This window comes from Crotalus tigris, unplaced genomic scaffold (assembly GCF_016545835.1).
Source record: "Crotalus tigris isolate CLP2741 ecotype Arizona unplaced genomic scaffold, ASM1654583v1 scf7180000023829.5930981, whole genome shotgun sequence".
In the NCBI taxonomy this organism is placed as follows: domain Eukaryota; kingdom Metazoa; phylum Chordata; class Lepidosauria; order Squamata; family Viperidae; genus Crotalus; species Crotalus tigris.
This window is the reverse complement of record NW_024100213.1, coordinates 5556149-5844506: the sequence shown is the minus strand read 5'-3', so window position 1 is coordinate 5844506 and position 288358 is coordinate 5556149.

Here is a 288358-nt window from a genome sequence, read left to right as displayed (position 1 = left end):
ATTTCCTGCCTGAGTAGGGGGTTGGACTAGAAGACCTCCAAGGTCCCTTCCAACTCTGTTATTCTGTATTCTGTAGTCCCCCAATCCTGAAATTAGGCTTTATTTAAAGTAAACAGCAAGAAAGCTGGAGAGAACCCAGTTTCTTTTTTTAAAAAAGTTTTTATTTTTCCATTTATTCAACATACAGAATACAATTTACAAGATAAAATAAATTCATAACCATTGGTACCGCTTGCCCATTCCCCCCAGGCTGCATCCACCCTCTCTAATACCTTCCCTACTTCCCTCCTCTTTCTCTCCTCCCCTCCTACTCTCTTCCCCTCCCCTTCTCCTCACCATCCTACTTCCTCCCTGCTCCTTCCTCCCCTCTCATCCCTCTCTATTATTGAAAATTTTTATTTTTTTTAAAACATACAATCATTTATAAAAATACAATAAAATTTTAAAATAGAGAACCCCCCCTTACCCTCCCTCCCACCCCACCCCCCCTCCCTTCACTTCCCAGAGCAGAATACAGGGTTAAGAAAAAAAAAGAAAAAGAAAACTATAATAATTAAAAAAAAAGAAAAAAAAAGAGAAAGAAAAAAAATATCATAATTAACCTTTAACTCCATAACTTATAAAACAATTCTCTATAATATTTGATATTCATTCATAAAATAAATAAAACTTTTTAATTCCATATTTTTTCTGAATATAATCTATCCACCTTCCCCATACAGTAATATATCTTTCTTGTGTATGATCCTTTAAATAAGCAGAAATTTTTGCCATTTCTGCAAAACTAGATACTTTAAATATCCATTCTTCTAAAGTAGGCAAAGAATCTTTCTTCCAATATAGACCTACTAGTAACCTTGCTGCAGTTAATAAATTCAACATCAAAGTAGTTTCTTTTTCATTTAAGTCAACAAAAATACCAAGTAAAAATAGTTGAGGAGTAAACTTTATCTTCTTTCTAAAAATCTTTTGAATGTTCCACCAAATCATAATCCAAAAAGCCTTTACTTTTTTACAATTCCACCAAATATGAAAGTATGTCGCATCATTATTGCCACATCTCCAACATTTGGGCTGTATGTTGGAATACATACAAGATAATTTTTTAGGATCTAAATGCCATCTATAAAACATTTTATAAAAATTTTCTCTCAAATTTTGAGCTTGTGTAAATTTAACATTTCTTATCCAAATTATCTCCCATAAATCCAATGAGATCGGCTCCTGTATATTCTGAGCCCATTTAATCATACAATCTTTAACCAATTCTGTTTCCGAATCTAACTCTAATAAAACATTATATATTCTTTTTATATGAGCCGGACCTTGGTTTTTAATCTGAATAACCAATTGTCTATCTTCTAGTGTTATTCCCTCTTTCTTGTCTACAGTCCATCTATCCATTATTTGTAAATATTGAAACCATGACTGTAGAATATTTTGCTGCCTTAATACATCTAGGGATTTCAAATGCCAATTCGAACCAGAACAAATTAACAATTCTTTATATGAAATTTTATCAAAATTTGTCCCCTTAGAGGTTCCCTCAATTGCATGTCTGGGAATCCCCCAGATAGGTATTTTATAATTTAATCTATAATAATACTTCTTCCAAACACGAAGTAAGGCATTCCTCAAAATATGTGATTTAAAAGTCCGATCAACTTTCTTATTAAAAATTAAATATGCATGCCAACCATATATTAAATCCCAACCTTCCAAAAAAAGAATATCCATATTTGTTAAATTAAGCCAATCACTTAACCAAGTTAGGGCGGCTGCATCATAATATAATTTCAAATTGGGTGCCTTAAGTCCCCCTCTTTCTCGAGCATCCTGTAATATCTTAAATTTAACCCTTGGTTTCTTCCCGGCCCATATAAAATTATTGATACCCTTTTGCCATTCCTCCAAATTTGCCTCTTTTTTAAGAATAGGTATCATCTGAAACAAAAAAAGAAACTTTGGTAGAACATTCATTTTTACAGCTGAAATTCTCCCCAACAATGACAATTGCAATTTTTTCCAATCTATTAATTCCTTTTGGACTTTTGCCCATAGTGGTTCATAATTGTTCTTGTACAATTTTCCATTTGAAGCAGTTAGATATACTCCCAAGTATTTAACCTTTTTTACCATCTGAAAACCTGTGGCTTTAATCAAACTTTCCCTTTCTTTAACTGACATATTCTTAGATAATATCTTAGTCTTATAATTATTAACTTTAAAACCAGAAACATTCCCATACTGTGTTATAAGTTCTAATAAACCATCAATCGCCTGATTCGGCTGTTCCAAAATTAAAACCAAATCATCCGCAAATGCCCGCAATTTATACTCATTCTTCCTTATCTTTACACCCTTAACTAACTTCGATTCCCGAATCTGAATCAATAAAATTTCCAATGTTAAAACAAATAACAATGGGGATAATGGACATCCTTGTCTTGTCCCTTTTTGAATATTGAAATTCTCAGTCAATCCCCCATTTACAACAATTTGTGCAGATTGCTGCTGATATATAGCTTTAAGTGCATGTAAAAAATTATCCCCAAAATTCATTTTCTCTACCAAAGAAAATAAAAATTGCCAGTCCAATTGATCAAAAGCTTTTTCAGCGTCCAAAAAGATAAAAGCCACAGGAATCTGATTATTCTTATCCAAGTACTCAATTAAGTTAATAATTTGTCTAACATTATGTTTCATATATCTCCCTGTTATAAATCCTGCTTGATCACTATGAATCAAGTCTTTCATAACCTGCATTAATCTATTTGCCAAAATTTTTGTAAAGATCTTATAATCAACATTCAATAATGAAATTGGCCTATAATTCTTAGGCTCTGTAAGATCCTGATCTTCCTTCAGAATCAGTGATATAAAAGCTCTTTTCCAAGAAGGAGGAACTTGCATACCCAACAAAATACTATTAAAGAGTTCCTTTAGTGGCTCTATCATTTCTTCAGATAAAATCTTATAATACCTAGAAGTCAGTCCATCTGTTCCAGGACACTTTCCAACCTTTAACTGCTTAATAGCTAAACCAATTTCCTCCACAGTAATTAAACTATTCATCCCATTTTGTTGTTCCTCTGAAAGTCTAGGAAAATGTACTGATTGTAAATATTTATCTATATCCAAACCCCTTATATTATCACTTGAATATAATTTTGTGTAAAAGTCCAAAAAGCTTTTTTTAATCAAATCTTGCTGAAAAACCTCAGTACCTTTATATTTTACTTTCTCTATAATTCTAGCTTTCTGTTTCTTTCGTAACTGATAAGCCAACCACCTCCCAGGCTTATTCGCATTGCAAAAAGTATTATGTCTCATATACGACAGATTGGTAGCCACCTGATCTGCCATCAACATGTTAAATTGTTCCTTAAGCATCTTTATAGATACCTTTAAATTATTATCAGTAGGGTTAAGAACCAACTCTTGTTCTTTTGATTTGATCTCTTCTTCTATTTCTCTACGTCTTTGTGACCCTTTTTCCCTAAAAACTTTATTCAATTGAATCAAAATTCCCCTCATATATGCTTTACTAGCGTCCCACACCATAGACATCGATGTTCCCTTATTCATATTTATAGTAAAAAAGTCCTTTAAATGTTCTTTACACTTTTGTACGAACTCCTCCCGATTAAATAAGTTCTCATTCAATCTCCAGGATCTTCTATTCCCGTCTTCCGAATATAACTCCATCCACACCGGACTATGATCTGACAATGTTCTAGGAAAAATTTTCACCTTCCTCACTCTAGGGAGGAAGTCACTAGTAATCAAAAAAAAATCAATCCTTGAAAATGACTGGTGTCTATCAGAATAAAAGGTAAAGTCTCTATCACTTGTATTCCTTTCTCGCCAAATATCAATAAGCTCCAATTCTTCCTTCAAATCAAAGAAAGTCATAGGTAATTTAGTTTGAATAAAAGTTTTAGAGGAACTTCTTTTGTCTATAGTTGGGTCTAAAACCCCATTCCAGTCACCCATCAAAATTACCGATTTATAATCCAACTGAGATATCTTGCCATGCAGCAACTTATAAAATTGTTTCTGTTGTTGATTGGGAGCATATAGTCCAACAATAAGAACCTTTCGGCCTTGTAATAATAATTCCACAAAAAGATATCTTCCTTCAGAATCAGCCTCAATTAGTTTAGCTGAAAAAGTTTTCTTCACATAAATTACCACTCCCCCTTTTTTCCCAGGGGCTGGAGCAGTAAAATGTGTGCCCAGACGGGAATTCATCAAAAATTTAGAATCCTTTAAAGTTATATGAGTCTCCTGCAAACATATCAAATCATTATTATGTTGTTTCAAATAATGGAAAATCTTTCTTCGTTTCTGGGGCACGTTTAAGCCATTAACATTCCAGGTCAGGAACCTGACCATCTCCACCGGCCTGGAGCCTCTGGAGCATGGCCTGCAGATCTGCTGTCGAAGATCTTTTTGGTCTTGCCCCTCCCACAGGCTCTGTAACAACCAAACTTTCACCACTCTTCTGCAACTGCTCTTTTTCTTTACGTTTATGGGCAGCTCGTGTCATCCTTTGCTCTTTTATGTCAGAATTCGGTGCAGCTTGTTCCATAACCATCATTGATGAGGCTCCTGCCATAAGAGACTCTTCCGTCATCCTTATTTGTGGAGGTGGTGACAATCTTGCTTTTAAGATAGACTGATAAAAATCTCTTGCTTTGGAAACAGTAGTTAATCTGTGACGTATCCCTTCATAATTTACTATTATTCCTCATGGAATCTCCCATCTGAACTGAATTTGACGATGTTTCAACTCATCAGACAAGAAAGTAAAATCTTTTCTGGCTCTTAAAATTTTTGGAGGTATCTCTTTTAAAATTATCACGTCTTGATCAGCAATTTGAAACTTTTGTTTGTAAAAAGCCTGTATAATTTCATTACGGATAGATCTTCTAGAAAAATAAATAACCACATCTCTTGGTAGATTTCTCTGTCTAGCAACCCGTGAATTAACTCTAAAAATTTTTTCTATCTCATTCTCAATTATTTCAGGCCGCCAACCAATATTAGGAGCAATATCTTTCACAATAAGCATCTTTAAGTCTTCCTGAGGGTTCTCCCTCAGGCCTCTGATACGCAATGCGTGTTCCATCTCCCTATATTGTGAAATGATTTGTTCATCCTGTGTAATTTCTATCTTGTTCTCTACCTCCTGCATTCTAAATTCCATCCTTGATGCATTTTCAGTAATCTTTTCCATCTGGTCATCAATCCTTTCTATGTGCAGGGCTAGGCCCTGAAAGGCCAGAAGGATATGGTCTCTTACTTGTTTATTCTTTTTCTCCAATAATTCTTCTGTATTAGCCCTCTCTGCAATTATAAGATCTTTTACCTCCTCCTTAATATCCAAGGCATGCTATTTTAAAGCATCTTGTAAATCATTAAGAGAAATTGCAGGAGGAGGAGGAGAAGGTGGAGGTGATTTTGGTTTCTAAGATGCAGGCTGAGGCATTGGAGAAGAAATAGGAACCTTAGGGGCGGGAGGCAGACGTTTTGAAGCCATTTTCTTAAGTTCCAAGAAGAAATATTCTTATTGAAAAAAAAAAAGGGCACAGTTCTTTTAAATGTTCTTAAAAAAAAGAGAAAAAAAAATAGAGAAAAAAGAGGAAAGAATAAAAGCCAAATTCTTACTTCTGTATTTAAAGAGTTAATCTGTATCCAGGTTTTACTCTGTAATGCAAATCAGGCAAGAAAGACGATCGCCATTTTAGTTTTCACTTTCCCTTTCTTCTAAAGGGAAAGTGAACAAAAGAAAAGGAAGAGGAAACTTGCTGAAGTTAAAGGAACCATCAAACTTAAGCACAGTCTCTCCTGGTCTGCTCCGTCTGCTTTCAAATACTCACAAGCAGCTGGAAAAAAAAGCAGATGTGGAAGCGGCAACTTGCTTCATCCCAAAAACTTTGGAATGAAGTCTCCCTGGAACGCGGAGTTGCTCAGGCTCCGAGGGAGCTCTACCCTCCGATCCCAAAATAACAGGAATCCAGGGGAGCTCTTACCTCTACCTGAGAGCTCTCCTCCTCCCTTTTTCCCAGGGAGGAGATTCAAGCCGCGGGACAGCTGATTGTCAAAGTCCCGCGGCTTTTACACGCACCAGGAACGGGCGGCTTTGTAAAACGCCGCCATTCGTCATCGCTGGAACCACCGGAAGTGCCCTCTCATCCCTCTCAAACACATGAACGCAGCATAGGGGAAACGCCCAAGCAGCACCTCTCTCACAAACAACCATATCTATATTATCCTTACCCACCCACCCACTCACCCACCCACCCACCCACCCTCAACCCTCCCCCCCTCACTTCCCAGAGCAGAGTACAGGGTTATTAGTAACAAAATTAATAAAAAAAGGGAAAAAAGAAGAAAAGAAATCTAATTCTAATCCGAATCTAATTCTATTAGAGCAGTGGTTCTCAACGTTTGTGTGACAGTGACCCCCGTCACACAAATGTGCTGCACATGCGCACCGCGGCGTGCATGCGTGGGGCTGCCCCATGGGCGGCGCGCATGCGTGGGTCCGCCCCCATGTGCGGCACGCATGTGCGGCGCCGCCCCCTGAGGGGGGAAAATGCCGGATCGCCTTCTTTGGCGACCCCCGTAAAATGGTCGATCGACCCCAAATGGGGTCGCGACCCATAGGTTGAGAACCGCTGTATTAGAGCATTATAAATTCTTTTTATATGGGCCTGATTCTGATCTTTAATCTGAATAACCAAATTTTCATCTTCTAACGTTATTCCTTCTTTCTTATCTACAGTCCACCTATCCACTATTTGTAAATATTGAAACCATGACTGTAGAATATTTTCTTGCCTTAATGCATCTAAAGATAGTCAGTTTCTTGAACCCATAGGTAACACAAAGGCTACCTATAATTTTGAAAATTGCTCTATTGGAGAATTCAATGTATAACTAGTATCATTTCTAAAAATAAAGCTAGGAGATCATAGGAAGATCACTTTATATGTTCTTCGTGAACTATATGCTAAGGGATAGGAATGGTTCTGTTGAAATGATTGAGAAAATAGAGAGAAAGTGTCTGTATCTATGGGTTTTTTTAATGGGTATCAAATGGATAATACTGGAGACTGCAGGTACACATATATAACATTTGGCAGTATTCATGCATTTACAAATGTTATTTATTAAGAGCGTTATTTAGGGAATTGATTATTTTTCTAGTCATGAAAAAAGGGTAGTTATTGAATTGACTGGAGGAAATTTAAATAATCTTCTTAGCTATCTGTTAAAGGTATACAGGTACCTTGACTTACAACAGTTCATTTAGTTGTTCAAATTTGCAACTGCACTGAAAAAAGTGACTTATGATCATTTTTTCACACTTACGATCGTTGCCAGCATCCCCATAGTGGGATGGGATGTGTGGATGCTTGATAACCGTTTCACATTTATGGTGGTTGCAATATCCTGGGGTCATGTGATCACTTTTTTCAAACCTCTGGCAAGCAAAGTGAAAGAGGACACCAGATTCATTTAACAACTGTGTTACTAATTTAACAACTTGTCGTGATTCGTAAAATAGGATTGTCGTAAAATAGGGAAAAAAACCCAAAACCCTCAGTTAACAAATTTCTCACTGAGCATAAATTTTGGGCTCAATTGTAGTCATAAGTTGAAGATTACCTGCATTATATAATAGGCTGAATATGTATTTCCATTTTTTTTGTACTTTATCGGAAATTCCTTCCATTCCAGATTGATGCCTCTCATTTTCAAGTGGAGCAGTCTTTGTTCTGTCTATCTCTAATACACATTTTCTCTCTCTCTCATAAACTTCATTCCTCCTCCCCTCCCGTTCAATTATAAAACTATGACAATAAAACTTTCTGGCTTGTAGGCAGCTGCTAGGGGCTTGGCAATGATTTCTTTCCAGTTCTTAACCATGTCTCTATCCCCTTCAGAGTCAGAACTGCTGGCAAGTACAGAAAATTGATTGTGCAGCTAATCAGCAAATTGGTCTCTCTCTCTCTCTCTCTCTCTCTCTCTCTCTCTCTCTGTGTGTGTGTGTGTGTGTGTGTGTGTGTGTGTGTGTGTTGCAAATAGAATGGCTGAAGAAGACAGTGACATCTTCTGCCACTCCCTGAGGATGGTCACTGTGTGGTCAATGAATCTACTAATCCAGGATGCTGCTGTGATGCTCTTCCTCCACTAAAAGTTCAACATTCATTCCACTTTGATCATTTTTTCCACCATGTTGATGTGTTGGTTTGATTAGATAAAGGTTAGAAGAGGTAGAAAGTGATTGAACTCTGGATGCAAACAGAAAGATGCCCATAGGTGGGACAGAGGTGTAATCTCAAATTTCTCATGGATGGGAAAAAGAAGTGAGATAGCCTAGGACAGTGGTGGCAAACCTATGGCACGGGTGCCAGAGGTGGCACTCAGAGCCCTCTCTGTGGGCATGCGCACTGTCGCCCCAGTCCTAGGCCTTCAGCTGGGTTTTATAAAACCTTTTCGCTTTAGGCCTCTGTCGTCGTGTGCAAAAAAAAGAGGTTCAGTCAATGAGTCAATTTCAACTTCTCATGGGAAAAAAAAGATCTTGCAAAGTTGGAATTGATTGATTGAACTTTTTAGTCTCACCCAGACTGCTGTTACCACTGCAGCCATGGCCACCCAATGGGCCACACCCAGCCAATTGGCCACACTCAGCCAATGGGCCACACCCACCCAGCACCCAATAATGCATAAATGGGTTTGGGGTTGCAGTTTGGGCACACGGTCTCTAAAAGTTCGCCATCACTGGCCTAGGAGGAGCAGAGTAAAAGAAGAGGAGTGAAACATTATTTTTTCCCTATGTATAACTTTGTTAATTTTTTAAAAAATAAGATAAAAACTAACAAGCAGAAGGGTGTATTTTCAGTGTGAATGAAAGTTACAGCTGAGGGTGGGCTGAAAAGTAAATGCTTCCTTAAGCTGGAAAAAAAAATGGTTGGGAATCAGAATCCCATTTAAAGAGAATCTGTTACTAAGTAAACAGAGCAAACAGTGTGGTTAATGCAGCAAAACCTAGGAATAAATTTATGGGAATAGATGGCAAAGCCCCGTCAATTGCTATCTTTTCTTTTCTTCGTGGTGGTGGTGGGGAAATCTTCCAGCACATGATGGGTTTTGCCTTACTGGATTCATCTGAATTCCTTCATGCTGGCTGGGGAATTATGGAAGTTGAAATCCACATATCATTAAAGTTTCCAAAGTTGAAAATTTCTGACTTATAGTCAGAAAGCTAGAGAAAAAAAACTTCTCTAACTTGATTTATATGAAGAGTAGGATCCTCAAAATAAATAAGCAGATCAGGTAAATAAAGTAGTAAAACCTCTCCAGAATATCATAGAAAAACATAAGTCATAAATCTTTGAAAGATGAGGGGCTGCCTGCCAAGCTGTAGAGTATTACAATATATTCAGTTTTCCCATAGCGAGAATCAAAGATAGTTTAATATTCAGGACATGCTTTTGAACAACTCAGACTGGAATCCTGTCTAAGGTACAATTTGGTAACTACAGAATGCTTTGCCTTCTGCAACTGTTCCAAGACTTGATGTTTGTAGTGGAATCTCCAGCTAGAGTGTGTGTGTGTGAGTGTGTGTATGTGTGTGTGTGTATGTGTGTGTGAGGGGGGGAAGGGGGGGAATGAAGAACCTGAGAATCTTCATTGAGATTGCAACCAGTCCATTCTCAAGACTATTGAAAAAGATGAAAGATAAATAAACAAATGCTTCAAGGACTCCTAATGAATTGATGAGTTTTAATAGTTCTATGAACTTAGCATAATAGCCAGACACCAATAGTTTAAGATCTAATACAATGGTTAGACAGATTGACTATGTTATGTCCCGAGCCTTTGCAAACGGCTCGGGCGTTTGCAGGCAGTCCCGGGCAGGTGCAAAGCTGCCCGGGACCAGACAGGCTGTCGCCAGCGCCGTGCGCATGCGCGGGTGCTGGCGCGGGAAAAGTAACCCATTTACCTGGGAGTTGCCTATATAAGAGGCTGCGAGGCGTTTGGGCTGAGGCTGAAGCCATCTTCCTGTAAGCTGAACGCTGAATAAAAGAAACTGAGAACTCCAGCTGCTTCTCGTGTCTGTTTTCCCGCCACGGACTCAACACTGGCGACGAGGGTGGGATGCCTTGCACTACCTGGAAAGGAAGAACTGTAAGCTTACCCAAGGAGTCCTCAGCGGCGGAAGAGGAACGGCGTCGACTCGGCAGCTGCCCGCCATTCCGGTGCGCATTCGGGGGTAGGCTGGCTGATAGACCCGTCTCCTGAAGATCCAAAGATGGCGAAAATCGGAAGGCTTTCAGAATTCGACGTCTCACATCCAGAGCGGTGGGAGTCCTACGTATCCAGAATGGAGAACTACTTCAAGGCAAACCACGTGAGGGAAGATAGCTTGAAGGCTGCCACCCTGCTTTGCGCTTGCGGCCAAGACGCCTTCGAAATCGCAGAAAACCTTGCAGCACCTGTTCCAGTAGAGTCTGTAAGCTACGCGACATAATAACGCTGAAGGAGCACTTCCACCCCAGGTTCCGTTATCCTCTGGCGCCAACCCTTCGACCGAGGGATCACGTCAGGTGAGTCAGCCACGGAATCATACAAGTCCCTGCGTTACGGAAGGCCGCCAAAGCTCCGCGGTTCAAGGACCTCGAGGAACGACTGAGGGACCGATTCGTGTGCGGGCTTAGGCATCGAGAGCTACAACAGAGACTTTTTGCCAAGGAAGAATTATCCTTCCAAGACGCCTTAAGGGAAGTCACCGCAGAAGAAGCAGCAGGCGGCGCCGTCAAGAACATGCGGCCGATCAGAAGCAGTGCAGAGGGTGCGTCCGTGCACCAGGAAGACGTCCGACAAAACTCCGAGGAGGATCCGGACGAAGAAGTCGACCGTCTACACCCCGCGAAGGAAGAGAACCAGAAGGGAAGCTCTTCGGCTCCGCTCAAGTGCGTCGGCTGTGGAGGTCGCCACAGGAGAACCGACTGCAAGTTCCGCTCCGCTACCTGCCGGGCATGCGGTAAACAAGGGCACATTGCAGCTGTGTCTGGGCCCGATGAAAGCACACCCCAAGAAGAACGCCTGAGGGTACCAGACCCCCCTCCAGAAATATTGTGTTTTTGCGCTTCGCGTAGAAACATTTGTAGGACAGGCACACACAAGCCCATGAAGAAAAAGCTGTCACTCAACGTGAATCTACAAGGGGTTCCATTATCTATGGAACTAGACACAGGGTCTGCCCTTTCCATCATTTCATTGCATACATTTAGGAAGATTTGTTCCAGTAGTGGGACTAAGGCCAAGTTAAGGCCTTCTGATATTGTATTAACAGATTTTCAGAAATCAAGAGTGTGTGTTAAGGGGGAGGCCACCCTTAACGTGCAATACAAGAGTTTTGAAGGTCCACTAGACTTGTTAGTAGTAGGGGGTGACAGAACGAGTCTCATAGGACTCGATTGGTTTGAGGCCCTGGGGATACACGTCACAGGACTCAACAGCTTACAAACACTCGACCTACAGGAAGTCTGCAAGGAATTTGCAGATGTTTTCAGCCCCCAGCTGGGCACATTCAAAGGACCACCTGTGTCCCCTTAAAAGCTAGACCCCACTGGTCCTCCATTAGGATTAAAGCAAGAGGTCCCTTTTGCCCCCTTTAAAAAGTAAGTTGACACTGAAGTTAGGCAAACTAATCCCAACAGGGAATCCTAGAACCTGTTGATTCCAGCCCGTGGGAGACCCCCCTTTCCCACGCCTCTAAAGCAAATGGGACATTCGCATTTGTGCTGACTACAAATGCACTCTTAATCAGGCATTGCAGCAACATGCCTATCCTGGTCCTGTGGTCAGTCATATTCTGGCCTCCTTCAAGGGGGGGCGCGTTTTTGCAAAGCTTGACCTAGCTCAAGCATATCAACAGCTGCCTGTTAATGATGATGCTGCTATAGCTCAGACTATTGTGACCCACAGCGGAGCCTTTAAGGTAAAAAGGCTACAGTTTGGAGTGAATGTCGCTCCTGGGATTTTCCAAAGCGTAATGGAAAACACACTACGAGGTATACCAGGGGTCTGCCCCTACTTTGACGATGTCTTGATTGCAGGAGACTCCACACACAGTCTAGCTGAAAGGCTTAGGGCTGTCCTGTTAAGATTCAGGAAATCAGGCCTTAAGCTCAGAAAAGACAAATGCAGATTGGGGTGCCTTCTACTGAATTTCTGGGATTCAAAATTGATGCTGCTGGGATTCATCCTGCTGAATCCAAACTAACTGCTATTTTACAAGCACCCAGGCCAAAGTCTAAGGCCGACCTTCAGGCCTTCCTAGGCCTCCTGAATTTCTACAATTCTTTTCTTCCACATAAGCTAGTGTAGCTGAGCCTCTTCACAGGCTACTAGACAAACAAGCTGTGTGGCTGTGTCACAAGCACATGAGGCTTGCTGTTAAGAAGTCAAAGGCCGTCGCTCAACTAACAGTGTTCTGCACATTTCAACGATCTCTTCCTGGTGCATCGCTGTGATGCGTCCCCCTACGGGTTGGAGCTTCCTGAGTCCCTCAGGTCTGGATGGAACACTCAGGTCCCTAATTGCATACTACTCCAGAACACTGTCTTCTGCCGAGCGCAACTCCGCTCAGATAGACAGGGAGGCTCTGGCTGTTGTTGCTGGAATTAAAAAAATTCCACGATTTTCTATATGGCAGGCATTTCACGGTCTTCACTGACCATAAGCCTCTGCTGGGACTGTTTACCACACGTAAGCAGACTCCCCACATCATTTCCCCTAAAATGCTTAGGTGGTCTATTTTCTTGTCTGCATATGATTTTTCATTACTCCACAAGCCTGGGAAAGAAATGGGCCATGCTGATGGCCTCAGTAGGTTGCCTCTGCCAGTAGTAAGCTGACCCCGCGCCAGCTGTCAACATTCTATCAATCCAAGCCTTGCCCGAGCTCCCTCTTAGTGCCAGGGATGTTACCGCTGAAACAGGTACAGATCACACACTTTCACGCGTCCGCTCCTGGGTCCTGTCCGGGTGGCCTGAGCACTGCCCTAGTCCTGAGTTTCAGAGTTTCTGGTCCAAAAGGAACGAACTGTCCCTTTCTCAGGGTTGTCTGCTTTGGGGAAACAGAGTTGTCATTCCCACCTCAATGAGGACTAGGGTCTTAGAATCCCTCCACGAGGGTCATCCTGGCATTGTTCGTATGAATGCTCTTGCACGCAGCCACTTGTGGTGGCCTGGTTTAGATAAAGATATTGAGGCTAAGGTGCATGCATGCCACCTGTGCCAACGATCTCGCCCAGAGATGCCCCAAGCTCCGTGCATAGATGGGAGGAAACACAGTCCCCATGGTCTAGGGTGCACATTGACTACGCTGGGCCCTTTCAGGGCCAGTTCTTCTTGGTCCTTGTTGACAGCCATTCAAAATGGCTTGAGGTTTGTCCTGTCTCATCCACCACCACTGCAAAGACTATTCAGGTACTGAGGGGATTTTTGCTGCACACGGGCTGCCAGATGTCATTGTGTCCGACAACGGCCCTCAATTCACCTCCTCCGAATTCCAAGCTTTCTTACAGGCAAACCTGATTCGTCATGCCACGTCTGCGCCTTTTCACCCGTCCACCAACGGTATGGCTGAACGCATGGTGCGCATCGCAAAGGACGCCTTGAAGAGACTCACCTACGGGGACTGGCATCACAGGTTGGCTGACTTTCTCCTTTCTTATCGCACCACACCGTCCACTTCTACAGGGAGAAGTCCAGCTGAACTTCGTTGGGGGCGCCAACTTACTACTAGACTTGACCGGTTGCATCCGGACAGACTGCCTTCATCTACCTCACATCCTAGGGCACCTAGACAACTACTTGTGGGTGCCCCGGTTTGGGCTCGCAATTACGGGCCTGGTCATACATGGGTCCCCGCTTCTGTGTCCAGGATCACAGGTCCTCTCTCCTACGAGGTTGCCCTGGACAACGGTCGTGTCCTGCGTCGGCACATTGACCAACTTCGCTCTAGGCGAGACTTTTCTGATGAGACTCCTGGGTCTTTTCCAGGGGGGGAGGGGGACCCTTTGGAGCAAAGGGAAGGGCAAGAGCTACTGCCCACCTCCACTGAGGGAGCCACAAACGGCCCATCTCAGGGTTCTGCAATTGCTCCAAAAAGAAAGTCATGGAGCTTACCCACACAACAGGCACTCACGCCTACTCCAGCCAGGGAGTCACCCCGGGGGCATACTCACTTTCCACATACATCACACAGCACTCCAGCAACGGAGGATACCCGGGGGCATCCCAACAAATCATTCCCCGCAAGAGAGCTGGCACACAGTTCCCAAGGTTGGCCTGACCTTACCCCAAATCCTACAGGGGGTCAAACATACACAGAGCTAGTCGAGGAACCAAGTCCCGACTACAACACCCCTAGCACAAATCAGGGAACACCTGAGTTTTGGGAAAGTACAGAAACCCACACGAGCCCGAGCACAGAATGGGGTTCAGGGAATGGACAGCCTCCTGACAGGTCTTGGACTGACCTAGGAGGTTCTACAGAGACGCCCAGCAGTGGCTATCACTTCAAGGGGCCTGAGGGTCTACAGCTAGGTAGGACAACCAGGTCACAAAGCAACAGAAGCCCTGGCCTGACGAGCCCGGTGGGCAAGCAAGCAGGCCAGGCATCGGGGCACAGTCCTTGGAAGACACCAGGGCACAATAGAGAGAACAGGCTCACGCCTCCCTCCAGTCAGGGGACTTATGCCAGTAACCCAGAGCTAAGAAGGTCACAGAGAGCAAAGAAATCTCCTAAGTATCTAGAAGATTACATAACATTGCTGGCAAGGCAAAAGCCAGTAATCAGTGGGAGCACTGGGGAGCAAAAATGTCATATAAAATAAATGTTGTATGTTGGTAGTAGTTTTAGCCCGGGGGAAAGGGGTGTTATGTCCCAAGCCTTTGCAAACGGCTCGGGCGTTTGCAGGCAGTCCCGGGCAGGTGCAAAGCTGCCCGGGACCAGACAGGCTGTCGCCAGCGCCGTGCGCATGCGCGGGTGCTGGCGCAGGAAAAGTAACCCATTTACCTGGGAGTTACCTATATAAGAGGCTGCGAGGCGTTTGGGCTGAGGCTGAAGCCATCTTCCTGTAAGCTGAACGCTGAATAAAAGAAACTGAGAACTCCAGCTGCTTCTCGTGTCTGTTTTCCCGCCACGGACTCAACAGACTAGATCAGTGGTTCTCAAAATTTTTCATGCTGTGACCCCAACCGGTCGTAAGTTGAGGATTACCCAACCAGTCGTAAGTCGAGGACTTTCCCTGCCCGGGAGTGCTGTGCATGCGTGGTGCCGCTCCCTGCGCTAGCTGAGGGGTAGCTGGCAAGGGGCAGTGACGGCGCAGGGCGACCACCAGCTAGGCCACCAGCTGGACCAGTCCAAAGGAGGTAAGGCACCCGCCGGGCCCCACGCACGCCAGCAACCCTCCCTGCGCCCGCCAGCCTCCCACCTCCCACCCCTGGCCCTCTTTTACTTTTTAGTAGTTGCTCAGCAGGGAGGGGTGGAAGCTTCCAGACAGCTTGCCTTCGCTGCAGACAACTTGCAGCACTGTTTGCAGACTGGGGCTTTTGGCAGGCTCAGCAGGGCAGAGACAGCCTGGACAATTCCTATTGGCTTTTGAAAGCCAATAGAATTAGACTCTATTCAAGAGAGTCTATTCTATTGGCTTTCAAAAGCCAATAGAATAAAAGGGAGTAGCACAGCTAAGGAAAAGGGGAAAAAATGGTGGACTGCGTTGTTTGGCAACCCCCATCAAATGGTCGTTCAACCCCAAATGGAGTCGCGACCCACTGGTTGAGAACCGCTGGACTAGATATAGCATACTGGCATGTGATGGAGGATTCAGTGTAGTTGCCTATGGTATCAGAATCTACTAAGTTATGCAGTATATTTCAGGGCCAGTCCAAGTCTTTGGGAAACAGAAATTATGAAATAGCAATAGTAATAGCACTTAGATTTATATACACCATAGTGTTTTACAGCATTCTCTAAGTGGTTTACAGAATCAGCATATTGCCCCTAACAATCTGGGTCCTCATTTTACTGTCCCTGAAAGGATGGAAGGCTGAGTCAACCTTGATCTGGTCAGGATTGAACTCTTGGCTATGGGTAGAGTTTGCCTGCAGTACTATTACATTCTAACCACTGTGCCACACGGCTCTTTGGAAATGTTGATAACTAGTTTCACATAGTTTATAGTAATCTCAGTCTCCACATTTTGGGGAGCTGGGACCATCTTGTTTCCCTGAAGGTCATTCACATGTAAGGAAAAGCAGGTTTACATACAGGCATGCATCAGTACAGCTTTTCTTGGGTGGATAATGGAGCTCTGCTATTGGAGCTCTACTATTTCCCAGCTGTAACTGTTCAACTTCCAAAGTCTCTGATGTTTAGGTGAAGATGGGGAAGAAATAGTGGGAAAATAATGGTAACTTTCCTTCCTACCTTAATCTGTTGCAATTTTTCAAGTTTCCAGTTGAGGCCCAAGCAGACATGGATTAATGCTGTCATAGTTTCTAAGGTGAACCGATGAATGAGCTTGTTCCATATTTCATCTGATAGTCCTTTGTATCGGTCAATTCCATTCCAGCTTAATCCTGAGCTAACAGCTTCCCATTAAATGCATGCTCTGTCACAGGTGATGGATTTCATTGTTATCAGTCACTTGCTTGACAAGAACCTCCAAGTTTTCTCTCAGATATGCCATACAATTCATGCTTTAATCTAAACCCAACTGTTCTAAATCAGAAGAGAGGTTGCCCAGTTCCAAGCTTCCTCAGTCACTAGGCTAATTAGAAACCCTACATGGTTTTGATTAGTGAGGAAGTCCTTTGATCTGAGAAAGATGTGCAATTCCCATTGAGCAGGAGAGGCAATAAATTCACTTGGACTCCCATACTATTTGTCACATAAGGAAGTAAGTTCCTGCTGTTGGAGCACTTCAGCAATTACTAAAGATTCTTGGACCAATGCTGGTTTGAGAGCTGCTGATATTGGTAAATTCTGTCTTACTGTCTGGGCTAACTGGTGCATTGGCTTGAAACTTGACTGATACATTAGTGACTTGGAGCAACAGTTAGCAGCTTGTTGAAGGTCTGTGTCCATCACATTATTTCTTAGTTCTAAGGTAACAGCTCCTCTACCACTACTGATGATGAGAATAGAAATAGGCAACCAAGCTATCAGGTTTCATATCAGGCTAGCAGGGAATCACAGAGCTCTAGAATCTTATCTCTTAATTCTGCTATAGACTTGCCTGAAGTCATCCAGGCTCAGCTCAGCAAGATTAGAAACATTATGGCAAGTAAGAAACAATACTGCAGGTCAGACTCCTGTGCAACTGATTGTTGATTGTAATGCAGAAATAACAGGCTTTGCTCATTTTTATTTTAATTCCAGAGGTTCAATTCTTGGCTTTGTGCTACCACCTAACTACTTTTAATAAAAAACTTAAGTTTTGATTTCTTCTTTAAAATACAAATTGCTCAGAGCCCTTGCATCACCAAGGGTGTCAATAAAAAGTAAACCAATAGGAAGCTCAGTTACAAAAGATTAAAGCAAGCACAGTCTTGCAAAGAGGCTAGCCTTGATAGGGTTATCTGCAACATCTGCAAAGACAAATGGGTTTAAAATGCTGAGCTGTCAGAACAATTCCCAAACAGCCTCATTTAATCCCATGGTTCACTTGCAAATTTGTACAGAGGAAATAAGTGTCCTTTGCAATTCTTATAAGCCGAGATACTTCCATACTTTGCTGAAGTTTCTCACCTCTGCTGTGAAATTGCATTTATGACAGAAATAAACTCTCAGGTGTTGCAGCAGTGAGGGAGGTTGCATATCTAGGGCTTGCCTGTTGGCAATTTCATTTCCACGATGGTGATCTGAATGCTCTTTTAATTTCTCCCCCCCACACACATCTTATAAAAGTTTTCCTTCTTAATTCAATGCTGTGCAAATCACTTGTTAGGCGACATTCCTCCTGGCAGACCTCCTACAGAGGGGTGATGGTGAAAAGGCAGGCTGACAGGATGAACTAAGTAAAAACAATGGGATGTCTCTAATGCTTTATTTTAAGCAGTAGAATGAATTTCTTTCCTTTTCAAAGACAGTCTCAGTGTCAATGCTGCTAACATGGGGTGTTATTGCTTTGACAACAGATGGAAATGCATTCATTTTTCTCTTTTGCTTTTAGAGATGATTGATGCTGGGAGGGGGGGATGTGGATGAGAGTCCAATTAGTCATAACAACAAGAAACTAAGCTGTGGGAACTCAAGGTTATTGAGCCCAGAGTTGATAACGATTTGGTGGGCTAGAGAGCTTTATGATTGTTAGTTGGAGGAGGGAATTGTGCTTTGCGACTTTGTGCCAAGGGGAGGGGAATTTAGTTTTTGGCTTCAATTATGTAGTGCTGATATTATGCTTCGAATAAAAGATTCTTTAAGGTAAACAATGCCTTGAATTTCTTTTGAAGAATTTCTTTTGACACTGAGATGCATTCAAGGAATCAGAAAGGAAAGAAATGTCTCACATTCTGCACCTGCATAAATTATCTGTTGTGTGAATCAATGCATACCAGGATGAAGTGGATGGAAAAGACCTCCTCAGTAAGTTATCATAGTCCTACTTCCCCCAAAGAATATATATCCATTATACAGAAGTCTAACCAAATTTAAGAGGGAAGGGCTCCAGTAGATATTCCATATCATATCGCAGGGTAAATTTAGATGGTTGGAATATGGTTTCTTGGAAAAGTGTATGAGACCAGTTGTGGGATTCAGCCGGTTCGCACCACTTTGGCAGAACCGGTAGCTAATTTTTTGTTACCCAGGCCCAGAATGGACTTCCAGAAGCGGCATCCACACAGAGAACCGGTTGTTCACATATTTGAATCCCACCATTGCATGAGACCCATCAGATGGAATAACTTAAATGGATGTTAGCAATTACCCTCAAGTGTTCAGCGTAAAGTACAAGTAGTTTGGCAAGAGATTGTGAAATAAATAGAAAGGAAGAGGATAAGCATCACTGAAACAGTATTTCTAATGTAGAGCATTCTCCTCTGCAATTGTGGTTTGTTGCTTTGTATCTTCTTTCTAAAATCTGTTAAAAACTTTAAAAAATTAAAAAGAAAAAATGTATACTGTACTTTATACTTCTGATTCAGAAACATCAGTTACAGACATTACTTTCTCTACTATATTGGGGCAGTGGTGAATCATAGTAATTCATATCCTCTTTTGCTTAACACAACACAAATGCATACAGAGAATAGCACCAGCCAAGCTTCTTTTAGCAACGGCATGTTCAAATACTATTGGATATGGGATTCATTGGGAGTTCTGATCTTTATTGAATTGCACTGCTACTGCAGGCATCCTAGAGAAATCCTCCCCCATTTGTTTTATCCCTCTCTGATTATGAATGGACATGAGGAGACATGTGGCAAGAGAGCCTTTAAGATTTTGCCAAGTCATGTTGCTGTTAATTGCTTCCTTGGATATATTTTCCTGATATTTCCATACATTTTGACATGTCACAAAAGCCATTTCAGATATGGGGGGAGACCTTTTCGGTGGTTTATAATTTCCCTGTGCATTTTGTTTATTCATTAGAAAGTGCTAGAGTGAATTTTCAGCAGCAGAAACCTTCCATGTATCTGCTGATGCCATACAGGCCTTGCAGCTTGAAGTAGAAGATACAGGACATACCAGTTTAGATAACAATCTTGTCTTGAACCATTTGCTGGCCTCTCGGGGGATGCATATGCAAACTTGTGAACTCTTTGTGTTGTGTCCGGGTGAATGAACACAGCCGTGTAGCAACTGATGGTGTTATTCATCAAAAGCTCATCTCCTGTCTAACCTTCTGTAATTAGTGAAGCAGATAACTTTCTTATTGTCTCCAGTCACTCTTGCCTCATTTCTCATGATTCTCATTATTCCCTTGCTTTTGTTCCCCTTCTATTAATCTAGATTATTTACTTATATTATTTATTTATTTATTTAATTTAAAAGATTTGTATGGCCATCCATCTTGAACTACTCTGGGCAGCTCAGGACAGCAGCAAAACGAGTAACTATAAAACATAACCATAAAACAATAAAACGATCGAACAAAAATCAAAATTCAACACTTTAATCATCCTCTATAGGATGCCCCATAGCAAACTTCAACTTACCCTGATTTTCTCTTCCTCTCAAATTTATTGTTTGTAACATTTATTTTGCTTATTTCATCAGGACCAGACTTGCAAAAGAAAACCATCATGGCCTCACGAAGCTCCCTTTTCATATGAATTAGTTTTTGGAAGGCAAATACGAAGAGAAGAAATTGGAGGAACTTTTTAAATACTGTTTGTAAAAAGTATGTCCTGTTAATTGTACTTTGTTTTAGCTGAACCTTAGTATAACTGATTAAATACGTGTTACGTAGCTTAGCTAATCTGTTTGGAATGATCCCAAAGTTCCAATAGAATTTATGCTTCTCAGAGAGCTGTTCCATGCCTAAGGATGTTGAATAACTGCACTCTTATCAAAAGTCTTTCCATAATTAAATACAGGGTCAGCCTCTTAGAATTAAAATTAAAATTGATACTCTTGGATACCAAAATAGCAATTTCATATTTCAGAGGGTAAGAGTGTAGCATCTTCTTTCCTTTCAGATGAATTTTCAAGTGAATGAAATTTCAACAGCTTGCTTCAGAAGTTGCGGGTGCTCCATTGCTGGAGGCTTTTAAGAAGAGACTGGACAGCCATTGTCTGGAATGGTGTAGGGTCTTTTGCTTGACCAGGGGTTGGATTAGAAGATCTTCAAGGTCCCTTCCCACTCTGTTATTCTATGTTCTAAATGAGTGCCTTATTATGTAACAACTATAGCTATACTCCTCTGAGCACAAGAGACTGATGACGCATTATAATCTGCTATTTTAAATGATTGTTGGATCCTCTCCAGTTGTTGCCATTTCTTGGATGAATTTTCTACCACATTACTCAAATGTCCAATAAAAAAAAGACACTGAATGTTTTAGACCTTCAGAACAGATAAGAGCCTTCCTTAATCACAAGGAAGCTTTTAAAGTGGCCTTTAATTCCCCCCCCCACTCAGTTCCTGGTTTATTTTGTTTTGTTTTTAAATGTTGCAGACAAATGAGCTATTATTCATCAAGAAACCTCAAATGTTGGTTCCTAGCTGCTGCAGTTGAAAGCAAGTTTTACAGTTCATTAACTGTGAGATTATGAGGCATAATTCATTAAAATTTTCTTCTGCTAGCTAGGTTTGTAAACACCTTCTGAGACGATTATCACCCTTTCCATAGGATACAGCTTTTCTTCAGTGGTTACATGCCTCTTCTGTTGGATGCTGATATAAGGGAATCTGGGGAGAAGTTATGGTTAAAGAACCTTATCTTTTCACTGCAATGGGAATATAAAGAATTGTACTGGCTGTGAAGCATAATAGATATAAATTAGGACTTGCCATACAGAATCCTTCAAAACTGTGTATTTATTATGGTCCATATTATATTAATTTGGTAAGCTGGGTTTTTCTTTAGCAGAAATTCTATCCATCTTGCAATGAATATGCAAAGCAGAATTATGCAATCATCATTAGTCTTCATTTGGAAAATTAGAACATGCTCAGGCCCTCTTCAGGAACAATGAAGCCAATATATACCGGATTAAACCTGTGAGACTGTCCTAATTTTGTCACCTTTTTTCATAGTGGAGTGTCTACTATGATTGGCTTCCAAAGTGATTGGAGGCTTAAAACAACACAAAATAATAAGTAAATGGGAAAGCCCTTAAAAATCAGTTGGTGAATACATGGCCGATCCATCAAACTTAATATAAAACAAAAATAATCACATATTGCCTCTGCTTGCAAGGGTAGCCCATGCTGTTTTTTTCCTCTCTAATTTGATGTTTTTGGTGGCTGTGGAAGGAACTGCCAAGTGACTCACATGGGTAGCAATCATTACTTATAATTAGATTTTGAAGATTATAAAATTGCCATCAGGAGGTCACTGTAGCAAGCTATGATTTGTCAAAATTATGTTATAATGTAATAGTGCAAACTTTGTCCCTTATAGACTTGCGTATGATATCATAACCCAAGTACAAAAGCAGCAGTATGTTTTGTCATTGGTCCTCCCTTGCCCTCTACCCCAGACCCATATATTAGCACATAATTAATATCAAGCTAGCCTGTATGATTTGCAGTTTCTTGCCTTTACTCACTGAACTCAAATGGTATTAATCCTTCCATGGTTTTATTTCTGTCTGTTGATTGCAGAACTTAAGCAAAATGTTTTGATAATAGATTTTTTTTTTAATTGGAAGGATACTTTGAGACGAATCTGTTGCTCTTGTGTTGCTGTTTTTGTATGCTACTGCTCAGGCAGTCTCTAGGCGTTAACACTGATTCAAAGGCACAAACAAAAGTATTAGTGGTATAATAATATAAATATTTATAACTACTGTGTTTTCCCGAAAATAAGACCAGGTGCTTTTTGGGGGGGGGGTCTCCAAAAGAGGCACCAGGTCTTATTTTCGGGTGATGTTTTTTATACTCACCTCGGGCACCAACAGCCCCACCCAGCTGGTCCACCTCTTCTGCGGCTGAAGGAGCAGCTTCATTCTGCAGGTGGGAATGGAGCTCCGGCTTGCATTTCGCTGTCAGGCCTTTCCAGAAGGCCACTGCAACCGAGTACCAAGCTATGGATTCAACCCATAGCTCGGTTCTCAGCTGCAGAGGCCTTGCAGAACTGAGGTATGGATTGAATCCATAGCTTGATTCTCAGCTGCAATGGCCTTCTGGAAAGCCCTGTAACTGAGAAATGCAGGCCTGGATGCAGAAGATGCCACAGAAGAAGTGGGCCAGACAGCAAGGAGAGGCCTGGCTACAAGGTAAGTGGATGCGGGGCACATGGGGCAGCTCCACACCTCACCCCCTGTCCTAGCTTGATTTTTATGTGTGTGCCTCGTCCCAAAACTAGGGTTTATTTTTGGGATAGGGCTTATATTAGGCCCACCCCCAAATATCAAAGGCTTATTTTTGGGGTAGGCCTTACTTTCGGGGAAACACAGTAGAACCATTACTAGTAGTAATATAGCAAATTATTTTAGCTCCAAAGGAAAGATATCTTCAGAAAGTTCTTCCTGGAATGCCATCCATTCTTACTGTCATGTCCTGAGTCATCTACAGACAAGATGGGCAGCACATCAATCCAATAACTAAGAAAATAAGCTAAAAGAGATAAAGGTTTTCCTTGTGTTCCCTATGAAAAAAGTCTGTTGAAATCAATGGGGTTTTTTTGCAAACAGATGCATATAATGCTAAGATACTGTGAAAAGTATATTATTAAAATACAGGGTTCACTCACCTCAGTCCCCTGCCAGAATAAAATGTTATTACTTGCCAATGGAAAAACATAAAAAAACCCCACCATCTTTACATGGAAAAAAAATTCAGAAGGCATTGACTCTGTCCGGTTTGCAGCCCAGAAGTGACAACTCTAACCTACAAATAAATTATAGCCAGTCACAGATTTGTATTACAGGTCAGGGTCTGAAGCCCATGGCTCCATGCACAGAAAGGAGTGGGATCTTGGTATTGCATGTATCATCCTTGAAAGATTTACTTGGGCAGTTGCGGCAGTTAGAGATGCCTTTCATATTGGATCTAGTTTCCCACTCTTATCTTAAAGCTACTCTAGCAGGAAATAAGGCCAATGTCCACATGTATCCTGTGATCCTTGCACTATTGAAGCTGGAAATCTCAAGTACAGCAGAAATTCTTAAAGCAAGCTTGTAGACTAAATTTGCAGGTTTTTGTGGATATGGGCACAGATTGCCATGAAAGTTGTTGTGAATTCTATGCATTAGAGTTTAATAACACTCTTAATCTGCAAGTGAAAGTAATGATTCTACTGTTAATTATTTATAAAGAGAAAGGGAGAAAGAGACTACCTATAAGCATGATTCCAGTTATTATGCAAAAACTAATGTCCTTGCGCTAGATAGCAGTCTAAGGGCATCATATTTCTTTAAGGTAAGATAGTAGTTCATTTTAAATAACAAGACCTTCTTCTTTTTTTGGTTAAAAACTAAGAGTGACATTAGAATTGATGAGTCTATTTACGCATCTTGTGCTTAAACTCAACTCTGCATTTAACACTTATGAACAAAAGGAAATTACTAGATAATTATGGTCTCCCAATAGGGAGATGAGGCCCCATAAAACAATCCCCAGTGTAACATGAAATAGAAGCCAAGTTCCATAAGACATAAACACTGAACCAGAACTAATGCCAGAGATGGCAATGTGTTCCTAATAAGTAGAAGTATTTAGCTAGGTGAGAAGCTGAAAAATATCAGTCAAGTTTGAAAACAGATGCATCAAGTGCTGGGCTGGGAAACTTTTGCATTTTTTTTTTTTTTTAGGAAGAAGCCTAATTATGCAATAAAGAAGTCTAGCGTGCTGTAGACCTTGACTTACAACCAGAGCTGAGCCCAACATTTCTGTTGCTAAGCAAGACAGTTGTTAAGTGAGTTTTGTCCCATTTCATGACATTTCTTGTTAAGTGAATCACTTCAATTGTTAAATTAGTAACATGGATATTAAGTGAATCTAGCTTCCTCATTGACTTTGCTGGTCAGAAGGTTGCAAAAGTTGATCACATGTCTCCGGGACACTCCAATTGTCACAAACATGAGTCAGTTGCCAAGTGTCTGAATTTTGACCAGATGTTTATGGAGATGCTGCAAGGGTCGTAAGTGTGAAAAACAGTCCTAAATCTCTTTTTTCAGTGCTTTTGTAACTTCAAAGAGTCACTAAATGAATTGTTATAAGTCGAGGACTATCCGTATACAGACGACTATTCCTATAGAGGGTAAGATTGGGCCATCTAGTTAACTATATTGCCAATGTACAACGGTTAATCTAGGTTTTGGACAAAATTATATAGGTAAGGAGCCTACGGATACATTGCTACTTTTGATATCAAATTGCTTATCTATCAAAATGAAAATGTAACATCAATGACTGGAAAATACTGTCACTGTTAAAGCATTGCTAAAAGTATGATTCTTTCCTAAATTGAAAAATTACATATTACTATATCATCTATATCTATATCTAACACACATACACTCTCATATATCTGTCCACAAAATTAAAATCTTCTAGAAACCACAGTTGTGGGGTAGCACTGTGAATGGGAGCTGGTGAAATATATTACTGCAAGCTAGGTTGATATTTCAACATCCATTTTCTTGCTATGTTGTTTACCCCCTGCCTGGAAATAAAATGGAGAAACTATATAGCTACTTGCAACAGCAGTGTGATTAATTGGGGGCTGAGAGACGGTCAAGGCAAAAGAATGAAAGATATCATCTGCAGGCAGAAAAAGGTCCATTTTCCAGTGCCTAGAGAAGTGTAGAAAAATGAAGATTCTGGGTTTGCCAATAGATAAAAGAGATAGTCTCTTTTGTTATACAGATTTCTCAGGGGCCAGATCAGCTTCTTTGGGCAGATGTGGTGATCAGTCATTGCTGAGTGACAAGATCTCCTAGAAAAGTGGAAATGGCAGCCTGTTTTGTGACAAAATGTTTGTGAGGGAGAAGCATCTATACATCAGTATACATCCTTCTGGGGAAAGAAAATCTCCATGGATATTACATATTTCTAGCTATCGTACCAGCCATTCACAGTTTGAAACTCATTCAATGCATCAGATTATACTTCCCGTAATTCTACAGTCATGAGGATTTTTTTTGTTTTGAATTATGGAAGCTAAAACCCAGCATGTACCAAATCAGAGAACTCATTACTCTGAACCAGCTGGCATTTGATGGCAAAGAAGTCAGGTCCTGCCCATCTTTTTTTGTTCCTGCCAATATTTAAATTGCACTGCAAATTAGGTACCTTTGTGATCTCTTAGCAACCTTCTTTATAATGTGGGATGGATGTTAGATTGACAGGAGCCAGCCAGCCCAGAACAATCTGCTACTGTAAATTACCTTGAAAACAACCCATTCAAAAATGTAATTGTACTTATAACTGCTGTGAAGAATATCAGAAGCCATTTCTTTGTGTCTTTTTTCTTTTCCATTCTTTTCTATTTTTCTTTTAACTTTTTTCTCTTCTTGCACTTTTAGCTTTCTCTTTGCTTTTTTCTTGTTATTCTCTCTTACTTTATATTACTTTAATATTCTTTTTTTTAAAAGATTCAATAAAAATCATATACATAAAAAAGAAAACAGCCTATCCGAATGACATGCATCAAAGATGCCTATCAGCCAAAGGGAGAGAAATAGGCAAGGAAAAACTGCAGCCTTAAACTGCTTTGTGTCCCAGGTCTCCAATTAGAGACGGCCAAATGGATGCAGTTCAGAAGAAATGAGAGTGGAGAGAGACTGCTGATACTGTTTAGTGCGCTGATCACCATAACTATTGTTATCCCAATTGCATAATGCAGATAAAAGAATGTACTTTCTTTGTTTGGCTAATAGGATGTAATATGGGGGAAATTGTGCGATGACGGAGACTTCTGATCTTATAATTTCCATAGTGCACAGAGCAGATTGAAAAAGGGCACAGAAAATGTTGGAGTGGGATGGGGAGAACATTGAGCATGCAGGACATACGTCAAAAATAAAATTTGCATATTATGGTAATTAGGGGAAAGGCGTTTAAAATAACACCCTTTTAGGTAGAATATAAAAGTGATACTTAAACAATTGAAAAGAATGCACGATTTGTGGGGAATGGAGATCTATGTCTATATTATATTAATATAATCCCATTTGATACTTTCTGAAAAAAACTATAGTTGATTTAAAATATCTTCTACCTAGATTGGAATATTGCATTAAGGCGTTATAAAATGGAATACAAGACAATGCACCCCAAGAAATGTACCACTTTGTTTTCTTTTACATTCTTGATATTCTCATATGCAAGTATTCTTTAGATTTTTTTTTGTTTCAGTTGTGAAACTTTCCTTTCCCTGGTTGTTTAAAAAGACTGTGAAGTCTAAAAGGGCCCTTCTGAAGTGTGATTGAGGCATCCTTGGAGGCTAGTACTGCTCCAGTTCTAACAGCATTTCCCTTGATTCGCTAAAAGTACTTTTAATACTTTTCATAAAGTGAGATAAACGACTGAGGGCTGAGATGGATTGGCCTAATTTTGATACATACAAGCAATGAGTCAATTTGGAATGCCCCAGTTTATTTATTTACTCATAGAATTTATATAACAACCCACATCTAGCTTGGGACTCGCAATACATGAACCAGGAAAACATAGGATAGCATAACAACTTTACAATGTAGCTTATATTTCATTGAGGTCAAGCATGCCCATTTAAATTTGTAATTTATTTTTCTTTGCCTGATGTGCTGCATTTCCTCCTTGCAGTTTTCTTGGGTCAGGTGAACGATTAGAGGTCTTGGGACCAAAATGATCTCATCCTGTTTCCTCCTTTTTCTCTCTTTTGTTTCCCCCTTTTTCTTTTCAGCTAAAAATCAATACTAGTTTCCCATATTTCAACAGTATCCCAAGGGAACTTACAGTGACCAAACCAATAACTGCAAATCACAATTCCTTCTCCTGACCACATAGCATCTGCCATATTGAGCCAGTTAAGGGATCACAAATCCTACAATTTCTCAAAACACTTTGATTGATGCTTACTGTTGAGAAATGGGCTCTAAATTGCTCTGGCGGTGCAGCCATTGGCACTGGGACTTAAACATCTTGATTGGCTGTCATAGATGGTCTACTTTCCTCTGATCAGGAAGCTGGACAAGCTTTAAGACTTCAATATTTTTATTTACCTGGGAGTGGAAGGTAATTGGATCTGCTCCCAGTTTTCCTCTTCTTAAGGAAAGCTAGAATACTACTTTTTTCCCCCAAGGGAAATAGCAATATTGGAGGACCTACAGTCTTATATGGTCAAAGATATTAGTTTACTCATCCAATTACAAATAAATATGCACAACTATAAAAATAATTTAGATAGATAGATAGATAGGTAGATAGATAGATAGATAGATAGATAGATAGATAGATAGATAGATGGATGGATGGATGGATGGATGGATGGATGGACGGACAGACAGACAGACACCCTCCTAATGATATTTTCTATTTAGATCTATACTTGGATATAGTAATTCAAAAACTTCTCATAAAATTATCCTTAATTCTTGCAGTAAATCAGCCAGGGACTCCTAGAGTAGGCATTTCTAACCTGGATAAGAACAGAGGCACTTGGATAGGCTTGCATGTTAAGCAAGTGGGGTGACTTTGATTTTGATCAGCAAAGCAGAAGGATGAGCGTGGTGGCAGTGCTGATCATATTTACTAAAGTCAGTGAGGATGGACAAGGCTGTCATTTAGCTAGATATTTCCCTTAAATGTCATTAATGAGGGATACAATTCTAAAAAGAAATTGACAGTTCAGAATTTCCTCCCTTCTCTCAACTGCTTCTTTTAATCTGTCAAAAAATCCCACAGGGATCTGCTCAGTAGTTCTAAAAAGAAGAAAGGGTGCTCTGAAATTAATTAGTTACACTTTAAGCCCAGCCAAGTGCAGTTTTTTTAAAGGTTGGATAACTATCTCTTCAATTTATAGTGTTCTCTGTTAGACAGTAAGCACTTGCAAAGTTCATTCAGAATCTGTTATTTGATAGTTAGAATTCATTGTGGTCACCAGCTTCATTCCTGATTTTCCTGGGGTTTTTTTTAGCATGTTCTTTGAATCTGTTGCTTGTTCTTGTCAGTTGCTGTGCTTTTTGATATTTTAAATAAAAAAAGTAAAGCACAGCAACTCATGGTCCCATATTCCTCTCTCCTGAAAAGTATACAGATAGTTTGAAGACACAAAATGGAGATGAACTAACTAAAATATTGGAAAGCTTTCCTAATGTGGGTATTAAACAACTAGATGTTTGCTGTTGTCATTTTCATAACCATTGATACAACAACAACAACAAAACAACAACAACAGCTTCTGCGGGCAGGTTGTTCCACTGATTAATTGTTCTAACTGCCAGGAAATTTCTCCTTAGTTCTAGGTTGCTTCTCTCTTTGGTTAGTTTCCATCCATTGCTTCTTGTCCTGCCTTCAGGCGCTTTGGAGAATAGCTTGACTCCCCCTTCTTTGTGGCAGCCCCTGAGATATTGGAACACTGCTATCATGTCACCCCTTGTCCTTCTCTTCATCAAACTAGACATACCTAATTCCAGCAGCCATTCCTTATATGCTTTAGCCTCCAGTCCCCTAATCATCTTTGTTGCTCTTCTCTATACTCTAGAGTCTCAACATCTTTTTTACATCGTGGTGACCAAAACTGGATGCAGTATTCCAAGTGTAGCCTTACCAAGGCACTGTAAAGTGGTATTAACATTTCATGTGATCTTGATTCTATCCCTCTGTTAATGCAGCCTAGCGCTGTGTTGGCTTTTTTGGCAGCTGCAGCACACTGCTGACTCATATTTAAATGATTGTCCATTAGGAGTCTGAGATCTCCCTCACAATTACTACTATTGAGCAAAGTACACCTACACTATACCTGTGCATCTGGTTCGTTAGAGAATTTTAATTTCTCTAATTGGTGAAAAATAAATCAGAAGCTCTTACAGTTGACTGCATTTAGCTGATTCAAATAACTTTATATTTATATAAAAATATTTAGAATACCATTCTTCTTTACAGCAACATAGCTTAACGAAGACTTCTTACAGAGACAGACCAGAGACAAAAACCTTGAGACTGGAAATCCAGCTCCTAACTCAATAACTCTTTTTGCACAGACTCAGTAGCACTTTCTTCCCATTGGCTGACTGAGTTACCACGACTCTTCCTGTTCATGAATATTCCAACACTCCTCCCTTCATGACAGGAAGAGACATCAGACCTATTAACTTAATACATTCTTTAATTGTGAAAAAGCTTGTGCCTGGAGGATTGGGATTTACTTTTTGGATGGCATGCCTATTTAATTTTTAATAAAAAGGTTGATAGGGTTTTTAAATCTCATATTATAAGGATTTCTTTACTTCGGGTTTGGAGGAAATATTACAGAAGTGATTTTAAAATTCCACTATGGGCCATACCATCGCATGCGATAGAAGGGATAAGGAGAGGAGTTAAGATGGACAGTGTTTCTTACGTACAATTACTTAGATGGGATGGTAAAAATTTACAGTTAAAATCTTTGGAAGATTTAGCACAAGAAAATATTATATACTCATGGTTTCAGTATAGACAAATAGTAGATAGGTGGAAGATAGATCGTAACGTGGGTTTGCTTAGAGAAGATGAGAATTTGTTAAAACAAATAAAAGATCAAAGACGAACTCACATTAAAAGAATTTATGGGGTGTTAGTAGAATTGGATTCAGAAGCAGAATTAGTCAAAGAATGTATGATTAAATGGGCACAAAATTTTGGTGAACTAGTTCTACTAGATACCTGGGAAACTATTTGGGTGAGGAATGTCAAATTCACACAAGCCCAAAACTTAAGGGAGAATTTTTACAAAATGTTTTATAGATGGCACCTTGATCCACAAAAAATGTCTCGTATGTATTCTGACTTACAGCCTAAATGTTGGAGATGTGGATGTTTGGATGCTACTTACTATCATATCTGGTGGTCGTGTAAAAATATAAAAGCTTTTTGGATTAAGATATGGTGGAATATTCAAAGAATTTTTAGAAGGAGGGTAAAATTTACCCCACAATTGTTCTTGTTAGGTATTGTTACTGATTGTGATACCAAAGAGACTACATTGATGTTAAATTTAATTACAGCCGCAAGGTTGTTAGTAGGGCAATGTTGGAAGAAGGAATCTTTGCCTACTTTGCAAGAGTGGTTTTTAAAAGTTTCTTATTTGGCGGAAATGGCAAAGATTTCGGCTTTCTTGAAGGATCAATCGCAAGAGAAGTATTTTGCGGTATGGAAAAAGTGGATAGATTTTATACAATATAAGTTGGATATAAAAAAATATTATTTAGTTTTTCAATAACTTATATTTAAAATTTAATATTTTATAGACTTTATTTTTTTTTAATTTTCTTATATCTTTTTTCTTTTTTCCTTTTCTTTATTCTTTTTCTTTTTAAGCATTTTTTTCTAATATTTATGTTTTTTATACATATATTATTGTTAATTATCTTATAATTTGTTTAAGTAATGTATTTAGATTTATTTATGGTTTATATCTTTTTAAAGATTTTTTGAAGAAATTTCAATTAAGCTATATTCAGCTCTGGGAAGGTCGGGGGAGGGAATGGGAGGGTCGGGGAGGTTTGGGCAAGGGTTGTTTTGTTTTTGTAAAATTTTAAAAATTTTCAATAAAAAAAAAAACCCTTGTGCCACTAACCTGGCCTTATACTGTATATCATTATTTGGCAATACCTTTTTCTTATATACCCACTTACAACCCACAGCTTTGGTTCCCTGTGGCAAAGTCACTGATTTAAATACTTCATGGTCTCCCATGGATTTCATCACTTTATCCATGGCCTCCTTCCATTTTTCTTGTTCAGTTTTTGGTAATGCCAACACCTCTTTATAACTTCTTGGCTCATACCACACGTTGCAAACCTTTACCTTGCTGGCAGAATACCTGTCAGGCGGAATTCCTTTATTACATCGCTCTGACCTACGTGGTATTAACTGCTCCTGTGTCTCAAGTCTTTCTGGCTTCATGTCTTGTTCAGCCCCTCCTCCCTGAACATGGACATCTTCAATAATGATTTTCTCATCATTAGATGAATTATTGTTACTAAACAGATCACTGTCATTAAGTGAGACATACCCAGAATTTGCATTAATTCTGTCCCAAGTTTGTTCTGCAAAATTAGCAGACCTTGAAATTATAATTCTTTTACTTCCATCGCTAAAGTGATATCCTTTTGACCCTGGCTCATAGCCCACAAACCTGAGCTTTCTTGCCTTTTGCTGTCCCTTTCTTCTGATTGCTTTTAGAATATGTACCCATGCAATACTTCCAAAAATTCTCAAATGTGCCAGCGATGGCTTTCTCCCATATAGAATGGCATATGGAGTATTATTAATGGAGGAACTCCACAGCCTGTTAACTATATAATTGGCAGTCAATATGGCTTCTCCCCAATATGACCTGCTCATACCAGAATCCTCTAACAATGAATCTTTCATTGTTTGCAAAATACCATTCCTTTTTTCAGCTATACGGTTCTCTGCTGCTGTGTAAGGATTTGTACGTCTGTGTCTTATCCCCAACTGCCCCAAGCATTGTTGGAATTTAGTTGACATAAATTCAATACCTCTGTCAGTTTGCAACTGACACACTTGTTGTCTGTACCTTCTCTCTACAAAACTTACCCACTGTTTGAATTGTTGTAGCACCTCTGTCTTTGCTCTAAGCAAGTAGCAAAATGAACCTGCTATAATCATCAACAATTACCAGTACATATTTTGCTCCTCCCAAACTGGCTTGCATAGGTCCCACCAGATCTGCATGGACCAGTTCTATAACTCTTTTTGTTTGTTTTGTGCTACATTTACTAACTGGGAATGCCTTTGACTTTGATGCTTTGCATACTGCACAGTCCAAATATGTTTTGCATCCCTTCAAATTTAGCCCTTCTGCAAAATCTTGCATTTGCTGCAAAACTTTAAAGCTTGCATGGCCAAGTCTTCTATGCAGAAGATGAACACATGAATCATGCTCTGCAACATTCTTAAATATATGGGAACATTGAACCTTTTGTCCCTGCAATACATATAGATTATCTTCCTTTATGCCTTCTGCACAAATATTCCCATTCCTTTTGATAAGACATTTCCCATTTACAAAAATGACCTCAAAACCTTTTTTGTCTAAATTAGACACATTAACAAATTATGTTCCATTTCAGGTACACAAAGCACATTGGTAAACTTTGATTCCAAATATGGAATTTTTACATCGCCTCTTCCAATGACTTTTGCTTTCTGGCCATTTGCCAAAGCCACAGCTTCTTGTGCTACTGGAACAAACCTGCAAAATAATTTAGAGTCATTAACAATTGTTTGACTTGCCCCACTATCTATTAGCCACTTGTCTCTGTTGTTGCTATAGCAAACTTTTGCAACACCAAAATCTTCCTTTTGCAAAGCAGTCCTTTTTGATTGCACAAATGTCCTTTGCTGAAAACAGTTCTTTTGCAAACAGTTCCTTTGCAAATGTGTCTTTTCTCCACAAATGTAGCAAGTCTTTTCCTGCTCTCTGCTTGCTCTCTGCTTGCAAAATCTCTCCTTTGTTGCAATTTGGTCCGGGTCTGATCTGCTTGTTTCTTCTCCTCTGGAGACTTGCAGTCTGGACCCCCTCCTCAGGATTTTCTCCTCCTCTGGCTGCTTCTAAAATGGTGTTTTTCCTCTTCATTAAGCAAACATGCCTTTAAAGCCTCAAACTTTAAGTCTTGCTCTTCTTTGCACTCAAATATTGCAGAAACTGTGTCCCAGGTTTTCTCTAAACTGTTCAACACCAATAAAACCTTCTGGGACTCAGGGAATTTAATCCCACGTTGTTCTAAGTCCAAAAATAAACTTTGTATTTTATTTAAATGCTGTTCTACAGATTCACCTGGTTGCAAACAGGCCCTGTAAAGTTTTCTTGACAATTGCACTATATTGCATGCAGAAACATTCACGTGCATAGCTCTCAACTTCAACCAAATCTCCTTTGCAGTCTTTACATTTGCAACATTTAGAAATTGTTCATCACCTAAATTCAAGATGAGATAAGCCATTGCTTGATCATGGCTTTTCTGATCTGCAGCTGCAAATACTTGTGGTGAATTTTCAACAATATACCACAGCTCTTTTACTTTCAGCAAACATTCCATTTTTGCAGCCCACACAATATAATTCTTCTGGCCCAAACGAGGCACACAGCTTTCCTTAAATTCCATTGCAGCCATTCTGCTAATTCTGCCTTGTTCTTATACTTTCTAAACACAGGCAATTTCTTCCAGCTTTAAATTACAATGCAGTCCTTAGTAAGCTCTGGGCCCATAACCTGTTAGAGAATTTTAATTTCTCTAATTGGTGAAAAATAAATCAAAAGCTCTTACAGTTGACTGCATTTAGCTGATTCAAATAACTTTATATTTATATAAAAATATTTAGAATACCATTCTTCTTTACAGCAACATAGCTTAATGAAGACTTCTTACAGAGACAGACCAGAGACAAAAACCTTGAGACTGGAAATCCAGCTCCTAACTCAATAACTCTTTTTGCACAGACTCAGTAGCACTTTCTTCCCATTGGCTGACTGAGTTACCACATGACTCTTCCTGTTCATGAATATTCCAACATGGTTTTTCTTGCCTAAATATAGAACTTTACTTTTTTTCCACCGTTGAATTTCAATGGTGCACCCAATGTTCAAGTCTGTCAAGATCCTTCTGTATCTTAAGCCTATCTTCTGCAGTGTTGGCTATTCCTGCCAGCTTGGTGTCATCTGCAAATTTGATGTTCCCCATCTATCCCCTCATCCAAATCATTGATGAAGATGTTGAAGAGCACTGGGCCCAGAACAGAGCCCTGGGGCACCCCACTACACATTCCCATCCATGTAGATGCAGTTCCATTGATGACCACACACTGAGTATGGCTGGTCAACTAGCTATGAATCCATCTGGTGGTGATATTGTCTAACCCACATTTTTCTATCTTATCAAGTAGTAGGTTGTGGTCTACTTTATCAAATGCCTTACTGAAGTCCAAGTAAATTATATCCACAGCATTCCTCTGATCCACTAATTTTGTCACTTGGTCAAAGAATGTAGTAAGATTTGTCTGGCATGATCTGTTTTTGACAAACCCTTGTTGGCTTTTGGTAATGACTTTGTTTGCCTCTAGGTGTTTGCTGATTCATTGCTTGATTATCTTTTCCAGAATCTTCCCAGGTACTGAGGTCAGGCTGATATGTCTGTAGTTTCCTGGATCCATTTTTTCCCCTTTTTTGAAGATGGGAACTACATCAGCTCTTTTCCAATCCTCTGGTACTTCCCCAGTGCTCCAGGATCTTTGAAAGATATAATTCAGTGGTTCTGAGATCACATCTGCCAGTTCCTTGAGAACCTTGGGGTGTAATTCATCTGGTCCTGGTGATTTGAACTCATCTATGATGGACAGGTGCTCATTTACCATTTTCTTGCCTATCTTAACTTGTGTTTCTAATCTGTTTTTTACGGTACTGTTTTTGATAGGTTGGACTGTTTTTTCCCTCTGTGTAAAGACGGATGCAAAAAACGAGTTGAGTAGTTCTGCTTTCTCCCTGTTGCTTGTCACCTTCTTGCCACTTTCTCCCACTAGTGGACCAATCATTTCCTTAACTTTTTTCTTGTTTTTTATATGTTGAAAGAAGCCTTTTTTGTTATTTTTGACTTTTGTTGCAAGCCTTAGTTCATTTTGAGCCTTAGCTTTCCTCACTTCATCTTTGCAGGCTTGAGCTATTTGCTGATATTCTGTCTTAGTTATATGCCCCTCTTTCCATTTTCTATACTTGTCCTCTTTGTCTTTCAATTTATCAGAGAGTTCTTTATGCAGCCGTGCTGGATTCTTTTGAGAGCTGTTATTTTTCTTCTTCTTCATTGGTATTGTGCTAGACTGGGCTTTTATAATCTCACTTTTCAAAATTTCCCAAGCTTCTTGAGTTGTTTTCTCCTTGAGGATTCTCATCTATGGAATCCTTCCCAAGCTGTCTTTAAGTTATTGATATTAGCTCTCTTAAAGTTCAAGACTATAGTTAGACTGTGTTCTATTGCTTGTGCTTGTATAATGTTGAATTCCAATATTGCATGGTCACTCCCTCCCAAGGTTCCTGTGGCTTCAACACCTTCTATCTTTTCATCTCTGTTAGTGAGAATTAGGTCCACTATGGCTGATCCCCTAGTTCCCTTCTCTACTTTTTGGCAGACAATGTTGTCTGCTAGGTTTGTCAGGAATCTGTTTGATCTTCCAATTGGTGCAGAGTTTGTCTCCCAGTTGATGTCAGGGTAATTAAAGTCCCCCATTACTATTGTGATGCGCTTCCTACATACCTTAGTTAGCTGACTAACAAAAAGTTCATTTATTTCCTCTGTTTGGTTGGGTGGCCTATAGAATACACCTATGGCAATGTCATTTCCCCCCCTTTTAATATTGACTCAAATGCATTCGAGACAGTTTTCATAATTTTTGTGCTCTATTTCTGTAGAGATGTAGTTATTTCTTACATATAGAGCAGTGGTTCTCAACCTTTTTATAGCTGTGACCCCGGTCGTAAGGCGAGGACTACCTGTATTTCCCTGCCCGGGAGTGCCACACATGCGTGGTGCCACCCCTTGCGCCGGCCGAGGCATAGCTGGCAAGGGGCGGTGGCAGGCCGGCCCAGGCACTCCTGGGCGGCCGCAGCAGCAACGGCACAGGGCGACCACTGGCTGGGCCACCAGCTGGCCCAGCCCAAGGCAGGTAAGGCATCTGCCGGGCCCCACGCATGCCAGCAACCCTCCCTGCACCTGCCACTGCCCTGCTAGCCTTACCTTGGCCGTCGCCCGTTCAGGGCGGCGGCAGGCAGGTCCTGATGCTTCTGGGCGGCTGCGGCAGCGACGGCACAGGGCAACCATCAGCTGGGCCACCAGCTGGCCCAGCCCAAGGCAGGTAAAGCACCCGCCAGGCCCCATGCGCACCAGCAACCCTCCCTGGGCCCACCGGCCTCCCACCTGCCATCCCCGGCCCTCTTTTACTTACTTTTTAGTTGCTCAGCAGGGAGGGAAGCTTTGCAGAATGTTCGCCTTGCAGCACTGTTTGTAGACTGGAGCTTTTGGCGGACTTAGCAGGGCAGAGATAGCCTGGACAATTCCTACTGGCTTTTGAAAGGCAATAGAATTAGACTCTGTTCAAGAGAGTCTATTCTATTGGCTTTCGAAAGCCAATAGAATAAGAGGGAGTAGCACAGCTAAGGAAAAGGGGAAAAAATGGCGGACTGCGTTGTTTGGCGACCCCCGTGAAATGGTCATTCGACCCCAAATGGGGTCGCGACCCACAGGTTGAGAACCGCTGATATAAAGCAACTCCACCTCCTCTTTTAGTTGGTCTGTTTCTTTTAAATACTTTAAATTCCTCTAGCTGTATATTCTATTTGTGGCTTTCATCCCACCAAGTTTCCATAATGGCAACAATATCATATCTGCTCTCATTTACCTGAATTTCTAGTTCACCCTGTTTATTGCTCATACTCTGTGTATTGGTGTATAGACATTTGAGTCCTTTATGACTGACACTTTGTTTACTTTCTACATAACCTGTGTGGTGCCTGAGTTCCCCTATTTTCTTACCACCTGTTTGATTAGTGCTCTTGGTGTGGCACTCACTATTAAAATCTTTATTTTGCTTGACAGCTAGGTTGATATTCTTGTCCACACACACCTCTATGTTACATGCACTGATAACCCTATACATTTTAGAATGCCAGGGATAGGAATGTTCTGTATCAATTAACCCATTGTCCCCATTGTTCAGTTTAAATATTTCTCCAGAAAATCTGTGAATTTATTGTCAAGTAACTCAGTCCCTTTCTTTGATGGATGCAAGTGATCTCTTTTGTGCACTTTTTCATTGGACCAACTGCAGACATCGAGACTAATATAATCAAAGCCTTCCCCTTTACACCACTCCTTTAGCCACATATTGAATTCTGCTATATGCTGGCCTTTTCCATTTTGTTCCTTATACACTGCTAAAACCTCTGAAAAAGTAAGCCTACAGCCTATCCTGCTAAGTTCCTGCCCCAAGCTCTGGAAATCATTCTGCACAGAGAGTACATCTTTTTGGGATAGATCATTATTGCCAAGATATACAATAGCATCCACATCACAGTCCTTGCTGGCATTCTTGACTATCTTAAAAATATGCTTCTTGTCCCTACTGGCAATAGCATCTGGAAGACACGTGACCTCTTTCAAAACCTCTGTATCCTTTCCTAAATTTACATCCCTTATAACTGAATCACCAACCAGAAGGTGGCTTCTCTTTTTGGATGCCTTGCTCTTCTTGTATGACTGATGTGTAATACCTATTGTCAATAATTTACTCATACATTTATGATTACAAAAAGTGTTTTGATTTTGATGTTTCATTGTTTACTCTTTAATCAATCTAAGTAATACACCAACAATTTTAATTTTGATGTTTTCCTGCTGGGAATATAGTGGAAAGTGCTAAACAGTAAATAGCTACAAACCCCCCTGCACTCTTATTTGCACCAATATTTTTTTGGACCAGATGTTGCTTCCCATATGGAAGCTGCTCATAGAAATGTCCACTATTCTCCTATAGTTTGACATCTGTTGTTTAGCATCCTACAACCATCCATCCCATAGGAAACTACAATATATTTAATCTGGCACAGCAGCAGCAGGCAGTGTTAACTTTACTGAAGGACATTCTGTGACAGGTCTGTGCTGATGAAAAATATTTAACCATCTTTCTGAATAATTGGGGCATCTTTTCTCATTAAGGATGAAAGGAAAACACAGCAGTATGTTAGCGTATATCTGCAACAATATCTATTATTTAGAAAATGCTGAGGGGAATGAAATCTTTGTCTTTCTTTTCATTACTGATTTTCCTTTCTACTTTTAGTTATCACTAGGAATTTCTGATTAACTCATCTTTGGGTTGATGACAACCAGTAGACCAGAAGACTGGATAGCTCAAGGCAGTGGTGGGATTCAAATATGTGAACAACTGGTTCTCTGTGTGGATGCTGCTTCCAGAAGTCCATTCTGGGCCTGGGAAATGAAAAATTAGCTATTGGTTCTGCCAAACTGGTGCAAACTGGCTGAATCCCACCACTGGCTCAAGGGACTGAAAATTATGGAACTCTTAGATTTCTTATTTTGACTGGGCAAAGCAGTAGTACCAAGTCATTTAGATAAAGGCTGGTCTATTCTGACTGGTTACAGGATTCAGGATCTCCAGGACAAACATTCTTGTAACTTGACACCTGTTTTTTTTTTTGTTTGTTTGTTTGCTGGAGACAAATCTAGGATTTGTACATGCAGGTCCAATTAATCAGTTCTAACACTAAGCTATAGCATCCTCTGGGATGGACCTCAGGGGAAAACCAGTAGTCCTCTGAAACTTTGTGAACCATATCTCCAGTTTTAGGAGTTGAGGAAGCAACTCAACATTGAATTCAACATTTTCCATTTATTTTTCAAAAAAATACAGTAAAAAGTCTTATTATTAATTAACCAACTGGGCTAAAGAGTTTTTATTTAACTGCAAAGCTCTGGAGATAAAATGTAATTTCATGCTTGTTCTGCTTATTGGTTTACGACATCAGTGTCAATGAAAGTATTTAAAAGAGAAACAGCCCCTAGGGGATATTAAAAAAAATCTTTAGATGTTTTCATCTAAATCAAATGGCAGCCCCATGAAAGGAAAAGATAAAGGCACATTATTAAACAGGTTGTAATGAGAGTATTGATTCTTTTTGCCTGAGTGAAAAACAAAGAAGTATTAATTAATGATTAATATCATCTGGGATCAGGCAGAGCTGATATTAAATCTTGGTGTTCTGATTAATTCTGTGCACTCTGTAGATTGCCAATTAGAAATCTAAAGGTAGAACAAGAAATGTGTGCTGATGAGTAAGTGTTGGAGCTGAAAGAAAAGAAGAAAATTGAAACAGAATGATGAAAATTAAATTTATGCTTCCTTTTGGAATATTTGTTTTCCTGGGCTGAAAATTCAGGTTGTATTTTCCATTTTAAGTTGACTTTTCAAGGTTTCATCAATAGTTTGGTGAACAGCAATAGTAGGAATAACAATGAAGACAAAGATCACATCCAATGACACTAGAGCAGGGGTATCAAACTCGCAACATCATGTGAAATGTCGTGACGTATCACAACTTTTTTTTCATTGCCAGCAATGGGGTGGGCACGGTTTTGGCATAACGCATCCGGCCTGTGGACCGGCAGTTTGACATCCCTGCACTAGAATATGAACCCTGGTTCATAAAGCCTTATGTTTACTTGAGTTTGACTTCCACGTGAATTATCACAATCTCATTTATTATACAAATCTTCATTATTCTAAATTCCATGCTTGTATGTTTGTGTGTGCACATTTGAGGATACAACTCATACATCAGGTGAAGGAGAGATGAGCAATCATGATTATTTTTGCAGACTGTTGCCATGGTATCATGTAGGTTGACTATGAACTGTTAACTCTAATAGCCATAATGTTGATACATTTTCCCATACCTGAAATTATTTGTAGCATGATATCTGTTGTAAGAACTGGTACTATACAGGTAGTCCTCAAGGTATGAACCTAATGGAGCCTGGTCATTAGGTTCGTAAGTAAAAAAACTTGTCAAATGAATTAGATTCAATTTTACAAATTGTTAAAATCAAATTCATTAATTAAATCAAATGGGTTGTTAAATGAACAAAGATCTGACTATTTCCTCCAATAGCTGCCATGTTAACTGAACTGGAAGGGTTTCCACGCCAGCTGCCCATCAGCTGTTTTCAGTTCCAGTCAGGAACTAAATTACCTCCAAGCAGGGCTTGCAGCCATTGCAGTTATTTGTTTAAAAAACAACTGCTGCTAGCCAGCTCAAGCATCTTCAGCTGCCTGGGGGAAGTGGGGGGGAGGCTGTTGCTTTAAAAAAAGAAACTTGCCACTAATTAGCTTAAGAGTCTCCAGCCAGGCACCCAGAGGGAGATGGGGGAAGGATTTGTAGAACTCTTGGCTTGCAATAGTAACAGAGATGGAAGGGACCTGGAGGTCATCTGGTCTAATCCACTGCTCTCACAAGAGAGCATTTCTGATAAATGCCTATCCAGTCTCTTCTTAAAAGCTTCCAGTGATGGGGCACCCATAACTTCTGGAGGCAATTTAAATTTAAAACCCACAAACTGCGGTAATATAAATAAAAGCTCAATAGTTTGCAAACACAATAGTTTGCAAACTACAGTGCTTAAAAAGCAGAGCAGTTCCCAAGGTGCTTGCAAACTTTGCTATAGAGCAGGCATGTCAAACTCGCTACGTCAAGTGATGTCGCACAACGTATTGCGACTTTTTCCCCATTGCCGGCAATAGGGTGGGTACGGTTTTGATGTGACACATCTGGCCCGTGGGCCGACAGTTTAACATGCCTGCTATAGAGTATATAGAGCAGGGGTGTCAAACTTGCAATATCACATGACATGTTGCATGTATCGCGACTTTTTTTCCATTGTCGGCAATGGGATGGGTGCAGTTTCGGTATGACACATCTGGCCCATGGGCTGGCAGTTAGACACCCCTGATATAGAGTAATAAAAATATTTAAAAATATTTACAGAAGTAATTCTACAGTAGCACTCCAGCCCAGGCAGTAGCAGATTGCAGCAAAAGGAAAAACAAACCAGCCCCAGATTGGCTCTTGTTTGGCCATGTAACCAGGGACAAAAACAACAACAACAAAACCCCTTTTTGGCTTCCCGTAGGCCCGAACGGCCCAGGCAAGTCACAGAGTTCAATATGGCTGCCACTACAGCAGAGCCTTAATCCAAGTCACATTTCTACAGAGCCCTCTTTTGGGTTGCAATTTTGAATTTCTAAATTCAAAATTAATTCCTGAATTAATTCATTTTTGTGAAAACTTGCTAAATAAACATTCGTACCTGGGGGATTATCTGTAACAGGCATTGCTTGTTGTGTATATAGGAGAGACACAGAACATTAAAGATCAATCTTAACTGACTTAATATTGCTTGAAGTTGGGAGTTTTTTTTCCCCTTTGTAATAAAGTTATATTTTTTAAATCTTTGCTGGTGTATGAATGCATGGATCTCTTTCTCTCACACTCTGTCTCCCTGAATCATTGAACATTTAATACACTGTGACTCAAAAATTTAGGTTTAGTTTTTAAATGTATCCTAACTAGGGCTTCAGCTGGTTCCATTTTGAAGATTTGAGCTGTAATCTGAAGAAATTGTGTCCTTTTGTTTCTCTAATAATACAATTCATTAAGTGTGTAATCATACCCACAAATATGGAGGATAATAATGGAACCAGCAAGTCCACTGTGTGAGTTTCTTAAAAGAGGGTAATATTTATTTATTTTTACTTATTTCTATCCCATCTTTATTATTTTTACAAATAATTCAAGGCAGAAAACATATCCAATGCCTTCTTCCTCCTAGTTTCCCCACAACAACAACCCCGTGAAGTGAATTAGACTGAGAGAGAGAGTGACTGGCCCAAGGTCACCAACTGGCTTTCACGGCTAAGGTAGGATTTGAACTCATAGTCTCCTGGTTTCTAGCCTGGTGCCTTAACCACTAGGTAAAATTGGCTCTCGCCATACATCACTTTTTTTTACTGTTGTGAGGGAAATCTCCAATATCCTTTGAAATCCCGATGGATTACAATCAAGAGAGAACCAATCCAATGTTTGTTACATATACATAAGAAGTGGGGAAAAGCTCTGTGGTTCTGATGTTTTTGACATTTTCTGAAAAGCTCAGAGCCGATCAAAAGAGGGATGAAAGGATGAACAAGAGGAAAAGATAACAAAGACTTCACCGTTTTTGTCAGAAAAGAATTACGATACTTGAACTGCTATCCAGAAACTCAGACATAATAGGCTGGAGAGGGTTGCCACATGTATGGTATAGGGTAGGTACTTTGAGAGTACTATGAAAGAATAATCTTCATGGAACTTTTTCTATTTGTATTCAGGCTTATGATTGTCAAGCTACTTGGACACAATGGATGTTCTGCTTTAGTATTTGAATATATGCTGCACTGGGATTTATTTATGACAAATGCATCTTATTCTTCTCCTTTGGCAGGCAAGACAATGTAGTGAGAATGAGAGGGAGAGATTATTCCATTTTAGACTCATGGGGTATTCGAATTTAAACTAAAGTCATCTATGGGAAAAATTTAACAACAGGCAAAAAGGACTAGTGGTGAAAAAAGAAGACATGTCTTATTTAAAGCCACATTGAACAAAAAGAAAAGAAAAGAAGGAGAGCAATGTTTTGCTTTATTATTTTTCCCTTCTTTCTTTTCTAAGCATGTTTTTTTTTTCTTTTGTAGAGGGAAAATATCTCTCCCTGTATGTCCCCGATATATATCAAAACAATAGGCTTGGATAATTAAATTATTCATTGCAATTTTGGAATCTCTGGTTGCGTTCTCAAATGTTGCCATTTTGGGGCAGCATAATCTCATGGAGGTTGTATGTATGTGTAGAAGAATCTATTTATTTAGTTTACCCAGCTTAAAAGCTGTTCCAGTCAAAGCCAGCTCTGAGCAGTGTACAGCTGAATGTTCATAAATCAGGTCAAATCAACAATATGCATTACGATAAAATCTGTGTGGAAAAACCTTCACTTCTTAAGCTCTGTTGCACTGTAGACACAATTGATTCAGCACTTCCGAGGACCATCTTGACCTATCTTAGTTTTGAGGCTTCAGACTCCATTTCCAATAAAGCAGAGAAGTGATAGTACTTACTCACTCTTTCTCTGCTGTTTCTCATCACAGCAGAGAATGTCAGTGGATTCAATAATAAATAACAACAAACCTGGGTGACTACAAGTCATTCACATATCTCAAGCCAATGAAAAGGTAGCATGATTCTGGAAATCCGAGAGCAGCTTATTTTATGGAAGTGAATGACAGTTGAACTTAAAATAGGAATATAATTTATTATTCATTCAAATGAACGAGAGGTTCTTCAGAAAGGGAGCTATCCATTGGCAGAGTATAATTTTAAATGGATGGACCAATGTCACCTGAATTATTCATAACATGCATTCTGGGCTGTTTCCTTTTCACATATCGATTGGTCTAAATCTATCATGTCGTGTAGGGATGTCATATGTCACTGATTTTGAGTTTGGCTCTTGTTGTACTTGCTATATTCCGGTGTAGGCAGTTTGGCTGCTTTTATTTCATCCCATATGGTAGACATTGTCCCATTATTTTCTTTAAAATATACTTTTCCCATGAGTATTCATTTAAAGAGCTGCATTGTTATTTTATCTTTCCAATTTTGAATCTTATTTAAATGGGAATACTACAACAAGGTGATATAAATAAAGATAAATTGCCCAACATCCAGTTACATTGCATTAAAAAAGCTTCTCGAAAAGAAGCCATTGTTTGCATTGCATTTCTTCAAACTTATGTCATTGCATGGCTAATGTTTATATTTTAAGCTAAACTGAAGGAAGAACATATAAGACAGGAAATTTTCTCCGATGTGTCGCATTTGAAAGCCAGTGAAAAAGAAACTGAAATTAGGGTCAGATATAAGAAAGTCCTTTCTACCTCAGAGAAAGATATTTCTTATTTCATATTCATGCAAATCCCCCCCGCTTTCCAAATCTTACAATTTATGTTTAGGACTCACAGTTTTATAGCTAAATAAGGCCAAAGCTATTGGGAGGAAAAAATAAAGGACTAGTTGATTCAAAACCAGCATACACAAATAAAATACCAGAATTACCTGTAGCTTTCACTTAATGATGAAGTGTATATAGCAATAATCATTTCTATAATTCTGGTACTTCCTCTCCTTCCTTTCAAAACAGAGTCAGGGGTATATGAAGCAGCAGAGTAATCTGCCCAGTGATAGACTTCCCCTTGTAGTTTTTCAGGTGGAGATCAGATATTTATCTCTGATGTCTAATATTATGGATTTCTAAACTGAGCAAGGTCTCCATGGATGATCTATAAGGTCTCTTCCATTTCATAATTTTACAATCTATTATTTTAGAGAGCCACAAATACCATATCTACCATCTAGCTTAGTAGATTTTTGGATATATCTTGCTATAAAAATCAGAAAAAAAATTGCAATGCAAGGATTCTAGATCAGTTCACCTTAAGAATAAAAAAAGTTTTGGCTTCACATCAGCCAATCCACACTCATCTGCTTGTTTGCATGAAGAAAGAGAATAAAACATATATCATTAAAAAAGAGTTTCAATGTCATACATTCTATTCCTTTAAGAAAGAAAGGGTAGGAGACATGTGAATTGCAGCTCAAATCATGAAATATTGGAGGCTTGTCTTGAATGAAATGCACAATGTTCTTGTATGTGATGGGATGCATATTTTGAAATGCTTCTTATCTTGCTTTCAGGTGTTTTGGAGAATAGGTTGACTCACTCTTCTTTATGGTAGCCCCTAATATTAGAACACTGCTATCATGTCACCCATAGTCCTTCTTTCTATTATACTAGACATACCCAATTTGCTCTTTTTGTACTCTTTCTATAGTCTCAATATGTTTTTTACATTGTGACCAAAACTGGATGCACTATTCCAAGTATGATCTTACCAAGGCATTATAATGTGGTATTAGCACTTCACGTGATCTTAATTATATCCCTCTCTTAATGAAGCCTAGCACTGTGTTGGCTTTTTTGGCAGCTGCAGCACAGTGCTGGCTCATATTTAAGTGATTGTCCATTAGGACTCCGAGATCCCTCTCACTATTACTACTATTGAGCCACCTACTCTATACCTGTGCATTTGGTTTTTCTTGCCTAAATATAGAACTTTACTTTTTTCACCACTGAATTTCATTTTCTTAGGTAGGGCCCAATGTTCAAGTCGCTCAAGATCCTTCTGTATCTTAAGCCTATCTTCTGGAGTGATGGCTATTCCTGCCAGCTTGTTGTCAGATGCAAATTTGGTGAGTTCCCCATTTGTCTCCATTACTGGAGATATTACTGTGTACTGAGCCTAAGATAGAGCCTTGCATATTTCCCTCCATGTAGATGCAGTTCCATTGAAGACTACATGTTGAGTGCGGCTGGCCATCCAGTTATGAATCCATCTGGTGGTGATGCTGTCTAACCCACATTTTACTACCTTATCAAGTAGGAGGGTGTGATCTATTATATCTACTATATCAAATGAAGTCCAAGTAAATTATATCCACAGTATTTCTCTGATCCACTAATTTTGTTACTTTTTCAAAGAATGCAATAAGATTTGTCTGGCATGATCTGTTTTTGACAAACCCATGTTGGATTTTGGTTATGACTTTGTTTGCTTCTAGGTGTTGGCAGATTTATTGTTTGATTATCTTTTCCAGAATCTTCCCAGGTATTGATGTCAGGCTGATAGGTCTGTAGTTTCCTGGATCCATTTTTTTTCCTTTTTTGAAGAAGCGAACTACATCAGCTCTTTTCCAATCTTCTGGTAGTTCCTCCGGTACTCCAGGATCTTTAAAAGATATGATTCAGTGGTTCTGAGATCACATCTGCCATTTCTGACAATTATGTCTCATTGCACCAGTCATAATGTTTCAAGAGTAAGTTCTACACTTTGTCGTGTTGAAATACCATTTAATTCATGGCTTCTATGGTAGAAAGATAACATAGACCATGAGGACTCCCAGAGGTTCATAGGAAATAGAACTTTTAAGAGAACTTTGGAAATTGTCTGTCTGATGTTACTGACAGCAGAAGCAAGGACAAATTATTAAAATTGTTAGAACTATGTTATTATTTTCATTCTTTGTATGTGTGCCAGTTGATAATTAATCTTTTCTGCATCCATTTCTTTTTCTTTTTTTAATGGATTGTTTATGTGGGTTTATAGTACCTATAGTACCTATTTTCTGGCAAATGTGAATACTAGATGATGATGATGATGATGATGATGATGATGATGATGATGATGATGATGAAGGTGATGATATAACATTGGTTTGTTAGACAGGTAAGCCTTACCTAGCCAAATGCAAAAGCACTATTTCTGCTTTCTGAATGCACTGTCATTTAAACCCCCCCCCCCATTGAAGAGGAAAGAGATTCATGGGGAGAGGAGGGAGATCAAAGAAAATGTTAACACATTTTTTGAGCAAGGGTTGACTTGTGATAATTTCCTTTCAACCCAAGCGAATGGGACCACAACATGATACTTGGGATATATATATGCAATTTTGTTAGAAGCTCTTTCTGTGTCAATCAAAAATTTTAATACTTACTGTGGGACCAATAAAAAAAAGATTCTCAGTCTTATATTTAAAAATAATAATAAATTATGTATCTTTATTTTAAAATATCCAGGAAATGTGTGCACCCTTTTGAATGTTCAATATTTCTGTATAAATTATATGACCTAAAATATCATCTATTCTCCACACAGATTCTACACCAACATGTAGCCTTAGATAATATTATTGACTCATTTATTTAATTGAACCTTTTTTATCCTATGTGGAGAACAGATCATATTTTAGGTTGTATTTATGTAGAGATATTGAACATTCAAAAGGACTCATAAACTTTTGAGCTCCATTGTAAGAATCAACTGATGCTAAAGGTCAAATTAAATGTGTTTCTTTTTACAACTATTTTCTTGAAGGGATTTTTTTTTAAAAAATAAACTTATTTATTTTATTTTTTTATTGAAAATTTTTAAAATTTTTCAAAAAAGTTCCCTTCCCCGAACCCTCCCAACCCACCCCAACCTTCCCCCAACCTTCCCAGAGCTGAATACAGGCTTGATTAAAATTTAAAAGAAAAAATTTTAAACACAAATAAACCATATACAAATTTGGTTGCAATAATTAAACAAATCATAAAATACTGTAAATGCCGGCGTACAAGGCGACCCGGCGTATAAGACGACCCCCGTCTTTATAGCCGGGCCGCATTCCTAGAACGTCGTCTTATACGCCGGAAACTACCAGTATTTCCGGCGTATAAGACAACTCGGCGTATAAGACGAACCCTGTCTTTGGCGCCGATTTCAGCGCTTGCGGAAGTCGCCTTATACGCCGGCATTTACAGTACTTTAACACCAATATTTAAAAAACAGAAAGAGAAAAAGAAAAGAAACAAGAAAAAGAAGAAGAAAGAGAAAAAAAATTAGAAAAAGAAAAAAAATATATCTAAAAAATATCTTAAACTTTAAATATAAATTATTCAAAAGCTAAATAATATTTTTTATATCATACTTGTATTGTATAAAATTTATCCATCTTTTCCATACCAAAAGGTACTTCTCTTGCGATTACAATGCAGAGTACTAACCACTATACGATCACGGCCAAAAATAAACTTATTTTTAAAGAGGGAGATTGGTGCAGGAATGAACTTCATCATTTTTCTGCCACAAACTATTCCCCTCAAAAATGAATTCAATCATAATAGTTCACTAAAATAATACTGAGAAGAGGTTAGAGTTTTCTGATTCAAGAGAAGATAGTAGTGTATTATATTACCGTATGTTGAAATTCCTCCCCCCCCCTCTGTGTTTGTGTCAGAATTTCATATAATTTTTTTCATAGTGGTATTTTTTTTTAAAAAAAGCACTTTATCTTTGGGAACTGTTTCCTGTTACACATTTTTTCATCTCTGTGGCTGGCCAAACTCCCCAATCTATAAAATGACCAGTGGGAGAAGTTCTCTTCTGACATCTTCATTTAAAGGAAGAGAAAGAAGTCAGAGAGGCTGTCTACTGTCTTACATGTAAAAAAATGATCATAGCACAAAAGACAGGAGTTTTACACCACTACTTTGAAACTAGATTAGCACAAGAACTGTATATTTCATACATGAGCATTTCTCCAAATTTCTCCTTTGAAAGAAATGTCAAAAGCAGGGAACAATCGACTTGCTGCTACACATCCTGACTGCAGCTAGGCTTGCTTTAGCGCAAAAATGGAAGAACAAGGAAATTCCCACAGAGGAAGAGTTAATACATAAAATATTAGCATGTGCGGAAATGGACAGGTCACAATGATATTAAAAGATAAATGTGGATCAGTTTATTATGAAACCTGGGATAAATTTTACCGCTGGAGGAATTTGAAGAGGACAGTAGGGATTAAAGACAAATATTAAGATAGAAATATATGTTATTTTAGAACAAGTATTGTATATAAAACTTAGATGTATACGTAGAGATGAATAATTGATTGTAAAAAGTGGAATAATCTGATAAGAATGTATATTCTGGAGGGCTAGTAACTCCGAATCCAACCGGACACGTTTAAGAGCCTATATTAGGACTTATTTAGTGGTGATACAAGCGGCAAAATGTTCGCATTTTTCCGCACTTATTGCGTCTGCAGAATCTCGCCCTGCCGCCCTGTTTAAGGTGACCTGTTCCCTACTTAACGTTCAGGAAGCCGGGAAGCCTTTACAGGGTAGGGCAGAAGAATTTGTGCAGTTTCTATCAGACAAAATTGCTTGGATTTGGACAGATCTAGACTCCGATTGGGCAGGGCCTTCTGAGATGACCGGGGCAGATCTCACCCCAGTTTTATGGGATGAATTTGAGTCTGTGACCACTGAGGATGTTGACAGAGCGGTGGGAGCGATGAGCGTCTCCACTTGTTTATTGGACCCGTGTCCTTCCTGGTTGGTCTCAGCCAACAAGGAGGTGACACGAGGCTGGCTCCAGGTGTTGATCAATGCTTCGTTGAGGGAGGGGTCTTTCCCGTAACCCTTGAAGGAAGCGGTTGTGAGGCTCCTTCTCAAGAAGCCTACCCTGGACCCAGCTGATTTAAATAACTTCCGCCCAGGCTCCAATCTCCCCTTTTTGAGGAAGGTTGTAGAGAGAGTGGTGGCGCTCCAGCTCCGATGGTCTCTGGATGAAGCGGATTACCTAGACCCTTTTCAATCTGGCTTCAGGCCCGGCTTCAGCACAGAAACTGCTTTGGTCGTGCTGATGGATGATCTCTGGTGGGCCCGAGACAGGGGTTATTCCTCTGTCTTGGTGCTACTTGACCTCTCAGTGGCTTTGATCATGGTATCCTTTTGCGACGACTTGGAGGGGTGGGAGTGGGAGGCACCATTTTACAGTGGTTCTCCTCCTACCTCTCTGGCCGGTCACAATAGGTACTGGTGGGGGGGCAGAGGTCAACCCCGAGGCCCCTTGAATGCGGGGTGCTGCAGGGGTTGGTCCTCTCCCCCCTCCTATTTAACATTTACATGAAGCCACTGGGTGAGATCATCAGACAGCACGGGGTGAGGTTTCATCAGTATGCTGATGATACCCAGCTATATATCTCTTCCCGGAGCTTTCTCAGTGAAGCGGCTGATGTGATGGGCCATTGCCTTGAAGCCGTGAGGGTCTGGATGAGACTCAGGCTCAGTCCTGACAAGACCGAGTGGCTTTGGATGTTGCCTCCCAAGGATCATGTTAACTGTCCAGTGTTGACTCTAGCAGGGGAAAATATACCCCATTCGGAGCGGGTGTCCTCCTTGATCCACAGCTGAAATTGGAACATCATTTGATGTCTGTGGCTGTGAGGACCTTTGCACAAGTTCATCTGTTGCACCAGTTGCGACCCTACCTGGACCGGGAGGCTCTCCTTACAGTCACTCATGCCCTTGTCACCTCACGGCTGGACTACTGCAACGCGCTCTACATGAAAAGTATTCGGAGACTACAGTTGGTCCAGAATGCAGCTGCGCGAGTGATAGTGGGTGTACACCCACGTTACACTTATCCTCCGTGAGCTGCACTGGTTGCCTATTAGTCTCCGGGTCCAATTCAAGGTGTTGGTTATTACCTTTAAAGCTCTATATGGCTCAGGGCCAGGCTATTTGCGAGACCGCCTACTACCTCATAGTTCCCTTCGTCTGGTTAGATCCCACAGGCTGGGCCTCCTTCAGGTCCCGTTGGCCAAGCAGTGCCATTTGGTGGGGCCGCGGGGGAGGGCTTTCTCTGTGATGGCGCCCACGTCTTGGAACCAGCTCCCCCCGGAGATTAGGACCGCTCCCACCCTGTTGGTTGTCCGCAAGCTGCTTAAGACCTGGCTTTTCCGGCAGGCCTGGGGTTTATAAAATCTGACCCCTGGATGAATGTTATTGTATTGTTTGTTTTGTTAATTTATATTGTGTTTTTATTGTTAGCCGCCCAGAGTCCTGCAGGAGTGGGGCGGTTTTTAAATTTTAATAAATAAATAAATAAATATACTGGAATGTCACGTCAAATCCAATGTTTGTTTGTTTTTAATTGTATTATAAATAAAGTTTGTAAAAAAAAAGAGAAAGAAACGTCAAAAGGAAGTTCATTTTCACTGAACAGAATTAAAATTGACCGAGGGGGGGGGGAGAGATCATCCCAGCTCTCATAGTACATCCACAGTAGTCAATTTGGAACTTTTGGCTCTTGTACTTTATTTCTGGTAGGTCCAGATGTTGACAGATTGCTGTGGATCATATTTCTTCTCCTTTGTTCCTGGTGCATTCCTTAACCTTCTGTGGCACATTGGGTATCCCTTTAGAGCACATCTGGGGTTTCCTGAAGAGGATTACAGGGGTGGAGGGTAAGAAGAAATTTTATTTTGTATTGTAAAATGGACCCCATCTGTTGCAGTAAAGCTTACTCACTGCAAATCCCCTGCCCACTCACCCTCCCCACAATATCCAAAGTCACCCAAATTCTGCTGCCTAATACATACAAACTCTATACCAGACATGCGGCAACCCCCTCCAACCTATATGTATAATATTTTGGGATATATCATTTACATAGTATCTGTAGAACTCTATAGAGAACAATATCCCAAACTCTAAATAATTCAAGCAATCTCTTCCTTTCTTTCCTCATAATGCTTTTGCAGGTGCACAAATTAAACGTAATAAGGTGTTGGTACCACATTTTGAATGTGAAAGTGTTAACCATATTTGAATTGCTGCTTCCATGGCAACCTCTGTGATAGTCTAATTTGTTCCTAGAGACATATTTTTTTAAAGTATTGATTGTGTACTGCATTTGGGAATATAGTGTTATTGTATTCAGAGGATTAAATTTAAAGGATTAAAAATAGAAAAACAGGGTGAGTGAGAAAAGGAGGATTATTCTAGAAAAGTAAATGTATAAGAAGGGTCAGAATTGTTGAAAACTTATGATTATGAATGAAAACCAATGTCTAGATGCTTGAAGAACAGAGACAGAAATAACTGGACAATGCATGGAATGAAGGCCTGGGGAAAATAAAAAAAATCCAGATTTAATAATGTGACTACACACTATTTATGGAATTTAAACTAGGTTTTCTGTTTTTCCTAATTAGGTTCAACTGTTTTTACTTGACTGCTGGGTTGCTAAAGATACTGAGATGGTGAAATAACTGCCCCCAATTATACAGTTACTGGCCCCAATTAAACAGTTACTGGTTCCATGAATTTGAAATGCTTTTATTAACCACAAATTATTACAGTGACTTATAAGAATACATGACAGCTAATATTGAGAGAATATACATGCACACACACACAAATAAGTTTGTGTATATGTATGTACATGTACATTCATCATCATCATCATTGATCACCATTCTAGCCATTGTCTATCCAGTGCAGGATGAAGGCTTCTTCAGGATGTTCCCAACCTATACAGTCCTGAGTTTTCTTTTGACAACTGGACCCACAATACTTGCTGATGTTGTCAATCCATCTTGTTTTAGGTTTCTTTCATGGATGCTTTTTATCAAGGGAGATCCATTCTATGACTGCCTTGGTCCACCTCCCATCAGTTCTTTTTGCTATCTGACCAGCACATTTTCATTTCAATTCTTTTTCATATATATTCTAGCACTATAGCGGAAATAGTACTCCAACAGCTAGAACACAGGGCTATGGCCTTATACCAACCCAAATTTTGGGTTCGTTACGTGGATGACACGTTTGCGGTTGTTAAAAAACAACATGTAGCTACCTTTATGAGAGTACTAAACTCGATCTGCTCCAACATCCAGTTTACAATGGAGGAAGAAAAACAAGGTCACCTAGCCTTCCTGGACGTGTCAATATACCACCAGTTGGATGGGACGTTACTTACAGGGGTGTTTCGTAAACCCACCCACACGGACAGAATACTCCACTATAGGAGCAACCACCCCGTATCTCATAAAGCTAACTGCATTAAAGCATTGTTTAAGCGCGTGGACTCCCACTGCAGCACTGAGGAGTTTAAGAAGAAAGAAAGGCAATACCTTTTCCGGATTTGTCAACGTAATGGGTATCCTTTGAGGTTTATCAGACAGTACGGTCTTACACCCCAGTCCCGGAACAACCAAAAGAGAGAGGAACCATTATTACAAAGAATGCGTGTCTCTTTGCCATATATTAATAACGTCTCGGAAGCAACAGCCAGACTGCTGGCCCCCCATGGAATAGAAGTGGCCCACAGACCCAATCAGACATTACGGGCCAAAGTCGTTCGCCCCAAGGACCCACTCCCTGCCATGGATAGATCAGCAGTAATCTATAAAATCAATTGCAAGAACTGCGATGGCAGTTATGTGGGTGAAACAGCTAAGCATTTAAGATCTCGTTTGCATGAACATCAGTTAGCTATAAGAAGGGGCGAGCAGCATTCTCAATTGTGGATGCATATGGCTCAACATGGCCACCAGTTTGCCTTTGTGAATGTTCGCGTTATGTCTGAGGATGCCACTAAGGGAGGCCGGCTATTGAAAGAGGTGTGGTATTCCAACAAAGATGCGGTGAATCGTCACATTGACTTACATCCAGCGCAACAAGCATTGAGGAAATGGGATTTTAAACACCATGCCAATCATTATAAGTGGTCTGAACAATGCTTGTACAGCTGTAAATGTGACGAGACACCTGGCGTCCATCCTGAACAGATAGATGGAACTTTGGCTAACCCTCGACACTCGAGGGGCACCCCCGTTTCGCCCGATCAACACCAATACCGCTCTAATGAACGTCTGAGGAGGCCACCACTGTCAAACACACGTAATCATCCACCGATGGAAGACCTCCCCCTTCCCCAATATCACCACGATAGACCCCCACCCCCAGAACTTAACAACAACTGTGGAAGATCTAGCATGAGGAGTCTGCAGCCTGATGCTGTGGGTAGGGGGGAGAAGAAGAACGAAAGCACGGCTCGATTGCCTAGGCATACGGTGAAAGGGAGAAACACGGTGTTCTGCCTGGACCCTCTGCAGACAAGGAATACCCCCACCAACAATACAGGGGATGAACACTTTGAAGTCCCCCCAAAGACGAGCACAGGAGAGGAGAGTGAGAACGCGGGGAATCAGAATGCAGAGATCTGGAGACCTGGTGTCTGCCTGAATTCCATTCCTATCAGCAATGGGGAAGAGCATGCAATAGGGAGGAGGGGGGATGATGAATTGAGAGATGGAGTAAGCACCCAATCACGCAGCAAACAAATGGAATGGTGGAGAACTGTCGACACGAAGATTGCCAGGACGGAGGAGGAGGGCATGGACCCCCAAATATGCAACACCCATATGAAAGTTACTTATAACAGTGGAGGAGTGAGAAGAAAGGGTGTGGAGCAGGGACTGAGAAAAGCGTGTGTGGGGGGGGAGCGTCTGTGAGCCCAGGGAAGCTAGTAACACTGGCTCCTTAGCCCTGATGATGTTTGGAGTTTCCAAACGAAAGCTTGGCAGCTTTTAATAAAGTATATTTTTATATTTATACTCTCCTGGTGTTCGGCACATTTGGCACTTAGATCATGGAGCGCGACCAATCACCCATCTCACTACTGCTGGCCTGACAGCAAACCCAGCGAGAGAGCCATAGGGGATGTGCCAACCCCCCAGTCAGCTCGATGCAATTCAGGAAAGGAGGGGCAACGATCGAGAATTCCCACTACCCCCGCAATGTTAACACGCTTGCAAAAAGCTAAGAGAGCGATAGAAATTAAAGCCCAGAATCCCTGCATCATGAACATCGGAGATATCCCAGTTGGTGTGCAAGGAGACACGATAGATAAAGATGGGGAGAATTTGTCAAACCTGACACCTCACTGGTGCTCAGAAAGAAACAAGATGACCGATTCAAGGGGGAAGAAGCGATCCCCCCACTCCGCATCGTCAGCCGATTCAAAAACATATGGAGCGTGGGATGGCGCCGGGCATAACAGCAAGCTAGCGGACGCTCCGGAAAGTAAGGAGAAGAACGGGTCCAGACGGAGAGGTGCGCGAGAGGGCGGAGCTAATGAGATCAGCCTGCTGCGCCTCGTACTGGCAACACCCATGGACTCCAAAGACTCCCGTCATACACACGCAGGAGCAAGAGGCGTCGGAACAAAGAGGAAAGTAAGGAAGGAGCTTTACGATGCTCAGGAAGATCGTAACTCCACCCCCCCCAGACCAAGACCTCGGACTATAGCATACGCGACAAGAGCGCAGAGGATAAAAAGGAGGGGAAGGGTGTAGTAATCAAAGATAGTTACAACCATGAGACCACCCCTACAGAAAAACAACCTATCGAGCCACCCCACCCAGTCTGGAACACTGTGCATGACCATCTTGACGACAGTTGGGTACGAGGGAGGGGTGTCAAGGACGAAAGGAAAGATACTCATAGAGAAAGTGACTGGGTGAAACGTGATTGGGGAAAAGAAAAGGACAAATGTAAATTACCACTCGAACCTGAAAGGGGGAATGGATTGAGGGATAGAGACAATCAGAGAGACGAGGAGTTTACATCACCTACCTTAGAATCCAAAGAAAAGAAGGTAGATGAAGATACACACGCAGCTAGGAAGGACAGAAAGAAACGAACCACCGGAGCACAATCTAAGCAATTGGGTCCGGTGACGAGATCGAGGAGCCGAGTGCAGACCTCGATCTGCCTATAAAATGACTCTCTCACACCCTGGCGGCTCAGCCCTGATGATGCCGGCAGGTGACGGCGAAAGCTTGGCGTTTTTAAATTAAACTTTTATAGTTTTAATTAACACCTTGGTGTTCATTTTATTTTAGATATGAATATTCCCAGGGTTCATATTTTTAGTGTTATTAACTACACACACACACACACACACACACATATACAGTATACATACATGCATATACACACACATGCACACATACAAGCACAAATACATACATACATGTACATATATGCTTTCTGCAATTTCCCTGATCATTGAATATAACATCTTTTTTTTTTATTGAAAGTTTTATAAATTTTACAAAAAGACAAAAATAATACAAAACAAAAAACAACATATACAAAAAAAAAACTAAACATCACATATAAAAAAAACCCCCCATCCCCCACCCCTCACAAACACCCTCCCTTCCCCCCCCCTGAGCTTCCCAGAGCAGAATATAGGCTTAGTTAAAAATTAACAAATAAAAATAAAAAATTAAATTAAAAAAATTTTATATTTATATATATATAAAAAAAGTATCTATATATAACATTCTCTATATATGAAAATAAAACTTATGAAAAAGCTATGTGATATTTTTTAATACCCAATCTAAATTGTATAAATTTTATCCATTTGTCCCAAACGGCAAGAAACTTCTCTTGCGTTTGTTGCTTTAAGAAAGCCGAAATCTTTGCCATTTCCGCCAGATAAACTACTTTAAGAAACCATTCCTGCAATGTAGGCAAAGATTCCTTCTTCCAGTATTGTCCTACTAACAGCCTGGCGGCTGTAATCAAATTTAACATCAATACAACCTCCTTTGTATCACAATCTGTAACAATGCCCAACAAAAATAATTGCGGAGTAAATTTTACCCTCCTTCTAAAAATTCTCTGGATATTCCACCATATTTTGATCCAAAATGCTTTTATCTCTCTGCATGACCACCAAATATGATAATAAGAAGCATCCGTATAACCACATCTCCAACATTTGGGTTGTACGTCAGGGTACATAAGAGACATTTTTTGTGGATCAAGGTGCCATCTATAAAACATTTTATAAAAATTCTCCCTAAGGTTCTGTGCTTGTGTAAATTTGACATTTCTCACCCAAATGGTTTCCCAGATATCCAATGAGACTGGGACACCAAAATTCTGCGCCCATCTAATCATGCAGTCTTTAATTAATTCCGTTTCTGAGTCCATTTCAACTAATACCCCATAAATTCTCTTGATATGGGTTTGTCTTTGATCCTTGACTTGCTTAATAAGATTTCCATCTTCTCTAAGAAAACCCAATTTACAATCCACCTTCCATTTATCTACTAGTTGCCTATATTGGAACCAAGAATAAATAATATTTTCTTGCGCTAAATCTTCCCGTAATCTTAACTGCCAGTTTTGCCCATCCCATCTAAGTAACTGACTATAAGACACCATATCCATTTTTACACCTCTTTTTATTCCTTCTATCGCATGCCAAGGTATGGCCCATAATGGAACTTTAAAATCACTTTTATAATATTTTCTCCAAGTCCTAAGTAAAGAGATTCTTAAAATATGAGATTTAAAGACCCAATCCATTTTTTTATTAAATATTAAATAGGCATGCCACCCATAAAGTAAATCCCATCCCTCTATATGAAGTATCTCAGGATTTGTCAAATTTACCCAATCACTAATTAGTGTTAAAACCACCGCATCGTAATATAATTTCAAATTTGGTACCTTGAGTCCACCCCTCTCACGGAAGTCTTGCATAATTTTAAACTTAACCCTTGGCTTTTTCCCTGCCCAAATAAATTTATTAAGACCCTTCTGCCACTCACTTAGGTTAATCTCATTTTTCAAAATCGGTAACATTTGAAACAAAAAAAGAAACTTGGGTAGAATATTCATTTTTATCACTGCAATTCTTCCCATGAGGGATAATTGCAACTTCTCCCAATTCTTCAAGTCCTTCTGTACCCTGACCCACAACCTTTCATAGTTATTTTTAAATAATTTTACATTAGAAACAGACAACATCACCCCCAAATATTTTACCTTATTAACAATCTCAAAACCCGTCAAGTTAGCCAAAATCTGCTTCTCCTGACTAGACATATTTTTAGGTAAAATTTTAGTCTTATTTACATTAATCTTGAAACCCGAAACCAAACCATAATAATGAATCAACTGTAATAAGTTTACTACAGAGCAATCAGGTTGCGACAAAGTAACAACCAAGTCATCCGCAAAAGCTCTCAACTTATATTCTTTTTTGTTAACTTCTATTCCTTTAATTTCCTGAGACTCTCTAATTTTAATCAATAATATTTCCAATGTTAAAACAAACAACAATGGCGATAAAGGACACCCCTGTCTAGTACCTTTCTCTATTGTAAAAACCTCCGACAAACCTCCATTAACAATAAGTTGTGCCGTTTGTTTTTGATATATTACCGTAAGGGCTTGTAATATCTTTTCACCAAAATTCATTTCTTCCATTACTCTTAGCATAAAATGCCAATTCAATTGATCAAATGCTTTTTCAGCATCTAAAAATATGAGCCCTGCAGGAACTTGGTTGTTCTTGTCTAAATATTCTAATAGATTAATAATTTGTCTAACATTATTTTTCATATACCTTCCTGTTATAAACCCTGATTGATCTTTATGCACAAGATGATGCACCACCCTCATAAGCCTATTTACCAAAATTTTTACAAATATCTTATAATCCACATTTAAAAGAGATATAGGCCTATAATTTTTTGGTAAAGTAAGATCTTGATCCTCCTTTGGAATCAATGATATAAAAGCACTACGCCATGAAGGAGGAATCTCTAAACCCTGTAAGATACCATTAAAAAGATCACTTAATGGTTGGATCATCTCCTCCATTAAAGCTTTATAATAAACAGCTGTTAACCCATCCGTACCCGGTGCTTTCCCTAGTTTCAATTGTTGAATTGCTGAGGCAATTTCCTCCTTAGTAATTAAGCCATTAATTTCATGTTTCTGATCCTCAGTCAGTTTGGGAAAACTTGCCTCAGCTAGATATTTATTTATATCTAGCAGTTGCACGTTAGTAGATTTGTATAACTTTTGATAATAATCCAAAAAAGATTTTTTGATCAATTCCTTCTGAGAAACTAATTTACCCTTGTAATTTATTTTCTCTATTATTCTCTGTCTCTGTTTCTTTCTTAATTGATAAGCCAACCATCTCCCAGGCTTATTAGCATTACAAAATGTATTTTGTTTCATAAACAATAAATTAGTTGCAGCTTGATCTGCTATCAACATATTAAATTGTGACCTTAATAACTTTACAGATTCTTTAATACTTTCATCAGAAGGATTTAGAATCAAGGCCCTTTCTTTTGATTTAATTTCGTCTTCAAGTTCTCTACGTTTCTGAATCTGCTTCCGCTTATGACAATTATTCATTTTTATCAAGACACCACGCATAAATGCTTTACCTGCATCCCATACCATTGACATTGAAGTCCCCTTATACATATTCAAAACAAAATAGTCCTTTAAACACTCCTTTAACTTTTGAACATTCTTCTCTTGTCTAAACAAATTTTCATTAGCTCTCCAGGATCTCCTTTCCTCTTTCTCTTGAGTCAGTTCCATCCAAACTGGGCTATGGTCGGTCAGTGATCTAGGAAAAATCTTTACATTCTTTACTTTATTATACAAATCTGTAGTAATCAAAAAAAAAGTCAATTCTTGAAAAAGATTGGTGTCTATCAGAAAAAAAAGTGAAATCTCTCTCCTCTTGATTACATTCCCGCCAATAATCCCTTAATTCCCAGTCTTCCTTCATATCAAAAAAAGCTTTAGGTAACCTTGCTTGTTTAAGAAAAGGAGAGGAACCTTTCTTGTCCCTTTGTATATCTAAGACACCATTCCAATCACCCATTAATACCACTGATCTATAGTCAAGCAATGTTATTTTTTGATGTAACTGCTTATAAAATTGTTCCTGTTGTTGATTTGGAGCATAAAGTCCCACTATGAGTACTTTCTTACCATATATACCAAGTTCAATCATCACATATCTCCCCTGGGGATCTGATTCTACCAGACAAGCTGGTAGGTTTTGTTTAACATATATAACAACTCCCCCTTTCTTCCCAGGAGCAGAAGATATAAAATGAGATCCCAAACGAGCATTAACTAAATATTTCTGATCTTTAAGTAAGATATGAGTTTCCTGTAAGCAAATAACGTCATTGGTATGTTGCTTCAAATAATAAAAGATTTTTTTCCGTTTCTGAGGAGAATTCAATCCATTAACATTCCAGGTCAAAAACTTTGCCATCTCCCTTGGCACGCAGCCTGGAGAAGACACCATCAAGATCTGAAAGAGCTGCATGTGTTGCATAACTCTTGGGTCTTGCTCCTCCCACCGGCGGTGATGCATTTCCAGAAGAATTCTCTTTGGGCTCTTTTTTACGTTGCTCCTTCTCTTTACGCTTATAAGCTGCACGAGTCATCCTCTGCTCTTTAACCTCCATCTGGCGTTGCCTTTCAGCTTGTATCATTCCAGCGGAAACCAAACCTAATGCCTCAGATTGCTGCTCGCCTTCCTTGCCACTCAGAGATTTCTGACCAGATGGAGTTGAGCCTGCACCCAGGACCGAAGTATAAAACTCTCTAGCTTTGTCAACTGTATTCAATCTGTAGCGTGTCCCCGCATGGCTCAAGACAATACCCATCGGAATTTCCCATCTAAATGGCATCAATCTGGCTTTAAGCTCATTGGTTAAAAAAGCGAAGTCTTTCCTGCTTCTTAAAATTTTGGATGGGATTTCCTTTAGAATGATAACATCTTGGGCAGCAATCTGAAATCTTTTGTTGTAAAAGGCTTGTATAATCTCATTCCGCAGGGACTTCTTTGTAAAATAAATCACCACATCTCTAGGCAAATTCTTCTGCTTAGCAATCCAAGAGTTGAGTCTATAAATTTTTTCCACTTCTCTATGTAATTCTCCTTTGTCCATATCCAAGGCCACCGCCAGATCAGTAAGGACCACCTCCAACAAATCTTGATTCATATCTTCCTTGAGGCCTCTAATCCTCAGGGCATACTCCATCTGTCTGTACTGAAACATCAAGATATCTTCTTGTGAGGACTCCACCTTCCTTTCCACATCTTGAATTTTATCATCAAAAGAATCAACTTTGTTTTCCACTTCCTCAAGCCTTGCATCGAGCTTAACCACCACAGTAGCCAAACCTGAAACTGCTGCAAGTATGTCTTGTCGCAAATCATTATTGTTTTCTTCCAATTTAGTCTTTATCCCCGTTATCTCTTCTTTAAGATCAGATTTAATTTCTGATTTAATCTGTGAGGCAAATTGCTTCATTTCCTCTCTCATTTGAACTACAATCTCTCCCATTATGCCTCTAACCTCTTGTGCTGAAAGACCAGGCAAAGGGGGGGAGGGTGGTGGCTGAGCCGGTGGTACATGTTTAGATTGTTGTTGTAATTGTGCAGTAGAAGTTATAGGAGAAGAAACAACCTTGGGTATTGAAGAAGGCTGCTGCCTCTTTGAAGCCATTTTAAAAAGCACAGTTCTCACTTCCCTTTCCCCTCCACACAAAAAGGGAGGAGGAAAGAAAAAGAAAAAGAATTTAAAAAGAGACAAACTATAGTCCTTGAAAATCCAGAGAAAATCCAAAGAATATAACATCTTATAAAGCAATAGAAAAACATTTGAAGATGAGCAAGACTTTCTTTTGGTGAGTGCATTGCAAGAGGTTTTAGTGAATGCATTGCTTAGACATTGGGCATTGTTTAACAGTGGTTTTCTCTAAATTCTTATGTTAGTGAAAAATGCCTGATGGTGGTATTCTTTGCGGTGGAAACTGAAATTTATCATTCCACAGAATTACATCTTATTTTTCATACTGTTTATAGCTTTTTAAAACTTTTGTGTAAAGACATCGGATGTTTCTGAATATGAAGCCACCAATATGGTAAATAAACTCCAGTTTATTTCTTCCATCCCATAATGGAAAGGATAGCAATTTTCTTCACTATGATTTTAAAAACAGATTGGATGACAGTAAACTCATTAGTAATATACATATATAAGAGAACATTCCAAGCAGTTAAGAAATATAAACAAATAACAATATTGCTTTAATGAAATTCATTTAGTAATACCCACAAAAGTGAAGCAATTTATGGGATTAACAGACAGTGGACAAAAATCCACCCAGTTAACCCTTGCCTGATGTCACTAAATGAAACTTGAAGGTTGATAATACAATGCACACAGATTGTTACTTGCTTGAAGTATTTTATTGCTAAACTGTAAATTCGTTTATTTCTGTTTTAGACTTGGACTTATATTTGGGGAACTGTAATTGATATTAAGAACCTCTAGTTTCTTTAAAAGAAGAAGAGACTAGACAGTCATTTGTCTGAAATGGGATAGTTTCTCCTGCTCAAGCAGGGGGCTGGACTAAAAGACCTCCAAGGTCCCTTCCAGATTCTATTCTATTCTATTCTATTCTATTCTATTCTATTCTATTCTATTCTATTCTATTCTATTATCACAATCCTTTTTCACAAACAAAACATAGCTTCCTTTTGCTACAACTGATTTTTAGTCTGTTATAGAAAGAATTCTCATTATTTAATAAGCACCATAGTTAAGAACAGATAGAAAAAATTTAAGGGGAGCATATTCCTTAAAAGAGGGGAAAAAACCTGAGAATCTTTTAATGACTCAGCAGTACTCCAGAATTCAAAGCTATAATTTTATGTCCCTTATAACCTGCCAAATCACAAAACTGAAAGTGCTAATTAAAACTTTATTACATAGAAATAAATTTGTATCTGAAAGAATGTCTCTTTTAACACCTAGGGAGAAATTTATTTTAAATTCTAGTACTTTGGTGAAAACAGGACATTATTTTCTCTTTCGAATTTAAGAAAGTAACAAATAAAAAAACCTTAAAAATCCAGTCATTTCATTTTTTTAAATTAACAATTAATAAAAAGCAAGTCTGAGCTTTTTGTAACAAAGGAAATTATTTCCTCTTCAGCACTTGACATTTTACAAGTAGCTCAGCTGTGCACAAAGGGCTGCTGCATATTTTAATTTAATTTGTTTGTATTGGTAACATAAATTCAAGGGATAATAATATGCCCATTTTTATACAAAGTACAAATGATAATTGCAGCCACAATTTAAAAGATAATAACAGAGAAAGATCTGATGTGATTATTTTATCTATAAGTTCAGTTCCAATAGTGAATGGGCATGCCAAATATTAGCAAAACAATCATTTGTTTATTTCTTTCTCTTGTTTTATTTATTTGTGGTGCAAACTATTTAATTTTTTATCAGCTATGTGCCCCTCTCAGTCTTTGCTTATAAGTGAAGTTGTAGTTTTCAACCATTGTTAATTTATGAAGCTAGCAAACATTCCACATACTTGTTTCTTAAAACAATATCCAAATATACTCATATAATTACTAAACAATCTCTGTATAGATATCCTATTATCATTTTAATTATCCACTTTTCTTTTTATTTTCTTGAGTAGAAAGCAGGGAGGAATATTATATTGCCCTCGTTGGGCAGCCAATAAGAGCAGGCCACTGCCTCTCTGTTTAAGACTGCAATGTCTTCCTTTCTCTGCACAGTCCTCAGTGCCTTTGGCCTTTCATTGCCCCAAAAGTGCTTTTTCCAAAAGGCAACTGGACTTTCTTGTTTTTTTCCTTTGCAAACATTTCGCTTGTCATCCAAGAAGCATCTTCAGAACTGAAGAAGCTTTTTGAATGAGAAAACATTTTCAAAGATGGATGATTTTTTCCTTCCCAATGTGGGAAGTTTAGAAGTTAAGCAGATGTTGCAAGAAAATTGGAGAAGGGGCTTCTGTGTACATGAATGTGATCTGTTCCTCATTTTTAGCCCTCATATGATTAAGCTTTAGCTACCACAAATACCACTGATTTACACAAATTCTAGATATTGAAATAGGTTGATATTTATGTAAAGATGTCAGAGGGAGAAAAGGTTAATTTTCACCAGGAACAAGAACTTATGCTGAAGCTTTTATAATCTACAGCTTTCATATTCTCTACTAGCTACTTTCTTTCACTTCTTTTGGATACTGTCAATGTTTAAGCATTTGCTTTCACTTGCATTGTTTTTAATTACTTTATGGAATGATTTGTTGTCAGATTTCGTTGTTTCTTGTTTAAAATTTGTAGATAGCTGCAAAATCATCTCTAGAGCAAACCTAATTCCGAAAATATGCAAAGCTAACAATTTAGCTGAGGAATTCACCAAAGAACTCAAATACCTCATAAAGGGGAATGAACATTCCATCAATTTACTACCATAGTGCCCCAAGAAAATCAAAATCCTATTAATACTCAAATACCAGAGCAATAAACCAATAGATCCAGCTCTGCTGGTTGACCTGGAGACCAGATGTGGGAATTCCATACTGGAGGTAACTACTGGATTGATGGAAGACTCCACCTCCCATCTTCACTCTGTGTTCTTTACCTGTCTATCTTTTTATTATCCAATTAATATTTTCTTGTATTCCTTTTTATTGTTTATTTTACTGTTCTATTATTTTACTTCTGTTCTATTTTCTGCTCTTTTCATTTCTTCCTTTTTATTGTAAGCTGCCTCCGAGAAAGGCAGCAAATAAATTTAACCAATAAATAAATAAAGAATATCTTCATTAGACAGCATCTGTCCATACAACTAACCACAGGTCAGACATAATCTGTGAAAAAAGTAGCTCTTCCATACATTAAAAACATGTCAGAACCACCAATAGGTAACCCACAAACCACCAAAATCAATTCAAAATGTCCTAAACAAACCCAGTGGCCAAATAAGACAAGACAGGAGTCGTTTACAACACACAATTCAAGATCTGCAAAAAATATTTATGTGAGACAAAAAGGTGAAATATTGTCAGAATACAGCCACAAATATCATTTGGGGATGGTCAGGAAACTCAGCGAAAATGTATTACTTTCACAGCACACAGATGATTTAAATCACAGTTTCAACTGGGAAGCTGTAGACATTTTAGACTAAGCCAGGTCTAAGAATGCAAGAGAAGTCCTGGAAAGTTGGTATTCTCATAAATTAGCAAGCAACAGACATACATATGTGAGCCAATCAAAAGGAACAACCAGAGACAAAGAGAAAGGCAAATAGGCCAGAGAACATCGTCCCTTATCATACCCCTACTAACCAACACACAGATAAATAGGAATCAGCATTTAATGATTGCAATAAACCCCTGATGATAGCATACCATACATATCAATACCACAAATCAACGTGTCCTGTCCAAACTGACACAAGGGCGAGTTTTCCACTTGACAGCCAAGAAATCTCACCATCCCATGTTAAACAATTGATGATGATACCGTGTCTGATAAGAAAACATCTACAAGAAAACCAAACTCAGAAAACATCAAGAACCCAACAAAGCGTAATATTTTCACTGGACTACTTTATGCCAAAATGTCCCTTGTTTGGACACATTTTATTTGTGTAATGATTCAGAGCCTCAGGTCCTTTCCTCACTGTTTAATTTAAATGTTTTCCATTCATCCTTGAGTCAATGGGAAACTGTACTGTCATGGAATTATTGATCCCTAACCCATCACTGGTGCCTCTGTTCCCACTTATTGCCATTCATGCAACTTCCGTACAAGGTCAGATAGCCTAACAGATTTTACGTGCCTTGAGGCTGCTCTTAGACACTATTGGAAGAAGGGGGAAAAACAATTCTTTAATACCAATGCAGCTAAGAATGACTTAAACCATCTGATTCATGAACTGGAGGTAAGATTAAGGTCATGGCAATAAAATAATGCTTTCAGGGTATGTTTGTGTTCTGGTGAAATGAAAATGGACAAATGCCCTAAAAGTAAATATTGTCTGCATTGTAAGCTTTTTTTTTTTTGACAAGACAAGGACTGAATATATTGAAGGTTCCATCCAGAAATGTTGAAGTCATTTAAATATTATGATAAAATTTTGATTTGTGGGTATATCAGTTCATATGTTTGGCCCATTTGAGTTGATAGTATATTTGCAAACATTTAAAGGAAAACCACATCTGTACCTAATCAGAGGGTTAGTTTTTTTTTAATTACAGACTTTGACCAGACCTTTACAATAAAAGAGTACAGTGAAAGGAGAAATGGTATAATATAGCAATTAGTTATTAGGAAAGGAAAAAATAATAACAGGACAATAAAGCAGCATACTGTTCATAAACTGGAGACATTACTGTTGGGTGCAAGCAAACAGAACCATTTGTGAATAGTCTCAAAAATAAGCTTTATTGTTAGTCAACTATATTACAAGAATCTCACCGGGCTGACTGCATTCCTTTGGGAACAATCAGACAAGACTTTTGGGGGAGGTCAGGCCGGTGCCACTTCCTGCAGTGTAAGGTCTCTAAACTCAGTCCCTTCTTAACACTTCCCTCCAGTCTAGCTGGACATTCCACCACAATTACCAAAAACTTTCTCAGATCACAACACAGTGACTTTAACCTTTACAAGGAAAATTGACTTTCTCAGATGGGGATTGAATGAGATGTCTTTGCAAAAGGAACAGTAGTGGAGGATTGCAAAAAGGAATAATCTGCATAAAGGCATAGAAATTGGGGATGCAAGTAAAGCTTTTATAGAAGGATATTTCATATAACGTAACAATGAATTTAAAAAGAAAATGCAAGTGATTTTTGGATGACGTTTAAAAAAAGTGTTTAAAAAGTCTCCTGGGTGGACAACTATTACCCACCAAATGAAGCTTCTACAGAAGCAATTATCTATGATAACAGTGAGCGAGATGGAAATAATGATGAATTATGCAAAACAAAGAAAATTTGAATCTGCAAATAAATTGGGGAAATGGTTGCATATAAGTTGTGAAAAGAAAAAAGAAAGGAAAGTAATACTAAACTTACAAGAAGGAAATACCACAATAACAGATAATGCAAGTCCATACTGATTCAGAGGATTTTAAAGTTTAATATTGAATTGAAGCGAGAACTTTTCCTTTTAAGACTAATGGATGCATAGTTCATAAAGAGTCCTGGAAGATTATTTCAGTATATCATTCCTGCAGTGAAATTATTATATCAACCAAGATGGAAAGATTTGGCACTATCCACCATGGACGAATGAATGGTTGGTAAAACTGACACAATTTGCTGAGATAGTTAAACTTACTTCTTTGATTGTAGAAAGATCATTATTGATAGTCATTAATGATTGGAAGTTGTTATGGATTTTTTGAATAAAAAATAAAATGTTTTTATGACTTATGGTTTTGATGATTGGACAGAAATAGCTTATAGAAAGAAGAGAAGTATGATGTAATCCTGGAGAGAAAGACAGGATTGGTTAGAATTGCATGTATAACTACCAAGAGGAAGACTTGGTGCCATTTTTTTATATTCCTGTTCATATTTTCTGCTTTTTGTTCCTTTTCATGTTTCTGTCTCCTTTTTGCTTTTACATTTTCCCCCTTCTTTCCCCCCCTACATTTACACTATCATTTTCTTTGTGAATATTTCTTATTAAATGTAAAATCTTTTAATACAATCTTTGTTTTTTAAGAAAATATTTTGGCTGTGTCACATTATAGGATAGAGGATCTATCCTATAACTATATGATGAGCCGAAACAAGTTTTTTAAAAAGATATTTCTATTATAGGCTTTATATTAGGGGTGTCCAACTGTGGCAACTTTAAGACTTGTGGACTTTATGCTGGCTGGGGAATTCTGGGGAGTTTCAGTATTTTGAGAAAATTCATTCTTTCTTTAGAAAATTTTTATGGGATTTTTTTTCCAATTCTGGAAATATCTTTACAGATATTTCTTTTTCCCTTGCCAACTTGATTTTAAAAATTGGGAGAAAAATGGTGAAATGGAAAAACTGGATGGAAATGGGATCAACTGGCAGATAATGAAAATGCATTTTTAACATATTCTGTGTTAAGAGATAAATGTCATCTATTAGATGTAACCCAAGGGCAATATTTAGTTACATTTGCTAACAATATTGTGTGTACCAGAAGCAGTTTCAGCTTCTGAAATACTAGAATAACTAGTATCCTTTACTTTACTTTAGTTTAAGTATCCTTTAAAATTAAAAAAACCCTACTATTAGTTTTTATATATGTTTGTTAGCTATAAATCAATTTTTAAAGATTTTTTAAAAACCCATCTTTATTATTTTTTATAAATAACTCAAAGTGGCAAACATACCCAACACTCCTTCTTCCTCCTATTTTCCACATAATGGTCACATGAGTTCAGCTCAGAGTATCCTGGTATTAAGAAATGAGTGCAATCAAGAATTAGAGTCTCTTTTATTGCCCAGACAATGAGAGAGTGTCTTAACTTCTATAGCAAGAGTATCAATGAACCTCAAATTACAACTTACAGAACAAGTAATATTTAGAATGTATTGGACTCCATTACGTTTGTATAGAAAAGGACTGTCAAAAGCAGTGCTTTGTTGAAGATGCAAGAAGGATAATGTTTTTTAAAATGTCTACCATGTCCTATATTTACCCAGTTTTGGGTGAAAGTAGTGGATTAGATCAATCTGATTTTGCAACAAAAGCTAAAATTTTCAGAGGATATTATTTTGAACTGTATATCTTGTACATAGAATTTGACAATCAGACAAAATAAATGGTTTCTGTGTGCTAAAAAACTGGTATTGCAGCATTGGGAAGAAAAACACATGGTTCCATTTAGTCAATGGATTGAAGACCTGGTTGTACTTGCCATTTATGGGTCGATTGCCCATAGATAAGTATAATGTCAATATGGGACTCATTTATACAGAATAAAGTAGGTTAAAAAAAGATAGTCATATAAATGTATTAGAAATATATATGTATTTGAATTATATTTGCATCAAACCAGTAATATATGTATAGAATTGTAGCTGTACTGTTATAATGATTTTTTCTTTGTTGTCATTGGTTTCTGAGGCAATTTTTATATATTCTTTTCTTTGACAAGGTATGCATCTACATCATTATCCTCTTTATATTTTGTTCTTTTTCTGTTTTTGCTATTGAATAAAAAGCAATAAAAATTAATGTAAAAAGTATGGTTTGCCATCCAAAGTACTGGTATGATCATAATGTTGGAAATGTTCTTCAGAATGACCATATAAAATGTTATGGGTTTTCTGAATTCAGATAGACTGACTATTGGAACACCACACTCTGAATATTATAGTGGCTATTTTACTGATAGGAGCGGCAATACTAAATGAAACCAAAGTAGGTCAAAAGGAACAAGAAGAGATTATAAAATATTGCGATTTAACAACTGAAACAGAGATTAGAGAATAAACTGACAAAAGATTTTCCCAAAATTATAGGAGCATTAGGAATTATAACAGTAAAATTATTTGAATTCACAAAAATCAGTTTTGCTTAGAACCACGTATATATATATGATGATGGTATTATATAATGATGATACCTGGACATTTCTTAGGTTTTGATATAAAACTAGAAGTGACCTCAAAACAATATTTGCTGAGTATTCTTCAGAAGAGACTATATAAAAGAACTATCACAATATTAGACCAATTACAGAATTTCCCAAGTCTTAAGTTCTTGACCAACAATTTAACAATGCATGCAAATAAATGCTGCTTAGCATATCATTAGGTAATGTGTGGCCAATGCATAGAAAGTAAGACATGTTGCTGTCCTGCTTATTTTTCTTCCAACCCTCCGACTTCCTGAGTTGGCTTACTAAACTTTTTTTTTAATTTCAAAGGTATTTTTATCCTTTTAAACTTAGCACTGATGGAAAAAAATATTTTTGATACAGTCACCATTAGAACAGCACCTTTCAAGTCTAAGGCTACAGGGATTGATATTGGTTGTTTACTGTTGGCCTGTGGCAATGATGTTCCTTTGGAAATCCAGCATACTTGCTGTTAAGCAACATTTTTGTGACTTCAGCAGGAAACTTCTTATTCTTGTTGTGCCATATCCGTTATCGGAAGTTGGCGATCCTGTTTTTATCAGCAGCCGCATGAAACAGTGCTGCTGAGTTTTGTCCAAACCAATCCCTTAGATTTTGAAGCCACAATGTTCTTCTTCTGCCTGGACCTCGTTTGCCTTCAAACTTTCTCTGGAGGATTAAATGGAGTATGCCGTATTTTTCTGGGTGTCGCATCACATGTCCAAAATATTTCCCTTGGCTTTCCCAGGGTGGCTTATCATCTCATTTCTGAACTTGTCAACCCAGCTTATACGTAACAGCCGCCTGTAAATCCACATTTCAAATGTTTCTAGTCTCCTCAGGTGGCCTTTTGTCAGAGATCAACTCTCTACTCCATAGAGCAGGATAGAAAAAATATAGCATCTGACAAGCCTGATTTTCAGTCTTAGGCTTATGTTGGGACTGCAGAAGACCTTTTTCATTTTGAAGAATGCTGTTCAGGCTTTTTCTATCCTTGTCTTTACTTCAACGGTCATGTCCCAGCTTTCATGTAAATTAGAACCAAGGTGCGTGATCCTTTCAACTTTTTCTAGCGGTATTCCTTCTGAATTTATTGGTGATAAATTAACAGGTTGTTTGCTGATGACCATGATCTTGGTTTTGAGGTGTTAAGCTTCAAGCTGTATTTTTCAGATATTTCTGTGACTGTTGATGAGGAGCTGAAGGTCTTCATGCTTACTGGGAAGCAGAACTGTATCGTCAGCATATCTTAAGTTGTTGATCCAAACACCATTTACTTTGATGCCAGCATCGATGTTCGCCAGTGTCTCGTTGAAGATTGACTCAGAATAGATATTGAACAACAGTGGAGACAGAATATATCCCTGTCTGACCCCTCTTCTTATTTCTGCATCAGCTGAGTATTTTTGGCCTAGTTTCACATTTGCTACCTGATGCCAATACAGATTCTTTATTATTTGGATGTCTTTGTCATCTAGTCCCCCTTGTTTCAGGATTTCTAATAGTTTGCTGTGTCTTATTTTATCAAAAGCTTTTTCATAATCAATGAAGCACATGTAAACACTGTGATTGACATCTCTGCAACGCTGTACAAGAACCTGAATGCTGAACAGTGCATCTCATGTACGAAGATTGTTCCTGAAACCAAATTGTGTGTTACCTAGACACTCTTCAGTTTTGTTTTATATTCTTATGTGAATTATTCTCAGGAATAATAAACAGAGGGCTTATTCATCTCAAAAAAATGCCTGAAATGATGAGGGAATGGATGTAAACTAATAATTGTGCAGAAATCTGACCTCTACTATATCTCTATTATACTCTGTTTAAATATTCTTTTGTTTTTCTAACATACTCTCAAATCCTACTTTTAAATCCACACACACCACATACACAGGAGAATACATTTTTCTTTTCATCACTAGATCCAAAATATATTTTGTTTTTCTTCATTAGTATTTTTAATCTTTGGGATTTCTTTTAAAAATGGTAGCTTGATGCACCTTATTCATACAAAAACTCACTCCCTTCCTTCCTTCCTTCCTTCCTTCCTTCCTTCCTTCCTTCCTTCCTTCCTTCCTTCCTTCCCATATATCCAGAGTCAATTGTTATGAAATATAAAAGCAGATCTTTTCCCTTGCCCAGCCCCAGCCATAATTTTCATATCCAGTTCTCAACGGAGCAATCTGAAACAAGTATCTCCCACAAAAATCAAACCATTTTTCAGTTGAGAGAAGCTGTAAGGGAAAGCATTTTTATGCACCCCCCCCAAATAGTGGTTTGAAAATGTGTGCAATCAATGACATTTCACACTTAAATGGATCTGGAAAGAAAAACACTGCTTTTATTGCATTTAAAGGGATTTAAAAGTGTGAATGGATTGCTGCATAGGAGATCAACCTAGCACATTTTTATTTTGTTTTGTCAAAAAATTGGCAGTATCGACTGGAGTTGCTGCAAAACTTCCAAGAAATTTATCTAGCATTTATATAATTTATCTTTTAAATTAAAAAATCAACAAGTTTGTAAGGAATTATTTATTTATATTTTTATTTAAGAAAATTGTTATGGTGTCCCAATTCATTCTCAGTGCCTCTGGATGGTGAATTAGCTCCATATACATAGAAAATAATTAATTACGAAATGCAATCTTCCTTCCAATAGCTATAAAAGCAACAAGGGATAAAATATGTTCCAAACGTCTATTTATCACCCTGAAATTAGGAAGATTAAAAAGGATATGGTCCTTGTTTACCTAATCTTTGTTAACTTTAACATAAAATTAATTGTTAAGCATATTGCTAAGAAGTCAATGCAGCTTCTGTACCTCAAGGCTGTGGAGAACTTTCTGGTATGTTTCATTTCTGAAGCACAGACCTCATGAAAGTGATTCTGGAAAAATTCCAGCCCTACCAAACTGCAAAACTCCTGTATTTAAAAACTATTACTATCAATAAAGCTAAAAGACTTGCATTTTCATAAACCAGAGTTTCACAATCTTGGCAACCTTAAGATGTGTGACTTAAAAGACCTCCAATTCTTTTATTCAACTCCCAGAATTCCCCAGTTAGCATGGCCAACATCTTAAACTGCCAAGTCTGAGAAACTGCTCTGAACTGAAGGAGAGCTGTTGATGAGATTCAGGTTTGTAATAAAATTACTTGAAGAGATGATTTCACAAAGAGGTTCATACATATGTGAGAAATGGATAGCTCTCATTCAGGCAGTTATCAGAGACTGAACAGAGGTCGGCAGCTTGGGAGAAGGAGGCATATGAGGTATAATGGGCTCTCCTCACTCAAAGGCATTTCCTAGAGGGGAGTAAAATACTATTTCAAGTTTGGACTGATCATAAGAATCTTGAAACTATGAAAACCCCCAGGAAGCTATTTCTTAAACAAGCAAGATGGTCCCAACATTTTCATTGTTTTGATTTCACTATTCATTACCTCCCTGGGGGAAAGAACTTTTTAACTGACGCATTATTCAGGTTACCACAATATAACCATAAGAAAGCAGAGGTGACTAAACTATTTTTACATCCTTGTCAATTATCAGCCCCTGTAATCACCAGAGCTCAATCAAAACCTGTGGCTCCTGTTGGAAAGACTTTGTTGCAGGATTTTAAAACTGCGTTAGAGTCCGATGAGTGGTTTTGAAACCACAATAACCTGTGTGTGTTAAAAGATTAGCATGGATTGGAGAAAAACTTTTTGTCCCAGCAGCTTTAAGGCTTAAAGTAATGTAATCAGGGCATGACTCGAAAACTGCTGGACATTTTGGATTTGTAAAGACCTTACATCTCATTAAGAGGCAATTTTGGTGGCCTGCATTGAAAAAGGACACTGAAAGCTACATAACCAGCTGCCCTACATGCACAGTGGCTAAACAGTGGCAAGGGAAATCCCCAGGACTGCTTCAGCCAGTAGCCAGCCGATCAGTGCCCTGGAGAGAGATCACTATGAATTTTATTGTGGAATTGCCCAAGAGTGCTGGAAACACTGTAATTTAGGTTGTAACAAATTTGTTCTGTAGACAAATTCATTTCATTCCATGCCCCAAGATCCCAACTGCAAAAACTTTAGCTAAATTCTTTCTGCAAAACATATATCATTTTCATGGGGCCCTACAATGTATAATTTCAGACAGAGGGGTTCAACTCATCTCTAAGTTCTGGAAAGCTTTTCTGGACTTGATGAGTTCTAGTCAAGGGTTATCATCTTCACATCATCCTCAAACGAATGGGGGGGCAGGACAGAGAGACTGAACTCAGTTCTAGAACAATACCTAAGATGTTTCATTAATCATCAGAAGGACAATTGGTCTGACTTGTTACCATTTGCTGAGGTGGCTTATAATAATGCTGTGTACTCCAGTATAGTTTCACTCCATTTCAAGTAGCTAATGGTGAAACATTTGTGGCCATGCCAGAACTGCCTACCAAGGAGCCTGAAATCCCTTCCTTATAAGAGTGGATTAAACAGTTACAAAATATTTGGCCAGTAGTCAGGAAAGCTCTGGATGAAGCCAGAGAAGCCTATAAGACTCAAGCTGATAAACGGAGGGTAGAGCAAAAGCCATATAAAGTTGGAGACTGAGTATATCTCTCCATGAAGCATTTGCAGTCTTTACAACCATCTAAGAAGTTAGGTCCTAAATTTGTAAGACCTTTTCCTATTAAACGCTTCATCAATCCTGTGACAGTTGAATTGGACTTGCCAAAGAACTTATGGAAAATCCACCTGTTTTCTACTGCAGTTTGCTCAAACCACTTCTAATCTTAGACTTCCTGCACCCCAGGCACCCACACCTATCATGGTTGAAGGTTAACAATACTTTGAGATTAAGGACATTTTGGATTCTTGAATACACCATGGGATGACACAATACTTAGTAGCTTGGAAGAATCCTCCTTCTGCCCAGAATTAGTGGGTGTACAAAAAACATGTTAGGGCCTCTAAACTTCTAAGATGCTTCCATTCTCAGTATCCTGATAAACCTAACTGATATGCCTATATTGATTGCCCTTCCCTTTCTGTCTTTTAGATGGATTTCCCATCCTTCTGGGGGGGGGGGTTATATGTCAGGTCCCAAAATCCTTATTTTCTACCTTGCATATATATTCTTGTGTTTTTGTTTTGGGGCCTGCCATTCTATTGGGGGGAGGGGCGGAATAGTTGCTTTCATTTGGGACAACTTTCACTTTCTACCTTTTCTCTCCTGGCTCTATCCGTTTGGGAAAGGAATGTGTCTCCCTTATCAGGGAGACGGTTACAGAGAAATAAAACTGGAGAAGATCTTGAGATGCACGCCAACTGTGCCAGTTACCCACACATCATGCTACCTGTGGTTTGGCTGGATTTCAAATGGACATTATGACTCTGGTAGGAGGATGAATATTGCTGGTTTAACTATACCGTTTGAGTGGGATTTCCCCCAGATCTCACCTTGACTTCCCTACAGTCACTAGCCCCTAATAAAAGTTTCCTTTTGAGACAATGTCTGTTTCAAGAGTTCTGCTTTCTTGGGTGGTTAGTTGAAGTGGGTCCTTACGTAGGGTTTGGATATTGGGGGAAAGAATATGGCCAGCATGTCCATTCTTTATCCAGTTTCATATCATCTGGGATTTTGGTTAAAATAGTGATGTCACATAATCTCAATCAGTCAGCAGTGATATCAGATATCTCACTGCCCAATATGCTGTATAACTGTAGAGAAAGAGAGAGACAGGAAACAAACAAACAAACAAAAACTAATAACAAACTCTCATGTTTAAATGTAGGTATGATCCAACTGCATACTTTCTATTTTGAAAGAATGTATGCCATTTTATTAACAATACAATTTTCTACTTATGCCTTTAACACTATGCAGAGTTGATTGTGTGGCTGAAGAACTGCTTAGTGAGACTCTACTCTCTTTGAAATGAGAAATAGACAAAAAAAGGAAAAACAAATTACCATTTGTTATATATAACTTAATCTAGTACATAACTGAGGAATAAAGATAGATGTTATAAAATATGCAATGTTTTTGAGTCGGCGTTATGATTAATTGAGTTTACACTTGTAATTCATGTCCATATACATGTGTGTGTGTATATATATATAAAATTACTCTCTGTACCAAATCTTTCAAGAATAAACCACGTTGTCTATGCAATATCAGACTTGCTAGCTTTAGGACAACTTGAAAGAAGATCCAGTTTGATGCAAAAATATTATGCTTGTTGAATTTAGGTTGAGTAATGCTGCATATAACCAAAAGGCTAATGACTAGGATTATTAAACACTTGGCTAAGTTCTTCAACCTTTGAGTCAGGTAAGCAATGATCTGAGCATAATTGCCATCTTTAATGATCCATTTAATGAAAAAGTAGAAACTGATGGATTAAAATTTAATAACAAGCATAATAAAGTATAATAAAATGGATTGCCCAATTTTTCCCTTAAAAATGGAAAAGTAAATATTAGTAATAGCAAGACCTACTAATTCTTCGAAACAGTAGACTATGATTTTTTTGAGTAATGGATTCTGTGTGATAGTATTGACTGATAAAATAAATTAAAAGTAACAGATTAATGTAGTTTGGTAAAACAAGGTGGGGAAACAAAAGGAATGGAATCTAAATTATTATGGTCAAGCGTGAGTGAAAAGCTAAACCAAACAATAAAATGGCTTTAAGCACTTGGAGATGTCAAGATTAGACAGATGTCCCCTATTTTTAAAGGCATCCTTTATTTCAAGCCTTTATAGATATAATGTAAGGGATTGTATTTCTTCCAGGATTATATATTTAGCCACTTGGAAAATGAATGCATTTCCCAGTTTTATTTCCTTTCATGCAAGCAGAATAAAAATGATTATCCTTTTATCAATCTATAAACCTCATGTGAAAAAGATAAACTGGAGATATATTATCATATGATACCATTGGAATTTGTTTTTAGCTGGCAGATAACATGATTTTATTGTCTGGCTTTAAGTACAGAAGCTCAAACAATCATTTAGACATAATGAGAAATTACTGCTTGTTATTATAAGAAGAAACCACATTGACTCTCAGGCTTTGCTTCAGTTTCTATATGAAGAAAAATAAACTAGACGTTCCTACTTCATGTTTGCAAGAAACAATGCAGTAGAGGAAGATCACTTTGTATTTTTAAAGATAGGATCAAATTAACATAATAATCTTTTTGATAATTGAAGTCATCATGATTTTTCTTGTGACAATAGAATACTATCCTGTGACATCCAGGCATTCTGCTATATGAGAATGTACGAAAAAAATGACAGCTGATAGACAGTTTAAATCTTTTCAGAAGAGGCCAAAGATGTTCTTGGCATGCTATTAAGCCAGTGTTCTCAATCTTAGCAACTTTAATATGTGTGGACTTCAAGTCCCCAAATTCCTTACCCACATGGCTGGCTGAGGAATAATGGAAGTTGAAGTCCACACTTCTTAAAGTGGCCAAGGTTGAGAAACATTGTAATAAACTATCTAGTTCCAAGGATATTTAATAGGACACCAGCAGAATACCCTCAGCACAATAACTTCAACTCTCTCAATGATTCCTAATACCCATGGTGAAATGGATTTGGTTTCCTATGGCAGAATTTCTTCGGTAGAAGAAGGAACTATCACAGAATAATTTTGCAGACATATGTGGAGTCCTCGATAGTCTCCGAGCTTAGTTGTTTGCTTGAAGATGTTACTTTCCCCAACTGGGTAAAATCATTAGTCCTAGTGAGTATGGGGTTTGCTCTTATAAGTAGTTTGCCTTGCCAGTATGATGAGGGTTTGGTGGAGTTTTTTTGCTGATGTTTGTTATGGTGTTGGCCATGTGACATTGATATATAGAATGAAACATGATGTAGTGGAGGAGCCTGGAGAAGGGAGTAAGGACAATTCAAGGATTTGCTATTCTAACAGCCACAGAGGCAAATATATGGTCCTACAAAAAAGGTGCCAGACTTTGAATTATCACATCAGCCGTGGACAATCCTGAATAGGATTGGCACCTCATATGGCATCTGCCAGGATCCTCTGTATAAATGGGGCATAGAATCCTCCTCTCAGTGTGCCTGCAGGGTCCTACATCAAAGTGGTAAACTTCTAAAGATGGCAATAGGGGATGGAGGGAGTACTCCAGATGTCAATAAATTCAGTTAGTGTCAGTCTTTGGTAATGAAAATTTATTAAATAAATTTATATCTATAGGGGAAACAAAGATCTGTTCATCTTGACAGACCACAACCATTGCTCTAGTCGCGTTCCATGATTTACCTTGGAATAATTTAATATTTGCTCCTATTTAATCCCAACTATTTTTCCTTACTCTTATTTATTGTGGTACATTTTTTAGTACATTTCTAATGTTTCCAAATTTTTGTCTTTAATTCATATTATTTGAAAATTAACTTTATTAGAAGACTTGGTGTCCTCTTCCTCCTTCTGCTCCACATAAAAATAATTATGAATTCCTGGTATGTACAAGGAAGTTTTCTCTGTTGCTCTATTTTCCTATATTTCTTGGCTTCTAGGTGAACCTCCCTTGTTGGGAGAGGAACTGATATATTGGAGCAGGATTGATTGTTCTCTGGTACATTTACCGTTCTCTGATTCTTTGGTGAGATTTGCAAATAGATAATTTATTTAGGTAGATAAACCAAATGGTTCCTACACAAGAGAAAAATAGGCGAAAAAGGCATTTACAACCTTACCTGTTACATTTTTCATTATGGTACAATATATGCCCTTTCTAGAATTTAGAATCTAATTTCCTCAATTCATATTTTGCTATGCAGATGGCCTAGATACCTTCGTTGTTAATGTGTCTGAGTATCTTGAGAAACTGAGAATGGGTTCTCATATTTCAGGTTAGGATGAAAGGATGATAAATGCAATATAAATAATAGGACTGACCTCAAATGTAAATAGGCAGTTGTTTTCTCTTGGTTTAGCTGAAACATTCTTAGCGAAGTGCAGAGAGCATATGATACAAACAAGAGTTTTGCATTTACTTGCAGTTATTTATTCTGACAAATAATCATGCTTTTTAATGAAATCTAAAGAAAAAGCTAGAGAATTGTAGAAGATTGAAAATTTAAGCCTATTACATCTTGAATCTGCTTCCATAGTTGCAACATATGCAAAGTGTAATTTATGCTTGTTACCAAAGGAAAAAATGCTTAGAGATTACACTATAATTTAAACTCCTAAATTTCATAAAAATTGCTGGTTGCAGTTAGAGGCAGTGCAAACTTTGAATGAAATTTATTTTGAACTCTAACTTCACTGCTTAATTGGCTATCATAATGGAAGGGGAGAAGCCACCATTAGTGCTGAAACAAAATAATGGGTTTAATGTAAGCACAAATTAAAATTAATCAAAGCAAAATTCTGAATCTGTCATTTGCTAGTGGAAGAATAGGCCCCTCCCCTCCCCTTTGGGATGAATCCTTGGAGAAAATTGATCAAGGGCAAGCTCTGAAGCATTAAAATAAATTTTGTAGGACAGAAAGGTCCTGGAAGCAAAACACACACAGAAGATAGCTATGACCGAGAATGCTTTACTTGAGATATGCTTGAAAAGAGAAATAAGACCTAGCTTTATTTATTTCTTTAGATGGATTCTTTGGCTCTTTCTCCTAAGCATAGTTCAGTGCCAGAAAGTCTACAGATTTTGGTGCAATTTATTCTTTGGTAAAGATTAGGCTTGTGTGAAGTGGATGCAATCCACCTCAAATAATTGCTTTGTGTCATCGAGGAAGCAGGCTCTCTACCTCATTACCTTCCTCAAAGGTTAAGGAAGGGCTGGTCTGCCTCAGCCTTCAGGCTTGCTTCTAGCATGAAGGTCTTTGGTGCCAAACCCATCCATTCTCAAGCAAAGTGGTGCAACCACTCTGTGATGCAGAAATACTGGGCTCTGCGTGCCATTTCCCTTTGGTGAAGCCCTTGAAGCGATAGTTTGATAAAACTTTCAGTGAAGAAAAGCCTCCCTTTGAAGAACAAGTCCATTCCCAACCAACATCTCCCCTTCTTTGTCTATGGTTGGTGCCATTATTATGGCATTTCGCAGTAGGAAGACAACTGCAATAGAGGGAACTGAAAATTAGTTGCGAAGTCGTGTCCGACCCATCGTGACCCCATGGACAACATTCCTCCAGGCCTTCCTGTCCTCTAGCATCTTCTGGAGTCCATTTAAGCTCACGTCTACTGCTTCAGTGACTCCATCCAGCCACCTCATTCTCTGTCATCCCCTTCTTCTATTATCCTCAATCTTTCCTAGCATTAGGCTCTTCTCCAGTGAGTCCTTCCTTCTCATTAGGTGGCCAAAGTACTTGAGTTTCAACTTCAGGATCTGTAAATACCTGGTAACAAAATGTTCAGAAACCAACCCACAAGCTCGGAGAATGAATTCTCACCCTCAATAATATGTATTTTAGAAAATTAAAAGACAATAGTGTACTTTGTAAACCACTTGAAAAAGCAGAGGTACATCTCTATGCTGATCTAGAAATTTTATCAGTCAGAAGAATACAATTGTTTCATCACCCACTACATTTTGGAGGTGTTGCGACCACAGCTGATAGATACGATCCTGTCTTGTCACTCAAACCAGTGGTGATTTGACTACATTGCTTAGAAAATGGCAATATACTGCCAGGATAATACATCCTGATGCAAAAAACACAGTGACAAAAGTGGAACTACTTGGTTCAACAGACACTCTAAATATTTTTCTCATATACCTGTTAATCATAAAGCAGAAAGTCGCTTTTGTACAAGAAGAGGTATTGCTCCCATCTACTTCAGAAAATTACTCCATTGGGGATTCAGGTGCATCCTGGATGCTCTTTGGAATGCCTTCTCAAATGGAAAAGCAATTTTGTGAATTTCTGAGCAACCTTTGAAACCGTTCCAGAGTTACATCCAGGTTTACATTTCCTCTATCACTAGCAATTGGTACATTATGAAATAGGAGGCTAATAGAGAGAAAAGGAATCAGTGAAAAATCAGAGAACCTTAAAGCAGCCTATAACCTGATTAGACATTGTACTAAGCTGTGGTTTATTTAACTAAAGTTTCTTAATTAAACAACAGTTGTTAGATTCCTTCAAAAGTTAAGCCTGAGAAGCTTATTTCCATCTATTCTGGTGAGACAGGGAGGCAAATTTGAGGACCTGTTTAGGCAATGTAATGGCATGGTATGCTCAGGGCCATCTGTGGATCATAGATGTCCTACTTTTGATATAAAACATGATTTACAGGTGGTCCTCACTTCACAACCCCTTGCTAAGTAACAGTTTCAATTTTACAATGATCCTGATCAAGCGGTACTTACAACCAATCCTTGAACATTATTATTATTATTATTATTATTATTATTATTATTATTATTATTATTATTATTATTACTATTATTATTATTCCCCATTATCCCTGCTACGTTGCCCAGCCAAGCCTGTTTCCTTCCTTAAATCTATTTCCCACTCCATTCAGGATTGTGTCTGCTGCATTGTGTCCTTTTCCTTGCAGCAGCCGAGCTGCAGTTTTCTCTCTTCCTGCTTTCTTGAATAAGAACAACTCAGAGGCAAAGTACGATTGGAATAAGATGCAATAGCCTGGGTTTCTAGGAGCCTTAGTGGGGCAGTAATTAGAATGCAGTATTGCAGGCAAACTCTGCCTACAGCCTGGAGTTCGACCCCCCTTCTTTGTGACAGCCTCTCAAATGTTGAAACACTGCCATCATGTCACCCAGTCCTTCTTTTTACTAAATTAGACATACCCAATTCCTGCAACTGTTTTTCATATGTTTCAGCCTCCAGTCCCCTAGTCATCTTTGAGGCCAAGAGACTGATCTGAAGCATGAAGCAAGTTTATTTTTCTTTATTGATGCTACCTGAGAAATTTCATTGCTGTGACTTAAAATTAATGAACTCAACTTTTACTTTCAGACGTCTTGCTCACTGAACTTGTTCAATTCCCCTGCGAAAGTACTCCTTCATGTCAAATTGACTTTGGTCTAGTTTGTTCTTTTGCGGAATTGACAGCAGGTTGGTAAATGCTTTCATTTTAATGGTGACAGAATAACTGTAGGATTTGATGCCTCAAATGAGGTAAGTGGGCAAAGTGGTTATTAGCACGCTAAGTTGCAATTCAAACACCTCTTGATCTGGTGGAAGCTCAGACACACACCAATCAGATTTCCTTGGTCGAACGACTATGCATCAACTTGGTAAGCTTTTCACAAACTGAAGTGCTCAAGAATAACAATTCTGCCTGAATGTTTTTTTTTCCTCACCTCCTTCAAAACCGGGTTTTTTTCCCTCCTTATTTTTATTTTGTCCAAATGCAAAATTATGCCATCTAGGCTGAAAACTAGCAAACTACTTAAATTGCTTCCTTTTAAGTCTGAGACTCAGAGATTGGCAGAGCCTCAGTCATATTCTCCTTCTGACTTGGTAAGACATTTTGTTTAACGGAGGTATTAATAAAACAGAATAAAAGCCTTGTGGAGGAATCCAGGATGCATATGGCTCTCAGTACAACAATTATCAGTGCCTCGGGTTTCTGTCTCCTACAAAATGGTCCCTAAAAGCCTTATAATAGAATGAGACACAGATGAGCAATGGATCTGAATGCAATGTATTTAAAAGAGAGTGCTTTACTTTTCGTAAATATCTTCTTTTAATATGCTGGACAAAGTAAAAATGATAGAATTTCTACACCATTGAAATGTGGAACATGTTTAACTGGGATGAAAATGCATTTCACATAAAAGCATATTTTTTAGTTTTTAACCTATCTTATGAAAATGGATGGCCCAAATCTCATAGCAAGCGTGTATAAGATCCAAGCCTAAGTAAGGCCTGATTCAGAAGATAAAATTACAGGACTACCTAGTCCCAGGCCTGGCAGGCAAGTGATGATTTAGGCCCAATGGAGGGTCACTCACTTGGGAAACAAGCTTTTTTATTGAGCCCAAAATTTCCATTGCTAAGCAAGACAGTTGTTAAGTAAATTTTACCCAATTTTACGATCTTTCTTGCCACAATTGTTAAGTGAATAACTGCAGTTGTTAAGTTAGTAACATGGTTGTTAAGTGAATCTGGCTTCCCTATTCACTTTGCTTGTCAGAAAGTCACAAAAGGTGATCACATGACCCCAAGACACTGCAACTGTCATAAATACATGCCAGTTGCTAAGTATCTGAATTTTGATCACGTCCCCAGGGGGAATGCTGCAGTGGTTGTAAGTGTGAAAAATGGTCATAAGTCACTTTTTTCATTGCCCTTGCAACTTCAAATGGTCACTAAATGAATAGTTGTAAGTCAAGGACTACCTGTAAAGGACTACAGGAGAGCAGGGACATATACAGTACATGAGATTGAATTTTCTCAAGTGCATTGGTAGACAACTTTGGCTCTTTTATGACTCGTGGATTTCAACTCCCAGAATTCCTGAGCCAGCCACAGCCTGCCAGCCCCTCAACTGATGCACTCTGGGGCTCCTCAGCCCACCGCCAGCAGTTCAGAGAAGCCACCTCTGAGCTGGACGGCTGGTCGAAAGCTGAGGAGGTGATGCAGTGAGTTGTGCCAGGGAAAAGGAGAGCATGCGAAGCCAGGAGGTATGGGATGGGGGGGGGGAAACCAGCTATGCTGGGATGCATCCGGCCACATGGGACCTCAGCGAGTTAGCAAGTGGCTGGTTGAAGAGGGATGGTTGCTATCTCCGGGGCATGCTGAAGAGGGCTCTGAGTGCTGCCTCTGGCACGCGTGCCATAGGGTCGCCACCACTGGAATAGATGATCACATCATCACTGAATTGAATTATCAAATGGAAAGGGATAACATCCACTGACTGCTTGAAAAATGAAATGGATCTGATTTCATTTCAAACCACAGTGTTGCACAGAACCAACTTGATTCACCTAGGTCAAGGGTTCTCAACCTTGGCAACTTTAAGACTTGTGGCTGAGGAATTCTGGGTGTTGAAGTCCACAAGTCTTAAAGTTGCCAAAGTTGCCAAGGTTGAGAACCTAGGTAATGCAAGTGGAAGGAATATGGACATAATAACCCTAACCGGAAACTATGTCTTAGCTCAGATCAGTTATAACTTCTCCTTTCTGGAAGGTTTCAGCTTTATCTCAGATATAAGTTATTTGCCAATTTCTTTCCTACATGTATAGACCACAAATCAATAACGTGCAGAACAAAAGAAGTAATTTCAGCAATAATTTGCCTCCAATTCATGCCTCATGAGTAAGTTTAAATCATTACCTCTCTCCCCTAAACAAATAAGGCAGTGTGTTTTCATTTAATTCCACCTGGTCCTTGAAAGTACATTATTTGGCCAAAAGCAAACACATTCAGGAGGAAACATCCTATCTATGACTGTGACATTTATATTGTAGTAGAAATAGATTCAGAGGAGCCTTTCAAAGTGGAATTAGCTAAATCAATTAAAAGGGTTAAATACAAAAGTCAGGAATTGAAATAGCGTAAATCTGTATTCTTTAAAGGCCTAGAAAAGGGAAGTAAACAATTTACTGACAAATCATTAACTTCAAGCCATTTTAGGAATCTTGCTTCTAAGTGCTCTACAGCCCCATGGAATCTGGGTTCCATCAAAAGTGTTTTAACAGCAGAGCAGTTTAACTCTGCTGACTTACATTTGCTTGTTTATTTCATAGTCTCTCTTTCTTTAAAGTAAGAGGCTGTTTGCTTGTGTGCATGTGTTGCATAGCTGTCTCTGTATATCCTAAATAAATGGTACTGCATTTTTGGGAGGTAGTTTGCAGATTGACTGACCTTTGTTCTCAGTTCCCTTTATGGTATCACACACATACAAACTCTGAAAGTGGCAACTTACTAGATATGCACAATCGGTTTGCTGGTCTAGAGAGACTTTTGAGAGCTCGTGTGTTAGAATCTGACTTTCCAATCCATTAATTCCTTATGTTCTCTGTCTGTTGGGAGCTGTATTGTCTCTTGTAAGAATAACAGATCACTGCCGGAGCTTTTAAGCTCTATTACTGGGGGAAAAAAAAAACCTGCCTCAGCAAATCAGAGAGTCCATGCTTAAAGATACACTTTCAGTTGCCAAGTTTTAAAAGATCAAGTTAATAAGAGGGTATTATTTTTTCAGACAGGTTCTTCACGCATCACTGAAACTTGTCAGATAAAATTTCATATTCACAAAACTGGAGCTACTTTTCTTAGTGCCCAAGACAATCCACTGATCATTTGGAAAAAGACTGCACTCTCTTGAAAACTGGAGCTTTGCAAAGCAGGTGGGAGGATTCAGTGAACCTATTTTCATAAGAATTGAGAGGAATGTGGATACTCCTTTTGAAAGATTGCCTTTTCTTAGGCCACAGGATAGAAGTAGGTGTCTGTTTTGTCAGTACATCACAGCTGACAGAGGCAGCTTGCTTTCAGCTTAACTGGATTCCACCTCACCATATCAAATAGGCACAAAAGGCAGAGTTTAGAAGACAGAGAAAAACAACACTGTTTTGTATGTGCTGTGAGGAGCACATTTCCTGTTGTAGAGATCTATCCCCAAATCACAGACATTTCTTTGCCATTGGCCTATCTGTCCTGGCCATTATATTTCCAATGGGCATTTTGTGGCATCAAAAGTGCAAACTCAATACCGATTTATCTGAGGGAAACTCTCACTGCACTTAGTTGGTTTTATTTCTATGGGGACAGGCTTAATTGCTCTGGTTTCAGAATAATAATAATCAGTGCTTTTTTTGTAAAAAAAAAAAAAAGGTGCAGGAACTCACGTCATACAACCCGCCTTGGCTACCCTACAAGGTTCCATCCAAAAAAGGTGTTGGAACTCTGTTCTGGGCGTTCTATGACAAAAAAAGCCCTGATAATAATAATAACAACAACAGAATACCGGAGTTGGAAAGGACCTTGGAGGTCATCTAGTCCAACTCCCTGCTCAGGTAGGAAACTCTATACCATTTCAGACAAATGGATGTCCAGTCTCTTCTTAAAAACCTCCAGTGATGGAGCACCCACAACTTCTGGAGGCAAGTCATTCCACTGATTCATATTGGCAGGTAAATTCTGTGGTGTTTTTTTTTTTTTAATATTGGAAAAACATACTGGCTGTATCTACAACTTTCTGTTATATACATTTGAAACTTGGCTTGAGATAGCTTTAAAACTTGGCCAATGTGTGCCTTTTAAAAAAGAAAATAAAAGAAAAAGGTAATTTTGGTGTATATTTTATAGTGTATCTTTTACTATTCTTTTTGTGTGTAGTGTTGCTAGCTAGCTGTGCTGCCAAGGCCAGGTCTCAGATCCTCCAGATATAGAAGAGAATCAGCAGGACTCTATGCAGCCCTATCACAACTGGACCTGGAAGAGCCAATGAAGAAAATCTATTGAAAGGAGTCAGACCTCATAAAGGTCTATGATCAGGTGGAGTTTTAGGTTTGATAATGTTGCTGGGAACAATGCTGGTCCATCAAGGGTTCTCTGGCTCCTCCCCCCCTTAAAATTCCTAGCTGGAAAAAAATTCCTTGGAATTTGACTCAGTTGTTCTTTGAATGTTCACTCACTTGTCTGCTCCACTGTGTTCTCTTTGTGTTTCACTCTCTTTCTGTGTGTGTGCGCGCATAAAGACTCTGGACTGAATTTACAACTTTAGGCTATGTTTCACAGATACACTGTGATCTTACACCAGAGAGGTGCTGCTGTTTTTAGACCAAAACAATAGCTGATGAGGCTGCTCTCAAAATGTAAACACTGTTGTACCTAATTAGTATTTAAATGGAACCTTCAGAAATCCCAGGATGGTAAAATTAAAACCAAGGCACTTGCAAATTAATTCTGTACTGTTGCCAAGAAAACTACATGGATGTGCCCAAGTAGTCCCCAGTTATTCAACTCAATTTGAGGAAATATTTATCTTTTATCAAAATTCCCAAATAAGGGATCATGTTCTTTTTCAGATTCATAATGCACATGTGCATAGCATACTATTTGGTGTATACTTGTGTCATGAAAGAATGACGAGTATCAGCGGATACCGTTCAGAATTATCTTTCCTGCCATTGTGAAGTCTTATTTCACAAAAAGTACCAATTGTCTCCATAGTATCCAATGGCAGATTTCTACATCATTTCAGAGAGTTAACTAAAGATACATCCTGCAGAACAGAATCCATAATACATGACATGGACATAAGCACAAAGACTACGGAAATAATTGGAAAATGGTAGGACTCCGTATGCTCTTCTAGCAGCTCCACCCAGCATGGCCTAGAGGGGCTGTAGGTCAGCAACATTTGGGGGGAGGTCAGACAAGTCTAGGTCAACTTGTTGCAGCCAATTTCCCACAGCCAACTCGCCACAGGACGATTCTCCATGGCCAATTCATCATGGAGCAACTCTCTGCAGGACAAGAATTACATTAACATCAAAGAAATAGTGGAATAGAATCACTAAAGAAAGGATGCCAAAGGAGGAACAAAATGAAATGTGAGTGACAAAAATTAAAATATTTTTTTAATTATTTTGAATAATTAAGTTGAATTCTTGAATTGTCCCATGGCGAGTTGTTCTACAGTTTTCCTGCAGTGAGTTGCCCATTGCGAGTTGGCTGTAGCGAGTTATCCCATTCCGAGGTCAGAATTCTTCATCCCAGCACAATAACACATTTAGAGGATTATAATGATGATGTGTACTGACTGGTATAAATACAACAAAGCCTCAGATTAATGGGCCTTAGTTGTATGGAATTTGGCTACAATAGACAAATATTTGTTTCACAATTTCATCCTCTAGTGATTATCAAACTGAGGTTTTACTCCAAATGATCCTATTCATGTCCATTATGTAATTATACAAGTGATGTCAATTGACACAGCTGATTTAAATAGTCAAAACTGATGTTCATTTTTAATGGACATTCCCTTTCCACAAATGGACCATTGCATTGAGGTTTTACAGTATATGAAATAAAGGCAATCCTGCGTCTCCTGTTATGTGATTTGTAAAAATAAAGAAGCCCTTCAATTCTTTTCTCTCATATTGCTTTTTGTTACTCTCATCTCCTAACTGCTAGGTTTTTAATTATGTAAGTTTCTATGGCCCCTTAGTATTAGTCTAATTTCAATTATTCTATTAAATTAAGACTCTTGAAATCACCTTTGTATGTACTATTCATGCTTTTGAGCAAGTTTTCTTTTTGGTAGTCTGCCATCTATTCACCCCAAAGACAAGAACCAAAAAGAGCTGCACGAACTAGATCATTTTATCCACTGAGCTCTTGGTGATGCAATGGTTAGAATGCAGTATTGCAGGCTAATTCTGCCCACCGCCAGGAGTTTGATTCTGACTTGCTCAGGGTTGACTCAACCTACCATCCTTCCAAAGTTGGTAAAAATGTGGGGCCAGATTGTTGGGGGAAATATGCTGATTGTGTAAACCACATAGAGAATGCTGTAAAGCACTATGAACTGGTATATAAATCTTAAGTCCTATTGCTACTGCTATTTTTGAAATGTGTTTTCTCCAGCATAAGGAGGGCTATGCTGGAGGGCAAGGAATAGTCACTTCAGTACAGGTTCTTGGCTTTCCAGGAAGTCTTAGGAGATGGTAATGACATCATAGGAAGATGGTAATGACATCATAGGAAGGTGGCAATGACATCAAAGGAAAGTGGTAATGACATCATAGGAAGATATGTTTCCATTCTCACCTTAAAGTTCCTGAAAAATGAGCACTCCCTGACTGTCACCCACGTGGTCAAATAGTGTGATTTAGGGACATTTTTCATTCTTAAACCTGGACATGGAAGTAATTTGCCTCTCTTCTGCTTCCATTCCCAATCTGAATTTTTCAGGAAAATAATAACTGGAAAGAAGATTTTTCCCTCTCAGAATTGCTCACCTGGTCACTGAGGTTGGTTTTATGACTTTGGGAGTCACAAAGGCATTCTGGGTTTATATATCACCTATAAGCCAAGGATTATGTTTTATTATGACTTTAAATATATCCCTCTTTTATGTCCTTATTTTAATTAGTTCTCTTTCCAAATCTACCAAAGGGCCACCAACTGGGCACTCATGGTTGGAAATCCTGATTACAGTAATGATCTGTGAGACCATTTCAGGAGTTGTCAGAAGGAAATTAAGTCAAGGGTATCAGCCACCCCAATATTATGCGCTTAACTGCATCCAGAACCAAAGTATGTATGTTTGCAGAATCCTGTAAGTGTGAATAATGTGCAAACAATTGAATTTCTAAAAGGCTCATTTCCAATAGGTGAGAGCAATGTGTGATGGTAAGATCTATTTGCATTGCAAATGACATTGTTTATATTCCTTCAGAGTTGTTCAAAGGAATACCTGAAAGTGGACAGGTGGGATGCATGACATGGGTGACAGGACCAGATGTGACAAAGCATAAGAGAAAAGTCAGCATCTATAAAGCTATCCTATAATCCGAGTAAGGGATTTCTTTCAGAGTAAGCAGCAGTTGTTAACTGCTAACCTGCAGCCTCAACCAGCTGTTATAGTACTACAATAATCCAGAAGGCCACAGAGGAATATTGGCATATGTAAGCTTAACAGGAATTTGTGTTCTTCTCAAATGAACTGAATGCAGCTGTGAGCAGAACTGGTGAGAAGGGGATGAAAACAATCCAGTAGACTAGAAGGGTGGTGAAGCCTTCTTATTTGTAGGGATAGATTATTAAAAGCTTTCTCTTCCATTGATATCTCAGGGAATACAACACTGAGTTGGGTGGGTTCATGGATGGATTCATTTTAAAGCATTTTCAAAAGTACCAATAAAGGAGAATATTTGTAGCTCAGGGTTGAAATGAGGAGTCCTTGGCGCTCTCTGAACTTGTTTGTTTTCTTGTAGAAGTTTCATTACCCAAACTAGGCAAAATCCTCAGTGCTGATGAAGCTACCTAGTGTGGGTAATGAAACATCTTCAAGAAAACAAGCTAACTCAGAGAGTACCAAGGACCCCTCATTTTCAAATATTCTTCTGGTGGAGATGAGTTGCTGCAATAGTATTCCGTCCATTATGCAAATGTTGCATCGCTGAGCTTAACTGAGGAGGCCCTACCTGGCTTGGATCCAGATTAACTGAGGGCCGTCTCCTCCAAACACAATCACTCCATTCTGTTGGGTCAATCTTGGAAGGAACTGGGTGGGATGAAAGACGTGAGCCTCAGCTGTCTTACAGCCCCTGCACTTAATGTTTCAGAAAGTGGTGTAAAGGTGGCATTTCTGATGAACATTGGGATCTGATATAACAGCTGCTGAGGGGGGGGGGCTGGTTTAAAATTATGATATCTTTTAACATGTGGGTATAAGTCATCACTATGTGAATGACCAAGACTTCAGTCCAGTGACCATATATGCAAGTAATTTAAAATGCAACATGCCTGATTTGTTTCAGTGGGTCTATTCCAAGAATGGTTATGAGTAACTCAAAGCCAATATATATAAAAAGAAGTATAACTGAGTTTTCTCAGCAGAGGTGTTTGTATTTGCCCATATTGCTCACAAGGGTAGCATGTAAATAGTACATATTGTTCCTGAGAACAATCGCACTCTTAGAAAAGTCTTGTGCATCAGCTGAATATAGACTAATAGGAGAAAGAAATCTGAACAATGGAAGACTTCTTAAAAAGAGATAAAAGTGCCGGGGGCAGAAAATGAGAGGAACTGGAACAGTTGTAACGACTAAATGAGTTTGGTCAATATGAATGATAAATGTTGCTTGTTTGTGTTTACAACTTTAACAGTAGCCTATCCTGACATGCTGGGTGCAGTTGCAGATAACGGTACTCTATGTGGTGCTTTTCTATTATCATTAATTATATTATCCATCATCAAGATTCCCTTTTCGAACCTTAAATCTGTCCTGCATTTTATGTATTACAATCTAGATTTATATTGTGCAGCTTTCTTTTGGCTGGTGCTTAGTCCATAATTTGGCTGCCAAGATAATATATGGGAAGCCCATAAAAATGCTGATAGAAAGGCTGGCAGAGTACAAAGATTGACATTTCTAACAACTGTATATGAAATGATTCTATCTATCTATCTATCTATCTATCTATCTATCTATCTATCTATCTATCTATCTATCTATCTATCTACCTACCTACCTACCTACCTACCTATCACCACACGTGTATGTAGGTATGTGATGTCTCTGTGTATACATAGGTATCCACTTATGATACCTTTTTTTTTGCTTATTCAGGGTTGATCCTTAGCTTGACTTACCTGTAACTGATTATGAAAATAACCTGGAGAGACAGGAGGAAGAGCAATAACCTAGACAATAGTCTGATAAAGGAAACCTGAGTTCAAAACAGAAAGTTACTGAGATTTGCGCAATAAGGAGGTGACCTCTTCTTAGGAATGCACCTGTCTGGGTTTTAGGTGTGGAAATAAAGTGATTTTATCTGTTGTTGTGGGAATTGCTGGCAGCAGATGTTTAGATGCATGTGTTATAGATTTAGGTACTGTTGCTTATGTTTATTTTTTGAAAAATGTTTTTATATGTTCACCTAGAGGCACTGTGGTGAGATGGATAGCCATACAAATCAATCAAATAAGTCATGAGATATGCCACCAAGATTATCTTAGAGGAAATACATCTCTGTCTCCATAAATAATGCCACATAATCCAAGATATGGGCCAATATATAAAAAGAATAGGGGGGGGTGGAGGAAGGGGAGATTGCTGATGCTGCAAACACCCTCATTAAGAGTTTACTATTGGCTAAAATGAAAGTAAGGGGCCCTGACATGCTTCAAATATTACTGCTGTAAAGCTGGATTTGATTATATTTCAAAGGCAAGGCAAATGAAAATGACAGAATGAAAGTAAATGGGAGCCTTTCAGGGAGAACCAGGACGAGTGAACATGCTTGGTGGATTATCAACATAAATAGTGTAAAAGGGAATTAAATTCATGGCTTTTGACAAGCCAACATCTGTCTTTGTTTGCAACTACTCATAAAATGCAAAGCTCTAGTTTTACACTCAGGCACAGGCCTGATGAGAACGCAAAGGCCTCTGATGAAGTGAACAAGAGGCAACAAGCACAATGTTTAATATGATTTCTGAGTGGATCATCTGTTACTATCAACACAATATAAAATTGCTCTTCCTGTCTCCTATCACTCACCCCCACAAGAGGCAGGCGTACCAAGATGGCCTGTTCGGGGAAATGGTGATATGATTGATTAAAGAGAACTATCACAATCTGTTTTCTCTTGGCAGGTATTAGGGCATTTGAATAACATTCCTGTGTTCAAGTAAGTTAACCAAAACTAACAGTTTTGGTTAACTAGGAAATACAGATTATAGAACTTCTAAGTTATACAATTTGCTGCATCTTGTTGGATAACAGGTGAAATTTCATCAGTCACAGAACTGCATCTCTCTCTCTCTCTCTCTCTCTCCTCAAGAAAACTAAGTGCCTTTCTTATGTGTGATGTCTATTTCCTAATTTATGGCTTGACCTATGGCAAACATAAGGCCAAGTACTTATTCCAGGAGTGTTGCTTAATCAGTCTGATCTGGTTTGTGTGAACTGTTCATTATGTTTTTCTAGAATGAAGAATGGCATGTTACTTTAAGAAATAACATGCTGGTATATTGCTTTTTAAATGCAGCCTTGTGAATCCAGGAAAAGGCATGGGTTCTTTAAGGAGCAGGTGACAGGTAGAGAGAATGCCTGCACCGTATCCGGCCCTCTTGCTTCAAACTTCAAAATTCCCACTCAGCAATTTACACTTAGCTCCTCTTAGCTTGTAGTCTCAGGAGCATTCCTAATCAGATAAAAAGGGATTCTAGATGACTCTGAAGTCTGATGGCACCAATAAGGATGATAAGCAGTCTTCCCGTCCCTTTTGCCTGATTTTTCCAATTGTCCCAAAGGAGACTGATACTGATTGATCATAAGGGTAACACAGACTGAAGCCAATATGTCCCTCCCTACCAATGTATCATTAAAGCACACATATCTGTTTAAATGGTTCAGAAAGAGATGCTTTGTTTATGCTCCTGTGTATTTTGAAGCATCTCATTTATTTTTGTGTTATTTATTTATTTGATTTTTATCCTGTCTTTATTGTTTATAAATAAGTTAAGTAAAAGAAAACCAGGCCATCAAAGAACACGGTGGCTGGACACCATCAAAGCTGACACCAGTCAGAGCATAGAAAAACTCAAAGAAATAATACAAGATCAGAAGATGTGGAGAGACCTGGTCCACACTGAGTTGATCATCATCATCATCATCATCTCCTTCTCTTCTCCTTCTCCTTCTCCTTCTCCTTCTCCTTCTCCTTCTTCTTCTTCTTCTTCTTCTTCTTCTTCCTCTTCCTCTTCCTCTTCTTCTTCTTCTCCTTCTCCTTCTCCTTCTCCTTTTCCTCCTCCCTCTCCCCCTCCCCTCCTTCTCCCTCTCCCCCTCCTCCTCCTCCTCCTCCTCCTGGTGAACATACTAATACTCCTTCCTCTTCCTATTTTCCCCACAATCACAACTTTGTGAGGTGGGTTGAGCTGAGAGAGAGAGTGACTGCCCAAAGTCACCCTAACAATTTTTATATCTAAGGTGGGACAAGTCTCCTCGTTCTTAGGCCAGCACTTTCATTACTAGACCAAACATTTTGAACATTTTTCATAGTTCTGCCAAGTACCAACCCCTCTCCTCTTCTTTGGGCTATGGCATAATGATCTGTCCTTTCCAGTGTACTGAATTCTGAAGCTGCATATCAGAGCTGAACTCTATAAAGGGTTTTGAAGCAGAAATCATGCTGAATTAGAGAAAAGAGAGCTAGCATATTATAATGGTCATAGTTCTGAATTTGGTTGGAAAGAATTAAGGCCAAGTCAGTCCTCGCTGATGGAAAGTGCTTGGGTGATATTGGGCTAGTTATACAGCAGTGGTTCTCAACCTGTGGGTCGGGACCCCATTTGGGGTCGAATGACCATTTCATGGGGGTCGCCAAACAAGGCTGTCCGCCATTTTTTCCCCCTTTTCGTTGGCCACATCCCTGGCACCCGGTGATGTATAAGTGGTTGGGGGTCACCACAACATGGGTAACTGTATTATGGGGTTGCGGCATTAGAAAGGTTGAGAACCACTGTTATACAGTCTCAGCCAAGGTGCTTATTTAAAGTGCTAAGCATTTCTGGAGAAAGGGTGGGATGTAAATTGAACAAACCTACAATAAAATCACCCTGGACTATTCCTTTTTTTTTCCCCAAACAAACTTTATTTTTAATAAAGCTACATAATATCATTTTCCTTTATACAGTACATATTCAGCAGACTGTGTCATTTTTATATACTTTGGATCGACATTCTGTACAATATATACACTATGTACATTCGATATCTAACCCCCAATAACCTTATGTATATTTCCAATTTTTGTTTCTATTGTCTATCCAAATATACCATTTTCCCCAAACCATGTAAAATTCTGAATCATCTTTTTCTTTTAATTCTAAAGTGAGTTTGCACCCTGGAGTATTCCATTCTGCTGCAGTTTCAAGGACTGTGCTATATCAGAGCTCTCCTAAATGTAGAAGCTTTATGACAAAATGTCAAACAAGGTAGACAAGGAAATTGACAATGTTGAAATTCTACCTGCTCAGAAATCCAGTATTCTCCACTGGACCACAAAACATTTTCCATAAGAAGGAGGTTAAATTTAGAATAATAGAATCGGTTTGTAAATCACTCCAGTAGAAACTCATGGCAGACTTCCCATCATTAAGGTTGTGCAGAATTATTTACATGGAGCCTGTGGTCCTCAGGCAGTTATATTTAATGACAACAATTACCATGTTTCCCTGAAAATAAGACGGGTATTATATTTATTTTTGGTACAAAAGACTCATTAGGGCTTATTTTGGGGGGATGGCTTATTTTTTAAATGTCCAGAAGGTGGTGAGCATGTGGGGGCCGACGGTGTCCAGCAGCAGCCACAGCCTGCCCACTTGGTGCCACCGTCTGCTTGCCCACAGCCACAGTGGGGCAGGCCAGGCGATGAGCAGAGTGCTTTTAGCATCCCTGGGCAGACGGTGCATGCACGGTTGGAACTCTGGGTGCCCCTGCTGCTGCTGCTACCCTTCCTGCCTGGAGCCCTTGTGCCCTCCGCCTCCTTAGCAGTAATTATCATAACACAAGAAGATGAAGCTGGAGCTGTTTTGTTCTTATATGTCCCCACCTCTTTATTTCTCTTCCTTGTTTCAATGCATTCACTTGTACTTATCAACTATGAGATCCTAGAAAGGCAGATAATATTCAGAAGACACTTTATTAGTTGTGGTAGCCTCTCTTTGTTTTTGCCTGAATACTGCATGCACACTCTGAGTTGTGAGAACTCTCTTACTGGTTTCTAAAGTAACCTCCAGGCTTCTCAATTACTGTATGCAAACTTGGCATAAGAAATACCATTATTCAACACTGCGTATTCTTGCTTTAAAGACTGTAATTATTCAAATGCTTAATTCAACAATCTCATGCCCATTAAATAATAAAACGGGAATTTTTTGATTCAATTTCTCCAGATTTATTATTTGTAAGGCTTAATGCAATTACTATTTAGAATTTTATTAGTGAATTTACAGTATATTTGACAAGCACAAAAGGATGTTATCCAATTGAGTCTAGCTATTCCTTGCTTGTTATATAGGAGTCCTATGCAAGATTGGTATGAACACTTCACTCCGATGGTGTTTTGCATGTACAAAGCAAGAGTGTCCAGATCTAAACCAGAAATGGCTGGATTGTTTCATTTTTTGTGCCCTGCTCTGTCTGCTTTTTCTTTTTACAAGTCTGTTTCTTCTTCTTGGAAGCAAATGGTCTCAATATATCATGCTTTGTTATATCATTTAAGGTGAATAAACATGTGTCTTCTCATCCTATTCTGTGATTTGATTGCTGTGCAAACTATGTAAAATAAAAGTATTTCCTGTGAGCTTAAGGGAAATTGACCAAAATGCATGTAGTAGCTTTAAAATGCAAATTAATGCATTGCTTGCAATAATGATCAATTTAAAAAAGAGAGTTTGGGATGAATATGTTAAACCATCACTCTGAAAACCTTTTGAAGCTGGGGAAGACTGATCAGTGGTTCTTCTCCTAATAACCATAATTTAGATGGTAATTAGAGGGGAAGGTGTCCACATCTTTGCTAGTTCCTCTCTTTTCAAAAGCTTATCTGTGCAATTAGGTATGTTAAATGTTTGGTGTTTTTTTTTTCATTTCATTCTATTCTTTCCCCTCTTTTTAGTTCTTTTTAGATGATTAAAATTACTAGACATAGTATTAGTTGAACTTCTGTTCTCATAATCAAGCACGAGTAAAGATGGATTGTAATTTAATTCCCTTCTACCTTTTTTTGATTATTCAGAATTGTAAAGTGTGTAGAAGATGGTCTTTTCACTTCCAGAAAAGGATGTAGGTTCTAGATTAGGAATGTATTATATTATTTTAGATCAGGCTACAGTGCTGTGAGTGAGTAACATAGGAATATTAATTTGGAGTCTGGAAGTTTCTCTCCAGTGAACAGTTCCAGGACTTGCTTTGAAAATGTTCTAGGTCTTTCTGTTGTTGCAAACTCTTTGATTCTTGAGAAGAGGAGGACAATGGTGATTGTCTGTTCTTGCTCCCCTGATGGCTATCATTTGAAGGAAATAAAAGTTATTCTTTTAATAATTGTAGAAATAATTGTAGAAATGTAATGCCATTATATGAAACTGTCTCTTTAGTACAAATGTAACACTGTAACACAAATGTAACAATGCAATGCCAATATGACCAAATGTTTACTATTTCCTGCCTAAAAAATCCTCTGGACACAGGAGCTTACACTTTGAGTAGAAATCCTACTATCGAAGAGGGGGATTTTGACCCAAGGTGAGAATTACAAATAAACAAGATAACAGCAGATGGACGGAAAAGGTCAGGTTAACAAAGTACAACTTCAGAGTACATCTATAAAGATGAAAGAGCTGCTTAGATGTGACATGCATTGTAGGGGTATAAAATGCAGATCTTGACTCCCGGGGGATTAGCGCTGGCAATGGTGGCTACTTTGTAGCCGTCCTCCTGAGAAAGCGTTAGAACTGCTGAGAACAGCCGGCATCAGCTGTTCCGCGGCTCAAAACCTCCTTCCCGGGTAAAGGGAGGGAGGGGAGTATCACCTGAATAGAGGTAGAGCCTCTGAGACCCCCAAGGAAGTTTTCTTTTGGGGGTGAAAAGAGTGCTCCCACGGAGTTCAGGTTGCCTCTGCTTCTCAGTTGTCTTTGTCCCTTGGGGACAAAGCAAGACCCCACTCCCACCTCCGCGTTTAAAGAAATCGGGTGAGTTATTTTAAAAGCGGACAGAGCTGGATAAAGGATTTTATTTTATTTTATTTTTTTGATCTTATTTGGACTTTAAGCTTAAAGATTGATTTTTACTTCCCTTTTTTTCTTTTTTCTTTTATCGAGAGGGAAAGTAAAATGGCGATTGGAAAGTTTTTTTTCTTTTTTTCTTTTTGAAGGGAGTGGAATGGAACGGAATGGATTAGATCATTTTTAAAGCTTTTTTCAAGTTGGATTTGTGTTTCAGGAGGATTATTTTCCCTCTCTGTCAAACTCTTTTTTGTTATTTCTTTAAGGGGTTTTTTTTTGTATTTTTTCTATTTTTCTTTTTAAGAAGGAGGAAAGAAGAAACAAAACTTTTCTTTTTGAAAATGGCTTCAAGGCGGCAAGTAACAACTACAGTACCTAAGGTGGCTTCCTCTCCTGCAATTTTACCAGCACAACAACCTAAAGCTACACCACCACCTTCCCCTTCTCTGCCATCAGTAACGGTAAAAGATATGCAAGATATAATGGGAAATGCTATATCTCAAATTAGAGGGGAAGTGAAAGAGCTTTTAGTGGAGAATAATATTATTTTGAGGCAAGATATAGTTGTGGCTCTAAAAGGACTTGCTTCTGTGGTTGAGAAGCTGGATTCTCGAGTGGAAGAAGTGGCAGATAAGGTGGAGGTTTTGGAGGATAAATTTGAAGGCATGGAAAAAAGGATGGAAATTTCACAAGATGATATTGTTATGTCTCAATATAGAGAAATGGAGTTTGCTTTAAGAATCAGGGGGCTGAGAGAAGACATGCAACAAGATCTGAGAGAGATTGTAGCAAATGATTTTGCTGTGATTCTGGACAGAGAAAAAGAGGCAATATCTAGGGAAATTGAAAAAATATTTAGAGTCAACTCCTGGGTTGCAAAGCAAAGAAATCTGCCAAGATTACCAAGAATGGTAATTTATTTTGGGAAAAGATCTCTGCGTAATGAAATTATACAAGCTTTTTACAATAAGAGGTTTCAGATTGCTGCACAAGATGTTATAATTCTAAAGGAGATTCCATCTAAAATTTTAAGAAGAAGAAAAGAGTTTGCCTTCTTAGCTGATGAACTTAAAAAAAGGTTGATGCCATTCAGATGGGAGATTCCGATTGGCATTGTGGTGAGTCATGCGGGGACGCGTTACAGACTTAATACTGTTTCTAAAGCAAAGGAGTTTTATATGTCGGTCCTGGGAGCACGCTCATCACCACCTATGATGATGAAAGTTTTGGATAGCAAGGAGGCAGAACAGCAGTCTGAAGAAGTAGTATTGATGGAAGCTGGAAAACTACAGGCTGAGTGGTTGCAACAAGCAGGGATGAAAGAGCAAAGAATGACCCGGGCAGCCCACATACGTAAGGAAAAGGAACAACAGAAGAAAGATGTTAAAGAAGTTTTACAAGAATCTGTTTCTGAGCCTGTGGGAGGAGCAAGACCCAAGAGTTCTGCGGTACATTCTTCAATGGCAGATCTTCAAGCAGTCTTCTCTAGGCTTTTGGTCAAGGGAGATGGTAAAGCTCCTGACATGGAATGCTAATGGCCTCAATTCCCCTCAAAAGAGAAAGAAAATATTTCACTATTTAAAGCAATATAACAATGATATTATTTGTTTGCAGGAAACACATATTATTTCTAAGGATCAAAAATATTTAATTAATACCCGACTGGGATCTCATTTTGCATCTTTTGCTCTTGGGAAAAAAGGGGGTGTAGTTATTTATGTTAAGCAAAATTTATCAGCTTGTTTAGTAGATTCTGATCCTCAAGGGAGATATGTTATGATTGAAGTGGGACTGTATGGCAAGAAAGTACTTATAGTAGGTTTGTATGCACCAAACCAACAACAGGAACAATTTTACAGACTGTTACATCAAAAATTGACTTTGCTGGACTATAGATCTGTTATATTAATGGGAGACTGGAATGGTGTTTTAGATACACAAAGAGATAAAAAAAGGATCTTCTACTTCTTTCAAACAGGCTAAATTATCTAAGGCTTTTTTTTTATTTGAAAGGGGACTGGGAGTTGAGAGAATACTGGCGTGAACACAATTTGGAGGAGAGAGACTTCACCTTCTTCTCGGGCAGACATCCATCTTTTTCAAGAATTGATTTTTTTTATTACAACGGACTTATATTTTAGGGTAAAAAATGCTAAGATTTTTCCTAGAACACTGACGGATCATAGTCCAGTCTGGATGGAATTGGTTAATGAAAAAGAGGAGAGGAGATCCTGGAGGATGAATGAAAATTTATTTAGACAAGAAAAGAATGTTCAAAAATTAAAGGAGCAATTAAAGGAATATTTTGCTTTAAATATGTATAAGGGAACTTCAATGCCAATGGTTTGGGATGCAGGTAAAGCTTACAGGCGGAGGGTCTTGATACAAATGAACAAGGTTTATAGACAGAAGCAGGTGCAGAAATGTAAGGAGTTGGAAGATGAGATTAAACTAAAAGAAAAAGCTTTAATTTTGAATCCTACAGATGAGAAGATTAAAGAATCTATAAAATTGGTTAAGGTGGACTCAAGGTACCGAACCTGAAATTGTATTATGATGCTGTGGTGTTAACATTAATTAGTGATTCGGTTAACTTAACTAATGTAGATGTACTCCTTCTGGAGGGATGGGATTTAATTTTGGATGGCATGCCTATTTAATTTTTAATAAAAAGGTTGATAGGGTTTTTAAGTCTCATATTTTAAGAACTTCTTTACTTTGGGTTTGGAAGAAATATTATAGAAGTGACTCTAGAATTCCATTATGGGCTATCCCATGGCATGCGATAGAAGGGATAAGGAGAGGAGTTAAGATGGATAGTATCTCTTATATACAATTACTTAAATCGGATGGTAAAAATTGGCAATTAAAATCTATGGAAGATTTAATACAAGAAAACATCATTTATTCATGGTTTCAGTATAGACAATTATTGGAAAGGTGGAAGATAGATTGCAAGGTGGGTTTGTTCAGAGAGGATGAGAATTTGTTAAAACAAATAAAAGATCAAAGATGAACCCATATTAAAAGAATTTATGGGGTGTTAGTGGAATTGGATTCAGAAGCAGAACTAGTTAAAGACTGTATGGTTAAATGGGCACAAAATTTGGATGAATTGGTTCCATTAGATACTTGGGAGATTATTTGGGTGAGGAATGTCAAATTTACACAAGCCCAAAATTTACGGGAAAACTTTTATAAAATGTTTTACAGATGGCACCTTGATACACAAAAAATGTCTCGTATGTATTCAAACTTGCAGCCTAAATGTTGGAGATGTGGTTGCTTGGATGCCACATATTATCATATTTGGTGGTTATGCAAAAACATAAAAGCTTTTTGGATCAAGATATGGTGGAATATTCAAAGAATTTTTAAAAGAAGGATAAAATTTACTCCACAATTGTTTTGGTTGGGTATTGTTTCTGATTGTGACAGTAAAGAAACTATATTAATGTTAAATCTAATTACACTGGCTAGGTTGTTAGTAGGGCAATATTGGAAGAAGGAATCTTTGCCTACTTTGTAAGAATGGTTTCTTAAAGTTTCTTATTTAGCGGAAATGGCAAAGATTTCGGCTTTCTTGAAAGATCAATCGCAAGAGATCTTTGGTATGGAAGAGATGGATAAATTTTATACAATACAAGTATGATATAAAAATATTATTTAACTTTTGAATAATTTATATTTAAAGTTTAAGATATTTTTTAGATATTTTTTTTTCTTTTTCTAATTTTTTTTCTCTTTCTTCTTCTTCTTCTTTTTCTTGTTTCTTTTCTTTTTCTCTTTCTGTTTTTTAAATATTGGTGTTAAAGTATTTTATGATTTGTTTAATTATTGTAACCAAATTTGTGTATGGTTTATTTTTTGTTTAAAATTTTTTCTTTTAAATTTTAATCAAGCCTGTATTCAGCTCTGGGAAGGTTGGGGGAGGGTTGGGGTGGGTTGGGAGTGTTCGGGGAAGGGAACTTCTTTGTAAAATTTTAAAAATTTTCAATAAAAAAAAATGCAGATCTTGAAACCAGGCCAGTGTGCTCCTGAAATCCAATCCATAGGGAAGGATCCAGAGGGCCGCATTTGCAAATGCTCCTCTCTTCTATTCTTTCTCTTTTCTCTTTTATTCTGTTTATGTTATTCTCCAATAAACCTTTGTTTTGTTAACCAGACTTGTCTTCGTATTGTGAGTATCAAAATTTGAGGTTTTTACATCTCACACATTCATTGCCTCCTAATCCTGCTTAATTTACCAGCCCATACAATCAGGAAGTTAAGACAGTAGTGAGAATATTAGTGCTCAGAGACATCCCACATGAAAAGAAGGATAGTGACTCTCCAGACTGCTTGAAGTGCATCTTTTAAATCTCAAGGAGAACATGACTAGCTATATTCATCCAAGTATTGTGAAATACAAAAGTCCTGAACACATTGAATTACTATTCTCCATCATCTTTAAAGATTAAATTTAAACAAATCAACAATTTGTTTAAATCTGAATTCCTAGGCAAGTCCAGGAAGGCTCACTTCATTCTAATTTTAGTGATAAGAATTTGTGGTGAAGATGCTTTTTGTATCTATAAAAAAATCATGCTGATGAAAATTAAAGGTAAACATTTCCGGAGATAACAAAACATTTATAAAGAGAGAAAAAATAGACGTAAGGAGCTCCTTAAGGAAAAAAAAAAAAGCTATCTTCCAGATTATAGGTTATAAGTATAACCTATAATCTGCTATAAATAGGAATTATATTGTAGTGTTCTGGAGGATAATAAGTAGTATTTTACATAATGTCACATCATAAACTTAAAATATAGAGCAAATATTTTATTTATTATTTATTTTTATACATCAAATGCTGAGATGGCCAATCTCACTGATAGATTGGATAGTGTGTGGTTTAATTACCGTATTTTCCAGCGTATAAGGCGACCCGGCGTATAAGACGACCCCCAACTTCGGCACCGAGTTGCATGCCTAGAAAGTCGTCTTATACGCCAGAAACTACCGTAATTTCCGGCGTATAAGACAACTCAGCATATAAGACGACCCCCAACTTCGGCGCCGATTTCAACACTTTAGAAAATCGTCTTATACGCCGGAAAGTACAGTAATTTTAATCGATGCTACAACCAGATGATATCTCTCCTTTATTCTAATTCTGAAATTTTGTTAGGCCTTCACTATGGCCAGGTTGGATACTTTATCCTTCCTGTGAAACTATTATAAAAATGTGATTTTTTTTCCAGCAGTATATACAGTATCACCATGAGAAGATGGCTTTGTGGAGGCCCTAAGCTAAATGATTCTTTGTTCTTCTTCCTACAGGGAATCTTGAACGACATTCATTTACCCCATCTTAAGAAATTACCAAGGTCTACAATATGATGCATATCTGTCATTTCTACTCAACCAGGATTCTGATATATCTTTTCAGGTTACCTGATTTTGTGCCTCTATGTTCTATTTGTTCACTGAAGATTCAGAAGTTGTTCTAATCTTGGTGACAGCCACTGATGATTTGCATTACAGTCAGCCATATGTTCAGACTGGATTTGGCATTTTTGTTCACCTATCAAATCGTTCCTGAGGACCTGTAATAGACAGATGTGGATGTGTTTAAGGTATTGTTGCAGGAGGTAACTGTTCCAACTAAAACTGCCTCTTGCAAATGATTGATGGTGATTGATATTTATATTATTATATTAATATATTGTATTATATGGATTACATCCCAGAGTTCTCAAGGAACTGGCAGATGTGATATCGGAGCCACTGAACTATATTTTTCAAAGATCCTGGAACACAGGGGAACTACCAGAGGACTGGAAAAGAGCTGATGTAGTTCCCATCCTCAAAAAAGGAAAAAAATGGATCCAGGAAATTACAGACCTATCAGCCTGACCTCAATACCTGGGAAGATCCTGGAAAAGATAATCAAACAACGAATCAACGAACACCTAGAGGCAAACAAAGTCATTACTAAAAGCCAACACGGGTTTGTCAAAAATAGATCATGCCAGACAAATCTTATTGCATTCTTTGACCAAGTGACAAAATTAGTGGATCAGAGGAATGCTGTGGACATAATTTACTTGGACTTCAGTAAGGCATTTGATAAAGTAGATCACAACCTACTACTTGACAAGATAGAAAAATGTGGGGTAGACAGAACCACCATCCAGAGCTGGATCCGTAGCTGGCTGACGGCCGTACTCAGCGAGTGGTCCTCAATGGAACTGCATCTATATGGAGGGAAGTGTGTAGTGGGGTGCCCCAGGGCTCTGTTCTGGGCCCAGTACTCTTCAACATCTTCATCAACGATTTGGATGAAGGGATAGATGGGGAACTCATCAAATTGGCAGACGACACCAAGCTGGCAGGAATAGCCAACACTCCAGAAGACAGGCTTCAGATACAGAAGGATCTGGACAGACTTGAACACTGGGCACTAACTAACAAAATGAAATTCAATGGTGAAAAAAGCAAGGTTCTACATTTAGGCAAGAAAAACCAAATGCACAAGTACAGCATAAGTGGCACCATGCTCAATAGTAGTAACTGTGAGAGGGACCTCGGAGTCCTAGTAGACAATCACCTAAATATGATCCAGCAGTGTGCTGCAGCTGCCAAAAAGGCCAACACAGTGCTAGGCTGCATTAACAGAGGGATAGAATCAAGATCACGTGAAGTATTAATACCACTCTTCAATGCCTTGGTAAGGCCACACTTGGAATACTGCATCCAGTTTTGGTCACCACGATGTAAAAAAGATGTTGAGACTCTAGAAAGAGTACAGAGAAGAGCAACAAAGATGATTAGGGGACTGGAGGCTAAAACATATAAGGAACGGTTGCTAGAATTGGGTATGTCTAGTTTAACGAAGAGAAGGACAAGGGGGGACATGATAGCAGTATTCCAATATCTCAGGGGCTGCCATAAAGAAGAGGGAATTAAGCTATTTTCGAAAGCACCTGAAGGGAGGACAAGAAGCAACGGGTGGAAACTAATCAAGGAGAGAAGCAACCTAGAACTAAGGAGAAACTTCCTGACAGTGAGAACAAGTAATCAGTGGAACAGCCTGCCTCCAGAAGCAGTAAATGCTCCAACACTGGAAGTTTTTAAGAAGAGACTGGACAGCCACTTGTCCGAAATGGTGTAGGGTTTCCTGCCCGAGCAGGGGGTTGGACTAGATGACCTCCAAGGTCCCTTCCAACTTTACTAATATGAACAATATGTCTACTTTTTGCATAAATTTTAAGTTTGAAAGAGAATAATAAAATCCAACGGAAAGTAATACAGAATTATTACAAAGAAGAAAGAGAAAGAGAACAAAGTGAGGAAGAAAAACAAAAAACAAAAGTGTGGGAAAAAGGATATAAAGAGATAGAAAGGCGAAGCTTCTGATTTCCTTTGCAACAAGTACAACTATGATTACAAAGTTATCTCTTCCTCTATGATTACAAAAAAGCTCACTTTTTAGTCATCTAATCTTTTTCAAAATATCAAATCTAAGGTCATAAATACATTTTTTCCTGTTCCATTCATAAAAGTAAATAGTGTCTTTTTTCTAATCAAAGAAATTAATTTAGCCATTTCTGCAACACCCATCATTTCTGCCAACCATAGGGACAAATCTTTCCACTTTTAAGCATATAATAACCTTGCTGCAGTTGTCATATCCATGTCTTTTTTTCTTTTTCTCTGTGCATATGTTTTATGCCTACTTTTTAGTCTTACCAATAAGTTTAAGTATATGTGTATCCTATATAGTGTTTTCTCACCTCAAGTCTATAAAGGTTTGTTTGTTTTCCCCAACTTCTGCATGAAACTTCCTATTAAATGTGATTTTCTTCTGTAAAGTACTTATTTGATAACAGTCTGGAAATTAGGGAATGATAAAAAAGATTCTGTCCTTGCCCTATTTCTTTTTAATCTATTTTCAGTGATAGGTTTTTTTTTATATCTGAGAGAAGAATAGCTTCTTTTTCCCAACAGAAACTGTGAGAAAAATCTGCCTTCACCTCTGTACACTTTTGACAAGATTTTTATTTCCATATTCTGACTGGATACAGACTTTTATTAGCCTTGACAAATAAAAGGTATCAATTACCACAACTCTGGGTAATTGCTTTTGTTTCAAACATCTTAAAAGTTAGTGGAGAGCTGATTCCCATTGGTATGATAATTTTTGACATACTGTAGTTTATGTTATTGTACTTACTATACATTTTTCCTATGGAACAGATTTTTGAGTCTAAATGTCTTCTATATTTTAAGAATAATTTGGTAAGGTTACTCTTGGGTTATCCAGATCCATACCTGTTTCAATTTTACATGCTGAAATTGGCATTATATCCATTAGGTAAACCAATAATTTACTATTAAAATGTTACGTTAACTGGCTCAAACTATTTCCCTGCCAGAAACATCCTTCTCTTAGAACTTCTTCAACTTGTCTAAGAAAGCAAGTGATCCCCATGCTTAGAAGGTCATTTGAAGAAAATACGACAGGAGTCTAGACTTTGTCTTTATAGAAAGATTTGATCATACCCCATTTATTGTCCTGAATTTCTCCTCCTCCCTGACATAAAACTTACTTTTAAACTTAGCTAAGGGTAAAACTAATTGGTTTGAATTATAGAATTGAGGGGGGGATTGCAACAGGGTATAATAAGGTGATCTGGGATAATTGTTAATCCTTTCAGCAGTTTAATAAATAAACAAGATCTGTGCATTTATAAATATTTTGAACACTTCTGTTTCAGTTAACAGAATAACAGAGTTGGAAGGGATATTGGGAGTTTTCTAGTTCAACTCCCTGCTTAAGCAGGAAACCCCATACAAATGGTTGTCCAATCTCTTCTTTAAAAACTCCAGTGTTGGAGCGCCCACAACTTCTGGAGGCAAGTCGTTCCACTGATTAATTGTTTTACTGCTCTGATCATGTTACAGCATTAAAGCAATTGATAAATCTTGAATGATTGAATAATTCATAGAAGTCTTTTTTTCGTGAACAAAGTGCCTCCCTGGATCCATTTCTTGAAGCAACAAACCTTGTTGAAGATTTCACAAACTTCTTTTTGCAGGTCACATTCAAAAGACAGATCCTGTAGAGCAGGCATTGAAGCTTTCTGTTCCTCCTGTCAAAATTACCCTCTAGATATGCTCCAGAAATTCTGGGGAGAACCTCAAAGCAACCACACCAAGATTTTGAGTGTTACAGCTATTCAGTTTCAAGGGTTGGATACGTTCAAACACAAGCAAAGCACTTCACTGAATGATTAGCAAAGATCTATAAAATGTTGTCCAAGACAGAAAAAACAGTAGTGATATAGTCATTAAATTCTCACTGAAGCGTTATCAGCTGCAAGAACTCTTCAGGAAGAGGAAGATATGTAGAATGTAATTAAAATAAAAGAAGGTTCATATTCAGCGAGAAGGAAAGGTCATGCTATGTGGAAAATGGATAATTTGTTTCCTTTTTTATGGCAACCAAAGCTAAAACAACTTGTTATCTGTGTGAAAGGTCAAGAACTGACCTCTGTTGAGGTGTCCAAAACAAAGTCCCAAACAATATTCTCATTTAAAGTAATTTTATTGCAAATTGTATCCTTTTCATGAAAATGTCTCTTTAAAAAGGCTTTCATGATGCTTCCTTAAAAGCAGGTAACAAATCTTTTGATTACAACAGAGCCACACCAATTCTCATTCTCATTAAGTCTTCTCTTCTGCCTATTTCATCTGGGCTTCAGTCCAGCTTAGGAGAGATGAGAGAGATAATGGAGGACCCCAAATTGAAGACAGTTGCTACAGTCTCATTAATTTTCCAGGGGGTGGTAGTTATCTCATTTATGTTTTAATAGGCATCCGTTTCAGCTGTTAGATAGGCTGTTTAATGCTTTTCTGGTTATCTAGGCAAGTGAGTGGCTTTCAGCTATCTAGAGAACACCCCCACCTCCTTTCTGTGTGCATTTCAGGCCCTCCCTCTCCATCCTACTTAGTTTTATTTTTAACTTATTTTTTAAAATTTAAGATTTTTATTTGTTGTTTTAATGTTTTGTTTTGCATTTTATCCAATGTTTGTATGCTGTCTAGAGTTGCCAGATGGGTGGCATACAAGTTTGATTAAATAAACAAACAAATAAATAAATATCTGCCAAGAATTCAAGTTATTTTAAGAATGAATTCCCCCCTGCAAATACTTCCCAATAGATTTAGCCTGCTGAATTAAATTAGTTTTACAAGAAACTCCTATAGCTGTAGGACAGTAAAATTCCTGATGGTACAAAGTTTAATTAAGAAATTAATCTGTATGTACAATTTCTAACTTGAAATTGTGACTATATGGGTGTATTCATGTAATTTTCCCCTTTATGGATTACTGCCTTGTCGTGGCGAAGGGGCTTGCGTAACTCAATGAAGCTATAAGCTATGCCGTGCAGGGCCACCCAAGACGGACAGGTTATAGCAGAGAGTTCTGACAAAATGTGATCCACTGGAGAAGGAAATGGCAAACCACTCCAGTATCTTTGCCATGAAAACCCCATGGACAGTACTAAAAGGAAAAAAGATATGACACTGGAAGATGAGCCCCTCAGGTCGGAAGGTGTCCAATATGCTACTGGGGAAGAGCAGAGGGCTAGTACTAGTAGCGCCAGAAAGAATGAAGCGACTGGGCCAAAGCCGAAAGGACGCTCAGCTGTGGATATATCTGGTGGTGAAAGGAAAGTCCAATGCTGTAAAGATTTTTTCTCCATAGGAACCTGGAATGTAAGATCCATGAATCAAGGCAAGCTAGACGTAGTCAAAAAAGAGATGACAAGACTGAACATCGACATCTTAGCAATCAGCGAACTAAAATGGACAGGAATGGGTGAATTTAACTCAGATGACCATCAGGTATACTACTGTGGGCAAGAATCCCTCAGAAGAAATGGAGTAGCCTTCATAGTCAATAAAAGAATAGGAAAAGCAATACTGGGATACAATCCTCAAAATGACAGAATGATCTCAATTCGAATCCAAGGCAAACCATTCAATATCACAATAGTCCAAATCTATGCCCAACCACTGGTGCTGAAGAGGATGAAATTGACCGGTTCTATGAAGCCCTACAGCACCTTATAGAATTAACACCAAAAAATGATGTCCTTATCATCATGGGGGATTGGAATGCTAAGGTAGGAAGCCAAAAGATAACCGGAATAACAGGCAAGTTTGGACTTGGAGTACAAAATGAAGCAGGGCACAGGCTAATAGAATTTTGTCAAGAGAATACGATGGTCATAACAAACACTCTTTTCCAACAACCCAAGAGACGGCTCTACACATGGACATCACCAGACGGTCAACATAGAAATCAGATTGACTATGTGCTCTGCAGCCAAAGATGGAGAAGCTCTATACAGTCAGTAAAAACAAGACCAGGAGCTGACTGTGGCTCAGATCATGAGCTTCTCGTTGCAAAATTTAGGCTTAAATTGAAAAAAGTAGGGAAAAGCACTAGGCCACTCAGGTATGAACTAAATCATATTCCTGATGAATATACAGTAGAGGTGACAAATAGATTTAAGGAATTAGATCTGATAGACAGAGTGCCTGAAGAACTATGGATGGAAGTTCGCAACATTGTACAAGAGGTAGCAACTAAAACCATCCCAAAGAAAAAGAAATGCAAGAAAGCAAAATGGCTGTCTGAGGAAGCTTTGCAAATAGCTGAGGAAAGAAGGGAAGCGAAAGGCAAAGGAGAAAGAGAAAGATACACCCAATTGAATGCAGAATTCCAGAGAGTAGCTAGAAGAGATAAGAATACCTTCTTAAATGAACAGTGCAAAGAAATAGAAGAAAACAACAGAATAGGGAGGACCAGAGATCTCTTCAAGAAAATTGGAGATATGAAGGGAACGTTTCATGCAAAGATGGGCATGATAAAGGACCAAAATGGCAGAGACCTAACAGAGGCAGAAGAGATTAAGAAGAGATGGCAAAACTACACAGAAGAACTATACAAGAATGAGCTTAACATCCCAGATAACCACAATGAGATGGTCACTGACCTCGAACCAGACATCCTAGAATGTGAAGTGAAATGGGCCTTAGAAAATCTGAGCAACAACAAAGCTAGTGGAGGTGACAGTATTCCAGCTGAGCTATTCAAAATCTTAAAAGACAATGCAGTAAAAGTGCTACATTCAATTTGCCAGCAAATTTGGAAAACTCAACAGTGGCCACAGGATTGGAAAAGGTCAGTTTACATTCCAATTCCAAAGAAAGGCAATGCCAAAGAATGTTCAAACTATCGCACCATTGCACTCATTTCACATGCTAGTAAAGTTATGCTTAAAATCCTACAAGCTAGACTCCAGCAGTATGTGGATCGAGAACTACCAGAAGTACAGGCAGGATTTCGAAGAGGCAGAGGAACTAGAGATCAAATTGCCAACATACGCTGGATCATGGAGAAAGCTAGGGAGTTCCAGAAAAACATCTACTTCTGCTTCATTGACTATGCAAAAGCCTTTGATTGTGTGGATCACAACAAATTGTGGCAAGTCCTTAAAGAGATGGGAGTACCAGACCATCTCATTTGTCTCTTGAGAAACCTATATGTGGGTCAAGAAGCAACAGTGAGAACCGAACACGGAACCACTGATTGGTTCAAAATTGGAAAAGGAGTCCGGCAAGGCTGTATACTGTCGCCCTGCCTATTTAACTTATATGCAGAGCACATCATGAGAAAGGCAGGGCTAGATGAATCAAAAGTTGGAATTAAGATTGCCGGGAGAAATATCAACAACCTAAGATATGCAGATGATACCACTCTAATGGCAGAAAGTGAAGAGGAACTAAAGAGCCTCTTGATGCGGGTGAAGAAGGAGAGTGCAAAAGTTGGCTTGAAACTCAACATTAAGAAAACCAAAATCATGGCATCCGGCCCTCTCAATTCCTGGCAAATAGATGGGGAAGAAATGGAGGTAGTGACAGATTTTATTTTTCTGGGCTCCAAGATCACCTCAGATGGGGACTGCAGCCAAGAAATTAAAAGACGCTTGCTCCTGGGGAGGAAAGCTATGGCAAATCTAGACAGCATTCTAAAAAGCAGAGACATCACCCTGCCAACAAAAGTGCGTATAGTCCAGGCCATGGTTTTCCCAGTTGCAATGTATGGCTGTGAAAGTTGGACCATAAGAAAGGCTGAGCGCAAAAGAATTGAGGCCTTTGAACTATGGTGCTGGAGAAGACTCCTGCGAGTCCCTTGGACTGCAAGGCGTTCAAACCGGTCAGTCCTAGAAGAGATCAACCCCGACTGCTCCTTAGAAGGCCAGATCCTGAAGTTGAAACTCAAGTACTTTGGCCACCTAATGAGAAGGAAGGATTCACTGGAGAAGAGCCTAATGCTGGGAAAGATTGAGGGCAATAGAAGAAGGGGACGACAGAGAATGAGATGGCTGGATGGAGTCACTGAAGCAGTAGGTGTGAACTTAAATGGACTCCAGAAGATGGTAGAGGACAGGAAGACCTGGAGGAACGTTGTCCATGGGGTCGCGATGGGTCGGACACGACTTCGCAATTAACAACAACAATGTAATTTTCCTGATAACAATATGGAAGTAATTCATTATTTTTTCAGACTTTTTTTTTTTAGATCCCAGTTTAATCCATACCTCTAGTATTTCATAATGGTCTTTCATCCACATACTAACCAAATTAAACCTTGCTCAGCTTTTCACTATTGATCGAGGTTACCTTGTTACATAGCTGTGGGCTATATCTTATGTATCATCAAATTAGCAAATAACTGAATTAATTTAGAAACATAACATATATTTCTCCAAGTCTGATCCCCATAATTGGAGGGAAACATACTATAATTCCCAAAGAAAGGAAATATTTGATAAACATTAAGAAAGAACAAGTCTAGATAACTGTTTTCAGCAGATCAGCATGTTAAATATAGATCTGTCCATGGTGCTGATTTGTTTTCTTAATTTTATGGTAATATTTTAATAGCAGATTTTTCTATCCTGAACTTCAGAATCTATATGTTTTCTGAAATTTTAAATTAATGTGATTATTGCTGCAATTCCTTAGAATTGAAGCCCAGTTTTATAGACCTCACATAGTTTGGTAAAGACTGCTTTATAACCACCCATTTGATGAAACAAATGCAGAATCAGTTGGTATCAGGGTTTTGCTGAAATGAAGTCAACTTCAGAACTGATTGCAAAAAGAACAAGAAACCTTAGTTTCTATGGTTCTAATTTATATACACATTTTCTCTCATGCACACACATACATATAAAGTATTCAAACATTAAAAGTGATGATGAGAATAATTTAGAATATTTTTGCTTCAGTGCTAATAATTGCCTATTTCATCTACGTCCTTCCCAACTTCAACTTGTAAGTATTATTAAAGATATTTCTTACCATTTTAAAATTACATGAAAAGTTACACATATCTTACAAATACTGTTGTAGATTTAGATCAAGATAAAATACATAATAGGTGATATCCCTTCTGGAATACATGTTTTACATATACAGAATCCCCATGTTAAATCTTCAGGATTTTAAACTAAATATTCTCAGAAAAAAATAATGGCAAACATTGTCTGAAAATTTTGACAGCTGCTAAAATATAATTTAAAGTATAAAGCAGTTAAAGTATAATTTTAACTTGACTGATTGATATTCTGATCACTCTGGTGATCAGGCAGTGAGCCCTAATATTTTGGAGTCCTTAAGTTTGAGTAGTTACAAAACCACTACCTATCTCATATATCATAGCCTTCAGAAAAAGGTCTCCTAAAAGTTTGAGGCAGGGGGAGTGAAAGATGCATATATAGCAAGTTTTTAAACAACCCAAAGATTCGCAAAAGAGACCATCCCCAATGGAGACCACAGTCTTTTTACCAACAGAATCCCCATTATCAAAATCAGTGTCGTTGTCCCATTTCAAACCTTGTTCCTAGTTGTATGACAAGACAAGTAATATCTCAAAATGGTTTTGATTTGTACTCCTATAGCAAAATAGTTACTTTAAGTGACTATTTTTTCTCCTGTCCAGCCTTATGAATGGCCATTATTCTGGCTTAATGGAGAAGTAAATCCATCCAATTTATTTCCAAGCAATAAATTTAATTCAAGTTTCACACATTCATAAGCAAATGTACTGAAAGAAACAATTATCAGTAAAAGGAAAAGGATAAAGAAAGCCATACTGATTTCTAGAGAAAGGATCTTGGCAACTAGGAGTTCTATGGGAGGAATCCATAGAGACCGTCATGGTTTTATTCCTTTGCTGGGCTTGGTGGTACTGGGTTTGCCCCTGTTAATGCTTCATCTTGTTCTTTCCTTCCTGAGATTGATTCAGGAGAGCAGCTCAAAGTCAGAAATTCAGCTTTCTCTCAGCATAACCAAACAATCTTATAACTCTTCCTCTTCTGCTGTTGTCTCTATAGACATTAGTGTTCTCGAACACTGGGTGGGAGAAGCTTTTGATCTTGTCAGAGATGGCTAGATCTAAGGTAGGAATAATAAGCTAGTTGCTGAGTAAATTCTGGTGGCACATAATTTACTTCCTACAGAGAAAATTTGGAAAGGTGAATATGTGGACATAGACAACTTGAACCAGTGAAACAAGGGTCAAGCCAAAAGGGTTATCTTCTTAAGAATTAGATGGCAGAAGAACTTGCTGTCCAGAAACCACCTTTTCTTTTTCTGACAATAATGCAACTTAACAGAAAATATGTATATAATTTTTATCAGTTATGTGGAAGACTGATAATTAGACCAGAATACAGCAAGAGTGGAGGGAGAATTTTACAATTTTGGTTTCAGCCAGAACTATGATTTTTTTTTTGTATTTCCTCCTTTTTTCTTAAATCTTTATTTTTGCTTTGCATTACGAATTAGCAGAAAAAGACATTAAATGGAGGATAACAGAAAAACATGATGAATTGGACTGTTGAATAATGATTTGAGTATTTAATGCAATTTGGATTTCTGAAGTGATTACTAAAGTGAATCAAAGTGATCTAGACAAGCAGAGAATTACAGCAAATCTTTCTTGTTTTAAAGAGAGAGAGAGAGACATTAGGATATTTATTTAAAAATAACGAATAGCACTGATAAATTAAAGTATAAAACCTGAGGCCCATTCAAAATTAATATTTTGCTTAATGTATTATTAACACTTGCAAAATTAGCTAATGTAAATTAGCACTTGCAAATTTCTCTTCTAATTGGATCTAACTATTTTATTTTTATTTATTTCAAAAGATCTATAGATTTTCTGGAATGTAGTATAACTCCAGACACGGAATAGGATTAAAAATAACTTAACTCTACAAATTAACCAGTAATTCCTACAAGTTATGAAAGGTGAACCAGCTGTTAGAAATATCTCTCAATGTGGGTGATATACAGTAGAGTATATCTTTATCAGTAGTGCTAAGTGTGAATTATATTAATGATATTAAGGGATCTGTAATTCATCTCACATTTATTTCCAGTATTTATGAATTTTCTCAAACTACATATATATAGAACTGGCAGCTGTGACTTCACATTGTTATGAACAGATCATAATAATTTTTCCGCAAGTGAAAACTACTGGGATCATAAAATATACAAAGTAATAGAAAGTGAAGAAGCTAAAGTTCCCTGGGTCTTTAGAATTCAAATAGATAAGCACATAAAGCTATAGACTTAATAATTGTTAATAAGAAAGACAAAAAAAAAAGTCTAGAGAGTGACATTGGAGTTCCTGAAGACAGCAAAATAGAAGAGAAAGAACTGGAGAAAAATCACAAAATATGAAAACCTGAAAGTAGATGGAGAATGACTGTGGCAAAAGAAAGCAAAGATAGTATCAGTATGTGTCTTGCATACAATCCCAAAACATCTCCAGCACCACTTGAACACCATTAGCATTAATAAAATCACCATCAATCAATTGCAAAAGGCAGTTTTACTTGGAATAGCATATATCCTGCAACAATACCTTTAATACCATCAAGCAGCAACTTCTGCTTATCACAGCTCCTTAGGAAGAGCTTAGGTTTGAATAAAAATGCCAAATCTAGTCTAACCATCTGGTTGACTATGCAATAAGCAATAATAATATACAAATCCATTTAATATTGGGAGAAAACAGAAAACAAATCCTGTACTGGATTGGTTGTTGCCCAGGTCAACAAGGACCACGTCAATGATGTAGAATTCCTGGGCATCTATTGACAAATGGGCAAGAGGACTCAGGAGCTATGACTGGGCAACTGGCACCTAACCCTGTAAGATTACTGACAGAACAACAACCAGAGATAAGACAATAGTATACTGTACTTGAAAATTGCACCCTTATGACCTGCTGTTGTAAATCTGAACCAACAAAGTAGAAATACTTAAAGTGAATGTTTGAATATTGGAAAAGAATTTATCCAGACTCAAATATCACTCAATATCAATTAGCAGATCAAAGGAGATTCATTACAGAAAAAAAATATTCAAGGATGTACAATTGGAAAAGATTCAGAAAAAAAAATATGAAAATGGAAGACTCAAGAAATACTAGAATAGTAGAAGAAACTCTGCTTTTTTCTATTGGCAATATAAAGGAAACAAATGATTACTTAGAAGAAGTAACAACAACAGAACTATGGAACCTATGAAATGACTGCTTGACAAAAAGCATTTAAAGAAAAGATTATGACATACAATATAGACATACCAGTAGACAAAGACAGCCAGCTTTGAAAGTAGTGCTCTCCAAAGACCTGGCACCTATAATGAAGGATATGAATAAGGTGTTTGCAAGGATTAAAATAATACTTATCTAACAGACCAATCAGCTTGTCTACAGTACAGCAATGGGGTTTATAGAACAGTGATGGTGAACCTTTTAGAGACTGAGTGCCCAAACTGCAACCCAAAACCCACTTATTTATCGCCGGGTGTCAGTTGGGCATGGCCCACTGAGTGGACGTGGCTGTCCACGTGGTCATGGCAGATTGGGTGGGTGTGGCCAAGATGGGTGTGATCACCTCAATGTTGCTTGTGGGGAGGGATGCCTATGGGGGCCGGGCAGGATTGGGGGAGATCCAGGGGGTCTCTGGCAGGTGGGCAGGAGGCTCGTGGGGTGGTGGGCAGGAGGCTCGTGCTGTGAGGTGAGGCGAGGCAAGGCTAGGCAGGGTGAGGGTGCCATTGTCACAGGGCAAGGTGAGGCATGGGCTGGGGCGGCTGCTGCCTGACACCATCAGCCCCTGCACACAGAGGCCAGTGAGTGCATGGGTGCTGGGATACATCTGGCCATGTGGGACCTCAGCAAGATAGCGGGCAGCTGGTTGAAGAGGGATGGTTGCCATCTCCAGGGCATAGCGTGTGTGCCCACAGAGAGGGTTCTGAGTGCCGCCTCTGGCATGCATGCCATAGGTTCGCCACCACTGTTATAGAAGAACTTGGTAGTGAAATTAGAAAAAAAAAAGCAAAGTCATATTCATTTCCTAAATGGAGGATCAGACTGGAGGCCAAGTTTAAGAAATTAACCACACCTATTTCTTTGAAACCTCAAGAATTTCAATTTATCTAGCCATACCTAGATATACAGTTTAAATAAGGTGATTGAAAATATGTTTGTTTAAATCTAGTTCACGAGAATACCTTTTCCATATCATGAATTTCACTCTGAGGGGACTTTACTCAGATACGTCATGTATGTGTTTCACTTTGAGAGTGGGCAACTAAATTTCATTTTTTATGTGTGCCATTGTGCCCATAGTAAAAAAATGACAATAAAGGTTATCTTATGATTTGGTCTCATGATGTTCCATCACTGGAATTTTAACTCATGTATGAAATTGAAAGTTCTAATTAGAAACTACATTTATCATTAACACTTTATTGTTGTTGCTACAAGTCTCTAACCAAATGTTGAAAAGCTAAGAAAATTCCAGTTGAAGGCAACTTTGGTTCTCTTTGAAGACAAAATAATAAGAAATTTTAACAATGGGGAAAGTGAAGCATAGAATTGACCTTGTGTTGATGAATGCTCAAGTTACAAGCCTCTTGGTGTATTTAAAAACACATTAAGGACTTAATATGATGCTACCACTTGACTTCTAAAATAATATGACCCTTATATCAAGTATCTAATTAAGTATTACATCTATAGCAAAGGAGACATTTGGTTTCTGTCAAACTTCTAGTTATCATGTCTCTTTAGTACCTATAAACTTCCATTTATAGGTACTAAATCTTTCAAAAGGTTACATCCAGTTTTTCTTTTCTTTTTATTCTGATGATCCCCACTTGGAACTAAGGGCATCCTGGCTTTGCTGTAAGAAACAAGTGAGCAATTCTCACTGCATTTTCTTCCATTTGCAGCAGTGGTGGGATTCAAACATGTAAACAACTGTTCTCTGTGTGGATACTGCTTCAGAAGTCCATTCTAGGCCTGGGCAACAAAAAAATCAGCTACCGGTTCTGCCTGAATGGCTGAATCCCACCACTGATTTGCAGTTTCTAAAACCACCTCTTCCTTTCTTTTTGAGGATGTTATTATATTTCTCGGGGTAGGTTTTGGAGGGATCATGCAAGTGGGAGCACCAATCAAGTTCAAATCTTTTCCTCTTCAGCAAGTGGAAAAACTCTGCTGGCTCTAAGGCCATCCAATTTGTTGGGATGGGAATTTTGCATGATCCAGCCTAGAAAGAGACAGCCATTTGGGGATAACAGGAAAATTTGAAATTTGAAAATGTGGGTGCTGAGAAGGCTTACAGTGTAGCTGATATATGTCGAAGTTAACTTTAACTCTTGACTGTAGTAGTATCAGTTGCAAGTGGTGTTTGCAGGATTTTAAGAAGGACTGTTTGAATGGTTTCTGTTTCTTCCTGGCACAGTAGCCCTCTGCTGGTCTGCATCTGATGGCTGGTTTCCAGTAAATTGTGCTTGTTGCTGCTGTGCGGTTGCCATCCATAACAGCCACACTTGTGGCAGGTCAAGACTCAGCAGCTAACATTCGTCATATCATGCAACCATACCCACTGTTTAGATTCCTTCAACATTCCTTCAGCTTTGGGTCATTGCCCCTCCATCCAGCCCAAATGTTCCTTAGGAAAACAAACAAACATGTAAGTGAAATTTAATTTAACCTTTCACAAGGCCCTAAAAACTGGCTATGTTCCTGAGTCTGGGGTGCTGAATGTGTTAAGAGCCCCATTTCCTGGCTTAATTGCTAACCAACCAAGTATCTCGGTTGCTATGTATATTTTTTGGGATGTTTCTATTGTTTCTATTATTTTAAAATGTTTTTAGCATTTTGATTGTAATTGTTTTTTAAAATATATTACACCTAGAATCATTGACTGAGATGGGCAGCTATAGAAATTGAATGAATGAATGAATGAATGAATAATTTGTCGTGGGTAAATGCTATGTAGAACTGGATTCATTTTTGCTTTAGGCTTTAAAGATCACCATTTTCCTGCTAACCTACTTGACAGGATTGCTAAAAGGATCAAATCAAGGAGACAGCCATGCATTTGTCTGTGGGGTCTAAAGGGAAAAAACGGGATAAATGAAAGAAATAAATCCAGTAGAAATTAAGGCTTCCTTCATTTTTAGAGTTTTCAGGATAATACCTTAATATGCCAGTAGTGAAAACCTAGCTGAGTTTTGTATTTGTATTGGTGATTTATTTTTAATCACGTTTGGAGCTGGTTTCAGTAGATTAAATATCTATATGTCTATTTATCTATATTTATTAATCCACCCATTCTAAGGTTTAACTCTCATTCAGAAATTAAAAAAATGTTTAATATATATATAAATTTAATTAATAATAAAAACTTATTAATAATAACTCAATTAATAATTATAATTTAATTAAATAATAATTAATAACTTAATTTATTGGCATGATTATATTACTTTGTTGTTTGTATGTACACTGAGAGTTTATGCACTGGAGACAAATTCCTTGTGTGTCCAATCATACTTGGCCAATTAAGCTATTCTATTCTATTCTATTCTATTCTATTCTATTCTATTCTATTCTTGAAGTAAATGATGTCATAATAATCATTTAATAACTAGTTTATGAGGGCTCAAGTCTAGTTCTCAAGGTTCGAGGAGAATTGTTAAAAAAAAGTAAAAGAAAAAAATTCCAGCTAATACTTAAGAAAATTGTGATGGCTCTTGGTTTAAACTCACATTATTGATAACAATTTATTTATAAATCCTTTTTATTGTTACTAAGAAATCTTAAATCCTCTTGGAATTACAAGAAGACACTTAATATGAACTTAGCGTTCCTGGCAGAAAAGTGGAGTCAATTTTGACCCAGCAATATTGCTTTAATTAACTAGTGCTATGATATGAAAACACCAATCATTCTTGGATCTTGGCTCTGGATCTGAGAAGCAATGATCTGTAAAATTCCATCTGGTTGATTGGCATCTCATAATGATATTCTACCTGGGTGGCTTTAAGTGATTGTCAGGATGTTATTGCTGTTTATTCAAGAAACACCTTGTTCATAAAAGTACCAAACTCTCCACTTTTTTTCAAAATCTAAATGCTAGGATTGAAATACAACTCTTAATTTGCTAACTGATAAGGAATACAAATGATATTGGATGGCTCATGGTATACAAATTATTTTGTGAAAATATAAATCATAATCAGCCTAGATTATGTCCTAGACATCAATGGATTTTTTTTCTGGATTTTTCAATTCCATTTAGTGCTATGAAAGGGACACAAGGCATGATCCTAGCTACTCATACTTCAGGTGCCCTTATTTGAACTGGTAGGGCTTGATCCATTAATTGTAACTTTTGTTGGACTAAACTCAGTAAATACAACTGGACTGGCTCTCAGCAAATGTTCTTAGATCAAGCCAGAGAATTTTATTTTTCTAGCAACCTTCAAATTCTATTTATGGAATCAGTGGTAGACAATTGAACTGAAAATACTAACAAGAAAAACAGTAAAGAATTGTGTTATTATTTAAAAATTTAGAGTCATATTCAACATTTGGGGAGTTCTCTAAATATTTGATGAACAATTGGATTCTTCATCATTGTTTTAACTTCCATAATTTCTTCAGGTTGCTGATCATTTCAAAGCATGTTATAAGGCAGAAGATGATACATTATTCCAATTTAGAATCTCACTCAATGTAGTCCATGTCAAACAAGAGAGGTTTTCTAGGATTTTGAACTATTTTACTAAATATTTTAAGCATGCGCGGTTCAGAAAATTTACTTCAGCACAGAATTTATTACTTTCCATCAAGTAATCATTTGCACTTTTTTGTACTTGTCTCCTCATTTCAAGATCATGTGTTCAAGAATCTTGCATTTGAAAAAGGTGATATAAAATGAACACAAACTTTCCAACACATCTATGGTAACAGTTATTTTCCATTTCAGTTTCTTGGGTGTGCAATTGCAATACATTCATGAGTGAGTGCTTGTGCAATCTGCAGAACTGTAAGTTTGAAAAATGTCTATTTGTAGTGTGAACTGGCTTACAATATTTCCACAGCTGTTTGGACAGTATGGATATTTACACATTGCTACATTTTAAAAAGTGTTGTCATGGTTCTGATAGACAAGACCAAACAAATCAGAACTCCAAGGCTTGAGATTTCTTCAAAGAACATGTTTATTGGTTACATAGTATCGGCATGGTCAAAAGTGAAACCAAGTCTGAAGTTCCCTTCAGAGAGAAACAATATTACAAAGTTGAACTTCCCACCCCAGAACTACGTTCCCCAATAGAAAGGTTTGGTGAGCTTTCTAACTAAATGTTCCCATCCCTATCTAACTGACAGAAATGACCTTCGTTCCCACGGGACAGTAAACTTTTTAGACTAGTAGAAATCCTCCATTCCTCTCCCAATTTTGTGGCAACTTAGAACAAAGAAAATGGCTGCAGTCAGATTCGTTGTAGAGTTGACAGGTGTATTCATGCTGAACATTCATTATTTATGCACATTATGGATACAGCTGTTCAAAATAATACATTCTGGACAATCAAACTGATTGCTATTCTCTTCTGCATCACTTTCCTTAAATTTGCAGGTATGTTCTTTCCTTTGTCATATTGGAGTCCTCTTTATATCAAGTATAAATACTGTATGATGTCCTTCTCAAACCATCTCTCATTTTCAAGAGCAATTGAACAATATTGAAACATTGTATTCGTAATCTCATTAGTTGTATTTTGAACTACAGCTAATTTTGGTTACAAATACACAGTTAAAAATTACTTTTGCCTTGGTTCGAACATTGGAAAATGCCCAGACTATCTCAGGATAAGAGATTATCATTTTTAGTACAACAAGTACAATATATAAATTGTTGACTGGAAACGATACATATTTGTGATGTTTACTGATGTGGAATGCAAAAGCACCATCTGCTGCAATTACAATATCTTCTGATTTTCTATCTTGAGCTTACAAAATAATTTTAGAAGTTTGTTGAAAATCTGTCCATCTTCTACATTGTTTTCTTGCATTTTTCTAAGTTGGCCTGAGACTATCAATCAATAGTGACTTTATTTGCTTTGGAGACAGTTGTAATAGTTCTAGCAACTTCTCACTCCTCTAAGCAAGATTTCCTGTTAGAAACATTCATGGGAATGTTTATTTGCAGTGAAATTTTACTTTCATTTTGAGCAACTGTTCCTTCAGATGAAGGTTATATTTTTTTATACAATGGTGTTATTTTTATTATTATTATTTTGTGAAGATGCCCAGAGTCATTCTGGAATTGGACATCTTTAGAAATCCAACCAATCAATCAATAAAATGTCCCAGTAATGAGTAAGGGCTAGCTCACATGTTATCTAGCAGGTCTAATAACTATCCAGACCACGCTGTTTAGTACCTTCCTAGCATCTCATGGACAGCAACATCTCTATTTATATGCTTCCAATACCAGGAGGTAGCAGAACAATTCCTCCATGGCCATAGTTATGAAGCACTTGGTCATTCTTCCTGACTACCATATCTGCTATATAATGCTAAGGGATGGTGCTGAACTCAAAATCTGGTCCTTTCAGGAAGGATTATTGGATTCAGTGAGTGGCAGATGTGTCCTCAACTCAGAACGACATCGATTAACTTAATTACAGTCTTTTGGGTGGGTAATAAGATGAAGCAAGGCCTCTCAAGCATCAAATAGGCAATGCAGGTGTCCTTACAGGGAGGCTGTGCTCAGAATGAATTATTGAGAATTTTAGGATTCTTACTAAAAGGCAAATTGAAATGAAGTGGTAGGTCTTCATTGGCTAAGAGTTTCAATTCAGCTTGAGAGACATTAGTGTTGCTGTCACCAGAAGAGGTATCCAGCAGGGAGTCTTTAGGAAAAGAAAGTCAGTAATCTTCTCCTTATACAAATTGGCTAGCGCTAGCCTGTCCCATCCCTGTCTTTCTTTTGAGCAGGCCCTGTGTTATGTGATCGAAGTAGCTTCCATGCTAATTCTGTTTTTGAGTTTTTCAGCAATTAGGTACAAACTGTAGCCATTACACTGAGAGGTACTTTATAAAAGTTAAAATGGGGGATTTTGCGCGCGCGATGGCGGCTACTTTGTAGCCGTCTCTCCTGGGTAAGTGTAAGAACCGCTATGAACAGCAGACACCAGCTGTTCAGCGGTTCAAAATCCCCCTCCCGGGCAAAGGGGGGGGTAGAGAGTGTCTGAATAGTGGTAGAGCCTCTTTTGCACCCCCCAAGTTTTTTTTGAGGGGGTGAAAGGAGTGCTCCCACGGAGTTCAGACTTGTCTCCGCTTCCCAGCTGTTTTTGTCCTCAGGGACAAAACGAGCCGCTGCAAACACCTCCGTGCTTAAAGAGAACTGGTGAGTTTTTTTATAAACGGACAGAGCTGAGTAGAGGATTTAGTTTTTCCTTTCTTTGATTTATTTGGATTTTAAGTTTTAAGACTTGCTTCTATTTTTATTCTCTCTTTTTATTTTTTTTTCTTTGTTGAAAGGGAAAGTAAAATGGCGATCGGCAAATCTCTCGGTGTTTTTTTTTCTGAAGTTAGAATGCTGACCGGCAGGCTTTTTGGTGTTTCTCTTTCTTTCCTTTCTCTTTCCCTTTTTATTTTCTTATGATTGGAATGGTTGTTTTTGGTATCTCTAAGTATTTTTTTTGGAACGGACTTTTTCTATTTAATTAATTTTTTTTTCTCCCTTCTTTTTATGGTAATGACCCTTTTTTGAAGGACTTTTTTCTGTTTAATTTCTTGCAATTTTTAAGAAGGAGTAAAGCTTTTTTTTAATTCTTTTTCTCTTCCTTTTTTTTCCCCCTTTTTTCTTTTTATTATAATGACCTTCTTTGGAGGGAGTTACGATTTTTGAAGGAATTTTTATAATTTTTTAAGAAGGGCTAAAGGTTTTTCTTTAAGATGGCTCCAAAGCGTCCAGGGATTTCTACAGCTTCTAAATCAACAGTTTCACCCTCTTCTGGGGGTCAGCTAATAACTATGAAGGATTTGCAAAACATGATGGGAGATGTTATAATTCAAATTAGGGCAGAAATGAAAAAGATTTTAGAGGAAAATAATAAGATCTTGAGACAAGATTTTGTTTTGGCTTTAGAAGGAGTTGCTTCTGTTCTTGAAAAGGTGAACTCCCATGTGGAAGAGGTAGATGAAAAAGTGGACATAATGGAGGGGAAAATTGAAAGTATGGAAAAAGAAATGGAAAATGAGATTCTTATGCTTCAATATGGACAAATGGAATATGCCTTAAGAATCAGAGGCCTGGAAGAGTCTTTGCAAGGAGATTTGAAAGAGATGGTTGCAAAGGACTTTGCATTGATTTTGAATAAAGAAAAAGAGGGAATACTTAGTGAAATTGAAAAATTATTTAGGGTTAACTCTGTGGTGGCAGCACAGAAGAATCTGCCAAGAGATGTGGTAATTTACTTTGGTAAAAGATCTTTACGCAATGAAATTGTGCAAGCCTATTATAAGAAGAGATTTCAAATTGCTTCACAAGATGTCATAATTTTTAAGGAGATCCCATCTAAAATTTTAAGAAGAAGAAAGGAGTTTGCTTTTCTAGCAAATGAACTTAAAAAGAGAAAAATTTTATTCAGATGGGATGTTCCGACTGGAATGGTGGTGAATTACCTGGGGACATGTTATAGACTTAATACTGTTTCTCAAGCAAAAGACTTTTATACTTCGGTCCTGGGGGTATGTGCATCGCCATCTACTAAGTTTAAAGCTTTGGAAGAAAAGAATGTAGAATTACAGTTTGAAGAGCCTATATTTATGAAAACTGGAGAATCTTTGTGTGAGAGGCCTCAACAAGTCCAGGTTGAGGAGCAGAAGACAACTTGTGCAGTATACAATTCCAAAGAAAAGCAGCAACAGAAGAAGGTTAAGGAAGTTTCATACTCAGTGGTTTCTGAATCTCTGGGAGATATTAGACTTACAAAGTCTTTGGAGCAATCTTCAAGGGTGGAATTGCTGCCTGAAATGGAAATTGGGAAATCTCAGTTTGAGGGGCATCAACAAGAGAGGAACGGGCAGAGGATAACTTGTACAACTTACAATTGTAAAGACCAACACAAGGAGGAATTCAAGGAACCCTTATTGGCTTCGGAGTCGATGGGAGATTCAGGAATTTTGGAGCAGTCTCCTAAGGCAGAACTTGCAGCATTTCTTACGAGTTTGATACAAGAATGGAGAAGGGAAATGGAAGAATGGAAGAATGGAGAATGGAAAAAACTGGAATGTGAATAATTAATAATACTAATATAATTGAGACTGATAAGGATGCAGTTTCTTACGGATGGAATTTGTTATTGGTGAAGATTGAAATGTTTAATGTGTTTATTAATTTTGTTGTTTTAAGTTTTGAACTTTTAATGATAATATTGTTTAAATTTGTGTTTTGAAGGGATTATAATTTGCTTATTTTAGTGAGGGGATTCTAATGTTTTAAATTTTAAGTAATGTTTAAATTTGTGTTTTGAAGGGAGTATAACTTGTTCAAGTTTTAAGTATGCTTAAATTTGGTTTTTAAATATTATTAATATTTTTAAGAGAAAATAATTTGTTTAATTAAATGTTTAGATTTGTTTAGGAAAGAAAGTAATGTTTAAATTTGTGGTTTTGGAGGGAGTTTATATAGAATGATGATTGTATTTAGATTTGTTTAGGATTTAAAAGTGTTTCTAGTTTTTAAATATTATTATTAATATTTTTAAGAGAAAATAATTTGTTTAATTAAATGTGCTTAGATTTGTTTAGGACTTATAGGTTTTTTAAGTTTTTTTCTTTTTGGATAGGAGAGAAGATTATGAAGATTGAAGGAAATATGTATTTACTTTAAGTTTTTTAAGAGTATTTACTTTAATGGTATAACAAAGATTTGTATGTTTATTTTTTCGTTTTAGGATAAAGAAAGAGGGAGAAATTAGATTTTATACTATAGATATAGATATTCAAAGAAAGTAATGTTTAAATTTGTGTTTTTGGAGAGAGTTTATATAGAATGATGATTGTATTTAAATTTGTTTAGGTTTTAAAAGTGTTTTAAGTTTTTTTTTTAATTAAGCCTGTACTCAGCTCTGGGAAGTCCAGGGGAGGGTTTGGGAGGTTGGGAAGGGGGGGGGTGAGGTAGGGGGGGGTATGGGAAGGGGATTTGTTTTTGTAAAATGTAAAAATTTTCAATAAAAAAAAAAGTTAAAATGGATTATTTGAGTAGGATTTAGTTATTCTAATGTTTAAATGAATAAACAGGAAAACTGCTGTTTTTATTAACCTTATTTTTAATTTTAACTAATAGTACTCCTTCATTCATGCCTTCTTATTTCCTTGTTCATGCTACCTGAAGAATGAAGTTCTCCATAATAGGCAAGCACAGAAGTAAGTGATTATTTAAGTCACATTTTAAAAGTGCATGATGCATACTTTTAAAAGATAAGTGAGGAGCTGGAGTTATAAAATTGGCAAGAACATCCCACTCATTTATTGTTGTTGCTGAGCAGTCAGATTCCTGGGTAAACTGACATTTAAAACCTGTTTCATTCAAAACAGTATGCTCAAAGTTATTCAACTGTCAATTAAATAATAAACAAGTCTTTATCAAAAATGTGCAAAGATACTTTATTCAGATATGAAGTGGAAACAGGGAGGATATATACATATATATATGTTTTCTGAGGTTTTCGCGGGTGTTTGTATGTAGGTTTTTGGTTATTCGGGTTTTCTCCCGCATAAAATTGGAAGTGTCTTGGCGACGTTTCGACGAAGTCCCATTCGTCATCTTCAGGCTGGTGTTTTCAGCTTCATGCTTCGAGGAGCACAAAGCTGAAAACACCAGCCTGAAGATGACGAATGGGACTTCGGCGAAACGTCGCCAAGACACTTCCAATTTTACGCGGGAGAAAACCCGAATAACCAAAGACCTACATATATAGTATATGTACAGTAGTGGGCTGTACCAGTAGTGGGCTGTGGCCCACAGATTGGGGACCCTCTGGCATACAATAAAACAAAACAATTTTAAAAGGTATCTTAAATAACCATTAAAAACAATTTAGTATAAATATAAATACTATATATCTATTGTATGTCAGAGGGTCCCCAACCTGTGGGCCACACCCCACTACTGGTACAAGGGTTATTTGCAATAAGGCTGTAAGAATGGTGGGCTGGTGTGAATGTGTGCACATGTATAGCTTCACTTGTCTGAGCGATGGCTGCACTTGTGTAAGTGGTGCCCCAAAGGGTTCCCTTTTGTGTGAGTGGAGCTGAGCATGGGCACACACTGGCCCACTGCTTGCATGGACCACTTTCCCCTCTCCCCCAGAGCCGGGCCACCAAGCCACCTGCTCTCCATGCTCCAAAAGTGGAGCAGTGAGAGCAGACGCTGAGTGGAATGAACACACCTTGCTCAGCTTCGCTGACTCACTGAGGCTACCTGTGCAGGACCCCCAATCTGCTTTTGAAGCGTCGGGCAGCCTCAGTGAGTCTGAAGGAGCATTAGACCATGTCCCCAAAGAATTCTCTCCAGGCCAAAAGCTTTTATACACTAACAAAAGACTTTGGGTGAGTGATCTTGCGCTGCTTCAGGCCTTTCATGGCATGGAAAAGCCTGAAAGAGCAGAGACCACACCACAAAGGCTTCTCTCTTACCTGAGTGGATCTGCACATGCACCCGTGCATGCACCCCCTCCACAAAGTTTGGGGACCGCTGTTGTATGCCATCCAAATTTATATTCACAGGGTGGATAGATATATAAATTTAATAGATAAAATAAAATTGGAACTAATGGGGTAAAAGGTTTCTTTTGCTTTTAAGTGGGAGTCAGAAGCTGGACATCCTTAGGACTGCACTGTTAATCAGATGTGTTTGCTTTTCTCTGGAATATTTACTTCTGGAAAAGTACAAACCACCCCTGAGAAGTTTATAAGAAGGTTTCTTATGAGAAAAATGGACTTTCCAGAGAAGACCAAAATATTACATTCTCAAACTCAGCGTTCTGCAAATCACAAAACATGAGCTGATTTCAGTGAGATTTACTCTCGCATAATTCCATAATTGGAAAATAGCCATGGACATTCAGAGGAAAGTAGGGAACATATAGTGAATTGTGCATGACTACATACATCATCAAACAAATGTCATGACTTATGGACCTGCATCAGACATGAGGGCCTAGGGCATAAGGACATCATTTGAATGAAGATGTGAGTGGTGTGTATCATTCTGGCAGCATTGTGCTTTGTTGTGGATTTTGCTGTCTAGATCTAGTGTGACACATCCACAAAATCTTGATTTGTTCTGGTCATAGCTTCTTCAGTATATATATTACCTTCAATGTGTGATGTTAGGTATTTTATAGAATGCCTAGGAAATCTATAGAATGCCAAACATGGGATGTCAAAATATGAAATGCTTAATATTTCATACATTTCTTAGGCATTCTATGCAATGCCAAAAGGCAAAATATGAAATACTCCTGCTAAAATGCCATTTTACCCTTCCTTGTAGCAACAAGTAGATCAAATACTTCTCTCTCTCTCTCTCTCTCTCTCTCTCTCTCTCTCTCTCTCTCTCTCTCTCTCTCTCTCTCTCTCTCTCTCAAGTCCTGTAGTTTACTTTGCATTTCTTCTTTCATTTTCATAGTACATCTTTACAATAAAGGGTTAGGGTTAGGATTAAGGTTAGGATTTTCATGACTCTGTTTTTATACTTTGCATAAATAGTTCTTGTCATTCTGCATAATGACTAAGTATTATATGATGCCTAGGGAAAGTATATAGCATATTAAAATAACAAAGACATTTTATACTTTGCCTAAAAACACCACACATTCTATAATTTCCTTGGTGCTCCATACAGGGCTAGCTTTTTACACATTGCCAGTAACATATACTGTACACTACCTGGATTTTCAAACTGCACTCAGCGAAAACCCAAACCAACCATATTATATGAACCCATCTAGTGAAACAAAATTGGGTAGATAATTTCATGAAATATTTTCCCCCAAAGTATTGGATTATTTTTAATGTGCAGTGATTAAATCCCTCTTTCTTCCTAGGAGAGGCTGAGCTCTCTTGAATTGAACCTAATTTCTCAACCTCCCAAACAGAAAAATGCATTAGTATGATAAACCTCACGGCAATATTTTGAAGATTAATTTGGTAATGAAACAGTATATCTCTCAATGCAATTGATTTAAATTAGTAATATGAGGAATATATTTTGTATGAAAATATAGCAGTAGTTTCTCAGTCATGAGAAAAAGTTCCATGACCTAAGATAACGAAAGTCCATTTTCTGCAGTATTCAGATGTGCTGAGCTACAGTTTCTGAATTGGTTTGGACAAAGATGATATTTCTGTAAGCAACATTACCTATGCAATAAAGGGTTAATATAATATAATTTGATATAATATTCTGTTGTAAATATGGAAAGGTAAATATCTATCTCTGGTTCTGTAGGATTCTTACCACTTTAGATGGCACAGAGTCTTCAAAACAGGGGATATGCAGTATTTATTGTCCATAAATCATTATTTTCCTATGATTAATTTCTTTTTAGTTCTTGATAATTTCTCATAATGAAGAGAAGCATATTTGTTTACAATAGTGGTGAATATCTGTAGCTCAGGTGTAGGATGAGGGAGATCAGGACTCTTTTTCCTGTTTTATGTACTTTCTGAACCTTCTCTGTGGGTGTATATGTTCATCTTCTTAATTAAGAATTTAGCTTGTGTTAATACCTGGTATTGTGTGTTCTGTCATAAATATATGCTGATGTTTTAAGATATGAATTGAGATGGATGTGGATTTAAGAGAGTGCCTGTTTTCCAATTATTTATTAACAGAAGGCGGTTTAATCTCTTCAATGATTGCTTTTCACTAGCAAAGATATTATTTAATTCAGAGAACCCTTTCAACTCATTACCCAACTTGTTATACTGTAGTTCGTTCAACTGGCAGTTCCTTAATTGTTTGAACTGATATTTTATATGCCTTTTTAATGCTTTCATTTTATGTATTTTACTCTTATTATCTGCCTTAAGCAGAAACTTTAGAAAGCAAAGATGAGAGGCCGGGATTAGTAGGTTATCTAGTTTGAAAATTATTTCTGAGTTGCCTGTTTAATATTTTCCCTGTTAGGTGTAAATGACCTTGATAAGTACAAAGTCTTCAAAACATTAACATTGCATTCAAGAGCTGTGGGATGCATTCCCAGATCTCTGCATCACATGATCTTGACAGACTTGAACATTGGGCGCTATCTAACAAAATGAAATTCAATGGTGAAAAAAGTAAGCTTCTACATTTAGGCAAGAAAAGCCAAATGCACAGGTACAGTATAGGTAGTAGCTTGCTCAATAGTAGCAACTGTGAGAGGGATCTCAGAGTCCTACTGGACAATCACTTAAATATGAGCCAGCAGTGTGCTGCAGCTGCCAAAAAAGCCAACACAGTGCTAGGCTGCATTAACAGAGAGACAGAATCAAGATCATGTGAAGTGTTAATACCACTTTATAATGCCACACTTGGAATACTGTGTCCAGTTTTGGTCACCACGATGTAAAAAAGATGTTGAGACTCTAGAAAGAGTACAGAGAAGAGCAACAAAGATGATTATGGGACTGGAGGCTAAAACATATAAGGAAAGGTTGCTAGAACTGGGTATGTCTAGTTTAATGATAGCAGTGTTCTAATATCTCAGGGGCTGCCACAAAGAAGAGGGAGTCAAGCTATTCTCCAAAGCGCCTGAAGGCAGGACAAGAAGCAATGGATGGAAATTAAGCAAAGAGGGAAGCAACCTAGAACTAAGGAGAAATTTCCTGACAGTTAGAACTGGAAGTTTTTAAGAAGTGGCTGCACAGCCATTTGTCTGAAATGGTATAGGGCAGGGGTAGGCAACCTCGGCTCTTTTATGACTCATGGACTTCAACTCCCAGAATTCCTGAGTCAGCTAGGCTGACTCAGGAATTCTGGGAGTTGAAGTCCATGAGTCATAAAAGAGCCGAGGTTGCCTATCCCTGGTATAGGGTTTCCTGCCTGAGCATGGGGTTGGACTAGATGACCTCCAAGATCCCTTCCAACTTATTGTTATTGTTATTATTATTGTTATTGTTCTGAAAATGCCTGGAAAGTGGATACGACACTCAAAAAAGTCAACAAAGCAATAGCACAGTATTTCTGACTAGTGAGACCCATGCAATAGCCTTGCGTATCATTCAAGGCTATCTTCTGGGTTGTTGGAGTGCACCTTATTAATGGAGGTCAAGACCCCACTAAGCCATTCTTCTGTTGATTTCACCAATAGTTTAGCAGTGAATGGGGCTATGTCAATGACCAATTCTTGTAGCAATTGGGGTATTGCATCAGATCCATACTGAGATAAGACAAGTGAAAAAGATCTCTGACTCTGGAATCAAAGGGCTGAGATCTGGACTCCTTCATAGCTTAAATAATTAACCTTTTCTACCAGCTGATGGTGATTAATGCATGATCTGTTCATATGGAGGCCCGTTCATTTCTGATGGTTCTTGCCAAATGTCTGGGACATTTACGGAAAATGGTGGATGGCAATGGATGGAATTTGAATCAAGGGCTGATGGAACAACATCTCCCATGCTTTCTATAATCAATTAAGTTATGATTAATATACGATTCTATTTTTCTGAAAAATGTTTTGTGCTTTACTGATACCCACTTGATCTAATGATGTATTTGAAGAGCCAGTTTGGTGTAATGGTTAAGGCATCAGGCTAGAAACCAAGAGACCATGAGTTTTAGTCCTGTCTTAGATACAAAGCCAACTGGCTGACCTTGGGCCAGTCATTCTCTCTCAGCCCTAAGAAGGAGGCAGAGGTAAACTATTTGTATAATCTTGCCAAGAAAACTACAGGGACTTGTCCAGGCAATCAACAAAAATGGTCACTGATTTTATGAGAATGTGCAATGGAATCCTATGTGAAGCTAATGGGGAAGATCAAGTTAGGGTATCACTTTTCTTTCAGACTCAAAAGTGTCTCCAAGGCAACTAACAATTTAAAATAATGTACAAACAATTTAATGTGTTACATTCCATTTGCAATCTCACTGAAATACAGAGGCAGAATGAATAGATTATCCTCCGTCCTAGATCTCAAATGAGCTTGTGAAAAGTTTGAAGACAAGGTAAATCCATCACACAGAACAGTGTTAGGTGAACATTGCAATAAATTCTAATCACAATATCTAACAAAGCACTACAATAACTAGAATGTCTTACATTATGAACAGTAATTAACAACCCAAGTTGAAGGCAAATTTTTAAAGAACAATTTTATATCGGGACAATAGAAATATGATTCAAGTATTGCATACCTAATAGAGTATTAAATTGTATTATTTTCACCGCATTTAACAACTTTCCTATGCAAAGTGCTTTTTCCTTTTCATTCTTTTACTGTATCTAGCTACCCTATAACTGAGAATAAAGACTGAAGAAATTCCATCAGCATCATAATATAGCTGCCTTTTCTTTGACCAATACCAGCTTCCTGGAGAAAACTAACTAATTGAATTACAGAGGCTGTAACTACTACAGTGAGTACATTGAGCTTTTCTACTCACTTGAAAGAGATCCTTGTCAAGTTACTCCCAAACAAGTCTTTGTACCCAGCTGAGATGTGAACAACATGTACATTCAGGCTTTGGTAGTTAATTGCCAAGGATAGCTGTGATTCATTTTCAGACATTCCTGAACATTATGGATAATCTGAATCTAATCCAGTGTAATTTCCATCTGGGGTTCCCTCCAAAAATGGTTTGGTCCATTATGTCACTGAAACTGTGCTAAGATAGAAGGGGAAAATACAGCCCCACCAGTTTTCTTGAAACCTGAATCAATTTTAAATAGCCTTGATTATAATGATTTTTTTAACCATATGCAAAAAAAGAGTAATTTCTTATTGGAAAATTTTAATATGTATGGATTTTTGTTTTGATTGGAGAGGTCACTGCTTAACAGTTTCTTTTCTAGATTTCTTGGAATTTAACTTCCATGTTTCCTGGTGTGCTGAAGTCCAACACAACTAAAGACTTTCTTGGTGCATTTTTTTCTTCAGTTAATGCCCTGACCTTTTGTCTGAAAAAAATAATAATATTATAATGCCAGATTCAAAAGTATCAAATTATTTTCAGATAATTTACTTTATATTTTATTTTCAGAGTTATCTTTGGAACTATTTCTGAATATCTGAATATCAGTATTAGAGTAATTGAAGTTGGAATCATTAAGAATATCTGATATGTATAAGGTCTTCTGAATGCATGACTTTATCACTACAACTTTCCTTAAAACTCTGTAATTAGAGACACAATACAAAACTGGAGAGTTTGACATTGCAAGTTACAATACCTATACTACTATCTACCTAGGATGGGATAGGACAACTCACTGCAGCAAACTCACTGTGGCCAACATGCCTTGGCCAACTCACCACAGGACAATTTTCTGTGGGACAGTTCAACAATTATTTAAAATAATTAAAACATTATTACACTGAGCTGTGATAGCGCAATGGTTAGAATGCAGTATTACAAGCTAATTCTGCTGACTGCTGGCTGCCAGCAGTTCAGCAGTTCAAGTCTTATCGGCTCAAGATTGACTCAGCTTTCCATTCTTCTGAGGTGGGTAAAACGGGGACCCAGATTGTTGGGGGCAATATGCTGACTCTGTAAACTACTTAGAGAGGGCTGTAAAGCACCATGAAGCAGTATATAAGTCTAAGTGCTATTGCTATTGCTATTATTTTAATTTTTGTCATTCACTTTCATTTTGTCCCTCCTTTGGCAGCCTTTCTTTAATGATTCTATTCCACTATTTCTTCAATATTAGTGTAACTCTTGCCCCCTGGGATTTATTATATGGATGGCATGCGTATTTAATTTATGATAAAAAGGTTGATCAGGTTTTTAAAACTCATTTTTTTTAATTGAAATTTTTTTAAAATTTTACAAAAACAAAACAATTTTCCCCCAAGCCTCCCCAACCCTCCCATTCTCTCCCCCGAGCTTCCCAGAACTGAATATAGGCTTAATTAAAGTTTCTTCGAAAAATCTTAAAAAAGGTATAAACCATAAATAAATCTAAATACATTACTTAAGAAAATTATAAGATAATTAACAATAATTAACAATAGTGTGTATATAAAAACATAAATACAAAAAATAAATGTTTAGAAAAAAAAAGAATAAAGAAAAGGAAAAAAGAAGAAAGATAAAAAATATTAAATTTTAAATATAAGTTATTAAAAAGCTAAATAATATTTTTTTATATCCAACTTGTGTTGTATAAAATCTATCCATTTTTTCCATACCGCAACATACTTCTCTTGTGATTGATCCTTCAAGAAAGCCGAAATCTTTGCCATTTCCGCCAAATAAGAAACTTTAAGAAACCACTCTTGCAAAGTAGGCAAAGATTCCTTCTTCCAACATTGCCCTACTACAACCTTGCGGCTGTAATTAAATTTAACATCAATGTAATCTCTTTGGTATCACAATCAGTAACAATACCTAACAAAAACAATTGTGGGGTAAATTTTACCCTCCTTCTAAAAATTCTTTGAATATTCCACCATATCTTAATCCAAAAGGCTTTTATATTTTTACATGACCACCAGATATGATAGTAAGTAGCATCCAAACATCCACATCTCCAACATTTAGGCTGTAAGTCAGGATACATACGAGACATTTTTTGTGGATCAAGGGGCCATCTATAAAACATTTCATAAAAGTTCTCCCTTAAGTTCTGGACTTGTGTAAATTTGACATTCCTCACCCAAATAGTTTCCCAGGTATCTAGTAGAACTGGTTCACCAAAGTTTTGTGCCCATTTAATCATACATTCTTTAACTAATTCCACTTCTGAATCCAATTCTACTAACACCCCATAAATTCTCTTAATGTGAGTTCGTCTTTGATCTTTTACTTGTTTGAAAAGTTTTCATCTTCTCTAAGCAAACCCACGTTACGATCTATCTTCCATCTATCCACTATTTGTCTATACTGAAACCATGAGTATATAATATTTTCTTGTGCTAAATCTTCCAAAGATTTTAACTGCCAATTTTTACCATCCCATCTAAGTAATTGTGCGTAAGAAACACCATCCATCTTAACTCCTCTCCTTATCCCTTCTATCGCATGCCGTGGTATGGCCCATAATGGAATTTTGGAATCACTTCTGTAATATTTCCTCCATACCCAATAAAACTCATATTTTGAGAAGTGCTTTGTTGCATGCATGTCTGGAAGAAATATTATTATAGGTTAAATTATAAAATCCCAATTTGGGGGATTCCAGGACACATGATCGAGGGAGTATCTAGGGAAGTAAATTTGGATAAGATTTCTTATAAGGAATTACTTAGTTTGATTGGGCAGCATTGGCAATTAAAGCCTTTACATGAGTTGAAGCAAGAAAATATTGTATATTCTTGGTTTTATTATAATCAATTATTATTGAGGTGGAGTATAGATCAAAAGGTTGGAATTACTTTAGAGGATGTGAATTTGGTAAAACAGATTAAAGATCAAAGTCGAGCTCATATAAAAAGAATTTATAATGTTTTAATAGAACTGGATTCTGAAACAGAGTTGGTTAAAGATTGTATGATCAAATGGGCGCAAAATATTCAAGAGCAGATTTTATTGGATACATGGGAGACAATTTGGGTTAGAAATATAAAATTTACTCAAGCACAAAATTTGAGAGAAAATTTTTATAAAATGTTTTATAGATGGTATTTGGATCCTCAAAAGTCGTCCTGCATGTACCCGAATTTACAGCCTAAATGTTGGAGATGTGGAAATTTAGATGCAACCTATTTCCACATTTGGTGGACTTGTAGAGATATTAAAGCTTTTTGGATCAAGATTTGGTGGAATATTCAAAAGATTTTTAAGAAAAAGATTAAGTTTACTCCGCAATTGTTTTTGTTGGGTATTATTGTAGATTTTGATGTTAAAGAAACTAATTTGATGTTGAACCTTATAACAGCTGCAAGATTATTGGTGGGGCAATATTGGAAGAAAAATTTGTTGCCTACTTTGGAAGAATGGATACTTAAAGTATCTAATTTAGCAGATATGGCGAAGATCTCCGCCTATTTGGAGGACCATTCACAAGAAAGATATATTATGGTTTGGAGAAGATGGATTGATTAGATTCACAAGAAATATGAAATTGAAAAGTATTATCTTGCTTTTGAGTAGATTTTAGATAATTATTAATAGCTTTAATTATATTATTATTTTTGACTTAATTTGTTAATATTTGTATTGATAAGGAGTTAAAGTGTCTTATGATTTTGATTGATAGTATAGTTGGTTTATGTTAGTTGGATTATATTTGTTTATTCTTTTGTTTTACCCTGTAATCAGCTCTAGGAAGTGGGGGGAGGGGGGAAGGGGTGTGGGGGGTTTATATTGTAATAAATTTATAAAACTTTTAATAAAAAAGTACCCTTTCTCTCAGGTGCCAGAGCAAATATCCTTGCAGCTCGGCTCCCATCTTAGCTCAATGCTTGGGGCAAAGAACAGGGTCTTCACAGCTCTCTGTAGAGCTAAAAATGTATGGATCCCTCTGATCTCAGGTGGTGGTGGAATGTTCCAAAAGGAAATAATAGCTAATAATGAAGTGAATGGCTGCAAAAAATGGAAAATTCAAATTTAAGGTTTTTTTTTTTTTTAAAAAAATCCATTACATTGTTGAAAGAAAAGTCTTCATAAGGGTCCAGTCCAAGCAGGGAATGAACAAAATGGACACTGCTTTAGAAAGAAGGTTGTAGTTTATTGAAGAGCAAAGCCAGACAGAAACATGGCTCTTGGAAAGCTGACCACATGTAGCTGGAAGTGATGGGTTTTTATACCTTCTTGGGCTTTTGAGGTTGTTTCCTGTTCCTGTTTGAGGCTTTGTATTTCCTGTGTCATGTACTTTGACCTGAGTCTGATGTGCCCTTTTGGTATTGGTGGGTTGATTCTATTATGTCCCCAAAGATCATGTCTTTTATAGTTTGGGTAGGGTATGTAGATTTTAGGGGTCTTTGTCTTCTTAATCTCATCATCTTCTAGCTTCCTGGCTCCAATCTTCCTAAATGGATTATTACATCTGCATTTCTAAAAACTGGTTTCTGCTGAGTTTTCTGGCTGGGGGGAGGGAGAAGTTTCTGCCTTTTTAAAGATCTTCTCCATTATTCCTATTCTGCCTTTTTAATATTCCCCAAAATACTTCTTTCTCTAGATTCTTCCCACAATATTATGTCCATTTCTCAGAGCCTGCCTGATGTTCCTTAAGTTTTTTGGCAAGTTTTTCAGAAATGGTTTGCCATTGCCTCATTCCTGAGACTAAGAGAAAGTGACTGGCCCAACTTCACCCAGATGACTTTGTGCCTAAGATGGGACTAGAACTCACGGTTTCCTGGTTTTCTAGTTCGATGCCTTAACCACTACATTTCTAAATCTTGGCACAGAATAGCTCATTTCTTTTGCACTGATTAAATCCCCTTCCTAAGCATGCTATCATCCCCTTTAAAATGATTAAAATAAAGACAAGTGCAAAAAAGAAAAAAAAAGATAATTGAAGGTCTAAAAGAGAAGTGAAGGAAAAATGAGAGATTTTTGGGAAACCTGAGGGAGATATGTTAGCACTCTTCAAATAACTAAAAAGATGTCACAGAGAACTGGTTCAGACATCTATATCATCCAAGAGTGCCAAATAATAGGTTTAAATGACAAGACATTCTGGTCAAATGTTAGGGGAAACTACTTTATGATAAGAGTAGTTTGACAGTGGAGTTCTGAGAATAAACGAGTGCCCTTCGCTGGATGTGTTCTGCTTAGAAGTAGGCAATCCTATTTTTTTTTTTTTTAAAAAAAACAAAACCTTGGTTTCTTGCACAACACACCCACCCACCCACACAAACATGTATGTCAGCACAGCCTTAATGGCCCTTTCCAATTCTGTGATTTCATAACCTTTAAATATTTGAAAGGCTGAAATGATAATGATTCAGTTTTTTTTTTGTTTAGGAGAATGACATATTTCTGCTAAAAATTAGGAAGAACATCCTGATGAAATAAATCACTTGAAAGTGAAATAGGAAGCCTTAGAAGAAATGGTTTGTTTACATCATTAACCAAATTTCAGGAAAAGACCAAAAAGTACCGCAGCTGATAATATGGACTCTGAATGAAGCATAATGGTTTGGGATAATTCCCTGATATTATTTTAACTTATGTTTATTTAATTATATCTGTCACATTTATAGTATTTTGGCTGAAATGGTTAACCTTAACTGGAAGGATGAAAGAAGCATAGATGAAGCTTTTCAGAATATGATTGAGGATGACTTTGCCTCTCCTTTAATAAAAAATAGGGCAGTTTTAGATTTCTCACTGGCACAGCAATAAATTTCTCTCAAATCTACATTCAGTTACCAGCTAATAGCAGAAGCTTCACAGTGTTGATATGAGTAGATAAGTTGTTTTATTGCAAACAAGAAATAAGTCATATTTATACAGAACACAGGAATCAATGTGTCTCCGTGTTTATGTGTGCTGAATATATACTTTATAAAATGCCTCACTCCCCAGATTCTGGGTGGTATACAAAATCCTTTTTGTTAATCTATGCAACACACACACACACACAAACACACACACATATGTCAGCATCAGCCAGAGGGTTGAAATTGTAGGATACAGGTAGTCCTCGACTTACAACAGTCCATTTAGTGACCGGTCAAAGTTACAACTGAAAAAAGTGGCTTATGACACAGTTATGACCTTTCCAGCATCCCCATGGTCACATGATCAAAATTCAGATGCTTGGCAACTGGTTCATACTTGTGACCATTGCAGTATCCTGGAGTCATGTGACCCCCCCTTTTGTGACCTTCTGACAACCAAAGTCAATGGGGAAGCCAGATTCACTTAACAACCGCATTACTAACTTAACAACTGCATTGATTCACTTAACAGCCGCATTACTAACTTAACAACTGCAGTGATTCACTTAACAACCGAGGCAAGAAAGGATGTAAAATGGGGCAAAATTTACTTAACAAATGTCTCATTTAACAATAGAAATGTTGGGCTCAACTGGAATCGTAAATCAAGGACTACCTATATTTTCCTCCAATTTTCTGAGACAATGGACTTTGGGGCATTCTTAAAGTTTAAGTAGATGGAGGTTTTAACAGGCTTTGAAGATTGTTGTTAACCCTTCAAGGTAAGCAAGATGAGAAAACAGAAGTCACTAGGAATCTTGGAATTACTTCAACGAGGTTAGGATATTATAATGGAATTTTGAAAGCCTGTCAAACTCTCTCAATTCCAACTTAAACCTAATACAATCAAGGCAGAACTGTCATGGGTTTCATTCCTACTACTTTCTACTTTCCCAAGACTCAGATTTCTTTTCCTTTAATGATACCCCTTTCTCTCAATCAACTCCACATTCCTTCACAGTATTTTTTTTTTTAAATTAACAACAGCTGCCTGATTCTACTGAATGATTAAATTAGTGGTAGAGCTGAAGTGTCTTAGGAAGTGAACAAGAAGATTGTATTAAAAAAGATTGGCTTGGTTTAGTTTGGGCATATAGGTCAAGCTTTTGCAAAAGCAATTAAGATTCACTTGTTTAAACTGAAATGATTCTTTGTTCATTGGTTCAGTTTTGGAGTGGCATTGGAAGAATGCTTTTAATTTGCAAAAGAGAACTCTTTTGATCTGCCCTGGAGTGCAATATACTGTAATAATTGTGCATCCTGATGACTGATAATGACCATAAGAACCAATCTTAAAGTATTGCATGCAAATATATGGCTATGCTATTACTTACTGCTACCCAGTTCAGAGAATAGGTCAAGAAATTGTGGATTATTGTAAATCATTCTATACGGGACTGCCCTTGAAAAGCATTCAGAAGCTGCACCTGGTGCAAAATGCAATAGCATGGGTGGTGTTCTGTCCCAGCCTACGTGAGTCCTTGTTAAGCTCACAAGGAGAAACCTCTTTTCCAACAAGCAGGTTGGGACCACAGGAAAAGAACAATCCCCTTTTATTATTCACAGACCTGAGTCAATGTCCAAGGCAAACAAAACACAGTTCACAGAAACCAGCACCTCCCACACCTTCCCTTTTATTATGCAGCCAAGGTGTGGCTTCCTAATGCCTTCTCCTTCGCCTCTGAAGCCACCCCATTACATTCCTCTGTCCAACTCTCTTTTCTTGCTGGCGTTTATGTGCATCCCAGATAGCTCCCAGCTGTGAGTCATCACTGTCCAACTCAAGACTCCCAGCACAGCTGTGTCTCAGCCTGAGTGCAAGTAGAGGGGCCAGGCTCCTTGTCAGACTGTAAGTCTTGGAGCTCCTCAGAGCCTTCCTCTGACTCTGATGTCATTCCAGGCCCCTCCTCCTCCTCCTCTAATTCCTTTGACTCAGCTGCCAGGTCCACTGGCTGGTGAGGAATCACAACAGGTGGTTGCATGCACTCCTCAAGCAATACACATTATACCTCTGCTTCTTGAACTGTATTCTTTACCAGCAATCTTCAAGGTACAATACTAGATGTTGGTAATTACCTATAAAGCCCTCCATGGCATGAAACCAAGATGTTGAAGAACCATCTCTCTCTCTCTCTCTCAGTTATAGCTATCTGTCTGATCACATTTGGCAAGAGAGACATGCTATGGGTCCTGTCTACTAAGAAATATTATCTGATGGGACTCTTTTCTTGTGCCTGCCCTTTGGAATGTCATTCCTCCAGACCTTAGATCATCTCTGACTCTCCCAAACCTTAGGAAAATTCTGAAGACATGGCTCTGCTCCTGCGCCTGGTAGTGGTGGTTTTAACAGCAATTCTAAAATGGGATGTATTGCCTTAGTCATCTCTGACTGTAATTACATTTATGTTGTAGTGAGTTTTAATGATAGTTTTAATATGGTCATTTGCTTGTTGTATTTTATTGTTTTTTTTAACTGATGTGAGCCTCCCAAAGTCACCTATGTGAAATGAGGGGCTATTGTGGGGAAATCAATTTTCAGATAAATGGAACATTTTAGGACAACAAGAATATGCCAGTACAATGTCTAACCCACAGGGGCTCATTGTAAGTTTTTATCAGAACATGGCCATTGCAACCCTTGAATCTCCTGTTGCAAATGTTTGTTCTAACAAAAACCTTTGTTCTCCGTAGATAACAAAAGGACAAGAAGTAACCTGAGATCTATTTCACTATTATTTATGAATTATTTCCCCCTCCTTTCTGAAATGTATAAATAGGAATGCATCTGTGTAAGGTCTGCCTCAGCTAGTCCTCCCAAGAAAGCAGAACTCTTGAGACAGGCATTGTCTCAAAAGGAACTTTTATTAAGAGGTAGTGATAGCAAGAAAGCAAAGCAAGATCTAGTATTTTCCCATGTGAAATATTATATTAAAGCATTTCTTACATACCCCTATCCAATGGCCAAATGTTCAGTTTGATTTCATCCAATTCTCAGGAGTGAAGTTGTTATGAGAACCAAATTGATAAGCGCAGTTCCCAGGCACCATTCTCAGGGTTTCAGTTTCCTCTTGGCCTCTTGATCTCCTCTCCTCAGCATGGAGATAAGACAGATGGCCCAGGGCACATTCCTTCTTCCATTTACACCCTGATGCATCAAAGTGCATACCAGCCTCCTCCAATCCCAGCAGAATAGCAGAGCATCCTCCTCCCTCCTCCCAACAGAATGGCAGACCCAAACATAGAAATAAAAATGTATAATAAATGAAAGTCTGACATTTGTCTGCCATTATTCTTTTGGAGGACACCAGTGCATACTACCTAATAAACACTGCAGTGAGTCTTGATTATTTGCTTTTGGTCCTGCACTAGACAAGTTGAATGAATGAATGAATGAATGAATGAATACATAAATAAAGTGCATAAAAATATCACCAAAATATAATCTAAAAGAAGTCTAAAGACTAAAATAGAAAAACAGAAAAGCCTCTTAGTTTACGATATAGTTCATTGCAAAGGAGGAAAGGGTTTAATACTGCTTAACTTACCTCCATTTTGTAATGTCCCCCTTTTATCCCATCAAACTCAGCTTTTCTTATCCAGAACAAAAACCTGCAGTGCAAAAATGTACCTGCATTTTATTTAAATAGGCCAATGCTGTGCTGTTTGATTTTTTAGCTCACTGAAGAGATAACATTGATGGTATCTGAAACTTTGCATGTGTTACTATAAGCTTCATTACATTTTTCTCCCTTTCTTTCTTTTTAATATCTATTTTACATAGGATAATAACTCCAGGAGTGTGATTAACACTCTGAAAGTCTCCATCTGTTCTGCTCACACCTTTGTTCTTCTTACTGTCCACAGGTATTCAGGCAGATACTGTTCTTGCTAGATGTCCTTTAACAGCCCCTTTCTGAGACTGTTTTTGCACATGGCGTAATATCATCTTTTCTCTTCACCTTCCCTTGCCTCTGTCATGCTTTTCACTATCAGATTCTTTTCTTCATTTTTAACAAGCTGAGATGCTTCTTAACTCCATACCTTTCTTTCTGGGTGGAGAGAATAATATATATATATATATATATATATATATATTTTCTGAGGTTTTCGCGGGTATTTGTATGTAGGTCTTTGGTTGTTCGGGTTCTCTCCCGCGTAAAATTGGAAGTGTCTTGGCGATGTTTCGACGAAGTCCCATTCGTCATCTTCAGGCTGGTGTTTTCAGCTTCGTGCTTTGAGCAGCAATGTGTGGTCTTAGCTGTTTCTTTCTTTTAACTGCCAGTGGGGGTATGAACTGATTGGGTGGGAGCTTGGCTGTGTTCTGATTGGATGGAGGTGTGTTCTGATTGGTTAGGGGCTTGGCTGTGCTCTGATTGGCTGGGGGAGTGTTCTGTTTGGTTGTGCTCAGGTTAGTCTGGGTTGCAGAGGGTAGAGAGAAGAAACAGCTAAGACCACACATTGCTGCTCGAAGCACGAAGCTGAAAACACCAGCCTGAAGATGACGAATGGGACTTCGTCAAAACATCACCAAGACACTTCCAATTTTACGCGGGAGAAAACCCGAACAACCAAAGACCTACATACAAACACCCGCGAAAACCTCAGAAAACACATACATATCTCACCCTGGCGGCCTTATATATTCTACATGGAGTTGCCCTTGAAAAGCATTTGGAAGCGTCAATTGCTGAAGAATGTGGCATCATGGGTAATCAATGGCACTGGCTACTTGGCACATGTAAACACCACTACTTTGTCAGCTGCATTATCTGCTGGTGTGCTTCCCAAGGCAATTCAAGGTGGTCTTAGTACCTTTATAGCCTTTTATGGCTTGGGACCAGATTATCCGAGGAATTGTATCTCCCAAGTTTTTCTACCTGTCCTATCCAATCAAGGATCAGTATGCTCTGGGTCCTGTTGGCCAAGGAAGGCTGGTTGCTGGTGCCCTGGAGGCATACTTTTTGTACTGTAATGCCAGTCTTGGATTATTCTCCCTTTGGAAATTAGGATGGCTCTTACCCTCCTGGCTTTTTGTAAGGCCCTAAAGATGTGAGGCCTGGAATGTGTGAAGGAGCCAATCTCCTGGCTGCATTAGCAACTGTCGATTCGATACCTTCCTTGGCTGTTCTGTATTTTAATTTTTGTATTGTTGGTTGCAGTTGTTTTTAATTTTATTTCAACTCTGTGCATCATGCAGGGTCACTTATGCAAAATAAATAAATAATAGGTTGTGTTTAGTGTTAGGGTTATGTGTTGCATGAACCCAGGTTTTTTAAAAGAATTTTTAGGCACTGCAGATAATATCCTTTTTTGGAAAGTTGGTATTGGTCATAAAGAACAGATGGGATTATTACTTGGGTACCACCACCACTCCCTTGCTACATAGGGGCTTCCCTGACTGAGCTATTTGATTGTGGCTGAACTGACAGTGGAGTTCTCCATGCTTACGGTGCTGCAAGACTTCAACCTACTTTATTTGGTCCAGAATCACAGATGGCTTGGGGGTTCCTGACCACTCTGGATCTGATCCAGATAATTGATGGCTTAATATATGATAAAAGTCAAGTGTTTTTAACTCAGGCCAATGGCAATGTAAATGCCTCTTCCCCTAGGGATTGAGACATAATTATGGGGTCTTTGGCATGAATATATCTGTCCAATGGTTTTGTGCTTTTATTGAGCCTTGATGCAGCTTTAGTTGGTTTTGAGTTTAAATGAATTTCTCTGTTTTTATTTTCTCACTGCCCAGATTTTCCTGGATAGGCGGGTGGCCATATAAATTGGATTCATAAGTAAGTAAGTAAATAAATAAATAATTTTCTTGGAGTTAATCTCCATACTCTTCCACACCATTTAAAAAAGAGAATATCCCGAACTGTCTCACAATGTTGTCAGGAGAATTACTGTAGTGACATGCATTATTCATCCCACTTTTAAATATTTATGTATTTATTTATTGCATTTATATCCCCCTGCAATCAATTTTACTCTCAATGGTTTGCATGGTATAAAAACAGTCTGAAAATCCATGATAAATCTAAAACCAGTCTTATCACACACACACACACACACACACACACAAATCTACACAAAAACATTTACTGCAATAGCAGTAACAAAACCTGAAGAGTTAAATTTAGTAATACAATATATATCTATCTAGTTGTTTTAATGTTTTCATTTATAATGCTGAATGTTTTTAATGTTTTTATCATTTTACATTGTGTTTTATATTGTTGTAAGCTGCCCAGAGTCACTTGACAGTGAGATAGGTAGAAATGTAAATAAATAAATAGAGTGTGCAACAGTTCAGATGGAGAGCAGACCTCTGAGACCCCATTGAATGAGGGCTTATCCACATTATCTGGTTGCCCGGTAATTAGAGCTGAAAGGGACCTTGGAGGTCTTCCAGTCCAACCCCCTGCTCAAGCAGGAGACCCTATATCATTTCAGATAGTCTTTTCTTAAAAATCTCCAGTGATGAAGCACCCACAATTTCTGAAGGCAAGCTGTTCCACTGGTTAATTGTCCTCACTGTTAGGAAATTTTTCCTTAATTCCAGGTTGCTTCTCGCCTTGATTAATTCCCATCCGTTGTTTCTTGTCTTGCCTTCTGGTGCTTTGGAAAATAAATTCACCCCCCCTTCTTTGTGGCAGCCCCTCAAATACTGGAATACTGCTATTGTGTCACCCCCTACTCCTTTTCTCTATATTGGCCCAGCAATTGTTTTTGGAAGGAAGCAATGGATGGTGTCATTCTCTATTAATCCTTATATGATACGTAGAGCAATCCCAGAGGGCTTTGCTCAGCTCTGCTTCCAAACTGTGCTTTCCCCTGCTGTATCACTCCATGTGTTCCTCTCTTAACTAGAACAGTTAAATTATTGCAGGTTACCTTATGCAGTTTATTGACTACTTTACAGAGGAAATACCAGCCTTCAAACCTGTCATTAACTGTAGTACCTTTTAGCTCATGCCTGCCAATTGTAACAGCATACTTTTGCTGAATAAGTTAAACATTACTGTTCAGCACATGGTTTTCTTTGATTATCTGATAAACCATCTCTCCCCAATGGGATTGGCCTGTCCCACTTATTCCAGTGGAAGCCGTGGTGGCACAATGGTTAGAATGCAGTATTGCAGGCTAACTCTGCCCATCGCCAGGAGTTTGATCTTAACCTACTCAAGGTTGACTCAGCCAACCCTTCTGAGGTTGGTAAAATGAGAACCCAGATTGTTGAGGATGATATGCTGACATAGTAAACGCTCAAAGGGTGTTGTAAAGCACTATGGAGAGGTATATATGTCTAAGTGATATTGCTGATGCTAAGAGGCCTACTTTAGATCTCATCTGCCAAAGAATTTTGACTGGTTGGGTCTACGAGAAGAGATTTTTTGCTGTCGCCCCCACATTTTAGAATATTTTCCCGCTAGAGATGAGGTCGACCGCTGTACTCCTGGCCTTTTGGAAGAACTTTAAAATCTGGCTCTGCTGGCTGGCCTGAGTCCCCAATGCTATGCTGAGGGGGCTGACTGGGTAGAGAGAAGATCCCCACCCTTATGTCACCTGTCCTCTTGGTTCTTAATTTTTTATTTAAACTTAATTTTAATCAATTTTGTATTATTTTGTTTAATTTTTTAAATCATTTTGTAAGCCACCCAGAGTTGCTACAACAGTGCAATGAGTGGCATATAAATGTAATAAATAAACTTAATAAATAAATAATTATTTTTCTTTTCTAATTTTCTCTGTACTTTTTTCTAAAAAAAAAGTGCAATTTCATGAGTCCGCTGGATTTCTGGTCACTTTTGAGCTCAAAGACTTTCACCGTTAGTTTCCAAATAGCTCAAATTACAGATGGACTAGAGTATCTAGAGTATCACTTTGGGTCCCAGCACTGAGCCCATGAATCGACATTCTTCTGCAGTAGCAGAAGGCTGCAGCTGTCATGTTGCCTTGGTCCAGGCAGACAGGCTGAATGCCAAATATGATTCATAATATCTTTCAGAAAGAAGCACAGGGAGAACCACCCTTAAAACAGCAAGAAGAATCGTAGATCCTGGCTAACCCTCAAGGAACAGATTAGGGCTTTTATAGGAGCTGCTGCTGCAGACCACTGCAGGAACCATTGAAGGAGTAACCTAGTTTTGAGAACTTGCAGATGGATCAATGCCCAAACATTATTTTGCTGTGCTTGGACAAACTGACTGAATTTGAATCCTATGTGAAGTTAGAAACTGGTCAGAGCACAATCCGTCAGTTTTGTTCTATAGAATGAATCATGCACATTAATTTGTTTGGATGGTAGTGTACTATGAAATTCAAGAAACTCTGCGCTAATCATAATGTGGTGTGTCTGATTCTTGTGTAGACAATTACGTGAATTCAGCTGTTGAAGCTGATGGCTTAATACAGTGTATGAACCGAGCTATTATCACTGACAAATTAATAACTCAGAGTGATATGTGAACTCTATGTTAGGTTTTTGGAGCAGAAAAATTACTAAATATTATTAAAATTATGATCCCGTTATGGGTCCCCATTATACACAGTATGCACTAAATCATATTGTGTTCTGTTTCCATAACCTAGCTATTAAAGTTTAGTTGGACTTGATAAATCAGCCCATGTGTTTATTTAACAATAAATAATTAAATCAAATAAACTTATCCTGTGAGCACAGCTGTACCCTCCAAGCTTGTCTCTAAAACTAACAAGGCATCCTTCTGCATAGCTGACCCATAACACAATGTCACACATCTGATGCATACCTACAAAGAAGTAAACCAAACTCTGCATCTTGACTGAATGCCTGTATAGCCTTTTCCTGCAGTTATAAGTTAATTAGACTGAGTTGATGAATCATTTGAAGGCAGCAGCCAATCCCTTTGAAATTCCTTTATCTTCCTCTTCCAACTGCAGGATTTTTTGAGTCAAGTTGGGCATTGGGAATGAGGAAAATGTAAATGATTCATTACCAGAACCTTACAAATTGTTTGCCCCAAGATTGATTCTGGACATTGTCAATGCTCAAAGAAGGTGATTGCTGAAAAAGATGTGTTTACTGTCAGAAGTGATTCATTCAGTTTCATTTGACATTCTTACTTTAATTTAGGCACCGCATCTCATTTCCCAGGAAAGCACAGCTCATTTTAAATTCAGTGTACTGTAGTCCTCATTCAGTCCTCATTTCATGAATGTGTTTTGAGACTCTGTCCTTTTGAAGAAAAATAAAACACCCTAAATTTTTTTAGTTCAGTTTGATTACCTGAGGGAAAATAGAGATTTTATAAGAATTTGCATAGATTTTAGATCTGAGAAAAAAAATACTTTGTTGAAAATTGTGGCTTGTTAGGCTATTTACAAGAACACCAACATTCCATCTCAGAGCACATTCAACTATACTGTGTCTTGATAGGCAAGGATATATTTCATAGACACTTGAAATCCTGGTGTTCCTAAAGACTCAGTAGCTGGTAGATTTCTGTTGGTAGATCACTCACTAGAGTATACAAACATGGCTTATTTGTAACTTCATTCAATAATTTTTCTTTTCAATGTTTGTGCTATCATTATGTATGAAGCTTCAGATTTGCTCTACTCTATCATGAGAAAAATATATTGTTATTTGAATGTATTGGGTATTCTAAATGACATTAATTCTCTGAATGACCATTTGCTTGATCATTAGAAGAAATCCACATTTGCTTTCATTTTTAAAGTTCATTTGTCAGGCATATGAGAGATCATTTTCCACGGTGCTTTTAAAGTATGGAAGGCACTGTTTCTAGAGTTAAGCTATTTTACTTGGCGAGGATGAGTGAAGTAGGCCAAGGAGGAAAAGAAAGTATACAATGGATGATTAGGATAAAGGGATTTTTGGAATGCTTTTGAAACAAGTATAAGTTATTAGATAACCCATGACCCATTCGAGCATCATTTTAGAGATATTTTCTTATCTAAAGAGAGAAACAGAGTCATCAGAATCAGTGGAAGAGGAAGTGATTCCCAACTTCCTGTTAGCTTCCCCATTGAGTTTCCTTGCAGGAAACTGGCAGAGAATGTGGAAATCTCCCCTTCCCTTCCCTTCCCTTCCCTTCCCTTCCCTTCCCTTCCCTTCCCTTCTTCAATATAATGGGCATTTATTCATATAGCCACTAGAAATTCAACCATGTTTTATGGCAGTGGTGGTGAACCTATGGCATGGGTGCCAGAAGTGGCACTTGGAGCCCTCTCTGTGGGCACACGTGTCGTTGCCTCAGCCTTGCCTCCCTCCGTGACCCCCTCCTCTCCAACAGCCCCCCTGAAGGAGAGTCGCCCCCGAGCGTGGCCCACACGGAGCAGTGCAGCCAAGGACATGGCAGCCAGGCAGCATAGACAAGATTCTGCCCTCACACCCCATCATGCAGTTGATGCTACAGGGTGCGGGCAGAGGGTGTGGCCACAATAGTGCTGCTGGGCTGCCTGGGCGATCTGCAGCAGGCTCTGGAGGCAGTGAGTGGTCCTGTGGGCAGGCGGGGCGGGAGATGGGGGGCAGAGCGGGGGTGGGGCAGGTGGATGGAGTGGGGGTGGGGCCAGTTTTTTGGACACTCGATCTCTAAAAGGTTCACCATCACTGCATTATGGCATCTAATCCACTAACTCACTTCACCTTCACAAAAATAGTTAATTATCTGTTTTTCAGAATTCTGTTAGCTTTATTATTGCTTAATACTATTTGCTTTTTTGTTGTTTCTGGCTGAATAGGTGGGATATAAACTGAAATAACTATTACATAAATGTGTGCTTCACAATAACTTTTTCATTAATAGTTTACTACACTGTTTGCTGAATATTTATAAAACAACTATCTTTCAGCATCAAAGTGGCACATACAAAAATATATATTCATCCATCCATTCATTTACTCATTCATACATTTTTGGAGATAAGGTGTGTTGGATAGGTCAGTGCAAGACAGGAAGCTCAGTTTGTGCAAAGGAACTGGATTCATCTTTAGTGAATGTGGCTTTTGCCACTTTTCTTAGTATAGGACAGCGGTTCTCAACCTATGGGTCATGACCTCATTTGGGGTCGATCGACCATTTCACGGGGGTCGCCAAGCAAGGCTGTCCACCATTCCCCCCCCTTTTCCGGCAGATGTCTTACCTCCCTTGGGCTGGGCCAGCTGGTGGCCCAGCCGGTGGTTGGCCTGCTCCATCTCTGCCGCTTGCCTGCTATACCTCAGCTGGCGCAGGGGGCAGCACCATGCATGCATGGCGCTCCCGGGCAGGGAAAGTCCTCGACTTATGACCGGTTGGGTAATCCTCGACTTATGACCAGTTTAGTCCTCGACTTACGACCGGTTTAGTCCTCAACTTACGACTGGTTGAGGGTCACGGCATTAAAAAGGTTGAGAACCACTGGTATAGGACAATTGAAAAGGGTCTGGTTGAGTTGCACAGTTCTTTTTTCAGTTCTACAACTTGTGCTGTTCAGATTATAACTCAGCTGTTGATTGATGATTGTGACCATTATAGTTCCAATACTGTCCTGCTCAGTTGCTCAGGATTTAGTCACTTCCCAAATGGGTTACTGTAACATACTCTATACAGGGCTGCTCTTGAACAGCATAGAGAAGCTTCAGCTGGTGCAAAATGAAAAATTGGTGCTGGAAATTATGTGTGCTCCTTGATCAATGCATTTTGCATTTCTTCTCTACAAACTGTATTGACTACCAGTATGTTTTTGGGTGCAATTCGATGGTGGTTAGCTATAAATCCCATCATGACTTGGGGATGTGTTTCCCCAGTGGAGTCTACCCATCCTGTTAGATAGGGCAGGAAAGACATGTGCTGGGTCATGTCTACAAGACAATGTTATCTGTGAGGATCCAGGAGGAAACCCTTTTCATCATCCCCCCGGAATTATCCATCTCACTGCTGTCAGGATATTCTTTTTTTTAATGGTGTGGAACTTGTGGAAAACCAGCATATTAGCCCCCAAAATCTGGGTCTTCATTTTACTGACCTTGGAAGGATGGAAGGCTGAGTCAACCTTGAGCCAGTGAGAATCGAACTGCCGAACTGCTGGCAATCTGCAGTCAGCAGAATCAGCCTGCAATGCTACATTCTAATCACTGCACCACCATGGCTCTTATCTTGTGTATATCCTGTGTATATCATTCCTTTACTGATATAAAACATGTTAGCTATGTCTTCTTATTATGTCTCTTAGTATAAAGGCAAGCAACTCAATCCAGCATAGTTTTGAAGGAAAAATGTGAAGACTTGTACATTGCAAAATAAAGGTGGATTTTGTTACTTGATTGATTGATTGATTGATTTGCAAGACTTACATGGCAGCCCTTCTCATACGATGACTCTAGGCAGCTCACAGCAATCCATAAGAAACAAACCTCCCCTCAGGCACCAGAACAGCTCCCATTCCAACCCAATGTTTGGGTGAAGAGCAAGAGCAAGAAGGCTAAAAGGGCAGAGGTCCCTTGGTTCTCAGGTTAAATCCAAAGGACTGGAACAGGTACTGAGAAGGTGTGCTTCCGAAGTCCCAAATGTATTTTATTATCAAAATAAATGTGGATTTTGCTACTATTACCAAAAGAATGTCCCACAGTTTAAATATTTGGGCCTTTTGACAACCATGTTCTCCTGCTGAAATGAAGACTTTCTTCAGATGAACAACCTAACATTTGAGGCCTTCTTGCTGATTCCCCACTCCCTCCATTTTTTCCCCCTAGGCCTGGGAATCTGCTTCCATTATTTTACGGGTGAAATGACCATGAAAACTTTATGAACAATCCTATAAGAGGTTTCATGTAATTAGACAAACAAAGATGACTCCCCAACTTACTGACCTTTGTATTTAGAGAGCAAGTGTCCTGACCTCAGTCAGACTCATGAGAATGGTTCTGTCTAGGCCAGGGGTAGGCAACCTCGGCTCTTTTATGATTCATGAACTTCAACTCCCAGAATTCCTGAGTCAGCATCATCCCCTGCTCACTTCTTCAAACTCTCAGAAACAGTTGAGTGCTGTCCCCAGCCCCTTACTTATCCCTGTCATACTATCCATCAAAAGCAAGTACCTTCTTTCAAATATCATCAGAAATGTGCTTTACAAGTCACCTTTCCTCTCGATCCCCCGTAGCATAATATAATTTCAGTAAGGGGCTGGAGGCAACTTCATTGATTGGATTGCAGCCCATCCCGAGGCTATCACTGCGCTGTGTGCACATGCTGCTTTTATTCTATCAACATATGGTTAGCTCATTTTCTTGATGGTACCTCCTGCTTTTCTTTCTCCAGTTAATTAACTGTGATCCTGGGAGATAAAAATGCAACTTGGTATGCAGGCTGTCCAGCCACAATAGATAATGAAATGTTCATTGGGCATCTTGCTGTTAAGCATAATGTCCATGCTGAATTTGGACCACACATTATTCTTTGATTATATCAAAATCTCATTCTTTTGTGACTCATTCCTTTAACAGTCATCATTTTATACTCCCAAAGGGATAACCTTTCTGAGAATTAAGCTGAAATTTCAAAAGAAGTCCAAAGCCATCCATTTCATGGTTGTGGTTGGTTTTGTAGTGAACAATTTTTCAGAGTTATGAGTTGCTGTGCTAGCAAAGAAGATAACTAGGAATGTCTTTAAAGTGCAGTCATAACTCTACACAATTCTCACAGTTAATTCCATTGTGTCTTTAAAGTGTTATATATAATAAGAGGTAATAATCATATTGAGAAGTCAGACAGGAAATGATTGAGATTTTGCAGGTTCAATAAAACCTGGATAGATGTCTAAAATATATATATTACTCAAATATTAGTAATGGAGTTTATGATGGAAGTGGCGTGATAATGGTTTATTAAGATTTTGGCTTAGTGTATTGTATAAGCTAAGCCAATTGAGTTAGCCTAACCAACTGGGTTAAGCAAACTATGATTTATTTATTCAATTTATATAATCCCCCATCTCATATTTGCGATTCTGGGTGGATATTTGATATGATATATAATCCAAATCGCCATGTCTAACTTCACAAGACTTGGGTCCTAATGAAATTGATGAAGAAATCATTTATGTCCTCTGTCCTTTTTAGTATGTATCCTGAGTTTTCAGAATAGACCAGGGGTAGGCAACCTTGTCTCTTTTATGACTCATGAACTTCAACTCCCAGAATTCTTTAACTACACAATCTGAATTGGTCTATTCTAGGGGTAGACAACCTTGGCTATGCTGTCTCAGGAATTCTGGGAGTTGGTCCAGAAGTCATAAAAGAGCCAAGGTTGTCTACCCCTGGAATAGACCAATTCAGATTGTGTCATTAAAGTCAAATAATAGACTACTAATTGATAAATTTGAATTGATGAAGCAGTTATAAACTTACCATTGATCAAACTTTGTAGAAGTGGTGATATTACTCATTTTTAATATATGTAATGTATGTATGTATGTATGTATGTATGTATGTATGTATGTATGTATGTATCCCTCCCTGATACAGCTGACAAAGTGAGAAAGAGCCTGTGGCCTAGAGGTAAATGCAGCTGCCTAACATGCACACAGCCCAGGCTCGAATCTCAGAAGGGTAAGTGTGGCTGAAGAGAGTTAAGAAACTCGAAATAGCTATCCCATTCTCCCTTAATTCTTTGTTAGCAATCCAAATTATATATATATATATATATATATATATATATATATATATATATATATATATGGTGAGAATAAAATATGAAAATATGATCACCAGGAAAAGTTAAAACATTAAAAGTTTTAATATAAAACAGAAATTTTAAATAAAAACATTAAAAGTTTTAAAAGATTAGCAACCTAGCTTTCGTTGGCTCCTGTCAACTTCATCAGGGTGTACACAAATCAATGGGAGTGAACATTTATATGTAAGTTAATGCCTGCACTTGACTCCTGGACTGTGTAATAGGTCCAGGTCAGCCAATCATAGCATTCCCTGCAATTGCTGCATGATTGAGTGACTCATCTACTTGTATCACACGTCCCTCATCAGAGTTTAAACAAGCCTCCGACTCTCCACTCATCCGTATCTGTGATCTAGATGTTCACTCCCATTGATTTGTGTATGCCCTGATGAAGTTGGCAGGAGCCAATGAAAGCTAGGTTGCTAATCTTTTAAAACTTTTAATGTTTTTATTTAAAACTTCTGTTTTATATTAAAACTTTTAATGTTTTATAATAAATAAAGGAAATCACAGACAAATTCTATAACACAGGCATGGGATGGCATCTGGGTTCATTAATTTCAAGTGCTGGATGACCCGATTTTTATTAGGAACCACTGTACTATACAGATTTATCTCGTATAGAAGTAAAAAAAAAGTAAAAAATCAACAAAAGACAAACGAGGGGCAAGAAGTTGCTAAATGGTCCAGTTGGCACATTAGGTTTTTAAGTTATACCCCTGACCACAAAACAAAAGACATTCTATCAATTTTCAAAAAAATAATACCAAGTACTTCCAGAACTTTAAAACTTTAAAATTCTTATTTTGCCATCAAGTATCAGGTACGTTATTCTTCATACAGACCCAAAGGAATGGTTTGCCATATTAGTTATGCCTTAGAACTCAAGGCTGGAAGCAAGAAAAGACGAAAAATGCAATGGAAAAAAAACACCAACAACCCTTGTGTGGAATTTTGAAATCAGGGCATCTTCAAGGAGCTGAGCTAGATTCCTGGCTCTTCCCATTTATTTTCTATTAATGTCAGGCATGAAGAATAGAGAAAATTTTGCTTATTGAGATTTTGCACAAGGGAATAGCATTGGTAAAAGATATAGTTTGTGCAACGTATTAATTCTGATGACCATGCCTTTGTAGATTGATAAACAAATCTTAATGATTCAAATATTTAAGCCTATCAATAAAACACTAGGGTTTTTCTTTGAGGATTATTATTTTTTCTATAATTCATGTTCTACCTCTCCCTCCTGCTGCTTTACATACCCTGGCAAATCAAACTGAGCACAATAGAAATGACTACTGTAGCGTCTGGATTCTTTCTAATGACTCTCTTGGGGACAGACTAAATACTGAAAACATATTGATCTGCTCTTGTTTGATATCTGCTGAGATTGACTCTTGCTCTGAAATATGATAGAAGGGACTTTTAGTATTCCCCCATGGAGCCATGTTAGACACAGAAGCATATTCATTTACCAGTGTCTCAGAATACAGCAAGGCTTATTCAACAGCAAGAGGAACTGGCAATTATGTCTTTGGGGGTTATGATCAGCTTTTCAGTTTTCCAAACTTTTCCATATGGTTATTGATAGTTATTCTCCCCACTCAACACCCCCCCAAAAGCTCCACCTGGAATCCCACATACTTTTTTTGTGTGTGCATTTTCTAAAACCGAAGCGTGTGTTCAACTTCTTTAATTTAATATGGTTTGAAGTACAAGTTGTACAAATATTTGTTTTCCTGATTTTCTTTTGTTTTATTACTGTGGCTTAACACATCATGAGCATATCTTAGTATATTTGCTCATTTCTGTGCAGGCTCCTATTATTTTAAAGGGCAAAGAAATGTTCAAAGCACTCTTTTTAAGAACCCTCATTTCCACATCTTTCGTCTTAACTTTTATAAGACTTAAAAAGAAAATCCATTTCTGTCATTTACCCAATCATGCCATTTAAAGATTTAGCATGATCGCTACGCTCAAAGTATTTGCAAGTAATCCACTGGCTATCCACCGCAAAGTGACTGGATGTATCTGATAACGCCAAAGCCTAAAAATTAACTTTATGAATATTTTTTTCCCCCTTGGCACTTTAGATGGGAAGGAAGAGCAGCTCCCTCTTTTGACCACTTGTAGCATTCCTTTTTTTTTTTTTTTACAGATGGATAGGTTTTAAGGCTCGAAATGAATATGCACACATATTCAAGATCTATGGATTTTTTTTCCCCTTCTATTTCAACATAGTCATTTTAAAAGGAGAAATCTTTTGTCAGAATTTGCATTTTGAACACAGTCCATATGTTCTTTCGACGAAAATGGCTATGATTTGCCATTGCTGTGATTGGAACCTAATGTACCATCACGGTAATACGGTTAAATGCCACCGTATGTCACTTAGCAAATATACAGAAAGGTATTTGCTCCATTATCATATCTCAGAATGCACCGCCATTTGTTCTCTGGTGCATAAACTAACATTCAGTGAACTCAGATAATAATTAAAACCCAAAAGCTGCTGCTGATTGCACTAGTTAAAAGACTAGCTGTTCACATAGCATCATGGTATAGCTGTATTGGAATTCTCTAGTAAAATGTTATAGGTTCAGCAAGTGCTCAGGTTGTTAAGAGGAACTAGAAAAATGAAAATAGATCACTCAGTCTATTCTTTTTGTTAATTCCCAGTTTTACCGGGTGCTTCTCTTTGCTGATTGAGTTGAAAGCAATTGTAGAAGGAAAGCCTTGCAGTGACCAATATGAGCTCTTTCTGCTTTTGGTTTCTCCTCTGGGACTTTAAGGAGCCCGAAGAGCACCGGATTTGCTTTCCAGTGAAAAAAGGGAAACCGCTGGCCAAGTCAGTGGGTGGGAGTGTTTTGGAGGGAGATTTGTGTCTGGTGGGAGAGCAGAGAGGAAGAATTTACAGTAGAGCAGCCATCAGCTCAGCAGGCAACTGATGGTAAAAGAGGACTTCAGTAAGCTGACAGCAATCAAGCTGAAATGGGAAGCAGAGCCTAGCAACCTCTGGCACAGATATTGAGATCCTATAGCCAGCTAGCAGCTGGTAAAGCACCTTCCTTTTCCTTACCCAGCACAGTCTGAAAAACTTCAGCAGTAGTATGAAACAACAGCTGACAGCAAGAGAAACCTATTAATTTGAAGGTGGCTAAAGACTCTTTTAAGCTCAGGCAGCACAGAAATGTTCATAGGACTGTAAAAAGATAAGATGCCTAATAAGCACAAGGAAGATAAGGACAGCCTCATTGTTGGTGGTCTATGTCATTTCCAGAAAAGGACTCTTTTGTAATAATCTGGAAACAGGGACACTGAATTGTAGTGCTCTCTTGTATGCACCTCACTTCTTTGACCAATTATGATGTCAAAGTTCTGTTTTTTTTTTCAGCAGAAATTTTTGGGGTACTCTGCAAATATATAGATATAGATAGATAAATAGAGATAGAGAAATAGATAAACTGAAATTATTTTATATGTAGGAAACTGAAAGCTTCCTATCTATCTATCTATCTATCTATCTATCTATCTATCTATCTATCTATCTATCTATCTATCTATCATCTATTTATCTACACACACACACACACACACACACACACACACACACACACACATAGTGACTTGATGGGATTGAAGTTCATAGAAGTAGTCAATTTAGCTTGGCAAGATTTCTGTCTATAGGTGAGGAACAATAAATGAAAATCCTTAGAAATAACTGCATGGTTTTGGAGTTGAGAATAGCTTCTATTACACAGATACAACATTTGGCTTTATTTTAAGTTCACGGATAAACTCCTGCTCCTTTATAGTTTCAATTGCCATTTATACTATAATAGTTTTTGACTGGGGAAGAACTACTCATCCATCCAGCAATCATGAAAGTTAATTCAGCAGTTATAATACGCATCTCCCAAGGTTTGGGATCTCTCTTGGTACAATATAAAATTCTGCTCCTATACTGCGTAATTTAAACATCCCTTCCAGATTCTGATAATATAGAAACTGCCGATCCAGTATCCAGCATTACTTCTAGCTCTTTTAATGTGGTCTCAGCAGTAGCATTTGTACTGCACATAATTTTCTCTGCAAGGGGAATAATAGCCAGTATTCACCAGCCACAGTCCAAATAGTCACATCTGATACTGTGACAACATGTCCCTGATGGTTAAATTGATTATTATGACATACTTTAGCAAAAGTGTTGGAATATTCATGAGCAGGAAGAGTCATGTGGTAACTCAGTCAGCCAATGGGAAGAAAGTGCTACTGAGTCTGTGCAAAAAATATTGAGTTAGGAGCTGGATTTTCAGTCTTAGGTTTGTCTCTGTATCTCTCTGTAAGAAGTCTTCAATTGAGCTATGTTGCTGTAAAGAAGAATGTATGGTATTGTAAATATTTTTATATGAATATAAAGAAGTTATTTTGAATCAGCTAAATGCAGTCAACTGTGAGAGCTTCTGATTTATTTTTTCCCCAATAGAGAAATTAAAATTATCTAACAAAAGGGACCGATCCTTTTTAACATTATATAAATTGGGTCAATTCCAACAGCGCATCCTTTATAATTAGCCAAACGTTGAAATGACCCACATAAAAAAGATCCTCCTCCCACTTTTTATTGAACCAATTTCTTTTTTTTTCACTGCTACTATGTGATTTCAACATAAAAATGCTGTCCACTTTTGTAATTCAGTTTCTTTAACCAGCTTTATATTCTTGGCTATTGTCCTGGAGATTTCAATTTATGTTACAATTGTTGTTGTTGTTGTTAACTGCGAAGTCATGTCTGACCCATCGCGACCCCATGGACAACATTCCTCCAGGTCTTCCTGTCCTCTACCAATGTTGCAATTAGTAAAGCCTTTTTAAAAATAAATAACAAGTGTTTCACATACATGTATTTCCCATTGAGTGATTTCTAATAATTTCATTCACTGTTCCAAAATTACATGGTCCCATCAAATATCTCAGGGCAGCAACATAATGTAGTATACATTCTTCTCTTTTGTTACCTGTGGCACAATTTATAATGACTAGCTACCACATTCACTCTTTGGCACAAAATAAGTCTGCTAATGTAGATTCGTATTTATTATTTGTGAGAGGCAAGGTATAAAATATACCTTGTCTTCTTTCCCTAAACAATGAAGGAATATTGTTCACTTTCTTGCTTCTGAAGTCTCTTTGTCATTAACTGCCTATAAATAATTCTTGAACACAGAGATCCAAACAGAAAAAAAATCTGGGGCTCACCTGGACCCTGAAGAAAAGCAGATGGTAGATTCATTGAAAGACAAGCTATCCTACTTTGTTGCCAATATTTTGGATCAACCAAACAGCAATAAAAGATTTGTAAACTCTTTGTTAGGAGTAGATTCCTTGTCAAATTCCAACCCCATTCTCCTTTCTGCTATCTTATAAAAGATTAGCATAGAATTAAAATAACAAGAGACCATCTCTGTGACATGTCAGTTGTGTCTTCCCTTCTCTCTAGCCCCATGTTTAGATGATTTTTTAACATTATTTCATATATTCTTGCAGATGGATGTCCTCTTCTCTTTCCTTTCCACTTTTCCCAGCATTTAAAGACTTCCTCAGAGAGCTGGGTTTTTGCATAATATGTCAAAAGTAGGATAATAGGAGCCTTATCATTTGTATTTCAGGTGAGGACTCTGGGTTGATTTGTTCAATGGGTTGCTTTTATTTGGTAACCTTTTTGTTTTATTTATAGTATAAAATAAATGTAATATTGAGTTTTTACAGACCCATTCACATTTATAAATAGGAAATAGTATGCAAACATTTTAAACAATAAATGTGCGATTTTAAACAAGCATGTAGCCCATTTCTGAATTATTTTACCTATTGATAAAACTAAGGAACATTTTTTTTAAAATAAAGAAATAAATAATGAAAAATGTAAAGTGTTGAGTCCTCAGCTAATGGCAATAAGTCACGGAGCATCTCGTAGTTTCAGGAGCCTCTTTATTGTTGTTCTGTAGCCCCGTTACAACTCCGAGGCACGCAAGCCTCTCAGCCTCTCTTAATAACAATCCCCGGGCCAAAAGGCAACATATTGGCGCACTGCGCGCCTCGCGCATGTGTGTGAGTGCCGGCGCTAGCCAGTCTGGTCCCGGGCAGTTTGCAACTGCCTGGGACTGTTGCAACGTCCCGAGCCTGCCTTTGCAGACTCAGCACACAACACCCCATCCCCCCCGGCTAAGACTAAAACTACATGAATAGTTACACGCGACTTCAACACGAGCGTGGTGTGCCAACCCCTGCTCCAATGATACCGGGCTATTGTTCTGGAGATTAATCCCCAGTGCCCATATTTCCAATTTCCCACAGAGGTACCCTCTCACTGTTTCTGCTTTGCCAGCAGAGTTACAAAATCTTCAAGGTACTTAGGAGATCTCTTAACTCTCTGTGATTTCCTTAGGCCCTGATAATCTCCAATTACATTTTGCCCAGGGGATGATATGGGTTCGCCCCCTTTTTCAGACCCTGGTGGTCCTCATGGACCGTGCCCCGTTTCCTGGTCTGCTTGCTTGCCCACTGGGCTTGTCAGACCAAGACTTTGTTCTCTCCATAACCTGGTTGACCTGCCTAGTTGCAGGCTCTCTGGCCCCTCTAGAAGACTGCCACTGTTGGGTAACTCTGTAGAGCCTCCCAGGACCATACTGGACCTATCGTGAGGCTGCCTTCCTCCACTCCCCAGTTCCATAGTAGGACTGTCTGGGTTTTCAGTACTACCCCAAAACTCAGTTGCCCCCTCAACTATGCCGGAGATATCAGAATTGGGATTTGCCACTCCAACCACCTCCCTATGTGAATGCCTCCTTCTGGAAACAGTAGCAGTGCTGGGCCAACTAGACTGATTGCGTGCCAGCTCTCTTGCAATGTTTGAGTTATTAGGATGCTCCTTGTTATTCTCCCTGACTGGAATGCTGAATGGTGTTAGTGGATGATGAGTATGCCCCCAGGTGACTCCCTGGCTGGAGTAGGCACTGGTGCCTGTGTGCTAGCTAGTTCCCACGAATTCCTGTTCGGAACACTCGCGGAATCTTGGGATAGGCCATCTGTGGCCTCTCTGTTGGTGCCTGGCTGCTGCCAACACCCATCCCTTTGCCCATAGAGGTCCCCCTCCCCCCGGAAAAGAACCAGGAGTCTCTGAGGGTAAGTCCAGTCTTATACGCAGCTGGTCGATATGCTGCCTCAGGATACGACCGTCATCCAACGAGACCTCATATGACAAGGGACCTGTAACCTTGCATACTACAGCAGGAACCCACAAGTGACCTGGCCCGTAGTTATGGGTCCATACCGGGGCACCCACTTGCAATTGCCTTGGTGTCCTGGGTTGTGTAACCTTAGGAGGCAGTCTGTCCGGGTGCAACTGGTCAAGTTTAGTAATCAGTTTGCGCCCCCAGCGAAGTTCAGCTGGGCTTTTCCCCGTAGAAGTTGAAGGTGTGGTGCGGTACGCAAGAAGAAAATCAGCCAACCTGTGGTGCCAGTCCCCATAGGTCAGTTTCTTTAAAGCATCCTTGGTGATGCGGACCATCCATTCAGCCATACCATTGGTGGAAGGGTGGAAAGGTGCAGAGGTGGCATGACGAATCATGTTGGCCTGTAAGAAAGCTTGGAATTCGGAAGAGGTGAATTGAGGGCCGTTGTCAGACACCAACACCTGTGCAGCAAAAATCCCCCTCAATACTTGAATGGTCTTGGCAGCGGTGGTTGAAGAGACAGGTACAACCTCAAGCCATTTTGAATAGCTATTAACCAAGACCAAGAAGAATTGACCTGAAAGGGCCCAGCGTAATCGATGTGCACCCTAGACCAAGGTGACTGTGTTTCCTCCCATCTATACACAGGAGCCTGGGGCATTTCTGGGCATGAGTGCTGACAAAGGTGGCAAGTGTGCACCTTAGCCTCAATTTCTTTGTCTAACCCAGGCCACTACAAATGGCTGTGCGCAAGCGCCTTCATTCTTACAATGCCAGGATGACCCTCGTGAAGGGAACCTAAGACTCTAGACCTCATTGAGGTAGGAATAACAACTCTGCTGTCCCACAGCAGACAACCCTGAAAAGTGGATAACTCATGTCTCTTAAGCCAGAAACTCTGAAACTCAGTGCCTGGACAACTCTCTGACCATCCAGACAAAACCCAGGATAAGACACAAGAGAGTGTGAGATCTGTGGCTGATTCAGCAGCCACATCCCTGGCATTTAAAGGTGACTCAGGCAGCGCCTGAATGGAAAGGATGTTGATGGCAGGGGCAGGATCAGCCTCCACAACTTGTAAGGGTAATCTACTGAGGCCATCAGCATGGCCCATTTCTTTGCCAGGTTTGTGAATTAAAGAAAAATCATAGGCTGACAGAAAGATTGACCATCTCAGCATCCTGGGGGAGATGATATGGGGGGTTTGTTTGTTTGTAGTAAACAACCCCAACAAAGGCTTATGGTCAGTGTAGACCGTGAAATGTCTGCCATATAAAAAATCATGGAATTTTTTAATTCCAGCAACAACAGCTAAGGCCTCCCTGTCTATCTGGGCATAGTTTCGCTCAGCAGAAGACAAGGTTCTGGAGTAATACGCAACAGGAACCTGAGTTCCATCCGGTCTAAGGTGGCTAAGTACTGCTCCTACCCCATAAGGGGAGGCATCACAAGCGATGCACACAGGGAGAGTTTCATTAAAATGTGCAAGCACATTATTGGATGTGAGTAAAGCCTTAACCTCATTGAAGCTTGTTTCATGTGCTTGTGACCACTGCCACACTGCCTGTTTGTCCACAAGCCTATGAAGTGGTTCAGCTACATTAGCCTTGTTAGGAATGAATGAATTATAGAAATTCAAGAGGCCCAGAAAAGCTTGTAGTTCAGCCTTGGACTTAGGCCTAGGTGCTTGCATGATAGCCTTTAATTTGGACTCAGCAGGGTGAATCCCATTGGCATCTATTTTGAATCCCAGGAAGTCTGTAGAAGGCACCCCAATTTTACACTTGTCTTTTTTTAGCTTGAGGCCTGTTTTCCGGAACCGCAATAGAACAGCCCTCAATCTCTCAGCTAAATTTTGAGTGGAGTCTCCAGCTATTAAAACATCATCAAAATAGGGGCAAACCCCTGGTATACCCCTCAAGGTGTTTTCCATTACGCTTTGGAAAATTCTATGAACCACATTTACTCCAAATTGTAGTCTTTTGACTTTGAATGCCCCCCTGTGTGTTACAATGGTTTGTGCTACAGCAGCAGCTTCATCAACAGGTAACTGTTGATAAGCCTGTGCTAAATCTAGCTTTGCAAAAACACGCCCCCCCCTTGAGGGAAGCCAGAATATGGCTGACTACAGGTACAGGATAGGCATGTTGTTTCAATGCCTTATTTAGGGTGCATTTGTAATCTGCACAGATGCGAATGTCCCCATTAGCCTTAAGAGGTGTGACTATGGGAGTTTCCCAAGGACTGGAGTCAACAGGTTCTAAGACTCCTTGCTGAATCAATTTGTCCAATTCAACATCAATTTTCCCTTTTAAAGCAAAAGGTACTCTCCTTGCTTTTACTCTGATAGGAGTGACAGTGGGGTCCAATTTTAAGGAAATTGGGGGCCCTTTGTATGTACCCAGCTGTGGGCTGAAGACATCTGGAAATTCTTTGCAGACTTCTTGTAGACCTACTGTTTGCAAGCTATTGAGCCCTGTAACTTGTATTCCCAAGGCCTCAAACCAATCGAGTCCTATGAGACTCGTGAGCTCACCCCCCACTATCAATACATCTAATGGGCCTTCAAAATCCTTATATTGTATGTTAAGGGTGGCCTCCCCCTTAACACACACTTTGGAGTTTTGAAAATCTGTTAGAACTATATTAGAAGGCCAAAGCTTGGCCTGGAACCCACTACCAGAACAAATCTTTCTGAATGTGTGAATGGAAATAATTGAAAGTGCAGACCCAATGTCTAGTTCCATGACCAATGGAACTCCTTGCAACTTCACTTTAAGTGACAGTTTCTTTTTGAATGGCTTGTGTGTGCCTGTCCTATAAATGCTTCTTCGTGAAGCACAGAAACCCACCCTGTTTTGGCTGGGGACCCTGGTACCTTTCAGGCGCAATTCTTCTCGGGGTTGTACCTTCTGACGGCCCAGACATACAGCTGCTATGTGGCCTTGCTTTCCACATGCTCTACAGATTGCAGAACGGAACCTGCAGTCGGTCCTCTTGTGGCAACCACCACACCCGAAGCATTTGGGTACAGCTGAAGACCTTTCTTTGCCTTCCTTCTGCTTCCTTTCTTTGGTTGGGTAGCAATGATCCACCTCTTCATCAGGGTCCTCTTCCGAGCTTTCCTGGACTCCCTCATGGTGCACGGAAACAGCTTCTGGAGTATTTCTGATAGGCTTCATATTCTTGATTGTCCCACCTGCTGCCTCTTCTGCAGTAACCTCTCTCAAGGCATCTTGGAACAATATGTCTTCTTTAGCAAAAAGTCTCTGCTGCAAGTCTCTGTTTCTCAGTCCACAAACAAATCTGTCTCTCAGCCTTTCTTCTAAGTCTTTAAACTCACAAGGCTTAGCTGCTCTTCTCAACGCAGCAATGTATTCTTTAGCTGATTCACCAGCCCATTGATCCCTCTGTTCAAAAGTATGTCTCCACGCAATAACAGACAACTTGGGCTGAAAATGTTCTTTTAATAATTTCTTTAAATCTGTGTAGGTAACAAATTCAAGAGGTGCAGGGGCTGCTAAATTTTCAGCAATTTCAAATGCATCTTGACCACAAACACATATCAGGGTGGCGGCCTTTAAGCCCTCTTCTCTCACTTGATTTACTCTGAAATAGTTTTCTACTCTGGCCATATAAGACTCCCATCTTTCTGGATGCGTAACATCAAACTCAGAAAGTCTTCCTATCTTTGCCATTTTTGCAGTAGTACGGAAAGGGTCTATCAGCCAGCTTACCTCCAACGACGCTGTATTGGCAGGCAGTTGCTGAGTTTAACGCCGTCTTCCTAGCTGCTTTCAGGACTCCAGGGTAAGCTTACAATTTCTTCAATTGATTGTAAGGCATCCCATCTTCGTCGCTAGTGTTGGGTCGTCAGCTAATGGCAATAAGTCACGGAGCATCTCGTAGTTTCAGGAGCCTCTTTATTGTTGTTCTGTAGCCCTGTTAAAGCCTCTCAGCTTCTCTTAATAACAATCCCCGGGCCAAAAGGCAACATTTTGGCGCGCTGCGCGCCTCGCACATGCGCGTGAGTGCCGGCGCTAGCCAGTCTGGTCCTGGGCAGTTTGCAAGTGCCTGGGACCATTGCAACGTCCTGAGCTTGCCTTTGCAGGCTCAGGACACAACATAAAGTATTAAAAAAAACTTGGGAATTTGAGCTAAGCTGTGCTTCGAATTCATTTCTCAAAAGTTCCTTTGGGGAAAGAGGGATGTGAAAGATTGCATGGTGACTGGAAAACTAATGGGAAATTTTTAGGCATAAACTACCAAGATATAGGAGAGAGATTGGTTAACAGCTTATAACAAGTGGCATAAACAGCAGCTCAGTCCAGACTGTAAAAAATCCAGGAACAAAAGATTCAAAACATTCAAAGGGAGAATTCACTAATAAAAGAAGGCTGGAGATTTCGATCACAGTTTCTAAGAATCTGTACTTCATCCATACCTCTTATGTTTTAATTCCACAATGAAATCCGTCCGATTGTTGCCCTTAGATTTGTGTTCTACAGCATGATTTTTGATAAAGGTCAGCGCATGTAGTACTTAACTGCAATTCCTTAAAGTGTCTGTTTTTTTCTTTTTGAGACCACACAGCTGCTGCAGAATCTGTTCACTAATACATTTTAAAAAAATACATTCAAAGCATTGTACTGAGTACTAGAACCAGACGACAAAATTATTTCCCAAATCCATTGGAAATAAGCACAGTGAGAGACCAACCTAATATTCAGGGTTTAAAACTTTTAAACCAGGGAACCAATCTGCTATTAATCAGGAGGACAGCATTATTAAGTAGCAGAAACATATCACTGCACTGACTTTAGCAAGGTCTGCCCCCTTAAAGTGGTTTTATAATGAGGAAGGTAAAAAATGAATTGAAATATCCCTCCCTTCCTCCATTGCAATTTTCATTGGTACATATTTTATTAAAAGTAGACTATTATGTACTCAGCTATTCAAAAATAAAGCACTTTACCAGAATTAAATTCGGCAAGTATAATTCAGGATAGCTTCTCCTCCTTTCCCTTAGTGATCTGAGAGTTCCTGATTACGAGCAAAACATCTCTGCCACAAAGGATAGGGTGCAAATATATCCTAAACACAATTATTCAGGGCTGAGCTAGCAAAAGTTTTGCAAATATCAGAGTAAGATTTGGATTCTGACACATTTGCAATTCATAACTTTGTATTAGATATAAAAAGCTGTTTATTCAGCATCGGCATAGAAAATAGGAGGATTTATTTTCTACAAGAGCAATTTCCAAAGCAAACAGAGGGAAAAAAACTAGTTGCATTTTTCATTTGAAGTTGACAAATCATCTGTACAATATTAAAGTTTTCAAGAGGAGTATCAATTTAATTTAAAATTACTATAGCATAAAGATGGCCAAAGCCCCAGTGAATTTTGTATAGATCTTATGGCAGGCTATCCTTTTCAAAGATAGTTATGCAGTAAGCCACCCCACAACTTCTTCATCACACTTTTAAACATTTATATAAAAATGTTCAGATGTGCGAACAACATCAGATCCTTTATCTTGCAAAGCTTCAGAGAATTGTGGGAAGAGTGCATAGGAAAAAAAGCCATTACATACATAAACCTTCAGTTTAGAGACTGACTGAATTGTCAAGAAGAATCAGATACTTCTGAATAAATTTGATGACTTAGTGTGACATGGTCTTGTTGGAATCAGCTTGATTTTCTGAGCTGAATCAACTTGATTCAGTTCCCCTCAGAGCATGCAACTAAATCAGCTCACTTTTCTGAATCCAATCACTGATGATTTGAAAAAGATCAGAACTGATTTTAACCAATAATCTGCATTTACTGTATGTCCCAGAATTTTTTTGAACAGAATCCCTGTCATCTCTGATAGAATATATTCTTATCAAGTCTTCTGCCAAAATGTGGTCCATTGTCCCCATTTCTCTTCATCCTGGGGTATCTAATAACAAAAAAGAACAACCCATCTCTAGTTGAGAACGTCACACAGTTTTCATGTCTATTAATGAAGAAGATAACATGGATACAATAGGAACTTTGAGCAACACTAAGCAAATGACCTCAATCGGAATGGTTCAGAGTTAGCAAACCTTTTCTCACACAGTGGACTGAAAATTCTCCTTAGCAGACCTATCTCTTTAACCCCAATATATCCTATACTAAACCAATTCTGCTCCCTCCCGTGGCCAACATTCTTATTGAATTGTCTTTGCATAGAGCCTTATGTAGCAGTACTTCTATTACATTTTTCCGAGTTCCCTCCTTTGGGGTTAGATTTCCAAACTGCTTCTCTTAGCTTTTTATTTTCTTGGCATGACAATTTTCCATTCAGCCTCAGAAAAATCTACCCAAGATTTCTCTTTCAAGTGAAACTTCTCAGGCTCCACACTGGCCAAGCTACCAATGAAAGTTTCATGAACCTTTGTCCAAAATCCCATGTTTTCTTCTTTATCTCTTGCTCCCTAGTAAGGTTTTCTGAGAAGAGGTCTGGGACACCTTATTGATTCTAAACAACCCTTTTTTTTCCTTCCCTGTCATCTCCCCTTCCATTAAATGATCTTTAAGGGCTAGGGCAGATCAACCAATAATTTAAAGCCAGCGGATTTAGGGAAAGCTACAGATCTCTTCCCCAAATCTAACCTTCTATCTGGTTAGTAGTTCTGAGGATCCCATTTGCTGCATTCTACCATTGATCTCTTTAGTTTAACAACTTTAACCTTTCCTGCCTTCCATTAATTTTCCTGCAATCATTGGATGGAACATGCACGTGTGCAGACACATACAGCACCTACATACACTCATTCTGACGAACACTGTGGTGTGCAGGGTCATTGGAGACTGTTATTCTGCTCCTTTATTTTGTAAGCATTAGACACATTTGTGGAGTGCTTGTAATAAAAGGTCCAATTCAGCACAAATAGCCCACACAAAGCCGTAATGCAAATGGCTCTGATTCCCTGACATCATAGAGATGGAAGGGGCTCTTTAGGCCATCAAGTCCAACCTCCTGTCAATAGAGGAATCCAATTTCAAGCATCTCCCTGCTTATGTTGTTTGTGAAAGAAAGCAAAGGGGTTAAAAGCAAAGAGACTAGCTGCCTCTCTTGGTAATTGATTCTATTGTCAAAATCCTTCTGCCATTAGGAAACTTTTCAGGTTACTTGCAATTTAGCACCATTATTCTGTATTTACATTCTGATGTGACAAAGAAAAGGTTTTTTACTTGTTTATTTATGGCACTGCTATAAATTGGATTCTATTTTATTTTGCTAAAAGCATTTCTGGCAGTTTAAAAAAAAAAAAGAGAGAAAAACCCCAACAACCACTGAACATAAAATCAATAAGAAACCATAAAAACATACCCGCTTTCCTCAGATTTGGCATCCAACAAGCAACTTTCTATAGTTCCTTATTCATTAAAATTGAAATTATATACTGACAATACTAGTACCTACAGTTATTTATCCAAATGGCTTTTTGGAATTCATAAAGAAGTATATACAGTGTAAGGTTAAAGTTCAGAATCAGGATATTGATTTAACAAAAACAGGACTCAAAGGCTGACATTATCTGAAGAAGAAAAATAATAACTGTAACAAATATTAATATTTAATATTAGTGTAAAAGGTTAAATACCTGGGGATTTACTTCACACACACATACACACCAATAAAAATGTATTTGAAATAACTATTCAATTTGGAAAGATATAACAGTGGGTACCCTAAGATGGAAGAACTCGCTAGGAAGAATGTCAGATGGAAAAGCAGACAGTCAATCAAGGCTTAACTTTAATTTTGAAATTATTTCAGTGAAAACTTTTATAATGTTATACAGTATTATATGTATTATGCAAACTATGTTAAGCGAATGTTATAATTTCGTTAACAAATTGCATTACCTCACCTTACAGCTTGATTATCTCTGTTAAGGAAAAAGGATCCCCAGATGGCATATATTTAATATTAAGTTCATCAATATTTATAAAGTTTATAAATATATTTTATAAATATTTATAGATATAAATATTAACTTTAATAACAACTTTAACTTAATATAAACATAAATTGAGCCTGTTTGTTCTTGTGGTTAAGGCACCAGACCAGAAAATGGGAGACTGTGAGTTCTAGTTCCACCCTAGGCATGAAAACTGGCTAGGTGATTTTGGGTCAGTAACTCTCTGCCACCTCACAGAGTTATTGTTGTGGGGAAAATAGAAGAAGGATGCTATGCTGGATATGTTCACCATCTTGAGTTGTTTGTAAAAATAACAAAGGTGGAATATAAATAAATAGATAATTGGTAAAAGATCGTTCAATAATAAACAGCATATTAAAAGTAGCTCAGAATTATTGCATCTAGCTTCATTGTTAAACATTTACTTTCAAGAAGATGAACCTGCAAAGAAATCTGGTCAGTGAAAAAATAATAAAATAATAAATTATAAAAAAAATATTTTAAAAATGCAATTTTTAATTGTTAACAAGACAAGGATATAATATTTTGAGACCCTGTGTTTGGAATAGTCCGAACTACTAGACTAGTTCCCATCACTTCGCATGGGCATTGTTGCTCTAAGGAATTACTAAAACCAGAAGCTTGACTTACTGTAATCCTTTAGAAGTTACTGATAAATAGGGCACAAAAACCAGACAAGTTAAAATTTGTGTGATTAAATGGGTGCTAAATTTAAACAGAATGTTTGATATGGAACAATGGGGATTTCAAATGAAAATATATTTTATTTTACATTGAACATCATATTTAGAGAAAACTGGTATATGATGTTTTTCCAATGGTATATCATTTATTTGTTAAATAAGTACAGAAATTCATTTCCTACAACTGCTTGTTCCATGTTTGGTGACAATGCTTTAAAGCCCAATAATTTTAGAAGATGTTTTATAATAGATGAAACAAATTCTGAGTTAAATTCCCTTTCCAATCTGTCAACTTTAAATTAATTATTACTAAAATTAATATTTCTATTGAACTAGCTTTGTATTTGTTAATAGCTTCTAGGATACTCTACACTTCTCCTTGGAAAGGCATGCAAGTTCTTCAGCAGAAGAATGACAAATTAAGTGGTGGGTATGTTTCTTGATGTCTAATTTAACCTCATAGTTGAGAAATAAATCTGATACAGAATTTAATGTAACACAAAATAATTTTTGAACTATACTTCTACTAGATAGACTATGTAAAACTAATTTTTCACTTTAACTTATGTTTCATACTGTGTGCTGATTACTCTGTCTAATACTCGTAAATTACATTGATTTAAATAATTGGTAATTTTAGAATGACATATGGTTTTCAAATACATAGAATTAAATTAATGCTGTTCTGAGACTTTGTATTTAATTGACTTAATCATATGATCCTGTAAATCTCTTGTCTATTTTGCACTTACCTTATTTTTTCTTCTTAATAACAATCTGCTCTCGGCTGTGATTCAGCACCCTGGTGCATTTATAAAATCTATAACATCCTCTGTTAGACTGTCAGTTATCTGATTTTTGCTTCCTTCGTAACAATCAAAGATTATTTATTTGTGGTTATGAAAATATGTGCCTGATGATAAATCATAGTATTGTTCTGTATTTTGTTTTAATTTTGTTGTGTTTTATAGCACTATTAGTCTTTCTGTCAGTCAAGTGAAGGGCTCCGCCCTTCGGGATCCCCAACTCCCTTTCTTTCTTTGCTTCTTCTACTTTGCAATGGTAGTTTTACATATTTCTTGAGCTAACTCAGGAAGAGCTGTGGTGGGGCAGTGATTAGAATGCAGTGTTGCACACTAATTCTGCCAATGGCCAGGAGTTTGATTCTCACTGGCTTAAGGTTGACTCAGCCTTCCATCCTTCAGAGGTCGGTAAAATGAGGACCCAGATTGTCGGGGACAATATGCTTAGAGGGGGCTATAAAGCATGGTGAAGCGGTATATAAGTCTAAGTCTAACTTGCTGCATTTTTCCATATCAGCTTTTCCCCACTCCATTCTGTCCACCTTCCACCACCTTTAGGGTCTACTTAAATGTACCCCTAGATGCCAGAAACCTAATGAAGCAGTTTAGATTAACACTTTAACCTTTTCTTTGCACCAGCTGTACATCTCTAGCTGTATGCAACCAGCTGGGCTTCAATGATAAATACATATTTTATGGCCCCTCAGACACCTTCCAAGGACCATATGATTGTATCTTAGTGTTTAATGTCAACCTAAACATGCATTAATAGTTATTCCTTTAATTTTTAATAGGTAAAATTTTATTTCTCTCTCTGTTTGAAGAAACTACCCAATTAAACAAAGAGACAATTACCGGGAAAAGAGAGCTTGAAATCAATAGTGGCATATAGGCAAATGAATATTTTTATGATTAATTTGATCCTAGGACCTATCTTCAAACTGAGAGCTGGAATAGAAATTGGGTTCACTGGGCATATGGGGGCAGCTAATGCTAAATCAGAAAGAATAATTTTAGCATTGGGGCTCTTAGTGTAGCTGCTGATTTTGTTTGTTTCTAACAAGTCCCATTGTTCATGTTTGGTGCCATGTTAATAAAAGGTATCTTGAAGTGATGATATATAATGGCTTCTATCAGCTGTGCATGCTGTGAGATGAAAATTTGATAGTCCTAATAAAATAGTTAGAAAGTTATAATCAGGTTAATGACTTTCTTACGTAATTTGTTTTCTAACCTGTTAGGCCATCATCCATCTCATTTCATTATTCCTTCTAGCAAACAACTGCCTTTCTTCCGAATTTTAGAATTATCTGTTATCTATTTGGAACTTTAGGTTGTTATTGCATTATTCTGTGCTGTAATGTTTAAAGGTTTTTTTGTCCACCTTGCTCTTTATTGGTCCATTAGGAAGGGTAAAAAATAAATCAACTACATGATATCATTTCTCTCTACAATAATAGTAGGTGTAAATATATACAGGTAATCCTCAACCTTTGACCACAGTTGAGCCCAAAATTTATGTTGCTAAGTGAGACATTTGTTCAGTGAGTTTTGCCTCATTTTATGACTTTTCTTGACACATTTGTTAAGTAAATCACTGCAGTTGTTAAGTTAGTAACACGGTTGTTAAGTGAACCTGGCTTCCCCATTGACCTTGCTTGTCAGAAGGTTACAAAAGGTGATCACACCATCTCAGGACATGGCAACCATCATCAGTCTGAACCAGTGGCCAAGCATCCAAATTCTGATCACATGACCATGGAGATGCTGCAACAGTCATAAGTGTGAAAAATGGTCATAAGTCACTTTTTCAGTGCTGTTGTAACTTTAAACAGCCACTAAATGAACAGTTTTAAGTCAACTGTATTGTTTTTGCATGAGTCATAGTCCTAAATGCATACTATTCCACACATCTTAAAGTTGGTGAGGTCGAGAAACATTGGTGCATACTGGTGTATTTCCTGGCAGAGAAAAATGGCATCATTTGTAAGGATGACTAGTTAGACAGTTTATTGGCAATTGAGATGGAAGAACTTTATCGTTACTAGGAATGGTCAAGAGGCAATATGGGGACACAGCTGTTCTGGTCAATGTTCTTCTAATACAAAAATCTTGATTTGACTTGTTAGGGAGTAGGAAGAATAGCGATGCTAGTCATATTGGAAAGGAAGAAGGCAGGATAAATTAGAATTTTAAGAAAGAAATGCAAACTGGTAGGAGTTTCCCAGGGATAAACAATGCAGTTAAAAACTAGTGGCAAATGTCCTAGTTAAAAGAATCAGAGGAAAAATAGAAACCGAGATAGAGATTAAAAAAAAAAAAGTTAAGTGTCATGGATACATTCCTGGACCCCTCTCTGGATGTGAATAGGGAGTAGGAGTAGGAGAAGGATTAGGTGGAGGAGGAGGAGGAGGAGGAGGAGGAGGAGGAGGAGGAGGGGGAGGAGGAGGAGGAGGAGGAGGAGGAGGAGGAGTTGGCAGAGGAAAGGTGGAGTCGAGAGATGGCCCGGATCAGGGCTCGGAGAGTCCTAGCCTGATGGAGCAGCTTCAGCCGGGTCGATTGGATAAGTGACAGGTGGAGGCTGAGCAAGATGAGCCACAGTCTGCAGTAAGTTGGCCAGGAAGCTCCAGAGAGGAGTTGCCGCCTTTAGCAATGAGAAGGAGGTGGAGTCCACACCTCCTCCTGATCCAAGGACATGTAGGACAGAGAGGAGACAAGCACAATGCCGGTCAGCTAGACTATTCACGAGGAGTTAACCTCACCTCTTGTTAAGGGCTGTGTTGGTGTTGCCTACTTGATCTCACCCTGAGGACTTGAGTATTGCTGGAGCAATGTGCCCAGATACATGCCTTATGTGCTTATGCCATGTATGCTGACCCATTTGACCCATGGCCTGATTTCTTGGACTTTGTGTGTGCCTATTGCACTTGGTTACCCAGTGACACTTGTCATGCTGAGCTTAGAATCTGAAGTGCAAGAGGGGTGCTTTTCAGGGACCTGCTTTTCGGGGACCTGTAGAAGTCTTGCTGTACGTGTTTGTGTGTGTGTGTAAAGGGAGTGGCACAGTAAATTGCTTAGATAGGATGGAATCAAAATGGAGGTGCTCTTTCCCCCCCCCAAAGAATTAAAAGTTGGGACAGATATAAAAGTCAGTGAGCTGTGCATGTGAAAAGGGGAGAAATGCAGGCGTGAAAGGGGAAGATTTGTGAAGTAAGAGACTGCAGTCTCTAGAATAGGGGAGACAAGAAAAGAAAAGGCAGAGAGGTAGCTCTGAAGAGATAAGAATCCAACTTGGGAAGTCTTTTTTTCTCTCTGGAGCAGAAGGAAAAGAAAGGCTACTTGCACTGTGAAAAGCTGAATGACAGAAGAGAGAAAGAATAAGGCAATTCAATAGGGGTTGAATTCCAGTGGTGGGATTCAGCCGGTTCGCACCAGTTCGGCAGAACCAGTAGCTAATTTTTTGTTGCCCAGACCCAGAATGGACTTCTGGAAGTGGCATCCACACAGAGAACTGGTTGTTCACATATTTGAATCCTACCACTGGGCTCTCCTCTCTGTAGGTTAACTGGGCAGAGGAAACCTGGCTGCAAAGCTTTAGTCAGGGGAAGAAGCAGATGTCCCATTTGTGGAGGAAGAAAAGGGCCAAACTGATAGGGGGCAGAGAAAGGTAGAAAACAGAGGCCCAAATCAGCAAAATAAAACATGATGAGTGACTGCAGGGATGAAGAAAAACGTAAAGAAGCATTGGGAGGTAGCTGGTTTAGACTGGACCGTGTTTTTAAAATTCATGGTGCTTTGAAGACTGCTCAGCATGCCCCAGGCATTTCAAGACAGCTCTGGAAGGTACGACTGAGGGAATTCCCACTGCGATCTTCCTTGACTGTAAAAGAGGAGGGCTATTTAAATTTATTCACATATCTTGGTATAGAAGTACATTTTGCTGTTTCTTACTGATATAAACTGTTGTCCTTCACCACCAAACAACATATTTTGATTGGCTTTCTGAGGTAGAGGGAGGGAAAATAATCAATTACAACTAACCCTTGACTTACGACCATAATAGATCCCGGAATTTCTGTCCTATGTCAAGGCACCCTCATTTTTTATGACATATTTTATGTGGTCATTCAAGAGAACACTGCAGTAGTTAAGGAAATCTACTGTCTGCTGTGCCATTTTTTTTTTTTTTTTGCCAGAAATCAAAAGTAAATGCCGGTTTCCAGCAAGATAAATAAATTGCACTCGTAAGACTGCAGACACTGGCAACAGCCGTAAATGTGGGCTGCTTTCTAATGAAATCACATTTCAAGTGTGGGGGGGAAGCAGTGATTGGAACTATGTACAGTATATGGGTCATAAGTACAGTTTGAGGGATCCGTCATAATTTTGAATGTTGCTAAGTCGTAAGTCGAGGACTATGTTTAATGCCCCTGGAACCCAGATTCTCTGCCAGACTTTATTTGAAAAAAACTTGGGAAAAACCACTGAGGGCTTCAGGCAAATCAATTTCTTGGTTTAAAGTAGTGTCTGTTATAAATGCAATAATAATGTAACCAATTAGCTTACATGTCACCAAGAGCTAGCAGCCAGACAGGGACCATTCATTTCTACAGCGATAGGGAAAATTGCCACATATATAAAGCATGGACCATCTTTCCAACTTCAGTTTACTTGTGGTTATAAGCACACCGTTTCCATCTCACATATCAACCAACTTTCCTGTTTTAAAAGTGATTCTCTCTTCTCTGTAACATGGAGGGGAGTAATATTTTTACTTTCAAAAGTCCTCTGGCAATCTTTCACCTCAGTAATGCAATAATTTACTTAAAATGAGGGGCCTGAGGAGGGAGTTCTAGGGATTAAGGGGCTGCTTTCTTACAGGCAATGCTCTGATCTGAATTGGGTTAACATATGCTTGTGTTATACAATAAGCTACTGAAAAGACAGCTACACTAAATTATACCTATTTCATATACTATATTGCAATTTCCCTTTGAATACTTCCCCAGCTCCACTGTAACATTTCAATTATTTTATATGCTAATCCCCCTCTGTCTGTTGCCTAGAAATCCAGGCACCCCGAGTTTGGCGGGGAGCTGATAAGAAATTTATGCCTGGATTTGAGAGAGACACTTGTCCCTTTGCAAAGTTGCTTCTTTGCTCAGCTGAAAATACAAATCACCCAGGAGTTCAGGCAAAACAAAAAGTTTTTATTAAGTGTGTATATGTGGCAGGTGGGGAGGGACTGAGAGGGCTGAAGTCTTTTTGTAGGATAAAGAAATAAATGATGCATACATGCAGTATATTGGATACTTCAAGTGATCAAATAATAAAAGACATTGATTACATGTGACACTTGAACCATTGAAAACATTGATTCTAGATAACATTCCACAAGGGGAAAATTTACCGGCTAGATTCTTCCCCTTTCTCAGCTGGGTTTGTATCTTGCAAGTGTATTCAAGGATTTTCAGAATATACTTCCTATTGTGTAGTTGCTGAAAAGACAAGTTTGCTTGCATTCCTCAAGAAATGGCCTTGACGGTGAACAAAAACATGTTTTCCTAAAGTTAGAAAAGAGGCCTAGCCTGCCCTATTAAAAATGCTAAATATCAACTTTTAAAATGCTAATAATGAAGCCTGACATTCCAGGTAATACATCCTCTTGAGCAGTCCAAAATGGTGGTGGATATAATGTTGTGATATGGTGTGGTGTCTGACTACACCATATCACAACCAGTGTGGTGTCTGACCACACCATATCATGACCAGTTAACCTGCTGGGTTTGTTGATCAGAAGGTTGGCAATTTGAGACCCAAGCACCATAAGTGGTTCTTTAGCAACTGGAAGATTTGCTAGTAGGAACAGAAGCATGCACAGTGATGTTCTGGTAGACCAGTGGTTCTCAACCTTTTTAATGCTGTGACCCCCAACCAGTCGTAAGTCGAGGACTACTCAACCGGTCGTAAGTCGAGGACTACTCAACTGGTGCAGCACCATTTGCAGAGTGGGACTTTTGGCGGGCTCAGCAGGGCAGAGACAGCCTGGACAATTCCTATTGGCTTTTGAAAGCCAATAGAATTAGACTCTATTCAAGTTATAATTTAAATGAAGTTAAATAAAGCTTAATATCTACTTATTTACTGGGGTGTTCATTGTCTCTGGATCCTCAAAGAACTAATTGGCACCTGGTCATTGCCTGCCACTTGACAATGCAGCATGGCAATTAGAGCAATAGATAACTTGCCTTAAGACAGGGGTTCAAACTCAATTTCATTGAGGGCCGCATAAGCATTGCAGTTGCCCTCGGGGGGGGCGGATGGGTGTGGCCAGGGTGCGTGTGGCTTACTGGGTGGGCGTGGCCAGCTCTACATCATTCTCGTCAAGGGGGCCTGTGGGGGCCTGGACAGGAGTAGGACAGATCTAAGGGTCTCTGGCAGAAGGGGGTGGGACCAGGGCAAGTGCCAAGGCATGGTCCATGGAGGAGCCTTACTGTTCCTCTCAGGCCATGCGGGGAGGGGGGGGGGAGGTTGGATGGTGGTGCCACCACAAAATTGTACATTAGCTCCCGGCCGGCCTGGGCCAGGGCAAAGGCAGCAGGGGCCGTTCCCTCACTGTTTCCAGGATGGCTTCGCGGGCCACATGAAACCACTTCGCGGGCCGCATCCGGCCCCCTGGCCTTGTTTTTGACATGTCTGCCTTAAGATGTTCAGGGTTCATGTGGTCTTGATGTTCATTGAAATATATATACATGCTCCATACCGTACTTTTAGTCCATCAACAGTATATCATCTGCAGTCCTGCCATACATTTGATGTCTAGAATTAAAGTTACTTTTACTGTGATGTAGATCAAAGTGTCCTATAAGTTGAAGAAAGTCTGCTTTTTATTGCAAGAGTTTCCAGCACATTTGTTTAACTATTTTAATTTAAACAGTGAACACTGATGATGCTATCTAGTTGGGTAATGAAATGTCTGTAAGCAAGCAAACAAGCTCAGCGAGAACCAAGAAAGGACTCCACACCTTTTAACTGTTTTAATTTTAGCTGTTTTGCTTTTAATAGTAGTATGTTTACCATGGTCATTCATCAGCATTAACTGTTTCAATAGATGTAATATTTTATGGTTTTAATAATATGTTTAAAAATAGTTTTAAACCAATGGTGGAATTCAGCTGGTAGAACCGGTAGCTTGTTGAGTTCGGAGAACCAGTTGAACCCATGCTGCATCTGGAAGTCCTTCTAGGCCTCGGAGGCCTGAAGGAGGTCTCCCTGGCCTAGAACGGCCCACTGAAAGTGCATGGATGTCACTTCTGGAAGTCTGTTCTAGACCTGGTGGAGGCCTCCCAGGCCTAGAACAATTTACAGGAAGTGCATGGATGTCACTTCTGGAAGTCCATTCTAGGCCTTGGAGGCCTAGGCCTGTATCCATGCAGAGAATCGGATGTTCAGGTATTTGAATCCCACCACTGTTTTAAACTGTATTTTTGGCTTGAATTGTATTTCTAAGGATTCCCCTGAGCTACTAAAAGAGTGAGTAGTACACACTTACTCTAAATTAAGTAATTAATTATTAATTAGTATATGATGAGACTATGACAGAAGAAAAGTAAACATATATACACAACCCATGCAATTATATGAGCCGAGGTGGCGCAGCAGTTAGAGTGCAGTACTGCAGGCCACTTTAGCTGACTGTGTTCAGCAGGTCAGCGGTTCAAATCTCACCGGCTCAAGGTTGACTCAGCCTTCCATCCTTCCGGGGTAGGTAAAATGAGGACCCAGATTGTTGGGGGCAATGTAAATATATATATACATTGCTTACTGGTGTACACCGCTTAGAGAGTGCTTGCACTTAAAGCGGTATATAAGTCTCATAAATAAATAAAATAAATAAATTATATACAAAACTTTTACAGGAGTATGGCAGTGGACTTATAACCAGATATCCAATTCAGCTATCCAGGTGATCGCTTCTGGCATTGTTTTGTGAAGATCTTGTATGGAACCAGGGAATGCACATTACAGGCAATCTTGCCCAATATGCTCCTGAAAATCTATCCTGAATTTATTTGGGAGCCACACTAATTCAGAAAAAATTGTCTTTAAGGATATGACTTTAAGGAGGCAAAAGAAGAAAATGATAGGGTGTGATTGCAGTATTCCCCTGACACCTCTTTAAGTCTGCTTAGCTATCGATCAAGCCATGAAAAAGAGGCAACTTCCTTATGCTCATCTCATATCCCCCCCCCCTTTTTTGCCCACTTGAGATCTGAATATTGCATACCTTTAGTATCAATCCTCTCACATCTTCCATTGTATCTTTCTCCTATCAGACGAATAACTGAAAACTGGCCAGGGGAGGAGAGTTTAATTTTATACTACCAATTAAAAAAAACTTTGAAGAAAAATGTTATTATAAAGGTATGATAGCTTGATGAACAGTTGAGTTGTTCTTAACAATGTATTGCCTATTTTGAGTTTGAGAGTACTTTTTTCTCATGGCCAATTCAGGTAGTCCTCACTTACCGAATGCCTCTTTCAGTGACTATTTAAAGTTACGACAATCCTGAAAAAGCTAGGTTTACGAGCAGTCCCTGTATTTGGGAGTGTTGCAGCATCCCCATGGTTATGTGATCATGATTTGGATGCTTCACAACTGACAAGCATTTATGTTAGTGACAGTATCACGTGACAGCTATTGTTGACTTTCACAGTTGACTTCTGACAAGCAAAATCAGTGGGGAAACCAACGGGAAGTCACAAGTCAAGGACACATGATATTGGGCTTAAATGACCCATAGTGATTTACTTAAGGACCATAGTGGAACTGACATTACGGTCATCTGAAGTTTCATTTAAATCATTTAGCAACAGAGTTGCCGGTCCCAATTGCAGTTGGTGAGGACTATTTGTTTGTCTATTGCTTTTTATATACCTCACAGTTATTAAGTGTAACCACAAGGCTTTGAAGTTTTAATGCAATAATATTAGAATCCCCTACTTTGAAAGTTGAGAATAGGCTCCAATCTTGGAAAAGGGAAACCAACAGTGGTTTTCGGGGTCCTGTTTTGCTGTTTTGCAAAGTCTTCACCTTAGAAAGCTTGCAAAGGGGAAGTATTGAGGTTCAGTTAGTGGCATCGGAGCATTCTTTGCTTTTGACCTGGTGTGTGTATATGGATGTGAGAACAGACAATCTATTTGGCTTTAAACCATTTCTTTCTCTGGTTTAGAAACATTTTTTAAAGCAAGAAATAGATGGGGAGATAAAGCTGTCTCTCATTCTTAGCTTCTTTCCTGCTGGGTTACAAACATCAGGTTCTTGGATAATGTCAGAGTGGTCTGATCTACATTTAGATTGCTCTATGACTTTTTTTTTTTTTACTGACATACATTTAAAATTTCACTGCTGCTGTGTAAAAAAAAGTGTGATGTTCTCTACTGCATAAATGATTAAAACTAGTACGTAACATTGATTTAATAGCATTCTAAAATTACCTAATAATTGCCTGCTATTAGTTTTTTTTAACAAAAGAAGTAACTTTTTTTCTTAATTGATTCCTACTTTATTGTTGTCAGAAGTGTATTGATTTTAATAATCTTATACACTACTTCATGAACAATTGCTAATTCTAATATTAGCACAATATCCCTAGGAATTAACACGTATAAATCATTACTTGCATGAGTTACAGAAGTTTTATCTTGTAACTTTGTTTCTCAGGAAAATGCAGATCAGTCTTCCTCTTCAACATTTCTATGTGTCCCCAAATCTCTGTCATATGCAACTCCTGGGCACAATTTTTCCTCCCTATGTTGCCCCATAATTGCCTCTGTTTAGAAGTGTCCTTTTTCTTGGCTGGTGGACACTTTTAAAACAAAGCACTGAACTGCAGTTATTCATTATCCACCCATCATATTTTCCAAGATGGGAAAGCAAGTACATCAGCCTGGCAACCAAATGTATATTAGTCCACTCTATTGTGTTCCCCATAGCTACCTATGATTGTGAAAATTGGAGCTTAAAAAAGAAAAAGAGGAAGAAAATTGACTCATTTGAGCTGTGGTTCTGGAAAAGGTTCATGTGTATTCCTTGGACAGCAAAAGTGACCAACAAACAAGTACTGGAAGGCCTAACACTAGAGATGTCACATTCCTTGGCCATGTCATGTGGGGGAATTCATTAGAAGAAGCAATTATGTTTGGAAGAGTTAGTGGTAATAGGAAACCAGGCAATCAGAAAACATGATGGCTGGAGACCATCAAAGCTGACACCAGCCAGAACTTAGAAAAACCCAAAGAAGTAGTGCAAGATCGGAAATTGTGGATAGACCTGGCCCAAAGAATTGCCAAAAGTCAGACACTAACTGAATGGAAATCATCATCATCATCATCATCATCATCATCATCATCATCATCATCATCATCATCATTTTCTAAGAGGCTCACAAGGAGCAGAGAGCTGAGCAAACAGCCAACAATATCCAGAGCAACCTCATGTGCTATTTTTGAGGACTTCTCTTCTATGCTGTCTTTGTGGTCCTGAAGTTGCAGGTTATGATTTCCCAATTTAGAGGACCAAAGATACGAAGGGGCCCTTCATTATGGAAGAAATTGATCCTAATCTTATGAATTGCATCTAACCTGCCTCACTGGGAAGCACTGACTCCATCTAGTGCTTCTGTTTGCAAAGAGTAGATCTGTTGTTGGCTGAAAGTGAAGTAAAGTAGCACTTCACTTCAAAGGGGTGCTTTGATAAATTTCAAAGAGGAATATTTGTTAAAGATTCACCCATCCCTAGTTTATGAAAGTCTCTCTAAACAATCATTGAACAGAGGGGTTCATGGATATGAAAGGATAGTTCTTATTTCTGTTGGAACTGTGTACAATTTTATTCCTTACATAAAAGTCATATTGATAAGCAAGGAAATCATCTTTGATGAAAGGAGTGTAGTTGATTGTAGTTTATTCATGTAGTTCAAGCATGGTTCATGCATGCTTGTGTACATTAGCAAAGTTTTTCAAACAACCTTCTGTCGTTTGTAAGGAGAATGGGGAGGTAGATTGAATTTCCAGTAATTAATGAGATCAGTTTGCTTAGATGCCATTAAGTATTCCTTCATGGGATGAAGAATATATTACCCCTTCTTCTCCAATTTTAGAACCTATATAACATGCAGGTACTTTGTACCATGTATGAAAAGAATTCTATGCCATGTATGAAAGTGCCCATGCAGAGGTGATGGATGTATCTGGAGTGTAGCAATAACTTATTAAAGTTTTGAATTCAACTATCTCTCAGTTTAAGCTTGAATTGTGGTAACTTCATGTGCAAATCTAAATTGTTTTCTTGAGAAAAATACAGAAGTAATTTGTCACTGAGTTTTCTAAGAATTTTTCTCTGATTTCCTAGACTAGTTAATACCTCAGAGTTTTCTTAGTGGTCTCCCTTCCAAGCACTAAGCTGATCTTGCCTAGCGCATTGATCAGTCAAGGTTGGCCATATCTTTCTATAACTCACTAGAGCCCTTGTATAAAACTTTCATATCTTGCAACTGTTTAAATTGAGAGAAACCTACTGTTTTTTCCATTGGATTAAGCAACTATAGAAATCATTAGTGCTATTTTAATTTATAATTAGCATTTAATAAGTAGATGTCCATATTGGGCTTCCCAGCCTTGGAAGCTACATACTATAATTTGTATAAAAAATGGCAAGTCCTTTAAGTTCACAATCTGAAAAGTCTTTATATACACAAAATCCATTGTTTGCATTTCCCTAGTATTAAAATAATCTATGTAATAGCAAAACTACAAAACTGGGATAATTTTAGCTACAAAACTTTTATTGCTTATTCTGTTTAAATGCATTTTTAAAAACTAAATTAAGCTGAAATTAATAGGCATTTCAGCCCAATAAGCATATAAACTATCAGAGCAAGTTCTTCAATTTTACAACATTTTTTCTCTAATAAACATACATTCTCTTACTCTTGAAAAATGGAACTTCATACAAATAGAACCCAAAACTTTTAAACCAGATTATCATATTCAGGAGCAATCTCAGCTGTTCTGTCTTGAGATTCAAGATGCTAAAGGCCAGGGAGAAATTCTGTTGATCTTGGGAGCATTGTCCAAGCACTCTTTTCTTTGAAATAATTGCATTTTCCATAATTCATGTATGTTAATTTAGAAACACAGAAAGCTCACATCCACTGTTTTAAATTAAGAAAAGCTTTGGCTAGATAGATACTTGATGAATTGTGATTTCCATAAACCATTTTCAATCACTTGTTTGCCCTTCAAAAAATCAGAATGAAATTAGGTTACTATCAAATATTTCATATTTGGTGTTACTGTCAAATAATAGCTTTGTACATATTATAGGAAACATTAGATCAGAAACAACAAGTTGCATTCAGTAAAATTTCTGATCAGGACTGCGGGAAGATGGAAGTGTCTTCCTCTGGGATTGTCCATTCTATTGCTACTTCCACCTGCTTTTCTTAATAGTCAGTCATACTTTTTGGTCCTTGCCCAAGCTCATTGATCATTTTAGCATCCATTTGTTCTTAGTTTTGCTTTTTGAACTATGCACAATTTTTTAATTTTTCTGAAACCTTTGGTATTTTCTCTCAAAAGCACATTTCCTTTCTTTCAGCAGGCAGCTCTTTCACTCTGTCCATTTAATGAGTCACATGGTTGCTTAGTGACTGCACCTGGGAAGGCCAGGACTGGGGTCAATGAGCGAGGCAATCACATGGGTGCCTCAATAATTGACTCGTGACAAAAATTCTGGGCCTAATTGTGGTCATAAACTGAGGACTACCAGTATGTATGTATGTATGTATGTATGTATGTATGTATGTATGTATGTATATATATATATATATATATACATATGTATATATATATATATATATACATATGTATGTATATATATATATATGTAGGTCTTTGGTTGTTCGGGTTTTCTCCCGCGTAAAATTGGAAGTGTCTTGGCGACGTTTCGATGAAGTCCCATTCGTCATCTTCAGGCTGGTGCTTTCAGCTTCGTGCTTCGAGGAGCAATGTGTGGTCTTAGCTGTTTCTTCCTTTTAACTGCCAGTGGGGGTATGAACTGATTGGGTGGGAGCTTGGCTGTGTTCTGATTGGGTGGAGGTGTGTTCTGATTGGTTAGGGGCTTGGTTGTGCTCTGATTGGCTGGGGGGTTGGCTGTGCTCTGATTGGCTGGAGGATTGGCTGTGCTCTGATTGGCTGGGGGAGTGTTCTGTTTGGTTGTGCTCAGGTTAGTCTGAGTTGCAGGGGGGTTTAAGATTTTGGGCTGCCTTGCTATTTTTTGGCTTCGCGTTTGTGGTCGTTCCTCATCTTCATGGAGGGTGTCAGTTTGCTTCATGTATGAATTGGAGGGGTTTAAAGTGGCTAATGATGCAGCTGTGGTCTGGCTTCTGGTTTGTGGTCGTGCCTCATCATCAGTGTGGCTTTGGGTTTGCTTTTTGCGGGGATGTGTGGTGGTGACATCCTGTGTGGTTTTTGTGAGTGTGGGTCTGGTATCATTTTTTGTGTTAGGGAGTCGTTTGTCAATAAGGGCGGGTTTCCAAATGGCTGGTAGGCGGGAGGTATCATCTCGCTTGTTCATGCTGTGTGGGCGTTTTTCTATCTCGATGGCTTCTCTGATTATTCTGTTATTAAAATGTTCAATTTTGGCAATGGTTCTGGTATTTTTAAAGTCAATTTCATGTCCTGTGGCTTTAAGGTGTTGGACCAGGGAAGATGTTGGTTCCTCTTTTTTGACTGAGTTCTTCAATGCATGCATATATATATATATATTCAGGGATTTTATAGATTAATACACATTTGAGACCAGAATTCTTCCTCTTGGGAACGTTGGATAAACAGTTGGAAAATGTCATGGAACTTTTGCTTTGGTATATGATAACACAGCTAGATTATTGTATGCATAAAGATAGAAAGACTTGGTGATGGAGGAATGATTGGTGAAGATGGCAAAAAATGATAGCCTATATTTACATCACTTTAAAGGGTGCTGGTGGTGGTGGAGAAATTTAGGAAGGACTTGTCTATCAATGGCAGAAGGAAAGTTATCTTTTGAGTTAGGGGCAGTGTACCTCTAAATTACAGACATAAGGAAACAACTCTTGTTGGTACCCCAGGATCGTCAGGCTGGCCGCTGTGAGAAATAAAATGCTAAAACTAGATGAGCCTTGACATCTGATATATCAGGATTATTTTTTATCTTACACGGCTTTCTGACAGTTAAGAAATGATTGCAAAACAAATATTATAATGGGATAGAGTTCTAAGAAATACACCAAAGTACACTTAATTTGACCTTTTTTCAAACCTGATTGGCATTTTACATTTTACCAGTCAAATAACCAAAATTCCCAATTATCTGTGTAAACATTATTTATCAATTTCAGACAAAAAAGGAGGCAGCTGGTGGGAGAAAACAACATGATGTGGCAATGAAGTTTCTCAGTTATCCAGTTAGAGTTGTCTGGAAGTAGAGTCATGTCACATCGGGATCTTTTTTTCAGAAAAGAAATTGCTATGGCTCAACTTCCAGACAACATGAAGTGGATTTCCCTTTTTCTTTTATGAAAAATATTGATATATATTGAAACTGGTGTGTGGATGTGCGAGTGTGTCTAGTGGGAAAGATCATGAGCTTTCTCCTTTGATAGATATACATCATCTAACTGTAGATTCTACAGTTTAATAGCTGTGTTGTGAAGAAGGCCTTATTATCAAAACAGGAAAGATAATTTTCAGAGAGTGAAGCATGAAAATCAATTATCTGTGAAGCCTAGTGACTGCTGTGCGTCTTTTTGAACAAGCGCTGCGTGAGACAGCGAACACGATCTCTCTGTGGAGAGAGATGGCAGAAATACCTCTTTTCCCCCTAGCAACATAAAAGAAAATGACTCCTTAATATTAAATGAGAATTTGCTGAGGTGAATGAGTGGCAAATAGCGTGGAATCTTTCTGGTAACAAAGCTTTCTTTGGACAGCACAATCCTCTGGATGGGTATCATTTCTGTACGTGATACATTTAATGTTTCTATTATATGTATTACGTACATTTCTATTCTTCACCATTGTGATATCTTGGAGCAAATTATTGTTCAGAGAACTCTACCAACAGCTTGTCTCTTCACTGTCATGTTCCAGCTATGTTTAATTAGGCATACATGCACCCTCCCTTTCAAAGAAATACAGGCAACTTTATTTTAATTGTAGAAAAGGGAATCTTAATAGCATCTGAAGGTATTATAGCATGTGAGGGTGGCATGAACCAGAGATAGCTTGACCTCTGAGAAACGAAAATACATTTTTGAGCCTCTGTGTGGAATATTCTCATACAGAAATAGGTGGATACACCCATTTTAGAATCATTCAGTTCATTTTCTGGTTTGATCTGTGGAGGTTTGTATGGAACATTCAAAGACTCACACTACAGATAGTTCTCATTTAATGACCACTTGTTCAGTGACTGAAGCTATGATAGTACTAAACTAACTGACTGGTCCTTGAAGTTCTGGATGTTCCAGCCTTCCCATGTTCATATGATCACATTCTGGCAACTGGCTTGAACTCATGATGGTTGCAGCATCTTGCAGTCATGGGATCACATTTGTAATCTTCCATCCTAGCTTCCCACAGACAAAGTCAATGGAGAATCTGGTAGGCAAAATTACTCCTTTAAGTCACGCCATTAAGTCTCTCATACTCTCCCCAGTCTGCAGCAGCCACCCCTGGCTCTGTTGCGCTTGTGCCATACCTTGTGGAACACCCACACACCTTTCTGTGCCTGGCAGCAGCCGCTTACCTGCCTGCTGGCTTGCTTGCAAGCTATCAGGGACTTGCTTAATTCTTGCTTAATAACAGCAATGAAGACGGCCAGGACTGCCATTGATAAATGATGAACTCACACGACATTGCATATTACCACATTGCTCAGCCATGGAAATTCCTTTCCCAATTAACATTGTTAATGGAGGACTCCCCGTACCAGAGGAGGATAACTCTGCAAGGAACCATTTAGTCCAGGGGTCTTCAAACTTGGCCCTTTTATGAGTTGTGGACTTCAACTCCCAGAATTCCTCAGCCAGGTCTTCAAACTTGGCTCTTTTATGAGTTGTGGACTTCATCTCCCAGAATTCCTCAGCCAGGCACATTGGCTGAGGAATTCTGGGAGTTGAAGTCCACAACTCATAAAAGGGCCAAGTTTGAAGACCCCTGATTTAGTCCATAAAAGTCCACACACATTCCTACATTTATTGTAAGAATTCAAATTAAAATATCTCTGATCCAGCATAGGGAATCCACCATCATTTTGTTTCATTTTCAAAATTTATATTTCTCCCTCTCCTTCCACATTCACTTCAATGTTTTTACACTACTGAGAATTCTGACCCACATTTAGGAAAATGTAGAAGTGATGGAAATCTATCTTTCCTTCTTTACCTTAAATTAATAAATATGAATCAGGTCATTTCTGGGTAAGGAGCTCCACAGATCACATCATTGAAGCATCCCCTATGCAAAGATAAGTCATAGTGACCTTCATAAAATCCTTGAATTAATTGGGATTTGGCGTGAAAACTATAGGACGTTGAACCAGAAATCTCTGCTCCTCATAGAAATTGTGAAAATAGAATACCTTCCAGTATAGTATTAGTACTTAAATATCACTGGACCTGGTAGAATGTTTGCATAAATCTCTCTTTCCATGGCACTATTATCAATGAAATAAAAATGAAACAAAACTTGGGAAAGATTACTTACTCTGAACTGAATGATTTATGTTCCCTTTGAGTACTTTGGATTCTTCAGAAAATAAAATTTATTTTGTATTAAACATTAAAAACTTCCTGATCTGGAATTATAGCAGGGAGGTGTAAATGATGTTTGACATGTGAGGATCAACCTGCCTCACCAAAAATATGCATAGATAAACTAAGAGAATGAGCATATTGCAATTACTATTATTATGGACCATTTGCTGTAATATTTAGAAGAGAGGCAAATACTTTCTACTCTCCCTGAATGAAGATAAAAATAAATTAAAGTTCTTCGCTAAGGACAGACTTAACAGTAAAGGGAAATAACTTTATTTAAACATCTTAAACACTGAGTATTGAGTTTCTTTTAAAACCAACTTCTGTTTAATTTTACTGCAACTAATTTGCTATTCTGTTGGGTAATTATCTTTATGGAGAGTGAAAAAGAAAATAAAATGGGTTATCATAAAGAAGAAAGACTGATTTTCATAAAAAGATAGAAAAAGAAATTGGGCAAAAAAAAAGCAATAGGCGTTGTCCATGTAGGATATTTGCTGTTGTTTTGGAAACTTTGTAGCATTTATATTCTGTCTGTTCTCTGAATAAGTCTATCGGAATAATAACTTAGCAATTGAAACATATCTTTAAATAGAGGTCATGATGAAATAGAAGTAAATGATACTTAGACTATGCCCATCTGTATTCCTAATTAATGTTTACTGAGAACCATGTTCCTTCTCGTGAAAGTTTGCATTAGTCAAGTCTTCCTGCCAGTTGTTCACATATCCATACAGGTGCTTTGTGCTAGGTAGCTGATAAGAAAAGCTGTGATTAGAGTTCGTTTACTTCATCATACTGTAATAAGATGTTCTCAGAAGAGGAGAAGCAGCCCTTGGGCTAATTTCAGAAGTGAAGACTGAAAACAGCAACAATAGGGAGTAGTATTCTGGGAAGAAGAAGTGGAAGGAAACTGATCAAGGAGAGAAGCAACCTGGAATTAAGGAGAAACTTCCTAACAGCGAGGACAATTAACCAGTGAAACAGCTTGCCTTCAGATATTGTGGGTGCTTCATCACTGGTGATTTTTAAGAAGAGACTGGACAGTCACTTGTCTGAAAGACTATAGGATCTCCTGCTTGAGCAGGGGGCTGGACTAGGAGATCTCCAAGATCCCTTCCAGCTCTATTGTGATTCTGAGATCTTTGATAAAGGAGCAAGAATGGCTGGCACAAATTTAGAGACAATTCTGGCTGTGGAAGATTTGTTGTTCTAAGAAAGAGAAATGTTGGCTCCCAAACTTAATCTGGACATGGCAGTATTATCGTATTGAGGGCTCAGTTGTTTCAGGGTAATCTGAAGAAGATTGCTAAAGGGAGTAATTGGGTGAGGTTTGGGAAAGACGCTAATGATCTGCAGAAGAGGTTTTTTTTTTTTTTACTCAGTGTGTAGCTGATCCATAAGAATTGGAGATGATAGAAGACATTCCACTAACCAGAGGTGAGGGAAGAAATCTGTGCCAGTCTGTTCAGTCCTTTTTGTTCTCTAAAGCAGATATGGGTCTATGCTGCTGTGAACAGGGAGGATCATGCTTTCATCTAATATAAATAATCCTTGCTAATTCTTGTTAAAGAAGGGGCTCACTTTGAAATGTTTTTGTAAGAAATGATGGAAAAGAATCCAAAAGAGGTGCTATTGCACAATGTTCTTCATTATATCCTGAGATACCCTTTGCTACCCCTTCACTTACTTAATTTTTTTTCTTCTCCCTCAGCATGGTATGTTTCTTCTTATAAAAGCGTGTTCCGATATTTCACACAAGGGAAGCTTAATACATGGGAAATGAATCATAAACAATACCTCTCATCTACTAAATGGATTGGTGTAATTAATTCATTATAACTTCTCCTGATATTGAAGACACTAGTCTTTCTATTGCATGTTCTGACAAATCAGAATCAATGTAACATGAAATCCAGAAGGCCTAGCTAGCTTTTGATTAAATTATGTGTAGCATCTACAATATGTTTTATAATACTTATGATTTCCATGGTAGGTATTTTAAAGTTGCTCATTATTTATAAAAAAAAGTATTCCCAGCAATCAGAAAATTTGAAAAGTAACAATTCTAGAAAGAACAGATCAATAGCTTACCCTGAACAGAATTTCTACTGCAAAATTCCTACCATTTTCTACTAGGTTTTGATTTGATTGCTAACCTGATCATATCATTGAATCTTGGTCTCAAATATGTTTTTCTTTTGGGGAAAATCTTGATATTTATGTTCAGTTTCATTATTGTGTTAATCAACTAAAAAAAAGCTGGCCTGAAATTCACAATGAATCTCCTCAGTGAAATATTCCATTCTTCTCCACTACAGCTTTAAAACATGTTATTAAGACATATTACTTTAGCATCATTTTAAAAGTATGAGAAAAAACCCACAGCCATATAAATACACCCACAAATAGCAAGGCCTTGGACAGTTTTCAGCAGAAGACTAGTTAATTACACAAATCGGAGGCAATATAGTGAAGGCATATATTTAAAAAAATCCAATAACTTTCGTAAATAATTTTCTTGTGACCTGGAGATTTTTTAAAAATGAAATTCCACAAACTTAAAGCGTCCAAGAAATGTACCTATGAAGTTCCTCATGCTCCCATAAAACGCAGGTTAATGTGGTGAGCTTATTCTCTGCTAAGCGTCCCTTGGACAGAATGGATCTAAAGATCTGTACAATTGGCTTTAACTATGTAATCTTCAAACCAAGTAAATTAATAATGATCTCTTTTAAATTTTAAGGAATTCATCATGTCTTCAGATTCCTGCTTGAACTGGAAAACTCTGGATATTCCTTCTTGAATTTCTAACAAAGGGACAAATGGTGTGGATTGTAACTTAATCTTCCACTGGATTCTGCATTCTTTTTGAATTTTTCAGGGAGTTTTTTTATTATTTCAATATGCATTTTAAAAGAAACTATGCATACAAATATAATCTTTATACTGCACTAATATCACTTTAAGATTGAAAAGAGAACAAGATTACATTAAAATGATAGGGGGAGACATTGTGAAATATTTATTCACATTGGGCAAAGTCTGCAAAACCAATGTGGAAATGTTCACTCAGTGGCAAAGTGCACTTGATGTTGGTCAGTTATGATCTTTGAGCATAAAACAGTGCCACTGAAAGGAACACTTATTTAGTCTAGACAAGACAACTTTTTTTGGTGTAGACAACACATTTAAAAATATAAAAAGAGTTTTTAAAAAATACAGGGCTAACTCTCTCTGGTCCCAAGTTTAAATGTGGCCAAACCATTTGAGGTTTTTCTGCACTGCAGCTTTAAACAACTTGTCCTCCATGCTGACATGGCTACTCATTGGTGGCATTATAGATTCTTTACCATTCCCACCTATTCAAAAAAAGGAAGTACCAATCACTTTTTGTGGGTGGGTCTTTGGTTTTTATTGATGGACTTTTGAAATGAATTCTCCTCCATTGACACTTGTACTTTATAGTTTCTGATTTGGGCATTCACTAGTGAATAGGTTAAAAGAAAAATGAAAACCCTGCAGTTTTCCCATTCTTTTTATCACTTAAGCCAGAAGAGGAAACAGTCAGAATTCAAGAATGAAAGAAAGAAATGAAGGAAGGAAGGAAAGAAGGAAGGAAGGGAGGGAGGGAGGGAGGGGGAAGAAGACCATTTCACTGTACCTTCAATGAACTTGTTAAAAAAAATATCCAGGATTTTACCAGTCCAATCACTCATGATGAAATGGATGTGGAAGAGGGTGACTAGTTGCAGAAGGGAAGGAGGTGTTCTTGCTATTTCACATATGTTCTGTTGAAATGGAGGCATTTTTGTATAGGCAGACCTTGCTTACTGATGTTAGTTGGGACCAGGAAATCTGTTGCTAAGCAACATGGTTGTAAGACATGATGTCAGATGACATGCCAACTTATGACAACAGTCCCAGCAGTCCCAGTTGCCATTGTTAGGTAAATCCTATGTGGTTGCAGTGTCTTGTGGTCACATGATTGCCTGCTGTGATATGATTGCTGGCTTCTCTATTGACTTTGCTTGTGACCATTGGGTTGATACAACTATTATAATACAAGCCAGTTGCCAAGTGCCCAAATTGAGATCATTTGGCTGCAGGGAAGCTCTGATGACCACAACTACAAGTACCAGGTGTAAGTACCCTTTGTTCCTTTATTCAGTGACCATAATTTCAAATGACCACTGAATAAGTGGATGTTAAACAAGGACTATCTATAGAAGGAAACAGAATGTAATAGGCTGATTGCCCAGTGCAGTACTTTTATTGCACTATACAAAGTAGTGCAGGATTATTGCATAAATAGCTCAGATGCCAATATATTCTTATGCAAAAAATATCCAATCTATAAAACATAAGGTGTTTTGAAATATTGATCTTTTCTGTACAAGCAACAAGATATTAGTGTAGCATGGGATTCCATTTGTAACATTGGGATTAAATGCAAGGAAGTGGAAAATTGGAATAGACCGGAATTCATGTGAAGTAAAAAGAGCAGCTGGCAGTGTTATTACAGCAAGGGAATAGAAAAATAAGGAGAAGAATTTCTTTGTATTAACCAAACCCCTCCAAGATGGTTAAAATGCTCAATGGACTATCTTTAGACAAATTAATATTCTTGATCTGATTGCTTCCAGTTTAGCTGGTGGTTATTGCAAATGCAATGAAGCACCAAATTAAGGTTAGTTTAAGTGACATGGAAGAAAAAAGTCTCATCCTTTTGTTAATATAGGAAAGAGTAATCTGTGTTGTAAAAGAAAGCAGAGGGGTGTTGATTTCATTTCTGAAAAGCAGAAAATCATTAATTTTGGGAAACATTATGGATAACATATGATTTCAGTATTAATTCATGGTAGTTTCATTAACTCTGAGCAGTTAGGTTTACTTGTTGAAAGATCAAACACAGAACATTCTCCAATTTTCTCCCCTCTCATCACTTATTCAACCATTTATTTATCCATGCATACACACATCTATCCACCTGTTAGCAGAGATCACACATCCATGACTGCAAAATCAAATCCTGCTTTTTATGTTTGAAATAACCTTTACAAATACATACCAACAGTCTACATTCTAAGACATGGTTGAAATCCTTCCAACCATTGTGTATTGCTATGGTTAAATTACTGATGCATGATTTAGCAAAAATAAAAATAAGTATTTCACAGAGCATTTAAATTATGGAATTTCTTACCACAAGATGTCATAATGGCTTCCAAGGTAGATTAGACAAATGCATGGTATACCAGGCTATTAATGACTGCAAGGCATGGTTTGTTTATTTAGAAGAGTCATAATATGCCATAAAAAAGCCATGGTGGTGCAGTGATTAGAATGCAGTATTGCAGGCTAACTCTGCCGACTGCCAGCAGTTCAATCCTGACTGGCTCAAAGTTGATTCAGCCTTCCATCCTTCTGAGGTTGGTAAAATGAGGACTCAGATTGTTGGGGCAACATGTTGACTCTGTAAACTATAACAAAACTCCCAAAGTGGTCTTCCTACACCAACATTCAATATTACTGGTCTCCAACTCTATCCTAACCCTGTTTGTGGAAAAGGCTATCTCTTCAAGGCCCATGCAGAAGACTTGGAGATAGGGGCCTGCTGGATCTCAGAATGTAGGATGGGCAAGAATTCCTATGGAAAAGGGATGCCTTCTGAGTCCCACCATATGACAGCATTAAAAAGAGGAATATAATATGATGGAATGGACAGATACTTTCAGGGAGAGGTGGTCTTGCTAACAGTCTCACCTTTTGTCCTTTAAGGCTTTAAGGGTTATAAGCAGCACTTTGACTTGAACCCAAAAAAGTACCTGGAAGCCAGAGCAGCTCAAACAGTAGCAGTATAACCACAGAACTTCCGCATCTGTGTGCTGTTGCAATCTAGATCAGTTGTAACTTCTGGATAGTCTTCAAGGACAGCCCCATGTAAAGTGCATTGAAGTAATCCAACTGGGAAGTTAATAGGGCATGAAGGATTGTGAACAGGATTTCCTGGTCCAGGAATGGGCACAAATGGCATATAAAATGGATCTCTCCAAAGTTCCCACCCTTGTCACAGTTGCCATCTGCTGTTTGAGCAGGAGCCACAAGTCCGGGAAGACTCCCAAATTACGTATCAACTATGTCCAAGAAATAATTATTCTAGCAAGAATCAAAGATGATGCCTCACCAGATTGGGCCAACACCTGAACAGTAAGGCCTGATTGGTCAGATGGGGATATGTCTAACTGCATATTATCAGCATACTGATGATACCGCACTTTATACCACCAGATGATCTCCCCCATTGGCAGATATTAAAAGGAGTGAAGAGAGACCCAAGCCCAGGAGAACTCCATATCTCCCTTATCAAGATCAAATAAAACTGGTCATAAAGGACACAGAACACTACAGAACAGTGCTCCCCCCCCCTTTCCCAACCCTGAAGCCAATCAAGAAGCTAACCATGGTTAATGGTAATGAATGCTGCCTAGAGATGAAGAATGCCTCATCACTGTTCGGAGCCTCCCTGAAAGTATCCACAGGCATAACCAATATTGCCTTGTTGCTGTAACCTGGCTTGAACTTTGAAAAAGGTCCAGATACTCTAATACATCCAAAAATGTAAGATTAGGCCAAAGTTATTCCACACTGTTGGATTCAAATATAAGGGGTGCATCACTTCCTCCTTCAAGGCAGATTATATCACCATTTCCCACAGTGAGTCTTATGAATAATTTGGTCACTATTATTCAAACTAAGTGTTATGGTCTCAATACATCAGGAGGATGTCAAAAGGTGTTAGACATGCTGCCAATACTGTGTGCACTAATGCATATAGAGAACAAGAAAGGAATATAGAATACAGATAGTCTCCAACATACAATTGGAACAAACTCTGCCCATTGCAGGCATTTGTCATAGGAGTTGTTAAGTGAATGTGGTGGTCATAAAGTGAACATGGTGATCATAAACTGAATGCTGCAGTTGTTAAATGAACCAATGATTTACTATGAGTGTGGTTTTGCTGAAAATCGGAACTGTTGGTTTTTGGAAAACTCATTGTGAAATGTGGTCATGTGACCATGGGATGCTACAAACAGCTGTAAATATGGTTTCTGTTGCTGAGTGCCCAAAATTCAGTCATATGATCACAGAACTTCAAATACTGGTCATAAGGCCCCCCCTCCTTTTTGTGTCAATTGTAACTTTGAACAGTCCCTAAGCTACTAGACAAGGACTACCTGGAGAAAGGAAATGACACCCCTAATTTCTAAGCTAATACTGTATCATGAATTATACCCAATAAAACTTTACTCCATAAAAATGTCTTAGTCTATAAGATGCCCCAACATATTTTTTGATTTTTGTACAGGTAGTCCTCAAATTATGACCACAATTGAGCCCAAAAGTTCTGTTGTAAAGCGAGGCACTTGCTGAGTGTGTTTTCCTCTATTCTACAACCTTTCTCGCCACAATAGTTAAGTAAATCACTGCAGTTGTTAAGTTAATTCGGTTCTTAAGTGGACACCGCAACTGTCATAAATATGAACCAGTTGCCAAGCATCCAAACTTGGATTATATGATCACAGGGGATGTTGCAACGGTCTTAAATATAAATATTTTCTGTGCTGTTGTAACTTTGAATGGTCACTAAATGAACTATTGTAAGTCACGTTGCAACGGTCTTAAATATAAATATTTTCTGTGCTGTTGTAACTTTGAATGGTCACTAAATGAACTATTGTAAGTCACGTACTGTACTACCTGTACCAGGTCTAGATATTTTTGTCATAATCGTAAACACTATAATACCTTTTAAAAGCTTCCCATCAAACCGGCTGTCAGATTTACTGTTCTGCATATGGACTGAGTGCTTGAACTGTACCAAAAGGGCAAACCTCTCACTGGAAGCCATGGGATAATGATTATTTCTTTATTGGGTTCCTTCTGGGTAATTACTGCGAGCGATTGCAACTGGTACACTGGAAATATTTGAGATAATGGTCAGCTCACTCCTGAAAAGTTCTTGGAGCACTGAAAGATAAAACAGTAGTAAAACACTAAGCATTATCGATGTACCCTTGCCTCTGAACTCTCAAGAAAGACACAGCGGTGAATTCATTAGCATACCTGGCAACCTGGAGAGATTCATGTAAAAAAAAAAAGTTATTGTCATTGTATTAGCTAATGAGTCCTCTCTGGTGCTGATACTTTATAATGTAGAAAGAGTTTTGCATTTCTTTTTCTAATTTGAAAAAAGTACTTGAGATACAGGAAGGGGGTTGAATAAAGGATTCAATATCTCTGCACAATGAAGAAATATTTAGATGTGAACAATTCATCACACAAAAGCTAAGGCTGAATCTAATACTAATTAGCGTGTAATTGACTTTGCTGGAACATTCTGCTCTTTTCAACTCCTCTAATTATGGAACATTCATTATGAAGCTATATCTTCTTTAAAAGTGACCATCCTCCAAAGTACTGTCTTGGTTTGTAAAGCTTCAAGGCCTCCCATGAGAATGAAATGTGCTGGGCCTGTTTACAAATTAAATAAATAATTAAATGCTTATTCTGTATGGGCATCTGTCTGTCACAGAATAATTAATAAACACTATCTTTCCGTAGTCACCCATAGATGGTTGCTGTTGATAGCTAAACTGCAGAAGAAAATTAACATGTTCACATTTCGTCCCATTACAGATGTAGGGTTGATGGAGGAAAGTCAACTGAATCCTATCTTATCTGTCTTTCCATGACCATGTTGTATCAAGTTACATGATAATGTGTACAATGAGAAACTACACAGGGTCTTGAAAACAAGCCACACTGTGTATTGTTGGGGAATGTTAGTTGGCAAATATGCTAGTCAGACTTGTCATGCTAGCTGATTGATTTGATGGAAGATGTCCAATTTTGGCCTCAGCATGAATAGCATAGTACATCAAGCCTATTTTCTGATACTTGAATCCACATGATAAGATGTGAAGTCATGGAACCCTATTTAGATCCAAAAAACAATTATAAATCATGGCCTTCTCAAATGACCAAGTTTGTAAAGGGAAGAAAAAGAATAACAGAATATCAGAATAATAGAGTTGAAAGGGACCTTGGAGGTTTTTTTAGTCCAACCCCATGCTCAAGAAGGAGACTCTGTTCCATTTTAGACAAATGGTTGTCCAGTCCCTTCTTAAAAGCCTTCAGTGCTGGAGCACCCACAACTTCTGAAGACCAGTTGTTCCATTGATTGAGTGTTCTTACTGTCAGGAAATTTCTCCTTAGTTCTAGGTTGCTTCTCTCTTTGTTCAGTTTCTTGTCTTGCCTTCTGGTGACTTGGAAAATAATTGACCCCCTTCTTGAGGCAGCCCCTCAAATATTGGAACACTGCTATCATGTCATTCCTGGTTCTTCTTTTCACTAGACTAGATACACTCATTTCCTGCAACCATTCTTCATATGTTTTAGCTTTCAGTCCACCCCAATCATCTTTGTCATCTTCCCTGCATTCTTTCCAGAGTCTCATCATCTTTTTTATATGGTGGTGACCAAAATTGGATGCAGTATTCCAAGTGTGGTCTTACCAAGGCATTATAAAGTACTAGTATTACTTCTCATGATCTTGGTTTTATCCCTCTGTTAATGTACAAGTCTTAAAGTTGCCAAGTTTGGAGATCCCTGCACTTGGGTATGGGGAGCTGATGGTTTTGTACATGGATCACTTTGCTTCACATGTGACCATCCATGAGTATAGCAGGGAGAGCCTTCAGCAGTTAAGCCTACCCCTCTAATCATCAAGGAAATACATTTTCTGATGACATATCAGATTGCAAAAGATCTACAACATTAACTTCAAGAGACAGCTCTATAACTTAAAGATCTGAAGGCCCAGGTTTCTTTTCTACTACAATGAGAGAGAAAAGCACTAGTAACAAACACCATTTTCAGTGCTCACGAATACCATTTTTCTATCCATTCTCTTAGGATAAGAGCAACCTTGATACATGTGGTTTTAAATTTTTGAGAGCAGGATATAAAATTAAAGAACTAATGTCAAACAACATCATTTTAAAACTACATTAGTCCTGTACATTAGCCAGCTGATTTTTTATCAAGAGTTGTGAGCTCTTCTTACAAGAATTGTGTGAGAAAGTGAAAGAGTGCTTCACTTCAACAAAGTTTTGAATGATACCTTTTATGAAGCCATTTTGCAGAAGTGGTAGAGGTTGCTTCTGTGACTGAAATGAAGCAATGTGATATGTTCCAGAGCTCCTCTCAGCTTTTTTAGAATTGTATTGGAGTGAAGGAGCATATATATTCTTCAAAGAAAAAGTAAATTCCTCTTGCAGAGTTCACACTATGAAAGAAGTCCGAGAGAGAAACCCATTTTTGTGAACTCTGTAGAAGAAGGTTGAGAGGATCCTTCTTCTTCAGCTAGGAGTGCATCTGGTCTGCAATGGATTCTTGCAAAGAAAGCAAGCTTTGTCTTTCATACCAGCCAACCAAACCAAAGCAATGGCTTTTGCATTTTAGCACATACCAAAGCCAAAAGCATGCACAAGTTTCAGTCGTATGCAACAACATGTCAATTCAGCACCATATCTTAAAAATGCAATAGGAACATTAGCTTAACTTCCATGAAGGCAATCAGCCTATGTGTGAGGAAGTCAGTTAGTCTTCTTTTCTTTCTCCTTTTCTACCTGGACTGTGTACCTAGAACAGTCATTCTGGAGGTACATATAGTGGACCTCAGAGGTCTCACATGCTTTCCAACTCAATCAGGTCACTGACTGGACCCCCAAAACATCATCCTTGACTTTGTACAGCTAGCAACAGGGATAGGGGCATTCAAAAGTTTTTCATATATGCCTTTTCATTTGCAATTACACATATTTTGAATATCCAATTTCTGACATTCTCATTCTCAATTCAGAGCAGCAACAGTTGACTTAGGCATTCTAGCAACAAGCTGCTTTGTAGGCAGTTTTTTGTAAGTTAAATTTTGAGAATTATCTCATTATGCCACCTTTTTAGGTTTGGTTAAAATCAAAGAAGCAAAAATCAAACTAACATAAACATTCTACAATGTCCTTTATTGTTTATTTTTTAAAACAATATCACATCTGTAATTATCTGCATGAAAGCAGCTGCCCAGAAAGCATGTCTCTCAAATCACTACTATAATTTTAAAATTCTCCATCTTTGTTAGAACTTCCCTTTCATTGCTGACCTTAGGGTTGATGGCTGCTGGGTACAAAATGAAGAAATAACTGTAATCTGTCCTGCAAAATATATGTTTTATCTGAGATATTGTTATGACTTATGTTGAAAAAATATGTTCACTTTGAATGAGTCCTCTGCAGATACTGGTTGATACTCACAAAGGTCAACATGAAATTTCTTCATTCCCAACATTAATCATTCTTGAAAGTCCTGAGCTATATTCCAAGACTGACCTATAGCAACAGCAATAACAAGAATGGAGCTGTGCTGGTTTCTGGCATCTTGTAAATTATTAAAAGAGGCCTGGAAAAACTCTATAGTTTAACATGGATTGGTAAGTGAGGACTGCACAATTCGTAAATGCAGTTAATGGGCTCCAAATTTGGGGGGAATTTGGAATACAATAAAACAAAGGGTAATTTCTGCAGCTAAGATTTCAGACTTCCAGTTTTTGTTATCTCATCCTTTTCTCCCAGGATCTTAGTCAATGCCATTGGGATCATTTGATATTGTGATATTGTGTGCAAAGTAATTAAAAAAAAACATTTTACAACTCCCAGGAAGTTTCTCACTTCAGGAAAAGCTGATATGGCATGATTCAGGACTAAATTAAGGCAGTGGGTAGCACAATGGATCTTCAGCTCTTGATTGCTGTGCTGTAATCCTAGCTTGGATATCAATATACTGCCCACTTATATTTGCATCAGTAGAATAGCCTTGGCCTTGCAATTTTCACATACCCAGTCCATTACTTTCAATGGCACTTAAAATTCTATGAATCAAACCAGTCAGTAATTAATTTTTGACTTTCAAAAGTCCTCAAAAAGGCTCTATGTTTTTGTGCTCAAGCATTCACTTATATCAGTAGATATACAGCAAATGACCTAGATGACCTAATCTTTTTTTATCATCATCTAGGGTTATATTCCTAATCATAAAGGAAAAAAAAGAGCTTTCCTTTTTTTTAATGATTCCATCTGTGCTAAGGTTCAAAAGAAAGCGATTTATTAACTCTGCAGCATTCAAATAATGTATTGTACCATCCTTCACATTCATAATTGGTCTAGTTAGGAATCCTGTTTTGCAAAAAGCATAATAGCCAAGAGAATTGCAATGCCTGCTCTCTAAAACAATACCTCCCACCCACCCAGAGATTTGTACAGCTCTGCCCTGTCTTTGTTCAAATGGTCCTTAAAAATGTGCTTTTCCTTTGGGCTAGGATGAGTGGTGGGCCTCTTATGGAATAATAAGTTGCCCTGAATTACAGTTTTATTTTTTATGTGAGGACAGCTAAGAGTTCCTACTACTCATTTGTTCCTACATAATCCCTGGTAATTTACAGTGCCTGTAAATTCCTCAATTTTTTTTAACTGAACACAGAAATAGGGACCAGGACCTTGAAGGAGATTCAAATACAAGCTATTCTATAGCGATGTTCAATAAAACATGATGACAGGTTTTTGGCTTAGTATTAGATCTGTGTAGAAATATTTGGGTCCATTTTCATGAAATGATTCAAGATGCTGGACTGATTCAACTTAATGAAACGATCTGGGACATGGCCTGTTGGTACCAGTGCTGGTATGATATTCTGGTACTCTCTGACTAAAGCACCCAGCCACCCCATCTCTCTCTACACCTTCTGGCCAGTGGATGCTAGAGGAGGTGGAGAGCAACCATAACCCTTATCCTGATGTGCCAACCAGCTCTAGAAATCCAGTTTGTGATCGTGGCTCCGGCAGACGTATGAGGTGATTGCTCCCTCCGCCATCTGGTTTTCTTCCACTGGGGGACCCTGAAAAGGGTCAAAAGTCGCCCTGGAGAGGTGGTGAGTGTGAAGAGGATGTCTGACTGATTGCAGAGGGGTGCCAGCCCTTCCGTTTGATCTGGAGCAGCTCTTCTAACTGACGGGGAAAAGATCGGCCATTAACATGGCCATCATTAATGCCATTTCCAGCCGAGGCCAAATTTACAACTTGTACTTGAAAGCACCATAGAGGAACTGGGTGAGATCTTACCTTCTTTCTACCCCAAGTATTTTTTTCTGTAAAAAGCTTTTGAAACCGCTTCTCCCTGTGAGGAGAGACGGAAGGGAACATTTTTCTCCCACTTTCTAAAATGGTGGCATTTGATTACATAGGAGAAATGAAGCCCTGAAAAATATAATTAAGTAATTGGACTTACATGTTTTTTATATTTGATGACCCAAAAAATTCCTACTTTCACGGGGACCAGCTATCTTATCTATTTGGAAAAAAAAAAGAGAAAACGAACCTAAATTGGATAAAAGTTTAGCCCTTCTGAAAAGGATTTCAAATGCTATAGGGGATATCTTGTGGTGAAGCTTGGTACAGCAAGTGACTATCCCTGCTAAAAGAGACCTGTTTACAACCTAGATCTGTCCTTGGTATTACCTAAAGATAAAAAGCTGAAACAGCTGGGAGATGAAATTGGCTTTTAAGAATTGTGGAGGTGAACATTTATTGACTCTTGCTTAAAAAAGTAGCCTCCACTAAAGGACTATCTATAACTATTTTAGAAATGAAGGGGGACCGGCAACAAATTTCGCTTGACTATAAACTTATACTTGAAAAAATTATTGAAGCTACTGAGATAATTAAATCCAGACTGAAAGATGAAGGTGCTAGCTTCAACCTACAAACTGAAACCCAGATTCTAACTAAAGAACTTACAACTCAGAAAACAGAAATGGAAGAAATCAACACTAAGACAGAGGACTTTAAGGAATCATCATGGTTTTTAAAGGTTGCTCAGAGGGTTGGCTTAGTCCCAAATAGTTCCCCAAATGGCCTCCTAGTTTCTTCCTACTGCTGTAGACCAGGGGTACCATATCTGGGCTGAAAAAATCCGTGCATCCACTGGAGGGCGGCAAAGAGATGTTCCTGTGTTTGTTTGCTGTTGTTGAGTGGTCCTCTGAAATTGTGAAGCTCAGATGTAGATGCATGTAGATGCAAGGAGCTCTGAGTAAGAAAGCTTCAAGGTTCTTGGTGCATCTCATGTTGGAATAGTACAAGAGAGCTGAAGTGGTGACAGCGATGGGAAGCTTCTTAAATCAAGGCTCTGTTCATGATAGCTGGGAGGAACAGATACACTTTGGATGCTGTCTGGGCAACTGAAGTCAATAGACTTGGATATGAAGTATTATGTGCCATTTTGAAACACTGGCTTTTTTGCGGCTTTTCTTACAGATAATGTCACAATTCCGATAGAGGAATGTTTAGGTGATATTAAATGGTCTAATGAGTTCACCAACAGTGATAAAACTAGATGACCAATGAGTTTCATCACTAAATTCTCTGCCTATCAACATTTTAGGGGTGGCAATGGTAACAATGCTTTTGCTTTGTTCACTTTCTCCACTCTCATCTTCTTCAACGTCAATAGAAACTTAACTTTCTGTGCTTGTTTTACTAACACATTTTAAAGTTGAATCCCACTCTTAGCACTCTGATTCAAAGCTGATCAGTTTTTGGCCAAGCCTTTTAATTTCTACAAGGTGGAAAAAAGTATAACAACTGGACCAAATATCACTATGGAAGAGGTTGAACATGCAATAAAAATAGCAAAAACAAGAAAAGCCACAGGACCTGATGATATCCCAGTAGAAATTTTAAAATTGCTGGAAGACAATGGGAATATTTTTTTACTGCAGCTCTTCAATCAGATATATGAAACCGGAAAGATACCAAATGATTGGCTAAAATCAATCTTTGTGACAATCCCCCCAAAAATAAATGCAAAGAAGTGTACCGAATACAGAACAATAAGCTTAATGAGTCATGTCCTGAAAATATTCCTGAGAATAATTCACACAAGAATATACAACAAAATTGAAGAGCATCTAGGTAACACACAATTTGGTTTCAGAAACAATCTTGGTACATGAGATGCACTTTTCAGCATTCAGGTTTTTATACAGCATTGTAGAGATGTCAATCACAGTGTTTACATGTGCTTCATTGATTTCGAAAAAGCTTTTGATAAAATAAGACACAGCAAACTATTAAAAATCCTGAAACAAGGGGGACTAGATGACAAAGACATCCAAATAATAAAGAATCTGTATTGGCATCAGGTAGCAAATGTGAGACTAGGCCAAAAATACTCAGCTGATGCAGAAATAAGAAGAGGGGTCAGACAGGGATATATTCTGACTCCACTGTTGTTCAATATTTACTCTGAGTCAATCTTCAACGAGGCACTGGCGAACATCGATGCTGGCATCAAAGTAAATGGTGTTTGGATCAACAACTTAAGATATGCTGACGATACAGTTCTGCTTGCCAGTAAGCATGAAGACCTTCAGCTCCTCATCAACAGAGTCACAGAAATATCTGAAAAATACAGCTTGAAGCTTAACACCTCAAAAACCAAGATCATGGTTGTCAGCAAACAACCTGTTAATTTACCACCAATAAATTCAGAAGGAATACCACTAGAAAAAGTTGAAAGGATCACACATCTCGGTTCTAATTTACATGAAAGCTGGGACATGACCATTGAAGTAAAGACAAGGATAGAAAAAGCTCAAATAGCATTCTTTAAAATGAAAAAGGTCTTCTGCAGTCACGACATAAGCTTAAGACTGAAAATCAGGCTTGTCAGATGCTATATTTTTTTTATCCTGCTGAGTTGATCTCTGACAGAAGGCCACCTGAAGAGACTAGACGCATTAAAATGTGGATTTACAGGTAGCTGTTACGTATAACCTGGGTTGACAAGATCAGAAATGAGGTGATAAGCCGCTTGGGAAAGCCAAGGGAAATCATCAAAACAATTAAAAAATGAAAATTAGAATATTTCGGACATGTGATGCGACACCCAGAAAAATACGGCATACTCCATTTAATCCTCCAGGGAAAGATTGAAGGCAAACGAGGTCTAGGCAGAAGAACATCATGACTTCAAAATCTAAGGGACTAGTTTGGACAAAACTCAGCAGCACTTTTTCGTGCGGCTGCTGATAGAAACAGGATCGCCAACATGATTGCCAACATCTGATAACGAATATGGCACAAGAAGAAGAAGAAGGAAAAAAGTTAAGAATAAATGAATAAATCCTAGATTAAGATGACTTAAATATTAATTGCTTTTAGGAATGAGAGGGATTGTAAGCGTATGGATGCCTGTCTCTCTATATTGCATTGTCTCTCAGTATTACCTAGACAGCTTCTGCTAAGTACTAACACAGAGTATTTCTACTAATTCATGATGCTGACAAAACAGACTTCTGCCCAGAAAAAAACAACTTTTCTCAGCTGATCTGCTCAGCTTAGACCCCGCTAAAGCTATTGGTAAGTGGCTATTTCTTAGATGGAGCAAAGGAGCAAATACGACAGTACAATTTCTCCTGGCACCCTGGTGCTAAGTGACCATTGAGAAATCAGAAGCAGCAGAATTAAACTATCTAGCAAGAGCAGGTCAGTAGACATTCCTCAGTGTTATGACAGTCTTAGAACCTCAGAATTTTTTATAGCTTTTGAAAGCTTTTACATTGGAGCAGAAGACTTTAACTATCAGTGCAACTCACTATCTTAGCTGGATAAGCCGAGCTTACTTTTCTTCCTTCTGTTTCTGCAATAAAGATGGTATAGGGGAATATTTTAAAAATTGGTAGTGTTGAAAACCTAAAGATATCAGAGGGAAACTGTATTATTAGCTTTCTTAATAGTCTGCTATCTGTGTTATTTTTACCCCATTCTGCCAAATTAAATAAATACCTGCAGATATTTTAATGCTTTTACATGATAGCCCATGGATTTGTTTGTAAATAAATATTTAAAATAGCTCAATTAAAATTATTTTGCTTTTTGAAATGTAAGTTCAGATCTATCTATTCTGTCAGAGAACTTGAAGCTGTAGTTTGAATTGAGTCAGGACTGATTGTTAGACTGACATAAGAAGTTCTAAATAATATTTTTATTTAGGGTATAAAGTATTATAGAAAGAATGATAGGCACACCATATCTAGGCTGCAAAACTTAGATGACTATTAGATGATAGCAAAGATGTTAATTTTTCTGCCTCTTTGTTGCCATCTAAAGGTTGGTAGAGTTTTTGCAGCCTAGAGAGTGTAACCCTAGAGCAGTGATGGCGAACCTTTTAGAGACTGAGTGCCCAAAAACTGCCCCTGCCTCCCCACCTGCCCCCCACCCCCAGCCCACCCCTGCCCCGCCCACTTGCAGGGCCACTCATTGCCTCTACAGCCTGCCGCAGATCGCCCTGGCAGCCCAGCAGCACCATGGCAGCCACGCCCTCTACCCATGCCCCGCAGCATCAACTGCATGCGATTGGGTGCGAGGGCAGAGTCTTGTCCCTGCTGCCTGACTGGCATGTCCTTGGCTGGGCTGCTCTGCGCAGGCCGCGCTCAGGGGTGAGACTGTTTTTATGTTCATAATTCAGATAGGACATGAGATATGTGCAACATCCTCTAAATTGTCCCTCCAATTTTTGGCAACTATTCTAGAAATTTAAGTATATTTCTATGTGATCCACAAAGAAATAAGTTGAAAATGAATCTGTCTTCTCACTTTAAGCTGTGTGGAACTTACAGTGCTATAATAGCTACATTGGAAATTGCTGTAATTAACGTTTTTTGCTAGAGGGCTGTCAAATTCTTTTGTGTATCTTTTCTTTTTGGTGAAATTAAACCAACCATCTGCTAGCCTTCATTAGACCTTTCATGAACAGTGCTATTAAATACAAGTGAGCACACTAAAAGAACTGTTGACATCTGGGTTTCTTTGGAAACATTGATCAATATTAATAACAAAACTACTTCACCTGAATTTATTATTAATAGAAATTTAAATGGAACATAGATATGGATATTTTGTGTAGCAGCGCAGTTCTAAAGCAACTAATCTAAATGATGGAGCAAAGGCTTTGTTAGTGGTAGCAGTGAATAATAATAATGAAGACATTTTAAATACAAGAGTTTCTTGCATGTTATTTCATATACTCTTGGGATCTTGAATGATATTTTGAATAAATAGCAGTGTATGAATAACTATCATTCTTATTTTTAAGCATAAACTATAATCTAAGATATTAAAAGCTGATTTTTTCCAAGCAGGACCTAGCCAAGCGATATATACATTGATTAAAAACATGCAACTTCATTGGTTATAATAGAGTGAGACTTGCTAATATAAGAAAAGTACCTGAGTGCTAAGGATCTGATTGCACATGTCTGCAACTGGAAGGAGTTAGAAGCAATGGAAACAGGATTTGCAAAGATGCTCAAGTTAATAAAGGGAGGGATTAAATAAATAATAAGAAGCTTAGAGTCAAGTAGGAAATCGGAATTTGAGTCCTCTGCCAAGGGAAATTCTATGTCCCAAAGATTAAAGAGCCAAAGGATGACATCAGAAGAATTAGAAAAGATACAAAATACAAAAAGTTACAAAAGAGATACATTTTGTATCTCATACAGATTATTATACAGATTATACTCATACAGTTTATTATACATGTTAGTTTGGAAACTAGCAAAGGAGAGAAGCAACTTACAACTAAGCAGAACTAATGGTTAAAACAATCAACCAATGGAATAGTTTGCCTTCAGAAGTTGTGGACACCCCATCACTGGAGACTTTCAAAAGGAGACTGAACATTCATTTGTCTGAAATGCTATAGGATCTTCTGCTTGAGCAGCGGGTTGGACTAGAAGACCTCCAAGGTCCCTTCCAACTCTATTATTCTATGTTCTATGTTCTACATACACAAAGGAACTCTGGGCATCTACAGGAAAAGGGGAATGGAACAAGTGATGAAATGTGCATCCTAATGTTACATTACAAACTGGGTCTACTGTATTCTTGCAGGCAATGTTGCAGTGCAAATATAAAAGGATGAAGCTTCCAGTATGATATCATGATTCAGGGAATCTGCTACCTGAAACTGGACAGGTTTTCCAAGGTATCCAGAGCTTTGTTACTGAGAGTTCACCTGAATGGTATGAGCTGGACATATAAAAAAACACATTTAACTAGCTGGGGTAGGAGGTAAGAAATTGAGACTGCAATCAAAAATCTGTACTTTTTTCAACATGACATGGATCTGCACGAGTAATTTTGATTTTGGTAAAGCAATACTTACACAGGCTTATTTAACAGTAAACATATTTGCAAGTCTGTGGATATTTCTGTTAAGCAAGTTTCAAAAGCCTTAATCTTCCATTGATTTCTTTTGCACTAGAATCTGTCTTTGATTCCTAGATTTCATTTTGCAGCCAAAATGATGCTACATACATAAATCAGTGCCTTTTGACACTTTAATCTCCTACTGTGAAAGAAATTTCCAGTTATATATGCCATGTAGCCTCAGTTACTCTCTTTATCATTTTGTGGGAGAAAAATTTGATATATTCCTACTTTTCCACACACAATAAATAAAATCTCTTCATAAAACATGCTGTGAGGTTAGGAGCTTAACTATCAAATGTACAGTACAGTGAAAAATCAAACAATGAAATCTTACTAATTATATGGTTTAGCTAACACTACCTCATGCTAATATGATGTGTGAGTTCACTAATGTTGTCCTCAGCCTTTGTAGATAAAATGTGAATAACTATAGCAGGAAAAAACCCATAGTTTGATTTCCGTATGATTTGAACCCTATCTTTTCCTATAGTTGCATGTGTAAAGTGTCCCCTATTCCACACATTGATAATGTATATCAGGATGCAAAAGGTAAAGCAAACCATAATATGCATATTCAGTGATTGGGCAACTTAGTGTGAACTCAAAACTTTACACCAAGCTCTTCCTTAGCTAAATTTTCTATCAGTACCTCCATGTAAATTTACTGCATTTGTATTTCATTGTAAATACTAACCCGAAAGTATGTGATGTAGTTACTTGTTTGGCTATTTGGTTCGATGGAAAATAGGTGTAGCTTGTTTAGATTACTACACTGACATTTCAAGGCAGTTTAAAACCAGAAGGAAAAAAAAAACCCATATGCTCTTCCCAATGTCTACAAAACAGTCTAGATACAATGTGATAATTATGCTCGCATCTGGGTTCTGAGGTCAATTTATTTGGAGAAGAATGGAAACAGCAATGTTTCTTGGGATCTTTGGAACTATTTCTATAATTTTGTACTCAGTTTGATTTGTATTTGTTGTGCTATGCTCATCTCATGAGTGCTGGTCATTCATTGCAATATGCTTCTAATCTACATTTGTGTAATCAAAATAGAAATAAACATGTCCATATTCAGCAATATGCAATAGATGAATATGTGGGTTAAAGCTCAGATAAATGGAAAGAATACAGATGGTTAATGGTTGTTTGCTATAGAATCAGTTTTCATAGATTGCACACTAGCATACATGAGACAAATTTATTTTAAGCAGATTAAAAAAAAACAAAGCAGAGCAGAGCTTCTCAAGCAAGCAAACTTAGTTTCTTATTATTACAAGATCATAATCATGCAATTTCTTGCCATGATTGGAAGTGGTTTCCCATTGCCTTTTTTTAGAGTTGAGTCTCTTAATAATCTTCATAAAGTCTGTCTGTCTGTCTGTCTGTCTGTCTGTCTGTCTGTCTGTCTGTCTGTCTATCTATCTATGTATCTATCTATCTATCTATCTATCTATCTATCTATCTATCTATCTATCTATCTATCTATCTATCTATCTATCTATCTATCTGATAGATGTCTTAATATCTGATAAAATTCTGCTGGTATGTCAGCTATTACCAGAAACATGTACCAATAATGACTTATTTTTGGCCAATGACAAATCCAAGAAGATAGCTTCATTCTGACAGTTTAAAGTTTAGTCTAGACACAGAAGAAAAAGAAAAAAAAAAAGAAAAAAAAGGTGGTGCAGCAGTTAGAGTGCAGTACTGCAGGCCACTTTAGCTGATCGTGTTCAGCAGGTCAGCAGTTCAAATCTCACCGGCTCAAGGTTGACTCAGCCTTCTATCCTTCCGAGATAGGTAAAATGAGGACCCAGATTGTTGGGGGCAATGTAAAATATATATATATATACATTGCTTATTGGTGTACACCGCTTAGAGAGTGCTCGCACTTAAAGTGGTATATAAGTCTCATAAATAAATAAATAAATAAATAATTATTTCAATATATTATGTATAATTATTGTTATCTCTTCTATTCTGTTATTCTGCTAAAAAGGAAATATTAAATAAGAAATAGAAGAAAGAGGAAGCAAATAAAACAATGATCAGCTATCATTCTTCTTAAAACAATAGTTATTTGTATTATAGTTCTAACAGTTATACAATTATATACAGTTATAACTTTGCTCCTAGCCAAATTCTTATATCTCCAACATTTATCTGCCTCCTTCTTCCAAACTTTCAGATACATTTTCCTCTCTCAAATATCTCAAACATTTTGAGAGGAAAATATATGCATGGAAATATCCAAAGGAGGAGCTGGGGGGGGGGATAATTTTTCAGTGTTTGAGGTCAGTAAAAATCTTCCTCCTTGTAGGCAGTGATAAATATTCCCTCTCTTCTACCAAAGTATGGATTTTTGACCTAATTGTATGTTTATTTCAGATTAGAGCATTCTGTAGATTACTTGTAACCCCAAAGGTTGCAGTAGAGCTGAGAACCAATTATAGGAATTGAAATACTGTAAGATGCAAACTGACAGGAGTCAGCAAAAAGTATGGTGTGTGTGTGTGTGTTAAAATTTGGATCTAAGTTTGTGTCAAGAATTAAAACCCAGTGGGCATAATCTCTGGAAAGAGCAGATAATTTGGAGGGGCAAATTATCTGTTGGGCAACTTGGAATTACTGAAGGAAATCAGAATTAAGAAACTTCAGACATAAAAGGGAGGTTGTCCCAAGGAAGGAAGAGAAAGAAGACAAGAATTAGGGAAAAGGATAAAAGTGAGAGTGACAGCTCAGAAGAAGATAGCAGAACATGTTTAGACTTAAGCAATTAGTAGTGAAGGAAATAAAAATGACTACTGAGATGTGAGCCCCAGGATACAAAGAAAGACTGCTCATAACCACAGATAGCCCTCAACATATGACCACGACTGAGCCCAAAATTTCCGTTGCTAAGTGAGACAGCTATTAAGTGAGTTTTGCCCCATTTTATGACCTTTCTCACCACAGTTACTGCAGTCGTTAAGTTAGTAACATGGTTGTTAAGTGAATCTGGCTTCCCCAGAAGGTCAGAAAGTCACAAAAGGTGATCACATGACCCTGGGACACTTTAAGGGTCATAAATATGAGTCAGTTGTCAAGCGTCTTAATTTTGATTACATCATCATGGGGATGTTGCAACGATCATGAAAAATAGTCATAAGTCTCCAGTGCCGTTGTAACTTCAAACAGTTACTAAATGAATGATTGTAAGTTGAGGACTACCTGTAAACAAGAGGAGGAAGGGAGGAAGGATATTTTTCTCCACATACTGCTTTGTTTGGATAGGATTTCATCCTTTGTCCCTGATAGAGAAGAAGAGCAAATATGAAGATGCAAAGGAATGAGAAATATCAGTTGTGGTCACATAGCAAGAAGAACTGAAGGCAGGTGGACCAAGGCAGCCAAAGGATGGATCCCACTCGATAAAAAGCGTCCACGAAAGAGACCTAAAGCATGATGGGTCGACAACATCAGCAAGTATTGCGGGCCCAATTGGCAAAAGAAAGCTCAGGGCCATATTGGTTGGAAACATGCAGAAGAGGCCTTCATCCTGCAATGGATAGACAATGGCTAGAATGATGAATGTTCAGCTAACAGAGAGACGGTGATTAGCAGCTTTGTCAAAGTGTAAATAGTCTGGTGGATTGAAAGCTAGAAGCTTGAAAAGAAGAATGGGAAAAGGAAGTAAGTGTTTTTGAAATGTTCAGTGCCTTTAAGAAGACAGCTCTAAGAAGTCTGCTATATTTATGTGTGAACATGAGAGAGGAAGAGTTACTGTACTTTCCGGCATATAAGACAACTTTCGAAAGCGCTGAAATCGGCGCCGAAGTCGGGGGTCATCTTATACGCCGAGTCATCTTATACGCCAGAAATAACGGTAATTTCCGGTGTATAAGATGACTTATACAAGTCAAGGCATGCAACTCGGTGCTGAAGTCAGGGGTCGTCTTATATGCCGGGTCGCCTTATATGCCGGAAAATACGGTAGTATCTCAGCAAGGCATCTCTACTAGTCTCTTTATTGAGTTCAATAGTTTACTGTTGTTCAGTTATTCATGTTTGTGTTGTACAATTTATATAGCTGGATTTTTTTTCTTTGATGAAACAGTAAACCTCGTCTTAACCTCGTCTTACTGTATTTGTTCACAATTGGAGGCTTGATATTGTTCTTTTTGGATGACTGGAAGGGAGGAAGAAACATTCCCTTTAAAACAATCCTTGCTGGTTGCAAAAACATGGCAGCAGACATGTTTCAAATAAATTGCAGACTTACTGCAGAGGTTTTGTTTGCGATATGTCAAGGGAGTCATTTTCTCCAATTCAACAAAGTAAAGCCTTGCATAAAATCATGTCATTTTCTGAAACACTAGTCATTGGGGGACATTTTTTTGGAAACTTTTTCTTTGCAAATTGACCCATTTTTGAACTTGACTTTATTTTGCCTGCTTCCCTCACTGTGTTGAATGTGGGCCCATTCTGTTCCGAGATACCCAGCTGATGGACCAATAGAAAGAGACCTTTTTACATAATACCTTTCTAGTGGTCTATTGAGTTTGAAAGAATAAAAAGCCACCAATGGTCTCTTATACAAACCTTTGAGGGAAGAAGTCATAAAAAATATCCTCCCTTCTTCTAGACCAGGGGTAGGCAACCCAAAATACTCAAAGAGCCACTTGGACCCGTTTCCCACTGAAAACAAAACACAGGGAGCCGCAAAACCCTTTGGATATCTAAAATGAAGATAAGACTGCATATATCCATATATATATGGATATATGCAGTCTTATCTTCATTTTAGATGTCAAAAGGATCTCTCTCTCTCTCTCCTTCTCTCCCTCCCTCTTTCTGCCCTTGGTCTGCTAGTCTTCTTCACCCTGTGTGTGTGTGTGAGAGAGAGAGGGGGGGGGGCACTTGCGCTTCCCCCCCTTTCTCTCTTTCCTCTCCCTCTTTCTTCTCTCCCTTTCTTTCCTCTCCCTCCCTTTCTCTTTCCTCTTTCTTCTCCTTTTCTCTTTCCTCTTTCTCCCTCTTTCTATTTACTCTCTCCCCCTTTCCTCTCCCTCTCCCTTTCTTTCCTTCCTCTCTTTCTCCTTCTTTCCTTTCTCCCTTTCTCTCCTCTTTCCTTTCCTTTCTCCCTCTTTCCTCTTTCCTTTCTTTCCTCTCTCTCCCTTTTTTCCTTTTTCCCTCTTTCCCCCTTTCTATTTCTTCCCCTCTCTCTCCCTCCCCTTCTTTCATCTCCCTTTCTTTTCTTTCTCCCTCTTTCCTTTCCTTTCCCTTTCTTTTCTTCCTCTTTCCTCTCTTTCTCCCTTTCTATTTCTTTCCTCTCCTCCTCTCCCTTTCTTTCATCTCCCTTTCTCTTTCTCCCTTTCTTTCCTCTCCCTTTCTTTTCTCTTTCTTCTTTTCCTTTCTCCCTTTCTTTCCTGTCTCCCTCTTTCTATTTCTTTCCTCTCCCTCACCTTCTTTCCTCTCCCTTTCTCTTTTCTCTTTCTCCCTTCCTTTCCTCTCTTTCCTCTCTCTCCCCCTCCCCCTCTTTCTCTTTCCTTTCCCTTTCTCTTTTCTTCCTTTCTTTCTCTCCTCTTTCTCCCTCTTTCTATTTCTTTCCTCTCTCCCCCCTCTCCCTTTCTTTCATCTCCCTTTCTCTTTTCTCTTTCTCGCTTTCTTTCTTTCCTCTTTCTCCCTTTCTATCCTTTCTTCCTTTCTCTCCTCTTTCCTTTTCCTTTCCTTTCCTCTTTCTCCCTTTCTCTCTTTCCTTTCCTCTCTCCCCCTTTCCCTTTCTCTCCTCTTTCCTTTCCTCTTTCTCCCTTTCCTCCCTTTCTCCCTCTTTCTCTTTCTTTCCTTTCTCCCTTTCCTCTTTCTCTTTCCTCTCTCTCCCCCTCTCACTTCCTCTTTTCTCTCTCCCCCTCTCCCTTTCTTTCATCTCCCTTTCTTTTTCTCCCTCTTTCTCTTTCTTTCCTTTCTCTCCCCTCTCCCTCTCTCTTTCCTCTCCCTTTCTCTTTCTTCCTCTTTCCTCTTTCTCTTTCTTTCCTCCCTCTTTCCTCTCTCTCTCCCTCTCTTTTTCTCTTCACCTCCCCCCCCTTTACTAACAGAACCAGTTCACCTACCAAAACATTTAACTTCCTCCTTTAGAGATGGGCAATGTGGATTCATCACATTCTGACAAAGAGAAATGCCAGCACCTCTCATCAATTCTGCTGCAGGGACAGCAAACGCTGTATGTTAGCAATATCTGGAGAGCTACAGTTCATCCGCACCCTCCTGAAAGGCTGTCCCATCCATTGCAATGTCACACTTTGAAAGGCCCCTCCCCCTCCTCCGCTTCAAGCCGACTGCACCCAGCAGGGAGCCTCAGTAGCCGGCGCAGAAGGGAGCAAGGGAGGAAAAGAGACAGACCATCTCCTCACAGCTCACTTCCAATCCCGAAGTGGTGAATCCTGCTTGGGATTTGGGACTGAGAGGGGGAAAATCCTGGCTCCTAAGCTACAGGGACTTCCAACCACAGAGCTTGCTTGGCTCTGTTCCCAGCCAGCGCCACGCGTGTGCAAAACAACAGCAACAAAATACTGCGATCGAGACTTACCCGCCTGCCTGGCTCCCAGACCTCGGTAGCAAACCATTTGAAGCAAGCAGCCTCGTTCTCAGAGAGGAGAGGAGAGAGTGAGGGTGGATGAGCTGAGTTTGTGGCAGGGATAACAAGGGTTTGGGAGAAGCTAGCACGAAAGTTCCGTGTCTTTTGACTTAGCTCGCCTTGTCCCCCACTGGTTCTTTGCCCGAACAAGTCACCCTCTCTCTTTCTCTCTTTCCTCTGCCCCCCCTCCAGATGAAGACAGAGAGAGAGAGAAAGAAAGGCAGACTGCGCCAAAGGGGCAGGGAGGGGACGGAGGCAGGAGGCGGTAAAAGTCGCTGAAAGGTGCCCGGGACCCCACGGACCAGCCCGGGGAGATGCATGGTGAGCTCGGCTGCCTAGGGAACGGCCTGGGGACGGCCCAGGAAGTGATGCCCCCCTGCTGCAGCCTGCCTGACCCAGGGAGACATATGGCCGGGTGAGTGGCCCAGGGACGGCACAGGAAGCAATGTCTCCCTGCCACCCAGCCCGGCCTGGGGAGACGCGGCCGCCGCCCCAGCCAGGACTGCCACCTGGCCCAGGCAGACATGTGGCCGGCTCGACGGCCCAGGAAGTGATGTTCCTGCCGCCCCAGCCGGGACTGAAGCCTGGGGGGGGCAGCAGGAGGAAGGAGGGGGATGGGGAGGGGGGAGGAGTAGGCTCCGGAGCCGCAGGAGATGGCTCAAAGAGCTGCATGCGGCTCCGGAGCCGCGGGTTGCCGACCCGTGCTCTAGACAAAGTAATCAGTTTCTCCTTGTCCTGTTATGAATTCATCCCTTTAAATCAGGGGTCCCCATACCAGGCCATGGCTCATTGGGAACTGGGCTGCTGAAGAGGCAGGGAAGCATGCAAAGCATGTGCGGGATTTAGGTAGTGCTCACAAAATCATATCCCCCACCCCCACTGCTGAAATTGCCGAAGCTGCCACTGCCGCCACTGGTCTATGGAACAAAAAAAGATGGGGACCCCTGCTTTAAATTACAGCTTCATTTTTTTAACAACTAATACAAAGGTTTGTTTTAGTTGGTTAGGAAAGGACAGCACTGCAGCTGAAAAAGCAAGCTCACCAATTTTCAAATAGAAAACTCAGTTTCCTCAAATTAGTTGGTAGCTTCTGGAGGTCTTTTAAAAGAAAATGTCCTTGAGGTTTGATTTGTTTGAACTGAAAGGAACACCAAACAAGCATGGTTCATCCTATAAGTAATTGTCCTTGTGACATTTGCAGGTTTGGGGATATCAAGCACGAAACAGGTGTCATCAAATCTATTTGCAGTGCAGTGACCTTCATAGCTAACCAGACATGGCTTGGTACACATAGTGGAGGCTCCGACAGATCCATGGAGCTTTTCTTAGATGCTAAGTAAATATATGGCATGAAGCAAATGAGAAAGAAAGTATTTGTCCTAAGAAACACAGCGATGGAGGAAACTTTTTCGATGTTTCAGTGCTCAGATTTGCTTTGTAAATAATAAATACTTACAGGGCAATGTCTAGGAGCATATATTTTTCTAAGTTGCTTAAAAATAAACCAGAATTTTAAAATTCTTTTAAAAAATGACTTGCAAACTTACAAGCTTTGCAAGTATTTAAGTATTTATTTAAGTGTCACATCCTGCTTTATAAAGATTAAAGAATCTTTCATGCTGATGGGAATGTTTGGATGATTTAGAGCCGTCTGTAGGTGCTCTCACAAGATGGCTGCCTTGAGATCATTGCCTGTTCACACAATTGTCACATGATAGGGATAAACAGTGTACTCTATGGAATTTTGGAAATAATCTAGAAAATAATGATTCACAACCTACTGGAGCATGTATGTATAGCTGCCAGGTGATTCCATGAAATGATTTAGTTTTAAAAGTGTTGCAGACAAGTACTGCATTTGCCCTTGTCATTCTTTAAAAATACATTTGGATTTATTTTAAAAGGTGCCTAGTACTGCAAATTGTCAATTTTCTGGCTGGAAGTGGGATTGGGAGAAAACAACCTTTGGGAAGGCCATCTTTCCTTTGCTACAGTTGATGACTATCATTCTAAAAGTGTTTTAGGCGGAGGGATGTGTTTCCAGAAAATACGCTATACATTTACTTTCTAAGAATGCTACAAAGTTTACATGGGGTACAGAAATACATTTGTAAAATGAAGATTGAGACTAATGTGGTATGGGGTTTGCATGCTTTGAGGAAGATGAGAGCTATGCCAGAGGCTCAACAATACTGGACAGGTCTGATCAGAGGAGCCAGATAAAGTGTCTCTCTCTCTCATAAACAATATAGTGAGACATAACTTACAGAAACCTATACCTTCAGATAATCTACATTTTACTAAAACCTAAAGGTTGTGTCTGTAACCTTTAAAGGGGTAAAATAGTATATCACAGGGCAACCATTTTTAACCAAGCTACCTCAAATGGGCTTACTTACAGAATGTGTCCCAAAGTCTGAACCCATGACTCCTGTGGGATTTAATTTCAGCAAATGTGTGGTCGCTGCAGTGTTGCCATGTTGCTGTACCACCACCCCAAGGTTCATAGACCAACCCTAGCCTTTTGGCAACCAGATAGATCAGTCCCATCATTGGGTGCCAGAAGATGGTCAGTTATGATCAAACTGGCAGAAGTCATTCATGTTCCCACTGCATTTTTGCCCTTGGTCATTCTGTTTCTCTATTTTGTAAGGTAATATCTCTGAAATGATGACACAATGAGTCATGGGTTGCCTGGTTGGCTATAATTCCCAGAATTATCAGTAATCATGGACGATGGCTAAAAATACCTATTATTGGTATTTTATTCCTACTGGATCTTTGCTATTTTTATTGTTTGTTAACTTCATTTTTTTAGATTGCTTGTTTAAATCGTTTTTATTATACTGTTTTCCTATAAAGTGTTTATCATTGGTGGTTTTGTTTTGGTGGTAAGCAAAATAAAGTGTAGATTCTAAAAATAAAGAGCTCCTTGTTATAAATTCCTTCTTTCTCTCCACAAACAGAAACTTCTTGCCATTACTTCAGTGGACTTGATTTCTATAGAAATGTAATCATGTATTAAAGGGACCAGAGAATCTGATTTTTTTTTCTACCTCCAGTGGCATGTTGTTTAGTACACAAGTTACAAAATTTGGTATCTTATTAACACCTTGTCTTAATAAGATACCATGAATATATATACATAAATGATTGATTCTTTTTCCTTTTCCTATTCCATGCCTTCACTGTCTCAAAATCAAAACTGACGGATACTTTGGGATTTTCTGAGCAGGACAGGACACATCAGATGTCGGGAAGGTGAACCTACTTTAACCTACTTTTGGAAGCAAAGCAGGCAAACATTAATCAAAAAGTCAACATTTATTTAAAGCTATTATTCCTATTTTATTTTGAATGTCAAAATTGTTACATGCCCTAATGAAAGGTTCATTTTTTAATTCTTCTGAACCTATTAGTGTATCTTTTAGCTTTCCTCCATCCCTTCCACTAGAAGGAGAACTTGACAAAAGCTAATTTCTAATTTAATTGGATTCCCCCTTCAAAATCCCATATTTGAGATTTTTGGGGACATTCCATGGGATTAATGAGAGTGACTTTTCCATTTTTGGTACTATCTGCAATTACACTTTTGGGATAGATCTGAAAAAAAAATAGTCACCTCAGGAATGTTAACGTTCCTCTGTCACTAAGCTACTGTTATCTTGGTTGACGGCGAAGAAGAAATTGCATTTCTGATTTGGATTATTGTTTATTTATTTATTTGAGGAAAAAAGGAATAAATAGAAATTGGAGTTTTAATCAGGGAAGTCTGTCCTTGGGACATTAGTGAATGGTTCAGCCATTCTTTTACTGCACTCAAAATTTTAAATTGGAAACTTTGTATATTAGTGAGCATGCAAAATTCCCAACTTAAATTATTAGATGATATGAGGGCGAGGGATTTTGCTTTGAAAGACCTACTTGCAAGCCAGATATAATCAAATATTGATGTGATCATATATTAGATACAAGATAAAATAGCATTTTGGGCACACATCGCTTCTGGGTAGTTCCAGAAATGCAATTTACTAAGTGTAATCTCAACCTCACAATTCCATTGTCTCCTTAGGGTAATTCATTTCAAGGGATACTTCATCTGGCATGTAAACATTCTAGTACAAAACATTTTGATTCTTGTTATTTTGATCTATCTATCTGCACTTTTCATCTGAAGTTATTTGCCCTGCTTGCTGTCTGCAGATAAAGGGTCTTGCATTTCCCCCTCTCTTTCTTACAAATGCACTTCCAGTAATGAGATTTTAGTAAATGCATTAGTGAGATAGGATAACTATCACTAACTACAACAAAACCCAGATCAAATACAAGGTACAGCATAAATGGGAAACATGAAAACACTTAAATGAGATCTTTGTATCAATAAGGAATTTCTTGTTCCAGTGTTATTATGTTATAATGCTGAAAGTTGGCTTAGCATGTAATAAGCACTGAAAATTAATTCCATTTTTTTTAAAAAAGAAATGTATTCCTAGTCATCAGAGAACCTAAACATTACTGCTTAATATTCCTTATTGCTTAAAATGCATTTCATCTGCAAAACTTACTAGGCTCAGTGTCACCTAGTCTAAATTTAAAGAAATAACTTGAGCTGAAGTGCTGTTTAAATGTAAAAATAAATTTTGAATAGGAATTGATGGTACTTTGCTTCCTGCTCCTTTATAAATCTTTCCTCTCTACTCGAAAATATCTGTTCTTATTCCATTTATTATTTATTGCATTTATAAGTTGTCTTTCTAAAGGAGATCCAGTGGTGACCTTCAGACTGGTCTATTGCAATGTGCGCTCCACGAACAGCATTCAATAGCTTCAGCTGATTTAGAATGTGGTAATGGAAACCATTAATGCGTTTCTTCCCAGGGTGCTTATGGGTACAATTCAAGGTTCTGGTAGTCACCTTTAAATCCCTTCAGGTCTGGGGACTGGGTTATATAAAGGGGCTATCTCTCCCAAAGGTTTTCATGCGCCCTATCCAGTTTATCAGGATGGACATTCTCTAAGACATGTCTGCTAAGGTGTGTTGGTTGACAAGACCCAGAAGGAGGACTTTTTCCACCAAGGCACCAGTCCATGTCACATATGTAAATTGGATGGCTCTATCAATCATCAATCAATCAATCAATCAAACAAGTTGAGAGTTTGGAAAAAATTCAGAGAAGAGCAATTAAGATGATTAAAGGCCTGGAGACTAAAACATATGAAGAACGGTTGCAGGACTTGGGTTTGGCTAGTCTAAAGAAAAAGAAGAAGTAGGGGAGACATGATAGCAGTATTCCAGTATTTGAGGAGCTGCCACCAAGAAGAGGGGGCCATGTTATTCACTAAAGCATCAGAGGGCAGGCCCAGAAACAATGGTTGTAAACTGATCAAAGAGAGAAGCAACCTGGAATTAAGGAGAAACTTCCTGACAGTGAGGACAATTAACCAGTGGAACAGCTTGCCTCCAGAAATTGTGGGCGTTCCATCACTGGAGATTTTTTAAGAAGAGGGTAGACAGTCACTTGTCTGAGATGGTATAGGTCCTCCTGCTTGAGCAGGGGGCTGGACTAAAAGACCTCCAAGGTCCCTTCCAGCTCTCTTCTCTTCTCTTCTCTTCTCTTCTCTTCTCTTCTCTTCTCTTCTCTTCTCTTCTCTTCTCTTCTCTTCTCTTCTCTTCTCTTCCCTTCCTAACAGTGAGGACAATTAATCAGTGGAACAATTTGCCTCCAGAAGTTATAGGGTGCTCCAACACTGGAAGTTTTTAAGAAGAGACTGGACAGCCATTTGTCTGAAATGCTATAGGTTCTCCAGCTTGGACAGGCAGTTGGACTAGAAGGGCTTCAAGGTTCCTTCCAACTCTGTTATTCTATTATTCAAGTGGAGTTTATCCTCATGGCAACAGTTTGTGTGAGATATACTTGGCCAAGAGAGCACTAGCCTCTTTGATGTTGCCCTAGCATGAACACTGGGCCACCAACTATTTCCTAAAGACAGGAGTAGAAAGTAGGGTCTCCACAGCATCCTGAGAAGGCAACTCTGTCTCTCTTTTCCTGCTACATGTCAAAAGTAATATTTTCTGAGCTGTATCAGCTCAAGCTGAGCTGTCAAGTTTGCCCACTGTGCTTTATTTCATTGTAGGCAACCCCCTGCAACTGACCAATTTGTGCTGCGACAGGAAGGGTGAAAAAAAATCCCAGGGGGTGACTGGACCAAAGTTATCCAGGGAATTGCCTGGTTAAGTGGGCCTTGAGACAGTTTTTTTCCAATTCCAAGCCTAGTAAATCTTTGCTAGAGCTTTGATTCTGTGTATATGACCTCCATAATGATAGATTTGAATTAAATAGATTTTTTTAAATCTAGATGTAATGGCGAGTAATATTTGCAAAATAAGGAAAAGCTCTGTGCAATAGCTTGAAATAGAGAAAGTACACATTCCCCTTGGCAACAGAAGGAATGTAGGAAAGCATCAACAATGTGAGCAGTATTTGAATAACAGAATAACAAAGCTGGAAGGGACCTTGGAGGTCTTCTAGTTCAACCCCTTCTCAAGCACGAGATCCTATGCTTGAGACAAATGATGGTTCAAACTCTTCTTAAAACTTCCAGTTTTGGAGCGCCCACAACTTCTGAAGGCAAGTTGCTCCACTGATTAATTGTTTCACTGTTAATATTTGTGATCACTTCCTGAATAAAAAAAGAAAAACACCTAACATTAGGATTCACAAGTAGATGGATCAGGTGCCAGGGAGAACACTACAACCAATGAGAAAGGAGTGGAGAAATTTTGATCTTCCAAATGCTTTGGACAACTCCTAGACATTACCCCAGCTAAAGATGGTGGGAATTGCAATTCAGAAATACTTGGATTGTTCTCTACACTTCAAAAATGCATCTGAACTGTAAATGTTTTTGTCTGGTATTGTAAATTGAAGTGATATGTTAAGCTGATGTATTAAACAGTTCATAGCTAGCCGACATCTTACCTAAAGTTAGGAAGATAAGTGTCCATGATCATCCTTATCTCTGTACAACAGAGTTACCTCTGCTGTATTTGGTGAAAGTGGCATGTCATAGTTGTGATTAATTTTTTTCTATATGAGAAATAGATAGTGGCTTATATCTGATAGGTTTCTTGCCATGATCGTATCATTTCTTTTTAAGATTAAAAGTTGCCATGGTCATTCAAACTGGACAGCCATTTGTCTGAAATGGTAAAGGGCAGTGATGGTGAACCTTTTAGAGACTGAGTGACCAAACTGCAACCCAAAACCTACTTATGCATCGTCGAGTGCCAGGTAGGTGTGGCCCATTGGGTGGATGTGGCCCATTGGGTGGGTGTGGCCCATTGGGTAGGGGTGGCTACGGTGGTAACAGCAGACTGGGTGGGACTAAAAAGTTAAATCAATCAATTCCAACTTTGCAAGATCTTTTTTTTCCCGTGAGAAGTTGAAATTGACTGATTGAAACTTTTTTTTTTTTTTTGCACACAGTGGTGGAGGCCTAAAGTGAAAAGGTTTTATAAAACCCAGCGGAAGGCCTAGGACTGGGGTGACGGTGCGCATGCCCACAGAGAGGGCTCTGAGTGCCGCCTCTGGCACCCGTGCCATAGGTTCGCCACCACTGGTATAGGGTTTCCTGCCTGAGCAGGGGGTCCCTTCCAACATTATTATTGTTATTGTTATTGTTCTCCATAGGCATATTGCTCTTTTAGATAAGCCATCAATAATATAACTAGGAAAGGGCATCTGGCTTATTTGGGGCCAGGAAACAGCCAAACCATTTTTTATTGTTATGAGGTGCTATTTGTTACAAGTCTTCCCTAATTTAAGAGCTGTAGTGACACAGTGGTTAAAATGAAGTATTTTAGGCTAACTCTGCCTACTCCCAACAGTTCAATCCTGATGTGCTAAGGGTGGACTCAGCCTTCCATCCTTCCGAGGTTGGTAAAATGAGGACCCAGATTGTTGGGGGCAATATGCTGACTCTGTAAACCACTTAGAGAGGCTGTAAAGCACTACGAAGTGGTATATAAAGTCTATGTGCTATTGCTAGTGCTATTTTCAGAAACAGGTGCTCCATCCTCCTTTTATCAGAATGGACTGGGATTTGCAAAAATTTAAACACTATGAATGGTTGGAAACATGCTAAATATTTTTAAAAATCAGCAGAGATTTTTGGTGAAATGATTTTAAAATATATATTTTAAAAGGATACCAAAGTTTTATTTTTTTAGGATAGGGTAATATGTGCACAGGTTATTAGCAAGGAAGGAAGCCAGTTTGTTTTAATAGAAACCAGTGCAGTAGATTTCAAAATGTACTCCTTTAAGTTCTAATGCTGTGAGGGATTTTGATGGAAAGGAAAAAGTTAGTGGCAAGGAATAATTATGCCCTATCTTAATGGATGGAAGCTGATTGTTCAGGTAGAAAAATAGTGAAAAGAGATTAATACACTTCTCTTTCCTATTAAATGAATATAGTCCTTAAGCCAAGTAAGGAAGATAAGCCACAAAATGTCTTCTAAGATGAGAGACAGGATAAAATTAAAAGAGCAAATGTAAACCTGAGGATTTGCTTTCAAGTTTTCTCTGCATAACAGATTGCAAAGATCATTCTACTTTGAGAATAGATTGCAGATTGGCAGTCAGGCTTCTTCCTCTCCTTCCCAAGATACTGTCATATGAAAGCATCAATGTACAATATAACAAGTTAATATCAGTATGTGCACACATACATACCTTTGGGCACATGGGGTTATATTTTTTCATCTGGCATGCTAGCTACTGAATTACATACAGTATTTGGACTAAGAGCTCAGCAAAGGTTGTCCTATCAGGGACAGGATGAGGTCCCCAGTTAAAAAAAAAACCAAACACTTGATCTTCCCCTCACTTTATCAGAGTTTGGATTTTGTGCTATTTAATATCTCAGAATTGTTCTAACATGCTAGTTGGGGAATTCTGAGAGTTGAAATCCACAAATCTTAAAATTGCCAAAGTTGCAAAACACTGCTCTTGTGATAGATAGAATGAGACTGATATGTTGTACACTTCAGCTTATAAACTTTAATTACATTTTTTTCTATGTATTTTCTCTCTTTCTGATGCACAATCTTCCCTTCTCAAACTTTTTGGTAGGTTGTCCAGGGTGCTTGCAGCAACGAGAAAAAATTAAACAGCAACTGAACAAAGTTAAGAATCTTTTATGTAATCTATTCTGTGGTAGCAATAGCTATGAGGAGGAAACACTTCTGAATTACAAGTGCAACTTGGAAGAACAGATTTGTTTTGTCTTACACAGAATCTATTTAATTTGGTTAACAAAATTATATTAGAGCAGTGGTTCTCAACCTTTCTAATGCCGTGACCCCATAAAACAGTTCCCCATGTTGTGGTGACCCCCAAGTGGGTGTGGCCACCAATAAGAGGGAGTAGGACAGCTAGGGAAAAGGGAAAAAATGGCGGACTGCGTTGTTTGGCGACCCCCGTGAAATGGTCATTTGACCCCAAATGGGGTCCCGACCCACAGGTTGAGAACCACTGTATTAGAGGCTTGCTGTGATGTCCTTGGCAAATGTTCTGAAGACTCCAATAGTTCAGCAGTTCATTGTCTAACTTTGGTTCTTGGTCTTAATTTCAGTCATTCAAGCCAGAGAACATGGGCAAGGTATTTAGTGGTGTATGATCTAAAGTTATCTTGATCAATATTTTCCTGATCAATATTTGTCTTATTATGTCTAGCATCCTCCTGAAGGTAGGGAGAAGAGTGATCCTCTCAGCCTGGCAGGAAGCAGAAAACCTGCAGTGAAATCTGAGAGCTGCTCTTACAATCAGAGAGATAGAAACATGACAAGGTACTTCAGCACATGCTTGTTGTGCTGCTTTAAATGCTTGTAGGAAATGCACTATTTTGTTCCATTTCGAAACACTTTATCACAGAGACATTATTGACAAATACATTTTTAGATGCACACTTAAAACATACTGGGCATATAAATGTCCTATGCACAATGATTTGGGCAAACTCTGAGAAACAGTGGAAGACAGGGGGGCCTGGTGTTCTATGGTCCACGGGGGTCACAAAGAGTCAGACATGACTCGTGAACAACAACAAAAATGCAAACAAACAAAATCAGATTTCCATTTAGTTTGGAATCCTTGCAAATGTAACGGACACCTACAAGGCATTATAAGAATGCAGCCTTACATATATTTACCTGGGAATATGTTTTAAGAAAACCAGTGGACAGGCAGAAGGGGCTGATTTTCATAGCCACATGCCTTAAAGCTAAGCGCTAGAGGTGGCGCCATAGAATTTGATTTTTTTTTTCTTTTTCTTTCACTTGCCAGTAAAACCCACAGTATTTCAGACCTCTATTTCTCTCATTCATTGGGGATAGTGAGCAGGACACCAGGTAAAAGCATCTCCTGAGAAAGGAAGAAAATAGCAAGAAATACTAAACCTCTACATCAGAGCTGGAGGTGGAGTTAGGTTGTATCAATCTAGAAGGTTTCAGGGAGAGAAAGTGTTGGTTTTGAACTTGATTTTCAGCATACACCAGCCTCAAGAATACTTTTTTTATATATAAAAGTTATACTACTTACTTTAGTGTTTCTCTCTTCAAACCTTCTTTCCACCTCTTTGCTACCTAACCATTACTAGGTGTTTGAAATTGCATTACACTTTCCAAATACATGCTCTATTTTAACTATTTTGCATTGATTTCAGGTAGGATAAGTGTGAATGTTGAGCAGATATGGGAAGTAGCAATTTTGCTACCCATCTGATTTGTATAGAGAAGTGCAGGGAGACAATGAGAATGTTCTACCATTCAGACATTCCTATTAATTCTAGCAAGCAAATGCCTGAGACAGGAACATGCAATATCATTTTATCTTGTATTTCTTCTATCTGTTTAAACACCTGTTGAGACTGAACATGTGAACAGGTTCCAAAGCCTTTGAAGATCCTTAACTTCAATCCTGTAGCTGATAAAGATGCTGTGTTTTTGAATAGCAGAGCAAGAATGATTTATAACAAGAGCATGGAGTAGTTTCATTTTACTCTGATACTCTTAGTGTAGATACATCCGGTGAAGTATTTCTCTGTTGATGTTTCTGCGCAAATGTCTTTCACAACTTCAGCATGTAATTCTTTGATTAGAACGTTGGGGAAATATTTCATAGACATAGGCATTTAATAAAAATAGAAATATCTAAACAGAAGTAGAATTTTTAAAATGTCATACAGTTTTCAGGCTTCTTGCTCAAATCTCAGAGATTCCAGATTCTGGAAATTTCTATTCAGGAACTAACTGGATTTTTTTTTTTAATTGAAAAACAATGATGAAGCTGTGTCTTGGTGTAGCTCTCACTGTTGGTCATAGATATGCCCCTGCTTATTCCCAATTGCCCCAAGGAACAAGATCATGTTTCACTTGCCACTTAGCACAGCAAATAGCAATGTCAAGCTGACCTTGAGAAAGCTAAACAGGGTCAGGCCTGATTAGTCACTCAATGGGGGACCACCAAGTGACTAGCCTATAAAGTATTTTTATCATTTTTAAAAAACATTTTTTTTTCATCCTAAGATGAAACTCTTTACATTATTGTGAAAAGTTAATGGAGTTCAGAAGTGATGTCAAGGATCCAAGTTCAAAGGCAGTTTCAGCTCTGGTGGTGAAAATGAGACTTCAAAGGTAACTATTTTATAAATGGAAAAGCACTACAAATTAATAATAATAATATAACAGAAAGCTATCAGAACAAGGCTTATTTGAGAAGTGCACAGGGCACTGAAAAGCATCTTCTTACAAATCCATACTGCATTTAGGTCAAACTGCTCTCATACATCTGTCACAAACCTGCTTATATTCCATCCATCATAATTGCAGTGTGAACAAAGTTTTCTTGATGAAATAATCAATGAGCTGTTGATGAAACTTGACAAAAGTCATTTTTGGCCCATGAATTTTTGGCAAAAGCTAAAGAAACTGAAAATTGAATCAGTTCAGAGCTGCATATACACATACAAACACACATAATGATATGCATATACACATAGTACATTTGGAATAAGAATTGTTATCTTTTCTTTCGAGCTGAAAAACCCTAGAACCACCCCTATATTTTAGCACAAAATAGCCTTCAATTTACAGCAAGCAACTAATTAGTGTAAGGAGAAACTTCCTAACAGTGAGGACAATTAACCAATGGACCAGTTTGCTGTTAAAAGTTCTGGGTGCTTCATCACTGGAGGTTTTTAAGAAAAGACTGGACAGCCATTTGTCTGAAATGGTATAAGGTTTCCTGCTTGAGCAGGGGCTTGGACTAGAAAATCTCCAAGGTCCCTTCCAGCTCTATTGTAACTGATTGTAATAAGTTACCTTAAATGAATAGATGATGCCTGTTTCCCTCTATAGGTATTTGGTTGGACAACAATTTCTCACTTCTTACCCAGGCAATGAGTTGGAAATGTTGCCTTACATTGATTGGAAGGATGGAAGACAAGTGAATGACAAGAAAAGGAAAATGACTGCAAGCATCATTGTTGCTAAAGGTTGAGATGCCTTTCAGGCAATAGCTGAGGAATGTATGGATGTAACTTGTTTTGTAAGGCATGCCTAGAAAGTCATCTTATACACAGTATTAGATACTGTGATACACAAACATGAGAATAATCTTAAAGCAAAAACAAACAAACAAATTCCATTTTTGTTATTAACTTGTGCTGTTTTATGGATATTTAATTGTTTGACCTTCTATTCAAAACATACAAGCTATGCATTTCTGAAATGTCTTTTAGACAGTCAAAACTTGCTTCATGATTTATCCTTACAAACTCTTAACAGAAAGTTCAGGAGGCCTTTTACTTCAGTGTGTATGTTTGCAGTCTTAATTAAACTGATCAATTGATGGTTACCCTATTTCTTTTATATATAAAATTGGGTACTTGGGCTAGTTGAAAAAGTATATTTTTGAGAAGAAAAAATAAATCTGCAGTCTGGAAAGATTTGGTTTCCTGAAATGTGTAACATTATAGCAGTGCTTCATTTCCTTAGTCACTGACTTTGTGCAATGTTCTTTTTCTAAAACTTGGCTTCCTAGATAAAATTCAATAATGTGTCAGAAGGAAGTTATACTTGTATTAAAAATAAATTGCATTTTGGTAAACATCAATAGTTGTTTCCTTTCATAATGCGGTAGCTGTAGTTTAGATTATAATTTATTTAGTTGATCAAAAGATCTTTGAAGTTTCACTTGTATGCAAACATATTTAAATGCATTGATTAATCAACTAGTTATCCATTTGAAGACTATAACTGATGCTTCAAAACTCCTTTACTCTAACTTGAACAGCATGAATTATTTATGCAGGATTAAATGTGCAAACTAGAGAAGAGACATTTATCAAAGAAGACCAGATAAACAGCACAAAGTTGCGCTGAAACATGCAGAAGCTTTTGTTAATATAAACCATGCGTGAGTTCATAAATATTGATTATGTAACTAAGCTGAAGTCAAATCGCTGTTCTGATTGACTTGTATTCATTATTTGTTTTATAAATAACTTCTTGGGGTATTAAATCAGTTTTCAAGATGTTATTCACGAGATTCTTGTCTGTCAACAAACAACAGGGTCACAAATAGTAGCCTATATTAGATATTGTCTTTGCCATATCAGTGTGGCATTGGGTATTGTGGCAAATGTCTGCTGCCCTTCTCAGAACTGCACTGTTCTCCCCACTCTGAGGAATGGAATAAAGGTATCGGAAGCATTATTAGGTAACACAACAGCCATATGTAAAGATTGATGATCATAGCAGAAAGTAGCAGTAGGAGAGTATATTAAAGATTACAAATCCACTTCTCTGTTTAAAAGATAAGTTGAACAAACAGCAGCCTCCTGTTTCTTTATTTTGTTCAAAGTAGCACTTTGGTATACCATTACAAAATGGAAATACTGACAAAATTGTTAAGGAAGAATAGAGCTTTGGGCAAATCATAAATATATATATTTTAATAAAGATCTGGGAGCACAGTGGCTGGAATCACAATTTATTCAGCCACAAGAAATGTTAGCCCTCAAGAAATGTCTTGTGGCCCCATATTTTTATAGTGAATAGTGAATTGCTAATAAACATGGATAAAACTACTCCTTTGTCACACTCCATAGAGACACAGACCTAATTAATTGACTGTTACAATGAGAATATGAAAATCTTTTGTCTCTTGAGCATGATTCCAATTATATGGACACTTTCTTTCTTTCAAGTTTTGCTTGCTGCCATTTCTCAGGTAAACAAAGGAAAGGTTAGGAATTTATTTGCCCTTAACAGCATCTGGTCAATTATCAAGTTCTGGCTATAAAAGGTGAGTATAGTAGTAAGAAAGGTTGTTTAGAAGTACAAGCATACAGGTAATAGGCATGCAACAAAAATTATAGGAACAATGCACCAATTCAAATTGGTGTGGCATTAATCTTTCATTTCTTATGTTACTGTAAGTTTTTAAGCATGGATGTTCTTTGTGCTTTTATGAAATTATTATTATAGTATATTTATATTTATAAATGAACACCTTTTCTCTCTCCTAAGCAACAAGCAAGATGATGGAAGAGTTTGGTAGGATTCTGAGAACATACCATATGGGCTAAGCATTGTCAACTGAGTGAGATTATTTCAATTTAAACCAATGCCTACCCACTTTTTTGACCACCCTCCTAAAATAAAATAAAATAATGCCTTTTTCTGTGTTTGATTTTTTTTTTAAAAAAATTGGATTCCATTATATACAAAGGATATATAATGTAATATGTTGTTCATGTAATGATTCCATTAGATTCAGTGTAAGGGAATAAAATTAGATCCACTCTATTACCTCATTAGATTTAGATTTTATTTTAGGATCCTCCTCATAGATCAGCTAATTCAAGACCACATTTGGACAGATTATCTGCTCATCTGTCAAAACCTGTCTCCTCTCTTAGGAAGAACAACTGTTTCTCCCATTAGCAGGAGTTGCTATGAAATCCACCAATCCCTTTCTTCAGTTGTCCATCTTTAAAGGATAAAGGTGGCACAGAGTACACTGGCAGACTTTGGTGGTATCTCACAACTGCAGAAAAAGCATATCCATTAGGAAAAGCCCTCAATCAAAGGATTACTTTGAAATCCTTTATACTGATATGTGGAACAGAGCTAACTTGTAAAAAGCAAATGATAGTAACATATTAAATGAAATATCAAAGGTAGTTTTATGGTCCCACTCCTTGCTTCATTTAAACTGCTGTGGAGACGGAATGGATTGAAATTGGAAGTTTAGAGCAACCAATGTCTTTGTTTGTTTTATTACTTTTAAATGCACCATGTGTGTGTGTGTGTGTGTTTGTGTGTGCACACACACATGTGTGTAGGAGGGGGACATTTCAAAAACAATGAAGTTTTTAAGTGTCTTGATATAATGCTTTTGAGAAAGGTTTGATTTTTTACCTTTTTAGATGTTGAGGCATTTTATTTAATCAAGGCAATATTTTCTTCTATGTGAGAGAGGTTTTCTCTTTGTCTAGATGACCGAACAGTTGAGCAAATTCTAAAAATTTGAGTACAAGCACATTTCAGGCAAAACAGGAGCCTCTTCAATTTGCCAAGAAAAGGAGAATATAATGAAGCAGACTTTAGAAGATTCTTTTTATTAAGGCAATTTAATCCATTTTTTGTTAATAAATAACCTGAAGAAGTTTCTCGGGAGCCCACTCTTTCTATTCCCTTACCCAGTTAATCCAATATTTTTAAAACTACCTTGCTAAGAGAGTAGGTGGATATTATCACTGAGAGAAAGCAAGTATAATATATAGAAATATATCAATAAACAGGTCCATCCCAAAAACTTAAATCAGTGAAAAGACACAAGACACCAAAAAAAAAAAAAAAAAAAAATGAAGAAGAGGAAACAAGAAAATCCAGGAACCTCTTCTTATAACTGAATGTTCTAATAATGACAAATTATGATAAATTTGAATGGAAGAAGAGTTTAGCCTTAGGGATGCATGTGGATCCTAACTTCACCCAACTGTGGAGTCACTTTACCCCCAAAGGGTCAACACAAATGGGGAATGCCATATCCCGCTTCAGGGAGACAATAAGGACAAGATTGCCTTATATAGGCACTTCTGAGTGAGACTCTATGGAGGGTGCCCATGCATTTAAATGATACTTTTTTATTAAGTGGATGCAAACTGCCTCATTCATAAAATTTTATGAAGAGTAGGCATCATGTCTTTCATGTTTAGATCTGTGTTCTCCTAAAACTTCTTTTCTTCTTATGTTAAAGGCAAAGAGAACATGTTTTAAAATACACAATGCAGTTCGAATCATAGCATTATAAACCATCAGTCTGAAAATCTCATTTATCTACCTTCTGAAATATTGTTAGGGCACCTCAGTATGGAATGGAAATGAATGAAATGGAAATGAATGGAACAGAACAGAACAGGAGAAGAAGATATATTTTACCTAAGGGTGAAGGGTTCTATGTTTACCAAACACCCTGCATTGGTTTTGATTGTGGATTTTATCCTAACAAATCTAAATTATGTATCTATCACTGATGACATAAACATGTTTTTTTTTTAAAAAAAAGAAAAGAAACAAGTAGTTCCCAAGAGACAATCGTATAAAATGAAGTTGGGGGGGGGGCACACAAAAATCCCAATAGAAATATAAACTGTGCCTCAACATTGTGTCCAATTCATAATATTCATAATAATGGCCTCCATTTTATTTTATTTTGTTATCCTAAGAAGATGAGTTCATGTAGTACAGACAGACATCTACTGTGGAATTATTGGTTCTATGCCCTATTCCACCAAACAATAAAAATCCCAGCTCTGCTAGTAAAGCTTGCTCAGCCATAGTTTGAATACTTATTTAAAGTAGTCAAAGGTTAAAATCTCAGGTTGAAATTCAGACAAAAGCTATTTATTTATAATAAATTTATAACCCTAGAAAACTTCAATATAATCTGTATAGCTAATCAGAATTTGTTTCTCTGGCAGAACTTCTGAAATTGGGTGGGGTAGTGGTGGGTTTAAATCTCTACTAAATAAATAACAAATATCTCTCTGTCACTTAGATTCACATGAATCATTTTGGTTAAACAGCTTTCATCTCTAGTAAGAAGGAAAAAGAATGACAGCAATGATAAACACACACACAAACACACACAGAGGAGAGAGAGGAAGAAGGTTTTATAAACAAAGAAATCAGATGCAGAGTTTATAAGAACATGTTGGTTGTGTAAGTAATTTTGCCGTTAGTAATTCCACAGATGGAATGTTGATAATTATTAATTATGCCGTTGGTGAATCTTGGTGACACATTTGCCTCCCATTGTTGAAAGTGCAGGTGGGAAAGAATTGGAATATATGCATTTTAAATTTTTCTGATTACATTTTCACTGAAGTGTGGAAGCCTGAAGTTTCATGACTGTTTTAATGCAATTGGTTCTACTTTAAAAAGATGCCATGTGGAAATGTGATGAGCAGAATGTTTTAGAGGTCATTGTAATTCAGGCAACAAAAGCAGCCCGGCTGCATTGTTACAGTTCTTAAGGGAAAATGGATATTCCTTCTGTTTTCTTTCTAACTTAAGAATCATAGATCCAAGGTGCTAAAGTAAGATTTTCCAACCTTTAAGATTGATTCATTTTTAAAAGCAACAACACTTAGACTTATATATCGCTTCATAGTGCTTTACAGCTGTCTCTGAGAGATATATTGCCCCCAAAAATCTGGGTCCTCATTTTACCCACCTCGGAAGGATGGAAGGCTGAGTCAACCTTGAGCTGGTCAGGATTGAATTGCAGACTGTGGGCAGACTTTACCTGCAATACTGCACTTTAACCACTGCGTCACCACAGCTCTCTAATAGAACTAGACATTATCCCCATATGGAAATTAGCCACTTTCAATTCCTTCTTCAGCATATCAGGGTCCTTTTTGATCCTTTCCAAGACATTCTAAATGGAATGTTTGGACTTTTGGCATTCAAAGCAAGAGACAAAGCTCTTTTCATTGGTTGCTTTAGAAAATGGAATGGGAATTGAACAATGAAATAGTATTTTGTCATCTGTTCTTTTCCTTCAAGCTAGATGAGATAATCAGGTAATCCTCAATTTACAATCACTCATTGAATGACAGTTGAAAGTTAGGCAGTTTTGGAAAAAGTGACTTATGACCTGTCCTCAAAGTTATATAACTGTCCCAAGTCATATAACTGAAATTAAGCTTACAAGGGCTTGCATTTATAATGATTGAAGTCTTACAATCACGTGATCATGATTTGCAACCTTCTCATCTGGTTTCTAACTGGGAAGTTGCATTCAATTTGCAAAGCACAATTCACTTAACAACCATGTGATTTGCTTAACAACTGAGGTAAAAATAGTTGTAAAATCTGGCCTAATCATATAATGACTCATTTAACAATCCCATCACTTGGCAACCAAAACTGTGATCAAGGATTACTTCTGACTTTATGATGCATCTTTACCAGGTAAGTGACTCCCTAGTTTTTAACAATTTTTAAAGACTGAGTTTTAGCTGTATTTGTTCTTTGTAATTGTTCCCTGACTTTGATTGGCTATTTAGTTGTCAACCTGTGCAACCTAATAAACTTTTTGTCACCCAACTAGATCACATCATCACTGCAGATAAGTGCTCCCTGTTTATATACGGTAGTTTGCTATGCCGGTGTTGTGGGGGGTGTTGTTTTCCATATTGCTAGTTTTTTGATTAGGGTATAAATTTTCTTCTATATCACAGTACCAAGCTCCTACTGGGAATTTATGAACTGATTTCTTACCAGACTCTTGAACATTACTTGGGTTACCTTTGCCATTTTTTGTATGTCTCACACATATTTATTTAACTCTTCCCAGTTCTGCCCACTTTGAAGATCAGCTGCTTTACCTCTTCATGGCTGGGAAATATAAAGGAAAACTAAAGGGTAGTGAAAATAGAAATTAAAAAAAACAAACCAGGCACTGCCTTACTATTATACCAATTTATAGCACCACAGAATGTAGAAAAAATGATGTTCTTTTAATAAATGTGCATCCCATTTCTTTAGGAGAGCAGGAAGCAGTTGCAAGGGATAAAACAATAAAGCACTGAAGAAAACAACGAAGAAAAATGCTATAAGTGTTAAGGCATTGCCTGTTGTGTAGACTTTCAGTGTTGTTCAAGAGGAGAGGACTGGAGCAGATGGCTAGAAGAGGAGAGGTGACTGTGGATGAACACTATGAGCTTCCTTAAAAGACTATGATCTCTGTTTTACTAGAATTATTTAAGCAAAGGTAGATAATCATCCATTTAGGGATACTGTGATTGCTCTATACGATATAAATCCTGCCCTGAGCAGGGAATTGAATATAAAGCCATCAAAGTTCCTTTAATTTTTAACTTGCATCTAAGACTCAAATTCTACTGTTTTTCGTTACTGTTGGTTTCACTCTCCCAACAATTTTCCCTTGCTTCCTTCTCATTTATAAAATCCTTCTTATATAAGATTATAAAATCTTTCTTTTTCACCCTGGATCCCATCCATTTTTCACTTCTTTTTCCATTAGACTTCCCCAGAAGCTTGACTTAGAAGAATTTGAGAGGTAGTGATTTAAAGATCACAGTAGCTATTATAACCAGAAGATCAATGAAGTAACAGTAAAAGTGAAATTTAGATACTGATATTTGAAACAACCTCTTTCTCTGTGATACAATATCGTTTCAACTGCATTTGATCATTCAATAATCATATAGGATATAGAAATCCTTTTACATATTAATCCAACAATATTAGGTATTGCAAAGGACATGCTAACTTAACAGGAATTTTGGTTCACATTAATGCATAAACCAGTTTTACAACATATTGAAATCACAAACAGTATAGAATATAGTGATGCAGTGATATACGTTTATCCTGAAAAAAAACTCTCCTAAAATAAAATATTTTGCCACCTTTAGAAATTTCATGCTGAAATGACTTCTTATCATTTCTGTTACAGTCAAGATTAGTGATATAATACTTAAAAATGATAATAGATATTCTGTAAGCTGCACATTGGGAGTCAGTAGTCCCTTAGGCTAGAAATCAGAAGACAGTGAGTTCTCATTCTGCCTTAGACCTGAAGTCAGCTAAGAAACTTTGGGCCATTTATTTTCTCTAGCCTTAGGAAAAAATAATAGCAAACGCTGCAAAAACTCTTGCAAGAAAACTACAGGGACTTGTCCAGGCAGTTGTTGGGACTTGGAAGTATATATTTCCTTAAGCTTGTCAGGCCCCCAAAATCAAGAAAAAGATCTAGTGTTACTTCCAAGCAGTTTCTTTTATTATTTCTCACCTACAGACAGAAGACTTGCCAAACTGAAGCAACCACTATAGATATACTCTGAGAACTGCCAGGGACGAGCTGTCTTACTCTCTTTCTCCCAACCAAACTATCTAAACCTTGCTATTTTTGGTCCTCTGAAATGCAGCCCCTCCCTTCTGGAATCCAGACTACATTTCACCACATATTTAAAATGAGTAAAATTGATTATTATTTTTAAACATAAGAAAGGAAATCTCTTCTTTTTTCCAAGATAAAAACCACTCTCTACAGTGATTTGCTGCAAACATGTGATAAAGATATCTGCAATGCAAGTACAGTTTCATTATTTTGAATTAATATCTTTCACTGAACTGTGCCAGAGAATTTCTCAATTGCAGAAGTGTGGGAAGAGGACACTATGGTTCCATTGTTATTCTGAATACTTTTGGTGAGACAGAGTGATACTGTGCTCTATGAAAAGCTTCAATTTTCTTGAATTGCCCCCAAAATAGGTTGTTTTTATATTGTTCTAATTGTACAATAAAATTTCTTCTTTGTTTCTTTATCTGAAGAAATTGTTCACCATAGCAGGATGTTGGGAACATTCATAAGACAGTCCAACTTTCCCCTTTGTTTTTAAACTTTTAAAAAATTAAAAGCAGAGGAAACAACATTGTATCAAACTTGTAATGAAACTATACCAGCAGAAAATATTTCTTTGTTGAAACAAGGCCAGTTGACCAAGAATGTAATAAATTGGAATATTTCTATAATTCAGAACTTCAATGTGTCCTTGATGATCTTGTAACCATTAAGCAATGTTAACACTAAGGATATGCATCAGATTCAGTCAAATTCCAGATTCTGAAGTAAAGTGGAATTATACTGAACAGAAGCTCATTACATAGAGATGAACACTTTTCACTAGTCATGATTCTGAGTAATGACCTCACTGCAAATTGTAAATGATATGTCACAAACAAGTACTTGGTGGGATTCTAGGAAATATCTGATTGTTTGAAATTAGACAATGTAATGAACCCAATAAGCTCTTTTTCCCTTTGTGGAAGTCCTCTCCAATTTCATCTTATGAAGTAGAATACATATACTGAAGGTGTGTGTCTTTCAGGATTAATTTCAACTAGAGTTGCAGTTCTAAATTTTGGCCCATGGATGAAGATCATCTTAAATTCAGGATCTTTTGGATAAATTGGTAACTCCCAAAAGTCTACCAATGTTCATTCTGGATTGCTGTTCAAATGGAAGCCTAGCAGAAGGCAACTGAGATGGCTGAATGTTGTTGGAATTGCTCTCTGGATAGTAAGGATGAAATCATAAGGTTGATATCCCTCTTTCTCCTCAGGAGTTTAAGACAATAGGAAGCTCTCTCTGTCCTCATTCCTTCTTCCTATTCTCCAATAGTCATTTAAAGTGGGCTGAGGTGGGAGATAGTGCCTTGCATGGCTTAAGGTGGCCTTTATACTGAGACTCATATTAGTATATGTGATTAAAAAATGATAAATGAAAGTTCATTCAGAACTGGTATTGTGTCATTAAGGATAATATGGTTCTCTAATGATATTACACACTCTTGTTTGGATAGTTGTTATGTAATATTGATTTGATGTCCACTGATTTGGATTGGCACCAGTGTTCCTGTAATAAAAAAAACTGGCTCCAGGGACATGTCCATTAAAGCAGAGGACCCCAACTGGTTCCGTGGAGAAAGGTTTTTCTGTGGACTGCAGAGTGTATGGTTTTGTGTGCTGCCTGCATCCCATGGATGGGGCTTTGCTTGTTTGTGCAGACTGGTTGCTAGCATGCCGCAGATCAGTACTAGTTCGTGGACCGGGGGTTGGGGATCGCTGCATTAAAGGATGCGGGAACAGAGCAATCATGGTGCCTCTATCCCTCTCTTCAGGGATAGACCTGGAGAAGCCTCTGGAACAGTGTGAGGTGAATGGTTGGTAGTACAGGGCAAAGCCCAATCAACAAGTTATTTCAGCTCCCTTCTGTCCACTGGAATATCCATTGAATTTTAATCCTTTCAAGATCAGAGGAAAAACTGTACTCAAATTTGTTTGTATCCAACCCTTTCCTTAATCTCAGAATAAGGGACTTCTCTTTCCTTATTATCTCCTCTAGAAGAAAAAAAAGTATTAAATGAGCAGACAACCTTTATTAAGGAGAGAAACATAAAATAATCAGAAGAGAGAGTACAAAGGGGGAACATATTGCTTACTTTTATACAAATAAAATAAATTTTATATAAATTTTATGATCTTTTCTATCTCTGTGTGGAATCTCAATTTTGCTAGATAACAATTAGAGAGAGGGCCTCAGTCATGAAGAATGTGGTGGCAAAATGTTACAAGTCAATCCTAGAATCAGGAACATTGTAATATTAATCATACAGGAAAATAATACGGAGTAGAATTGTCTCTTTCAGTCCTCCAGAGGAAAGGAGATTCATTTAAGATTTTTAATAAAATGACTAAATAATTTGGACCATGTATTACTATTTACCCAAGAAAATCAAAGCTTTCAGTCTATATCTCTGTCTTTATGAGCAGTAACCAATTTGTTTGCATGTGTGTGTGCATGTGTACACATGCTACACTTGTTGTTCCATTAAAAGTACAATATGCAAGAGTCAGCTAATAAATAGAAGTTCTGGAAATAAGTCTCCAGAGAATTCTAGCTGATACATTCAGACAGCCTTAAAAATCTGTGTAGGTATTTCCTGTAAATAATTAAATATGATTTATATTGCCTGATGCATTAAAAAATGAATTCAAGGGATCAGAGTACATTATTACTTTTGTAAAGGTAACATTGATTCCCTTAACTTGCACAATCCCACTGTGAATCTATCCATCTTAAATATGACACATCTTCTGGCTTTTTGCTAGAATAAATTAGGATGATTTAGTGTGTTTTTGTTTTATGAACTTTGATAATTTATTAGGAAGATCATGCTCACCGTAGTTCATTGACATTTTTCGGGAAAGAAATGCCCTAGAGACATGTCCAACTACTCAGACTAATGTATACTTATTGGGAATATGATGCTGTGGAAGAATAATTAAGTACTGTATTTGTTCAGAGAAGGATCAAACTCGTCTGAAGAAACATAGATATTCCCAACTGTGAATGGATGATATTTGGCAAGGCATTATTTACAAAATTACAACAACAAAACAGCATTAATTTCAGTACAGTATTATATCAGTTGTATTTGATCATATGATAGCAGTTCCCTAGCAAAAGAACATTGCTAAGTGCCAATTCACACAGTTTTGTTCAAAGTTGCTAGACATCCTTGTGTAGAAAATGTGCAGTCACAACACTTTTAAATGTGAACTATATACACATGGAGAATGAATAATTTTTTAAAAAAACACTATCCAAGCGGTAATAGTTAAAGGTCTGAGCCCTCCGTTCTCAGTTCTTAAAAGCGTTGCACATAATTTTGCACATGCATATTCTTGATTAAACATCTGGCATTTAGGTATTTCTGCTAGGGTATATATAAAAAGAACAGTGAAAATCAGTAGGATCTGTTCACATTTTCTGCTTTTAAAGTCTAAAGGAAAATGTGTTCCTTTATGTGTTATGTTCAGCAATGAGAAAATTATATTAAAAATATAAAATGTTCACTAAAAATATTTAATTCAATAAAATGAATATTGTGATTAGTGACATAGTTCCAGGAAGCAAACAAGCAAACAAACAAACATAAATTTAATTAAATAAAACCTGCTGGAGGAAGGCAGGGATAAACTATTTTCATACTGTTACCAAAATAACATCATAGCTGCATTCATAAAATCATCAGGAGTCATGACAGCAGGATTTTACTATGGAGCTTCTTAGTCATCCAGCTCATGGTTGTCCCAAAGGTGCTTTTTCAAAAGGCAACTTGGATTTTCTTTGTTTTTCATTGAAGATGTTTTGCTTTCATCCAAGATCTGAAGAACTGAAGAAGCTTCTTGGATGTGAAGCAAAATGTCTTCAAGGAAAAACAAAGAAAGTCCAATTGCCTTTTGAAAAAGTATCTTTGGGATAATGGCGGCATTGTTGTGTTATTCAAATCATTTCTTTTCTTTCAGTCCCATTGGATATGAAGCTTTGAGTATGCTAAAGTGGTTCTTTTAATTCTGTCGTAAGGATGTATGTATAATATTTATATATTTGAGTTTTTCATCCAGACCTGAGTCCAGAACAGCTTACAAATAAATAAAAAAGCCACAACATCCTGGTAAACAGTTGTTTAGGAAACAGATGGAAAAATATCTCCGTTTTTGAGCCTCTCATAAATCTTTTTACCTAAGCATACAGTTAAGAATAGATGCTGTTCTAAACTAGGCTAAATGGTTCCTCATTTACCAAAATTTAGTATCTTCAATCACAAATTCTTAATTTCTCAGATTTCTGAGAGTTTGGGTGGTTTTCTTAAGCTAACCAGAAGGAATTAATTGTGTAAGTAGAACGAGCAATAAATACTTGAATATAGGTTGTTTCCTGGAGGGAAACAGCCACAATTTGGGATCTTTCCTACCTCAAATAGCAAAGAGAAAATAATCACAGCTGAGAAATAAATAGAATTGAATCAGAATATTTCTATCTATAGAATTTCCATGGCCTTGCTGATCATTTTCCATCTAAGCTGTCTAATTCTGATTTCTGGAATTCTGAATTTCAGAATTCAAGTGATCAGTTTTAAGCAGCTTTGGTCTGATGCCATAAGCCTTGTGATGAAATGAGAAGGTTAAAATCCATTCCCCTCAGGGTGTGAGCTTTGCACACCTTCACCAGTTAATGTATGTTATTATTTATCTGGATTTCTATCTGTTTCTTTCTGTAGGTTTTGGAGTATCATTACAACATTCAGAGAAGTACTAAAGTGACTATAAAACAAGCCATAGAATTTGTGATCCTCCAGGCTGAATGTACTATTAACCTAATGTTTTGTTTTGTTTTTGCTATCAACAAAAATGGATGGAAGGGTCAAGGGCCAAATGGCAGTCTGCTGCATATAGTTGCTTTGACTGAAGTGCTTACATTTCCTTCCATTGATGTCATACTTTTAAGTCTCTTCCATAGGAATCAAAAGGAATTAAAATAAGTTACTTTGTCTGGTTGGTGACCTGCTGTTTTACTTAGAGAAAGGATTAAGTAACTTTTCAGCCAATTAAGCAGCCTAGAATTCCTTCCTTCCTTCCTTCCTTCCTTCCTTCCTTCCTTCCTTCCTTCCTTCCTTCCTTCCTTCCTTCCTTCCTTCCTTCCTTCTTTCCTCCCTCCCTCCCTCCCTCCTTCCCTCCCTTCCTGGCTGTTTTACAAGATGTACGTGGATTCTGTCGCCTCCCTCTTTCCTAACCAGGAGAAAATTAAATATTGAATAAATCCATGTTCTTTTTAAAGAGCTAATAGTAAATCATCCTCTTTGTGCTGTTATAATTTGATGTGATAAGCCTGGGATGGCTTAAAAAAAATCACCAACCAACTCCAAGCAGAGTTGCACTGTAAATACAATGTATATTTTAAGTGTCAAAGGAACCATACACAGTGGATCTCAATGCAAACATAAATTTTTGTGAAAATTATTGAAAAAGAAATGATTCTTGATTATTACAAAATTATACTGAAACCTATATTGTTTGTCCATGTGATCTTTATCTTTTAGAAATTATTTCTGGGCAGCAACGCATTGAGTTCTTTGGAATGAAACTGTGTTTCTTACAAAATTTCTGTGAATTGATCTGTCAATTATAATTGCAAAGGAAAGAGGCACATAGCCCAGCTTATTCTCCTGCAACTGAAGTTCACTAAACTCCACGTAAATATATGGGATTAAAGTATGTTTCTATTGCAGACAACAAAACAGTTATTGTGGAATGAAAGATCAACCTTACAACTTCGAATACAGAAGGAAAATATTCATCTTTTATTCCTTATTTTTTAGAGAAGGTTATGGGAAAATTGTTGTTCCACTAAGCTTCGTGTTTCTCAGGAGCACAAGCTACAGTGGCATTCCCACAAAGAAGAAAAGGTATTAAATTTACAGAGGATAGAAAACTAAGAGGATAAGCAAGTATCTCCACGATTATCCTCCTCACTCTGAAAGCTTAATACGATTATCTATAATGATGTTGGCATTGAATAGTAGCATGTTTTTAGTTTTATGTTTTTATTGAATGCATTTAGGTCAATATAAAAGGGGGAAAAAACGACATTACCATAGGTGCATACTATAGGCCACCCAATCAAACAGAGGAAATAGATGAACTTTTTGCTAGTCAGCTAACTAAGGTATGTAGGAAGCACATGACAGTAGTAATGGGGACTTTAATTACCCTGACATCAACTGGGAGACAAACTCTGCACCAAGTGGAAGATCAAACAGATTCCTGACAAACCTAACAGATATCTTTGTCTCTCAAAAAGTAGAGAAGGGAACTAGGGGATTAGCCATTTTGGATCTAATTCTCACTAACAGAGATGAAATGATGGAAGGTGTTGAAGCCACAGGAACCTTGGGAGGTAGTGATCATGCAATATTAGAATTCAACATTATGGAAGCACAAGCAATTGAACATAGTCAAACTAGAGGCTTGGACTTCAAGAGAGCTAATTTCAATAAACTTAGAGAGGGCTTGGGAAGGATTCCATGGACGAGAATCCTCCAGGGGAAAACAACACAAGAAGCTTGGCAAATTTTGAAAAGCAAGATAATAGAAGCCCAGTCTAGCTCAATACCAACAAAGAGGAAAAATAACAGCTCTCAAAAGAAACCAGCATGGCTGCATAAAGAACTCTCTGACAAACTGAAAGATAAAAAGGACAAGTATAGAAAGTGGAAAGAGGGGCACATAACTAAATCAGAATATCAACAAATAGCCCGAGCCTGCAAAGATGAAGTGAGGAAAGCCAAGGCTCAAAATGAACTAAGGCTTGTGACCAAAGTCAAAGATAACAAAAAAAAGCTTCTTTCAACATGTAAAAAACAAGAAAAAAGTGAAGGAAACGATTGGTCCATTAGAGGGTGAGAAGGTGACTAGCAATAGGGAGAAAGCAGAACTATTTAATTCGTTTTTTGCATCTGTCTTTACACACAGGGAAAAAAAAGACCAACCTATCAAAAATAGTGTCATAAAAAACAGTATAGAAACACAAGTTAAGATAGGCAAGAAAATGATAACTGAGCACCTGTCCAACCTAGATGAGTTCAAATCACCAGGACCAGATGGATTACACAAGTAACTGGCAGACATGATCACAAAACCACTGAACTATATTTTTCAAAGATCTTGGAGCACTGGGGAACTATCAGAGGACTGGAAAAGAGCTGATGTAGTTCCCATCTTCAAAAAAGGAAAAAAAATGGATCCAGGAAATTGCAGACCTATCAGACCTATCAATACCTGGGAAGATCTTGGAAAAGATAATCAAACAATGAATCAGCAAACACCTAGAGGCAAACAAAGTCATTACTAAAATCCAACATGGGTTTGTCAAAAACAGATCATGCCAGACAAACCTTATTGCTTTCTTTGACCAAGTGACAAAATTAGTGGATCAGAGGAATGCCGTGGATATAATTTACTTGGATTTCAGTAAGGCATTTGATAAAGTAGATCACAACCTACTACTCGATAAGATAGAAAAATGTGGGTTAGACAGCATCACCACCAGATGGATTCGTAGCTGGCTGACCGGCCGAACTCGCGTGTGGTCCTCAATGGAACTGCATCTACATGGAGGGAAATGTGTAGTGGGGTGCCCCAGGGCTCTGTTCTAGGTCCAATTCTCTTCAACATCTTCATCAATGATTTGGATGAGGGAATAGATGGGGAACTCATCAAATTTGCGGATAACACCACACTGACAGGAATAGCCAACACTCCAGAAGACAGGCTTAAGATACAGGAGGATCTGGACAGACTATTTAACAAAATGAAATTCAATGGTGAAAAAAGTAAGGTTCTACATTTAGGCAAGAAAAACCAAATGTACAGGTATAGTATAGGGGGTATCTTGCTCAATAGTAGTAACTGTGAGAGGGATCTCAGAGTCCTAGTGAACAATCACTTAAATATGAGCCAGCAGTGTGCTGCAACTGCCAAAAAAGCCAACACAGTGCTGGGCTGCATTAACAGAGGAATAGAATCAAGATCTCATGAAGTATTAATACCACTTTACAATGCCTTGGTAAGGCCACACTTGGATTACTGCATCCAGTTTTGGTCACCACAATGTAAAAAGATGCTGAGACTCTAGAAAGAGTACAGAGAAGAGCAACAAAGATAATTAGGGACTGGAGGCTAAAACATATAAGGAACGGTTGCTGGAATTGGGTATGTCTAGTTTAACGAAGAGAAGAACGAGGGGGGACATGATAGCAGTGTTCCAATATCTCAGGGGCTGCCACAAAGAAGAAGGAGATAAGCTATTCTCCAAGGCACTTGAAGGCAGGACAAGAAGCAATGGATGGAAACTGATCAAGGAGAGAAGCAAATTAGAACTAAGGAGAAACTTCCTGACAGTTAGATCAATTAACCCATGGAACAACCTGCCTCCAGAAGCAGTGAATGCTCCAACACGGGAAGTTTTTAAGAAGAGACTGGACAGCCATTTGTCCGAAATGGTGTAGGGTTCCTGCCTGAGCAGGGAGTTGGACTCGATGACCTTCAAGGTCCCTTCCAACTTTTTTATTATTATTATTATTATCGATCATCGCACAGTCAGCCAGATGTTCAGACTGGATTTGGCATTGTGTCTACCTATCGAGTCCTTACCCAGGACCTGGGATAGGCAGATGTGGATGTTTGATGGTATTACAGATATCGTCGCAGGATGGAAGCAGTTCCTAGTAAGGCCGCCTTTTGCAATTGACTAATAGCGAATTTGTCAATGCCAATGGTGTTCAAGTGGTGCTCCAGTTGTTTTGGGATTGCACCCAAGGAGCCTATTACTATTGGTACTACCCTTGCTTGCTTTTGCCACAGTCTTTCTATTTCTATTTGTAGGTCTTTGTATTTTGTTATCTTCTCCAGTTCTTTCTCGTCTATTCTGTTGTCTCCAGGCACTGCCATGTCCACTATCCAGACTTTTTTGTCTTTCTTATCGACAATTGTTAAGTCTGGGGTGTTATGTTGCAGGTGCTTGTCTGTTTGAATTCTGAAGTCCCAGAGCAGTTTAATTTTATCATTTTCTATCACTTTCTCTATTTTATGATCCCACCAGTTTTTGCTTACAGGCAAATGATATTTTTTGCAGATCTTCCAATGCACCATTGTTGCTACTTTGTCATGCGCTGCTTGTAGTCAGTCTGTGCAATCTTCTTGCAACAGCTTACCAGGTGGTCCACTGTTTCTTCAGCTTCTTTGCATAGGCGGCACTTACTGTCTGTTGCTGTCTTCTCAATTTTGACTTTATATGCATTTGTCCTTAAGGCTTGGTCTTGTGCAGCCAGAATTAGTCCCTCGGTCTCTTTCTTCAATTTTCCTGCTCTTAGCCATTGCCAGGTCTTGTTATTATCTGCTTTCCCAGCTATTTTTTTAATGTATTGGCCATGTAGTGCTTTGTCTTCCCATGCCTCTATTCTGTTCTTCATTTGGTCTTTCTTGTAGGCCAGTTTGGTCTCTCCAGTAGTCAGTAAGCCTTCCTGATATACTAATTTCAGTGCATCTTCATCATTGTTCTTCAGATATTCTTCCAAAGCCATTTTTTCTTCTTCAACCATCTGATGTACTTGTAGCATTCCACGCCCACCTATTTGCCTTGGTAAATAAAGTCTGTCAATGTCACTGCGTGGATGAAGGGCATGATTCATTGTCATTATTTTTCTGGTCTTCCTATCCATTGCTTTTAGTTCTGCTTGAGTCCAGTCCACTATTCCAGCTGTGTATCTAATGAATGGAATTGCCCAGGTGTTGATTGCCTTTATGGTATTTCCTCCATTGAGTTTGGACTTTAAGATCTTCTTCACTCTCTTGATGTATTCACCTCTAATCTTTTTCTTGACTTCAGTATGCTTGATGTTGTCAGCTTGAAGGATACCCAAGTATTTGTAGTAATCTTCCTCATCCAGACTCTTAATGTTATTTTCGTGGGGCATCTTGATTCCTTCAGTTTTCACTATTTTTCCTTGTTTGATAGTAAGTGTGGCACATTTGTCCAAGCCAAACTCCATTACAATATCTTGGCTATATATACGGACAGTGTTGAGCAGCGATTCTATTTCAGATGATGTTTTTCCATACAGCTTCAGATCATCCATGTAAAGGAGATGGGATAGTCTGGTAGATGTTTTTGATGTTTGATAGCCGTGTCCTGAGTTATTCAGTATTGTTGACAGAGGAAACAGTGCAGTAACAAATAGTAATGGTGACAATTAATCTCCTTGAAATATTCCCCTCTTGATATTAACCTCTCCCAGTCTCACACCATTAATCTGCAACTGTGTCTTCCATTGTGCCATCGATCTTTGCACAAATTTTCTGATGTTTCTACTGATTATCCAGTCATGTGGCAGAGAGTCAAATGCCTTTTCGTAGTCAATCCATGCCACATTCAGGTTGGTCTTCCTTTTCTTGCAGTTTTCCAAGATCATTTTGTCTATTAGGAGTTGATCTTTTGTTCCTCTGCTATTGGGGCGGTTTCCTTTCTGCTCAGGTGGAAAGAGATTGTTTTCAACTAGATGCTGTTGTACTGCATCAGCTACCACACCAGTTAGTAATTTGAAAGTTGTTGGTAAGCAGGTAATTGGCCTGTAGTTACCTGGTGTTGCCCCTTTTGCTGGATTTTTCATTATTAGGTAGGTTTTCCCAGTTGTTAGCCACTTTTCAATTTCTCCTCCTTGTAGTATATTGTTGAACTGCTTGGCAATGAGTGAGTGTATAACAGTTAGATGTTTCAACCAAAACTCATGCAGTTCATCTTCACCTGGTGCTGACCAATTTTTGATTTTCCTTACTCTTTTTTCTACCATTTTTGTTTTTATTACTAGTTCTTTCATTTCAACTTCTGTTTTATTTGCATCCACCTCTTTTAACCAAGCTGCATCCTTGTATTTCTTTGGGTTATCCCATATCTGCTTCCAGAACTGCACTGTTTCTTCCTTGTCAGGTACTGACTGATTCCTTGCAGTTTCTCCATTGATGGATTGGTAGAAATGTTTCTGATTGGATTGAAATTGGAGGTTCTGCCTATAGTTTGCAATTCGAGCTTCATATCTACTGATTTTCCTAGATATAGCTGTTATTTGTTGCTTTATTATTTCCAGTGCTTCCTTGATTTTCCTTGTTTCTAAGTGGTATTTCTTGATTAGGTATTCTTTGGTTTTCTTGTTCTTCAGCTTCTTTTCTTTCACATGTTCTAGCTTGCTTGTTTGTGATCTTAACTTGCTGATCTTATTTTCTAGTCTAACCTTCCATTTTTCTAGTGCACTGTTTGTTTTTCTTCTTTGTTGATTTTGCATCCCAGGTATTCTGTTATAACTGCAGCTGTGCTGTACATTAGTTGGTTTGTTTCTTGCAGTGAATTGGTGCTTATACTTGATATTGCAGTATTTGCATCTTTTAATGCTTGTGCTAGCTGTTACTTTGGAACAAGCTTCAATGCAGGCAGCCTTCTTCTGTTGTTTTTGTGCTGTTCTAGATGCTCAGTTATTCTTTGTTTCAATTCTTTTATTTCTTTAGTTAGATGGTTTTATTCTTCCTGAGGAAGCGGTGCCTGGTTTCCAAATGAGAACAGTTGTATATCTCTGCTAGATTCCTTCACTGCCAACTCCCCCTGGTTTGCCTCTACATTCTGAATTACTTCTGGTAAGGCTTTGATTTCTTTGCCCTCGGTAAACCTTTGCAATTCGTCCAATTCTGTTTCTGTGAATACTTTATTTCGTATTATAAATTGGCGTTGATCTGCTAGTCTCTGTTCTGTTATTTCTGATTCTGGATGTTGTTGTTGTTGTTATTATTATTATTATTATTATTATTATTATTATTATTATTATTAAGGGTGATATGTATCTACAATTACTATATTTCTCCTTTGCCCATTTGTTTAATAAGATCACTTATTGTCTCATGTTGCCATCTCAGGAATAATAAAATTTAGGGGGAAATAAGAAATCATATCTTTATGCCTCTGGGTTAAGGATAAGTCACAATTAGCTATTTGTATTGGTGATTTATTAATCTCAATCACCATGATGAGCCTCCATCCAGTGCATGGTTTAGATCAGAGTCCATCTCTTGACCAGCCTCTTTGGCCTATGGAGCTCAACTGTTTGTCCTCAGATCCTTAGGGCCCCCTTCTGTTTGCGACTGAATGGATGAAGCTCAGAGGTTGTCAGTGGATGCAGGCAGAAGTCCCAGGGCTTGCTGAATCTGCTTTAGTCAGAGACCTGATGAGAATCACCCCCTCCAGGATTCTTATCCCTAGAAGCTCCTCTCTGTATTTTATCTTCTTTATCATCCAAAGGTGACCCCAGGAGGTTCATAGTAGATAAGATGTGTGAAAATGTGGCAGCTCTAGATTCAAAAACAGTTTGAACGAGTCTACCTTGAATTGTCATAGGATAATAAATTGGACCGTATGGGATATTAGTTCCAACCAAATGCTTAATACATAAGTCCTTATGAGAGGATCCCTGTTAAGTCAGCAAAAGAGAAGTGCCACTTCACTACATAACTGGTTTTCTTGAATTTAAATATTACTGCCATCAGCTAGTTATTCTTTAATAGAAAGTCCCATTGTTTTGCCATGTATTCTTCAATTTTTCTTCACACTATATAGTACTTATATCTGTGTATAGAAAGCTGGTTTAAGAAAGGTTTGATGCTGTGGACTAACTGGTCTGGGAAAATGCAAAATATTGGATAACCACTGCTTTATTATAGCAGACTGGGCTATAAAGTGTGAAATACCCAAAGAGAAAGCATCAGGGACAGGGATTCCAGGAAAAACACCTGGACTCTAAGTAAATAATGTGCAGGATGTGGATAAATAAGGAACATTTGGAATATTTAAAGATAAATGGAGATTCAACAGGTCAGAATAAATGATTAGTAATTGTAGTACCTTTTATCTGAATGTTGAAAGCTCTTCATGCACTTTTTGAAAACAAATTAAAACAGTAAATACAGAAAACGTAGTTCCCAGAGAAAATGAAATCAGTAATTATGATTTTATTGATGGAGAAAATACTTTTTTGATATAGCCTAGTGGAATTTTCTGGATTAAGTACCAACTAAGTATGGATTCTCTTCTTTTTTATGAATTGGATTAAAATGCCAGGGTGATGACAAATGGAATTGTCTCCTCATCTATGAAGTTATCCATGGAAAATAGTATCTTTCCTCTACTAATTATAGGAGAGAGAGAAGGAGGCAATCACCTTGCTTTTCTCACTGCATTTCATTGACCTTCCCATACATTTAGAGGCATATCCTTGTCCTTACATTATGGAATGCTTGCTCATTTGGGGAACACAATTCTTTCAATTATGTATGATGTTATGTTTACTGCAGTGGTTCTCAACCTTCCTAATGCCGCGACCCCCAACCATGTGGTCGTAAGTTGAGGACTACCTGTATTTCCCTGCGGGTGGGCAGGAGGAGGTGCGCACACTCCGCCTCCTCTCCTGCAGCTGGAGCGCATGCTGGGCAGGCTGAGAGTGCACGCAGGCCGTCGCCCAGCAACCGCCTCAGCCCGGGAGCGCCGTGCATGCGTGGTGCCACCCCCTGCGCTGGCTGAGGTGTAGCTGGCAAGCGGCAGCAACAGTGCAGGCCGATCACTAGCTGGGCCACCAGCTGACCCTCCCTAATGGAAGTAAGGCACCCGCCGCTGCCCCACTAGCCTTACCTTGGCCACCGCATGTTCGGTGCGGCGGCAGGCAGGCCCAGGCACTCCTGGGCGGCCATGGCATGTGGCAGTGAGGGTGCAGGACAACCACCAGCTGGCCCAGCCCAAGGGAGGTATGTCACCCGCTGTGCCCCATGTGCCCCAGCAACCCTCCCTGTGCCCACTGCTGCCCCGCTAGCCTTACCTTGGCCACCGCACATTCGGTGCAGCGGCAGGCAAGCCCAGGCACTCCAGGACGGCCATGGCACATGGCAGCGAGGGCGCAGGGCGACCACCATCTGGGCCACCAGCTGGCCCAGCCCAAGGGAGGTAAGTCACCTGCCAGGCACCACAAGTGCCAGGAACCCTTCCTGCACCCGCCGGCCTCCCACATCCCACCCCTGGCCCTCTTTTACTTACATTTAGTAGTTGCTCAGCAGGGAGGGGTGGAAACGTCCAGAAAGCTCACTTTAGCTGCAGACAACTTGCAGCACCGTTTGCAGAATGGGACTTTTGGCGGGCTCAGCAGGGCAGAGACAGCCTGGACAATTCCTATTGGCTTTTGAAAGCCAATAGAATTAGATTCTATTCAAGAGAGTCTATTCTATTGGCTTTCAAAAGCCAATAGAATAAGAGGGAGTAGCACAGCTAAGGAAAAGGGGGGAAAATGGCGGACTGCGTTCTTTGGTGACCCCCGTGAAATGGTCGTTTGCCCCCAAATGGGGTTGTGACCCACAGGTTGAGAACTGCTGGTTTACTGCTTTTAGTGCTGTTGGAACAATTGCTGTGCTGCTTGCAAAGCTGCAGAATACTAAACATTTTTTCATTTTAGACTGAAACTTAATTTTGTGGCTTCCTCCCACAAACCTCCAGTTTATTGTTAGCAAGCTACATACCATCACCATACCATCACACTGAAGCTTCACTCCTAAAAATAATACCTGGGAAATAGATAGATAGATAGATAGATTATAGATAGATGGTTAGGTAGATATTCCTGCCCTTATTATATTTTATAAATACCTCGAAGTGGCAAATATATCTAATATTCTTTCCTTTTTCTATTCCCCCCACAATAATAACCATATAGGTTGAGTTGGGCTGAGAGAGAGTGACTGGCCTAAAGACTCCCAGTTGATTTTCGTGCCTCAGGTGGGACTAGAACTCACAGTCAGCAGAGATTGTACCAGATATTCTTGTGGGCCTTGGGCAAAAAATGAAGAATCAGGGGATTTATCCCCATTGTTTCCTGTAGCCAAAAGACTTTGGGTTATTTTGGAGTTTGATGGCTTCTAAATTTAACACAACAAACAAACATTTTTGAGTTTTGTTTTATCATTTATATTGAACTCTTGAGGCATTATGAGTTTTGTTCTATAAAAACAAACAATATCAGATCAGGCTGTTTTGTTACAACCATGAAACAAAATGCATTTCCAGTGGTAAAGAAACTTCTGTGGATGAATGGCAACAAATGGGACATTAAGAACTTAAAGAGCAGCAACTTGCAGTAAATTATATTTAATATTCTCACCTAGGACTAATAATAAGGATATTTATCTATTGCCTCAAGAACAACAATGGGATTACATTCAGGTCATTTTCTCCCATTCCTCTGCATTATGATAAATTCCTGACATAGACCATAACTTAAAGTGGAAATGTAATGGTAGATGCTTGACAAATTTCCAATTTCCATCATGGGTCTTTAGCAAGTGAATTATTAATAACATCATAATTTCATCATCTTTAGAGGAAAGCTGGGTAAACTTTGTGTAGTGAGGACCATGCTTGCATTTTATTTAGTTATTTTTTACTTTCCTTCTCCTGGCCATAGTTAGTAAGGCAGATGATATTATGATGTTACCAAATTGACATGGGCTGAGAATTTCTGCTTGCTAGTTTTGGAGGGCTGGATTTGGAGGTAAGTTATATGATGAAGTAAACATATGAAGCCATCCAGATATTTAAACAAAGATAGAGACACCTGAAAGTCACAGCAGAAAATCAATGCTTTTCTTCTGAATTGGGATCATGCAACTGGGAGATCCTCTGGAACTCCTCTAAATGAAACTAAATGCCTCAGAACTGATAATCTTCTCATCAGTTGTGTCTTTCTCCAAGCTCTGACTAAATGAAAGTTCTAGATCAGGGGTGTCAAACTGCTGGCCCATGGGCCAGTTGCATTATGTGGCCACACCCATCCCAGCTTCGGCAATGCGAAAAAAGTTGTGATACATCACATGACACAGTGAATTTGACACCCGTGTTCGCATCTTTGTTGCTGCCATTATGTGCTTTTCATTGTTTCTAAACTGGAGGCACTGTGGCATGGTGGTATTGCTTGTGTGGCTGGCTGTGTGTTGCCTATGGGTTATATTGTGAAGGGAAAGGTTGGGATAATAGTCTCTTTAATTTTATTTATTCTGAACTACAATCTACTGAGGCAAAAGGCCTCTTTTTCCAAATCAAATAGCCCTGTGAGTGGTGATACTCCAGATAGAATCCCAAACATCATCACCCATGTTGGCAGAGGCCTTAATTACCATTAATTGTAGCTTGAAGGCAGTTGCCAGCTGTGTGTATAGAACCACGCCATGCTTATTTTGGCAATTGTTTTTATTCACTAATGGATGAACTGTTTGATCGTTCCATTTAATTTAAGTTACAGCTGCTCTGGGGATTCACACGCCAAGAATAACCGTGTAAATATTGTCTTCCTCTTTTCAAATCTGTCTAAAATTAAACATTTTTCAAACCAAGAGCAAAACAATGTTTTTTTATAAAGCGGAAGGATTAAAATCTACTAATGTTGAGAGATGAGCTCCTGCTATTTTGTCATTTTGTAGACTTTGCTCTCCACAGAGACTGAGTCTCATCTAACAGCTCAAGAAGAGCATTATGACTCGCATCTATCTTGTCTCCAAATTTCTCATAGCCAAATCTTTTTTTCCCCTGTTTCGTTGTGAAACAAAGTAATTGAGCTATTTTTCCCATCTTGATTCTTTTGAGAACTTTTCGGATCCTCATGCCATTTGGGAGTTCTCTGTGTTAAAACTAGTGCACTTGCAGAGAAGTTTTGATTGAGTTCATTTTTGTTGTTGTTGACTGAAAACACATAATAAATATTTGACTTCTTTGAAGCATGATCTAGTATCATAGTTTAAAGTTACATTATGTTCAGACTAAACAAATGGATGCTTCCCTGATGAACTGTTATATGAAACACAAAGGAAACTGATAAACTGTTCATCAGATATAAATCTAGGCACAAAATTTATTTTTTCATCAGGAGAATTTTTTTGTTTTGTTTTCACTGAAACTATGTATAAACATATATACCAGCATGCTTTCTATTAATTCATTTGAAGGATATTTTGGTGATAAATATAGGAGGCCTGACAAAGTGGAATGTGAGAATGAGAGCCTAAAAAGAAAGCTAATGAACTATAATTTTATTTCCTTGTGGTCACTAAAGAAATGTCATTCCATCTTTTCAATAAACAGCTTTCTTAGCACCCTCCTATTGTAATCCTTCTTTTGCCTCTTTAACCTTGTTTGTATGTCTCCATGTTTACATTTTAAGCTTCATTTCTACAGAGTTCTCAAAAATAATTTATATTTTAATTTTTAAAATTAGGAATTATTTTCTCATTCTTTCTGCTGTAATGATAACATTTACTACAGAGTTGCAAAATCTGCATGATCACTAGATGGCAGAAATAAATATAGATAATTTTAATTAAACAAATAACAACCTTTTAATGGTTGTGTAGGTTTTGCAATCAAAATCTAGAAGCAACAACAACAACAACAACAACAAGAAGCAAGGGTAGTACCAATAGTAATAGGCTCCTTAGGTGCAATCCCAAAACAACTAGAGCACCACTTGAACACCATTGGCATTGACAAATTTGCTATTAGTCAATTGCAAAAGGTGGCCTTACTAGGAACTGCTTCCATCCTGTGACGATACCTGTAATACCATCAAACATCCACATCTGCCTATCCCAGGTCCTGGGTAAGGACTTGATAGGTAAACAAAATGCCAAATCCAGTCTGAACATCAGGCTGACTGTGCGATGATCCATAATAATAATAATAATAATAATAATAATAATAATAATAATAATAATAATAATAATAATAATACATCTGTCAAATATTATATCATATATTTCTGTGGGCCTTGGGTGAAAAATGAAGAATCAGGGGATTTGTCTCCTGTAGCCAAAAGACTTCAGGTCATTTTGGAGTTCAACCCCTCTTCTTTAATGTTTATTTATTAAAACATTATGATGGCTTTCATTTATGTAGTCCAGGATCATAGCTATTGAAATATTTGTTGTTTTAATTTGAAATTTATTTCCAGAATTATTTGGATGTTTTGATGTTTTGCTTTCTGTTTTTCTAAAAAATATAATCACCACATATAATAAAACATTTCTTTTAAAAAAACATAAAAAAGAAAATGGTGAAAATTTTATTTGTGGAATATTGCCTTTTAGTTTAGCTGTGACTGGCTGAGGACATTTACTCATATAATATGAACTTGTCTACTATTGCTCTATTTGGTTTAATAAGTTTATTAATAATTTCTTAAAAATATGCTGATACTTTGTAGCTAATAAACATGTTCTTTGAGGAATTTCCAAGCCTCAGAATTCTGCTTTATTTGTCTCTGTCTGACAATCATATCATATCATATCATATCATATCATGAACCATGGTGGTGCAGTGATTAGAATGCAGTATTGCAGGCTAACACTGCTCACTGCCAGCAGTTCGATCCTGACTGGCTCAAGGTTGACTCAATCTTCCATCCTTCCGAGGTTGGTAAAATGAGGATTCAGATTGTTCGGGGCAAGATGCTACCTCTGTAAACTACTTAGAGAGAGCTGGAAAGCACTGTGAAGTGGTATATAAGTCTAAGTGCTATTGCTATTGCTAACATATCATATCCCATAAAAATGATGATTGTAGGGGAAGAGAAGGAAGAAGTGTTATATCATGCTGTCACAATGGAATGAGTGAAAGAATGAATGACTTATGCACATGTGTTAAGTAGAGCCACAAACTCTACTTAAGAGTAGAGTTTGTGGCTTGGCATGCTGTTGCTACCTATGTTAGGGGAAAAAAAGCAGCAGAGACTCTGCCAACCACAGTTTTCTTCCAAATTCATGTTTTTCTCTTTGAAAAATTGAAAAGCTGTAGTCCTATTAGATTTTTCACAGAGGCTTTAAGAAGATCATTTCATATAAAACAAAGATGTAAACAAAGCTTAGGCAATGAATTATATGAAAAGAATGAAGGTGGAATTTATTGCCTTTAATTCCAATTTCATTCTTTTCATAAAACTCAAAACCTAGTGAGTGAGAGGCTCTGCAAGCAAAAGGATCATCAACTTTAAGACTGAACTATCACTGGTTTGCAGAATTAGAACAAAACAAACCAGAGAGAGCAAATCAAGTAGTTGCAATACTACTTCATAATGTCTTTTCTTTTTTTTTTTTTTGTAAAGAAGGTGTCTTTTCTTACTTACAAAAGAAAATGAGAATTGATGCTAAGTGGGTGTTTTTAAAGCTTCAGTCATATAATTTTATTTTTGTATATGATGGTGGGGGGAAAGGGTCACACTACATTGTCATAACAGCACCAGTTCCAATAACATTTGAAATAACAGCTGGAAGTCTTTCAAACCTTTCCAATATTTTTCCTCTTAACTTACTTTGAATATCTTTTCTAGCACACTTTGTCAATCTTTGACAAAATCTAAGTGATGTCAAAATCTGACATACCTTAGAAGCTATTCCGCATTTACAAGAACCTCTAGAACTAGAAGATGAAGTTTTAATCAGCACTCCAGTCATTACCAAGAACTAATGGATCACCCATTGAAATAGAATAGAATAGAATAACAGAGTTGGAAGGGACCTTGGAGGTCTTCTAGTCCAACCCCCAGCTCAGGCAGGAAACCCTATACCATTTCAGACAAATGGTTGTCCAATCTCTTCTTAAAAACTTCCAGTGCTGGAGCATTCACAACTTCTGGAGACAAGTTGTTCCACTGATTAATTGTTCTAACTGTCAGGGATATAGCAAGTAAGAGAAAAAGAATCAGTCTAGGTTCTAAACCAAGCTATGCCAGCAAATCTGAAGAATGACACAGCGGCCAACTGATTGGAAGAGATCAATCTACATTCCAAAACCAAAAAAAGGGAGACTTAACACTACGTGTGAATTATCATACAATATTCTTAATTTCATACCCTAGCAAAATTATATTTAGGATCATCCAATGTAGTTTAGAGCCCTACTGTGAAGCATTGGGAAATAAGAAAATCAAGGCAGTTCAAATGAATATAATTTTTTTTTGCAAACTTAAGCTTTCTACAAGAATCTGAACTACTAACGGTCAAAGCGAATTGGTGGTAGATAAGAGTCAAAGGAATTCAAGGTAGACTGGACTTAGATTTCTTGTAGGCATGAAGGGACAAATGACTGATGATGCATTTTACCTTTCCTTTGAGTTCAGCCTGGTCGACTTCTGCACCTACACAGAAAAAAAGATGGCAGATGTACAGGTTGGTTTTAGAAAAGACTGAAGAACACAAGACATAGCCAATGCATGCTGGATAATTGAGAAAGCCAAAGAATATCAAAAAGAAGTCAGTGAGTACTTCATTGATTATAGAAAATCTGGAGACTCTAGTAATTAAAAACCAAGGAACACAATAAAATAATGGAATTAAAATTAAGTATAAAGAAGAGCAAGCTAATAACAGGAGATATGACAACCAGCCTTGGAAGTGACAATGAAGATATTGAAGTAGTGGATAGCTTCTTTTACAATCAGCCATAAACAGTAAAGGAACCAGCAGTCAAGAAATATGCCACAGATTAGCACTTGGTACATGAACCATGAAAATATATTCAAAGCACTGGGGAAAAAAATCAAATATAATGATGTGCTCTATACCTACAAAGATCAAAGCCATGGTATTCCCTGTAATAGCAATAGCAACAACAACAGGACTTATATACTACCCATAGTGCTTTATAGCACTCTCTGAATGGTTTACAGAGTCAGCATGCTGCACCTAACAATCTGAGTCCTCATTTTACTGACCTTGGAAGGATGCAAAGGTGAGTCAACCTTGAGCCCTGTCAGGATGTAACTCCAGACTGTGGGCAAAATTAATCTGCAGTACTGCATTCTAACCACTGTGCCACCACTCATTCTATAGAGGTGACTATTGAACTTTGAAGAAGCAGGATAGGAAGAGACTTGATCCTTTTGAACTTTGTGTTGGAGAAGGCTCCTAAAAATATCATGGACAGGCAAGAAAATAAACAAATGGATTATCAAACAAATCAAGATGAATTCACAGCCAAGGCATAAATGACCAGGCTCAAATTAACCTTCAGATTCATTATGGAAAGACCTAGCTCCACAAAGGATGTTCTACTGTTGGGAAAGGTGGAAGAAAAGAGAAAAGGGTTTTTTTAAGTATTGGGGTTCGCGGGATTGAAGCGACACACAAGTTGTTAACCAAGTTCTTTCTTTATTCGTTCTACTGTACCACTCAGCAAACAAATGCATGCCTTTTATAGTCTCCCAAACCCATCCAATCACAAACACCCTTTTTCGCACCTTGCACATGCGCGCAAGACCAGTGCCAACCAGTCTGGTCCCAGGTAGCTTTTAGGTTGCCCAGGACCATTTGCAACATGAGAGCAAGACCTTGACCTCATTAAAGCTCTTGTCATGGACACCTGACACCCATGCACCTGGGCCTCGATAGCTTTATCAAGCCCAGGCCACCAAAGATGGCTGCGTGCAAGCGCTTTCATGCACACAATGCCCAGATGTCCCTCATGCAGAGAAGACAACACTCTAGACCTCACTGAGGCTGGGATAACTACTCTACTCTTAACAGGCACCCCTTAAATGTAGCTTCTTTGCCAGAAGCTTTGAAACGCAGCATCTGGACACATGTCAGGCCATCCTGACAACATCCATGTCAGCATGTGTGTAAGCGTGTGATCAGTGGCAGTTTCTGCAGCCACGTCCCTAGCATTGAGGTGAGATTCAGGCAGCTCCTAAATAGAGAGAATATGAACAGCAGGGGCAGGATCTGCCTCTATTTGTGTGAGAGGTAGCCTACTGAGGCCATCTGCATGGCCCATTTCTTTCCCAGGTTTGTGAATAAGCGTGTAGTCATATGCTGACAGAAAAATGAACCACCTCAGCATACATGGGGAAATGATGTATGGGGTTTGTTTGTTAGTAGTAAGCAAACCCAGTAGTGGCTTATGGTCTATATAGACTGTGAAGTGGTGGCCATATAAGAAATCATGAAATTTCTTTATAGCAGCTACTATGGCCAAGGCCTCTCTGTCAATCTGACCGTAATTACGCTCTGCAGATGACAAAGTCCTTGAATAGTAGGCTATAGGGACTTGTGTCCCGTCAGCCTTCAGGTGACTAAGTACTGCTCCCACTCCTTAAGGGGATGCATCACATGCAATGCACACAGGCAGTTGCTCATTAAAATTTGCTAATATGGCATCTGATGAGAGCAAGACTTTGACCTCATTAAAGCTCTTGTCATGGACTTTAGTCCACTTCCATGGAGCTTGCTTATCTAAGAGCTGGTGTAATGGCTCAGCCACTGCAGCCTTATGGGGAAGAAATGCATGATAGAAATTGAGGAGTCCCAAGAAAGCCTGAAGCTCACTTTTAGACTTGGGATTTGGGGCCTCCTGAATGGCCTTTAGTTTGGATTCTGCAGGGTGGATTCCAAATCCTAAAAATTCTGTGGAAGTGACTCCAATCTTGCATTTGTCTTTTTTCAATTTGAGGCCCGCTTGGCGGAACCTCAACAATACAGTCCTTAACCTCTCTGCCAAATTTTGTGATGACCCCCCTGCAATGAGGACATCATCAAAGTAGGGGCAAACCCCAGGTATTCCCCTGAGCGTGTGCTCCATGATGCTCTGAAATATATTAGGAGCAACATTCACCTCAAATTGTAACCTCTTTACCTTAAAAGCGCCCCTATGGGTCACTATCATTTGGGCCTCCACAGTTGATTTGTCAACAGGTAACTGCTGATAGGCCTGTGCTAAATCAAGCTTTGCAAACAGCTTTCCTCCTTTGAGGGAGGCCAGAATATGACTTCAGCAGCAAAGATTTTTTGTTGCAGCTCTCTACTTCTAAGGCCGCAGACAAAACAGTCTCATAAGCATCTTGAACTCACAAGGCCTGACAGCTTGTCTCAAGGCAGTGATGAATTCCATAGCAGACTCACCAGGCTTCTGGTCCCTCTGCTCAAAAGCGTGCCTCCACGCAATTACAGATAGCTTCGGATGAAAATGGTCCTTCAGCATATTCTTCAAGTCTGTGTACATTACAGACTCAAGCGGCACAGGAGCTACTAAATTTTCAGCCACATCAAAAGTGTCCTGCCCGCAGATGCACAGCAGGGTTGCTGCCTTCAAACCGTATTCTCGAACCTGGTTAACTCGCAGGTAGTTTTCCACGCAGGCCACATAAGAGTTCCAGCACTCCAGGTGAGACACGTCGAATTCTGACAACTGGCCGATCTTTGACATTGCTAGCTTCTGTTAGCCTTGCTGCAACTCAGGCTGAGAAGAGGCCCATTCGCCAAGCCCACCTCCAGCGTTTGCGTACTGGCAGATGAGTGCAAATCTAGGCACCGCCTTCCCGGTTTCCAGCTCTTTTTGTAGAGGCTAGGTTCTTTGAGTTGTCTTCTTCTTTGCAGTGATCCCACCTTCGTTGCCACTTTTATGTATTGGGGTTCGTGGCATTGAAGCGACACACAAGTTGTTAACCAAGTTCTTTCTTTATTCGTTCCACTGTACCACTCAGCAAACAAACAGGTGCACATGCCTTTTATAGTTTCCCAAACCCATCCAATCAAAAAACACCCTTTTTTGCGCCTTGCGCATGTGCGCAAGACCGGCGCCAACCAGTCTGGTCCCGGGCAGCTTTTAGGTTGCCCGGGACCATTTGCAACATTTCTGGGCCTGCTGAATTGCCTCAGCAGGCCCAGGACACAACAGGTTTACCAGAGGCAAGGTGGTGGGTTCAAGTTAGAGTGATGAGAGGTATACCTGTCATGTGTCTGACTAATGAAACACTTCAAAAACTTTCAGGCATGATTTAACCTAAAAAGCCTTTATTAATGTAAAGGAGTGTCAGCACGGCATGTAGAGTGCCAAGATCTGAATTTCCCTTCCTTTGCACATAACATTCCAGGCATTTCCCCTCCCCTATTTTGGGGTCATGATTCACATCTTCCAATTAACCTGGAGGGCAAAGATTCACTTCAGTTCCCTTCCGCAGGCTTTTCTCTCCTCTCTCATTCTCATCTGAATTAACTCTAAAAGTACCAGATAGTTCTGCATATTTTGTCAAAGCAAGAATATTCAATATTAGCAGCATTGACAATACCATTGGAAGACCTGAATTATCAGGTTAGGGATAGATCATCATAGAGACAGTCTCTGTGGTCCTTAACAGCTGACACATAATCAGTCAATGGGGATGGTGGTGGTGATAAATCAGATAGGAATCAGACTATCTGTAAAGCTACATTGATAAAATATTGCAATTCAGAAAGTTCATCCCCCCCCTCCTATCTTTATAGGGGAGGGAGGGTCTCTTCTGAGCCCTTTCACCTCACCCATTCTGTAGTTGCAGGCTATGCTGCCTTTATCTGACCATTCCTTTTGCAGTGTTTCTTGGCCAAGTCTCCAAAGAACTTTCCAATATGCTGTTACAGCTGACTCAAGACATTTTGCAGCTTGAGGCACAAAAATCCCAGGTACAGAAGCCATCTGGATATCTGCAGATTTTAATGAGATAGGTTCCTTCATTTCCCTAAGGGCAATAAGCTAGTTCAGAGATACAAAACAGGATGGATTGCAGAAAGAGCTCTTTTCTGCAGATCCTGGCTAAGATTGGGAAGTTATCAATGGTTGGGAAGTTATCAGTGCCTACTGTGCCTCTACCAGGGCAGCAAAGGCACCACAATTTCAGTAGTACCATTGGCCCTGACAGGTGGCCTTGAGAAATATGGTTGTGCCCTGAGAGATGTTTTTTTGCATGCCTTCTTTGGGCTGACTTTGCTGTGATACACATTCCTGGCCATTTAAAGAATGTAGATACACATATGTACACCTGCAAAATAAGTATCTAATCTGATGTTATTGAAAATGTATGTTAATGGGGTAGCATCTCAGACACCTGAAATTAATAGAAGGGAATGTGTTTCAGATTAAGCAACACCAGGGAAAGAAGAACAGTGCTGATAATGAATCATTTCTTTAGCCCAGAGGTAGCATTATTAAAGCAGCTTTAAGAATCTGACAGGGATAAGAAAATGAAACTTGGACCTGAGGAACTTTCAGTGCCAGTGCTTGTTGGCTGCACTGGATTAGGATCATGTAAGTCAGCCATTGATATAGTCAATGACAGATATAGGATACAGAGAAGCTGATGTACTCCTTTAGCAGAAAGCAATATAATGCAATTGAATTACAATGCATTGAACCTAGGGCATAACTGAGGTTGGTCATTATAAATATGAACCACTAACACTTTCTGGAGAGCAGGATGTAGGTCATTTTATGTTTACCCTGAGTCTCTGTCTGTATTTCCCTTCTCTTAGCTGAAAGTGGTATTTTCTAGCTTATGCCAGCAAAAACACTGCTGTCTGATTTGTCAGCTGGACTTTACTTTGTTCAAGGAAACCCTCTTCACTATTGGATGGAGATAAAAATGCTCTTTCACTTCATTTTCTCAGCTTTTCCTCAGGAAGCACTGCAACTTCCTCTACAAGTTTTTCTTGGTGGCATAGTGGTTATAATAATTGCTTGATGTACAGAATGTCTGTGTATATTTTTAGTTTCTACTCTATTTGGTTGCATTACCTGCTTTTGTACTTGGCTGGTGGGCCTTCCTTCCTTCCTTCCTTCCTTCCTTCCTTCCTTCCTTCCTTCCTTCCTTCCTTCCTTCCTTCCTTCCTTCCTTTCAAAACAGGAATGGTCTGCATGTTAAGCACGTGTTATAATCACTTTGCCATTGATAAAGATTTACAACTGACCTTCTCAAGGAAAACCTGGGAAAAAGCAGAAAACAGTAGCTCTGCAGTATATATGTGATTTTGGAGCTTTAAGCATATGCTTTGACATCTGTATATACTGTATGTAAAAAGATGATAGATAGAGCTATGAATACACTTAAAAGTATATATGTCTAGTAAGATCCACCAACACAAAAAAAGTGTTTGAAAATTGCTTCCCTGGAATGGAAAGTTGGGTGGAGATTTTTTTTTAAAAAAATGTAATTTATTTCATAAATTTAGAAACTGCCAAGCTCCATATGTCTCTGGGTGGCTTATACTTTAAAAAAGTAGGAACAATGAAAAATAATGAGATGGATCACACGTATCCAGAAGCCAAACTCTGTATGACAACCAACTGGAATTTGCCCTGTGGGGGCTACAGTTGATTCTCATTTGGAGAAAATCCCTTGCAAGTCACTATCGAAATACCATAGTTCATACCATTTTCCCACAAGCCAGCATCACTACAGAAATACCTTAAATATTGAGGGTGGAAATGCCCTCAGAGTATAATGAAAACAGATCTGACACCAGCCCTCTTCTCCAGTATGGTTGTTTAACAAATTTCACATAGTCACCAAGGGCGTTTAAGAAATATAAAGGGAAAGATTAAGAATATACAGCATATGTTAAACTGCTTGCCTGGGAAGATTTTGTCATTGTTGGCTCTTGCATCTTCCCTTTTCAAAGAGATAACTATATTTTGAGACAGCAGTGCAGACAAGAACTCTGACATAGTAACTGTACTGATGTATGCATGAACTCTCTTTGAATTAGATATATCTTGCAAATAATCTTGCAAATACTGGCAGGCAGGCATGATGAAGAGTTTACATTATGCAGAAATGGGCTTTATAGGCCCCTACCTCTCTGTGTTAAAACTTTACCTAATTAAGAAAAGAAAGGGAAAAGTATCATGTCATAGTGGAGTAGGCTAAAAGACAGGTGGATAACTTGGAGAAAACAATCACAGCAGAAAATTACAATCCCAAATGTATTAAAAATGTTACTTTAAATTCAGAACACAGGAAAGAAGTTCTGCTGTTTTTATTGGTATAAGAATTGCAAGAGCACGTTGAAATGTTCTGCAATAACTTTCACGTTCAGTGCAAAGTACTGCTTCTTAACTTTAATACCCATCAAAATATTGCTTCTACATACTTCATGTTTATTTATATGAGCCCACTGCCTAATGAAATTGTGAACTAATAAGACATGCTCCACGTTTGTTTAGAGGAAGTTATTCTGGATTTACAGTTTTCAGAGTTGTAGCTTTGGGACTCTGGATTAGCCATTCTGGCATACTTCTTCCTGGCCTTCAAGACCAGAGTGGGGGACGACAGAGTATTGCCTTTTAATGGCTTATTTTACTGATTTGATTGTTTGAGAATATTTTTTAAATGACATTTCTGTTCCTATGGTTTAATGTTTTGGAAAAGTAGCAGATCTTTTTATTGATTTACTTTATTTATCAAATTTATACATCACCGATTTCATTATCTAAGTGATTCTGCGTGGTTTACAGATAAGATTTTTTTCTTGTGCATCTTGTCTTACTTTGATAGGGGACAAACACACACACACACACACACACAGAGAGAGAGAGAGAGAGAGAGAGAGAGAGAGAGAGAGAGAGAGAGAGAGAGAGAGAGAGAGAGGGAGAGGGAGGGAGAAGTATTTTTTCCAATGACAAAAAAGATGGTCAATTCATGGTATAAGGACAGATGTACCTCCTACTGTACTTAATGTTATCAAATTTCACAGAGCTCAAATTTAATTTGTAGCACAATCATTGTAAGAAGATGAATAGTAGATTGTTTAGAATTCAGACCATCTTTTAATATAAGCATATACCTATTCCCTTGGGTGTATATATAAATAGGTCTCTGTTTATATTGTAGGGATGAAGAGAGATGCACATCCCCTCCTTTAAAAGCCTAGTTTGGACTCTTGTTTCTTTAAATCATTGTCAGTGTTGAATGAAAGCTGCCACCTCTTTTTTTTACAGGTACCATGTTTTTATGATCCATCTGCTTGGTAGTAGATGGAATGTAAATGTCTTGAAATTGTACTTGAAATAGCAAGCAGGTAAAATATTTGGTTTATTTTGTGACAGAAACTTTGGAAAAATGGTCACTTTTTCATAAACTGAATAAAAACACACAAGCAGTTCTCAGAAGATGGGAGGAAAAATTAATTCATGAGAAGGAATGAACATTTAAAGCTATAGGGAATATGGGTGGGGGAAGAAAGGCTCAGACACAATCCTTTTTTATATTGAGTGACTGTGGATTATGAAAGCCCCAGGTCCAAAGACATTCCATCTTTGGTTCTAGATAGAATTGCACTGCCTCAAAGAAACCCAGAATACAATTAGGGTGTCCTCTTAGACTTAGAGCTCTGTTTGAAGAACCAATATCCTCATCTTGTTTGTCAAGTGCATTTGCTCCTGGATTGGGAAAACTTGCTTGTAGTCATTCATGCCTTCACCATCTTGCATTTGGATTACTGCAATGAACTTTACATGGGGCTGCTTTTAGCGACCACTCAGAAGCTGCGGCTAGTCCAGAATGCTGTGGCAGAGGTAGTTATAGGTACTGTATATCCTGCTGTGGTTGGTATAACACCCCTACTCTGTTAGCTGTACTTGTTATCAAGGCAGTTCTGAGTGTAATTCAGCTTCTGGTTTTTACCTATAAAACCCTTCATGGTTCAAAGGAAGGTTACTTGTGGGACCATCTATCTTCAATTATATCTTCCTGTCTACAGAGTTGGCATGCTTCAGGACACATTACTTGGTGAATGTCATCTGATAGGATCCAGAAAGTTGCCTTCCCTGAGACCACTCCCATCATTTGGAGTAACACCCCCCCCCTTTGGTTAGCCCTGAATCTGTCCACCTTTCATAAGACATTAAAGATTTGATTATTTCCCTCCCTGGCCCCCAGCATTGGATCTGGGGCTGTTACTGTATCTAGAAAGAGTACAGAGAAGAGCAACAAAGATGATTAGGGGACTGGAGGCTAAAACATATAAGGAACGGTTGCTGGAATTGGGTATGTCTAGTTTAATGAAGAGGAGGACTCGGGGTGACATGATAGCAGTGTTCCAATATCTCAGGGGTGGCTACAAAGAAGAGGGAGTCAAGCTATTCTCCAAAACACCTGAAGGCAAGATACGAAGCAATGGATGGAAACTAATCAAGGAGAGAAGCAACCTAGAACTAAGGAGAAATTTCCTGACAGAACAATTAATCAGTGGAACAACCTACCTCCAGAAGCTGTGAATGCTCCAACACTGGAAGTTTTTAAGAAGAGACTGGACAGCCATTTGTCTGAATATGGTATAGGGTTTCCTACCTGAGCGGAGGGTTGGACTAGATGACCTCCAAGGTCCTTTCCAACTTTATTATTACTATTATTATTGATCATCGCACAGTCAGTCAGATGTTCAGACTGGATTTGGCATTTTTGTCTACCTATCAAGTCATTACCAAGGAACTGGGATAGGCAGATGTGGATTTTTGATGGTATTATACAGATATCGTCGCAGGATGGTTGTTGTTGTTGTTGTTGTTGTTGTTATTATTATTATTATTATTATATTGAATGATTTTTTTCCTCAGAACCTCTGTGTTTGTACACTATTTTAGAGATTCTACATTTACATTTTAAAAAAAATATTATGACTGTTTTGATGATGTGTGCTGACAATATATAGTGTAGGGTAATTATATGAACTGAACAAACAAACAAACAAACAAACAAACAAACAAAGCAACTAATGGCTCTTGCAAAGGGATATTTTAAAGATCAACATTAGAGAATATACAGTCTCCAAAGATGTTCTGACATAAGAACTATCAGAGGTAGAGAATTGTTTTTTTTTATTATGCTGTAGGAAATTATCAGAACAGAAGAAACATTAGCACTAAAGCTTTGACGTTGTCCTCAAAATAATGAATATTCAAATCCAGAAAAATACATGCATCAATCAGGATAAAATTGGGGGTTTTATACCAAACATTGCACATAAACGAATGCTTTGGGGGGTCATTTGGCTATCCTGAGCCAAATTCGAATGTGACTATTGATATTAAAATATATTAAAGTTACTCCTTATGTTGGCTCAAACTGAAGGGACTGAATGAAAATGAACAAACTGAGACTGAAATCAAGACAATGCAGAAGAGTTGTTGGTTATAAAAAGCTTAGTTAGAAAAGTCATCCAGCTCTAGATGAGATTGCCTTCAATATAAACAATCCTCTTTGATCTTACAGTACATCTGGATCGTCAGGTGGAATCCATCTCTGCACAATTTATTTACTTTTATTACTTTGTAAAAAAATCAAACCTGGGAACACACCTAATACTCCTCCCTCCTCCTATTTTTCTCACCACAACAATCCTGTGATTTGCATTGGCCCAAAGTCGCTCAGTCAGCTTTCATGGCTAAAGTAGCACTAAAACTCAGACTTTCCTGTTTTATAGCCTGGTATCCTAACCAACTAAATTTAATTAAATTAATTTAATTAAATTTACTCTATCAGATGCAACCTCCTTTTTTGAATCAGTCCATTCTGGCAAGAGTTATTCAGCAATGAAGTATGTAAATTGGTTGCCACTTGTTTATTACGTTCAATTTAAAATATTGGTGTAACCTTTACAACCAGAGTATCTGAGGAATTGCCTATCTTTTTATGAAATTGCCCAATTTCACACTTCTGCTCAGAGGACTTTCCACTGCATTCCCCCCAGGTTACATAGACCTTTCCTTTCAGAATGAAACAAGAGCTTCTTAATTTTTTTTAAAAAATAAAAAGGGCATTTCAGAAGGGTCTTGAGCACCATTGTTTTAACCTACCTTAAAAATATTAATAACTGTTTATTGTGCTATTTAAATGCATCTTTAAGTATGCATTAGGAAAAAAAATCCTTGCATATATACCGGAGATATTTATAGAAAAGTATTTGTGACTATCAATAATAGATGTGATTAAAGGACTGCCTAAACTAATAAATGTATATACAGAATGGATGCTCAAGTCTGGATCTGGATAAGTGATGAAAAGTAGAATTTTGATGCAGAATGATGAATAAATATGATTCTATTAATGCTAACTGAACTCCTATGAATCTAGAAATGATATGAGCATTCACAATACCATACGTTTCACACTGGAAAGTGATCAGAATGTGTCCTGCATACGAAAACATGCTTGGGACATTTCTAAATCCCCTTTGGCATAGCTTTTGAGTCACCCAAGCAAAGTAATGGCTTTCCTCACCATTATCCTCTCTTCACATAAAGGTTAGGCCCAATGGGTAATGACAACTCATTTTGCCTTTGTTAGAAATTATTTATCAATAGCAGATGAATAGGAAAAGAATAAATCAGACACTACTATTAATAGGTGCATTTTTATCACCAAGCAGCTTTAGGAAAATGCTATATAGATTTATAATATTCTTTTAATAGGTATGTGCTACTTTTCATGTAAAACATAGTATGGTTTTTAAGTGAAATATTCTTGCTGTGAATCTGAAGAAACAAGTCCCAGACTAGCATATGACAGTTAATCCAAATGTCACACTTCTACAGAACATTATATTTCAGATTACATACTGCTTATGTAAAAAAAACAATCAAGAGATTGTATGTGAGTTGCAATGAAGTTTAATTATATAAATTAATTATATGCATATATTAATTATAAATAGAAATATAATGCATACATATTATATTTAATATGTATGCATTCACCTAATTACCCAGAATTATCTAGATGGAACAGACTATTTAGAGCAGTGTTTCTCGACCTTAGCAACTTTCACATGTGTGGACTTCAATCCCCACAATTCCCCAGTCAGCATGGGAAGCTATGATTGGTTGCAAGTTGAAGTCTACACATAGACTCAAGGTTTAGAAACACTGATATAAAATATCAAATCCAACCCTTTGTTCATGGCAAGAATCCAAATTAAAACATCCAGACAGGTGTCTATCCAACCTCTGCATGCATCTACCCAATAAAGAGACTCCAGCATCTACCTAGATCAGGGGTAGGCAACTTTGGTTCTTTTATGACTCATGGACTTCAACTCCCAGAATTCCCGAGCCAGCATGGCTCAGCTTGGAAACCTCTCCCTTTCCCCTCAACATGACTGGTTCAGGAATTCTGGGAGTTGAAGTCTACGAGTCATAAAAGAGCCAAGGTTGCCTACCCCTGATCTAGATAATCAGTTCCACTGCTGTTACTATGCTGATGTTTTTTCTAATATTTACCTTAACAATTTATTCACACGTTATAAAGTACTCCCCCAAACTAAGTGACTATTTTCACTGTTATTTTTTTAAGTTAAGGATATCAGATCTGCACTGTAAATGTTCAGATGATCTATACATAGCAGCAAAGGAATTCCAAGAAACATTGAATTCTCTGGTGTCATCTAGTAATTGTTCAGATTTTTGCAGTCTAGATCTGTTAGCTAACTCTAAGCAATGCCTACTAGCAATGAAAAACAGTGGGTAATTCTCCAAAATCATTAAAATGACCATCTAGGGCAGGGGTAGGCAACCTTGGCTCTTTTATGACTTGTGGACCTCAACTCCCAGAATTCCTCAGCCACTTGAAGTCCATGAGTCATAAAAGAGCCAAGGTTGCCTACCCTTGATCTAGGGGCTCACATGCAGCCTGCAGGTTACCTATCTATGCTCTAAACCAACAGTTCTCAACCTATGGGTCGCGACCCCATTTGGGGTCGATCAACCATTTTACGGGGGTCGCCAAGCAAGGCTGTCTGCCATTTTTTCCCCTTTTCCGGTGGGTGCCTTACCTCCCTTGGACTGGGTCAGCTGGTGCCCAGCCAGTGGTCAGCCTGCTCCGTCTCTGCCACTTGCCAGCTACGCCTTGGCCGGCATAGGGGGCGGCACCATGCATGCGCGGCGCTCCCGGGCAAGGAAAGTCCTCGACTTACGACCATTTGGGTAGTCCTCGACTTACGGCCAGTTTAGTCCTCGACTTACGACCGGTTGGGGGGGGTCACGGCATTAAAAAGGTTGAGAACCACTGGTGTAAACAATGAATGCTATACCTCATGTGTTGAAGGAGCACATACAATGTGACAGACTTTACTGAGAATATTTAATTTATAAGAAATCCAATGATAACGAGTTCAAAAAATTAAATAATATGACTCAATAATTATGAACTTTGGCAACATCTTAGTAAACATTACCACATAAAGAGAGGAGTATATATGTTTTAGGGCAGTGGTTCTCAATCTTTTTAATGCCGTGACGCCCAACCGGTCGTAAGTCGAGAACTACCCAACCAGTCATAAGTCGAGGACTACCCAACCGGTTGTAAGTTGAGGACTTTCCCTGCCTGGGAGCGCCGCGCATCCGTGGTCCGCCCCCTGCGCCGGCCGAGGCGTAGCTGGCAAGCAGCAGAGACGGAGCAGGCCGACCACCGGCTGGGCCACCAGCTGGCCCAGCCCAAGGGGGTAAGGCACCTGCCGGGCCCCACACGCTCCAGCAACCTTCCCTGTGCCCGCCAGCCTCCCACCTCCCACTCCTGGCCCTCTTTTACTTACATTTTTAGTAGTTGCTCAGCAGGGAGGGGTGGAAACTTCCAGGCAGCTCGCCTTCGCTGCAGACAACTTGCAGCACCATTTGCAGAATGGGACTTTTGGCGGGCTCAGCAGGGCAGAGACAGCCTGGACAATTCCTATTGGCTTTTGAAAGCCAATAGAATTAGACTCTATTCAAGAGAGTCTATTCTATTGGCTTTCAAAATCCAATAGACTAAAAGGGAGTAGCACAGCTAGGGAAAAGGGGAAAAAAATGGCGGACTGCGTTGTTTGGCGACCCCCGTGAAATGGTCGTTCGACCCCAAATGGGGTCCCAACCTACAGGTTGAGAACTACTGGTCTAGATGGCTACTTTGATTACGGTCTTTCAAAACCAGCAGTGTTTCCCTCCCCCCACTCAAAAGATAAGGGGAAAAATAGTTACTGTTATATCTTCAGTTCTTTAGGCATTGAATGAGGCAGAGTGTTGAAACAGCAACAAGTTTATTAATTCAGAACAGAAGCAGCCCTAAAGGCTGCTGCACAGCTATTTATACAGTTAACCTCTACGTGGCAACCAATAGGTTTAAACTTAAAGTAACAGTTTCCTGCCCCAAACCTCATTATCAGCTTGGAGACAGCCAGTCTGGCTTTCAGTAACAGCAACTGTTAAACAATACAGCACAGTAGGTCAGACATTAAGCAAGTGATTTAAAACAGTTGTGGCCAATACATTATAGTTGCAGCATTTTCAACTTGAAAAATAATGCTGTACCATATTGTTACTGGAGAATGCAACTTGCAGATCCACAAAAAGTATTAGGAAATATGTTATTGGCTTGATTAGATTTGAATCTCACTTTGGTGGTTTGGAATTAAGCCATTCATTTTGGACTGTTGAGATGTAATAACTTCTCCCTAGGTCCAAAATTAAAGTTTCAACTGACTTTCCATTGTTCACTGACTTAGATGAAGAAGTGAAGCGCTGGCTCCTTCCCAAAGGTGATTTTTTTCAAAAGGCAACTGGGCTTTCTTTGTTTTGCTTGAAGATGTTTCGCTTCTCATCCAAGAAGCTTCCTCACTTCTGAACTGAACAACCATGTACTGGATGACAGAATCTTCATAGATAGTTGGATCCTTCCTTCCTTCCTTCCACATTGCTGACATCATGAGCAGAGAGGAAGAAATAAATTGTAAAATATTTTTTTACCATCTAATGCATGTTTGAGGAAAAAAATCTAATGATTTGTCTTATATTCAATAATTATACTGTGAAAAAAAGTTGGAAAGTCTTAAAGTAACATTTCCCAGCTTGTAACCATGGCCTGTGTGGTTTGCTGTGATATGGGGAAAAGGGTTTTAAAAATGATAATGCAAAAAAAAAAGAAAGAAAGAAAAAAAAAAAACCCAGAAATATTAAACTACAGAAGTAACATAGGCATCATAATTAGGCTGAAATGCTTTCTGTGGCATGTTATGGTTTATGAAATACTAGAGTGCTATTATTGCAAGAAATAAAATGCCAGAAATTCATTTCAGCCATTCTTACATAATTTATGTGATAGATAGGATGACATCTTACCAAGCTTTTCCAGACTGTGTGCTCCTTCTTTAGACAAGCTTTAAAAGCTTTATTGCAGGGAAGAGGGGAGAGAAAGCACTCAGTAAAATACAGCAAGTTCGTTGCTTTCATAAATTGAAAATGCAGATGATTTGTAAAAGCTGTTACTTAGCCACCGTTAGCAGTGCATTAGGACTGTCACGCTGCAGTGTTCATATTTTATGTAAGCCTTTCAAAATTAAATAGAATGTCCGCTAGCAAATATTGGCCCAGACTAAGAGCCTGGAAAGTACTACAACACCTTATTGCTACCTGTTGGATTTGGAAGCCTCATAGTCTGAATGACCCCTGAATTATGTTATTTCAGTTTCATTTACTCTCCATTGTGTAATAAAGTGATGCAACAATAGACCACTATCTCAGCAGTACATTACTAAGTCTGGAAAAGATTCAGATCACTGACCAAACACATAAATAAATTATCACAATAAGGATGAAGATAAAATTCTACTTCTGGTAACTGAAAGCCTTTGTAGTATAAGTATATAAAATGAAAAGAGGTATAAAATTCTATCCACAACTTAATTTAATGATTCTAAAGCAATAAAACTATACTTCAAAAGATAAAACTATTATGTCTACTCATCACTTTGCAATCAACTGGAAGGCTAAAGAGAAAAATGCTTGCAGCTTTTTGACTGCTACGGCCAACTCTGCATGCTCCTTAGAGGAGGAGGAGGAGGAGGAGGAGGAAGATAACAACAACAACAATAATAAGGCACTAGAACTTTTGTCTTTTCATTTCTTCCTTTTATTCATACAGATCTGTAAAATTTCTGTTCTGATATATATAAGTGACACAGGCCATATTTTTTAAAAAAATAATAAATCTCATTAGACTTCTGGCCAAGACATCTGACATGTCAAATTAAATTATGTTTTTTTCTGAGGCAGGAAAGAGTAAAGATAAGGGAAGTTATTTGTATTTATTTAGCTTAATTAAAGTGACTACTTATAGTTATCCTTGTACTGCAGAATTTCAACCAAATAAATGTTTATGAAATATGTATAGATTAGGCATTCAAACAGAAAATAATACAAGTTAAATTAATTAATCATTAATTAGCTCATACTGGTTAAACTCATGTTCCAACCAATCTTTATTATATTCAAAAATACAGATGGCAAATACGGGATAAATTACAAAGAACTGCATTCTGCCTGCCCCCTTCAGATCCCCACCCCACCCCCGGGTCTCCTATGAAAGATTCTCCATAAAAATATATGCAAATATTCCCATATATGTTTTTAAAAAATTGCAAATCAAAGTGGAAACAAATTGAAAAAAAAGTTAAGATTGAGAAGAACTGAGTTTTCTCTACATCTAGCAAAGACACCACCTCCAGCAAAGTTGCAAGCTGGAGAAAAATCATTTTGCATGAAGGAAACAGATGACTAAAATTTTAAGAGAACTGAAGCATCAACCATTTTTTTAACCTTCCTTTCCTCTCTGTCCTTTCCTTCTCCTTTTCCTTTTGAAAAGGAGGGATGTAATAAAATAAGTAGCAGGTATAAAAAAAAATAAAAATCAGTTATCTCTTGGAAAACCATATACAGTAATTCAGGTATACATTGCTCAAATTGTGAAAGAATCAGACTGCATCTTCAGAAGTATCTTTGCTTCTGACTGAGAAGAAAAATATTGAGGAATCAATGGGGGAGTCAAATGATGACCATGCCAGTCTCTTAGACAATCAGAAAGTTCCTTTTTATTTGCTTCAGAACGAATTTCTATACAACATTTTCAGTCCTTCCCATCCCTGGATATGATTTTATCTCTGTGCCATTTCTGCACATGATGTCTGATTAGTCAGCCTGCTTAAATTCTTCAGAGGTAATAGGATTTAAACAGATGAATTGGCTTATGGGTATACTTGGTGTGCTTTCTTTCTTTCTTTCTTTCTTTCTCTCTAGTTCTTTTTATAAATTGAGAACATCTGTGCTTCTTTGCTCTGAAAGTGACAAAACAGGTATGGATCAAAGCAAATTTGCAATTAGGATTTCAGTGATAAATCTGAAATCCTTACACCTAAGGGAGATTTTTGTTGTCTGTATAATTAATTTTCATATATTATCTTTTTAATAGTCTGGTTCCCCAGGTTCCTAGGTCTACGACCATGGGGTGACATGTTGTAGGAATGTGCAAAAATTAAATTACTTTCAAAATATATAAAGTTTTCACCATTCCTGTAAAAAATATCCTTACTTTAATCCATGTAAAACTTGAAAATCATGGTGACTATCTCCGGTGAATTTCCTGTTATGTCCTGTTTGTGCTAGATCAGTGGTTCTCAACCTTTTTAATGCCGCGACCCCCAACCGGTCATAAGTCAAGGACTACTCAACCGATCGTAAGTCGAGGACTACTCAACTGGTGCAGCACCGTTTGCAGAATGGGACTTTTGGCGGGCTCAGCAGGGCAGAGACAGCCTGGACAATTCCTAGTAGCACAGCTAAGGAAAAGGAGGGAAAAATGGCAGATTGGGTTGTTTGGCGACCCCCGTGAAATGGTTGTTCGACCCCAAATGGGGTCCCGACCCACAGGTTGAGAACCACTGTGCTAGATGTTATCCTGGGAAAGGAAGAGAACAACATTAATTTTTTCTTCCTGTTTCATTAATATTCTTTATATAAGGAATATATATGAAGAATTTTTTTAAACTAAACTCAAGGATTTGAACCATGAAAGCTCTTATATTTATGTCTATGAAGATTCTCAGTCATCCAGGAAAGCCAATAGAATAGACTCTCTTGAATACAGTCTAATTCTATTAGCTTTCAAAAGCCAATAGGAATTGTCCAGGCTGTCTCTGCCCTGCTGAGCCCGCCAAAAGTCCCATTCTGCAAACTGTGCTGCACCAGTTGAGTAGTCCTCGACTTACGACCGGTTGAGTAATCCTTGACTTACGACCGGTTGGGGGTCGTGGCATTAAAAAGGTTGCGAACCACTGATCTAGTCAGAGCTGAAGAAGCTTCTTGGATGAGAAGCGAAATGCCTTCAAAGAAAAAACAAGGAAGTCCAGTTGCCTCCCCCAAAAACACCTTTGGGACTCCTGTATTTATCATATTATTTATTTATTAAATTTATATGCTACCCAATTCACTACTGAGAATGTTATAAATAACATTGAAAAGTGGCATCACTTCATGCTCTGTTATTGATGAGGGGAAATACTCCTATAATCCAAGACAGTATCTCTTGAATAACATGCTACAGGTAATTCTTGACTTAAAATAGTTCATTTAGTGATCATTCAAGCTTACAAAGGCACTGAAAAAAGTGACTTATGACCATTTTTCAGTTACGACCTTTGCAGCATCCTTGTGACCATGTGATCAAAATTCAGATGCTTGGCAACTGGGTCATATTTATGATGGTTGCACTGTCCCCGAGTCATGTGATCACTTTTTGCGACCTTCTGACAAGCAAAGTCAGTGGGAAACCAGATTCACTTAACAACCAGGTAATGAACTTATCAACTGCAGTGATTCGCTTAACAACTGAGACAAGAAAGGTCATAAAATGGGGCAAAACTCACTTAACAAATGTCTCACTTAACAGAAATTTTGGATTCAGTTGTGGTTGTAAGTCGAGGACTACTTGTATGTGGTTGTTTTGGCCATGTGATAATATTTGTCAGTAGTGATATTAATCCTGTGCAGAAGATGGAAAGACAAAAGAAAACCAATGTATAACAAGTCTCCTATTTGTTCACACTAGCAAACAAGAATGGTATAAAGGTACAATATTGCCTATAAGAGAAAACATCTAGATTTCTCTGAGTTATTTCTCTTGGTTAGTATTTCTCTTGGTTAGTATGTCTTCTTTCACTGTACTTCCCTCTTGTGTAGTGTTGGAAAGGTTAATTCTTCAAGTCACTAGTATGCTCAAACCCTGATAAATAACAATACCCATCTTAGTGGTTAAGACACATTGACATGGCTAACGATGTAGAAGTAATATTTTTTCACTCATACATTCATGTGACAATTTGGAACCCAAAGAATAGGCCCATAAATCTCAGATTTATTGAGCCAATATTTTAGGTTAAAACTAGTAGACTAAATTAGATTAAATACTAGATTAATATTCAAGTTTGCACCAGAAGTTTGTATGGTATTTACATATAGCACTTCTGTACCTCAGAAAGTGATAGATCTTTCAAGGAAATGAGCTATCATTCACTTCCTGAATCTATTTTTGATGAATTATGATTCCTAAGACTTCCATTAAAAGGAAAATACTCAATGCAAAATAGTCACGGTTAAAAAAAAAAACCTTTCAAGTCCTAGACCAGTCTTACATCAATGTATAACATTTTAATTTAGCCTAGGAGTAGAAGTAAGGATGGAATACATCATCCTTAGCCTTGAATGCAGTCTCACAAATTCATATTATATTCTATTTTTAGGGTTGACAAAGAGGTTCATAGATTTAACTGCTGATGCCAGACAATATTTCTTTGCAGGATTACAAACAGATAGAAAGCCAGCTAGAACGTCATATTTCTCATGGGAGCTGCTTGATCTACAGTCCCAGTCCCCCCCCCCCAGTTTTTGAAGTTTTCTCTAATCTTAGACTACTTCATAATTTAATTGACAAGTAGATAGTGTTATTTATGTTCACTGTTCAAGTAATGGTTGTTTGTGAATGAGACATATGTCCTAAGATATGTCATCAGAGGAAAAAAAATACCTTCCATTCAGCAAGCAGTATAAGACAAAGGAGCTCTTCATGATATAGAACCTGGCTATATGAGGCATATAACACAGGCTGGCAGTTAAACACCACAATCTCAAATTCTTAATCCCTACCCACACTGACTCCAGTTTGATTGGAGCAACACAAAAATCATTGGCCATACTACCACCCACCACGCTCATGAGTTCATCGAAGCCTGGCACTCCACAAGCAATTCCATCAACAGACACATTGACCTACAACCAGCCTATGAAACCCTCAGAATCCAAATTAACCACACAGCCAACCAGAGACAGCACCAACCATCAATCAACCCATGCAAGCCCCTTCCCCCATCAGCAGTTCACCTCCCAATGACCCTGACCTGATGTAACCTCCCCATCACAAGATCTATCACAAGACTCAGTGATGACTCACAACTGACCCATCACAAGACCAATCACAGACTCTCACTTGACACACCCAGACTTGAAGCCCTTATAAATAGAAGAACACTGACACTGACATTCCTTAAACTTTGCTGAAGATGCTACCTAGTCTGGTAATGAAATCAACTCACAAGCTCAGAGAATGAAACGTCACCCTCATCCTATACACGAGTTACAGATATTCGCCACTATTGCATATATGAAGCCTATCTCCAGTTCTTTCTCTCTATCTAGCATAGTTGGGCAAAGTAGTTACACTCCAGACCTGGAGTTAGGGTATCTGTGGAAACTCTGACTTTTTATTTTTTCTGAATGTGGGGACTGCTATGTTAGCCTGGAGAATCATGTTATTTTAGTTGTGTTTATTAAAGCATGCATATTGGATATATAATAAGCTGCCTAGAATCTTTTTGGAATTGAGTGACTAATAATAATAATCCAGTCTAAGCATCTGGCTGGCTGTGCAGTGAACCATAATAGTATAGTAGAATGCAAAGAGCTGGAGAATATCACAAAGTGCAAAGATCTGAAAATTGAAATTGAAAGATTATGCCATGGTGGTCCCAGTGGCTGTCAGCACACTGAGTGCCATACCAAAAAGTCTTGGATAGTACTTAGAAAATGTGCACATTAACAAAATCTTCATCTGTCAATTGCACAAGGCCGCACTACTTGGATCCACATACATAGTATGCTGATACATTACAACATCCTTGGTTCTTGGGAAGAACTCAGTGAGTATGAAGGTCAATATCATTTAAAACTGGCAGCTGTGACTGTTCCCACATTGTTGGGAACAGATAATAATAGCAAATAAATCAGGCTTTCCCATCTTTGAGTAATTTCTTTTTAAAAAAAATAATATTCTATTAATTTTCTAATTTTACATTTAGGTATTTAAAAAGCAACGTGGTGGCTGGGTTAATCAATAGTTCAATAATATACAAAAATCTTTAGTACAAATCTCAAGTTACAACATCAAATATTTCCTCTCTTTTTCCCTTAATATCTATTATCTCTTATTTAAGCTAATACAGTTCTTATTATATCAACTAAGTAAAACATCATTATTACATTTATCAATAAAATTTTAGCTTATACATAACTTAATTACTTTTACATTCAATCTTTATAGACAATCACTGTCCTGTTATTGATTTTTCCCCAATTTTTAGTTTCCCATCAACATTCAAATTTAACTTTTGATATTTATAATTTCCAGGTTTTAGGTAACCAAAATTTCCCTTATCTCAATTCATAACAGAATCTAATATTTAAAATACACATCTTATCTATTTGAGTATAGTCATGTTCTATTTCGTAAAAGTTATCTATTTCCCACCATATTAAATCATCTAATTAATAATAAAGTATCCCCTTTAATAAATCAAAACCATTATATATATTGTCTGGGTTAGTCAATAAATCAAACATATTCATATATTTTCCCTTTGGGGTCTAATTTTTAAATATTAAACAAATAGAATCCTTATTTTCAACTAATTTCCTTAATATTTTAAATTTAATGACCAAAATTCTCCTTATCTCAACTTCTCCCTTTAACCCTCTAATTAGTAATATGAAATCCCCTCTAATAAACCAAAACCCCAATTTTCTTCAGCCTTATTCTGGCTTTCTTCCTTTACTAACTAGCCTTCCATGTCAGAGCCTTTAAATCATCAAATAGATCTCCCTCTATTATTATATATATTATTTGAAATAAGAGAGACCATTTAGTTGTCATTGTTTTGGGAAGGGCTAGCCCTTCCAAAGGGGTTGAAAGTCACCTGCCCTCCTGCTCGTCACTCCTACAGGGTGACTTTCAACCCTTTCCAGGGTCCCCCAGCAGAACAAAATCGAACACGGAAGACAAAGCTCGCCTTCCAGTGGCCACGGCAGCCCCGAGGGCAAACTGGAAGTCCCATCTCTGAGTAATTACAAAGAGTTTTACAAATGTCATGTCCCACTGAACATCAAGAAATCTATTAAAAGCAATTTCAAAAAAATTAAGGAGGTGAAAAGCCAGCAGCTATGTCAACAAAGAATTAGCAAGGAGGCTATTACAATCCAAGAAAGAGGAAAAAGTAAGTAGCAGAAAGAACTTGGATCAGAAGAAAATATTGTAGTTATTCCTCAAGAAATAATGACATAGTAATGTACTTGCCAATTGTGAAGTCACTCAGAAGTGAGCTCATCCTCCCATTAATCTTGTCCTGTTAATATTCCAAAAGCAGAAAAAGATGTATAGTGATGAATTTGAGACATGGATGAAAAAAAGTTTAATTTGGGAAAAGTCACACATCCCTGACTTCATGATGTGCTTATTAAGCATAACCAACCCAGGTGGGAGTAAAGTTTATCTAGAAGTTCTGTACTTACTAGTAAAGGATGCCAGGTTTAACATCTGTTCCTCTCAATATTTTGGCAGCCATTTAGCACCTGTATAGAAGCAACTGTCATGACAGTAGGGAAAAAATTGGCAGTATGGTAGTTTTTTCCCTTGGTTTTCTTCTGTAATTCTCTAATTAAAATAATAATAATAATGCAGTGTTTATATTTAGAGTTTTCATCTCTCTGAAAAGCCCTCATTCTGTCTAAGAACATTGTCAATTCATAAGTTCTTCACATGAATGCAAATAACTTCTTCCATAATACTGGAAGTGAGCGCAAATTAAATAATACAGGAAAATAAATTAATAGCTTAAAGCCTTGGAGAGAAAAATGTTCAGATTGTGTTCCAATGCCATTTCTGATAAATCGTTCTTTGGCTACTCAGAAATAAAACATCACTGCTGATAGTATATATGTAGAAATATGCAAAAACAGAGGCAAAAATTCAATTTCAATATTTTCTTTTCCAGGCATCCTGTGGCAAATTTTAGGTGGAACAACCACTGGCCAATTTCCCTGATGAGAACATGTCAACAATGAGTTTGTTTCTCTCCAACTCACCTAGCCATTGGTGACTCCTTTAATTACTTAAATGTGAAGTGGTTTTCACATAAAGTTATAAATAATAAAAACAAGGTCACAGTTGATGAAACATGGGATATTGGATCTTCTGCTTTGCTATTAATTAACTCAACTAAAATAAATCCTTCAGAGAAAATATGATTAGAAGACATCTGACTTCTTTCAAAAATCTAGCATGGAAGACATATCTCTAACCTTTCTAGAATTTCTCCAGCACCATGCTGGCTGGGGGAACTGTTGGAATTAAAGTTTACACACTTTAAAATGACTGAGGATGACAAAAAGTGCTATAGAAAAACTTTTTATGTTTTTTTTACTTTAGGAAACTTTGCTAGCAGACTAAAAATTACAGAAAAAATACTCAGTTAATAGCTGGATAGGTATATGCTTGTCACTGCTTTTATTCATGAGTTGTTTTAAAGTCAGGTTTATTTATTTATTTATTTATTTATTTATTAAAATTTATAGACCGCCCCATTCACGCAGGACTACGGGCGGCTAACAATAAAAGGTTATTAAGGTTGTGTGGAGTGTTGTTCTGTGCTAGCCACTTGTGGCCTTTTATATAGGCAGGCTGGGGGAAAATGTCCCTAAACTGTACCTTTATTTCCGTGTCTCTTTTTCGGTCTCCATTCTTGTCCCTGTCTCTCTTTGTCTCTGTTTCTGTCTCTCTCCATCTCTCTCTGTCTTTCTCTATCCATCTGACTCTGTTTCTGTCTCTTTGTCTCTCTGTCTCTTTGTCTCCCTGTCCCAGTCCCTGTCTTTTGAAGCTTTTTTTATTTAATCACTCCCTTGATCAACTCTTCTCTAGTCTGAGTTAAAGGTAGAAGTCAACGTAGATGAGCATTCCACCTGCTTTATGAAAAACTGAAGCAACAAATTTCCATTGCTCCTAATGATGAAACACTCAAGTTGTTGCAAATAGTTGAGGAAGTGGAAAAATTGATATTATTTGATTTATATCTCTCATTGGAAATTTCCAAACAAGTCTGTTTTATCCTATTTGAAATAAAACACATTTTATGTTTGTAGTTATTACTAGAAATCATTAGTTGATATTTATCAAAATACAACTTATTTCTAAGTTGGTGACAAGATAGCATAATTAAAATTGGAAAATCTCTTATACTAAAGAATTATAGACATTACAACTCTATCTATAAGTTCAGGAGAACTTTCCTTAATGCAAATGTTCTCAACTGAGATCAGAGGCATTGACATTGTTATATACATTCTGGATCATTTCCTGAACTGTTATATTATGAGAAATTATATGCATTCTTTGACAGGTATTTTCTTTTGTTATTTGTAGGAAGATAAATTCAGCTCAAAACAAACCACAGCAATTCTGAACTCAAGCTGCATGCTAAACTGAGTAATGAAAAGAATCTGCATTGGTATAAAATACAAAGACTTTCAGATCTTTTTATTGCTCATCTGGTGCAGTTGTTGGAAATTTTCTGTTCAGTCAGCCACTTCAGGAGCTTCAAAGGCAAAAATAATAGGAAGTAGTGAGGAACACCTTTGTACTTCAGAAACAAACACTTTTAAATATTGACCAGGTGTTAAGATAAGAGTTCATCCCCCATAATGACCATGGATAAAAAAAGGGGGAAAATAAAAGAACAATAAAATATGTTCCAAAATGGTTTTTACATGCAGTACAAAACCAGTTACTTATACAGTTTCTCATATTCAAAAGGAATCATTCATTGTTGTGAAACTTACGAACTTGTTGGAACTTATGAATCTAATAAGTATAGCAATAAAATCTCTGGGGTGACCCTAAGGTGTGTAGTTCCTTTATTTTATGCAAAAGAGAGAAAAAGAGTAACCTGAATGTTAAAGGCAATATGTTTTAAAAATTGATTTATTCCGGTTAACTATTTCACACAACTTTATCGTCTCTGTAATTCATCATGCCATAAATTGAGCCCAACTACAAATTTCCTGATATAGTTACCATACTGTATGTACAGGACAGGAAGGCCTGGAGGAACATTGTCCATGGGGTCATGATGGGTCAGACATGACTTCGTAACTAACAACAACACAATGTACAGTTATACATATATTACATAGATATGTAGTATCTGTAATACTATTTATGAGTCATTTATCAATCTAAAAACAAACGTGCATATAATTTACAAACTTCAAAACAGTACCATATAAATGAATTAATAACATTTGTCACTTTAAAGCAATAATAGTTTTAATTGCATTTTAAAAAAATGATAGCGGAAGGTGATGCTCCATGAATAAAAATATTTAATGGCTCATCTAAAATGAGCAAGTCTCCTTGGAGCTGTTGTTTCAGGGAATGTTACTACAAAGCAAAACTAGCCCTTTTCTTCCTCTCCCCCCCATGGGACATATAGGGAGATTTCTGAAGTAAATCAGAAACTACAAAGTAAGTTTATATATCAGAATAACAGAGTTGGAAGGGACCTTGCAGGTCTTCTAGTCCAACTATCTGCTCAAGCAGGAGATTCTGTATCATTTCAGATAAATGCTTGTCCAGTCTCTTCCTAAAAACCTCCATTGTTGGAACACCCACAAGTTCTGGAGGCAAGTTGTTCCACTGATTAATTGTTCTAACTGTCGGGAAATTTCTCCACAATGCTAGGTTGTTCTCTCCTTGATTAGTTTCCATCCACTGGATGAAAACTAGTGGATAATCCAAAGTCAGATGACTGAACAGATGGACCATAATTAAATGTCCTCTTTTGCTTCTTAATATGCCAAGTTAATAAGCGCATACTGGGCTCAGATTAAATGCTGATGGAGACACTAAATCCTAGTAACTTAAAATGCATTAGATATATAGCCCAATTTCTTTTTTTTCTTGGCCAATGGCTCCATGTACAGAACATGAGAAAACTTCTTTTTGTTAGTTTTTCAAATGGAAACGAAAACAAAATATACAATCTATCTTGGGTCTCACAGAGGGAAATATTCAAAAGAATGAAGAACTTCATCTTATTCACTCAGAATGGCTGACCTTTCAAAAGTCGTACTAAGTTATGCCATTCAATTCTGGGAAGGAAAAAAAAAACTAAAGTGACTGCAAAATAATATTTCTAGGAAGGAGAAAAAAAATTATTCAGAAAATGTGTAACGGTCTGATTTCCAAATGACCAACCCAGTTTAAATGGATGCAATGTATTGCAGAGCAATTTGATGCTATATAATGAGACAAAATTAGTCTCAACTTTGATTCACCTAGCTTCCTCTTCTCCTTTCTCATTATCATCATGTTGAATACCTTTTTATAGCATTTCTCATCCATGTGTGGTAGACTACTTTGCATTAAAACTACCATTGATTATTGTGCAGCATCTGAGACTTAGAAACCAATTTAGGTTGGACTGGCTCAGTAAGAAGAATCAAAATGGAAAGAAAAAGGAAACTGAGAAAAATAAGTGTTGATCATTATTTGTATAATAAATCAATATACACTGAAATGTTGAAAAGTGACACATATTACTTATATTGATAAGTTGACAATATGGCCAATCACTCACTTTCATCTCCCAAGTCAAACTTGTGCGACAAGCAGGTTGGTTAATTCCTATCACAATCAATGGATCAACCCAAGATTAATCCAAAAATAGTGGAGCCTGCATTTGCAGGAAAATGCTCTGAAGGGAAAAAATATATAAAGGGAGTATAAAGTGATGCCAATGGAGCAAAATAAATAAATATATCCTAGTTATTAGATTAAAATTCACTGAAAATTTGTCTCCTTTCAGATGTTCTAAAATTTGCATTAACTCTGCCATTAAATCTTCTCAGATTTTTATATGGGTCCACCTGATATATAAAGGGAGTTTGTGTGAACAAATAACACCAAAGCATGGTGCTTTTGTTTCATTTGCTTAAACCAAGTCATTTAGCAAGTGCTGCACCAATGTGAAAAATGTTATTTTATTTAATTCAACTAAATGGTTAACTAGGAAAAGTTGTATGAATACTTCATTAAACAATCAAGACTGATTTGGATAGGCTCAGTCCTATATAAATTCCCCAGACTGATTTTTCTCATAGTGAAGTTCTTACCACATTGATTCTAAAGGAATTGCAAGCCCCTGTCCTCAAGAAATGTATAAAGGTTTTCATTAAAACAGCCATCGATACCTATCAATCTGTAAAAGATTGCAGAACCATTTTTACAGTCTGGGGCTCCACCAATCCCTAGTTAAAAACATAATCTTGAAGTGGAGATTTGGGACAGTAGTGAATCTTCCCATAAATTTTAGAACTTTGTGAAAATCCTTTCCAGATCACAATATAAAATTACTCAGCAATTCCACAAAGAACAAACAAACAAACAAACTCCTCAGTGCAACATCCCTAGCCCTCTCGCCTTGGTAAAAGTTAATCTTTATCACTTCACTATTGGAGTACTGGGTAAAAATTCACAAGAGAATGGCAAGGTGGAAACAATTGTTCATTGAAAAGAACTTTGATACTTTGAAGTTTGCCCAGGGGCACTTGGCTGACTTGCCATTTCTGAAGGGACTCATTCATGCTCCTTTGTTTCAGAGAATTCTACAGAAGAATATTAAACCATCTGTCACCCAGCTGAAATGCAAGGGAGTTTCGTGAAGCAAGGCAGTGATCTCAAGTATGAAAACAAGCTTTCAAGACAATGGATGGGAAAAATTGCAGTTCAGTATTTTGGAAGGGCTAGGTTCAAACTATAGACTTACTGTATGTTGTCCATAGAAATGTACAGCAGGATCTGAAACAATCAGTTCATACTAGAATTCCTCAAACATTACTGAGTTGAAGCTATTTGCTGTGGGTCAGATATCTTACAAAGTGACGTGTTGGTCATCAATTATACATAAGAAATATTTGGTTGCAAATATTGCAGATTTGCTGGAGAAAGGCAAAGAACAAATCTGACAGATAACAGGTAAGAGGTTGTTTTTTTTTAGGTCTTACCTTGTCGTGAAAAAAACCCTCATCTTTGCTCTTGTTGTACCTGCACATACTGTAGCTCACCAATGACCCTATTTCAGATATGTTCCTATTCCTTCTATTAAACATTGACATCTGATGGACCTAGGAAGAGGGAGGGTTTTCCATAGATTTGCCTACCTTATGGAATAGACTTACCCGTGATGGATGGATGGATGGATGGATAGATAGATAGATAGATAGATAGATAGATAGATAGATAGACAGACAGATAGATAAACAGATGATAGATAGATGATAGACAGACAGATAGATGATAGATAGATAGATGAGAGATAGATGACATACATACATACATACACACATACAGACAGACAGACAGACACAAACAGACAGATACACAGACAGACAGACAATGCTTATCCGAAGGCTGTTAAAACTGACTTTTCCCACAGGCATAAGGCTATGACTGGAATTGAGATCAGCATTTGTGACCTTGAGATGGGAGCATTGTGGTATTTGGTAGGAGGCAAGAGTTGTTAACTTTCTATATTTTGTTATTTGTATATCTAAGTTGTGAGCTGCCTAGGATTATTTTATATAATATGGGCAGCTATGTGATTTTATAAATAAATGAATGTATGCAACCAGGCCCTATGTATAAAGGGGCAACTTCATTTTCACATGGCATATCACACGTTGGATGATTTTACTTATGAAAAATACAAGCTCCCAAAGTAGGTGTTATCTGTTCACTTCACGGTTACTCACAGGGAGAGTTTAAAAAAATCAGGATAGTGGCTCTGACTGCACAGTTGAAGCACTTTCCTTTTTCATATGCAATACTTGTAAAAAAAAAAGCAGGCTTTGATTGCATAGTTTTATCTAACAACTGGATCTTTTTTCACCCACCCCTGTGGAAACCTCTGGTTTATTCGGGATCTTTTTATACTGATCATACAGTCCACATAAAGTTCTAAAAACATACAGTGACAATGATACGCAATTTAAAAAAAAATCCAAAAGATTTTAATGCTGTTTCACAGAATTATTACTGACAAGGGGCAAGCAGCTTTCATTAATTGAGGAATTAATTTCAGGAGATCTCTTCAGAATTCAAGGCATGCATCCACTCAACATATGTCAACTGTTAAGACAAATTCTTAAGCAGTAGATTATTAGAATAGGGAAGAAAATAAAGGTGTTAATATTATCTCTATTTAGCTCTCCCTCTCCCTCTATCTTTATCTCTGTCTTTTGAGAAGAATTATATGGTGTTCATATTTGGAATATTGTATTAAATATTGATTGCCCCATCCATCAAAAATGGGATTTGAAACTATTGATAAAACAGTAAAACAATGGATTGGAAAATTGTCCTGTGGGAAAAAATAATGAGCATTCAAGTATATTTAATTACATAAAAATGAAGGAGGTATTATAAGTGCCATGAGAGTGGACAAATAAAAACCTTTCTCCCCATAATATTAAAATTCATGATCATTGAATGAAATGACAACATATTCAGGACATTACATCTTTAATTTATGACTTCAGGGTGTAATGGTATTTGGGAATGACCTTGGGAGACAGGAGGAAGAGCTGCAGATTAAACAACAGTCAAGCAAAAAGTATCTTATCTCACAGAAGGAAAAGGGAAGTGGGAAGTCTCTCAGAAGGAGCCCTCCCTACTTTTCCAGAAAGTAGATATAAAAAAAGGGAGATGGGCTTTCAGACTTGCAAGATTCTTTTACTGCAACCTTACAATCAAGGCACAATTGGTACTCATGGTTTGGGCTTCTTGTCTGCACTACTTGAAGAGCTGGCAACTGTTACGGAATGTGGGGACACTCTCTAATTTAGAAGACCATGATGAGATGAGAAAATATGGACTGTTAAGTCTATTTAAGTGGATAATCTTCACACCAAGCCAATATGTCACAATATAAATTATGGAGGCACATTATGAAAGATTATTGTTGAATGAGTCATGCAATTGCTTTCTGTGGTGAACAAAATACTGGCCTGATAGAACTTTTTGTTTAATCATAGCTCTATGGGCATTAGGTGTTGGTGTTCCATTTACATTACTTCAGAAATATCAGAACATCTAAAGGATCTTTCACTACCCAGATAAGAGTTACTTCCACATGATCCATAGTGCCCTACCTTCCCCAATGCCATGGAAGGGTCTTCCAAGGGTTGTATGCCACTCATGGGTAATAAAATTGTATTCTCTCAAACCAATCATTGCATTTGATTGGGAGCTTCCAACTTGGAATGGATTCCAAATATATTTTCTGTACCAAGGAAGGCTATTTAGTAACATGAACAATGCATTTTGGTAGTCTTTAATATATTTCTTTTGACTTATTTTTTGAAGATGAAAAGAAAACTATAATGAAAATAATATATGAAAAATATACAGTACGGTGAAGTGAACAAAATACAGTGATTTACAATCCAAAATATCTATCATGTGGTGAACTGTAGGGGAAAATGCAGCTCTACAAAGACAGTGAGATTTTAATCAAAATTGTTCAGTTCAATAGTATTCCCTGTTATGATAAACAGATATGAGAGATAAGCTCTACACAAAAAGAAGAGGAAAAATTGAGCCAAAAGGATCAACTATTCAGCATGAAAGGAAACAAAGATTGAATGCTCATTGGAAGTCACAAACACATGCACACACTTCACCCCTATTGTGCTGGAAAAGCTAAGGCTAGGTAAAATAAACAGAAGGAGAAGAAGAATCTGGCAGGGAATGAAATGACCGGATGAAGTAGTGGGAACTACAGGAATGTACCTGCAACTTGGACAGCTTGAGAGAATGTAATAACAACAGCCAGGTCTTTATGTATGCATTCCTATAATAACCTTGAAGCAATCACTTGAGTGCTTAAAAGATGGGAAATTGTGCCCCAAATAGCAAATTTGGATATTTCCAGCATCTCTTATAGGGCTATGGTTGCCCAGTCTTATAACCTAGACTGTGTTGAAAAAAATGTGTGACACTTCTTTACTAATGGAGTTCTTGTTTTCTCACAGATGTTTCATTACCCAACTAGGTAACATCAATAGTGCTAGAAGGGAGTGAGGTTTGTTCACTGTTCATATACAAGTGGTTTGCCCTGTCAGTGTTGATGAGAATGTTCTTAGCAGTTCCTTGATTAGGCTGTTGTTTACTGTTTGATTATTTTTCTGAGTTGGTCATTCCTTGATTGGGGTATTGTTTACTGCTCCATCAGTTATTTATTTACAGGGGCAACATGATAGCAGTATTCCAGTATTTGAGGGGCTGCCATAAAGAAGAGGACGTCAAACTATTCTCCAAAACACCAGCGGGCAAGGCAAGAAACAATGGTTGGAATCTGACCAAAGAGAGAAGCAACCTGGAATTAAGAGAAACTTCCTGACAGTGAGGACAATCAACCAGTGGAACAGTTTGCCTTCAGAAATCATGGGTGCTCCATCACTGGAGGTTTTTAAGAAGAGACTAGACCATGTGTATCAAACTCACCACATCATGTGATGTGTTGCAATGGATCACAACTTTTTTTGCATTGCCGGAGCTGGGGTGGGCGCGGCTTCCATATGATGCAACCGGCCTGTGGGCCGGCAGTTTGACATCCCTGAACTAGACAGTCACTTGTCTGAAATGGCATAGGTTCTCCTGCTTGAGGAGGGGGCTAGACTAGAAGACCTCCAAGGTCCCTTCTAGCTCTATTCTATTCTATTCTATTCTATTCTATTCTATTCTATTCTATTCTATTCTGTTCTGTTCTGTTCTGTTCTGTTCTGTTCTGTTCTGTTCTATTCTAATCACTGCTTTTTAACCTACATTTAAATTGCCTTAACTTAATTGATTGTGGATTATGTGACATCAAGTTGATTTTGACTTTTTAATGACCACATATATTTTATTCAATTTGATTTGGGTCCTTTGAGTAGTGCACTCCATCTCCTCCCCAAAACATGATAGTATTGGAATATATGGTATTGGAATTGGTGATGGCCATCTACAGCGTGGTGGGTTTCATGTCTTCATTTTTTTTATTCTACATTCTGAATAATCATAGTAATTATGGTTGGTACTATAATACTAAAAGTGGTTGTGTAAAGGCAAAAAAAAAACCAACCCCAAACCCGCAGCCAGCTGCAGAAATAGGAGGCGGAAAATTTACATTTAACTGAGCTGAGCTTAATTTTAAAATACACTAAAGCAGTAATTTGCTAGCCATTATGAGCAATCAGACTTCTCTGCAGAAGCTGGAGCTCTGCTGCCTAAAAATGTAATCAGCTCCCTATCTAATACTAAATTTTAGAATTCTCTTCCAGTGATGTTATTGCTGAATGATATGGAACATTAAGTAGACAGTAGAGGATTATGGAATTATGAACTTGGCATGAACCAGCTTGCCCAGGAATTTTACAGAATATTCAGAGATATGCATATTTGAACTCCTGGGATAGTTGCCGGAGTAGAGAGAGAATTCATAAAACCTTCCAATCTTTTTCCCTGCATGGATTGATATTATATCCTGAATTTAAACACCTCACATTTAGCACAGTTTTCACATAGATGCATTAAAGTGATTATGTATTTAAAAGATTTATAAGGCCACCTGACTCCATAACAACTCTAGGCAGTGTAGGGCACACTCATAAAAGAGCACAAAACATATTAAGAAAAGGGAACAAAACATGTTTGGAAGAAAAATAAAACATGTAAATGTAAAACCAAAGATCCTACAAGAGCCTTGCCAGCGACCCTAATCCATGGCCTGGAGGAAAAACTATGCTATTAAAAGACTTTTTAAAGGACACCAGGGTAGGAGGTCTCAGGGGGTGATGCTGTTCCAGAGGGCAGATGTTATGATAAAGAACACCTGCTTAGTAAGTACCATCAGATGACATTGTTTAATCAAGGAAATGTGCCACATGCATGCAACTTGGTCTGATTGTACAGGATGGGCAGAAACAATATATTAATACAATATAAAATATAACATAAAATACAATATAATGAATACAAGGTGTTCATTGATTATTTTTCTTCCACTGAAAATACAGGCTCAGTAACTACTGCAACTCTTACCTACTCAAAGCATTTTTCTTAGGGCTACTTCATATGGTGCTCTGTTTTAGTTCTTTTTTCCTTCATTAGTCCAAGTGTATCCGGCTAAATATATATTGTACATTCAGTCTGTTTAATTGAAGGAATCAATTATGTCAATGCTTTTGTAAACTCTTTGATTTTCATGGCATGTATCTGAACAATTGTCCCAAAGATGCTTTTTCATGAGGCAACTGGACTTTCTTGTTTTTCTTTGAAGGCATTTCACTTCTCATCCAAGAAGCTTCTTAAGCTCTGACTGGATGGTGGGGAATGGAAGGACCCTATACTCCTTGAAGGCATTTGATCATTTGCATTCTTTTAGAGAGTCATTGAGGAGAACAAATCCATTGGGACAAGATTCAGAAGTCCATCTGCATTTAAAAAACAAAGGCCACTCTTTCAAAGACAGCAAAGTCCACATTCTGGACAGAGAGGGACCACTGATTTAAAAGAGGGGTCAAAGAGGCCATCTATGTCAAAACTGAACAGCCCTCTCTCAACAGAGGGGGAGGGATATAGCAACATCTATCTCCAGACTACAACACAGTTCCAAGAAAGCTCCACATCCATTTGCACTACTCAGGTGACCCTGGAGACACAGATAAACCTCCAGGTAGCCTCAATGACTCTCTAAAAGAATACAAATGACCTGCAAGGAGTATAAATCTTTCCATTCTCTACCATCCAGTCAGAGCTAAAGAAGCTTCTTGGATGAGAAGTGAAACGTCTTCAAAGAAAAACAAGAAAGTTCAGTTGTCCTGTGAAAAAACATCTTTGGGACAACTATGACCTGGATGACCGAGAATCTCCATAGACATACCTGAATAATTCTTTCTTTCTCCTGTCTTCTTCCTCAACATCCATCTTTCATCTATCTATCTATCTATCTATCTATCTATCTATCTATCTATCTATCTATCTATCTATCTATCTATCTATCTACTTTGCCTGTAGTTTTTTTTTTTTAATGTACTGGCTCTTTAATACTTTATTTTGCCACATCTCTTTTCTGTTCATCATTTATTCTTCCTTGAAGGCCAGATTGATCTCTCTGATATTCAGTAAGCTTTCATGGTGTACAGCTTCAGTGCATCTTCTTTGTTGTCTTTCAGATTTTCTTCTAATGCACCTTTTCCCTCTTCATCTGTCTGGTGTGCTTGCCACATTCCACACCCACCTATGATCCTTGGTAAATAAAATCAGTCAGTGTCACTGTGTGGAAGAAGGGCATGATGTATTGTCATTATTTTCTACGCAGGGATTTTAGTTCTGGTTAAGTCCAATCCACTATTCCAGCTGTGTATCTAATGACTAGAATTGCCCAGGTGTTAATTGCCTTGATGCTATTTCCTTCACTGAGTTTGAACTTTAAGATCTTTAACACTCTCATCATATATTCACTTCTAACCTTCTTGATTTCAGTGTGCTTGATACTGTCAGCTTGAAGGATGCCCAGTTATTATAGTGATTGTCTTCATCCAGATTCCTGATATTATTTTCCATAGGACATCTTTATTCTTCAGTTTTCACTATTTTTCTCCTCTTGATGGTAAGGGTGGCACATCTGTCCAGTTCAAACTCCATTGCAACATTTTGGCTGTATATAGAAATAGTATTTAGCAACTATGTGATTTCAGATGGTGTTTTTTTCATACAGCTACAGACTGTCCCTGTAAGGGGACAGGTAGCCTGGTAGAATGTTTTTAATGTTTGGTATTCTGACTTGTTCAGTATTATTGACCAAGGAATTACTGCAATGACAATCAGAAGTGGTGATAGAAGTCGTCCTTGAAACATTCAGTTCATGTATCATGATGGATAAGGTGTTCTCCAGTTCGGGTATCATGGGAAACTGAAAATGATAATTAGTAAATTCTCAAAAGACAGGTATGATATTACTAAGAAAATACATTCTTACATGTCTACATTCTTAAGTCTTTGCATATTTATCTGCAGTGAGACTATTTTTAAAGATCTTTCCTCCTCCCATCATCACATAAAAATAGAAATAGGTAATAATGGGTTGGGGAAGGTGTATCTATATGTGTTTTACAAATCATGCTAAAGAACTGAGTCGCTGTTGGGAAGAATTGCTGAACAAAATGCCCATCTGCTAGTATCTAAATATATTCTCTTTCCTTCAGGTTGTACGAGTGTGGTATCTCAGCAACTGTTGCCATTACATCACAATCTATAGCATTTACCGTCAACACTCACAAATAAATATCCCACTGCCTTATTTATGGTGAATGGTAATATGTCTGCAGGACTTTAAGTATTTGCTTACTATTACAGAAGGCAGGAAATCTGCAAATAAATCTATATCCTGAAAAGTTTAGGAGTCCCAGAATACAAATGGGATGAACTTCTTTCTATCCTATTCCATATCTCATCTAGAAAGCACTCTCAGTTGATTGTGTTGAAAAGGAGAAGAGAATTGGGCCTGGAAATTTGGCTATATTCACACTTCTTTTTAACCAGAGATTTTGAGTTTTTAATTCACAATATGCATGAAATTAATGTTTCCCCAGATCATGCCAATAAGTTGGTAAGGTAAGCATATATAAGTGCCTTATTTTCTGGATTATAGAACAGCCCCCCCCCAAAAAGTGGTAATCTGCCATAGAGCCACGGTGGTGCAATGGTTAAAATACAGTAGTGCAAGCTAACTCTGCTCATTGCCAGGAGTTTGATCCTGACTGGCTCAAGGTTGACTCAGCCTTCCATCGTTCTGAAGTTGGTAAAATGAGGACCCAGATCGTGGGGGGCAATATGCTGACTCTGTAAACTGGTTAGAGAGGGCTGTAAAACACTGTGGTATATAAGTCTCAGTAATGATGAATTTGCAAAACCTGTTGCTGTTTAAATTTCCATTCCAGGCTCCAAATTAGGGAATAAGACAGCCAGTTTTGATGGATTCATTTCAACTTGTTTAATCTGAAGATGAGAACAAGTTGCTTGGGAAAGTGGTGCCAGTCAGTGTTTCTTGGAGCATGTCCATCCTTGGTTAATAAAAGCTGCCAGAATGGAAGAGACAAGTAGAATGGGGAAGTACAAAATATACCTCTGAGAAGATCTATCTCTTATTTCACTTCAAAGAAGTTATTTTTAAAAAATTGAAAACATATGCTTAGAACTTTTCATCCTTCACATTTATTGGCCAGAGTCCAATCTAAATAAAAACCATTAATGAGACTTCTAAATCCAATTTTGAAGTTTGAATTCTAAATCCAATTTTGAGATAGTGGTGATAGTATAAATCCATTCCTTCCTTCCTTCCTTCCTTCCTTCCTTCCTTCCTTCCTTCCTTCCTTCCTTCCTTCCTTCCTTCCTCTATTTTAAGTTATTTTGTTTGACAATGAAATCAAGAATAGCAATTTTAAAATGAAGTCACTCATTTATCTGGAGCCATTTTAGAAGATAACATAATATAAAATATTTATTAAGAGAAGAAAAAAGTTGGAAACACTTTAAAATAAATAAAAAATGGTGAAATTAATGTTTGAACATCAATGACAGAAATTATTTGAGAAATATTTTTCACATCCTTAAAGATCTATAGGTATATGAAAATCTAAGAAAAGA